Source organism: Schistocerca piceifrons, chromosome 4, assembly GCF_021461385.2.
Source record: "Schistocerca piceifrons isolate TAMUIC-IGC-003096 chromosome 4, iqSchPice1.1, whole genome shotgun sequence".
Classification (NCBI taxonomy): Eukaryota; Metazoa; Arthropoda; class Insecta; order Orthoptera; family Acrididae; genus Schistocerca; species Schistocerca piceifrons.
Window position 1 is genome coordinate 532740635 of NC_060141.1, and position 288358 is coordinate 533028992.

General features: G+C 42.5%; 2 protein-coding genes and 1 non-coding gene across 3 annotated transcripts; all 3 read left to right on the forward strand.

The window, feature by feature from the left end:
* Positions 1 to 72: 72 nt before the first annotated feature.
* On the forward strand, positions 73 to 1536 carry LOC124795308 (geminin-like). The gene has a single exon (XM_047259277.1). It carries the CDS (start codon positions 198 to 200, stop codon positions 702 to 704), a length of 507 nt encoding a protein of 168 aa, XP_047115233.1. The 5' UTR covers positions 73 to 197; the 3' UTR covers positions 705 to 1536.
* An 18398-nt stretch (positions 1537 to 19934) lies between these two features.
* Positions 19935 to 20009, forward strand: Trnai-uau. Its single transcript has one exon. It is a non-coding gene; the product is annotated as a tRNA-Ile (tRNA).
* Positions 20010 to 43765: 23756 nt separating this feature from the next.
* Positions 43766 to 207053, forward strand: LOC124795459 (neuronal acetylcholine receptor subunit alpha-3-like). The gene is made up of 9 exons (XM_047259487.1): positions 43766 to 43857; positions 61672 to 61823; positions 71805 to 71849; positions 71954 to 72057; positions 90550 to 90754; positions 110691 to 110847; positions 147576 to 147728; positions 162446 to 162621; positions 205963 to 207053. The coding sequence occupies exons 1-9, from the start codon at positions 43803 to 43805 to the stop codon at positions 206119 to 206121; spliced, it is 1206 nt and encodes a 401-aa protein (XP_047115443.1). The 5' UTR covers positions 43766 to 43802; the 3' UTR covers positions 206122 to 207053.
* Positions 207054 to 288358: the final 81305 nt, after the last annotated feature.

Genomic DNA, 288358 nt, shown 5'->3' on the forward strand with positions numbered 1-288358 from the left:
AGGCTCAGGCAACATCGCAGTGACTATATTCCGCCTCTGGCAGCCAGTGTGTCGTTAGCTCAGCTGGAAACTTGTGGCGGATTGTGTTGAATGTGGTGCAGAAAGTTGTTTACATTGTGTTAGCTGATGTGTTAATACGAGTATCTGCACCTCGATTTGGAGCTTTCCTCAGAGAATTCTTTGTAAACATCTCTATAATGAAGACAGGATCAGCAAGTGCTTCGTCCACAAAAAATGCTGACCAACAGGAAAATCTGAAAAATGCGAGGAAATCATTACACGTACTTCAGCCTGCAGCCAGGGATAAGGAAAACCTTGTTGGCCCTGGAAGAGAGATGCCTTCTTCGGGAAAAGACAACTCGAAAATTAAGAATGTCAGTGAAAAGGACCAGAATTTAAAAAAGAAGAAGCTCTGCAACAAGAGTGTACAGACAGACCCAGAAAAAGAACTTATCTCTGCAGAAGACCTAACCTCCACAGAGGAACCCAGTGAAAATTACTGGAAGGTACTGGCAGAGAGGAGGCGTGTAGCTCTTGAGGATGCTTTAAAGGAGAACGAGTTATTGCACCAGAAGATATCTATTCTGGAGGAGGAGAAAGAAGTGTGTGAAGCGATGTTGGAAGAAACTAAGACCTTGGTTGATACTTTCAAGGAAATAATCAATGACAGTGGTAATGTTTCAATTGAAGATGACGACCAGTAGGAGAAAAGAAGACTTTACCTGATCATGGAGTTATTCACATGACTGTAACACTGTCTTGATTTGCTGCCTACTTTACACTGAAATTAATAAGTGCTCCTCTAAATTTGCACTGTTTGCATTATGTAAAGATTGTCATGAACTCGTTAAGTTTCAGCTAATAGCTTATCAAGATAGTTGTTCACATTCTTTTAATTTCTGATGATCATTGTGGTGTATTATTTAATTGGTGTTGTGATAGTTTTATTAACCAGTTTCATCTCATATTTGTGTGATTCTCATACTTTATTTATTGCATAATTGCTCCAAAAAACTCGGCATACATTTACATGAATACAGGTTGTACGGTAAAGATACAAAGCTGTGCAGTTATCAACATGTATTTTCTTAGCAGAATGCAAGACAGCTTATATGACAGCAATCAAAGCACTTTGTCTGATTGTACAGCGTAACATTTGAGAAGTTATGGTCTTTGTTTCAAGCACTTGTCACAACTGACTGAAAGTATCCTTCTGTTTTAGAATTTGTGGCATACAAGCACTATTATTTGTCACATTAGTTACAGTTAATTGTAAAGGTTGTTATTTTATGACAGCAGTAATGATTTCTTTTAAAATCGGCCAATCTGAATATAATTACTTACAGGAAGTAATTTTGTAAATGATCACATTAGCACAATTTTTATTTTGTGCAGATGATTAGAAAATAATTTTGAAATTATTGCTGTACGTGAAAAGTCTTTTTAATTGGAATGTGCTGAGGTGATTTGGGGTTCATCAGTGGTGTATTGTATGAGTGCACACAATATTTATTAAATTATGACTGAAGGATGCAACTTTTCTGATGTAACCTTTGAAAGAAAGAGACTGGAAAATGAGTCTTATGTATTGATGTGTGAAATTTGAGTGAAAATATATCAGAAAAGTACAAAACTGAAAAAAAAAAAAAAAGAGGTTCCCTTGTGCGTTGCAGTGCTTGTACTACAAGACATAGCAGTTCGAATCACGGTAGAAGCCGCTGACTACAAGCTTTTATTTTCCATTTTAATTAATGGAGTTGCAAACTGCTAGTAAAAATTTCTTATGCGAAATCTGAAGAATGCCTTTAAACATCAATCTTCGTTCGATTTCGACTTAGTAAATTAAGTTAATATCATGGATTTCTGCTTTGCAAATTCCAAGGTGCTTCACTGTAAAACAGACCCTGAAAAGATTCAAACCGACTGTCAACGATATAAATTTGAGCTTTGTTCGTCATATAGATCTAACATGTCAGAAGGTTGTTTATGAAGTGCACATGTTCATTAATATAGTTCCCTTCTTCTAAATTTTTGCAGTAGCATTTAACTGTAGACGTTTCCTAACACCGGCGTTAGCAATTCCTTTCCGTTCTCTGAAACCTTCAAAACGACAAATTTTTCTGGTTTAAATCTGATGACCTTAACTACCACTTCCGATCAACAATAAATACTTCATGAACTCCAAATGTGCAGTGTTCCTGCACTGCTACAGAGCATGCATTGCAAGGTATTCACACAGTTTATCGCATAGACTTACCATAAGGAATGAAACAAGAACTGTAATACACTTTACACCACAGACGCTCACTCTGGCTTGACGAAAACATCCAAACATTGACCAAAAGTTGCACAAATAATTGAGTTTGGAAGGAAAAGAAACGAGGTATGAAGCATTTATAAATTCATCGAATGTAGTGAGGTGGTTTCATTTCGTCCCAGTCTATAAAATTAATTTCGGGCCATACTCAGCTCTTGCCGATTAATGTTATATAATACCCGCCTACTAATCAGGGCGTCTGTCTCCGTTGCTTTTGAGCGTGAATGGAAATTGTAGAAATTTTCTGTGGAGCAACATTTAATAATAAAGCGTTTTAAATCATCAAAAGCGATGAGCGGTAGCAGGCGCTTTCGATAAAGAACGGGGGAGTGCAGCGCCGCTGCTGTCGCCACGGCCGCTGCCAGTAGCCAGCAAATGGATCCTGGAGCTTTGCCGCATACGGCGTCCAGAGGAGGACAGTCTGCAGGAAATCTGCCGCAAAATCGTTACTGGATAAAATTTTGATATCGGTGAGTCAAAAAGCGAAATAGATTGAATCTGCGCCACCATTACATTCACGTCTTCAGCATTCAGACAGAAGAGGCTATAAAAATATTTTATGCCAGCTGCTCTCGATCCACTGACATTATGAACAGAAACGACGCACGCTACCGCTAGACCACAGGCGTAATCAGCGTAGAGTTTCTCTATCATGGGACAAGTTTTCCTCCAGGAAGTGCCGCAGTCTACAGTGTTGCCAGATTGTGCAGATAACCGGACTTAGAGAATTAGCGAGTTGGCCAGTTTTTTTGTCCCATGTCGCGATCGGCGCGGACTTAGCCTCTGAAGCGGCCGGCCGCCGGTCAAGTTTTATGTCAAAGAGTGTACATGTGCAGACATAAGAACGATCACTTCGAAACGTTGGATGCATTTATGAACAGAAAGAGCTTCACAAATTCAGCATGTCTGGGTCTGATGCAAACAATTATACAGCTTGGCATTGATCCTCGTGAGGGATACTGTGACAGATTCTGTCCAATTGTTGCGTTAGATCATCAACATCCTGAGCTGGTTGGAGCGCCTTGCCCATAGTGCTCCAAACTATCTCAACTGAGGAGAGACCCAGTGACCTCGCTGGCTAAGGTGGACTTTGGGAAGCACGAAGTCGAGCACTAGAAACTCTCACTATGTGCGGGCGTAGAATATCGTCGACGAACCATTGTGCTGTAGGTGTGCTGCAGATGACAACCAATGGGGTTCTGCTAAGGAAAGACATAGCACACCAGATTATAACTCTTGGTTCTAAGGCCATATGGCGGGTAACAGTCAAGTCGGTATCCCACCGCTTTCTGGATGATCTCCAGACACAGCTTCGTAGGCCATCAGGGCTCATTTCTCAGCGGGACTCATCACTGAACACAATTCTACTCTAATCGAACAGTCATCAGGTGTACTGCTAGTCCATAGTGTCTAACGGGAACAATATTTCGGCGATCAGACATGCCACCATCGTCAGGTGTGCTGACGAACTCAGCTCCTGAGGGCGGGCTGCCGTCTTAAATCCCCTCCCACTGTGTTGCGTTGTCTGCGCAGTTCGCGCCCGGGGTCGTGCGTCGGCAGTTGCTGAGACGCTGGCGTCGGCGTCTGTGGAGGGGTCGGTGTAATTGCTTCGTCCGTCTTGGTCGTTCGTTCATTTTCTTTGCTGAGTGTCTTTTTAATTAGTCTCAATGCTGGTCCCCATGCCTTGCTGAGGTTTTAGCCGCAATCTCGGTTGATGAGTCCGTGCCAGGTACAAATGTCGATAGCCTCTCTAACGACGCTGTCCCACTATTTAGATGTCTGTGCCAAGACCCTGGTATGTAGGTAGTACATTTCGTGATTTTCAGAGAAATAGTGCTCTGCGACCGCCGACTTGTCGGGGTACCCAAATCGAGTGTGCCTCTGATGTTCTCGCTAACGATCTTCGATGGTGCGCACTGTCTGTCCAGTACAAGTCTTCCCACACTGACACGGAATCTGGTATATGCCGGCCTTCCGCAAAGCGAGATTATCTTTGAGACTTCCCAATAATGCTCGTGTTTTATTGGGTGGGTAAAAGACAGTTCCAACTCGGTGTTCCCTCAATATTCGTCCTATTTTCCCCGATAGTGCGCCAGTATACAGTACATAGGCAGTAGATATCTCTTCCTCCGTGACATCTTCCATCTCCACACGTTGTACTGTAGAGGTGGGGCGCAGAGCGCGTCTGATCTGCCATTCAGAGTACCCGTTTTTCAGGAACACAGTTTTGAGGTGTTCGACCTCATGAGGCAGACTCTCTTTGTCAGAGATGGTGCACGCCCTGTGCACCAGTGCTTTTAGCACCCCATTCCTCTACGAAGGATGGTGGCAGCTATTAAAATGCAAATGCAGGTTGGTGTTCGATTTCATCCTGTATACCCCGTGGCCCTTAGTGTCATCCGCTCTTCTTGTGTCCATGACGTCCAGGAATGGTGAACTTCCTTCGCTTCGTTCTCCATAGTGAATTTCATATTCGGATGTATGGAGTTCACGTGTGTAAGGAAGGCCACGAGCTTGTCCCTTCCATGGGACCAGATCACGAACGTGTCATCCATATAACAGAGAAAACAAGTAGGTTTCCATGTGGATAACGCCAAAGCTTCCGCCTCGAAGTACTCCATATAGAAATTCGCGACCACAGGCGAGAGTGGGTTCCTCATTACGACTCCTTCTGTTTGTTCGTAATATTCTCCATTAAAGAGAAAATACGTGGAGGTCAGAACGTGCCTCAAAAGATCGGACGTCTTCTCGTCAGATTTCTGTGCAATAAGCTCAACTGACTCTCGAAGAGGCACCCTGGTGAAGAATGAAACAACGTCAAAACTCACCAGGATATCTGAGTCTTTCAGCTTGAAGTTGTCGAGACGTTTTACGAAATCCACAGAATTACGTACGTGATGAGGGCATTTACCCAAATAAGGGCTTAGTAATGCTGCCACGTATTTGGCCAGCAAGTACGTAGGTGCCCTAATGCTGCTGACAATTAGGCGTAATGCAACCCTTCCTTGTGGACTTCAGGGAGTCCATAAAGTCTTGGCTGTACAGGTCCTTCAGGTGTCAATTTCTTGGCGACACCCTCTGGTAAATCCGGGTCCTTGAGAATTGCCCTAATCTTCTTCTCCACCTTCATTGTGGGGTCAGCGTTGATCTTCCTGTAAGATTCGTCATTTAGCAGTCTCTGCATCTCTCAATGTAGTCCTTATCGAAAAGAACAACCGTAGCATTGTCTTTGTCAGCTGGTAAGACCACAATCTCAGGGCTCTGTCTCAGGTCTCGAATGGATGCCCCCTCCCTACTGGTAATATTGGACTTCATCGGTTTAGTTCTCGTCAGAGCAAGGCAGGTTTCCCGGCATACTTCTTCAGCTGCTTCAGGCGGTAGTCACGCAGCAACCTGTTCAACTCCACTGACAATGTCCGCTGCTGGCGTGAACCTAGGTATGGGAGCAAAATTAAGTCCCTTCTCCAGGACAGAAACTACATCCCCAGTCAGATCAATGTCCGCGAGATTGGTGACAGTATTGAATGGGGCCTCCAGCGATGGTTTGTTAGAGAGACGAGAGAATTTAGATATTTATGTGCAGAATCGGCGGTCACCCAGGTAACACCATCAATCTAGTCCCAGGCCCCGGATTTAAAATGATTGGCTAGTTATAGATGTAGTTTAAGTAGTTCCTGGGAGTTGTACTCAAGGTTGCATCTGGTAAAGTGCACGCAACACATCGATTCTGCCGCAGCTAAGAGAATTAAGAAGCAACTCCAGTGCCGTGGCAACCTTTGCTAGGTTTCTCAGTTGCAGATCAATGATACGAACAGTAGGTTCGAGGTGGTTTCGCAGATTCCTGACACGAGGAGTTTGTGGCTGATGGAGTACAGTACACTCATCCTGCTACTCTCAGCTCTTAGATCCACACACGCCTACTGCAAGGTAGATGCAGACTTGCATTAATCCACTGTTTTATCCAGAATGATGACACTACCTATGAATGAGAAGAAAAGGTTGTTCAGGCCATACCGCTCCCTCCTGCGGCCTGGACCCTTTCGACGTTGGTTGCAGGGTGTTTGCTACAAGGCATTTCACTCGAAAGGTCGTGACCTATCAAGACTGTGGTTTGTGGTTCCACGCTATTGCTCAAACTATTGGTCGGGATCTCATGACTGTCGTGAGAAAATTGCATCTGTGGGCTCAGGAGGGCCATACTCAACATCATGCATGATCTCAAAAACCCTACATGACCAATGCTCAGGAGGATAGACATATTGTTTGCTCAGTCAACATCCATTTCACGTTCATTAAGTCATTAAATGGACTTCTTTGCAGCAGGAAAAATGTCCATTCAGACAGTTTGAGGATATCCGGAGCACCAAGACCATCAGGATGGCAATTACTAAGGCTACCATTGACACACCTATGGAAACAGTGCCCAGTGAGAAGATGGGCGAGCCACTCCTGAACTGATTCAAAAAGCTAGATCCTTTCACGGAGTGAGCGCTCAGTGACTCAGAAATATGAGTGGTAACTCTTGTGATCCGAATAGCCTATACAGAGACACCAGTGTGCAGAATGATAATTCTAGGACAGGCTGCCACAATAGTTTCCCACCCAATATGCTGAATTAGTAACTTCAACAGAGATTAAGCTGCAAAAAATACACTATAAACATTGTGTTGTGTATATATTTGTATACTGTTGTGAACAAATTTTGTCAGCTGTAAACCAAACAGAAAGCAAAGACTTTTTCGTCGTTGTGAGATCTATTTACGAAATTTCAGTCACCAACTTTCTCTTCCGAATGCGAAAATATTTTGTTGAGCCCAACCTACATAGGTAGGAATGATAATCAAAATAAAATAAGAGAAATCAGAGCTCGAACAGAAAGGTTTAGGTGTTCGTTTTTCCCGCGCGCTGTTCGGGAGTGGAATGGTAGAGAGATAGTATGATTGTGGTTCGACAAACTCTCTGCCAAGCACTTAAATGTGAATTGCAGAGTAGTCATGTAGATGTATGATGTAGAAAGAAGGAACACTAACTTAGACCCCTTCAGTAACAAAAAAAAAACACTTCTTTGCTTTCATTTCTGCTTTTGATTTAAGAAGACAGTTTTGTAACAGCTGCCATCTTGGCCCATTCACCACTTCGCCGCAGGATATGATGATCTGTGCAGTGGAACCGCCTGGCTCCCCTACCAGTCCTGACTCACCATGGAGAAAATCGCAGGTGAGTTATGAGACGCTTCGCTCTTGGCTCCCAGTGCCTGGCTCCCAGTGCCTGGCTCCCGGGACTTGGCTCTCAGCACCTGGTTTCAAGCTACTGTCTCCCACCTCCCAGTAGCGATCACTTCTCCTGACTCTGCACGGAGTGGATTGCAAGGCGACACGGCCACAACACACAGATTAGAGGTCGTTGTACTCACTTGAGTATGTTGCGCTGGGGAACGGCTTGGTCAAGCAGAAGCATTCGGAGTGGACAGGCTGTGGTCATAGAACGTGCTGCAGGGAGGTGACAGCAGAGATCACCCAGCCTGGTGGGCTCACTGCTCTGATGATGTGGCCATCAGACTAGCTCTGAGGATCTGTAGGCTATAGTTGCTTCTGGTGTATTCCCACTACCTGATGTAACTATACTCATATCAGTTTAGTTAGGCTATAGATGCTCACAGTCCAGTAACATTGCTCACTGATTCAGCTTGCAGTTTGACTTACTCTTTGACTCACTGCTCTTCGTTTGAATTCAGCTTGGGGGGAAGTCGTTCACTGTAACATAAATGGTACATACATTACATTATTGAATTTTGCATATGAAGTGTGGTGTGCGTACTGTAAGACCTTCGGTACACACACCATCAGATTATTTGACTTGTCGCTCTAACGAAGTAGGCGAGTGTCAGCAATATGTCTCGTGGTCTTATCGTGGTGGGTTTATCTTCTGTCGTTTGGTCAGACGATAGAAATGCCACTTGCACGCTTAGAGTAGCAGATTGACGCTGACCAACGTTAAACAGAACTTGATTAATTTTCACAAACATTTATTAAAATAACAAATAACATAGACAGTGCACAACTTGATTCTGGATGCGGTTTACAATTGACAATCTGAAGTTTCTTTGGTCTTGGTACATTAATCTCATTCTCACACATCTCTGATACGTGACAAAGTGTCTATACATTTCTGTTCATGGCTATGTACAGGAATATGATAATATTATGAGGCGCAGACTGAAACATGACTATAGACTGGTACAGACTAATGTACACCAATGCAGACTGGTACAGACTAATGCAGACTGACTAATCGGAGGTCTGTACACTCATTATAATACCTCAAGAATTCAGGTATCACTGCGCGAGTGTGATCCGCGAGGAGAAAAGGTTCTACATTAGCAGCAATCTCATTGGCTGCGTTACATATCAATACGCAGATCAGCGGAAGCAGAATTTGGTCCGTCTCTAAGACACCGCCATCTCATAGTGCGGAGACAGATGAGAGCTGCGCCTGTGTTGTTGTGCTTAGCGGGGCGCACTCTATTGGGAAAGTTGTGTACGCGCTGTCCAAGTCGAACTATGTACACAACATAAAGCATGAAATTTTGATCTTGAGTCAACAAAATGAGTATGAAGCTCAGTTTGCTTCGAATTCTTGCAGTCTATCTGTCCTTTGTTTGTTCGCTTCTGAGACATTGTTGTTCATGTGGGGGTGCTGGCCTCATGGCAACAGCTCAGTTTCAGCGAGGATGGCCTTGAGAAGGTTTAATTGGCAGTATGGCGCACAGAATGGCCAATGCAGTGGCTCTCGCCAGATGGAAGTGGCAATTGGCGTTAGCATGTGACTGCTAAAACCAACAGAAGGGGACCCGATTGGTTTTCCGAACAAGAAGACTACAGGTTCAAGGTGATCATCATCCACCCTGGTTATTTTCCACTGCTTAGTGATCTTATTATCTTCTCATACGCAGTGGAATGGCTGTAGTGCTATAATTCTGGACACAAATTATGATTATAGTTACAAAATTCTGACTGATGGCATGCCTAATAGAATGAGCACAGATATTTTCACCTTGTGGCAGTTGTTTCACATTTATTCAGTTAATCTGAAGCCCCCCTCCTCCCCATGTTCTTTTCTAGATTTCTCCTGACATCTTCAGAGTTATGTGTGTGTATCCTTAAACACCACCCTTGACCTGTGCAAGTCTTTTTTTTTTGGGGGGGGGGGGGGGGATGGGGGGGTTCGCCTAAGTTGAGCAACTGTGTGATTTAACCTCTGTGTCTATCTGTCACATCTGGAGTTGTTCTGTGTCCCTGTAGCGTCTCTCCTGTGTTTTGGTTTGGTATGGCCATGTGGAGTTTGCAGGCCTTGGCTTCTGTCTGTTGCTTTATGAGCCCCTGGTAGCTAAGTGACTCTGGTTTCACAAAGGCACTGTGCTATTTTCCACTGGACTTATATTCCCCTCTCATATGTATTTATGAAAACTACTTCTGGACAAGTGGTATTGAACCGACCATTAACACACGCCGCAGTGTCTTCTACTTTTGTGGCATGAGGGCCACACCTTGCAGAAGACGACACTGATCTAACAGGGTGGAAGGACACTCGGACCTGTGACAACCAAGGGAAAACACCTCTACAAATGGCTCACCAAATCAAGAGCCACATAAAGCAATTTGTACACCTTTGCCAAATTGTCTCGCAAATGGTTAATTCTTTGAGAATTTTGTAGTTTGTTTGAGTGAAATAAATAAAATGGAAAGGCCGTGTGGTTAGGGCCTCCCGTCAGGTAGACTGTTCGCCTGTTGCAAGTCTTTCGAGTTGATGCCACTTCGACGACTTGCGTGTGAATGGGGATGAAATGTTGATGATAAGGACAACACAACACCCAGTCCCTGAGTGCAGAAAAACTCTGACCCATCCAGTAATCGAACCCGGGCCTTTAGGTATGACATTCCGTCGCACTGACCACTCAGCTAACAGAGGCGGACTAGTGAAATGAATTGTAAGCTTTTAATAAATGTGATGGAATCGCTAAGACATATTTTAAAACAATTATACGTAACTGGAAACTTTCCTTGAAAGCACAATGTGCGGGTATCTCAAAGGGTTGCTTTTTTACATGGTTAATGCCTTACCAGAGAGAGTCTTCCTGTTTTTAAACTGAAAGAGGTTGTAAGATTTTATGAAGTGTTGTGGAATTACTGAGACATTAATATTGTAATTATATATAATTAGAAGCTTGCCTTGAAAACACATTGTGGTGTCCCTTAAATGGTCGGTTTTCATAAACGGTTAATACATAAATAATATAAAGAATATTAGTTTGTATGCACTCAGAGCAGGTTTTGTTGGTGATAAGATTCAGTTAAACTCATAATCTCTAGACCGGAACTCATCTGAAGAAGACGCATTGTAGAAAATATATTAAATTAGCTATAGGATCTTACAGCCAAATATAATTTTAAGTTTAAAATTACTGTCATAATAACTGACAATACTAAAAATTAACTCTGCTGCCTTGATTTTGAACCTTCTATATGTCCCACGTTTTGTACATTCTTTATATCATATTGTGCAACATACACTACACGAATCTATAAGGGAAACTATCGATGAGACCAAAAAACCAGTTAAATTTTTCAGTATGTCTGCTTTTGCCTTAAGAGAACTCGCTGAAATACAAGGAAATGAAAAGAAAAACCAAACACCAACCAATCACTGCTGTAAAGCCTAGGAACCCTTCAATTTGGAAGGTGTTTCATGACACCGTCAGTCAGCTTCAAGAAAGCCACGACCTGGGAACTGCAGTGATTATCAAACTAAATAATTTTATGAAATAGAAACTTAATTTAAATTATATATCAGTATTTATATGAACTTTTCTTCTCAATAAAATTATGAAAAAGTAACAAGAGTGAATTGTTGTTGTTGTTGTGGTCTTCAGTTCTGAGACTGGTTTGATGCAGCTCTCCATGTTACTCTATCCTGTGCAAGCTTCTTCATCTCCCAGTACTTACTGCAACCTACGTCCTTCTGAATCTGCTTAGTGTATTCATCTCTCAGTCTCCCTCTATGATTTTTACCCTCCACGCTGCCCTCCAACGCTAAATTTGTGATCCCTTGATGCCTCAGAACATGTCCTACCAACCGGTCCCTTCTTCTTCTCAAGTTGTGCCACAAACTCCTCTTCTCCCCAATTCTATTCAATACCTCCTCATTAGTTATGTGATCTACCCATCTAATCTTCAGCATTCTTCTGTAGCACCACATTTCGAAAGCCTCTATTCTCTTCTTGTCCAAACTATTTATCGTCCATGTTTCACTTCCATACATGGCTACACTCCATACAAATACTTTCAGAAACGACTTCCAGACGCTTAAATCTGTAAACGATGTTAACAAATTTATCTTCTTCAGAAACGCTTTTCTTGCCATTGCCAATCTACATTTTGTATCCTCTCTACTTCGCCCATCATCAGTTATTTTGCTCCCCAAATAGCAGAACTCCTTTACTACTTTAAGTGTCTCATTGCCTGACTAATTCCCTCAACATCACCCGAGTTAATTCGACTACATTCCATTATCCTCGTTTTGCTTTTGTTGATGTTCATTTTATATCCTCCTTTCAAGACACTGTCCATTCCATTCAACTGCTCTTCCAAATCCTTTGCTGTCTCGGACAGAATTACAAAGTCATCGCGAACCTCAAAGTTTTTATTTCTTCTCCTTGGATTTTAATACCTATTCCGAATTTTTCTTTTGTTTCCTTTACTACTTGCTCAATATACAGATTGAATAACATCGTGGAGAGGCTACAACCCTGTCTCACTCCCTTCCCAACCACTGCTTCCCTCTCATACCCCTCGACTCTTATAACTGGCATATGGTTTCCTGTACAAATTGTAAATAGCCTTTTGCTCGCTGTATTTTACCCCTGCCACCTTTAGAATTTGAAAGAGAGTATTCCAGTCAACATTGTCAAAAGCTTTCTCTAAGTCTACAAATGCTAGAAACGTAGGATTGCCTTTCCTTAATCTTTCTTCTAAAATAAGTCGTAAGGTCAGTATTGCCTCACGTGTTCCAATATTTCTGCGGAATCCAAACTGATCTTCCCCAAAGTTGGCTTCTACTAGTTTTTCCATTCGTCTGTAAAGAATTCGCGTTAGTATTTTACAGCTGTGGCTTATTAAACTGATAGTTTTGTAATTTTCACATCTGTCAACACCTGCTTTCTTTGAGATTGGAATTATTATATTCTTCTTGAAGTCTGAGGGTATTTGGCATGTCTCATACATCTTGCTCACCAGATGGTAGAGTTTTGTCATGACTGGCTCTCCCAAGGCCGTCAGTAGTTCTAATGGAATGTTGTCTACTCCCGGGTCCTTGTTTCGACTCAGGTCTTTCAGTGCTCTGTCAAACTCTTCACGCAGTATTGTATCTCCCACTTCGTCTTCATCTACATTCTCTTCCATTTCCAGAATATTGTCCTCAAGTACGTCGCCCTTGAATAGACCCTCTATATACTCCTTCAACCTTTCTACTTTCTCTTCTTTGCTTAGAACTGGTTTCCATCTGAGCTCTTGATATTCATACAAGTGGTTCTCTTTTCTCCAAAGGTCTCTTTAATATTCCTGGAGGCAGTATCTATCTTACCCCTTATGAGATTAGCCTCTACATTTGTTTTCTAGCCTTGCCTGCTTAGCCATTTTGCACTTCCTGTCGATCTCATTTTTGAGACGTTTATATTCCATTTTGCCAGCTTCATTTATTGCATTTTTATATTTTCTCCTTTCATCAATTAAATTCAATATTTCTTGTGTTACCCAAGGATTTCTACTAGCCCTCGTCTTTTTACCTACTTGATCCTCTGCTGCCTTCACTACTTCATTCCTCAGAGCTAACCGTTCTTCATCTACTGTATTTCTTTCCCCCTTTTGTGACAATTGTTCCCTTATGCTCTCCCTGAAACTCTGTACAACCTCTGGTTTAATCAGCTTGTCCAGATCCCATCTCCTTAAATTCCCACCTTTTTGCAGTTTCTTCAGTTTTAATCTACAGCTCATAACCAATAGATTGTGGTCAGAGTCCACATCTGCCCCTGGAAATGTCTTACAATTTAATACCTGGTTCCTAAATCTCTGTCTTACCACTATATAATCTATCTGATACCTTCTAGTATTTCCAGGATTCTTCCATGTGTACAACCTTCTTTTATGATTCTTGAACCAAGTTTTAGCTATTTATTTATCTTATTAAGTGATTGGAGAGTGGTGAGTCATCAAAAAGAGTAAGTTGATTCCAGTGGATGAGTGGTTCTGATCCAATCCCAGAAAAGAATTGATTTACCCATCTCCACCCAGCAACATGGCTGGCCACAGCACTGGCTCTAAGTGATTTTTTCAGAGAAATTTTGGGTCTGTATACAGCATGAAGACGGATGTATCCATATGTGGAGCCTGCGTGCACAACGAACGTTACCAGATCGCATTCTTAAACGTTGAGAGTGCCTAGCAATAAGCATGGTGATATGCGATACCATTGGGCATATACAACAGTGATCTTTGATTATTAAAGCTGGTATCTTGGAGACAAACCTTAGGCCTGTTTGGCCGAGCGGTTCTAGGCGCTTCAGTATGGAACAGCGTGACCGCTACGGTCGCAGGTTCGAATCCTGCCTCGGGAATGGATGTGTGTGATGTCCTTAGGTTAGTTAGGTTTAAGTAGTTCTAAGTTCTAGGGGACTGATGACGTCAGATGATGAGTCCCACACTGCTCAGAGCCATTTGAACGACAAGCCTTATTTTAGGGGTCTCTTTTACGTTACTTACTACACAAGGGCGATGTACTTGAGGACAATATTATGGAAATGGAAGAGGATGTAGATGAAGATGAAATGGGAGATATGATACTGCGTGAAGAGTTTGACAGAGCACTGAAAGACCTGAGTCGAAACAAGGCCCCCGGAGTAGACAATATTCCATTGGAACTACTGACGGCCGTGGGAGAGCCAGTCCTGACAAAACTCTACCATCTGGTGAGCAAGATGTATGGAACAGGCGAAATACCCTCAGACTTCAAGAAGAATATAATAATTCCAATCCCAAAGAAAGCAGGTGTTGACAGATGTGAAAATTACCGAACTATCAGCTTAATAAGTCACAGCTGCAAAATACTAACACGAATTCTTTACAGACGAATGGAAAAACTAGTAGAAGCCAACCTCGGGGAAGATCAGTTTGGATTCCGTAGAAACACCGGAACACGTGAGGCAATACTGACCTTACGACTTATCTTAGAAGAAAGATTAAGGAAAGGGAAACCTACGTTTCTAGCATTTGTAGACTTAGAGAAAGCTTTTGACAATGTTGACTGGAATACTCTCTTTCAAATTCTAATTACAATTTGTACAGAAACCAGATGGCAGTTATAAGAGTCGAGGGACATGAAAGGGAAGCAGTGGTTGGGAAGGGAGTAAGACAGGGTTGTAGCCTCTCCCCGATGTTGTTCAATCTGTATATTGAGCAAGCAGTAAAGGAAACAAAAGAAAAATTCGGAGTAGGTATTAAAATTCATGGAGAAGAAATAAAAACTTTGAGGTTCGCCGATGACATTGTAATTCTGTCAGAGACAGCAAAGGACTTGGAAGAGCAGTTGAATGGAATGGACAGTGTCTTGAAAGGAGGATATAAGATGAACATCAACAAAAGCAAAACAAGGATAATGGAATGTAGTCTAATTAAGTCGGGTGATGCTGAGGGAATTAGATTAGGAAATGAGGCACTTAAAGTAGTAAAGGAGTTTTGCTATTTGGGGAGCAAAATAACTGATGATGGTCGAAGTAGAGAGGATATAAAATGTACGCTGGCAATGGCAAGGTAAGCGTTTCTGAAGAAGAGAAATTTGTTAACATCCAGTATTGATTTGTCAGGAAGTCATTTCTGAAAGTATTCATATGGAGTGTAGCCATGTATGGAAGTGAAACATGGACGATAAATAGTTTGGACAAGAAGAGAATAGAGGCTTTCGAAATGTGGTGCTACAGAGGAATGCTGAAGATTAGATGGGTAGATCACATAACTAATGAGGAAGTATTGAATAGGATTGGGGAGAAGAGAAGTTTGTGGCACAACTTGACCAGAAGAAGGAATCGGTTGGTAGGACATGTTCTGAGGCATCAAGGGATCACCAATTTAGTACTGGAGGGCAGCGTGGAGGGTAGAAATCGTAGAGGGAGACCAAGAGATGAATACACTAAGCAGATTCAGAAGGATGTAGGTTGCAGTAGGTACTGGGAGATGAAAAAGCTTGCACAGGATAGAGTAGCATGGAGAGCTGCATCAAACCAGTCTCAGGACTGAAGACCACAACAACAACAACAACATCGACGAGACAATGGTAGTACATATTTCCTGTTCTGTGGTGACCTATTTCAATATGGAGGACGTGTGACTGTTACTCTTGCCAGCAGCTCTCTATACATCTCACCCATTTGAACCATTTGGACACATAATGTGCAGCTCCATGTTACCAACACTCAATTTACAAAAGTCACAGATTTTTATGACGGACGGTACTTACTGACAGTAAAATCATAAAAGTAACTTAATAGAGAATGTCGATGGTGTTTGTTGCAGGAAGCTACTCCAAGTACGAATCATCATATTGTTCACACGGCTAACACTGACAGCTATTCGTTGCATCCTATTACTCAGATGCTGGGCGACGACGGTATGTTTGTTTACATTTTGTCGTGTGCACAGCTACGGCATTGCGACAGTCTTGTCAGTTGTTGTGTTAAAGTGGACGTAGTAGGACGTTCATGGGAGATGGTATATCCCAAAACGAAAAAAGCGGATACGTTCATGGTTTATGGTAAATGTTAGAAACGTGCTGTTCGTTAGTGTATCATGTACGTTGAAACGTATCTCAATAAAAGTCTCTTCAAACACTTCATCCTCCTCAGTAAGTACAGAGAAAAAGGAACTGCGTATTACTGCTGTCTGCTCTGTAATTTCCTCTGAAGTGCTAGAACGTGTGAAGCAACATTGCAGAGAAGACTGCAAGCTTGTATTGACGCTGGCGGTGGTCATTCTGAGCACTTGCTTTGAGGGTACATTGGTACATTACGTTTCAGGCCACACAGAAGTACTGCATTCACCTTTGTCTCCTGTTTGATCTAGGCAATGTCGCATTGAACAACACAACACCCCCAGAGACCCATCAACATCTGTGCAGTGCTGAACATACACGCTAATGTGAAATTCACTGTCGTTTGTGCTACCACATGGGACATATAACTGTTGGTATTTACACTTTTTAAACTACAATCCTCATAAACTTATTGCGCTGGGCACCTGCAACAAACATCTTTGAATTCTAATTTAGTCTACTTTGATTGTGTTACTTTTAACGGGCATTGTCCCACTCTAAATAATTGCACCTTTTATAAATATATACACATTTTAAACTCATAATACACCGCATGGTCGGCCGGTGTGGCCGTGCGGTTCTAAGTGCGTCCTTTTGGAACCGCGTGACCGCTACAGTCGCGGGTTCGAATCCTGCCTCGGGCATGGATGTGTGTGATGTCCTTAGGTTAGTTAGGTTTAAGTAGTTCTAAGTTCTAGGGGACTGATGACCTCAGTAGTTAAGTCCCGTAGTGCTAAGAGCCATTTGAACCATTTGAACACAGCATGTGGGATGCAAAGAAGGGCCCCTTCCTAACATTCCAGTCTGTGAAATCCGCATATCAAATGCATCTTCCATTATCGAAATATTTGCAGTATACGTTATAAGTGATCCACCCTTTCTCTTTATAGATGTTGAATTCGGTAGGTACTTCGTGCCGTTGTTTACATGTCCATAATGTGTTCACGAAATGTCTATTAATTTAGAGTGGTTTGTAACTCTCGTTATTAAGCTTTACTCTGTGATGGACGGAGATCATCGGATACAATTAGTGGGTCATCATTGCCAGAATGGCTTAGTAAGCTTTAGTGCAATGTAGGTTTAAGGCTTCATTAACAAGTTAAAGCCTGATATGGCAAACCAATGGCGCTTATACTCGACAACTGATCCACAACCTACATGCATAGGCTCTTGGGCAGAGAAATTAAGCTATTCAGCTCATCGTCATATCCGGCTTTTCAATCTACGGAGCGGCTTAAGTCTTCGGATGATGCGTGAATGTTGTGAATAAAGACGATATATGTAGGGGCAGGTAAAAATACGACAAAATCTCTAAGGCCGATGCGAGGAATGGATAAAAGCATAATTCAGAACATTTGCTCGTAAAAGAATACGTCATTCAGAGAGTAAAAGCAGTAAATATTATTCTGAATGAGTCAAATCGAAGATGAAGCAGGAATATGCTGGGCAACCGATTATATGGTGAGGCTGATAATGACAGAGATATTCGCGTAGGCGGCTTCTAAACAAATCGTTGACTTAGGATGAGTAAAAGTGGAAAAGATTCCCATACTGAAGTCAGTGGAGTTTCTCATTACGTACGCGTTGTCTCTGCTGTAAAGTGCTCGACAGATAATACTAAATGGCTTCCTAGAAATAAATAAAAGCAGATATTGGCTTAAAATGTATAAATTAAAGCACAGTGCGTGTGAAGTGGTACAGATTGATGTGTTTCACACAGAAAGTGAAGTTTTTCTACTGTCATCTACAAAAGAACACGGCTTGGTGGAATCCGTATATATTATGCAAGTGGATGTATCGACGTATGTGTGTGTGTGTGTGTGTGTGTGTGTTCCACATCTCGTCCTAAACCACTCTATCATACTCCTTACTGTAAGACAACAATAGCTGTGGAGGTACGAACCAACTTCCTATCTGTGTATATATGAAGATGGTATCCGTTCTTTCGGACATGTCCGAAATAATACATACCATTTACATATATTTTCATATAGTTAAGTCTCACGGGACGTTTGACCATCTTCTTCTGTGCGTATGCACTTACGGGAATCGGGAAAAAAGCCGCGAGTAATAATGAGCAAGGGCACTATGAATATAGCGCGGCCCAATAAGTTGAGAATGTGGGTCTCACTAGAGGCGTGCCAGAGATAAGTCCCTGCAGTCGCACTATCCTGTTTGTCCTCGTTGGTTCAGATGGCTAGAGTGTCTTCCATGTAAACAGGAGATCCCGGGTTCGAGTCCCGGTCGGGCACACATGTTCAACTGTCCCAGTTGACTTATATCAACGCCTGTATGCAGCTAGGGGTATTCATTTCATTGTAATTTTAACTACCTGTCACAGCTCAGGAGAAATGACACCAAACACACAGAGAACATGAAAACTGCCGCATCACACATGACTTTAAAATTTGCTACTCGTTTGCTACCAACAGCTGACAGTAACCACATACAACACTGAATGTAGCTACACAAATTTATCATTCTACGACACAAAGCTCAAGAGATAATACGTGAAAAAACGCCGCTTCATGTTCGAATATCTAATACGTTCATTCCTTACTGCCGAGACACTCTTACAGTGAAGTCAAATTAAGAAAATTCCTGAACTTCGGCAGCGCTTTTGAGAGCCTTCAGCTGCGAAGTGCTGACGGTTGTAGGCAGAAACGACAGCGGTCTACAGAGTTACGAGGAGGCGTTTCAATAGGGACGTTTACCAAATCGCGATGTACACACGTGAAGCATCTTCGTCCTGCATTCACGAACTGTTCATGATCGTGATTCTTTCCTGGATTCTGTTCATACACATTTGTACATTATGCTTGTATCTTTGTAGGACTGCGTTCAATAAATTACGAAGAATAAATAGGACATCAGCAGCGACAGAAGCACTCTGGGCCGTGATAACCGCTACAGCCATGTAGCAGCTCCGTCGGTGATGGAATTCTACGTCATTATTCGTGTCATATTGTCCCTGTTAATACAAGTCGGATAAAACGAATATCGTACTAGACTAATTTCGGACTATAAAATTACGATTTAACAATCATTTTCTTTGCAACGAAACACAATCCGATGCCTTCTGGTAAAACTGGGCGTCGCATGAGAGGCTAATGAACACTGTTTGAACAGACTAATTCCAGCTATATATTGCAAGAAGGAAGCTGCAAATATCTGTTGAAAGTCCAGAGACAGTGCACCTGAGTCCCATATTTATAGCGTTAGCGGGATAGGTGCAAATATTGTGGTCATTGATACCTCAATACGTACCCCCTTTAGTGTGTTATTGGGTTTTGCTCTATGTATGTTTGCCCACAAACACGTCACATAATTTACTACCTGATGTTTTCTGCACAGTCGTAACTGCACCACTGTCAGTGGAATACGCCAGGCAGTATACACTAACTGTTGTGTGTTCAGGCATCTACACTTCAAGACCTGACCTGCTGCCCAGGGATAAATAAGCATTAATGAAATGATAATGAAATGGACACCCTAGCTGTAAAGAGGCGTTGATATACTTCATTGGGGACATGTTGAAAATGGGTGCCCCGACCAGGACTCGAACCCGGGATCCTCTTCATACATGGCAGACGCTCTATCTGTCTGAGCAACCGAGGAAACGTAGTGGTGTGGACATGTTTGGAATGTGGGCCTCACGGCAGGCGTGCCAGAGATAAGTCCCTACAGGCGCACTATCCTCTGTGCCCTCGGTGGCTCAGATGGATAGAGCGTCTGCTATATAAGCAGGAGATCCCGGGTTCGAGTCCCAGTCGGGGCACACATTTTCAACATGTCCCCAATGAAGTATATCAACGCCTCTTTGCACCTAGGGTGTCTATATAATTATCATTTCATTCTAGCAAAGCTGCGTGGTCATCAACAGTAATTGTTCTTTCGGGAACAGATACTACCGTCATATATAGTTAAGCATTAATGACTTCCTCTTGCCACTTGGGGGAACAGACCAACCTAAATATGTGCTACTCTTAATTACTTAGGGACCGATGACCTCAACAGTTTGGTCCCATAAGCTCTTGCCACAAATATCAAATAAAAATTTCTTAATTACTATAGTGATACTCCCAATAGCTACAATTATTAGTCTACACACTGTTCTCAGTTACCAATAAAGAGTCTGCCCTTACAAACCTAACACGCTAACGGTATGTTTATGTACATAAACACTGAAGAGCCAAAGAAACTGGTACACCTGCCTAATTTCGTGTAGGACCCCCGCGAACACACAGAAGTGCCGCAGCTCGACGTGGCATGGACTCAAATAATGTCTGAAGTAGTAATCGAGGGAAATAACACCATGAATCCTGCAGGGCTGTCAATAAATACGTAAGATTACGATGGGGTGGAGGTCTCTTCCGAACAGCACGTGGCAAGTTATCCCTGATACGCTGAAGCGAAAGTGTTTAACTCAGAAAAGTGTCCCTGGAGACACTCTGTAGCAATTCTGGACTTGCATTGTCCTGCTGGAATTGCCCAAGTCCGACGGAATGCACAATGGACATGAATGCATTCAGATGATCAAACAGTATACTTAAGTACGCATCACATATCAGAGTCATATTATGGTTTCCATATCACTCCAACTGCACACGCCCGTCACCTTTACAGAGCCTCCACCAACTTGAACAGTCTCCTGCCGATACGCAGGTCCATGGATCCATGCCGTTGTCTCCATACCCGTAAACGTCCATCCGCACGATACAATTTGAAACGAGACTCGTCCGACCGGGCAACATGTTTTCTGACATCAACAGTCGCATGTCGCTGTTGACGGGCACAAAAGAGGCGTAAAGCTTCGTGTCGTGTAGTCATCAAGGGTACACGAGAGAGCCTTCGGTTCCGAAAGCCCAGGTTTCGTGGAATGGTTCGCACGCTGATACTTCTTGATGGCTCAGCATTGAACTTTGAACTCTGCAGCAATCGACGGAATAAATGCACTTCTGTCACGTTGAACGGTTCTCTTCGGTCGCCGTTGGTCCCTTTCTTGCAGGATCTTTTCTGGCTGCAGCGATGCCAGAGATTTGATGTTTTACCGGATTCCTGACATTCACGGTACACTTGTGAACTGGTCGGAAGGGAAAATCTCCAATTCATCGTTACCTCGGAGGTGCTGTGTCGCATCGCTGTGTCGTTCAAACTCACTTAAATCTTGATAATTTGCCATTGTAACAGTAGTAATCGATCTAAGAACTGCACCAGACATTTGTCTTATATAGGTGTCGCCGACCACAGCGCCGTACCCTGCCTGTTTGCGTATCTCTGTATTTGAATACGCATGCCTGTACAGTTTCTTTAGCGCTTCAGTGTACATATACACACTGACAGAAAAAAATCTCAACACAACTGTTATTACTATTGAGCTGTACAGTAATGAAATTTTGGGAATGCATTTGTCTAGTTACCACATTTAAATGATTAATATTGCAAGATCACAGGTGAGTGTAAGCGCAAGATAATCCATTACAAAACAGTGCTGGTACATTAGTAATTTATGTAACTGCCAGAGTGTTGGATGCAAGCATGCAGATGTGTAAGCATTACACTCCACAGGTGCCGGTTGTCAGTGTGTGGAATGCAATTCCATGATCTTGATCAGTCAATTCAGGGACTGTTAACGCCGGCCGTGGATGAAGATGGAATTGTCGTCCGATGATGTCCCTTATGAGCTCGACAGATGATAGAGGAGAGATCTGGCAATTCAGCAGCCCAAGGTACGTCAACACTTTGCAGAACTTGTGGGTTTACAACAGCGGTATAAGGCCGATCGTTATCCTCTTCGAAAGAACCCTCTGGTTGGTGTTCGTGAATGACAGACAGCAGGACAGGTCAAATCACCAGACAGATGTACAATTTAGGATTCAGAGTGATTGGGATAACCGCGAGAGTGCTCATGTTGTCATATCAAATCTCACTACAGACCATTACTCCAGGATGTAGATTAAGTGTGTCTAGCATGCAAACAGGTTGGTTGCGGGCCCTCTTTTAACCAACTGACGGCCATCGCTGGCAGCAAGCGGAACTAGCTGTTATCAGAAAACAGACCAGGCCTTTTTCCCTCCAATGAGATCTTCTTGACACCATTGAAGTCGCAAATGGCGATGGTTTGGGGTCGGTGGAATGCACGCTACAAGGCGTCTGGCTCGGACCTGTATTACACGACCTCGTTCAAACTCAGAGATATTGATACTGGCGTCCTTGTCACCTTAAAGGCATTCTTGACTAACATGAACACACCACGTACTATTTCAGACGTAACTAACGATAAAGATCGTTACTGCGTGTATTCAAAGCAAACCTTATTTACATCTTCATAGTGACGCTACTAGAGTCAGTCTTATGCGCGATTTTAATAGGCACCATCTTTCAGGTGGAGAAACAAGCACATCAGTTTTAGTTAATGTTCTCAACTCCTTCTTGTAGATGCGATTTTTTCCCGTCAATATATAATTTCCCGTTATACTGATAGTAAGTGATACTATTAAAATGTGATGTACTTTTAAAATAATTTGGTGTTTTAGTTTAACTCATACAACACGTACCTCACTCCTGCTATTGTCCATCGGAGTCAATGTTAGACACGTACATGCAAAGACTAACACTTACATGACAACAGATACAAATACGGAATTCCAGTGGCATAGTATGTAAATGTAACTACTTAGAAAGATAAACTGTTTCTCAGTATTCCACTGCATAGCTATGTAGCGATATACTTACTGCGCTTTGTGTTGTATGGAACTGAGTGTATAGACACAAGAGGATTATAAAAAAAATATTGGGAGATCTGTACTACATATGAAAATTTCAGTGGAGTTTGCAAGAGGGACTGTTTAAAAATTGGTAATATTTGCCTGTTGTTGCACTTTTTTGCGCTCATACTAATTTAGCTATGATTTAGTTACTTTTATGTCTATTGTTAAAGATCGATAAACTAATTTCCGAATTCGCAGTCGAGTAAGTTTGATTTCACTGTCGCTTTAAGCGGTGTGACGACAATATTTAACTGTAAGAGAATTTAAGGCAGAAGGAGAACCAAGTATACTGTACCTAACTGCTGTTCCTGTTGATAACTGTTTTTAATGTTTGCTGCCCTCTGCGTTTGTCTACCTAAATTAAAGTAGGCTGTTACGAGATAAATATTAACTGGGATGTGAAACAAAGTTCAAAGCCCGAGATGAATAGCTATAATGATTAGTTGGCTAAATTGGGATGCTGTTGCTGTAACTTACAATTCTCTTTTGTCGTTATATAGCAAATGATTGGCGATCCATGGGAAAAGAACAAGATGATGGATACTATATTGTCAGTAAAAACTATTATTAAGAAATTGCAAATTATTCCGCTCTTGCTCCGATGCATCATCCCATTGTAGAATTCACTTTTGAAACTCGTTTTCACTCTTCAGATAGCATATAGAACTAGAATCTGATAAGGCTTAAGTATAACATGTACTATGAATATAACAAACTAACACACAATAATGTATTTCAGTAGTGTGGCGATAATTTTATTAACACTTTTACAGTTAAACATGATGTACACTTTGGTTTTCTTTTTTGGTCATCAGTCTTCTGACTGCTTTGATATGGCCCGCCACGAATTACTCTCCTGTACTAACGTCATTCATCTCAGAGTAGCACTTGCAACCTACGTCCTCAATTATTTGTTGGATGTATTTCAGTCTCTGTCTTCCTCTATAGTTTTTACCCTCTACAGCTGCCTCATGTGCCGTGGAAGTCATTCCCTCATATCTTAACAGATGACCTATCACCCTGTCCCTTCTCGTTATCAGTGTTTTCCACTTATCCCTTTCCGCTCCGGTTCTGCGCAGAACCTCCTCATTCCTTACCTTATCGGTCCACCTAATTTTCTACATTCGTCTGTAGCATCACATCTCAAATGCTTCAATCCTCTTCTGTTCTGGTTTTCCCGTAGTCCATGTTTCATTACCATACAATGCGGTACTCCAGACGTACATTGTCATAATTTTTCTTCCTAAAATTAATGCCGATATTTGGTATTAGTAGACTTCTCTTCGTCAGGAATGCCCTTTATCCTATTGCTAGTCTCCTTTTGATGGCCTTGTTCCGTCCGTCATTGGTCATTTTACTGCCTAAGTAGCAGAATTTCTTAACTTCATCTACTTCGTGACCATCAATCCTGATGTTAAGTTTCTCGCTGTTCTCATTTCTACCACACCTCATTACCTTCGACTGCCGGCCGAGTGTGGTCTCGCGGTTCTAGGCGCGCAGTCCGGAACCGCGCGACTGCTACGGTCGCAGGTTCGAATCCTGCCTCGGGCATGGATGTATGTGATGTCCTTACGTTAGTTAGGTTTAAGTAGTTCTAGGGGACTGATGACCACAGCTGTTAAGTCCCATAGTGCTCAGAGCCATTTGAACCAAATTTTCTCCCATGACGATTAGAGTTTCATCTCCCCTTACATACTCTATTACCCTTTCAGTATCCTCATTCACGTTCTCTATCTCTTCATCTTCAGCTTGCGACGTAGGCATGTATACCTGAACAATCGTTGTCGGTGTTGGTTTGCTGTCGATTGTGATAAGAACAACCCTATCACTGAAGTCTTCAGTGTAGCACACTCTTTGCCCCACTTTCCTATTCGTAACGAATACGTTCTGCCGCTGTTGATATTACCCTACACTCATCTGACCAGAAATCCTTGTCTTCTTTCCACTTCACTTCACTTGCCCCTACTATATCTAGAGTGAGCCTTTGCTTTGCCCTTTTCCGATTTTCTAGTTTTCCTGACACGTTTAAGCTCCTGAAATTCCACGCCCCGACTCGTAGAACGTTATCCTCCCGTTGATTATTCAATGTTTTTCTTGTGGTATTCTCCCCCTTGGCAGTCCCCTCCCGGAGATCCGAAGGGAGGAATATTCCGGAATCTTTTGCCAAAGGAGAGAACATCACGACACTTCTTCAATTACAGGCCACATGTCCTGTGGATACATGTTACGTGTCTTAAATGCAGTAATTTCCATTGCCTTCTGCATCCTCATGCCGTTGATCATTTGATCATTGCTGATTCTTCCGCCTTTAAGGGCAGTTTCCCACCCCTAGGACAAGAGAGTGCCCTGAACCTCTGTCCGCTCCTCCGCCCTCTTTGACAATGCCCTGGCAGAAAGAGGGGTGACTTCTTACGGGAGAAGTCTTCGGTCGCCAGTTTTGTTCTTACAGCAAATAAATTAACAGTTACATAATCTATTCACATTTCACTTCTGTAAATAAGGAAATCTATAAACTGACACATTTCGTAACTCAGTCAATATTACAGGTGAGGATCGCAGGTTCTCCTCAGCCAAAGTAAAACTGACAACTGTTTGCTGAGCTGTGTCATAGAATCTACCGTGCACTCGCGTTTTGTGAAGATAAATTTTTGTTCCCTGTACTTTCTCTGCCTTGATATTTTTATTCTTCTGGTTTGCTCTTGCTGAATTTCAGATCTTGGACAACTTTGTTTTCTTCTCTCTTGCAGCCTTCCTGCCATGTGACTCCTGTTCTTCGTTGAAATATCAAAATAGTATCTCTTTTCAAGATGTAATGTCTTGCTACACCAGTGCTGATACAATAACTACTTAGCGGCTTCTGAGTTTTGCCCATCTCCGCGTGCTTGAAGTGCATCCTGCAGCTCACTGCTGTAACTCTCTTCTTCTTTTACAACCTTATGAATTTCACCACTAGTAAAACAGCCCTCTTTTGCCACAATTTAGCACTCTTCTCAGTACTTAAACAACATTTCTTGTATGTCCGATGTTACACTAAGAATCCCAGCATTGATTAACTCCTTTCACTTGTCACTTCCTCCTTAGAAGAAACTTAACACGGATAAAACTTTTCTTAATAGACCAAAGAATTTTTACATAGGAGTCGTGTACATTCAAATTATATAGAACATAGGGACATACACTGAAGGGTCAAAGTAACTGGTGCACTTGCGTAATATCGTGCAGGGCACCAGCGAGCACGCAGAAGTGCCGCAACACGACGTGGCATGGTCGCGACTAATGCCTAAAGTAGTTCTCGAGATACTGACACAATGAATTCTGCAGGACTGTCAAAAATCCGTAGGAATCCGGGAGGGGGGGGGGGGTTGAGGAGGGAGGTGGAGATCTCTCTTGAAAAGCACGTTGCAAGGCATCCCAGGTATGTTCAGAAATGTTCATGTCTGGGGTGTCCGGTGGCCAGCGGAAGAGTGTTCCTGCAACCACTCCGTAGCAGTTTTGCAAGATTGGTTGGTTCAAATGGCTCTGAGCACTATGGGACTTAACATCTATGGTCATCAGTCCCCTAGAACTTAGAACTACTTAAACCTAACTAACCTAAGGACAGCACACAGCACCCAGCCATCACGAGGCAGAGAAAATCCCTGACCCCGCCGGGTTGCAAGCTTGGGGCACCACATTTTCCTGCTGTAATTTTCCAAGTCCTTCGGAATTCACAATGGACATGACTGGATGCAGGCGATCAGATAGGATGCTTACGTACATGTGCCCTGTCAGAGTCGTATCTAGACGTGTCAGGAGTCCCATGTCACTGCAGCTGCACACGCCCCACACCATTACAGAGCCTCTATCAGCTCGAAAAGTCCCCTGCTGGCATGCAGGGTCCTAGTATTCATGAGGTTGTCCCCAAACCCGTACAAGTCCTTCCGCTCGATACAATCTGAAAAGAGACTCGTCCGGCCGGGCAACGTGTTTCCAATCACCATGTGTCAAATGTCGCTGTTGACAGGCGAGGCGTAACGCTCTGTGTCGTGCAGTCATCAAGGGTACACGAGTGGGTCTACAGTTCCGAATGCCCATGTCGATGATGTTTCATTGAATGGTTCGCCCGTTGATACTTGTTGATCGCCCAGCATTGAAATCTGCAGCAGTTTGCGGAAGGGTTGCACTTCTGTCACGGCGAACGATTTATCTTCAGTCTTCGTTGATCCCATTCTTGCTGGATCTGTTTCGCAGCGGTGACGGAGATATGATGTTTTACCAGATTCCTGATATTCTCGTTACACTCGTGAAATGCTCGTACGGGAAATGCCGACTTCATCGCTACCTCGGAGATGCTTTGTCCCATCGTTTGTGCGCCGACTATAACACCACGTTCAAACTCAACTTATATCTTGATAAGCTGCCATTGTAGCAGCAGTAACCGATCTTACAACTGCGCGATACACTTGCTGTCTTACATCGGAGTTTTCGCCGCAGCACCGTATTCTGCCTGTGTTTGAATACGCATGCCTATGCCAGTTTCTCTGGCGCTTCAGTGTATATACAGAATGTACTAATCTCCATTTACATTTGAGTAACGAAATAAAGGAAAGAATGAAGGACATGCCAAATACACTGGTGTGGTATACTTAAGAACGATACTAACTCTCGCGTAATGAGGCACTTCCAAGTAACATAGCTCGATGTAGCTTGGACCGTACATAGAAAGAACTGCTAAAATATGGTGTAGAAGGGAATTGAGAGACATAAGTAACAAAATGAACAGAAATGACATCTTCATTCAAAGATATATGATGGTCTCTTTGAAATTACAAAAGCCGAGACACTGTTGTTAGTAACGTGTGTGATCACCATGGACGGCAGTGTATGCTCTGTAACATGCTCCCGTGATACCCACAATGTTGGTAAGGTGTACTTGTGTATGGCGTTCCAGTTTTGCACCAACGTTGTTGACAATCGTTGGACGGTCGTTGGTGCATGTGTGGATGATGCAGGGTTTCCCCAAAGCATCCCACCCGTGTTCGATGGGATTTAAGTCTGGGAATGACCAGGCCAGTCCATCCGCAGTATATCCTCTCGTTCCAAGAGCTTCTCCATTCGCGCAGTTTGATGCAGATGGATACAAGTATCCACAGAAATGAGGTGGTGGACGGTCAGGTCACGAGGGATCTGTTTTCGATCGCCATTCCGGTATCATGTACCTAACATGATGCGCTGCACGTTATTGTAGATGTGGTGATGTTGTTTCAATCGAATAACTGGCCAGTTTACTGTTTACTATTCAGTATTAATTACAGTTTCCAGTGTGTATAAATCTCACACAAAAATTCTATATTTAATACTTAAAAGTTTCACGCAGGAATGTTAGACCGTAGATAATACCTACAGGCATTTTAACCTAAGATCATGGGAAAGCAGGATTCGTTTACGATTGTGGACGGGTCCGTAATAAGTTACTATTGGTTGCCTTTTACAATTACACACATTTATTTTTAAAACAATAATTCCAGACTCAACAAAAGATAAAAAATACCACACGGTATTAATGAAGTAATAAACAACTGTGTACATAACAGTGGTTTCAGTGCGTTACAATTTAGCAAATCACCCAAAAGAAAAAAATACAGGCCGCTGTGATCACGGCTGAAGGCCTTTCACGCCTAGAATGGCAATAAATTAAGAATGTTTAAGAACTCGCTGCAATTTACAACCTACAGGTATTGAAATATTAAACGGTAAGTGGCCACAAACACTGCGGAAGGTATCAGACGCCACGAAAGGCAGTAAATAAGGTTTAAAGGCTTACTGCTAAAATAGAAATACCAAATAATATTTTAAAGCAAATGATCACAATCACGGCTGAAGGCCTTACACACCAGGAACGGCAATAATATAAAAAAATATGAAAGCTGCTTTAAAACAGCAAATACAATAGCAAAATTTAAGTAAAAACAAACAAGCAACTGATCCAGACGGTGCTCCAGGAATCGACCTCTGAGAAGGTCTGGCAACAAACACTTCCGTGAGCGATGAGACAGGCAGCCACGAGTTGCATTCACTTCACAAGATGGTAACTGAAACTGGTGGCAGTCTAACGAATGACTAATGATAATCTTGCTGAAGCCACCTGGCGTCCGATAAACCAAATGCAACGGTGGAACAATTCGCCAAAGCCGGAACCAGTGGTTTGCACTACGTCCCCAGAATACTGTGTTTAGAGCGTCCGGAACGAGAAAGGAACCACAATCAGATTTCCGTCCGATTCCACAAACCCGAAAATCTGAACAAACAAGCCACAGTACAGAACACCAGACAAACTAACAGTAACTAAAACCCCACTCGATTTGTGTGCGGAGCAAAACCGAAATGTAACCAACCAGAATCAGCAACCACACGTCATTGCGGAAACAATCGCAAAGCGAGCCACAACCAAGTACCAAATGAGTGTCATCAAATTCATAAGGCACACAAACGCACACTGAACTCAGTATGATAACTCTGGCGACGGTTGGTAGAGTGAAACAAATCTTTTCACTGCTTTATTAATTCACAGTTGAGTAACCACAGCGTCTAATCACTGAGCCAACATCACATACGTACTACTGGGCCCACACAGGTGACTGACTCCACTCTACTTGTATTGAAATGCCAGCCGGGGTGGCCGAGCGGTTCTAGGCGCTACAGTCTGAGCCGCGAGACCGCTACGGTCGCAGGTTCGAATCCTGGCTCGGGCATGGGTGTGTGTGATGTTCTTAGGTTAGTTAGGTTTAAGTAGTTCTAAGTTCTAGGGGACTGATGACCTCAGAAGTTAAGTCCCATAGTGCTCAGAGCCATTTGAACCATTTTGTATTGAAATGCACTCATCTTAAAGCTTGCTGCATGCGGTTTACGATGAGGTCGTGCACCCTTATGACCACAGCTCTTGCATCCGGCAGTCAATGTGTGCCGCCTGTGGTCCCAGTGTGTTCCCGCACTGTGCAGACCTGGCTCCTCCTGAGTCCCCAACCGAACTGACACACTCACACGACCCGGAAACACGACGACGTCGCCCCAAAGATAGGACCACAGTCACTACATATCGATAACCACCGCTGCTGCGAGGAGCGGACAGGCAACGCTTTCGAAACCGAGTGACGCCAGTCGACGCGAGTAGAAGACAAACAACCGCAACCATGCCAACTAAACGATGCCGTCTGGCCTGCAACAGAGGGTGGAAACCTACAAACAGCACCAATGCGAGCCGCAACACGGCTCAGGCATGCCATCTATGTACTACCGCCACCTTCGGTAGCCGCGTGGTCTCAGACGCTTTGCCACGGTTCGCGCGGCTCCCCCCCGTCAAAGGTTCGAGTCCTCCCTCTGGCATCGGTGTTGTCCTTAGCGTAAGTTAATTTCACCTAGATTAGACAAAGTGTAAGTCTAGGGACTGATGGCCTAAGTGGTTTAGTCCCATAGAAACTCACCACAAATGTCCATAAATCTCTGTACTACTCATGTCAATATTGTTTAGTGTGACCACTGTTATTAGTGTTATCATTGTCATCACTGTTTCCCGTTGTCATTGATTTTCACTCTAATTAATCTTATTATTATCGTCATTTTCTTTATGTCATCCTCTACTGAGGATGTCATATAAAAAGTTACCTTCCTCTCCCATCCAATTTTACAATGTTGTGCCATGTGAGTAAAATCGCAAGTATTTTGACGCACTACACATTCGGTGTAAGTGATTTAAAATATTTTGTGTCTAGGATACTGTTAGAATATTTAAGGAGAGGAATAATTTTTCACAGTAAAATTAGTGTGGGAATTTATATTCGGTATACGCCACTCACTACTGTCGCCTAGTGGCAGCACATGGCAACTTTGTAATGTACCCGTCGTGAGAGCCAGTTTGGCTTTTGATATGGATTAAGATGTTTGTCTCTGACCTGATACTAAGTATCTATAAGGTATTTAATCAGCTATGCTTCACCCCAATAACTCCAAATCTCATTTACACAGAAGTTAGTTCCAGCAGTCTAATGTTACTTCTCTGTACCAGATATTTGATCTACTGATGCTGTTAATGTGAAACGGGTAATCAGCAGCACCAAAAAAAGAATATGACGAAGAAGAAAATCATGGCGACAAAAGCAATAGAATCCTTCCACATGTAGTCAAACATTAAAACGTACAATATTGTTTTGTGTCTAACACAATATCCTCTATTCCGTGGACGAATCCTTAATCTGCCACTACCACTAATAGGAGTGGTGTTCAACAGAGAAAAATGGTTCAAATGGCTCTGAGGACTATACGACTTAACATCTGAGGTCATCAGACCCCTACAACTTAGAACTACTTAAACCTAACTAACCTAAGGACATCACACTCATCCATGCCCGAGGCAGGATTCGAACCTGCGACCGTAGCCGTCTTCCAGACTGCAGCGCCTAGAACTGCTCGGCCATCCCGGCCAGCTGTTCATCAGAGAATTTAAGTTTTTGCTCAAAAGTAAACACCAGATACCTAACCACAATAATAGCACTGCTCACGAGGTGAATGATTCCCTTTTCCCACAATTACGGCGACTGTGACAGGAGCCAGTCCTCCAATTTGTCTTTCAGTTCGTCGTCCGAGTCGACACACTATCCTTTGAGACATTTTTTTAGTGGACCAAATACATGAAAGTCTTAGGGCACGTATGTAGGCTGTGGGACGGATGCTGAAGCTGTTCTCAACTGAAATTCGCCATTACACGTTTTGTGACCGTGGATAAGTGTGGACACGCCTTATCGTGGAGAAACACCCCCTCCGTGGGCAGCCCAGACTGTTTGCTGTGAATGGACATGGGTAGGCTACTGAGGTCAGACAGTGCATGTCAGTGTTGGTGGTTTTCCGTGCTCGAGAAAATCGATGAGTATCGGACCTCCGACGTTGAACCAGAAGATGCCTGCTGAGGGCACAGCTTTGAATATTTTAGGGGGAGTTGACGACGCTACATTCACGACCCCAGATACCTCACTACGTTATCCCAAAGTGGCATAGACAAGTTCCAGTAGGTTTCGTTCTTACGACGTTCCATACCTTCTCATTTGAAAGGTCCTTTACTACTATTTTCATCTGGATACTCCTTATTTACTATTTGTACTAGTACTACTACGACTGCCATCAGATACTGATCTTAGGGAAGGGAGGCGTCGGATTGTAAAAGATAGATGAGCCGCATCTGGAAATTTGAGGCACCGTACACGTGTGGGCGGTGATTGGGATCAAATGTGGCCTAAGATACTTTAACCAATACATTAGTAACCGTCCCTCTTCAAAGAATGATACATACAGTAGCATCCTGGCCATGTGCACTTGTTTACCCACTGCATCCTCCAGGTCACTACCTCCAGCAAAACTATTCATTACAGATTCATTCACGAACTGTGCTGGAATTTCTGGAGAAACACTGTGGACTTAGGGATCTTTGAGCGGCCACCTAGTCCCCTGGACTCAGTCCTACTGTGTAGAACAGAGTAATGAGCAAGGTACGGTTTGGGAAGCTCGAAGACAAGCAGTAGAAACTCTCGCTATGTGAACGCAGGCACATCTTCCCTGGTCGTCGGCGCTGATTTCGAAGCAGACTCGTCACTGAAGACAATTCTACTCCTGTGAATGAATTCCAGGCCGAAGACGTGTCAGGAAATGCCCCAAACAGCAGAGAGACATCCAGGAGTAATGATCCGGGGTACAGGACCCCTTTGGTTGTCATCCGCTATATCCTCACTGCACAGAGGTACGTCGACGTTTTGTTGTCCTCCATGGCATGCAATCCTGGACTTACATTTTAGCCCGATGATGCGCATCCGCGCACTCAGAGTTTCTACTGCTTGTCTTCGAGCTTGACAAACCGTACCTTGGACATCATGGTCGCCGGATGTCACCCCAACTGAAAACGTCCGGAGCATTATGGGCAGCGCCTCTTACATGCTCCTGTTGGACAGAATTTGGCAGGATATCGCTTAGGAGGACATTCAACAACTCTGTCGATCAAAGCTATGCCGGACATCTGCTTGCGTAATGACCATAGGTGGACCAGTACGTTATGGCCTTGGTTAGTTTGTGGAACTCTTTCTCTTGAAAGGGTTATCAACTTTTTCTGAAACTGTAATCATTTTTTACATCACATCTGCCGATTTCTATATTCGGATACTTCCTTTTTTTTTTTATTTAGAATGTAACTACACAGTGTGCGCAGGAGGGCATGTCTCCCTTTATATTCTAACTATTGACTTCAAGTCCTCAACGCACTTCTAAGTAATTACTCAGTACCTGGGCAGAGACACCTTACAGAATCCCCAGTTTTCTCATCCCACTGAAACTTGTAGAAGCTTCACCGTCATGTGAACACCGTCGTGTGCTAACACGTCTAATTATGTATGTCACTATTGGTTTCATCGCATTATTTTTTGTGGGTGATTAATTACTCCACACAATGGTAATTGGTCGATGTTGATGACAAATTCCTGCGTAGGCACTGCGGTCTTTAATGTATTCTTCGAACACACGAGGAATTCTCCGTACTACTATCGGTCGTCATTCGAATTCCGTAAATTCGTTTCAGAATTGATTCAGCCGAGTACAGAGCAGTGGTTTGTTAGTACTAAAGTGTATTTTCCTAATAAGAAATTGTGCTGTGATAGTTCACCTGTCTCATCACTTGGTAACACATTAAGTCTCTTTTGTTAAAGGTTGTGACATTTGTGTTCTTCGCGTGACTTATTCAATCTGTGTTGATTAGGCTGTCACCCTTTCCGCTCTATGTCGTGCTTTTTCTTCATTTATATTACGTTACATCATTGTGAACCCGATGCTTTCTTTATTCGGTGTGAAATCAACGTGACATTTACGCGAGGAAAAAGTGTGCAAAACGTACCTGTGCAAGCAATCGGGCATAATGTTACCGAATAAAAAAAACTTACAAAAGTAAGAAATAGAAATGACATGGAAGGGAAACAGAGATGAGTTGCCAAGAAAATTTACTTTAATTTATGAGAAAAATAATACGTGCAGAGGAAAAGGCTGGCGATCGAGAATTGAAACGATAATTGCACGTAAAAGGTGCATGGGGTTTAGATGTGTAAGGAAGTCAAGGAGTTTATCCATTCCATGTGGCCAGATGACGAACGTGTCGTCCACGTAGCGGAAAAAGCAAGTAGGTTTCCATTCGGATGACGACAGGGCTTCCTCCTCGAAGTTCTCCATGCACAAATTCGCTACCACCAGTGAGAGTGAGCTACCCATGGCGTGCTGCCTCCGTTTGTTCGTGGTATTCTCCATTAAAAAGAAAATACGTGGAAGTCAAGACATGCCTAAAAAGTTCAGTGGTCTTCTCATCAAACTTCTGACTTCCTTACACCCCAACATCAAATCCACTATGGAGACTGAGACGGAGGGTAAATTACCTTTCCTTGACGTCTTGGTAAAGAGAAGGGCTGACGGCACCCTGGGTCATGGGGTGTATCGGAAGACAACGTACACTGATCTGTATTTGCACGCAGACAGCTTCTACCACCCTTCACAGAGGAATGGGGTACTTAAAACTCTAGTACACAGGGTGCGCACTATCTCCGACGCAGATAATCTACCCCAGGAATTTGAATACTGAGAACTGTATTTCAAAAAATGGGTACTCAGAGTGGCAAATTCAGCGTGCTCTTCGCCCAACCACTACAGCACAACCTGTGGAGATGGATGAAATCACGAGGGAGGAGGTAGGCACTGCGTTTATTCCGTAAACAGGCGCACTCTCGGGGAAAATCGCCCGCATTTTGAAGAAACACTGGGTGGGAACTGTGTTTTGTCCTCCGAATAAAATTCGTGGGGAGCGCCAAAGATGACCTCGGTTTGAGGAAGGCCGGCGTGTACCAGATTCCGTGTCAATGTGGCAAGTCGTATATTGGTCAGACGATGCGTACCGTCGAGGATCGATGCCGTGAACACCAGAGGCACACTCGACTGATGTATCCGAGCAAGTCGGTGGCCGCCGAACATTGTTTGTCGGAAAATCGCGCTATGGAGTATGAACGCACGAGGATTCTGGTACAGCCGTCGAGATACTGGGACAGCGTTACTAGAGAGGCCATCGAAATTCGCACCAATGACGACCTCATAAACCGTGACTGTGGCTGTAATCTTAGCAAGGCTTGGGCAGCAGCGATTGGGTTAATCAAGAGTAAATCGATCAAACTTATAGTTGTGACGACCACGGCGGACAGAGCCATCACTCCGACGTCATCTCAGACGCCGTCGCAATCTGTTCCACCGCGCGACCTCGGTACGGGGCGCGAACGGCGGTGGGAGTGCGCCGCGGGCGGAGGGTATTTAAATCGGCCGCCTCCGCGACCGCACCTAGTTCCCTCTGAGCAGCCATAGCGTACGTATCTCCTTACCGGCACGTTCAGAGGAGCTCAGTCCGTTAGTTCACCTGATGATGGCGACATGTACGCTCGCCGAAATATTGTGCCCGTTGGACACTAGACCGGCAGTACACCCGCGGATGTTTTGATTATCAAATACGCCGGGAGAAACTAAAGAATAATAAGAAATAATAGTTCACTTGGAAATACCTCTAACTACTGAAACAGACATAAAAGTGAAAATTTAGTCGGGACATGAACTACTTTTAATGTTAGATTAATTCCCGTATAATGCTGTAGTATTTAAATAATCTTAGCAGTTGTAAAAACGTATAGACAAAAAAATCAAACTCCGTTGAAATTTAGAAATATTTTTAACTTGACGTTCTATATAACGATAACCGTATCATTAGTGTTGTATGGTTGTTAGATGAGGCTAAAAAGAATGAGTAGGGAGAATTAAAATAACACTGGTCAAGTTTCGTAAAACTAAAAATAGTTGTACATTACTGACAGGCAATATATCCAAAAGGGATATTAATCAAGTACTATTGTTACACAATGGGCAACGGCCTTGCCGCAGTGGATACACCGGTTCCCGTCAGATCACCGAATTAAGCGCTGTCGATAGTGGCCGGCACTTGGATGGGTGACCATCCGGGCCGCCATGTGCTGTTGCCTTTTTTCGGGGTGCACTCAGCCTCTTGATGCCAACTGAGGAGCTACTCGACCGAATAGTAGCGGCTCCGGTCAAAGAAAACCATCACAACGACCGGAAGAGCGGTGTGCTGACCACACGCCCCTCCTATCCGCATCCTCAGCTGAGGACGACACGGCGGTCGAATGGTCCCTATGGGCCACTTTTGCCCTGAAGACGGAGTGCATTATTACACAATGTAACAGCTGCTCTAAGGGTGTAGGAAGAATAAGGCAAGACTAGTTACTCCACATTACTATAAACTCCAAGGAAGGATACAGTAAGACAAGTTGCTCCATATTACTATGAAGTCCAAGTCCAGATTCCAGCGTGGCAGATAAGTGGATAAAAGTATAGTCGTAAAGGCTCTGTCACGCGAATCATCACTTCTTGTAAAGCTATACTTAAGAAAAGGTGAAACAGATATCACTGAATGGTTTACACATCATGCAATTTGCAGCACTGTATCTGGAATTTTGACCAATCATCGTATATCCGTGAATGTAGTAGTTTTGTTAGGCAGTTAATGATTTTGAACAATAGGAGCATTAATAGAATAAGTAGTCCGGAACCGCGCGACTGCTACGGTCGCAGGTTCGAATCCTGCCTCGGGCATGGATGTATGTGATGTCCTTAGTTTAGTTAGGTTTAAGTAGTTCTAAGTTCTAGGGGACTGATGATCACAGTAGTTAAGTCCCATAGTGCTCAGAACCATTTGAATAGAATAAGTACAGACGTATCTCGATGAAATACGACAAACAGTTAGTATAAACTTACACTGTATATACCATTAAGAAAGATCAGAAACACTTAACCAACAAAATGAGTAGTACTTCCAATTATGCATTCACTCACCAAATACCGCAGGCCTTAAATAATAGAGCATAACCACGCTCTGTTTTGTTAAAACTGTTCAAAGCAATTGATGTAACAGGCGAAGACACTGTGTCCGATAGACATTGAAACTTATGACATGAAAAGCACACGGGTTAGAAAAAATATAGAAGCACAACTTACTAGCAATTATGTAGATGCTAGCCAAGTCTGCAAGTGGTGGTCTTGATATGAACAGTGTTCTGAGAAGTTTTGAGTGCAACGTGCTGGAACTAAGTGATTCGTAAGTGGCCAAATTGTTGGTGCTTTTATGTTAGCTGCTTCCGAAACCAAGGTAGCCGACGCTTTAGGTGATTCATGAGGCGCCATATCAAAGATTTATACCACATACCGGGAGGCGGAAAAACATCATCCGCTAAGTGACAAAGTGAATAAAAGTGTGTGGTAAGTGCCGAGGTCATTGAAGAGGATTGCGACGAATAATAAGAGTACTACATCTGCAAAAGTCACTGAAAAATTGAGTGTCACTCACGAACCCAGTCAACATCATAACAGCAAGAAGGGAGCTCTATAAGCTGGGAAATGCAGGGCTATGTAAACTGCACGTAACAGGAAAACTTGGCGACGAAACCAAAAAACACGGACAACGGAGCAATGGAATAAATTAATTTGGTTCAAAGAATCTTTTTTCACACTGATTCGAACCTGTGGCCTAGTCTACGTTTGGCGTACACCGTCCCAAGCCTACGATGTAGACTGCTTGCTGACAAGAGTGAAACTTGTCAGGGGGTTCGGTGATGATTTTTGGAGCCGTATCGTGGTATTCCAAGGATCCCATGGCTACAGTGCAACGTCACATTACTGCTGATGATTATGTGACCATTTAGGCTGATGAGGTCCATGCCACGGTACGATATTTGTCCCCAGTATGAAGCAGTGTACCATGAATACAGGGGTCTGTTCACATGGTTTTCATAATCGAGGACGGGATTTGCGAGGCCGAGGATAAATTTTCACATCTCCCCTGGCCGCCTTGCGGCCTATCCATGGCTTGGGTGCAGTGAAGTTCAATTGCTTTGCATGGCCCCACGTGCACCAGACCTAACGCCATGTTATTTTTTCCTTTAGGGCTTCATCAAGGATCGTGTTTACGTGCCTCCGCTACCAACAGACCTCCCTGAATAAAAAAAAACCGGATTGAAGCAGCTATTGCTACAATCATTGAAGACACACTTACCGACGTCTGGGAAGAACTCGGCTATAGACTTGATGTGTGCTGTGTGACAAATGGTGCTCACATTGAACATTTATAAGGTTCTTGGTAGAACTGTTTTGGTTGCTCTTTCATTTGACATATCATTTATAACTCTAAGTTTAATATAATAAATATTATAAAACCTCTATAATCTTTTATAAAACCCCGTACTTCTAACTATAGTTTTTTCACGCTAGGTAAAGATGTTTGAGTAGTAGAATCTGTGAACTACAGTTCGTTCAATATTTCGAAATGATTTCTATGATATACAAATACTGCTGATTATTACTTAAAAACCCCTTACATACCTGTCATCTACGAATCACAGGTGTGATTCCTTTTTTCTTTGAGCAAAGAAGAACACTATTGAGTTTAAAATAGTCTAATACATAGCAGATGGCTCATTAAGAAACTGCTGACTCCTAACTAAGGTACGAGCATATGGGATTGATTCCCAAGTATGTGAGTGGCTCGAAGACTTATTAAGTGATAGAATCCAGTACGTTGTCCTCGATGGTGAGTGTTCATCGGAGGTGAGGGTATCATCTGGAGTGCCCCAGGGAAGTGTGGTAGGTCTGCTGTTGTTTTCTATCTACATAAATGACCTTTTGGCTATGGTGTATAGCAACGTGAGGCTGTATGCTGATGATGCTGTGGTGTACGGGAAGGTGTCGTCGTTGAGTGACTGTAACAGGATACAAGATGACTTGGACAGGATTTGTGATTGGTATGAAGAATGGCAGCTAACTCTAAATATAGATAAATGTAAATGAATGCAGATGAATAGGAAAAAGAATCCTGTAATGTTTGAATACTCCATTAGAAGTGTAGCACTTGACACAGTCACGTCGATTAAATATTTGGGCGTAACACTGCAGAGTGATTTGAAGTGGGACAAGCATGTAATGGCAGTTGTGGGGAAGGCGGATAGCCGTCTTCGGTTCATTGGTAGAATTTTGAGAAGATGTGTTTCATCTGTAAAGGAGACCGCTTATAAAACACTAATACGACCTATTCTTGAGTACTGCTCGAGAGTTTGGGATCCCTATCAGGTCGGATTGAGGGAGGACATAGAAGCAATTCAGAGGCGAGCTGCTAGATTTGTTACTGGTAGGTTTAATCATCACGCGAGTGTTACGGCAATACGTCAGGAACTAGGGTGGGAGTCTTTAGAGGAAAGAAGGCCTTCTTTTCGTGAATCGCTACTGAGAGAATTTAGAGAACCAGCATTTGAGGCTGACTGCAGTACAATTTTACTGCCGCCAACTTACATTCCGCGGAAAGACCACAAAGATAAGATAAGAGAGATTAAGACTCGTACAGAGGCATATAGGCAGCCATTTTTCCCTCGTTCTGTTTGGGAGTGGAACCGCGAAAGAAGATGCTGGTTGTTGTACGAGGTACCCTCCGCCACGCACCGTATGATGGATTGCGGAGTATGTATGTAGATGTAGATGTAGATGTAGAAACTTTTTTACCCAAGGGCAGTCATGAATAGTTGTGGGTCAAATTATCTCATTTTTTCTATTATATATCATGCAAAGAACTTGGTTATATCAGAGTTCTGTTGTGATTTAAGGCTTGAAATATTTCGTAAGAAAAATAAAGCATTACCATTATGAAGCACGATAAAATATTTAATCTATGTTTCGAAGAACACGTCGACAATAGCTTCCCGTTCGCAAAACTGTCATTGTTTTTGGCGTGTTACTTCTACTCAGTGACCAAACTGTGACTGGAGTAAATGAGCTATTCTTAGTGCGTGCGCTGACACTATAAATCAGGCAAGAATGGAAAATGTAATCCTGTCATTTGCTAACTTTTACAATACGGAGGATTAATAGCGCTGCAGGATCTATATTAGTGATTATGAAACCACTATTTAAATGTATCACTGTCAGGGAGATGTGAGTGAAGTCTACGATTGTCTGATGAAAATTACTAACTACAAAATTTGCTGATTCGGTGGCTGTACGGTGTAGTTTGTAACAATCTCAAAACCTTCAAACATTGAATATTCGAACAGCAGTTTCTTGTGATGACAAAAAGCCAGTCCTAGGCTCTCTTGCAACGATACCCCTAGTTCAATCGACAATGATTTGTATGCGTGAAAAATATGACGTTTCACCTTGGTTCAGCCTGTACGCCAAAAAATTAACTTTCGATGTATGGCTAATTTTATACAACAATGGTTTTGCCGCTGTGGTAACACCGGTTCCCGTCAGATCACCGAAGTTAAGCCCTGTCGGGGTGGGTGACAGTCCGGTCTGCCGAGCGCTGTTGGCAAGCAGGGTGCACTCAGCCCTTGTGAGGCAAACTGAGGGGCTACTTGATTGAGAAGTAGCGGCTCCGGTTTCGGAAACTGACAAACAGCCTGGAGAGCGGTGTGCTGACCACATGCCCCTCCATATCAGCGTGCACTGACGCCTGTGGGATGAGGATGACATGGCGGACGGTCAGTACCTTTGGGCTTCATGGCCTGTTCGGGAGGACTAGTTTTCTACAGTGCGTAATGGATATAAGTGCAGATACTTTTATATGTGTTGCCTTAATATGTGCATGTATCAGTTGTGTTCGCTGTTATTTCTCTGTGTCGTTCCACAAATATATCACAAACTTCACGACCTGATGTTTTTTGCATGACCGTATCTGCACCACCAAGTGGACTACGTCTGTCGGTGTAGACCAGTCGTTTTGCGTCCACGCTTCAACACCGGACCTGCTGCCCAGGGGAAAAATAAGCATTAACGACTAAGAGGTAGCAACCAACCTAAAAATATACGACTTGTCATAGACATAATTATAAATCTTCAGATGACGTAAATAACGTTGTAATTTTGTTCAGTGCACCACCAATAGAAATATGTGCACTTATGCCAGGTACACCTTGTATATCAGGTTGTACTCCAGACAGTGGCCAGGCCATGCAGCTTCCAACCCGAGACTGCGTATTATCATGGTGTTGAAACAACTTTTTACTGCCTTGTTGCACAATGAAGCTTACATACTGTGCCACTGGATATAGTCAGAAAAGGTCAAACAATGAGAAAGTCATAATTTTGATTTTGATATCAACTACGATTTGTTCAACTTTGCACCTAAAACGTCAAAGAGATGCTGATTCGGGAAAACGGCATAGCTATAACATCTTCATTTGATAATGGCCTAAGGCCTAAGTTGAAATCTTGAGATAAAGAGTTACAGTCACTGGCGTAAATATGTCTTATGAAGTTCTACGTGACTGTGAATCCCAAGTATAAAAAGTTAATTACATGATCAACAGTTGCTCGCAGCACTTCCGGTGAAATCTGAGGAACGTCTTCCTGCCCACTGGCCTTAGAGACCGAAAATTTGTCTCGCAAACGCTTTCTTTTAGATACCCTCAGAAAAAGACGTTACAGGGATTTCGATCAGGTGCTCTTGCACGCCAGGTGTCTGGAAAACGTCAAGTGATAACATGTTCGTGGAAGGTCACATTAAGCAGAACTTACACTGCGCAAGCGACATGAGGTGTTTCCCCAGCTTGCATAAAAACAGTGCTTTCCACACAACTGTGCTCTTCCAAAGCAAAAGTCACGTGTTGCACAGGGAGGTCTCTGTAACGTGCTGACGCCACGGTACACCTGACACGCACTATGGGTGCATTCTCTTCAAATAGGAACGGACAGAGAATAAGGATACTTGTGAATCCACGGCAAACATTCCCTTTTGGCGAGTGAAATAATTCTTCGTACACGAAATGCTCTTTAACAGTACCCCACACCCGACAGTTCTGTGTATTCATTGCTCAATGATGAGCAAAATATGCCTCATCATCCCAGACAGTACTGCCCGTCCACTTGTCACGAGCATCGATGAATGGCAGAAAACGATGAGCGTATTCAGAACATTGCCGCGGATTTCAAGGTGTTACTTACTGTACCGCCTGGATCTGGTACGGTACCACCGTGAAATAGACCGCAAACCTTTCGTATTGTTGACCGTGGGGTGGAGGACTCTCGTAATACTGCACGAGCACTTGCACTTCCCGGGGCACGTGCTGCATGGTCAGTTACAGCAACTGTAATTCCGTCATTAACTTACAACGGGATAGTGTAAGTAGGCTGCATAGGGTTTTTTATTGGTAACGCCACGTAACGCTCTGTATGAAAATCACAGGCTGTGCTGTGTGCAGTCTGTGGCTGGTTTGCATTGTTGATGGCTATTGTAGTGATGGGCAGTTGGCTGTTCACAGCGCGTAGTTTTGCGCTGTTGGAGGTGAGCCGCCAGAGGTGGTGGATGTGGGGAGAGATGGCGGAATTTTGAGAGCGGACGATCTCGACGTGTGTCCATTAGAAAGAATAAATTTGTAATATTGGATATCATGGACTGATATATATATATATATATATATATATATATATATATATATATATATATAATGACTTTTGAACACTATTAAGGTAAATACATTGTCTGTTCTCTATCAAAATCTTTCTTTTGCTAACTATGCCTATCAGTAGTTAGTGCCTTCAGTAGTTTGACTCTTTTATTTAGCTGGCAGTAGTGGCGCTCGCTGTATTGCAGTAGTTCGAGTAACGAAGATTTTTGTGAGGTAAGTGATTTGTGAAACGTATAGGTTAATTTAGTCAGGGCCATTCTCTTGTAGGGATTATTGAAAGTAAGATTGCGTTGCGCTAAAAAATATTGTGTGTCAGTTTAGTGTTGATCAGAATAAGTAAAGAGCGAAATGTCCGAGTATGTTCAAATAACGTAAGGGGTTAACCGGCATAGTAATTCATAAATTTTTCTAAGGGGACGTTTCAATAGGACGCCAGGTGGCAGAACAAACTCACCCGTGTTTTCGAATTTCAGTATGACTTTCCTTAAACCATTTAATGACATCTGGCCTCTCCTCAGACGTTTCAGTCAGCGGTACCCTCTCACTGCAACATTGTAATTGTGCGCCGGCCGGAGTGGCCGTGCGGTTCTGGGCGCTACAGTCTGGAGCCGAGCGACCGCTACGGTCGCAGGTTCGAATCCTGCCTCGGGCATGGATGTGTGTGATGTCCTGAGGTTAGTTCGGTTTGATTAATTCTAAGTTCTAGGCGACTGATGACCTCGGAAGTTAAGTCACATAGTGCTCAGAGCCATTTTTTTGTAATTGTGCTGTTTACTTACAACAGTTCTACTAATAGCGCAAGTCTCTCATCTCGACAGTCACACTGTTAAGGCTTCTCAAATGACAGCGTGCGTGTCATACCGTCACATAAACAGTGTAGAAGGCCACATTTGCACCTGGTAGAGAGCACTTGAACTCTTATTTCCATCGAAAGTCGGTAGAGCATTAGTGCATTATCATATCAATCAAGTTTCGCTGCCATCCGATAATTACAGACCATACCGGACTTCAGTGAGTAGCTGCACTTTAATTATAACCACCCGATAGTAGTGTAAAACTTATCATTCTCATGATGCCGTTACCATTGGCAGCGGTAGCTATGAGAAGCTCGTGTTACCCGCGCGGCGTTGCAGCAGAATGGAGCGACGGTGGGCCGGCCGGTGGGCGTCACCGGCCCCGGGATAAGATAGCCGGACGGACGGACAGCGGCGGACGCCAGCCCCATACAGTGGCTGCCACATCATCGCCATGGACACCGCGTCGCCGCTGTTTATGCTGACGCTGTTGCTCGTGAGCTTCTCAGGTAATTGCTAAATACAAAGAACGTTGGAAAGGCTCTTAACGCTTAGATAGGAAAGTGATAAGCAGCACGTTCTGGCTAACATCCGCCCGGAAGGCTAACAGCAAGACGTAACATCCACCTGACAGAAGAATATCGCTTTTTTCACACACACACACACACACACACACACACACACACACACACGACCGGGCCAAATATCTCACGAAATAAACGTCACACGAAAAAACTAGAAAGACGAAACTTGTCTAGCTTGAAGGAGGAAACCAGATGGCGCTATGGTTGGCCCGCTAGATGCCGCTGCCATAGGTCAAACGGATATGAACTGCGTTTTTTAAAATTGTAACCCACATTTTTATTACATATTCGTGTAGTACGTAAAGAATGTTTTAATTGGACCACTTTTTTCGCTTTGTGATAGATGGCGCTGTAGTAGTCACAAACATATGGCTCACAATTTTAGACGAACACTTGGAAACAGGTAGGTTTTTCAAATTGAAATACAGAACGTAGGTACGTTTGAACATTTTATTTCGATTTTTCTAATGTGATGCATGTACCTTTGTGAACTTATCATTTCTGACAACGCATGCTCTTACAGCGTGATCACCTGTAAACACCCCATTCATACAATAAATGCTCATAATGATGTCCGTCAACCTCAATGCATTTGGCAATACGTGTAACGACATTCCTCTCAATAGCGATTAGTTCGCCTTCCGTAATGTTCGCACATGCATTGACAAGGCGCTGACGCATGTTGTCAGGCGTTGTCGGTGGATCACGATAGCAAATATCCTTCAACTTTTCCCACAGAAAGAAATCCGGGGACGTCAGATCCGGTGAACGTGCGGGCCATGGTATGGTGCTTCGACGGCCAATCCACCTGTCATGAAATATGCTACTCAATACCGCTTCAACCACAAGCTAGCTATACGCCGGACATCCATCATTTTGGAAGTACATCTCCATTCTGTCATGCAGTGAAACTTCTTGTAGTAACATCGGTAGAACATTACGTAGGAAATCAGCATACATTGCACGATAAAATGGGGGCCAATTATCCTTCCTCCCATAATGCCGCACCATAAATTAACCCGCCAAGGTCGCTGATGTTTTACTTGTCGCAACCATCGTGGATTTGCTGTTGCCCAATAGTGTATATTATGCCGGTTACGTTACCGCTTTTGGTGAATAACGCTTCGTCGCTAAATAGAACGGGTGCAAAAAATCTGTCATCGTCCCGTAATTTCTCTTCTGCCCAGTAGCAGAACTGTACACGACGTTCAATGGCGTCGCCATGCAATTCCTGGTGCATAGAAATATAGTGCGGGTGCAGTCGATGTTGATGTAGCATTCCCACCACCTATGTTTTTCAGATTCCCGGTTCTCGCGCAGTTTGTCTGCTACTGACGTGCAGATTAGCAGCGACAGCAGCTAAAACGCCTACTTAGATATCATCCTTTGTTGCAGGTCATGGTTGACGTTTCACATGTGGCTGAACACTTCTTGTTTCCTTAAATGACGTAACTATCCGGCCAACGGTCCGTACACTTGGATGATGTCGTCCAAGATACCGAGAAGCATACTTAGCACACGCCCGTTGGGCATTTTGATCACAATAGCCATACATCAACACGAAATCGACCTCTTCTGCTATTGGTAAATGGTCCATTTTAACACGGGTAATGTATCACGAAGGAAATACCGTCCGCACTGGCGGAATGTTACGTGATACCACGTACTTATTCGCCTTGTGACTATTACAGCGTCATCCATAACAAAACGAAAAACTGGTCCAACTAAAGCATTCATATTTGTTTACGTACTACACGAACACGTAATAAAAAACGAGGGTTCCTATCTAGAAAAAAAAAACAGTCCATATCCATTTGACCTATGGCAGCGCCATCTGGTTTCCCCCTTCAAGCTAGACGAGTTTCGTTCTTTGATGCTTATTTCGTGACGTATTTGGCTCGGTCACTGTCAATGGACCACCTTATATATATGCACATTCTAAATGAAACAATTGTTAACAGCCAGAATACGGCTCTGCCGTCGGCAACGCCTGTATAACACAACATGTGTCTGACGCAGTTGTTAGATGGGTTACTACTGCTACAATGGCAGGTTATCAAGATTTAAGTGAGTTTTAACGTGGTGTTGCAGTCTGGCGCACGAGCGATGGGACACAGCTTCTCCGAGGTAGCGATGAACTGGGGATTTACCAGTACGACCTTTTCACAAGTGTATCGTAAAAATCAAGAATCAGGTAAAACATCAAACCTGCGACATTGCTGCGGCCGGGGAAAGATACTGCAAGAATGGGACCAACGACGACTGAAGAGAATCGTTCAACGTGACAAAGTTGCAACCATTTCGCAAATTGCTGCAGATTTCAATGCTGGGCCATCAACAAGTGTCAGTGTGCGAACAATCATCGATATGGGCTTCCGCAACCAAAGGCCCACTCATATACCCTTGATGACTGCACGATACAAAGTTTTACGTCTTGCCCATGACCGTCAACACCGACATTGGTCTGTTGATGACTGGAAACATGTTGCCTGGTGGGACGAGTCTCGTTTTAAATCGTCCGAGTGGATGGACGTGTACGAATATGGAGACAACCTCACGAAACCATGAACCCTGCATGTTAGCAGGGGACTGTTCTAGCTGGTGGAGGCTCTGTAATGGCGTGGGGGTGTGTGTTTTTGGAGTGATACGGGTCCTCTTATACTTTCAGATGCTACTCAGACAGGTGACATGTACATAAGCATCCTGTCTGATCACCTGCATACATTTATGTCCATTGTGTATTCCGACTGACGTGGACAGTTCCAGTAGGACAATGCGACTCTCCACATGTCCACAATTGTTACAGAGTGGCCCCAGGGACACCCTTGTGAGTTTAAACATTTCCGACGGTCACCAAACTCCCCAGACATGAACATTATTCAGCATATCTGGGATGCCTTGCAACGAGCTGTTCAGAAGCCCTGCAGGATTCATGGCAGCATTTCCCTCCAGCACTACTTCAGACATTAGTCGAGTCCATGCCACGTCGTGTTGCGGTACTTCCTCGTGATCACGGGTGCCCTAACGATATTAGGCACGTGTAATAATTTCTTTGGCTCTTCAGTATATATATATATATATATATATATATATATATATATATATATATATATATATATATAAAGTATTCCGAACGAGTAAAACGGTAGTTGATAAAGAAAGAGAACCTCACTACAAAGAACTGAAATCGCCCTTGAAAATGTGTTCTTCAGTAAATTTGATTTTCTGAACAATGTTACTTATCCCAGATCCCTCACTAAAACGTAATTTAAGCTGTAGTATAGTCAGTTAACTAAAAATATCATGTAAAAGAACTTAAAAGAAAAGTTGGATTATACGCCTTTGAGGCACAGCAGTGAGAGTTTAGTAACATCAGTCCGCCCCGGTAGCTGAGTGGCCAGCGCGACAGATTGTCGCTCCTGAGGGCCCAGGTTCGATTCCCGACTGAGTCGGAGATTTTCTCCGCTCAGAGACTGGGTGTTGTGTCGTCCTAATCATCATCATTTCATTCCCAAGTCGCTGAAGTGGCGTCAAATCGAAAGACTTGCACCCGGTGAACGGTCTACCCGACGGGAGGCCCTGGTCACACGTAAGGCGGGAGAATATTTGCTCTCGCGTGGAACATCCAGTGTGGATCTGGAATGGAAGCAAGTTCTGTTGAATAAATCGGCAGGACAAGGCACGTGACCTTCACTGCGCTACGACTAAATACTAAATAAGACTCACCTAGCAGCCTAGAACACCAGGCTGACTTTCAGGGCTTGTAACAGATCAGACGTGAACTATACCCGCCTGTCAAACGGTTCCTCCGTACAAAATACAAGTATTAAGGAGAGTAACGTTTGGCAAAATAATGACGATCATACGTCTTGTTAAACACTCTCTCGCCATAACAATAATAATTATACCGAAGTCTTCTCTGGAAGTATACCATGTTAATTAGCGCTTCTTGCTTGTCATCTAGAGGTAGCGGTGTCAAGGTAGATTTATTAGCGTTTAACGTGACGACGTTTTGTACAGACCGAGAACTAAACATGATAGAACAGAGGTGTGGAGCCCTGGGATATCTACATCAGGATGACAGATCAGAAATACGAGCCTCTCTCCCCCAAATCCAATGCTCCAGCCACTTCGCCATCACACTGAAATCGATTAGGTGTTCAGAGTGTAATTTAAAATATGGAATGAAATACAATGCTTTCTGCCTCAGTCCTAACGCAAATATATGGTCCAGACGAGTGAAACTTATCCGTTCCGTACGTGAATTACAGCGTTGGCAAGAAACTGTAGTACCACACTCTACACGTTCTGGTATTTTCATGGAGCGAGATGGGTCACTGGGGCGCCCATTGGGTTGTTATTATACAAGGTGTTCGGCTATTCCCGTTAGAAACTTCTAAGACTTATAGAGAAGGTTAGTAAATAACACTAACAATAGGAACACATATTCTGAAACGTGCCGTTTCCTTTCATGACGATTTCACTTTAAATGTGTAATGTGTCCACGTCTACTAAGAGAATCAGAAAAGTCCCAGAGTTGGCTGTCCTTGGACTTTCATTTACGAGACCCTTTTAGAGACAGAGGAAGAGCCACTGATATGAGTTCCCGGCGTTGTACTAGAAACTGAAGAGACACCAGATGGGTTGGAGAATGTGTACCAGAACATGCTTCGTAGGTACAATGTCTGTAACAAAGTTGGTGGTCACACTTATAGCAGCTGCTGTAATGCACGCGTACCTATCTGTATGTACAATACGCTGGGTCCTTTTATGTTTTGGAATAATGTAAACAAGTAATGTTAAAGTGTTAATACAAACAATTGTGCTTAATTTTTTTCAGTCTTTATACACAATTATTTCCGTCTATTGCTCATTATAGCCAAAATTAATTATTCCTTGGTTTCAGTAGGTAAATGTTGCCAATCTGTCGGCTCCTCTGTTATGAATTTTCCATAGAGTTATTTCTCTTCTATTAACGTTAGTGCATCGTCTTTCCGTACGTCTCCTGTCCATTTGCTTTCTAATATTATTTGACACCACCATATTTCACATGCTTCCAGCTCCTTTTTCTTTGGATTTCTAACAGCTCTCGTTTCACTTTCCTAAAGTGCTGTGCTCCTGAACAGCACCTTGTGAAACTTCCCCTTACTTCTGATAACGTGGAACTTCGTGGTCTAGCGATGAGGTGTGGACCCGGAAACCGAGAGGTTGCGGGATCGAATCAGGCTGCCTTTAATCTAGCCTTCACCTGTCAACTATGTGAAAAGCCGCCAGAAACAATACGTGGTTCGCATTCCACATCAATATATGTGTCCTCCACTTCCTCGGTTGAATAATATGGCTGGATTAGTCGCTGAAGTGGCATTCACTAGAAGCACTTTCACTCGCACACTGCGCTAGACGCTAAGAATAAATAAATAAAACATACTATAGCGGGATTTTATACGAAAGGACCTTTTCTAATTCAAGAAAACTCTCTCCTCTTGCTCGAGTATACTTCTGATACCTATTATTTTTTGACCGCTCTATGAAAACGTGCATCTGAGATGAGAAGGAACGTCAGATTTTCGCATTCACCAATGATGATCTGACTACTGATTTCGCCTCTTTTGCCTCAGGACTTTCGGAATTGCTGTTCAACAGCTCTTACTGCTCTTCATCATCTTTGTCTTAGCTTCGTTAATCCTTAAGCTGTCATCACCACCAGTGTCAGCCATTCGACATGGAAAAGCATCCATCATCTTGCTCCTGCAATATTTTACAAGATCATCTACTTTCCTTCCGCTAGTTCCTTCTCTCTGTTTTTCCCTGTTTTGTGGAATGCGGCAAAGAACTATATCATCCCTTGCCTGAATAAGTGTCTCTCCTACTCCAGTTCGTTTTCATAATAGCCACAATCACGATATCCCAACTAGTCTGTTCGCTGATCAATTTTCTTGCTTTAAGTTTCTTCCAGCAATATCCGAGATTTCATATCTACATTATTCTTTGAAAAGTTCGCGCTGCATTCAGCTTAATGTGTCTATCCTGTAAGTCAGAACTATAAATACGCACTAACTGTAAAAGTTTCATTTTAGATACACGGAGGTCCTAGTTTTGCAATCATTTTTCAAGTTATCAAAAGGGCACAGAGCTATTTGGGGTCTTCTACTTATTTCTTTTGCAATCCAGCCTGTCATTGTTTTCAGCTTCTGCTAATACGAAACTAATTATGCGTTTCTACTATTTTCTTACCGATATGCTGTTTATGTACTATTTATATAATAGTACATATTATATAATTAAACTGAATATTATACCTGCTTTTGAACTTACTCTGTTTAGTTCCTTTACTCGTCGTCGAAGTTTAGCTGAACTAGAAACGAAACATAAAATGTGTTCACGAACAGGATGGTGTTTCAGGGATATCACATTTATATGTATTTGTTCTTTGATTTTTGAGTTGAATGGTATGAAAATCCTCCTCTAGCATCAGTGGGAATAGTTACCAGGAAACAGAATCTTCTTCCCTTACTCCTCTGTCACCAATGATATCTTCATTACACTGATGAAGTGTAATGCAATCTGTAGTATCGACGTATATATAATTCTGTATATTAACACACGTTGAGTCAATGCCTTGTATTTAAAAGACCGTTTGTAACGATTTGATTGAAGACGAATCATAATATTTCTCAAATTCTATGAATTTCTGGCGAAATTGGTAATTCAATTAATATTCATTGCTCCAATGTATAATATCATTCACAACGAGATCTTTTTGTAATACTTTTCCTCTGGCTTTAAGTATTTCTCTGGAAATTATCTTTTGGGGGTCTCGTTTCTTCGCAACGCAAATAGATACACGCCCATCACCTGTCATTACTTCCGGAATGTCTTAACAGTGGTGGTCATCTAATAGTGTTTCTGATTCATCTCTTAATTGCACAAATATTTTAAAATAAAATTAAAAATGGTGGGATAATTTCCCATTTTTTAATTACTCGGCTATCTGCTATCTTATGTGAAGAAATGTAGAGTATGCTCAACATACCTTTTATCTCCACACTTGTGTAGTTTTCAGTTGATTCTCTTGACCGTATTTTGATTACATTTTCTCAAATTCTCTCGAAGATATTAAATAACAAATTGGGTTAATGCAACACATTGTAAGATGTTGTAGACGCTATTTCTGTGACATCCTGAATTTTCTTTAACAGCTGGCTTGTTCGATTTGAGATGCTTTAACATTTGCTTTCTTCGTTCTCATCCCGGATTTGCTGTTTGCGTGAATGTAAGTACATTTGTTAGATAATTGTCTTTTCATTTGCCTCTCTAAACTTCCATTCTTTTCTCTATTTAAATAATTCTGTCTAAATCTCTTATCATCAAGTGTGATTTCCTGCATCCGGTTCAATGAGAATCACGAAAGCAGGGGAGTGTGAAATTTAACAATACTGTTTTGGGATTTTTAATTTCAATTCCACCCTCACGTATGAAGATCGATCTCCTACGGCGAAATAGTGATCCCATATTTAAACCTAGAGGCTCGTTAACAATATTTCCATGCTATCTAGCTTTAAAATATGTGACTTACAGGGAAAAATCGGATGTGTGGTCTCTGTAGGACTATCAAAACACCTGTTTTGAATTTAGCGTAATTTCCAATAAATGTTTCGTTGGTGTGCCGTAATTTTCACAGTAAATATTGTACGAAACACAATGTTCTTTGCGCAACGTACATCTCCAACGTTTTCTCGAACTGTCCGAAACATCATAACACTGCGTTCTGCAAGTGATATTCCCGGTAGGAGTAAAAATGTTTTTTGTGCGTCAGTGATTCGTACAAGCTTTTTTACCGAGACAATAAAGCAACATATTCGAGAAACAAATATAATTTTTAGTATATACACTTTCTTTCTGCAAGACGACAAACGCGCTTGAGCCTCATGTCGCCGTTCGCTTATTTTTGCATCTAGGAAAGTCCTGACACGAGGAAAATGTAGCGAAATACAGGAAAACTTCAGAACGTTGACATCTCGTGCTGGGATTGGACTGGCAGTTTCCCACTACATACAAAAATGTAACGTATTGAGCAATCTACTTATTACCTTTCTATTACAACCTAGACTACAACTCGCTAGAAATATTGAATACTGTAATCATTCGAAGAGAATTCTTCACGAAAGACCTGAAGTGGAACAGCCATATATAAACTACTTGTTGCAAAAGTAGATGGCAGGATGCGATTAATTCGAAGTATCGTGAAAGAGTAGTTCACCCTCGCGGAAAGCGTATTACAAGATTCAACTGCGAATGATCATTAAGGAATGTTCGTCAGATTGGAACTCTTGCCACGTACGATTAACAGAAGACAGAGTAGACTCAAATGAGAAAGGTATATTCTCTCACTTTTTCTTAATAACTGCGAAACATTCCATGGAGACCCTCCACAGATTCCGCTGATAGGAGGTAGAAAAGAGGCGCTGTGGATCGCCGGGAGGTGTACTGTTAAAATTCCGACAGAATGCATCTCAAAAAGAGGGAAGCAACGTGCTACCTTCTTCATAGCACAACTCGCGAATTGACGATAACAAGGAAACCGAAAAATTTCAAGCTCAGATTGAGACTTACTGTGAATCGTTCATCACGTACACCATTTATATATTTTAAATTCACTTACGTATCATAAAAACTAAACTTTTTAGAAATATTTCTCTATCTCTTGCACCTTGTCCCGCGGTGACTCAGTGTCGGCCATGGTTAACTGGATTTGGAATGTTAATTTTAAGGGGTGGCCGGATGCCCTTCCTGCCGCCACCCCATACCCCTCGGGATGGAATTAGTGTACCCCAACTGTCGGCGTCGAGTGTAAGTCGTGAAATAGCGTGAATGTGTTTCGTATGTCTGCGAGTCGTGTAACTGAGGTGGGACGTGGGGACCAGCCCGGTATTCACCTAGTAGGATGTGGGAAACCGCCTAAACACCACATCCAGGCTTGCCGGCATGCCGGCCGTCTTCGTTATTCCGCCGGGCGGATTCGATCCGGGGACAGTGCGGCTACCCGAGTCCAGGAAGCAGCACGTTAGGAAGAAGGAAACCTTGAAATCAGCCATCTTGTAATGGCAGTCATCTGATAATGACCATCTTACTGCTTCCAACCAATGAACTATAACTAACTTCAGTGGCATCATCTCAATCCTAAAAGTGAGAGAGGCACAAAAACGCACAGAGATTAATTGGAATCTTTGTGCTGAATTATCACTGAAGCTACTAATTAATTCTATGATTTTCCAATATTTAGATATCCATACGATTTCTTGTCATAACGGTATTATTAGACTAAGGGTACCGAGAGCTACAGCTCAGTGCTTTATTAATTTGGCTTGGATTAACCACTGCAGTAAGTCACTTGCTCTAAAATCTTATAGGAGAAAAATATTAACCAACGTAAAATCTCTAACTTGGATTCTAATTAAGCATGGCATTATCAAATGTTCAGCCACTCAGGAACCACAACCTAAAGAAAAAAAAATGAAAATTTTATTGTAGCTTCACTCTGTAACTTAAAAAATTGACACTAATTATATGTACTGGAAATATAATGAACATACGTTAACAACAATTCATTCTGTAAAATAAACCATGGATAGCTAATTTAAAGACATCATATACTCTCCTAGTCACACTAAAGGTACTGACCCTAGATGAACTTTTTGTCTTCTGACGGAATGATAAAGTTCTCAACAAATTCCGCTATTGCGTCAACCTGCTCAGCTCAGAGATGCAGTCGTAATATAAGTTCTCAACTATTTGTTTTACTTATTCCCGTCTCTCTTTCCAAAAATATCTTACCCTCTGCAGCTCCATCCAGAACCGTTGAAGTTATTTCCAGATGTCTTAAAACATGTCCCATCATCAAATAACTTCTTCTTGTCAGTGATTTCCATTTAATTCTTTCTTCACCTCTTCTGTGGAGAATGTCCTCATCCCTTATCATACTAGTCATCCCAATTTTCAGCGTTCAAATGCTTCGATCCTCTTCTTTTCTGGTGTCAACTCAATCCACGATTCACTACCATACAGTAATGCGCTCCAAACATGCAGTCTCATACATTTTTTCCTCATATTACGGCCAATGTTTGATACTAGGAGACTTTTGCTTGGCACGAATTATCTCTTGCCTGTGTTAGTCTGCTTTTTATGCCCTACTATCTTCTTTCACGTTGTGTAATTTAACTCCCAAGGCATCATTATTCCTCAACTCCTCTACTTTTTGGTCGCTTAATGTCACTGTAATTTCATAGCATATCTCATTTCTGATACTCCTCGTTAATTTAGCCTTTCTTTTGTTTATCTTCAATCCACAGTCTGCATTTATTGGACTGTTATTCCAACAAGTTCTGATAATCTTCTTCATTCTCACCGATGATAGCAGTGATATCGGCAGATCCCACTGTTGCTATCCTTTCACCATGAATTCACTGTAATAGAGAAATGTGCTCCAAACATACATTCTCACACTTTTTTCCTCAAATTAAGGCCAATATTTGATACTAGTAGACTTCTGTTGGCCAGGAATTCCCTCTTGTTTGTTTCCACTTCTTGGATGTATAGATAGAACTGTAACAGAGAATGATCGAATCTCTGCTGTAACCCTATTTTTCATCCAAGGACTTCGATGTTTGTCTTCCCTTCTCATTGTTCCCTCTTGGGGCTTATACAGATTGCATATTACTCGTCTTACCCTATAGTTTAACACTGTATCAGAATTTTTAACTTCTTGCACCATTTTACACTGCTGAACGCTCTTTTCTAAATCAGGAAATCCTATGAATGTGTTTTATATTTTACTGAACTTGGTCACGTTACCGAGTTCAATGGCAGAAATCCATCTCTGTTGCCATTTCCTTTTCTAAAGCCAAACTATTTATTGTCGAACAGATCCTGAATTTTGTTTTCCATTTTTCTCTATGTTAATCTTATCGTCAACATGCATACATTACCTGTTAATCCTATTGTGTGACAGCTCTCACACTTATCGATCTTCGATACCTTCGGGACTGTGTGGGACATAATTTTACAACAGACTGGCAGATTCTACACACCAAGTTGAATAACGCTTGTTTTGATTTAGAAATTTCGAATGAATATACACTTTCTCTTATATTGGACAGAAAGTCTTCCAAAACACTCTGAAACACTGACTGTAAAACTGGAGTCTGTTTATTTTTAAACTTTATTTTCGTTTCTTCTTCTGTCACGTTATGAGGAATTCCTCCCCTCGTAGAGACCTTCAATGTATTCATTTCACTTATCTGCTCTCTTTACTGCATTTAACAGCGGAACTTTTACTCCACTTTTACTGACTTTCCTGTTCTCTTAATTATGACGTCAATGATTTATGGAACACACACACACACACACACACACACCTTACATCAGAAACGAAGTTATGATATTTAAACTATTGTAGAAAGTATAGTAATGTACAGAGCAGAAACATACGAAGTAACAGAAAGAATTAAAATTAACTTACTGGCAATGGAGAAGGCATTTTGGAGGTGTTGGTTGCTAGTATGCCTTCGCCAGTGTGGTTCTTAAATTTTATTTTATTGGATCCATCACTGTTAATAATGACTGCCAAATATTAAGAAGATTTCACAGACCTCACTGGTTCGAAACATAACGTCAGGCCTTGACCCACTCTTTCAATAAACAAATACTCTATTTCCTATAAGTTAATGCTTGAACTCCATTTAAGATAATCTGTGTGCAGCTTTTTAACCATTTAGTTCCAGTCATCCAAATTCTCTGGAAGGATGACTTAGCCGTCACAAATTGTGAAGTGAATAGCTTGTCATCAGTAACAGACACACATCTGATCTGAGGCTTTCCCGGCGAATGTGCTGTATCCATTGACGAAGTGGTCTAGGGGTACCGTCTTTGTTTCATAATCAAGACGTCTTCGGTCACGGGTTCGATCCCCGTCACTGTCTGAATTTTGATAAATAATCAGCATTGGCAACCGAAGACTTCCGGTATAAGAAGTCAGCCTCATTCTGCCAACGGCCTTGTCAAAGAGGGCGGAGGAGCGGATAGAGGTTCAGGGCACTCTCTTGTCCTAGGGGTGGGAAATTGCCCCTAAAGGCGGAAGAATCACCAATGATCAACGACATGAGGATGCAGAAGGCAATGGAAACCACTGCATTAAAGACACGCAACGTGTATCCACAGGACATGTGGCCTGTAATTGAAGAAGTATCATGATGATCTCTCCATTGGCAAAAGATTCCGGAATAGTCCCCCATTCGGATATCAGGGAGAGGAGTGCCAAGGGGGACGTTACCATGAGAAAAAGATTGAAATATCAACGAAAGAATAACGTTCTACGAGTCGGGGCGTGGAATGTCAGAAGCTTGAACGTGGTAGGGAAACTACAAAATCTGAAAAGGGAAATCCAAAGGCTCAATCTAGATATAGTAGGGGTCAGTGAAGCGAAGTGGAAGGAAGACAAGGATTTCTGGTCAGATGAGTATCGGGTAATATCAACAGAAGCAGAAAATGGTGCAACAGGTGTAGGATTCGTTATGAATAGGGAGGTAGGGCAGAGGGTGTGTTACTGTGAACAGTTCAGTGACCGGGTTGTTCTAATCAGAATCGACAGCACACCAACACCGACAACGATAGTTCAGGTATACATGCCGACGTCGCAAGCTGAAGATGAACAGATAGAGAAATTGTATGAGGATATTGAAAGGGTAATGCAGTATGTAAAGGGAGATGAAAATCTAATAGTAATGGGCGACTGGAATGCAGTTGTAGGGGAAGGAGTAGAAGAAAAGGTTACAGGAGAATATGGGCTTGGGACAAGGAATGAAAAAGGAGAAAGACTAATTGAAATCTGTAACAAGTTTCAGCTAGTAATAGCGAATACCCTGTTCAAGAATCACAAGAGGAGGAGGTATATTTGGAAAAGGCCGGGAGATACGGGAAGATTTCAATTAGATTACATCATGGTCAGACAGAGATTCCGAAATCAGATACTGGACTGTAAGGCGTACCCAGGAGCAGATATAGACTCAGATCACAATATAGTAGTGATGAAGAGTAGGCTGAAGTTCAAGACATTAGTCAGGAAGAATCAATACGCAAAGAATTGGGATACGGAAGTAGTAAGGAATGACGAGATACGTTTGAAGTATTCTAACGCTATAGATACAGCCATAAGGAATAGCGCAGTAGGCAGTACAGTTGAAGAGGAATGGACATCTCTAAAAAGGGCCATCACAGAAGTTGGGAAGGAAAACATAGGTACAAAGAAGGTAGCTGCGAAGTTACCATGGGTAACAGAAGAAATGCTTCAGTTGATTGATGAAAGGAAGAAGTACAAACATGTTCTGGGAAAATTAGGAATACAGAAATAGAAGTCGCTGAGGAATGAAATAAATAGGAAGTGCAGGGAAGTTAAGACGAAATGGCTGCAGGAAAAATGTGAAGACATGGAAAAAGATTGTCGGAAGGACAGACTCAGCATACAGGAAAGTCAAAACAACCTTTGGTGACATTAAAAGCAACGGTGGTAACATGAAGAGTGCAACGGGAATTCCACTGTTAAATGCAGAGGAGAGAGCAGATAGATGGAAAAAATACCTTGAAAGCCGCTATGAGGGAGAAGATTTGTCTTATGTGATAGAAGAAGAAACAGGAGTCGATTTAGAAGAGATAGGGGATCCAATATTAGAATCGGAATTTAAAAGAGCTTTGGAGGACTTACGGTCAAATAAGGCAGAAGCGATAGAGAACATTCCATCTGGCCGAGCGGTTCTAGGCGCTACACTTTGGAACCGCGCGACCACTGCGGTCGCAGGTTCGAATCCTGCTTCGGGCATGGATGTGTGTGATGTCCTTAGGTTAGTTAGGTTTAAGAGTAGTTCTAAGTTCTAGGAGACTTATGACCTCAGCAGTTGAGTCCCATAGTGGTCAGGGCCATTTGAACCTTTTTTTTAACATTCCATCAGAATTTCTAAAATCATTGGGGGAAGTGGCAACAAAACGACAATTCACGTTGGTGTGTAGAATATATGAGTCTGGCGATATACCATCTGACTTTCGGGAAAGCATCATCAACACAATTCCGAAGACGGCAAGAGCTGACAAGTCCGAGAATTATCGCACAATCAGCTTAACAGCTCATGCATCGAAGCTGCTTACAGGTATAATATACAGAAGAATGGAAAAGAAAATTGAGAACGCGCTAGGTGACGATCAGTTTGGCTTTAGGAAAAGTAATGGGACGAGAGAGGCAATTGTGACGTTACGGCTAATGATGGAAGCAAGGCTATAGAAAATTCAAGACACTTTCATAGGATTTGTTGACCTGGAAAAAGCGTTCGACAATATAAAATGGTGTAAGCTGTTCGAGATTCTGAAAAAAGTAGGGGTAAGCTGTAGGGAGAGACGGGTCATATACAATATGTACAACAACCAAGAGGGAATAATAAGAGTGGACGATCAAGAACGAAGTGCTCGTATTAAGAAGGGTGTAAGACAAGGCTGTGGCCTTTCGCCCCTACTCTTCAATCTGTACAATGAGGAAGCAATGATGGAAACAAAATAAAGCTTCAGGAGTGGAATTAAAATACAAGGTGAAAGGCTATCAATGATACGATTCGCTGATGACATTGCTATCCTGAGTGAAAGTGAAGAAGAATTAAATAATATGCTGAACGGAATGAACAGTCTAATGAGTACACAGCATGGTTTGAGAGTAAATCGGAGAAAGACGAAGGTAGTAAGAAGTAGTAGAAATGAGAACAGCTAGAAACTTAACATCAGGATTGATGGTCACGAAGTCAATGAAGTTAAGGAGTTCTGCTACCTAGGCAGTAAAATAACCAATGACGGACGGAGCAAGGAGGACATCAAAAGCAGACTCGCTATGGCAAAAAAGGCATTTCTGGTCAAGCGAAGTCTACTATTATCAAATACCGGCCTTAATTTGAGGAAGAAATTTCTGATGATGTACGTCTGGAGTACAGCATCGTATGGTAGTGAAACACGGACTTTGGGAAAACCGGAACAGAAGAGAATCGAAGCATTTGAGATGTGGTGCTATAGACGAATGTTGAAAATTATGTGGTCTGATAAGGTAAGAAATGAGGAGGTTCTACGCAGAATCGGAGAGGAAAGGAATATGTGGAAAACGCTGATAAGGAGAAGGGACAGGATGATAGGACATCTGCTAAGACATGAAGGAATGACTTCCATGGTACTAGAGGGAGCTGTAGAGGGCAAAAACTGTAGAGGAAGACAGAGATTGGAATATGTCAAGCAAATAAATGAGGACGTAGGTTGCAAGTGCTACTCTGAGATGAAGAGGTTAGCACAGGAAAGGAATTCGTGACGGGCCGCATCGAACCAGTCAGTAGACAGATGACAAAAAAAAAAAAAGTACTGCATCCAAGGTTCTCAGGTGGTGCTGATGGAATGATCTGTCTGCGCTATGTCCGTGGTATTTATGTCCGCGGGGTCCCGAGTCGTACCCCGGCGCGGACGGCCGGCGGGGCGCCGCGCTGTGGGATGGGTGGGGGTAGCTGCAGCCACGCCCGGTGGTAGGCGCAGTTCATCTCCGTCTGCCGTGGCCGAAGGATCTCGCGTCCGCTCGTGCCGTGGCTCTTTGATGGTGTTTAATAATGGTTTCCAGGCCTTGCTAAGTTGAAACCCGGTGTCCCTGTTGATGAGGATACAACTGACAAACGTATTTCCAGAACATTTCAATAACTACACGTTCGAAATTATAAATTTTCCCACATAAAACTTTTACTTATTTTGTTAATGACATACTTGCACTTTACTGGGTCTTTTTGTTTGTTGTTGCTAATGTCTCATTATCTGGAAAACGTTAAAGCTTAAATCAAAATTTATGCCAGGTATCCATATTCACAAAATGTTCCGAATGTGTAGTTAATATTGGGGGAAAAAAGGGGCGATCACTTGCTTCTAAAACATTAGGTCTTAATATAACACAGTTTGTACCTACAGATACGTAGGCTTTACTCTGATTAATGCTTTAAAGTCTGCCAGATGATTAGGCAATAGTCGAAACTAGTTACAGAAAAATGAAGTTCAAAAAATGGTTCAAATGGCTCTGAGCACTATGGGTCTCCACTTCTGAGGTCATCAGTCTCCTAGAACTACTTAAACCTAACTAACCTAAGGACATCACACACATCCATGCCCGAGGCAGGATTCGAACCTGCGACCGTAGCGGTCTCGCGGTTCCAGACTGTAGCACCTAGAACCGCACGGCCACTCCGGCCGGCAAAATGAATTTCTTAACAGTATCTTGGCTAGTTATATAAAGTTTTCTGTTTATCAAAGCTCTGGGTCATGACTGAAACAATATTTTATCTGTTGCAAGCATAGAGATACATTTGGACTCGGTGCTATGCGCAATTTGACTTCTTTAGTTGACGACTAATGTGTAAAATTTCATTACTCACTTTTAACGAGCGTAATAACAGATAGCAACAAGCGCTACAGATGGTGGTACTAAATCAGCTACTATCGAGTAGATATGTAATGTTATCACTATCGTTAACACATTTTACCTTAGGAGATCTTTTTACAGTATCATAAAAAGATTTAGGATAAGCAGATTTATTTGAGATCTGCACCTCACATATTTTATGACATGCAGAATATTATACGGGCGATACTTGCAGTAGATATCTTTGCCACATTTAATGATATTAGTGTTTACTACAGATAAAACTCTTAACTGGCTAGGTTCGAGCAATAATTTCTAGAATTGCATTCACCGGACTCTTCAGGTCCCAAACGAACACGCTTCTCGAAGTTCAACATTAAGTCAAGTTAAACTCCCTCTGACTGACAACAACAGTGAAAATACTGGTAAGTAGTGTAAATATCAAATTCTCGGCATCAGATTATTAGTGGCAACTTTGTGCGGTTGTTGCATTGTCTGTGGTCTGTTCCATTACAAGAATACTACTCAGTAAATTAGAGTCATCAGCACGAACATATCCTCGTTTCATGCTGACATTCTTTAACATAGCTTTACGAACAAACTACAACTGTTTACGAGCATTCACTGTATTGCAAAACTTTTGTCCCAACAAGCTTTACTTTGATCACCAACTACAAGGTGCTCATTAAGACACACATGTAACATAAACTCTAATCCAGTGAGAGATGTGGGGTCATAGATAAGCTCGACGCTAGGTAGCAATAGTGTTTAAATCGTTGTCCAGCTATCCAAATGTACACTTTTCTTGTTTTCCCTACATCTTGTAAGTTAATTTCCGAGAGCGTTGATTAGAAAATGACATTTTGATCTCTTTCCCCAATCGTGTTCAGTACCAACCTTTGTCATGTTTTTCATCAATTAATCTGTGGCAGGACGTCAAACATTAATTTTCTCTCTTTGTTTTCCGTCAGTTTCAAGAGGTCCATTGACCATTTTTATCCTACTCCATACACGGAGCCACAAGTGTGTTTTTTCTATTTATATTGCTCTAAATGTAAACAGATGTAATTTGTTTCTGTTGCTCTAGATAGCATTTATCAAATAATTTAGGTGCTATTTCTGTGTTCTTTATTTTTGTAACACCTTCCTCGCGTTATGATTTGCAGAAATCGTTACACCACCTCAGTTGCTTATGTATGTGTTAATCTTATTGATGTCACCTGTTGGGATGTTTTACGCAGCAGTGTATGATACTCCTTCCTCGACAGGTGAACGGCGTGCGGTGGAAGCGGTTTCGGCTTCCGCGTCCCAGATAGCGGCAGTGCGGTCTGCCTTGTTCAAGAACTACGATCGCGCACTGCCGCCCCCTGGTGACCAGCTGAAAGTGAGACTCCAAATTGCCCTCCTCAACGTGGATCTGGTGAGGTTCCTGCAAATCGACCGTACCGCTCGGTTAAGAAACATCTGTGCAGTGATCACTACACCCTGGATTTATCAGATTCTCTTCTTCCCCAATAAACACAATGGCACGCTGAAAGTAATGTCTCCGAGTTTTTAATGTGAAACGCTTAAAGTTTTTTTAAAAATAAAACTTAAGTTGTTAATATGTCTAGGTATCTGCAGCTCTCTGCCGCTAGAGAGTTCCAAATTGTAGCCTGTAACATATGTCGTTGCTTACGAAATGGCGTGCTTTAACCGAGTTTCAAATTTGAAGCGTTCCTCCAGACTTGGAGCACCCTCTTGTTCAGCGTGACAAATACCAGTTCACACTCGAGCCCTGCAACATCTGCAACAATCTGAAGTCTTGGGTTCAGTGTCATTGATCATCCACCATACAGTATAGGCTTTGCCCCGTCCGATTGTCATTTGTTTCTAAAACTTAAAGAACGCCTTAGAGAACTTTAGTTCGATAGTGGTGAAGCGATGCAAGCACAGGTTAGGTTGTGGCTTCTTCAACGAAGTCAAACATTCTTTAGTGACGGTATAAACAAACTGGTCTCTTGTTGGGAGCAACGTGTTCGTCACCAGGATGACAATGCTGAGAAATAAATATGTAGACATGAATAATACATATAGGGAAAGCTAACAACGTTCGTTAAATTTAAAATGTTTTAAGAGTTTTCACATAAAAAATTAGGAGGTATTCCCTTTCTGCGTGCCATCGTACTTAGTACGTCTCAATGGAATTAAATTCACGATAAGGACATTAACTAGCTCTCACCTGAACAGATGGGTTAGTCCTTGTGTGCGAAAGTAAGAAAAACGTGGAAGAGAAATATATGTAAGCGAATTATAAAGCCTACAGAATTTTGATTAAACGTGGAAAGAACAGATGGCACGATGTAGCAAGCTGCAAATGTGGGTCAGTGTAAGTAAGACGGAACCTTGTTGTTATCAAGCCAACAGGTAGCACTACGTAGATTAAAACCAGTGCAGAAATACAAGTACCATAGCCGTTGAATTTAACTTGGATTAAATTGATAAGACACAAGAAGGGGAAACCGTCTTTTAAGGGTGAGAAATACCCTGATATACCAAGGTTTATAAGAAGGACAGACATATAAATCACCTCCTTCTCGCATATCAAGGTTTTTCGGTGGGGTGGTTCATAAAACGACCCACCTGGACTTCACAGGGGATTTTTCGGGATGTTAGTAGTGTGCAGTAAAACAAGAGGCTTAAAAGCAGCTTGTTAGGGCCATGAATGGTGACTGCAGAACATGACGATAAATATGATAAACAGTGATGAATACCGGCAAAAAACGGTGTACGCACTAGGAGACAGTACGTCAACTAAAATATTGAAGTTATGCGTGGAAAGTGACCAATATCTTCAATAAACTGACTTTCTTATGAGTAAAAACATACTGGAACCTTTTGGAACTCATACTTGGAGGCATAGGAGATGCAGGTAAAGTTGCACATTAGGAGTGGAATATGGGAAATACATTACAGAGAAAATTGTGTGGCGGAAACATGGTACACAGTTGCTGTGACTAAAGGCACCATCCTCGCACTAGAGCCAGGGTGATTACCTCACATACAGCCTTGATAGCGTTGATAGGGCTGGGATATAGTCGCCAAAGCATAGTGTGAGGGATCAGACTGTCGCAGGGCCAACTGGGATTTCACCACATAAGTGTTTGGTCCTACACCGCTTCCATGACCTATGTCTTTAGAAATTATGTCCTGTGAAAACATGGTCAGCACGAGTGACCATAAACACTGCACGCCGCAGCTATAAGTGCTCTCACTGTCTGCCATCACTTCCGAGATGTACTTCACGACAGTTATCGACCCACTGTGGGTGCTCCAACATGCGGCTACTACGTAGGTGCTGCCTCCGTGGCATGCGAAACTGTGGGCTGCGCCTATGCCTGACGCTGTCGGGAAAAGAATGGCAGCCTTCCAGCTGGGGATCGTTTGCTGGCTGACAAGTACCTACTTCATGTGGCGTGTCTGAGCCTTCATGGGGTTCGCACCTGGGGGTCACTCACTGTATAGCTGCTGCAATATGTCATCAAAAGTATCCGAACACTCTCAAAAATATACGTTTTTTTTCATATTAGGTGCATTGTGCTGCCACCTACTGCCAGGTACTCCATATCAGCGACCTCAGTCATTAGACGTCGTGAGAAAGCAGAATGGGGCGCTCCGCGGAACTCACGGACTTCGAATGTAGTCAGGTGATAGGGTGTCACTTGTGTCATACGTCTGTACGCGAGATTCCCACACTCCTAAACATTCCTAGGTCCACTGTTTTCCGATGTGATAGTGAAGTGCAAACATGAAGAGAAACGAACAGAACAAAAGCGTACAGGCCGACCTCGTCTGTTGAGTGACAGAGACCGCCGACAGTCAAAGAGGGTCGTAATGTACAATAGACATACATCTATCCAAACCATCACACAGGAATGGCAAACTGCATCAGGATCCACTGCAAGTGCTACGACAGTTAGGCAGGAGGTGAGAAAACTTGGATTTAATGGTCGGGCGGCTGCTCATAAACCACACATCACGCCGGTAAATGCCGAACGACGCCTTGCTTGGTGTAAGAAACGCAAACATTGGACAACTGGACAGGGGAGAAACCTTGTGTGGAGTGACGAATCACGGTAGACAATGTGGCGATCCGATGGCAGGGTGTGGGTACGGTGGATGCCCGGTGAACGTCATCTGCCAGCGTGTGTGGCGTCAACAGTAAAATTCGGAGGCGGTGGTGTTATGGTGTGGTCATGTTTTCATGTAAGGGCCTTGCACCCATTGTTGTTTTGCGTGGCACTATCACATCACAGGCCTACATTGACCTTTTAAGTGCCTTCTGGCTTCCCACTGTTGAAGAGCAATTCGAGTATGATGGTTGCATCTTTCAACACGATCGAGCACATGTTCAGAATCCACGGACTGTGGCGGAGTGGTTACATGACGATAAAATCTTTGTAGTGGACTGGCCTGTACTAAGTCCTGAGCTGAATCCTACAGAGCACCTTTGGGATATTTTGGAAAGCCAACTTAGTGCCAGGCCTCACCGACTGATATCGATACCTCTCCTCAGAGCAGCACACCGTGAGGAATGGGCTGCCATTGCCCAAGAAACCTTCGAGCACCTGACTGAACGTATGCCTGCGTGAGTGGAAGCTGTCATCAAGGCTAAGGGTGGGCCAACACATACAGATTTCCAGCATTACCGACTGAGGGCGCCACGAACTTGTACGTCATTATCAGCCAGGTGTCCGGATACTTTTGATCACAAAGTGTACGTAACCTTGCGCACGTCGACTCTGCTACTGCATGAGTGCATCTGTGCCACACCACTCTCACTGAGATGCTAACATCCAGACTTCACCGCTGCACGTCTGTCTGCCAGAGTGACTCCATAAGCCGATCACCGTCTGGGGTCGCATGGTGAGGTAAGCACGCACCACTTTTTAAGGCTAACTGTGCTGCAGGTGCTGACCGCAGCGAGACGTCACCTCAACTAATCCCGTACTACTCTTGTTAGCAAAAAACACAGTATGGTTATCTCAGTGTTCCTGTGACTTTCAATTGCCATCCAACTGACACAATGTACCAGCTGCCGCGCCAAACATCCTGTCTTTCATCCCAGTCTATAATGGGATAATTGCACACATCACCCATCCTTGACCTCTTGCACTTTGTATATTACAACATACCATGTTCCTAACTTTACAGTTTACAGTTATCTTTTCCTCGTTCGGAAGAGTTGGGTGTCCTCCTGAGGGATATCGCGCCTACCTCTGTCTAAGCGGCGCGTTAGATCGTCAGAATAACGAGCAGTCATTGTTTGAAATAGAATTGTCCTCGGTGATGAGTCTCGCTTTGAAATGAACCCTGCCGAGCAGCGAAGACGTTTCTGGAGACATCCCAGACAGTGGCGGGATATGGCCCTACAACCAGGAGTGATGGTCTGGAGTGCCACTTTTCATATCAGGACCCATGTGGTTGTGAACCACAGCAAGCTTACAGTACAGTGGTAAAATATTCTCTTCGCCAATGACAGTAATATTGAAGCACTTGAGAAAACTAGAGAACTCCTTGCAAAGAAAGGAACTGAAACTCTCAAAGAAGTTTACAATCGGCAAATACGTAATGAAGTTATATTCAATGTAAGGAAAAAAACCGTTAATTTCCTTTAAGGAATAAAATGACAGATACATCGTAACGAATACAGAAGCTCTAGGAATGAATACCAATTGTCAGTTTGAGTGGTCTGAAGCCACGCATAGTATCACCGACATGTTACACCTTAGCCGTGTGGCATCACTGTGTAGCAGCCAGTGTCTTTAAGTTACAAACTATTCAGGTACAGTCAATACTGTGCTAAGGATTTTTTAGCATGCAAAAATTCACAAAATTTTATTTCAGTTTTCTATATACAGATATGGACCATCAGAGTGATAACCAAAAATGTTAATCTATATCGTTGTAAGGATATATCCTAAACATGAGTACTTTAATTACACCATGTGCATACATCTATGGACCAGTAATGAACATTAAAATAACTGCGACATCTACTGCACAGCCAGACCGGGCCATGTCCGTGGAACAAGATACAGTCTGAACTTACATTTACTAAGAAAGAATACAAACTCAAAACAGCATTTTCTGCCACAGAACACAGATGAATAATAAATTGATCAAGGAAATGAAAGAGTTTACTAAAACAGTTATTTGAAAAGTCAGTTAACAACTTCCAGTTAAGCAATATAGTCTATACAACAAATAATAACTTGGATAACAAAGATTGCAGGTTTGGTGAAAAATTTAACACATGTAAACAATTACAATCATCTCTATTATGTCACATTAGACTTTCGCTCTGTAGAGTTTTCTGGAAAACGTTACTCCCAAAGCTCTGAGATATGTAATACTAACACCTTATCCTCGTTCTGTGCTTAAAATCCAACATGTTATAGAGGGACACTTGCAAGACTAAAGAAAAATCAAGACACATCCATATGACAATGTAAAATGCTACAAAATGTTAGCAGTTCTGAGAAAAAAAGGGGTAAGCTGTAGGGAGAGATGGGTAATATACAATACCTACAAGGGCCAAGAGGGAAAAATAAGAGTGGACGACCAAGAACGAAGTGCTCGGATTAAAAATGGTGTAAGACAGAGATGTAAACTTTCAACCATACTGTTCAACCTCTACATCGAAGAAGCAGTGATGGACGTAAGAAAAAGGTTCAGCAGCGGAATTAAAATTCAAGGTGAAAGGATATCAATGATACAATTCGCTGATGATATTGTTATCCTGAGTGAAAGTGATGAAGAATTACATGATCTGCTCAATGAAATGGACAGTCTAATGAGTACAGAATTTGGACCGAGAGTAATTCGAAGAAAGACGAAGGTAATGACCAGCAGAAATGAGTACAGAGAGATAATTAACATTAGTACTGATGGTCACCAAGAAGATGAAGTTTAAGGAATTCAGCTACCTACGCAGCAAAATACCCAATGATTGATGGAGGAAGGAGGACGTCAAAAGCAGACTAGCAATGGAAAAAAGGTTATTTCTGGTCAAGAACAGTCTACTAGTATCAAACATAGGTTTTAATTTGAGGAATAAATATCTGAGAATGCACGTTTGGAGCACAGCATCGTATGTTAGTGAAATATGGACTGTGAGAAAACCGCAGCAGAGGAGAGTCGAGGGTATGAGATGTGGTGCTACAGACGAATGCTGAAAATTTGGTGGACTGATAAGGTGAGAAGGTTCTGCGCAGAATCGGAGAGGAAAGAATTATATGGAAAACACTAACAAGGAGAATGGACAGGATGATAGGACATCTGTTAAGATATGAGGGAATGACTTCCAAGGTACTAGAGGCAGCTGTAGAGGGTATAAACTGGAGAGGAAGGCAGAGGTTGGAAAACATACAGCAACAACTGAGGACGTAGGTTGCAAGTGCTAATCTCAGATGAAGAGGTTGGCACAGGAGAAGAATTCGTGGCTGGCCGCATCAAGTCAGTCAAAAGACGGATGACTCAACAAAAAATGTTCCAGTTACTGAGCCCTAGTTGTGCGCCAGCTACTGAAGTACTGAGCAACAGGTGTGTGCTAGCCACCTCAGCCGACTCCTGTAGACGTCGGTACAGCAGGCTGCCACCGAAGTCTGTACTCTGATGTTGCTCTTCCGCTCTTCCTCGCTACCATAGTCCTGATAACAGAACTGTGCCTCGCTTACTTCTGCGAGCTGGCAACGTTGGGGAGGGCCACATGTTAACTTCAGCACAGGCGTCCTATCCTGGACACTCACTAAACAACACAGATCCCTCGCCTGATGGAGTAATACTTGACTGTAATATATTTACGATTTATCAGTGGACATGAACTTGGCTTCAGTCTGGTGGCCCAGATAATAATCTCACCTCATCATTGCCTTATATGGTGATATATCTAATTACACCACCTATCCTGACATCCCACCACAACTACCGCTACTACAGTTACCTCTATATCCGTACCTCAAAAACAACCGTAAGGTTAATAGTGTATACTACTGACTGTACCTCAATAATTCTGACATTTGACACCTCCCTGATGGTACACACTGAGATAGGCTCATACCCCTCTGTGCCCACACTAAGAAAGGCTCATATCCCTCTATGTAAGCCACAATTGACATAACGTGTGATGTACGTCGATGACACTAACATGTTTTGTCATACGATGTAGTCATCAGAAAGCCGGCACTGGCAGAGATCGTGCGTTGATGCGCAACAGTCCCGACCAGACTGTTAGCCCAACTCAAGCACAGAATACAGTTCAGGAGAGGATAGTATTCGAACCGCCGACCTCAGATTCTCATTTTCGAAAGCGTGCGCTTGCTCTGGCCGAAGATCAGCACCTGGACTGGAGAGAAACAGCAAGGTAGCAGGCAGCTACCGGTCTGTATCAGAACATACACTCCACCAGGAAGCGTACACTCTCAGGAAGCAGTGAGCCAGTAAGTGATCTGACAGTATGAAGACGCCACGTAGTCTGCGTGCAATCTTATGTTCAGAGGAGTACTTGATGCTTGCGGAGCCTAAATCCGGAATAGGTGACTGGTGGTATCATTGTCTACTGTGCGTGGTCTTCGACTCAGAGTCTGGCACAAAAAGAAAAGAAAAAAAAAATGGTTCAAATGGCACTGAGCACTATGGGACTTAACTTCTAAGGTCATCAGTCCCCTAGAAGTCAGAACTACTTAAACCTAACTAACCTAAGGACATCACACACATCCATGCCCGAGACAGGATTCGAACCTGCGACGGTAGCGGTGGCGCGGTTCCAGACTGTAGCGCCTAGAATGGCTCGGCAGCCTGGCACAGGCGGCGTAGTTCGGCATCATGTACACATCTGGAGACTGTGTGAACAAGGTGCCCTTCATCGGTGCTGACTTCCTGTTGCTAAACCGTGGGACGAAAGAATTTACAGGCAGCTAACACTGCCGGCCGTGGCTGGCCGCAATGGAAAAATGAAGCTACCGTTTGGAAGCTCATATAATAAAGTAAAACCTCCTACTGACTGGCTCATCCTTTACACTCCTCCCCCTTCTGTGGGTGCGGAGAATGTACGTGAATTCGCTCAATGTAATTATTATTTGAATGCAAACAATATTAGCTTGCAAAACAAAGTAAACATTACTGGATTAAGAATGGCCCTCACGGAAGATGGCAGGAGTCTTAACCTGTGGGAGGGTGTAGAGACTCTAAAGACCTCCTTGGGGTCACAAAGGGACTTACGTCAACAATATTGTGTGTATACAAGAATCATCATGAAACATCAAAGCAGTATAAAACATCAAAACAAAATTGGAATAAAACATAATAGTGTGAATGAGGTAAACATGCAAAGTGTTCTTGTTGATAGGATGAAGTAAAAATGTCTTTTTTTTTAAATAAACTGAAAATGCAAAGATATCACCACTGATGAGTAACTGCGGGGGCGAGTGACGCGAGGCGGCGTGGTATGTTGTCCTCACAAGGGAACCTCCCCATCGCACCCCCCTCAGATGTCGTTATAAGTTGGCACTGTGGATAGGTCTTAAAAAACTGAACACAGATCAATCGAGAAAACAGGAAGAAGTTGTGTGGAACTATGAAAAAATAAACAAAATATACAAACTGAGTAGTTCATGCGAAGATAGCCAACATCAAGCATAAGCTGATCGCAGGAGCGCCGTGGTCCCGTGATTACAGTGAGCAACTGCGGCACGAGAGGACCTTGGTTCAAGTCTCCCTCGAGCGCAAAATTTTTCTTTATTTTCGCACAGTTATGATCTGTCCAATCGTTCATTGACGTCTCTGTTCACTGTAATAAGTTTAGTGTCTGTGTTTTTCGACCGCACCGCAAAACCGTGCGATTAGTAGACGAAAGGACGTGACTCTTCAATGAGAACCGGAAACATTTGATCGCAAGGTCATAGGTCAACCGATTCCTCCACAGGAAAACACGTCTGATATATTCTATACGACACTGGTGACGGCATGTGCGTCACATGACAGGAATATGTTGTCGACCCACATAACTTGTACACTTGGCGAATGGGTAAAAACATTCTTCTACGTTGCCCGATTTAGGTTTTCTTGTGGATGAGATAACTACTCCCAAAAAAGTGATGAAAACATAAGAGTGTCACATAAACTGCAACAAATGAATCCAACTGTTTCACAGTCGCTCACTTTTCCTTGTGCTCTGTTAAAACATATGTTTTTAACGTTTTCAAATTTTTTCGTGTGTAGACCGTCAAATCCTGCATATGTCCAAGCAAATCTGAACATGTCCCGGAATTTTGGAGAGCGAAGTTGATTATGTGTGAGTGCCTGAATTTTGATAATTGTCTGAAAAATTAAAATTTTCGCTCGAAGGAAGATTTGAACCAATCACCAGATGCTCCGCAGCTGCTCACGCTAACCACTGGACCACGGCGCTCCTGAGCGAAATCTTCCCAGATGTCGCCTATCATTCGCATGGATTACTCAGTTTGTATATTTTGCTTAATTTTTCAGAGTTCCACACAACTTCTTCCTGTTTTCTCGATTGATCTGTGTTCAGTTTTTCAAGGCCTATCCAATGTGCCAACTTATAGCTAAATCTGAGGAGGGTGCGATGGGGAGGTTCCCTTGTCAGCAGGCAGCGCGCAGGCTGCCAGCGGGAAGGGGGCGTGGCTGCTGGCCAGTTCCCCTCCACAGCAGCTCCCTCATCCCCGAAAAAGCAGTCCGTCAACATAGCTGGTCGTCGCCACTGACTGACGATGACTTCATTACCTCTGCTCATCTTGTTTCGTCAGCTCATGAAGGAAACAACCCAGAGCTTTAATATTATACAACTACACGCTTCAGAGGCGTTGGCTAGCTCCTTCTGCTACGCCAGTTTCCTCGGTAAGAGTACTTGCCTTCTGAAAAAGTTTTCTCACTTTAGGGTGCGTTGTCACCGCAATGACGGAACCTCTCTCCCTATGACATCATTTTGGTGTACTGGCGCTAGACAGTTCAACGCCCTGGGCTAGGGCACTGCTCAGCACTTATCCGTTATAAGGCTTCTTGCATTACCAGGGAAGAAATGTTAATTTTTATGTGGTTAACACAAATATATTTTCTGTGACGTAACAATATTGTGCAGGCTTTGGCCCACAGTATGAAGAAATTTTTTAAAATATTTAAATAAGAGCTATGATATTTTATGTAAGTACTATGTATCAGCGTAAGCACTTGTTGTATGTTTCTGCTATATTCATTCGGTGTAGATCTACTGTCTTGATCATAAGTCTGTTGCGATTAAAAAGGAAATAAGCAAATTTAAAGAAAAATATAAAATTATTGTAAATTGTAAGTCATGTCTCCTGTTTATCCATAGATTTTTCTTATTATAATAATGTTTCAGTATGGATACGCGCGGGTAATGGAGATAAAAGGCCTTATTTACATTGTGAGTAGAACATGTAATATTTATATCTTAAATTACGTAAGTAATTATTTGAAATTTCCAAATCCTAGTGAGATTTAGTGATAGTGCTGTACTTCTTTTCACAGGCTTGGACGGACTCACGCTTATCTTGGACAGGTAGTGACGTAGTAAAAAATGTTTACGTTTATACTGACGAGATCTGGACACCTGACCTAGGAGTTCTACATAGGTGAGTTCGATGACACAGGGACTAAAAACAATATTCATTAAGTGCATCCCCATTCTCCTAAATTTCTTACATTTTCCCTTTCTAGTAGCAAATAAATGCACCCCTCTCACCATCAAAACATATTTAAGACCAATAAGTTAATGTTGTCCAGTCATGAGCACCACAATGCTGCTTCACTGAATACGCGTTTAAAACTTTGTAGACATTAAAAAAAACAGCATTAATGAGCCAATAAATAAATAAAGAATGCTAACATTTTAAGGGTTACTATTCATAGCATGGTAATTATTTGGAACTTCGTATCTTTTGAAGTATCGAAGTAACTGTGGAGCTTCCATTTTTTTTTTATTTCATTGGCCTCTTGGTAGATCAGTACAATCAGTTGAAACGTACAGGCTTGCCATTCGACAGAAGGCATTTATGTATCGTTTCCACAAATTTGTAAGTAATTTCTAACTTTAATTTCAGTGACATTAATGTTAGCACCTATATAAGTACAGTGGCATAAAACTAATCAAAAGTAAGGAAATACACACACGCACACACACACACACACACACACACACACACACACACACACACACACACACACACACAAACTGATCGATTATAACATAATATCAAATTTTAACGTCCGCCCCTGGTTGCCGAGTGGTCAGCGCCGCGGAATGTCGTGTCAAACGGTCTGGGTTCTACTGACGGCTGGGTCTGAGATTTTCTCCGCTCAGCGACTGGGTGATGTGCTGCCCTTATCATCATCATTTCATCCCCATCGACACGCAAGTCGCCGAAGTGGCGTCAACTCGAAAGACTTGCACCTGTCGAACGCTACACCCGACAGGAGGCCCTAGCCATGAGGCATTTCCATTTACCAAATTAAAAAAAAAAAACTCAAATACATCTTCGAAATGTATATAGGGTGCTAATTTTAAGTTATCAAACCAGAATAACTCGACAAATAAGCTTCATACGAAAAAACGTATAGAATCCAAAGTTGATTATTTTCGAGGGGGACATTTGCTGGTGCTAAAAGTAGCCGGCCACTCCAGCCCCCTTGGGGTGCGGCGGGAGGCAACTTTAAAATTTCAAATGAGAACCCCCATTTTTTATTGTGGGATCAGATTCTACGTAAAAAAAAGTTCGTACATTTTGTTTTGAACATCTGTTTTGATTCTTGGTATTTGTAGTTGTAATTCAAGGTAATCCATGTTCTCATTTTTGCATGGAAAATGATTACGGATAAATAAAAATGATTTCACTCATTATTAAGTAGGATGTTTGGTTAGTTAGTTGGCTACTCAGATGATTTGTTTGACAATTAAAAGTTGTGTGGCCTCTTGACCATGAAACAGCAAAACTTATCCGAATATGAGGAAAAAATTAATACAGTATTTGGGTGAACATTTGTAAAACTCTAATTCCCCTCTCTCAAGCTCCACCCTATGGGGAGCGAGGGAGAGTTTTAGTTTTAGCGAATCAAAATTTACGAAGTAAATAAGTATTTTTTATTTATCCGTAACCATTTTCCACGCAAAAATGAGAACATGGATTCTCTTGAATTACAGCGCCAAATAACAAGAATGAAAACAAATTTTTAAAACAAAATGTACGTAGTTTTTTATGTAGAATCTGATTCTGCAATAAAAAATGGGGTTCCCATTTGAAATTTTAAAACTGCATCCCGCCCCACCCCCAGGAGGCTGGAGTGGCGGGCTAATTTTAGCACCAGCAGATGTCCCCCTTGAAAATAATCAACTTTGGATCCTACACAAATTTTCGTGTGAGGCTTATTATTCGAGTTATTCTGGTTTGTCAACTTAAAATTTACACCCTGTGTATTTACTGTTCTCAAGAGTAGTAATCAGTTTAGTTATTTACTTGATCTCTTGTATTTAAAACGAAACCGAGATATTTTCTAAATATGAACACTCGGATTGTCAATACAGTGCAGTTTCACAATTCAAATCCTTGACTAGAAAAGCATTGCGTACTGGTGTCCCGTCGGGAATCTTCGACTTCATATCTAGCACGTTTCCTGTCCCTCCACTATGAATTTCAGCTGCATCGTACCACTAAACACCTCTCTTAAAAGGATACTAATTGACATTCCGTATACAAGGAAATTTACCTCGTTACGAGCTTTATCTACACAGAAACAAACTCCTTCCTAAGCGTGATGTCACTTATCGAAACAATTCTCCTGATACACACTTAAATTTATGAAACAAACAAGGTTCACATGGACCGCGAACGTGATGCTAGACGCATTTAATTCTCTTCATTTCTGAGTAGCACTTGCACCGTACAGCCTCATTTATTGATTGGAAATATTCAAATATGCGTCTCCCCACTCAGTTTTTATACTCTGCAGCTCACTCTAGTACCATGGAAGTTCTAACACATGTGATATCATCCAGTGCTTCTTTCTTGCCAGTGTTTTCCAAATCTTCCTTACTTCGCCGATTCTGCAAAGAATCTCCTCTTTTCTTATCATACCAGACCACAAACACTGGAAAAACCATTTTGCAACACCCCCTCTCAGAGGCTTCAATTTCCTCCTTTCCTATATGTTCCGCACTCCGTGATTAAGCACCATGTAATGTTATGCTGCAAACGTACATTCTTAGAAATACGTTCCTTTAGAACATGGCCGGCGTTTGTTACTTCTCTTGGCAACGAGTGCCGTCCTTGCCTGCGCTAATTTGCCCTTTACGTCCTCATTGCTTCGTCCGTCATGAGGAATTTTGCTTAAGTTGCCGAATTAATTAGTTCGTAGTCCCAATTTTGATTTTAACCCTATCGTTAGTCACATTTGTGCTACTCCTCATTATTTTCGTCTTTCTTCGGTTTCTCACAATCCATATCTTGAATCGTTCAGCTGTTAATTCAGTTCAGCACGTCCTGAAGTTCTTTTGCTCTTTCACTGAAGGTACCAAAGTCATCAGCGAATCATATCACTGATATCCTTTCACTCTGAGTTTTAATCCCATTCTCGGCCCTGATTAACCCTTTTCTTAGTCTAAACGAAAAAACAAAAACAAAAAAATACACTGAAGGAAAAAAATCACAAAACCAAGGTGGAGTTGTGCGACCTAAATCAAAGTTAGTAGGCGTGTTCTTACATCTGAAACATTATGTCTATCCCAGTGTAGCGCAAGTCGCATACGAGTGGCGCTATTAGTGCCACTATGGTGATGAAAATCAGGTTTGCTTTAAAATACAGGTTGTATTGCTCGTGAGCGTAAATTACCTTTAATACAGCACTTGATGAGTTGATGTTAGTCATGAATGTGTTTACGGTGACAAATTCACCACTATCAACACCTCACCGAGTTTGAACACGATCGTTTAATAGGACCACCACAAGCTCCGCGAGACTGTAGAAAGACTTGGCAGCGATGTAGCCATTTTACATGACTGCTGACAGCGGTGATCATTAGAATACACGGTTGGAAGAAGACAAGGCTGCGGACTCCCACGTGGCACTACCGTGTTCGGCGTATCGCTTTGGCGCATTGTACTGTATCTGGAGCAACAATCTGAGCAGCAGTTAGTGCAACAGTGACACAACGAACTGCTACAAATCAGATATTTCAAGGACCGCTGCGAGCCAGACTGCCTATAGCGTGCATTCCACTGACCCCACATCATCGCCATTTGCAACTTCAGTGGTATCAAGCGAGAGGTCATTGGAGAAGGGGGAAGAGGTCTGTTGTGTTTTGTGATGAAAGCTGGCTTCTCTGAGCGATAGCAATGGAGATACTAACGAAGACAGTGCTGCCAAAGCAGAGTTACTAGACACAGCCTTCCGAAATGCCTTCACAGAAGAAGAGGAAGCAGATATTCCAGAATTCGAAGCGAGAACAGCTGCCGACATGAGTAACGTAGAAGTAAATACCCTCGGAGTAGTGAAGGAACTTAAATCACTTAATAAAAGCAAGTCTTCTGGTACAGACTGTATACCAGTTAGGCTCCTTTCAGAATGTTTTGAGGCATTAGCTCCATACTTAACAATCAAATGCAACCTTTCGCTCGACGAAAGATCCGTACCCGAAGACTCGAAAGTTGCACAGGTCATACTAATATTCAAGAAAGGTAGTACCAGTAATCCACTAAATTACAGACCCATATCATCAACGTCGATATGCAGTAGGATTTTGGAACATATATTGTGTTCGAGCAATACGAAATACCTTGAAGAAAACGGTCTATTGACACACAGTCAACATGGGTTCAGAAAACATCGTTCTTGTGAAACACATCTAGGTCTTTATTCGCATGGAGTGTTGAGTGCTATTGACAAGGGAATTCAGATCGATTCTGTATTTCTGTATTTCCGGAAGGCTTTTGACACTGTACCACAGAAGCGGCTCGTAGTGAAATTGCGTGCTTATGCAATATCGTCCCAGTTATGTGATTGGATTTGTAACTTCCTGTCAGAGAGGTCACAGTTCGTATTAACTGACGGAAAGTCATAGAGTAAAACAGAAATGATATCTAGGGTTCCCCAAGGTAGTGTTATATACGATTTGGGAGGCAATCTGAGCAGCCGTGTTAGGCTGTTTGCAGATGGCACTGTCGTTTATCGACTAATAAAGTCATCAGAAGCTGAAAAAAATTGCAAAACGATTTAGCAAAGGTATCTGAATGGTGCGAAAATTGACAGTTGACCCTAAATAACGAAATGTGTGAGGTCATCCACATGAGTGCTACAAGAAATTCGTTAAACTTCGGTTACACGATAAATCAGTCTAATCTAAAAGCCATAAATTCAACTAAATACCTAGATATTACAATTACGAACAACTTAAATTGGAAGGAACACATAGAAACTGCCTACACTACCCTTGTCCGTCCTCTTTTAGAATACTGCTGCGCGGTGAGGAATCGTTACCAGATAGGGCTGACGGAGTACATTGAAAAAGTTCAAAGAAGGTCAGCACGTTTTGTATTATCGCGAAGTATGGGAGAGAGTGTCACTGAAATGATACAAGATTTGGGCTGGAGATCATTACAAGAAAAGCGTTTTTCGTTGCAACGGAATCTTCTCACGAAGTTCCCATCACCACCTTTCTCCTCTGAATGCGAAAATACTTTGTTAACATCGACCTGTGTAGGGAGAAACGATCACCACGATAAATAAGAGAAATCAGAGCTCGTACGAATAGATATTGATGTTTGTTGTTTCCGTGCGCTATACAATATTTGAATAATAGAGAATTGTGCAGGTGGTTCGATTAACCCTCTGCCAGGTTCTAAAATGCTATTTGGAGAGTATCCATGTAAATGTAGATGTAGATGTAGAAGCCACTGTACGTAATGAAGAATTACATAATCCTAAAATAATGCTCTAGCTTACGTTGCCGTACGTGGTAGTTTTTGTATTATGGCTTGTTTTCTATGGTAATATGATGTTTCAAAACATTATTGCAAGCAAGATCTATCAAGTCAGAACCGATTTTTGTATGTTTTGCGCAGGCCAAGTATTGTGTGGGAATATAATCTTCTTTAACCTTTTTCAGCATGTAATGGTTGTATGTTCGCTGATTAAGAGTACAGTGAAAACTATTAAGGGGAATGCTGGATATTAAACTGACCTACTAATCATTAGTAGTTAGATAAAGCCCTGATTGCCGAAGCACCACTGTAGTATATAAATGTTTAGAATCCAGTATTAAACAGAAACGCTATCTGGCTTCAGGACACTCAAGAAAATTGGCACGAAACGCACACACTTACAAATATTTCTGATACGGTATATCAAATTAGCGTACATATGTACTTTAAAATCAAACTGTAGGTGACAATTCATAAAATACGACCACACGTAGGGCCTAATGTAATGTGGTAACATTCAGCTTACAGCGTCACACCGTGCTATGAGCATGTTTTCTCCCGATTGGGACGCTGATGAGCTTGCCGTTTAGTATCCTAAGCACCGATCACGTCTCATCTCATCCTAGCGACTCTACTTACAAAACTTTGACCCGAAAGGCTGATCACTGAAATACTTCATCAGACCAACGGAATAGTGATGAAGTCCAACGACAGAATTCACATATTGCGGATAATGGGGGAAACTAGCCAAGCCTTTTCAAAGGAAACATTCCGGAGTTTGTCTTAAAAGAATCTTAAGTGGGGATGGCTGGACGGGGTTTTGAACCGTCATCCTCTCGCAAACGAATACGGAGTGCTGACAACTGAATCACCTTGCTCGGTGTAAAAAAAAGCATAGTACCCAACGTGTCTACGAGAGGCGTTTGAAAAGTCCGTGCAAAGTCCAAGAGACGGCACTACCGGCGCGTATGGAGGTTATATATAGTTAGTAGCATCTTTGGAAAGAACGCTTACCAAGTTTTAGCCATATTGGTCTATGTCTTTGTGTTGGAATTTGTGTGGATCAAGGAAGTCGAGTGATTGTCAAAAAAATGGACGAAAAAGAATTTCGTGTCAAGATTAAACATTACTTTATGAAAGGCAAAACGCCTCAGGAGGCTAAAGAGTAGCTTGATAAACATTAAGGTGATTCTGCACCTTCGATTAAAATAGTTTATAAGTGGTTCCAAAATTTTCGAAGTGGCCATATGGGCACAAGGGATGCTGAACGTTCTGGACTCCCTGTGGAGGTTACGACTACAGAAATCATTGATAAAATCCATGATATGGTGATGGATGACAGAAGAGTTAAGATGCGTGAGATTGCTAGGGCTGAGGTTATCTCGAATGAACGGGTACATAATATTTTGCATAAACATTTGGACATGAGAAAGCTATCCGCAAGATGGGTTCCGCGATTGCTCACTCTTGACGAAAAACAGAATCGTGTTAAGTGTTGCAAGGATAGTTTGCAGCTGTTCAGGAAGAATCTGCAGGACTTTAAGCGTCATTCTGTCACTGTGGATGAAGCATGAATACATTACTATACTCCTGAGACTAAACAACAATCTAAACAATTGGTTACCAAGGGAGAATCTGCACCAAAAAAGGCGAAAACCATTCCTTCGGCTGGAATGGTTATGGCGACTGTCTTTTGGGATTCGCAAGGGGTAATCCTCATCGACTATCTGGAAAAGGGTAAAAGTATTACAGGTGCATATTGTTCATCGTTACTGGAATGTTTGAAAACCGAGCTGAAATAAAAACGCCGGCGATTGGATGGCAAAAAAGTCCTTCTCCATCACGACAATGCACCAGCACACACCTCAGCAGTTGTGGTCGCGAAATTAGTGGAAACAGGATTCCAACTCGTTTCATATCCCCCATGTTCTCCAGACTTGGCTCCCTCGGACTACTATTCGCTCCCCAATTTGAAGAAATGGCTGCCGGGAAAAAGATTTTATTTAAACGCGGAGGTGATTGCAGAAACTATAGCTATAATGCAGACTTGGACAATTCATATTATTCGGAAGCGATCAACAAATTAGAACAGCGTTGGACGAAGTGTATAAGTCTAAAGGGAGACTATGTCGAAAAATAAAGCAGGTTTACTCCAAAGAAGTAAGTAGTTTTTATTTTTTCACGGACTATTCAAACGCCCCTAGTACAATGTGTCTCTCGCATCAATGTGAAACTGCGTAAGAACAGATATCGTAAATGGCTCCTCACTGAAGAGACTTGAGACGGCTTTTGAAAGGCAATCAGTTTCGTACCACCACATGAACTGCTGCTGTCAGTGGAGGTATGTCCAGCTCAAATATTTTCCCAATGAACATTGGGATGGGATATACACACACTAGACGTCGGATATATCGTAAAAGGCTATTGCTTACAGTAGCAGACAACACTGCGCACCTTGTATGAACCAAAAAAACGTACGAAGTGGACGTTACGAGTCTGGAGACGTACAGTGAGGTCGGACAAATCGTAAAGATATGTGCTTCCAAATGCTGAAAGCCATCGAAGGCAGCGACGGCCAAATGAGGCGTTCATGTTGCAATGTGTACGGGGTGTGCTTCTCGCTGGAGGTAGGTACGTGAGTCTTAGGGGTATATTTCGTATCACAACTTGGAAACAATCCTTCAACATACAACTCTGTAATATGGGCAGCCACATCCGTGGAAACTCGTAGTAAACTTGAATAAAGCAACTGAAAGGTGTTAATTGATGATTTAGTCACCACCGTTTTCGCTGCATTAAAGCAGCATCTTTACATGATTCTACAAAGAAAGGAAAAGTCCTTGTAATCTATATATTTAAAAAATAAATTAAGGACAGCCAATAGAAGTAAAGCCAAATGAAAATACTTGCTGTAGTTTCACGTAGATTATTACGCAGAGACGCCCCCAACGTTTGTTGTCACAGAATCCAACCCCACGAGGAGGAGAAGTAATTAAAAAAATGATACTCGGCAGAGCATTGGGGCATACAGGGCGGGGAATGAGACACTGTGGCAAAAATAACCGTAGTTAATGTAATATATTTATCGTATGATGATACAGAGCTCCGATCAAATACATAATTTTAAAAGTATACAGGGTAAAAATGGACAAGCAAAATACAGGTACAGAATCAAATGTCAAAGTATTATGCTAAATTATGTACACGTAGCACAAGTTCTTAGATTTCTAAGTCCAATCTGTTGATCCAGTTGAGCCTTTCAGGTGGTGCATGATGGATCTCATTTATTGATCCCCCGATGGCCCGTTTCGGGCATTCACCAACAATGTGATTTATTGTTTGTAGGGCAGCTCCACAGTCACACTCTGGAGTTGTTGCCCACCCCCATTTGTGCTTTAGATATCTACAGTTCCCTTGTCATGTTAGGATTCGGTTGATGGTTCTCCACTGGCGTCTGGGGAGTGTGAGACCTGGAACTCGCATGGAAGGCTTTTTTACCAGATGACCGTTGAACAGTGACGGTTCTTCCCACTGACTTCTCCATACTTTGTTGATGTTAAAGTCGGAGGCTTCGAGATGATGTGCAGTTCGCCAAGGTGGTTTTCTTGGCTTCAGACGCTGCTGTTCTGCTATTAATATATCGATATCGCCGTGTACGGGTAGCTGGGGGTTCTTCTGAATGTTTCCACAGAGCTACAGGAGAGCATCTGATCTTCGTACAGCTGGAGGTTGGATGTTACTTAAAACTGGTAGCCATGCGGTTTGAGTGCTATGTATGCGGCCTGGGATAAGTCGCATTGTCTGGTTGAGTTGCACATCCACAGTGAGCACCGTTCATCCAAACTGGACAACAGTAATCAGCGACAGAGGATGAAAGTGCCAAAGCAGTTGATCTTAGGATTCGAGTGCTGCAACCCCAGGAGGTACTAGCAAGCTTCTGAGTCATATTATTACGGGTCTTCACTTTTGCGGCCACGTTGGAGAGACTTTGTAGGAATGTTAGGGACCTATCGAGTGTTATTTCGAAGTACTTCGGTGTGCTGCAGCACTTAAAGCTTTGTCCTTGGAGTTTAACTTCTGGTTTATAGTCAGAGTGTCTTTTCCGTAGTTGGAATGCTGAAGTAACTTTTCTGAGGGTTTAGGCGGAGGCACCACTTCCTGAAGTATGTGTCCAGTATTTCCATGTTGGCAGTTAATGTGCTTTCAGCAGTGGTGAAACTGGAGCTCTGGGGGGGGGGGGAGGGGGGAGGAGTGCAAGATTACTCGCGTCCGTAACATACCCTAAGTCACACGTGCCTCCTGTGTGGTGATAAATGAGTAACAACAACAGGATGAGACCGAACTACCCGAAAAGGCCTCCCGGTCATAAAATGCAGAGCAATATATTTGATTAAAATGTAATGCAAGAAGCCGAATATATCATCAGTGGAGCGTCTGCCGGAGAAAAGTAAATAATTAAACATCCTCGCTGGCCTGTGTGCCCGAGCGGTTATAGACGCTTCGTCTGGAACCACGTGACCGCTACGGTCACAGGTTCGAATCCTGCCTGAGGCATGGATGTGTGTGATGTCCTTAGTTAGTTAGGTTTAAGTAGTTCTAAGTTCTAGGGGACTGATGACCTCAGATGTAAAGTCCCATAGTGCTCAGAGCCATTTGAACTATTTGAAACATCCTCGTTACTACAAATCTAAAAGCCCCCTCCCACGCCGCCCGAAGCAAGAAAAAGTTATAGAAGATCAAAAATCGGGAATCAAGAAGTTAATGAAGCTGTTCGGCCTAGATGTGCATTCATGTACAAATTGAATGCAGATGAAGGACGAAAAATATTTTTAAAAATTCCGTAAGGTCATTAATCTTATCTAAGGCAACTTACCGGCAACAAACTAGTCAGAAAAGAGACTGAATATCAGATAATAGAGACCCCATTTATAATGGCAAACGTAAGGAACCAGAAGAACAGATTAATGAACCGCCTAACATAACCTGAACGTTCCAACGCACCAATGCAACAGGAAATTCACAAACTCTGTAGTTGGCTGTCGCGTGGTCAGAACATCGGAGGCGGTTAGCTGCATGCTAAACTGACGGGAATAACCATGTGGACGGAGGAACTAGTGTCTAGTATTGATTTTGTGACTACGAACGTTGGGAGCGTCTCCATTTGCTGATCTATGTGACACTGCTTTAATACTTTTTATTTGGGTTTATTTTTATTGTCTGACTTTATTTTTATAGAAAAAATTGACTTCAATGTGGACCCACCTTAAGAGGCTGCTTTAACTCAACGAAACCGGTCGTGAATAAATCATCAGTTAACAGGTGTATGAGGCTTTATTCAGGTTACAATTATACTTATTTAAGTTAGCGTAAATATGAACCAGGGCGTTTGTATGAAAGTTCTCAGAAACCAAGTGTCGCCCTGTTTTCTATATGTTTCAAAATGATAAGAGCCAACTTCACCGTCTGGACTCGTTCACTGCATCACTGAACCTTAATAACATAAGAAATTTGGAAGTACGGGTGAAACGCAGAAATCAGCGTCCCCGCAAAATGGCAGCTCTACGGAACCTAATCATGAACGACCAACTTCAGCTGTATACGGCGTACCTGAGCTCTGTAGAAAATTGGTCCTTACTTCTCTCGGTGAAATGAATAACTGATGCAATTATAAAGTGTAGCGGTGGTTTTCCACGGTATCTGGGTGACGCCTCCTCCAGCTAACCAATTTTTGTCCGTTGACGCATTTCAGCAAATCATGGTTTTTTTTTTTGGTCATCAGTCTACTGACTGGTTTGATACGGCCCGCCACGAACTCCTTTCCTATGCTAACCTCTTCATCTCAGAGTAGCACTTGCAACCTACGGAACCTAATCATGAACGACCAACTTCAGCTGTATACGGCGTACCTGAGCTCTGTAGAAAATTGGTCCTTACTTCTATCGGTGAAATGAATAACTGATGCAATTATAAAGTGTAGCGGTGGTTTTCCACGGTATCTGGGTGACGCCTCCTCCATCTAACCAATTTTTGTCCGTTGACGTATTTCAGCAAACCATGGTTTTTTTTTTGTCATCAGTCTACTGACTGGTTTGATGCGGCCCGCCACGAACTCCTTTCCTATGCTAACCTCTTCATCTCAGAGTAGCACTTGCAACCTACGTCCTCAATTATTTGCTTGACATATTCCAATCTCTGTCTTCCTCTACAGTTTTTGCCCTCTACAGCTCCCTCTAGTACCATGGAAGTCATTCCCTCATGTCTTAGCAGATGTCCTATCACCCAGTCCCTTCTCCTTATCAGCGTTTTCCACATATTCCTTTCCTCTCCGATTTTGCGTAGAATCTCTTCATTCCTTACCTTATCAGTCTACATAATTTTCAACATTCGTCTATAGCACCACATCTCAAATGCTTCGATTCTCTTCTGTTCCGGTTTTCCCACAGTCCATGTTTCACTACCATACAGTGCTGTACTCCAGACGTACATCCTCAGGAATTTCTTCCTCAAATTAAGGCCGGTATTTGATATTAGTAGACTTCTCTTGGCCAGAAATGCCTTTTTTGCCATAGCGAGTCTGCTTTTGATGTCCTCCTTGCTCCGTCTGTCATTGGTTATTTTACTGCCTAGGTAGCGGATTTCCTTAACTTCATTGACATCGTGACCATCAATCCTGATGTTAAGTTTCTCTCTGTTCTCATTTCTACTACTTCTCATTACCTTCGTCTTTTTCCGAGTTACTCTCAAACCATACTGTGTACTCATTAGACTGTTCATTCCGTTCAGGAGATCATTTAATTCTTCTTCACTTTCACTCAGGATAGCATTGTCATCGGCGAATCGTATCATTGACATCCTTTCACCTTGTATTTTAATTCCACTCCTGAACCTTTCTTTTATTTCCATCATTGCTTCCTCGATGTACAGATTGAAGAGTAGGGGCGAAAGGCTACAGCCTTGTCTTACACCCTTCTTAATACGAGCAGTTCGTTCTTGATCGTCCACTCTTATTATTCCCCCTTGGTTGTTGTACATATTGTATATGACCCGTCTCTCCCTATAGCTTACCCCTACTTTTTTCAGATTCTCCAACAGCTTGCACGATTTTATATTGTCGAATGCTTTTTCCAGGTCGACAGATCCTATGAAAGTATCTTGACTTTTCTTTAGCCTTGCTTCTATTATTAGCCGTAACGTCAGAATTGCCTCTCTCATCCCTTTACTTTTCCTAAAGCCAAACTGATTTTCTCCTAGCGCATTCTCAATTTTCTTTTCCATTCTTCTGTATAATATTCTTGTAAGCAGCTTCGATGCATGAGCTGTTAAGCTGATTGTGCGATAATTCTCGCACTTGTCAGCTCTTGCCGTCTTCGGAATCGTGTGGATGATGCTTTTCTGAAAGTCAGATGGTATATCGCCAGACTCATATATTCTACACACCAACGTGAATAGTCGTTTTGTTGCCACTTCCCCCAATAATTTTAGGAATTCTGATGGAATGTTATCCATCCCTTCTGCCTTATTTGACCGTAAGACCTCCAAAACTCTTTTAAATTCCGATTCTAATACTGGATCCCCTATCTCTTCTAAATCGAATCCTGTTTCTTCTTCTAACACATCAGACAAATCTTCACCCTACTAGAGGCTTTCAATGTATTCTTTCCACCTATCTGCTCTCTCCTCTGCATTTAACAGTGGAATTCCCGTTGTACTCTTAATGTTACCACCGTTGCTTTTAATGTCACCAAATGTTGCTTTGACTTTCCTGTATGCTGAGTCTGTCCTTCCGACAATCATATCTTTTTCGATGTCGTCACATTTTTCCTGCAGCCATTTCGTCTTAGCTTCCGTGCACTTGCTATTTATTTCATTCCTCAGTGACTTGTATTTCTGTATTCCTAATTTTCCCGGAACATGTTTGTACCTCCTCCTTTCATCAATCAACTGAAGTATTTCTTCTGTTACCCATGGTTTCTTCGCAGCTACCTTCTTTGTACCCGTGTTTTCCTTCCCAACTTCTGTGATGGCCCTTTTTAGAGATGTCCATTCCTCTTCAACTTTACTGCCTACTGCGCCATTCCTTAGTGCTGTGTCTATAGCGCTAGAGAACTTCAAACGTATCTCGTCATTCCTTAGGACTTCCGTATCCCACTTTTTTGCATATTGATTCTTCCTGACTAATGGCTTGAACTTCAGCCTACTCTTCATCACTACTATATTGTAATTTGAGTCTAAATCTGCTCTTGGGTACGCCTTACAGTCCAGTGTCTGATTTCGGAATCTCTGTCTGACCATGATGTAATCTAATTGAAATCTTCCCATATCTCCCGGCCTTTTCCAAGTATACCTCCTCCTCTTGTGATTCTTGAACGGGGTATTCGCTATTACTAGCTGAAACTTGTTACAGAACTCAATTAGTCTTCCTCCTCTTTCATTCCTAGCCCCAAGCCCATATTCTCCTGTTACCTTTTCTTCTACTCCTTCCCCTACAACTGCATTCCAGTTGCCCATAACTATTAGATTTTCGTCCCCCTTTACACACTGCATTACCCTTTCAATATCCTCATACACTTTCTCTATCTGTTCATCTTCAGCTTGCGACGTCGGCATGTATACCTGAACTATAGTTGTCGGTGTTGGTCTGCTGTCGATTCTGATTAGGGCAACCCTGTCACTGAACTGTTCACAGTAACACACCCTCTGCCCTACCTTCCTATTCATAACGAATCCTACATCTGTTACACCATTTTCTGCTGCTGTTGATATTACCCGATACTCATCTGACCATAAATCCTTCACTGACCCCTACTATATCTAGATTGAGCCTTTGCATTTCCCTTTTCAGATTTTCTAGTTTCCCAACCACGCTCAAGCTTCTGACATTCCACGCCCCGACTCGTAGAACGTTATCCTTTCGTTGATTATTCAATCTTTTTCTAATGGTAACCTCCCCCTTGGCAGTCCCCTCCCGGAGATCCGAATGGGGGACTATTCCGGAATCTTTTGCCAATGGAGAGACCATCATGACACTTCTTCAATTACAGGCCACATGTCCTGCGGATACACGTTACGTGTCTTTAATGCAGTGGTTTCCATTGCCTTCTGCATCCTCATGTCGTTGATCATTGCTGATTCTCCCGCCTTTAGGGGCAATTTCCCACCACTAGGACAAGAGAGTGTCCTGAACCTCTATCCGCTCCTCCGCCCTCTTTTACAAGGCCGTTGGCAGAATAAGGCTGACTTCTTACGCCGGAAGTCTTCGGTCGCCAATGCTGATTATTTATCAATCATGGTTATTAATAGAATATTGCCTCTTACACATTTTACAAGGTATTACATCAAATATTTTTAAGCGTAAAAGAATTATTTAACGGGAAAAGGCATATGTTTCACAAAGTGACCACGACGAGAAATTAAAGATAATACAGAGGCTTATGGATGGTCATTCTTCAAAAAAAATGGTTCAAATGGTTCTGAGCACTATGGGACTTCTATGGTCATCAGTCCCCTAGAATTGGAACTACTTAAACCTGACTAACCTAAGGACATCACACAACACCCAGTCATCACGAGGCAGAGAAAATCCCTGACCCCGCCGGGAATCGAACCCGGGAACCCGGGCACGGGAAGCGAGAACGCTACCCCACGACCACGGGCTGCGGACAGTCATTCTTCCCACGCTCCATTCGCAAGTGAACATGTACTTGTACCAGAAGTACTCTCCAGTACACACCTTCAGGCGGTTTGCGGAGTGTTTATTCAGATGGAGATGCAGGAACTAAGTCCATCTCTTCTGATGATTACATAGTGGCCACTTTTCCCTTCCTAGGACGAGTGATATGGTAATAGCCAACGACACTACATCCCTTGTCTGCTGATATGGCACACTGACATAATTTCTACACATCTTGATGCCCTCATATCTGAAACCTTTCCAAGCAGCTGGAGGAGATCGTTTACAATCAGATTTTGGTATTAGACCAAATACAACAGAGCAAAGACAGTTTCAAATAAAATTAATATAAATTATTTAATTAAAAATTGTCACAAAGGTTTAGAATGATGGATGATAACTTCTTTCACAAAAGGCTTTAGGCCTCAGTCCGTAATGTAGTATTATAGGTGGTGTACGGAAGTAACTAATTCTTACTGGGTTATACATCTAGGACACTTTTCATGCCGAGGAGTGTGGCCACTTTTCCCGATCGAACGTCACGTCGGCATTAGTGGCCCGTTGATGGGACTACCAAACAGAAAGACCTAAAAAGGAACTGCATTTTTAAGCCAAAAGGTGTTTTTAATTTTGATGTGATGAAAAGGTATTACTCTACATATAAATAAGGTAACAAGGGGTGTTCAATAAGAATGGAATAAATTTTTTTTCGGCCAGCTTTCACTGAAAAAAATGCGGAATTTGTTGTGGAACATCATGGAGTATTCCACCTTCAGCCCCTGGCGTTTCACGAAGTTCCGATAATTGGTGGAACTATACATTGCCTTCAAAATGACGTCTGCAACGAAGAATGAGTTCCAAGTAGAGTGCTGTCACTTAGTTTGCTTTAGCGGAAAACCAGAGCACTGTAAATATTCATAGGCGCTTGGAGAATGTCTACGGAGTTCTGGCAGTGAACAAAACCACGGCGAGTCGTTGTGCGACGCGCCTGTCATCACCGCAACCACGTCGCACAAACCTGTCGCTACCCTCGCGTGCCGGCCGGCTGCAGACCTCTCTGACTCCTACAGTATCGGAACGTGCGGGCGGACACTCTCATTCGAGGTGATCAACGGCTCACAATCAAGCACCTCTCTGCTCTGGGCGTCCCTGTTGGTAGTGACCCAGCGAGGTAGCGGAGTGGTTAGCACACTGCACTCTCATTCGGGAGAACGACAGCTCAAACCCGCATTCAGCCATCCTGATATACGTTTACCCTGATTTCCCAAGATCGCTCCAGCCAAATACAGGGAAGGTTCCTCTGAAAGGGCACCGCCGGTTTCGTTCCCCATCCTTGACACAATCCGAGCTTGTGTTCTGTCTCTGGTGACCACGATATCGACGGGACGTTAAATCCAATCTTTCTTTCTTCCTTTTGTTGGCAGTGCTGACAAATTGGTCCTCCACTTGGGGTTCTTCGTCGCCTAACAAAAGATCACAATGAGCAACGAAGGACCATTTGAGGGTCACGATGCTGATCGTAACAATTTTTTGTCTAACGTATTCGTAGGCGATGAAACATGGCCTCATCAGTTCATACCGAAAACAAAAAGACAATCGATAGAGTTGTGCCACACCATCTCTCCTCAGAAGAAAATGTTCAAACTCACACCCTCAGCCAGTAAAGCCATAGTGACTGTCTTCTGGATCTCCCTCATGGTGCAACGATCAACTCCTAAGTGTACTGTGAAACCCTCACCAAATAGAAGAAACGGCTTCAGTTTGTTGGTCAACACAATAATGCAAACTAACTTCATCTCCATGACAATGGAAGGTGTCACACAAGTTTGCGCACTCCGACAGGAGCTCACAAAACTTGATTTGACTAGAGCCCTGATCTCGCACCTTCCGTCCCCCCTCTGTTTGCCCCAATGAATGAGCGATTCCGCGGGAAGCTTTACGTGGATTATGGACAAATTACTGATGCAGCAAGACGTTGGTTGCCAAATGTACCAACAGAGTGGCACCGTGCGACCGTACATGCCCTACCCGTAAGGTGACGTATCGCCGCCGCATTGAACGGAGATTACGTTGATAAATAAGGTCTTGTAGCCAAAAATGTGTGGGAATTACATTGTCTACATCTACATTTACATGGTTATCTCGGCAATTCACACTTAAAGGCCTGGCAGACGATTCATCGAACCATTTTCATACTATTTCTCTACCATTACAATGTCGAATGGCGCGTGGGAAAAAGGAACACCTAAAGCTTTCCGTTCGAGGTCTGATTTCTCTTATTTTATTATGATTATCATTTCTCCCTACGTAGGTGGGTGTCAACAAAATATTTTCGCATTCAGAAGAGAAAGTTCGAGATAGAAATTTCGTAAATAGATCTAGCCGCAAAGAAAACCACCTTTGTTTCAGTGACTGACACCCCAACTCGCGTATCATATCAGTGACACTCTCACCCCTATTGCGCGATAACACGAAACGAGCTGCCCTTCTTTGCACCCCATCAATTTCGTCCGCCAATAGCACCTGGCAAGGATCCCATACTGCGCAGCAATTTTCCAGTAGAGGACAAGTGTGATGTAGGCTGTCTCTTTAGTGGGTTTGTCGCACCATCTAAGTGTTCTGCCAAAAAACAGTCTTTCTTTCGCCTTCCCCACAATATTATCTATGTGGTCTTTCCCATTTAAGTTGCTCGTAATTGGAATTCCTAGGTTTTTAGTCGAATTGACAGCTCTTAGATTTGTGAGATTTATCGTATACCCAGAATTTATCCTATTTCTTTTAGTACCCCTGTGGATGACATGGCACTTTTCTTTGTTTAGTGCCAACTGCCACTTTTCACACCATACGGAAATTCTCTCTAGATCATTTTGTAATTGGAATTGATCATCTGATGATTTTACTAGACGTTAAATTACAGAATCATCTGCAAACAATCTAAGGGGCCGCTAAGATTATCTTCTAGATCGTTTATGTAAATCAGGAACAGCACAGGGCCTATGACACTATCTTGCGGAACGCCAGGTATCACTTCTGTTCTCCTCGATGATTTACGTGTATCACTACGAACTGTGACCTCTCTGAGAGGAAATCACAAATCCAGTCACACAACTGAGACGATACTCCATATGCACGCAATTTGATTCTAATATAATCACGAATGGAATCAACCTACTTTCAGAAAAAACGCTCCTCGTATAAATGACGTACAGGTTTTGATGCCATATCGGAACGACAGCGATTGTATTTAACAGTATAAATGAAAAGAATCAGGGCAGATCACAGTAGATACTTATTTATTAACCGGTTTCGGTCTAAACGACTAACTTCAGCTCCACGAGGACGTTTGCAGCCAGTTCACGAAGCTGTTGTGAGTACCAACTTGTACCAGAATGCCCTCGTGAACGGCTCCATGTGCATGTATGTGTGTGTGTTTACGCTTGTAACATAAATCGACAATGACGGCAATGGAATTGTGTGTTTTGCAGGTGGCAGGATGACCCAGACGAATCGTCTCTGGTCAACACAAGGTGCTTCCTGTCGTCTACTGGCTACGTGGAGTGTATGCCGCCTGCCTACTTCCGCTCGCACTGCAAGCAGGACAATTCTCGCTGGCCATACAGCAGGCACAACTGCACCCTCCGGCTCGCCTCCAAGTTGCCGATCGAGCAGCTCAAGTTCGAACTTATGGAGGTCAGTACTTCTGCCATTTACGTAGCGATCGCACTTCGCTAGCTGCTGGATGGCTATAAGAGAATGTGGAACCACTTTCACCTTATTGTTCTACACTCATGCTCATAAATTAAGGATAATTGCAGAACGTGGTGCCATAAAACGTGGTACTACACAAAACTGGCGCTAATAGCATAAGCACATAGGGAACACACACGACACATATATGTAAGTCCACGGTATTGGTGATAAATTGAGAAAACCGTCCCGAAACACAGTGCTACAAAACGTCACTGCGACCTACGCATGTACCCCGACATCAGTATGGAATATGATCACCATGCAACGTACACAGGCCGCACAACGGGTTGGCATACTCTGGATCAGGAGGTCGAGCAGCTTCAGTGGTATAGCCTCCAATTGTTGCACCAGTGCCTGTCGGAGCTCCTGAAGTGTCTTAGTGGTTTCAAGACGTGCAGCGATACGTCGACCGAGAGCATCCCTGACGTGCTCGATGGGGTTTAGGTCTGGAGAACAGGCAGACCACTCCATTCGCCTGTTATCTTCTGTTTCAAGGTATTCCTTCACAATGTTAGCTCGTGGGGCCGTGCGTTGTCATCCATCAGGAAGAAGGTGGGTCTCACTGCACCCCTGAAAAGGCGGACATACTGGTGCAAAATGATGTCCCGATTCACCTGACCCGTTACAGTTCCTCTGTAAAAGATATGCAGGGGTGTAAGTGCACCAATCACAATCCCACCCCACACCATCAAACAACGACCTCCATACAAGTGCCTATCAAGGACATTAAGGGGTTGGTATCTGGTTCCTGGTTCATGTCAGATGAAAATCAAGCGAGAATCACTGTTCAGTATACCTGTACTCGTTTGTGGACATAATCTGGGACCATTGTTCCAATGACCATGTACTTTGTTCTTGACACCAGGCTTTACGGGCTCTCCTGTGACTAGGCGTCAGTGGAATGCACCCTGCAGGTCTCCGGGCCAATAAATCATGTCTGTTCAGTCGTCTGTAGACTGTGTGTGTGGAGATAACTGTTCCAGGGGCTGAAATATGGTCCCGAATAAGGCCGTGTGCAGGCACTGGTGGTGAGATATCGGTCTTCTTGTGGTGTTGTATACTGTGGACGTCCCGTACTGTAGCGCCAGGACACGTTTCCTGTCTGCCGGAATCGTTGCCATAATCGTGAGATCACACTTTGTGGCACGTGCTACGACCTGCAGTGTTTGACCAGCCTCCACTCGCCCTAGTATTCAACCCCTCATAACGTCATCAATATGTGTTCTTTGAGCCATTTTCAACACACAGTCACCATTAGCACGTCTGAAAACGTCTGCACACTTACTCGGTGCACCGTACTCTGACATGCACCAACGCACCAGTGCGTATGTGGACTGCTGCCAGCGCCACCGTGCGACGACCGCAGGTCAAATGCACCATATGGTCATACCCCGAGGTTATTTAAACCCACATACTGCCCACCAGAGCTTTGTTTCACAATGTATCAGCATTATCCTTAATTCATGAGCATGAGTGTAATTAGTTCCTCAATGAGCCACATTTGCACGAATTGGCCGCTTATTTGTTTTCCAGATGATGTGTAACGAAAGTAAAAAGTGCCCACTGCGTATAAAATATCGAAAACGTCTAAATAGTGGTAAATGTGGCTTCGTCGGAACGCACTTTCATCGTGTAAAATGGACTTTTTCGCTACCATGAGCTTCCTATTCAGCGAATCAGTGATTATCGTTCTCTAACTTCTTGAAAACTAAGTCGCTTGCAGTCACATAAATATTTACTGAATTTAGTTCTATCGAAAGAAACCACACAAGGAAAATCTGACATCAGGACTTCAGATCGACCAATTACGAATTGATCTTTGCTAAATGTTTTCTATTAAGTTTCGCTCGAAGAGTGCATGCGGTTAATGAGCACAGGAGTGAGGACGGCATGAAGCTGTGCACAGTGGCAAAATTTGATATTACATAGGACGAAGCTTTAGACAATGTAGCTAAAGGGCATCGTCGAGTGCCCTCAGGCCAATATCGCCTTCGTTAACCTTAGTAAATACTTTCTAGATGGACGTGACTCCAAGACCTGCATAACGCGTACAAGTTCACAGGAGCAAATAATAGAAGAAGATGTGGCTTCGCTTTATGCTAACTACTTAAGTCCCATCTTATTCTATTATTTTCTCCTGTGAACGTGTACGCCTTATGTAGGTCTTGGAGTCACTCACGTCCATCTAGAAAGTATTTACTGCGGTTAACAAAGGCGATATTGGCCTGATGTACTCGACGATGCCTTTTAGCTACATTGTCTAAAGCTTCGTCCTAAGAAATACCAAATTAAAATCAGCCTGAAGATGTCAAAATAAGGTGAAACGCGTAGTTGATGAATAAAAGAAAAACTAAAATTGCAACCAAGACTGTTTTCAACTTATACTAAATTCTGTAGGAATTCACCAACGCACTAGTGATTGTAGTTACACCCCCGTTTATAAAAACTGTCTTTAGCGAAGGTAGCTAGAGGTACATGTGCTGCTGACTATCAAACGTTGTGAAAATGAAGATAAAACTCACTCATATCGACTTCTCTCACATGATCTTCCACCCTGGTTTCGTAAGAAAATGAGACAGCACAGGCAGAGACACTCTGCAGAACTTGACAAAACTACACAATCTCATGAAATGTGGATTGGCTGCCATCTTTCAAAACTGCAGACCATTTGTTTTGAATTCTCGAATAAGTGAACGAATGTAGTTATTAAACTGCACGGACTGACACTTCGTGTACGCTAGTAATTTACCGAGTGGTTGTACGAGGGGTATTCGTTATTGGTGCAACAAATTTTTCTTCTGAAAGCAGGCTGGTTTTATTCGAAGTTCCAGTACAGCATATTATTACCGAGTAATTTACATTACCTGTACAGATTCTGCGAGTCATTGTGCATTGAGGATACGTTGCGCCATTATTAGCGGCTCTATTCCATCTAGTTAGAGAAAGAATATTCTGAATACGCTCAAAAGAAAGGTTAGCTAGAAAATGAGCTGAGGCCGCTCAACAGAGGGATAACGGCGAGTCATGACGGCATACCTAAAACAGTACGCGAAAGAATTTGGAACTCTCCTGGCTCAGTGGCAGAATATGGCGTTCCGAGTGGTTGAATTAGAGGCGTTTAATAATTAACGCATTTTTTTCTGAAAGCAGGTTGGTGTTATTTCGGATTGCGGTACATCATATTACTACCCACACTTCTAGCTAAAAACCCGATTTCCAACCATAATGTCCGTTCACTGAAACTGCCTTATGCCACGTTATTGAGATGGTCAGTTTGTCCGCATGCTTTCACTCACTGGTCGACGTTCGAGCCAATGTCTTCCTACATCAATAATCTCCACATCACCCAAGTACTGCTTCCCGCGGAGTGCATAAAAAATGGTTCAAATGGCTCTAAGCACTATGGGACTCAACATCTGATGTCGTCAGTCTCCTAGACTTAGAGCTACTTAAACCTAATTAACCTGAGGACATCACACACATCCATGCCCGAGGCAGGATTCGAACCTGGGACCGTTGCATCAGCTCGGTTCCAGACTGAAGCGCCAGGAACCGCTCGGCCACAGCGGCCGGCTCCGAATGCATCATTCATTGAGCCAAACAGACAGAAATGACAAGGTGCGAGATTCCGACTGTAGGGTGGATGTGGATGAATAGTCAAATGAAACGTTGTGAACTCCTCTCTGGCGTGTAGAATTGTGTGAGGCATTGCGTTGTCGTGGGAAAGGAGATTTAGTATGCTTTCTTGTGGCGCGGGTGATACAATACTCTTAAGGATTGATGTTTGCACTATGAGGGAGGACCTCAAACAGAACAGCCCCTTCAAAGTCCCACAAGACTGTCGCAATGGCTGAGGGTGCGACTTTGAACATTTTCTTCTAAGGAGAGGCTGTGTGGCGCCACTTCATGGGTTGCGGTTTTGTTTCCGGTTGGACGTTAGGAACCCATGTTTCATTGCCTGTGACGATGTTCGACAAAAAGTTATCACGGTCAGCCTCGTAACGCGCAAGCAATTCTACAGAGGTTGTCCTTCGTTGATCAAGGAGTTCTGTAGGCGGCAATGAACCCAGCGGGCACATAACTTTGAGTACCTGAACTGGTTGCTGCACTAGCATTAGTCTTAGTCGTAGAAAAGGGGAATTTCGTTATAATTCAGCAAATTCGCGGTTGGGCAATTAAGTCTGGGGCTGCTGGCAGTGTGTAGTAATAGTCTGCAGCCAATAGGCCAGGCAGAGTAAACAGGGCGCTAGCTGCGACTGCGTTATTACATGCACGATGTGTTTGGCTCTGAGCACTATGGGACTTAACGTCTGATGTCATGAATCCCCTAGAACTTAGAACTACTTAAACCTAACTAACCTAAGGACATCACACACATCCATGCCCGAGGCAGGATTTGAACCTGCGACCGTAGCGGTTCCGCGGTTCCAGACTGAAGCGCCTAGAACCGCTCGGCCACACCGGCCGGCCACGATGTGTTTGGTGTGAAGCAGCAGCTAGGCAGGGAACTGCAGCGTTGCTTGAAGTTATTGCAGTGTATGAGGCAGGGGCACTAGGCCAGAGCTAGGAGGGCGATGTGTAAATGGGAATTTACCCCTGCCATAGTTTCTGTCTCTGACAATACGTCAGAAGGGAAACGCAGTATAGATAGACGGGCAATTTTAGCTAGAGACAAGTGTGTGCCAGGTCAGACAAGAGTCCGGTCGGACCTGTGCTGGTCTACTCTTATAGGGGCCAGTCAGGAAGCGATGTTGTAATTATTCTGTGTAACCTGTGTAAGCGGCGCGGTGGGTCCCAGAGTCCCAGGTTCGATCACTGACGCCTCCGCACGGTGAACGAGCATGTCAGCACTACCAACAAAGACGTCCAGTTGAGCGGCGAGGTGTTTGACTATGATCCACCGCTCACCTCGAACGGGAGTCCCCGCACATTGCCGAAGTCACAGCTGTGTGCGGCCGGCCGAAATGCGATAGATCGGACAGGTTTGCGTGATCTTGTTCCCATGATGACAGACGCGTCACCGAGCAACTCAGAAATCCCCTATAAACATCTGCGATGTTCTGGTTTCCTATCAAATGAAATTCAGTGACAATTTTCTGCTTGGACGCAGCTCACTTACAGACGCCATTGTGAAGGGTACTTTCGAAACGACAGCACTTCCGCTGCATATTACGCAATTAAGATTCTGAGTATTCATTCCCATAAAGAAATGAAAACGCAAAAGTCGTCGTCAATTTTTCCTTCGTTGGAAGCCACATTGAAAACTGATGGAAACAGTATCCGAAAATGAAAAGACATTGAATTACAAACATATTTAAAATCTTGGGACTGCGCGAAATAAGAAATTATTAATAAACAAGAATATGTCACTACAATATTTTCAAATTGTAGTTCATTTAAGGAACTTAGGAGCCGAGATCTCTCTGTAGGTGCTAAAGACCTAATAGTAATATAAATATAACATTTATAGTTAAACTGCATCGCAGCGTCTGGTGTTCCATACGTTTCGGATGAACTGACGTAGCCTAGAGACCGTCCCCTGGTGATCTCTGGTCTAGCTAGTTGAACACTGGACTCCACCCTTAAGGTTCCAGTTGCAGGCGGGTACGGGTGGGGATTATTCCTCGTTCCAGTCTCTCCAGATCGACTCGGTCTGCTATTAAATAATTACTGGGGACGTATCTTGGAGGTATAAAGGTCGTCGGGGCAATGAATGGTCTCACTACCGTCCCTGTCCTAGTGCCGCAATCAGGCTAGCAGACTCGTTAGGGCCTTGCGCCAAACACTTTTCCCTTTATCTTTCTAGTGACCCAAAATTCTTCTCTGTACGAGTCCACTTGTATCCCACAGACAACAAACTAGAGAAACCCACTTAACTTTGTTCGATCACGAGATCAAGAAGGCCGGATATGCTGGACACAGGATGATTTCCGGGAGGTGTTCGATACAGTTCTGCTCTGTAAGCGAGCTGGCAGAATATCAGACCAGGTTTGTGATCGGGATGAAGAGTTCGGGGAATGTATCACTGACCTTATATCACACACAGCAGGAAAACCTGAGGAGGTAAAAATAAAAGTAAATTCGTGAGTATCTCAGGAGGAGTGTTATAAGCTCATCACTGTTCACAGCGTATATAAATCACCTAGTCGGCAATGGAAGGAGATATATGAGGCTGTAACTAGGTGATGCTGTATAGAGAGCAGCTGCAGCGATGGAAAGATGAAGCAAAATTCAGGAACACCTGCAGAGGATCGAGGCAAGTGTAGGGATTGACAGTTGGCCCTCAAACAGTTGTAATATTAATAAGACAATAATATTAAAAGGCGAAACTATCCGTTCGTGTATGAGTTCATAATTGCCGAACAATCACTGGAAGCAGTCACAATTAAATATCTAGGAGTAGGATGCATGCATACGATCGATTTGAAATGAAACGACTACATAAAAGTAACCTAGTCAGACTTCTTAACGTAAATCAATGGAAGAATCATCAGGAGGTACAGCATACCCTCTTTTGATCAGTACCTGAATATGCCTAACAAATAGGACTGACACAAGAAACAGAAGATTTGTAGGTTCGCTTAGCAAACGTGAAAGTGTCATTGAACTCCAAGTAACAGCTGCTAAAACACAAGCACGTATCACGGTGTGGTTTACTGTTAAAAATTCCAAGAGCGTACATATTTAGAGGAGTCGACCAGTGGGTTACTTCCTTGAGGAAAGACCATAAAATTTAAGAGATACCTGTTCACACTGAATCTTACCGACAACTATTGTTGGATTCGGTTACCAGTCGGGTCGGAGATTTCCTCCTCTCGGGGACTGGGTATTATGTTGCCCTCACTTTCGTATCGTCATGAGAGACCCTCCGCTACTGACGTGGCTCTATGGGCACGTCTCGAAAACCGATAAATAAAAAAAAGGGAAGAACTATTGTCCCCACGCACTATTCGCGGGACGGATAAGGGGGGAATTTACAGTGATACACATAGTTCCATCCACCACCCACCACGACATGGTTTGCGAAGTATAGATGTTTATGCAAAACACAACGTTTAACAAATTCTGCTCATCTGACCACTGTGTTTTAGTGTGTGGATAATTCTATTTGGTACATCTGTGAAGAAGGTAAATAAAGTACACAAATTCATCAATTGACATGTTCATTGAAACACGACCTACTTTAATACGTTTGGAAGTAAAGTAACTTAATACCATTGAGACAACTTAATGAAGTATAGAAAAATGTAAGTATGTCGTCCTAATGCTTCAACAAACTGACATCTGACATGCTGACATGATTTTACATCCCAACTTAACTTACAATTGTTCGATGGTGAGAATAACACCAATAATTCTTATCTTGCTTCCCGCTTAGTTTTGTTTGTTACTCGTTTTTATTTAAAAATTTCTCAAAGGATTTATATAGGGACTTAGTCGAGTATTGATTTGCTTTTTTGTGTATATATTTCGAAATGTTACATAGGAAGAGTCATTCTTGATTCTGGCCTCATGTTTTCATGTTTGGAAATACGCAGGTTATTGTCCTATGTTTTCTAACAATCTGCTTGATACTTGTCTTAAGTTGACTGCTGAGAAAGTGACAGGGTCCGTTGAAGTCTATGGAGGGTAATGAGTACATACTATGGATTGGTAGTATACCAAAAAAGGCGAGAGGAATGACAAATAGCTGAAATGAAATTAGTGGTTACCTTAACACCAAAATTGGGGAACGTGAATGGAGTGAATAAATTCTGCAACCTTATAAGCAAAGTAGCACATCAAAGATGAAGCAAGGAGAATATAAAAAGCAGATTCGCATCGTCGAAGAGAGCATTCCTGACCAAAACAAATCTACTGATATCAAACACTTGAGGCAGGCATTTCTTGGAATGTAGGTTTTTGACATAGCATTGTATGGAAGTGAAACATCGCCAGGGAGAAAACTGGAAAGGAAGAAAATTGAAGCAGACGAGATGTGTTGTTACAGAAGGATGTTGAAAATTAGTAAGACTGCTAATAAAATGATAAACATGCACAAAGGAATTACATACATTGGCTGGGAGTGGGTGTAGATTTAAATCAATGGGAAAAGTTGAAAATTTGTATGGGGCTAAGATTCGAACTCGGGTCGCCTGCTCGTTAGGCAGCTGCGCTGTATATGGTGACAGATGCTAGACTGCCTTACCGACACAGTGGTCGTCACATCTGCACTGACTACCCTAGCATACCTCCCATCAGATCCTGATTCTAAATCTATCCACACACTACTACTGTATAGCCGCTTGCCCATTGTCCCATTACTCCTGCCCTTTCGCCGATTCCGTAAGAGTTGGAACATGCTGTGCCTCTGCACTGAAAAGATCATTGGCCGTACTCAACTTAATGATGAGGTTTCTGTTCTGCCGGACATGTCCGACCAATGTGAGCACTGTGCCTGGACCACACAGTGGTCAGCGCATCTGCCAAGCAGACAGGAGACGCGGGTTCGAATCCCGGACCTGCACAAATCTGTCCGACCAATGTAACAGCTGTGCCTGGATGGCGCAGTGGTCAACGCATCTCCCTAGTAGACAGGAGAACCGGGTTCGAATCTCAGCCCGCCGAAAAAGTTTTCAACTTTCACCATTGATTTAAATCAAGGCCCCCTCTCAGTCAATGTCTGTAATTTGTTGGTGGCTTTATTCAAAGTGGCTGTTGGTTCAAAACGTTCTCTGTTCTTTCGGATATGTCAGAAAGAACAGACACCACATAAATATAAAGTTCCCTGTAGAGTCGGAGAGGTGAGTACACGTTGAAGACATTGACAAGAAGGACATGATGATATGACATGTAATAAGACAGGAGCGATCAACAACGTCCATGGTACTGGAGGGCGGCTTGCCTGCGCTTCAGTCTGGAACCGCGCGACCGATACGGTCGCAGGTTCTATCCTGCCTTGGGCATGGATGTGTGTGATGTCCTTAGGTTAGGTAGTTCTAAGTTCTAGGTGACTGATGACCTGAGACGTTAAGCCATTTCAACCATTTGAACTATAGGTCGTTGATACATGTTAGAAACCGGACACAATAGGAAGGACCAGGCCCCTTTGCTTTAGTCTTTTATCACTCGTTTATTACATCAGAGAAATACACATTTTAAGACAAAATTTAACTACATGAAATATTGCTCCCAGTAAAGGTTAACATAAGCAGTGTCAAAACTTAGTTCTTTAAGGATTTCTGCTGGCAACAAATTTTAAGGACGCAATGTCAGGTTTATATCAATTTAGCTCAAACACGTCGCTAGTGATTGAATCACGACACAGACACTTTAACAATTTCGGCAACAAATAAATAGCGTGAATTTGTACTCACAGTAATCAACTAATCAACAGCCTTCCCATTGAATAACTAGTAGGCCATTTGGAACGAATTAGCAAAAACCAAGCAACTAGGTGAGTTAGTACCAACAGTCTTTAAATGTCTTGCTCCCCATTAAATAAATATACAGTAATTAAATGAATATCAAATCAAACACACTACGCTCCACTCAAACTCTTCAGTGGAAGCCCATCAAAAATAAAGATTCCATTAACTGACTAGCACTGAAGTCACACTAAAGTTCATCTCTGTGTTCCCAGACACACATGGGGCAAACGTATACAAGAAAAGATTTTGAAGGGAGCACATCAGTAAAACCGGTAGTGGAGCTAACTCGTGCCACTGAAAATTATAGTACTAGACCGGGGCACAAGGTGGTATACAATGAGGTTGCCTTAGTGCTATACTGCTCTCGAAAATATTAATTCAAATGGCCAATTCAAATTTAAGTACACATAAACCAGCATTAATTCACGAGGAGTGACACCAGATCGCTCGAAGGGATAACAACACTTAATTCAAAAGACGAATGCCGGAGGCGGCAGTAAAATCAAACACCTTCTCCGAGATTTAACCAGGAGTCACTTCCCGCTATACAAGTAAACATTTAACCAAGTACAAGGAATGAACCCCACAGAGAAAATCAAATAAAACCCCAAAAGATTATAAAGGACAGGGAACCCCAACTATTTAAATTTAAAAGAATTGGCTCTACCCAAAGGCAGTGTAAATGCTAAGGCCACACTTAAGAGGCCACCAAAATTGGTTACATAAAGTCTTATACATTTGCTCCTTTTCTTTAAAAGAAACACAAGGCTGCTGAACTTCTGCTGGACGTTCGGTATGGCTCGTGCAGGATACACCAGGCATCAACCCAAGCTAGGCGGTCGCAAGGCACGGCGAGCAAAATCAGGAGAGCAGACAGGCAGGTAGCCAACATATGTCCTCCATCCAGACCAGGCAGACCGCGTACAGCCATCTCCTCATATACGCGGTTCCTTCCCACCTCGTACCTCGCGGCGTCTCAGCAGGTGGCCCGAGCAAACGTCAACCGCCACTCGCCCCGCGAATGTGGAAAACAACAAGGCAAGCAAAGATAAGAAACATCGAAGTATCGATAATGGACATCCAAGAGACTGGCGCGCCAGTAACGAGCGCCACGGCTCAATCGTCATAGAAGGTAAAAACTGCAGGTGAAGACGGAGATTGAAATATAAGCAAAAAGTAATTTATTATGTTCTATTGAAGTGTTACTCTAGGACGAAGAAGCTGACAGAGAGAAATTCCTGGTGGGCTGAATTAAATCTATCCGAGGATTAGTTCAGTAGACTAACGACAAAATGAAGATATATTAACTTGCGCCATAACATATGTTGCTGAGTGTTTATGATGATAACAAATGCAGTTCGTAAAGTTCGATCTCCTGGTAGCCTTCACTTCAGTGGTGGTGGTGTAAGGACATCAGGGATTCGACTGCCACCCACTGGCCTGTGTCGTCTATAGGCGCAGCAGTGACGATGCGCGTCTGCCTGCTGCCGCACAGTGGTCACTGTATTAGTTACGTAAATAAATTTCGTAAGAGAGTGTGCAGTGATCGCATATTTCTTGAGAGCAAGCTATCAACTCGGCCTTATTCACTTTGGTCGCCGTGCAATGTCATGACCTCGTCGCATTCCCCGAATGGTTCCTTGCCTTGTCGCAAACATGTACATCCCCTGACTCAAGGTCCATAACGAGTGTGTTAGGTCCTGCAAAGATGAGCGAACAGTATTTCTTCTCATATGGAAGTTGCGTTCAGGCGCTGAGATCCTGTGTGGCGTTGAGTATTACCCACGTAAGCACATCGATTACACACTCCATTGGAAACCTTGAATAATCACCTTTTGCAGCGCGGACTACTGGGAGACGCGGAGGAGGAAGGTCAATGAGGTTCTGGAAGGTATGCAACAGACATGACAGTTAATGAAATATTCCGGGCAATTATGCAGTAAGCCGCGGTGGCCGAGCGGTTCTAGGCGCTTCAGTCTGGAACCGCGCAACTGCTACGGTCGCAGGTTCACATCCTGCCTCGGGCATGGATGTGTGTGATGTCCTTAGGTTAGTTAGGTTTCAGTAGTCCTAAGTTCTAGGGGACTGATGACCTCAGATGTTAAGTCCCTTAGTGCTCAAAGCCATTTGAACCAATTATGCCGTAGTCGTATAGGTTTCACATTAAAACCCTACCTTTCATACCAATTTTGGAAGGATGTTTTCAGTAGGGATCGCAGCTCCTTTGTGTGTCCCATTCACATCCTGGCTCGTTAATGCTCGACATATTTTATTAACTGTGATATCTCCGGACGTGAAAGCTTACAATTTACGATCCAGTCGTGTGGAGCCATGCCGACTACCCAGCCCTGCCCCGCTGCACTAGATTTCTCGTTTGAGGATCAATGGCGCTAACAGCCCAGTCGAGGTGGTCTCACAGGTTCTAGAGATGACTTATGTCAGAGACGTTTGTGGCCAGGGGAGTACAATAAACTCATCCTGGTTCTCTCTGAATCGCGCCCATACACTGCGACATATGTGACACAGTTCATTGTCCCCATGGCAGATGCTGTCGTACCAGAAAAAACAAACCACATACAGCGGTAGACATCGCCTGTAAGGGCAGGTGCGTACTTGTGTAGATCGACTGTGCCATTCGGAGTAACGAGATCACCCACGGAATGCTACTTAACAATTGCCCAAACCATAACGCTTTTTCGCGGCCTGGACTCTTCCGATGACCGTTGTAGGACTTCTCGAAATCCATCGTTCTCGGGGACATGGGACGGCGGTTGATGAAACAGATAATGAAATCGAACCACTACAGCCATATCATCGAAGAAACTCATTTCAAACAACTAGATTTTGGTCAACACTTATGCCATGTTTAGGTCCACTAAAAACCAATATAAGCGCGAGTTGGTAACTAGCATTCATTTCCTTTTCGCGCAGTCATAGCTTAGAAACATCGTGCGGCTTACGTACTAATATTGGGGTCGCAGAAAAACACATTGGCATCAAAGGACGTTGCAGGAGCTAAAACTCTCGGGTCGGTTAAAAATCGGACGTAGCACTAAAAAGTCTCAAATGACTCCCGTTCAAAGAGCATGAAAAAGAAGACTGTGACAAACGGCTAAATATTGCGCATGAATGGAAAATCCTTGACTCGGCTGGCAACCCGGAAACCTAAGTTTGAATTATGAGTAGTTTTCATCATGTGTATTAAAGCGGCATAGAAAAATCTGAAGTTTTTTCCCCTTATCTTTTCTCTGTACATAGTAGGTTAGGTTGTTGCATAAAATCAACGCGTTTTTGTTTTGCTTGTTGGTTTTCTGGTTACCATGAGTTTATTGATTGATTGTCATTTTTATTAGTATGAAGACAGTAACTGTTCTCAAACGAACACATACCATTGATGACCGTGCAGCATCGTTAGAATATATGATAATTAATTGAAACCCTCGGCTGCCGACAGGTGTTGTTGACATACCTCGATGGGGACTCGAACCCGGCATCTCTTGCTTACATTGCAGACGCTCTATCCATCTGAGCCACCGAGACAGAGATAAAAGGCGACTGCACAGACCTATCCCTTGCACGCTACCCCAGAGCCGGCCGGTGTGGCCGAGCGGTTCTAGTCGCTACAGTCTGGAACCGCGCGACCGCTACGGACGCAGGTTCGAATCCTGCCTCGGGCATTGATGTGTGTGATGTCCTTAGGCTAGTTAGGTGTAAGTAGTTCTAAGTTCTAGGTGACTGATGACCTCAGATGTTCAGTCCCATAGTGCTCAGAGCCATTTTTTTTTTTTTTTTTTTTTTTTTTTTTTTTTTTTTTTGCACGCTCCCCGTGAGACCCACATTCCCAACTGTCCACAGTCTACACACGTAATGTACCTAATAGATATTTGCCCATCCACTCATTACTCGCGCCCAATAAGTTCACGATTCCCGTAAGAGTTCGGACAACCTGTGCGTATTCGCAGAGACGAAGGACAATGGCCGGGTAGCCTTTAACTATATATGAAGAGAACAGTTGCTAGCTTCATATACAGTTAAAAGCTACCCGGCCATTGACCTTCGTCTATGCGAATGTGCACAGGTTGCCCGAACTATTACGGGAATCGTCACCTTAGTGGGCGCGAGTAATGAGTGAATGGGCAAATATCTTATTAGGTACATTACGTATGTAGAATGTGGATCTCACTGGCAGCGTGCAACGGATAAGACCCTGTAGTCGCGCTATTCATCTGTGTCCTCGGTGGCTAAGATAACCGGCACGGTAGCTCAGCGTGTTCGGTCAGAGGGCTGCATGCTCTCTCTAATTAAAAAAAACCTGAGTCAAGAAATCAACGATCAACTGGAACAGATGTCTTGTGACGTCCACCTAGACCAAAAGTAACGAACTACATCGAAGAAAATTAATAAAAAATAAAGAAAGAAAAAAGATGGATAGAGCGTCTGCCGTGCAATTAGGAGATCCCGGGTTCGAGTCCCAGTCGGGGCACATATTTTCAACTGTCCCCATCGAGGTATATCAACAACACCTGTGGACAGCTGACGGTTTCAATAAATTATCATTTACTTTTATTTGTAATTCGATGTTACGATTTGAGTTTAAATAACGTCATTTTATCATTCGAAAGTAGTGGGTGGAACCATGGACTCTAGAAAATTGAACGAAAAATGGATAAATCGGAACATTTCCGATACATTCTTTTGTTTGAGTTCAAGAGAGAGGTGACAGCAGCGGGGGCTACCAGAAACATTTTCGTTATGCACTGAGATAATGCTGTTGGGCAGAGCATGGCAACAAAATGCTTTTCTCGTCTTAAGAATGATCGTTTTGCATTAGCGACTCTCCACATTCAGGAAGACCTTCATGGATTAAAGAACACTAATGCACAATGATTCACTCTGGTGCACTCGTGAGCTGGCAAATGTGGCCATTTCTGATCTTTTCATCATTTTGTGACATTTGGGCGCAACGCGGATGGTTCAAAAGTCGGGTGTATGGGTATCACGTGGTCTAAGCCAAAATGAAAAATCAGCAGGTGCCCATGTGTGCGTCTCTGCTTGTTCGTCAGCAATTGACTCGTGAAGAACGAAGATCATTCCCATCCTGTATCGTTACTGTGAAGAGAAATGGTGTCTTTATGCCAAAATGAGGAAAAAGAAAGGAATGGTTAAACCCAAATAAAGCAGCTACTCTCCATACAAAGACCTGCGACTATCAACAAAAGACAATGTTATGCTATTGCGAAACAGCGAGACTGTGGTGTACTTCTGATTGCGTCCCTACCACGTGACCTTCACTGCTGACAAAATTGTCAACAACTAAGACGTCTTGCAGACGCAACCCAAGAACAACGACCAAGAAGACTGCTTGAAGTGACGCTTCTACACGGTCACTCCCGCCTGGATTCCGTTAGACTGAAAAGAAAGCATCATACAGGAGTTTGGCTGGAAATTCATTCCACAGCCACCTTATTCACCTGATCTTTAGCCCTCAGATATTCTCCTTTTAGGCTCTCTATCGAACATTCTTCAAGGATTTTCCTTTCCGGATGATAATTCTCTCCGAACATGACTCGACGACTTCCACGCCTAAAACCCATGTGATTTCTACAGTGACGGAATACAAAAGTTACACAAGCGTTGGCAGACTGTTGAAAACAGCGAACGAGAAAATATTACTGACGACTGTTACGTGTATCCGTTTAAGGAAAACCGCTACGAACTTATGCAACAATGCAATATATCCGAAAGTATTCATCTACATGGATACTCTGCAAATCACATTTAAGTACCTGGCAGAATGTTCGTCGTACCACCTTCACAATAAATCTCTATTATTCCAATGTCGTACAGCGCGCGGAAAAAGCGAACACTTATATCTTTTCATCCGAGCTCTGATTTTCCATACTTTATTGTGGTGATCGTTTCTCCTTATGTAGGTCAGCGTCAGTGATTGATGTTTCGTAAGAAGATTCCGCCGCAACGAGAAACGCCTTTGTTTTAATGATGTCCACCCCAACTCCTGCATCATTTCAGTGAAGCACTCTCCGATATTTCGCGATAATACAAAATGTGCTGCCTTTCTTTGAACTTACACGATGTACAACGTCAATCCTATCTGTAAGGAACCCACACCGCGCAGCAGTAATCTAAAAGACGGACGGACAAGCGTAGTTTAGGCTGTATCTTTAGTAGATCTGTTATATTTGCCAAGTGTTCTGCCAATAAAATGCTGTTTGGGTTATCCTTCCCCATAACTTTCTATGTTCTTCCAGTTTACGTTCTTCGTAATTATAGTTCCTAGGTATTTAGTTGAATTTACGGCATAGGTTTGCCTGATTTATCGTGTAACCGAAGTTTATCGAATTCCTTTTAGCACTCCTGTGGATGACCTCACACTTTTCGTTCTTTAGGGTAAATTGCCAATTTTCGCGCTATACAGATATTTTTCCTAAATCGTTTTGCAATTGTTTTTGATCGTCTAATGACTTCACATGATGATAAACGACAGCGGCATCTGCAAACAATCTAAGACAGCTTTCAGATTGTCCCCTAAATCGTTTACATAGATAATTAACAGCAAAGGGCCTATAACACAACCTTGGGGAATGCCAGAAATTACTTCTGTTTTCACTCGATTACTTTCCGTCAGTTACTACTGTCCTCTCTGACAGGAAATCACAAATCCAGTCACGTAGCTGAGACGATATTCCATAAGCACCGAATTTCACTACAAGCCGCTTGTATGGTACGTTATCAAATGCCTTCTCGAAATGAATAAACACGGAATCAGTTTTAAATCACTTGTCAATAGCATTCAACACTTCGTGAGAATCCCGCTGCATATCGACGTCAATGATATGGCTCTGTAATTTAGTGGATTACTACTACTACTTTTCTTGAATATTGGTGTGACCTGTGGCACTTTCCAGTCTTTAGGTACGGATCTTTCGTCGTTAGAATGTCTGTATATGATTGTTATTTATGGATCTATCCTATCAGCATACTCTGTAAGGAATCTAACTGGTACAGTCTGGACATTAAAACTTGCTCATGTTAAGTTGTTTAAGTTTCTTCACTGCTCCGAGGATATCTGCTTCTGCGTTACTCATGTTGGCAGCTGTTCTTGATTCGAATTCTGGAATTTGTGATCATCATATCACTTAGTAGTCTGTATTGTTCGATATTCTGCTGCCAGTGCCCCCTTTAATCGCATAATAACGGCTACACCAGGATAGTGGGGCCACTTACATCACTACAAGTTTGAATATGTATTTATAAGTAAATATTGCATGACGTTGCTGGTAAACAGTTTTCGATTTCTGTGAAGCTCTCTTGAAATAGAGAAAGACAAGCGTGCAATGAAACGGCAGCAATGCACTCAGTTTCGCTTCGAATTTTCATCAATAATCTACGTTCTAGATATGTTAGTTACCCCAGAACTTTTAAGATACTTAAAGTTATTGGACGCTCTTAAATATCGGATGGTTATAATTAAAGTACTGCTATTGGCGGAAGTGTAATTTGTGCAGCTGTTGTCGTATGGCAGCGAATATTGGTAGATACGCTAATTCGTTAATGCGGAACAGATTTACGCCGAAAAACAAATCAGTTCCAGTTGGAGCCACCAGGTGCAAATCTGACACTGTACACAGTTTGTATGACGGTATCCACGCTGTCATTTGACACGCCATAACGTGACTGAACAATATGGCTATCGAGAAGAGAAGCCTCGGGCTGTTAGTGAAATTTATTACTGTGAACGGCAGCATTTACAGTGCTGCACTCAGAGAGTATCGCCGATTGAAAGACCTGATGAGGGTCCCGGTGTCATTAACGGGTTTAAAGAAGATGATTTGAAATTCGATAAGACGGGCGTGCCTGGTGTGGTACCCGGGAGAGGAAGCCGTCCTATCCCGGTGGAAGTTAGAGACGAGGTTGTCGTTGCTGTAGCTGACGATGCATCACGTGCACCTGGTAGGGGTCTATTTTACACTGGTACCCGCACAGTGAAGGAACTGAAACCTCAAGTTCCGCAGCAACGTCCTGAATTGCTCTTCGGTTTCTGGCACGGGTCTACGTTGATGACACGTGGCTGGGCAATATTCTAAGAACTGATGAGGTACATTCTACACTACAAGGTGTAGTGAATACACAGAACTGCCCAATTTGCTGTACTGTTATACCACGTGTTGTACATGACGAACCATCGCACTCCCCCTATGTGACTGTGTGGTGTGGATTCGCAAGCACCACTTTTCTCGGTCGTTCGTCTTTAAAGAGAACACATCCAGAGAGCCTCTCAGGTGTATCGCGACATCTGCACGTTATCGAGACTTTTACGTGTACAGCATCCTATTTCTGCTTTGCAAGAGCGCAACTGTGTTGAAACCTCTGTTTTAATGTAAGATCTGCTTAACGCCAACTTCCAAGAACGTAGGCTATTATCTCCAGAGGTTTTTAAGATGCATGACCTGCAAGATCAACTGATCTAAATCCATGTGACTCCTGGCTTTGGGGTCTAAAAGAATGCGTTCAGTTTCTACCTGACCTGAAGGACAGGACACAGGTTCACGTTGTTCTGATTGCATCGGAATCGCTGTGAGCAATTGTTGATAAAGTTGTTTCACGGGTGCAGCGTCTAGTCGACGTTTCCGGTTCTAGTAATAAACAAATTGTGTAAGCGGCGCTTAATAATCAAATCAACATTATGTCTTTCTCGCCTTTCTGCCCATGTCTAGTTCCTAATCCGTTACATATGGAAACATTACTTTACGTTGTAGTTACCTGACAAGATCATTCAGTGCAGGAGGAGATCTGTAATTTTGTATTGTAGTCTTCTTTTGAAAACCAATTTATTTATGAAGACCGCCATGTTAACGCAGTTTCTGGATTACCAGTTTCGGCAATATGTATTGCCATCTTCAGGGCTATTAAGTCGATTAGTGGTAGTTATATCATATAATGAGGCCTATACAACATGCATAAAAAAGTCGAGGCATTAGAATGACACCTGGCACACGTGGCATGTCACTGTAATACCTCTACTTTTGTATGCATATTGTATAGCGCTTACGTTACAGAGTCCTTAACCATTGTATGAAGTTCAAATGGTTCAAACGGCTCTGAGCACTATGGGACTCAACTGCTGTGGTCATTAGTCCCCTAGAACCTAGAACTACTTAAACCTAACTAACCTAAGGACATCACACACATCCATGCCCGAGGCAGGATTCGAACCTGCGACCGTAGCAGTCGCACGGTTCCGGACTTCGCGCCTAGAACCGCGAGACCACCGCGGCCGGCATTGTATGAAGTGACTACATCTGTCTGGCCTTATGGATCTGAGGGTAACAATACATATAACCGAAACTAGTAACCCAGTAATTGTGGTAACAAAGCGATCGTGTCAAATGATTTGGTTTTGAAAAGAAGACTACAGTACATTTCTCTATGTCTTTCATGAACTGACAACGCCAGATTTATATCTGCTGGCCAGAGTTGGAAATAATTTTTTTCCATCGTAAACCTATTCCGCATTAACGCATCAGAACACCTACCGAGGTTCGCTGTCATACTACAATTATAGCCCACACGGGATCTCTGTGAGTCGCTGCACTTTAATAATAACCACCCAGTATTCAGAAATTTCATAAATGCAACACTCGTGCCAACTTTTACTGTCATGTTGAAATCTTCTACATAAAAATGAAAAAAACACATTACTTTCCGAATATGAACTTTAAGCTGTCTGTTAATTTGACAACGCTAAACATAAAATATAATCTATTTGTCCAGCAAAAGAAGTCGTATAATGCAATTTTGGTAGATGTGGGAATAGCATAGGAGTTTCTGGCCTGGTCTCGATACCATAATCGCTGCTGCATTTGACTGTAAGGCACGATTACTTCGTCGTGACCGATCTTTCACAACTTCGACTGACTTTTTTAAAATATACGAAGTAAATAAACAACTTATTTACTTACACTGTATGTGCGGAAATATAGTAAAAGCGTTAAAAATCTCACACTAATGTTAAAGGGACACGTGAACATCAGACGAAGAGAAATATAATTCTGATATGTCTTTTACAGTGATGAAATACATGTAGATGAGCTTACATGTATGCGAGCCTCGGAATTATAATACTTGTGGCTTTCTTTACAGCACTATACTCATTAAGTGACAGTAATAAAATACAAAGCAGGAAACATTATAAGAAGGTAAAAATTAGATACCTAATACCCACAGCACGTTAGAAATCTATTGGTTTGGATATAGACCTTCCGTTCTGCAGTGTGATGGTGAATCTCTCCCAAGTTGCTCTTCCCAAATGTAGTGAAGGGCAGCAAGTACTGAGCTTAATTACTCCCATTTCCTGTTTAGAGTCACACATAAGTCTGAAATTCCTTGTATTTACAGTGTTCTGTTACAAGTAGCACTAGTCACAAATTATTTTATGTGTATTCCAGGTCGTTTTCGTTTATGAGCTTGCTTCGCGGAACTGGGACAATTTGCAACTTTCGTCGTACGCTGAAGAGGTCGGAGGGAGATCTAACGTGGTAGTATCGTTTGAACTGAAGAGGCATAACTTGATACAAATAGCAGCTTTCGTCGCTCCAGCATTTGGTATGTACAATACATACAGTTAATTTGGGTTTCTCATTGAAGCTACTTGAAGAAACATGTTTTTATGTGTTGCGTAGTTAACTAGGATTCCGCATATTTAGTAATTTTTGTAATTTATAGGATCAAAACGTTCATTCCTACATATGTTGGATAAAAACAACTTCATAATGAAAACAGAGGAGGGCACGGAGTGTCCAAACGAGCAAAATTTTCCAGATAAGCTACAGAAGCGAAACGTACCATTGTGCTGGTACGGCCACGCAGAGACGTGAGCTGCTGTGGGTATGCTCTACTGCCCCTTCCTTACTGGCCTTATTAGAACAAAGCCCACGGCCCTGCCGCAGTGGTAACACTGGGTCCGTCAGATCACCAAAATTAAGCACGGTCAGCTTGGCTAACATTTGGACCGGTCACCGTCCGGGTCTGCTGAGCCTTTGTAAGGCCGAGTGAGAACCAACTTGACTGACAAATAACGGCACCTGTCACAGATCCTGACAACAGCCGGGAGAGCGGTGTGCTGACCACATGCCCCTACGTATCCACATCTGGTGACGCCAGCGGGCTGAAGATGTCATGGCGGACGGTCGGAATCCTTTAGGCCATCGAAGTCTGTTCAGATGGAGTTTGTTCTCTGTTAGAACAAAAATTCGTTAATGGTATCGGTGCATTAGCAAAATTAAAATATGTGGCCATTAGATTTGATTATTAACAAAATTTCACCTTCGGTACCATATGTCGACTGTCTTATTTCAGTTCTGTTTCAGCAGTGCAGCTCTCTAACGCAACAAACTATTGTTATTGCGGTACTTCTAGCGTACGTGATTTAACAGTCAATCGTTTCCTAGTAAACATCACGGAAACATCGTATCGCACGTAATGAGACATGGATAGGAATGTGGACCTCGCCTGGGATTTTGACTGTTCAGCGGACACCATTAACTTCAACTAATGTAATCAGCAACTGCTTTCTTTAACATAGCAGGGAATAACTGGGACACGCTAGTTAAAAATCTCAAAATTCCACGCTCTCATTGTCGATTGGCTGATGATTTATGACTTTAGCTCCACAGTAGTGCATTTCTGACATATGGTTGTCGGGATACTTTTGGTGGATTCGACGTACCCTACCTATTTTTGCCGTATTACCAAGCCGTTTCTCCCCTATCTGTGTTGGAGATTTTGGTAGTCTTCTTGTACTGATCCCAACTCGAAGAAAATCTGTAGTAGAATCTGTAGCTTACTCTTTGTCTCTCTGGTGTTCAAGCGTGATCCCTACAGAGGAGAATGTGTTAACGTAAGTTCATAATTATCAGTGATAGCGTCGATGCGAAATACAGTGTTGTGTCAAGATTTAGTTATGGCGTCAGTAACGTAAATGACTACAAGACAGTCTACATCTAAAAGGGAAAATATTATCTGCCAAGCGCCAGTTTTCTAAAATTGAATCTGGCTCATAATGTCAAGAGTTGTTTGAAGAGGATTTTTGACAGATGGCACAAGACAATAGCATCTAAGATAACGAATGAGTTTAATTCACACCTTCAGCAACATATACCACCGAAATTATGCGAATTAAATGTGACATTCTTTAATGGCGTAGTAGCAGCATCAAAATTATTTTTTACACCACACAATACCTTTACAAGACTGGTGCTGAGAGCATATGAATGGTGTACTCCATGACAGAAAATATTACCTGGACGAGTGACTCATTGTTTACGAGGTATGACTATAAAACAACGGGACTGATGCTGTCACAGAGTGAGTACACATACGCCAAAGATGAAAGACCAACAGCTGTGAAGCACGAAGCATTCTCAGTCGAATGCGCCATCTCTGGTGTCTATCGACAAATCTTTGTGGCCATAGCCTTTGTTTGCGTATGAGGTGTTATTTTGTTTCTCCGGAAAAATGGTAAGTGTAAAAAATGGAACAACGAATGGTCGTGACGTTTCACATGAGACTTGGAAAAACTGCAACTAGAACCTATTGTTTGTTAACAGAAATGTATGGTGAGTTTCTGATTAGTTGTAGCGTTCGCTGGATGGCTTAGAAGACTTTGAAGATGACTCAAGCGTGCGACGCCCTTCAACATCAAGAACGGACGAAATTATCGAGAAAGTAGGTAATGTGATTCGATCTGACCGTCGGTCGATTATTCGATTTATTGCTGAAACTTTATAAATTGATAAAGAATCATAATAGAAAATTTTACATAACAAATTTATCATAAGGAACGTATTTGCGAAACTGGTGCCGAAAATTCTCACGATCGAACAAAAAGCAGCTCGTGCAAATGTTTGTCGGTGATTTGTACACCACTGAAACTGATAATGATTTCTTGAAAAGATTGACAGCACATGAGTAGTTATGGTTTTTCACTTTTTTCACTTATGATCCAGAAACTAAGATCTAATCCATGCACTGGAAGAGCCAAGTCTCACTGAGGGGGAAAAATGTTCAGTTAAGCAAATCAAGATTGAAAGCGTTGACGACTATTATTTCCGTAGTCATAATATTTTTTATCCTCACAGAGTTCCTGTATTCAAACTATATATCATCATTACTACGATGCGATACTTGGTCAATCCAGCGACAAAATAAGAAAAAATAACCCGAGTCGGGAAAAACAAGTAAGCACCAGCCCCTAGCGCGTTGTCTTTTAAGAGGTGTATAGCAAAATGGCTCTGGGCACTATGGGACTTAATATCTGAGGTCATCAGTCCCCTAGAGCTTAGAACTACTTAAACTTAACTAACCTAAGGACATCACACACATCCATGCCCGAGGCTGGATTCGAACCAGCGACCGTAGCGTTCGCGTGGTTCCAGACTGTAGCGCCTAGACCCGCTCGGCCACTCCGACCGGCAGCTTTATAGCGATGTAGAGCACACCAGTGCTAGACCACCGACCCTGTTCGACTGACCTAGCACCATGTGACTTTATCTGTTCCTCAAGATCAAGTCTGCGTTGAAAGGAACAAGATTACAGTGCGCTGAAACAGTGAAAGATGAAGCGCCAGCTGCCAACAAGGAGCTCACAGACGAACACGTCCAGCACTGTTTCCATCGATGGACAATTGGCGTAGAGCGTTGTAGAGGTATAAGACGGGAGTATATTGAGGGTGTCAATAATGAAATGTTCACAGCCGTTGTCTCGCTATTTTACGTTATTCCCAAGGAAAGTATGTGTTTGCCGTTGTAGAAAGCCACTGATAATTACGAAGAGGACTCAGTGATCAGGTACTTCTCCATGCCACATCTTGATCTTACCATACCTGTCGGGTGAGCAGCCTAGATGGTGTGATTATCGCATGATTCTGGGACGAGGCTGGGGTGACTACTTCGCTGCGGAAGGTGAAATAGTCTTGATACTTCACGACAAACGGCTCTGAGTACACTTAACAATAATAACTGTGCCAAAATGGGGGGGGGGGGGGGCTAGTGTGTTTGTGGGGGGGGGGGGGTTACCTCCTCTGCTTCTTCGATTGCTACTCTCAGAAATTCTGGACCTCTTCAGCCAATGTTACCAATATTATTAACTGCGTTTCCCAGTCAAAGACCAGCTCACTGGGATAATAATGCTCCAGTTCAAATTTCTGGAATTTGTCATGGTATACTAGGGGCGTCCAATAAGTAACACGACACCTTTTCTTTTCTGAAAGCAGGTTGGTTTTATACTCGATTCCAATATACCATACTACTACCCACTCTTTTCGCTAAAGAATTCTATTTTTCAATGTAATTTCTGTTCAATGCGGCGTCCTTACGCCACCTTACTGGGAGTTCCTGGACAACTCTACTGGTAGCTGTCGGAGCCAACATCTTGCTGCATAAATAGCCTCTCAACCACGTACTGCTTCCCGTGGAGTGCACTCTCCAATTGGGCCAAAGATGGAAGTCGGAAGGTGTGAGATCCGGGCTCTACATGGATGAGGAATAACGACCAAATGTGCTAATTTTAATTTTAATGATCAACGGCCTCAGTTGCACCGTTTACATAGAATTTACCTACGTTTCAGTCGGGATAACCCACCCTTATTGAGAATAACAGTAGCTAGCGTTTGTCCATAATGGGCATCGTCAAGCTAAGACTACAAATCCATAAATTATCGTCAAACTATAGAACTTATCTGGAATTGCCTCGGCCCCACTTCGCGACCGTGATGCGACAGCCAAGAATGCTGTACAGGAACTCAAGAAATTTGGGTTATCCTGACTGAAACCTAGGTAAATTCTATGTAAACGGTGCAACTGAGGCTGTTGATTATTAAAATTAAAATTAATATTTACACAGTTGCTCACAGTGCCGCGAAATATTGAAGATATTAAAGTTTTGTGCTTTTTTCCTGGGTTCTCAGGCTTGTTTGAGGCCTTGCGTTATCACGGAGAAGAAGTTCGTTTACATTTTTGTGGCAAGGAACACACTAAAATCGTTTCTTCTATCTCCTGAGGGGAAGACAATACACTTCAGAGCTGATCGTTGCACCATGAGAGAGGACATCAGACAAACAACCTCTTTATACCCAGAGAACACCGTTGCATTACTTTACCGGCCGAGGATGCAGCTTTAAAAAGTTTCTTCGGAGGAGAGGTGGTGTAGCGTCATTCCATCGATTGCTGTTTTGCATCCGGTTCAAAGTGATTAACCAATGCATCATCGTCTGTGACGACATTCGACAAAAAATTGTCACTATCAGCGCAAGCAATTCTGTGCAGATGGTCCGTCGTTGCTTCTTGTGGTCTCCTGTTATGCGGCGAGGAACCCAGCGGCACACACCTTTGACTGTCCCAACTGCTGCAAGAGTGAGTCAGCGCTACCAAGAGAGACGTCCAGTTATGCAGTGAGCTGTATGTTTGTGATCCGTCGATCACCGGAAATCATGGAATGCATTCACAGCTGTGAATATCGACTACCTTCAGCCCTATAATGGAATAACGACACTAATAGTTTGTGCTGGACCGGGACTCGAACCCCGATTTCTCGCTTATAGCGCGAGGTCACCTCATAATTTTTTTCTTTAGGAGAACCTTACCGGTGCCCAAAGGGAGGTGTGGGGGCAATGTGGGCAGAGGCGCAACCCGAGGCCTGGCCACCACGTCCCGTTCCCACCCTCGAGGAACCAAACATAGCATAGGGAACGTGGAGTAGAAGTACAATAACATCGTTTATTTATTTATTTTTCTTTTCTTTCCTTTATTTACTTATTTTTCTCATTACTACCACCGAGAATATCAGGAAACCAGAGTCACGCGAGGAGGAGGGCGTAGCAAGACGTCAGACTAAGATGAACATTTCGATTTCTAGTGAACGTATCGGTTCTAAGTGTGTAAGAGGCGAGGATCAACTCTTCTTGACAGCAACACCCCAGCTCTGGCTTAGGTTTAGGAAGACACTGCATAAGAGAAAGATTGTCTGTATTTTGGATTGAGGACTACCGCACAATGGCGTTCATTAAGGAACTGCCAAAAGTCAGGGATATTTTTCTCGCCATCGGCCAACAACTAGTGTGCTGCGTGTCCAGAAATTCGATTCATAGGGCTCATCTTTGATTGCGGGAAGTATACCGTGTCCGGAAAGAGGAGCAGTTGAGTGGGTATCAAATGACACCTCTCACCGATCTGCACACCAGGCAGTGCTCGTCGGGGTGTCCATAACATCACAGTCGACACACAGCGGGATGTCTGCGAGGTGAATCCTGTGAAGGCGTGACCAGCATACGTGCTTCCCATTGACAGTAAGGTACCACGCCGACAGGACGTCAGTCTCAAAATAAGGAGCGCACACCGATCGCCAAACGGCACGCCAGTCGACGTGGGGAAGCTTCCCCTAAATCACGTCCGGTGACCTGTGCTGCTGAAGGAAACCATAGATCGCCTTCGTGGATGTCAATCGCGCCGGAAGAATCACAGTACGGACGTAGTTCAGTTCAACGAAAATGTGGTGGAAGTAAAAGAAGGACGGCGAGACTTCTGAAAGTTGGATAGGTATTGAGAGAGAGTTTGGTGCAGGGGCACTTAGCACTACGGCGCCACAACGTCATTTGAGAGCCAACGAAAAGGGCTACCGCTCTCTCAGACACATGATACATACCTAAGCCGCCCTTGCACCGCCGGGGAGTGAGGGTTTCATACCTTATCTTGAATAGCAAACCGTGGCAAATGAAACGGACCCAATGGCAATAGGTTGGGGCGGGCCGTGGATGGTGGAATAGAAAGTGTCTGCGCCACGTGGGGGGATACGTGACGCCAAGCACACATTTACGTATTGTGTGCATTGCAGAAAATCGAGCGCTCGTTAACGGTGATCTAAGAGCCCAGCTCGTAGTTTGGAAAGTAGACGTCGGTAGTTGAGGCCAATTGCGAAATCGAGTCGGAGAGATCGAACAGTATCAGCTACACGCTAAGGAGCAGCACTGTCCGCTGGAAGTCCCGCACCTATAGCCATGGCGTTCGATTTGCAGACATTACACCGAGAGACATCCCAGAGAGGCGGTGACAGAGGTAGCATAGCAACGGTTCCATGGCGAATGCATACAGCGGTGATTAGAGCGGGCAACCTTAACGCACTGATCGACAGATCGAGATGGGAGGAGTAAGACGGCCACTGTAGGGTACACGAAAAGTAGTTCCATGAAGGAGACGATAGTATCAGGGTAGCCCATATTGCAGAGCACCCCCTCCAGGAAGTTGCGACCGACGCAATCGAACGCCTGGCTGAAGTCAAGAGCTACCAGGCATACGACGAGCGTGAGCAAGAGCGATTGTGTCCCGATAGCGGCAGAGGGCAGTGCGGATGTTGTTGGTACCTCCCAAACAAGTTTGATTTGGGGAAACCTCGTACCGAGCTGTCCGTTTAAGCCGCACAGCAGGGTAGCCACGCGGTCTGAGGGCGGCTAGTCACGGTCCGTGCGGCGCCCCCCGTCGGAGGCTCGATTCCTCCCTCGGGCATGGGTGTGTGTGTTGTTCATAGCTTAAGTTAAGTTAGGTTAAGTAGTGTGTAGGCTTCGAGACCGATAACCTCAGCAGTTTGCTCCTATAAGACCATATCACAAATTTTCAGCTTAAGCCGCCTAGTCAACAGCCGGGTAAGGATGTTTGTATCGCTGTTGAGTAACGCCTAGGGGCGGTAATTGCATATCCGTGAGGTACTGCGAGGCTTGTGGGTGGGAATGAGGAAACCATTGAGGAAACAGTCTGAACTCGGCATGAAAGGTGACGTAAGTTCCTGGCAAATTTCCGTCCACACTGGCGCCAGATGTGGACGAAATGTCAGGGAAATTTCCAATGGGGGGCTGTCAGGGCCAGGTGACCTGTTCGTAGAACACGCCTGGACAGCGTCGTGGAATGGTTCAAATGGCTCTGAGCACTATGGGACTTAACATCTGAGGTCGTCAGTCCCCTAGAACTTAGAACTACTTAAATCTAACTAACCTAAGAACATCACACACATCCATGCCTGAGGCAGGATTCGAACCTGCGATCGTAACGGTATCGCGGTTCCAGACTGAAGCACCTAGAACCGCTCGGCCACACCTGCCGGATTGACATTGATAAACAGATCCATCGTCGCATCCACGGCAACCCAGCCAAAGGAGAGTATGGAGACCGCCGCAGTGTCGGTAGGGCGGTGAAGTTGTTCAGAGTACAGCGTAACATAATGTGCATGGAGGGCAGACCCGATTTCCCGTTGGGTATCAAAACGCTGCACACCATGTCCTAAGCATATTAATCGGATTCCTCCGACAGTGGCGTCGTTCCGCTACGATGTGATACATAGATGGACACTATTGCATAACTCGCCGCACGTGCGCGCCCTGACCATTGCTCCTTCAAGATGGCAACGAGAGAGGGACGTGAACTGTGCCTTGGCACGAGTCGCAATTGTCTGGCGCTCTGGCGAATGCAGCATCATACTACACTCCTGGAGAGGGGTGAAATAGAATTCCTCAGTTCGTCGCCGACACGCCACAACCCCCCTTCCGTAACCAGTAAAGGCCTTGCGGAAGACAGACTTTGCAGAGAGCACCCACCATGACAGGGCAGTCTGACAGGCATCACGGCGTCGACGACAAGGTGCCCACGTGGTCTCGATGAGCTACCGGCAGTCTGGAGAAGTAAGGTGGATTGTGTTCAGTTTCCATGGTCCATGGCCGAGTCACACCCTTTGCGGGAGAGACCGATGGCGCAGGTATACGCGTCATGGTCAGAGAACTCAGCGGGCCAGACTTTAGCACCCTGCACCCCACTGACAATATAACGGGAGATGTAAACACGATCGAATGGCTAGTGAAATGTGTAAGCCCCGGACGATCGCCATGAACATGCTCCCAAGAATTCACGAGGCTGAGGTGCTGGAGAATTGTCGCTAGCGCCGTGCATGAAGAGTTAAGTGGCAGATGGTCTTTGGGTGCCTGGGTGCAGTTGATATGCGCCCCCTCCCTCCCCACGACCAATGCATCCTGCCGACCCAGGAAGAGAAACGTGACTGAGAAGAAGGTGGAAATTTCACAGCGGGGACCCGAATCAGATGGCGCATAGACATAGACGATCCTGATGCTACTAAACGTGAGAGCCATACCTCTGGCATCAGGGAGATAGGTAAATGCATCAGCGAGGATGCCGTCATGTAAGAGGATCGCCACCCCACTACCAGTAGGGGAAGCATGAGAGACATGTGCTGTAAAACCATGGGGAACACAGAAAGTTGTATCATGCACCTTCTGGAGGAGACCTACATCAACGTTCGCGGCGGACAGCATGTCATGGAGTAAAATCAGTTTGCGGTGTACGCGAATAGTGCTGATATTGACCGTGGCTATGGGATAAGTCTGGAAAGCTGCCATCGCCTGGAGGACAGGCGGTGCAAACGGGGGGGAAGCACAGATAACTCCCTGTTAGGCCCCAAGGACGGGCACACCACTGTGACTGGGAGGAAGCCGACCCCGCCAAGTTTGGCGGGGGGATGGGGGGGTGGCGGTTCCATCGTCCTGTACACTTCCAGAATGTCCTTACTCAGCATCGACGTCGATCGCCCAGGAGAAAGACGCGTGACCGAGCCATTTCAATGGAACATTATCAGAGGTGTGCACACAGGTATCGTCAGACAAAGAAAGGGAGGCCCCCGCATCAGACACAGGCGGGGGAACGTCGGTGTCCGGAGATGGACGCTGACTGGAGACGGAGGCAGGGAAGGACGTCGCGTCGTCAGGTGTCATGGCGTCAGAGGACACCGCACCATCAGTAGCAGGGTCGTCATACCGTGCATACATCCGATGGATGCAGTCGTCAAAAGGGGTACGGCGTGTCTCTTCCGTTTCCTCGGCGACCGTTGCTTCCTAAGATACTGTCCCGTGTCGGATTGCTGGCGGCAATCGTCCGACATGTGACCAGACGACAGAAACGCAGAGGTAGGTACAGATTAATCATCAAAAACCATTGGGTCGGGACAGACAGCTTGTGCCTGCTGACGGTCGTCGTTCATTTGTAATGTCTCCGACAGGGGTGTAGGAGAGACAGGCGAATCGTCCATCGCTTCGTCGAGAGAAGCTAACACGGGTACAGATCGATTAAGAGGGGGCGTAGCAGGCAGCACCGCCGCAGACGCTTAAGACAGAGGTAACACAGTGCGTGCCGCAGGAGAAGCGACGTCTCCCATCGGCGTCTGAACTAGTCTATGTCGGAGACTTTCAGAACGGACATGGCCTTCCTGGCCACAGCCTGAACACATGACGACAGCCTTGCAGCCGGCAATAACCATGTAGGAAGGCACGTGTTTTCCGTAGTTCAATTTTTATCTGACGGACACCATAGAGGACACAGTACGCACAACGTCGGTGCACATCTCGTCATTCGCCAGCTTTATGTGCACAGTAGTACTGAGGGTTGAAAAATGTATTCCGAAAACGTCTTACGGCGGGAGACGCATTTCATTCCGTATAAAACGTTCAACTTCATACGCCTTCGGTTGTTCGTGATCTAGTGGAAAAGCGTCTATATGTCATATAACGGGTATACGGCCGTGGGCACAACCATCCCATGAACTTCTGTACCTTCACGGGGCTTCTAGTTACCTCCTTGTTCTGGAGCTGACGGAACTGAGTTAGACGTCGGTTGCCCCCCCCCCCCCCCCCCCTCAACCGCTATTGACGTAGCTGGATGATGAGAACGATCCTGTGGGTGATCAGGCACATGAGTCTTACAGGGGTACAGCCGGAATGCCACTACATGTCTGAGATATTGGTAGAAGGCATCAGATCTGTAGGTCGGATCCGGCAATCCAGCGGTGCAGACGCTATGAGCGAGCTACCCTCTTTTCTGCTATCCAAGAAAGTCTTTGGATCGCTGTCATACATGATGATCACTATGCATCTGCCGGTATAGAGGTAGGACAGAACATGCTTACCGAGTGATACCTCACATCTTGGTCTGCGATTGACCTAAGGAAAAACTGCAAGGTGGACATACATATTTGTCATTTGTTGTTTCACATAATACACTTTATGGCCTTACATCAACGTTAACATTGCTATTTAAACTTATTAAAAGATTAGAGTAGTCATTAAAGATTGAAAAGGCTCAAATATTTAAAAAATAATCTCAGAAATTGCACCATACAGAGCAAGACATGAAAATCGAAAATACAGTGTTCCCAACACAAGAAAAATCACATCAACTGTGTTTGGCTGCAAGTAGGTTCAACAACGAATTTTATCAACCAAATGAATTACAATAAAGCCGTTAGATTTACTTACAATTGCTCAATTCTTTTTTCTTAAAAAAAGATCGACGTTAACAATCGTACCATTAGGAGCAGGACAACAAAATGGGAATTACAGAGTCCTAAGTAGAAGAAAAATCACATCAATTGGCGTGGATGCATCAGGTTCAACAAAAAATTTTATCAACAAAATTAATTACAATAACGGCTGTAAAGTGTACTAACAAATTGCAAGCTTTGGTAACCGTTACACAGTCGGACAACATTCATCCAAATACTGTAATGATTACAAGACACGCCACTGATTGGAGCTGTAGGAAGACTGCTTAGCAATGCATAACCATTAATAAGAAAATCCACTGAGCAATAAAATACACAGTCCCTCAAACAGCCCAACTGGGAAGATATTAAATATAAACATAAATGCTCACCCGTATATTGCAACCAAACATTAACAACAACCCTTTATAAAAATGCATGTAACTGAAAGTTACTTCAAATGGCACAGGCGAGCAGAAACATTGAAACACCCTTTAATAACTGTACTATTGCCCAGATTTCAAGGTAAAAGTACATGCAACTGAAATGTATTTCAACAAGTATACACCAACAGAAACTATGACACAAGCTTTAATAACTATAAAATTGTCCCAAATTACAAGTAAGCTGAGAGCTACAGAAGACTGCTATCTAGGCCAACAAGGAATGAGCAGCCAAATTTCACAGCAAGTGTAGTAGCTATTGACTGTGGATCTAGGTAAGGTTCTGCAGTTTATATTGATAAGTAACAGGTCTTAAACTTAACGAGCTGAGAAGTCATAATAAGAGTGCCAGCTTTAAAAGAATAGCTACAGAATTATAACGATGAAGAACGTCAAGATTGACAAACACGTGTTAACCTCCTCAGCTCTTTAGATTCACCAAACAGATCTAACTACTGGATCCCGCATAAACGGCGACACTCCACAGTGGCAAGCATGAAACGCTCAACATTACTTAACGTGAGCCACCATAACGTGACTGCTAAGGACAGCAGACTACCGGTAAAGCCGGCCGCTGTGGCTGAGCGGTTCTAGGAGCTTCAGTACGGAACCGCGCGACCACTACGGTCGGAGGTTCGAAACCTGCCTTGGGCATGTATGTGTGTGATGTCCTTAGGTTAGTCAGGTATAAGTAGTTCTAAGTTCTAGGGGACTGATGACCTCAGATGCTAAGTCCCATAGTGCTCAGAGCCATTTGAACCATTTGAACTACCGGTCAACCCGGACGTCGTGCGACGACGGGAGTGCCTCCTAGCCAACAGACAAACACGCCTCTGTTCCCAGGGAACAGGAACGTGTCGTTTGCACCAAAGCAACCCTGGCAACAAACATGAAAAGGGAACAGTTTACTGTGCAAATACTCTCACAAGAATGGCCACGGTGAAATAAAAGTTAGTTAAAGGGAAAGCGGGTACCAATGCTGTTAAAGTTAACACTTCTTATAAATTATTGGTACACGTATCAGCGCCTGCTGGTATAGTAACAGAAACATGCAAATGTACCACCTTGCCTCCCACATAGATCCAGCCACAATTTACTTCCATCACGAAACCTACAACAGAGAATAATCTCAGACTTGCACGACATATGGCCTAGAAAACATATTGAAATTAGTAACACTGACCGATGGTCATGCGCTAAAACACTGGTAGGCGCGTTAAAAAAAAAAGTCCCAGTTCTACAAAACACAGATACGGCCTTACAACATCAAGAATCAGAGTAAGAAAGCAACACTTAACTCCACTAAGGGGTGAAGGAGCCGCGACTTGCAAGATTCCAGCAGGGGCGTTATTGCCTCCAATCCCAACTAGGTGATCGTCGAGGTGCCGGAAACCTTCAGTTTCCAGAGTACGCCGGGAACTTGCTGAGCAGGTTGCACGCGACGTCCGTCTGTGTTCGCGCCGACCGCCGCTACCAATTCTTAGGCGAGCAGGCCAGGCCTGCCCCCGACCGATTTAAGGTAACGCTACTTCTCGAGACCAGTGTCGGATAGCCAGAGTACCCCAAAAGCCACAACATGCCAGCCACATGCCCCTCAGCCAAATGACTCTCCAGGCGTCACCAATCCCACCGCACACACACTTCGACCGAACACCTTAGCACTCGACAGACGATCGAACCGATATCGGCAACCTAAGTAGTTACTGGCGCCAGTGGAATGCCATACCGCCAAGATTAGAGCCGCCACAGCTCACTAAGTTCAGTGCATACCTGTTGCACTTCATTCAACACGGGGTAATTGGTGAACTGTTCTAGTGACATGGCTTGAATCTTTCCTTACTGCCTGAGGGCAGCCACAGCATCGTCCGCCGGCACTTCGAATGGGAGTTCGAATATGCAGATTGTCCTAAGTCCGAGACCCACATGATCCACAGTCAAAAATGGTTCAAACAACTCGAAAGAGCGCGCCACAGCGAGGACGTAAACAGCCCTGTCCTCATCGCTTCGCCGACGAAGACAGACAGCCGGACTTAGGTCCCCAACAACAACTGACGACCCGTCTCCACAACTTGACTTTTGCCATTATCTCATCTCCCACTTTCCATTCTTCAGGAGTACGTGCCTCACGAGTATCACAATCTGGAAGATGGGAAACGAGTTACTGGTGGAAGTATAGTGGTGAGGATGGATAGTGCGTCCTCCGAGGGTAGCCGGCGAAAGGTAAAGTCCCCGATGTCGAGTCTCGGTCCGGCTCACGGTTTTAATCCGCCAGGAAGTTTCATATCAGCATACACTCCTCTGTAGAGTCAAAATATCAATCTGGAGCCTATGAGATATTCGCAGGAAATAACGCCAATTTTATTTCCCACCTAAAAGATTCAGTGAAAATTTATTAGATTGAAGTTCTCAACGGTGAAACAATCCTGAACTGCCGAACTAATTAACTACAATTATTAGTTTTACACTATATCTAAATTCTTCTCTGAAGAGTATCCATCGTTGAGGCAATTGCCACAAATTGTATTTCGTTCTAAATATATCGCTAATGCAGTTTAGTAAAATTCAGTAGTTAAAAGTGAAATCAGAAATAGTTTAATTCACAACCAATTTATCTCTTAGAGAATTTCAGGAATGCTTTATAATAGGGCCTCATATAGAGATACAGGGCTAATAACAGTCCATGCTAATAACAGTTTATTAAATATATATTGGCTGTCGTCTGTGTGTAATATACGTATTTCAGCTACATTCTCCGAACATATTTACCGTTTTAAAGCACAGAGAACCAAATACAAATCTCTGTTCGTGAGCGAGCTTCAGAGGAATTTGATGGACTGTGGGCGTAGGCCCGAAAAATGCGTTCCCTGTAAGACTGAGTTGAAGCTTTGCGTATTTATATCTTATTGAAGAACAATGATACTTCAGTGATGTAATAATTCTGTCTTAGACCATACTTTTAACATCCAGAATCATTCCTTACAACTGAAGATATTTCTTCTATTTTTGATATATTATCCAAAATGTAATGAGCGGGTTACGTCCTTTTTCCATGAAACCATGATACCTCTAGAAAGTATCATGAAAATTGAGATGAAGTATTGCTTTAATCATTTTATTATCTAGTTAAACAGCATATTAATAAAATATTAATGTTCAACACCATTATAGCTTATGTTCCTGTTCACGATCAGAAGCTTCTTCACTGTTTACTCTCCAGAAGTTCTTCATACCAGCCTTTTACTATATCAGGAAAGAAGTGCAAAAGGTCTTGAATGTCCCTCAACTTTGCTGCTCCTACAGCTGGCTTCTCTATTAATGACAAATATTAAGTATCTTCTCAGAGTTTTGCTGACTTATTAATGAACTTAAGGGGCATACAGACCTTAAAATATGATTTTGAATATCCGATTGTGCCATCACGGCCGAAGTGCATCCTCATAGATAACTGCAACTGGAGAGGAAATTTCCCATGTGGTTTTTATGAGAAGAAGTCCATTAAAGTTTGGAAGGTAGGGGATGAGATACTGGCAGAAGTACAGCTGTGAGTACCGGGCGTGAGTCGTGCTTCGGTAGCTCAGATGGTAGAGGGCTTGCCCGCGAAAGGCAAAGGACCCGAGTTCGAGTCTCGGTCAGGCACACAGTTTTAATCTGCCAGGAAGATTCAAGTCCATTAAACTTTTCTTTCAATCTTTCATAACCTCACTTTCATCAATGATTTGAAATGGCTCTGGTTTCTCCCTGTATGGTTTAAGGATTAGGACATACTCTTTCACTGAATGTACAGTTTCCCTTCTTGGAAAATGTATGATACTCATATTCCAAGCGTTTTTGCGAAATTTCCTAATATTTTTGAAATCTTAAAATACTTGAATGTAAAGTCATGGAGCAATGAGAAGACAGAGTTTGGATCCTTCTTATCTTCGAACTCCATAAAATAATAAAGAGCACTTGAACCATCATTATGGCAGTGTGCATTAAAAACGTATATCCAAATGAGAGTTTACAAAACTGTGCGTGCATCATCACTTTTAGTAGTGGAAGTCTCTGTGTATAATCAAATTTTAAGCACAGTATATTGTCATCTGATTTACAATGTGCAATAACCTGCTCTTCTCTATATAATAGGCCTCAACAGATTGCTTGTGCTACTCTAAACGATATTCGAGATCCTTGTTTTCTTCACATTCAAGTCTTGTAGTAGTTTCAGAACAAATGTCCCAAATGTCTGACCTAGGTTGTCCGAATGTAAAGTTCAGTGCAAGATACTTCATATTAACTTGACTATCATATTTTGCCCGGTAGTCCTCATTAATGAGGGTGAATAACACCCAGATATTTAAATTGGGGTCTCAAAATACAACTTGCTCAATTTTTATGCTATATTATGTAAATTTGCGTGACGAATTGTTACTAAATGCTCCTTAATGCACTCCCAAATTTCCTTACCTATTTAAAGGGGTCTATTTTCATACTTACGCTTTCTTTCTTCAGAGCTATTACCTAGCTGAACCATCTTCCTCACATTTCTTAAACGCTTTTCAGAAATGTTCAGCACACTAAGGAGCAAATTTCTGCACACAGACACTCTACAACCTTGATCAAAAAGTGAATGTACCCATACATTTTCTGTGTTTTTATTTTTGGGCATCTTCTTTATTTCTTTAACACCCTGTCTCTCCACACATCCTGAGACAAATGCTTCCTGTTGAGATTTATCACCCCAAGAGACTCAATAGTGCGGTAGGATCTCGTTGGATCTCGTCTGTCACTATTGCACTACACTCTTTTGGACAACATCGATGTACAGGCTTAAATTTTTTTTTGCACTCAAAACCATTTGTTTCGAGTTTCTACAAATTTTCTTGCCGTTTCTTCTCTTCATTTTGTCTGTAAAGTTATTTTCATATTCATTACCACTCACTTGACTCATTGCAACACACAGCGTAATTCACAGTCAACACACAACTTAACATGAAGTAAACAAGGTGATAACTGCCTGTGATCCACTGCTTTCTTAAGATGATTTCTTAGCCTATATGAAAGACGTCCAGCTGAAATTTTGAGGGCGAGTAATTCAAATGTGGAGATATCGATTTAGCACTTTAACGGAAAAAGGGCGTAAAGCCAATTGCGCCCATAGTTTATCACATTACTCTAAGGCGAATGTGCTTCTATTTGTCATATCGGAAGCCACCACCTAATTTTTTATAGGTTGCTTCTCTGTCTGTGTATTCTAACTACAAATAAAATAAACCTTCAGCAGCCAGTTAGTAAACTTAAATGCTCGGTAACTACGATGGGCTAGGTGCGTTATCCCTGGAAAACGACGATGTAAAAGATAATGAATCAGTTTGATACACATCTGTGCATTTAAGGAAACATATGACGGATTCGTAAAATAAGAAACTAGCTCAGTATATCCGAAATCGGACGCCATAATGCTGAAGTGAAAACGATGCTATTGCAGGTGATATGCCCTTGCAGTCATCTGACCGCACATATCAGCAGCTCCTTTGTATGTACTTTGTAAGGTCTCCTCGAGCGGGCAGCATTTGATTGTTATCTCCACTCACTGTTTATAAACTGCACCAATGATTAACCATATTCGCCGGCCGCGGTGGTCTAGCGGTTCTAGGCGCGCAGTCCGGAACCGCGCGGCTGCTACGGTCGCAGGTTCGAATCCTGCCTCGGGCATGGATGTGTGTGATGTCCTTAGGTTAGTTAGGTTTAAGTAGTTCTAAGTTCTAGGGGACTGATGACCACAGATGTTAAGTCTCATAGTGCTCAGAGCCATTAAACATATTCGTTTGCTTATTAAGGTCTGAGGGAGATGTTATAGATATTCTGCTTATTTGGTTCTCAGAGATTGTTAATGAAGTTTTCGTAAGTGAAAAGAGTGATTACCTTATTCTACAAAACTGCGCTTCTAAAATAGTTTAAAAGCAAAATACTGTAAGAACATTGCTTTTTTTAAATATAAGCAGTTAGATGATCTATACCTGCTGTAACCGAAACCTGAAGTGTATTCGGAATACCTGTAATTTCTTTGAGATGCCCTATCTTTACGAATGCCACAGACACTGTCGTATAGACTTACTCATACATGTTTCTTCTGCCGATGCTGGCTATATTGTGCGTCCAACAATATATTTTTTGACGATGTAGCAAAAAAGTAGTTTTGTTCGGAAGAAAGACAGAATTCTCTCTTCTTTCTAAAAGTTTAATCGTTTAAGGCGATTTATTTCTTCATTTACTCTTTTTGAGGTAGTTCTTAATTCGTTCCCAGATACAGTAGAACGAAAGGAAACATTTCGTTAAATTCGGTAAATGAAAACAACAAGAAGACGTTAGTTATCATGTTCGGTCTGGCTAGATCGCGGCGATACCTGCTCCGCGGACGAAATCAGTAGTACCCAAATGAATATCGTCCATGGGAGGTAGAAAATGTTTGCTTTGGACACCCGGTTAAAATGAGTATATCTTTTTTCAGCGGGTTGTGCGCTATTTTCAAACCTTGTGGCAGATTTAAATTACGTGCAGCAGCAGAAGAGGAATCCGGAGCCTTCTCTTACCAGCTGAGTAATCCAGGTACACCGGACGACCCTATTCCCTCCGTATAGAAGTTCCAATCCTGGCAGTAGCTGACTCCTAGTTTCCAAGCCTTACAGAAGACTTCTTACGTACACTGCTAGACTAAAATTTGTGGAAGAAACTATATCGCGGAGATGTGGTTTACGCCCGACATGGGGTTGTTTCCAGAATGAATCTTTCCACGTATAGCGGAGAGAGCGCCAATTTGCGTTAGTGCATTGCAAACTGGTGTGCCTGACTGGAATGTGAATTCGTTCCGGAACTTGTTTTTAACGTACTCTGGATATTTTGGAATTCAGAAGGACCTGTGAAAAAAGCCCTGATATGACTGTAGCTGAATGGGAAAACACCTTGAAAAGGTGAACGAATACTCAAATTCATGTAGTAGCTCGCTCAGTCTGTTCTGGCTGAGACACATTGGGTTAAAACTGTCGTTTTCTTAGACACTCGTCTCTTAAATTGTAAACTTACCTAGCGGAGTAGCAAAGTGGTCACAGCACAATGGACTCGCATGCCGGAGGTCGATGGTTGAAACCCGCGTCTGGCCTTTCTGATTCAGGTTTTCCGTGATTTACCGAAAGTGCTAAAGGTAAATGCCGGGACTGTGTCGTAAAAAAGGCGTGGCCTCTTTCTTCTGCATCGCTTCCTAATCCGACCTTGTGCTCCGTCTCTAATGACGTTGTCGGTGGGACGTTGAACACTGATCTCCTTCTACTCCTCCGCTTACTCAATAAACCATACTCTACAAGAGAATGTAATGTGAATATCTCTCATACTTTACTGGAAAATGGCCGAGCTACGGGCCGCAGCGATATGATTATTGTGTTCGGGAGGACAACCATTCGGGTGAACCAGTGCGGCAACTCTTCTTTAGGTTTTCTGTGATTTCTCTAAATGGCTTAAGGCAAATGCCAGTAAGGTTCCCTCGCCAGGGCATAGCTGACTACCTTCCCCATTTCTCTCGTACCCAAACTTGTGGTCAAACTATATTGAGGGCTGGAAATTAAACCTTTATCTTCATTCCTTCCTCTCCAGATAATGAAGTGACGTTATCGGCTGCGAGATTATTTGTATACTAGCGGAGTAACATGGCGTTTTCCAGGCATTTATTTAAAACTGTGCATCAACCCCTATACCACGCAATATCTGGCATTGTGTTTAGTGTTTACGACGTCATATCGCTCGGATTATCGGTCGTGCAAAGATATAATTTTGTAGTTACGTTCAGCGGCAGCGAAGAAGGAATAAATTTTAACGTCAAGCACGATGTGGCAGTATGCGATTGCCGTCTTTCTCGGCGTTTTCCACTAATGAATTGTTCTCGGGTGATCAGGCGAGTGGTGGCGTCGTCTTTCCGCAACGTTTCGATGAGTTTCGCCAGAAGATGATGTGTACGAAACTCATTGAAACGTTGCGACAAGACGACGCTACCACTCGGCTGATCACCCGAAAGGAATTCATCACCGATGTGGTAGTTTTTCATGCATCTATATCTTTATTACTTCATACTTCCTGAACTACGCATCGTACAATGAAGTGATTTATCGTTTACATTCAGTGCTATGTAAAATGCGTCACGAATTCAAATATTAGTAAAGAAGTAATAAATTATAACATCATGCCTCACGCATATACATTTGTTGCTTGAGCACCGGAAAAATAGTAAGTGATAAATATTTGTCCTTTCATCATTTTGCAGGGGTAGTCAGCGAGAAAAGAGTTTTGTAAGGTCTTAAAATTATGTGTAAAGTTTGTTGCAAATCGTTAAGTGCTGTCATTCTCAGATAATGGATTAATGAAATCTAGGAATTCACGCTTCAAGGGATACACTCCTTTTTTTCACCCCTATCCCTACACCCCTCTGAATGGTTGGTGGATCTTATCCCTACAACGACTGCTGCCTGACACTAAGGTATATGTGAACCAGGTTTGTTTCAACTCAGGCCAGTGGCTTAGGAGGAGATGTGTAACATACCTACATACATACATATACTCACTCAACTATTTTTATATGTATGGATTTATATTTTATATGACAGAATAACAGTAACATCTACAAATGATCACCTAACATACATCCGTATTTAATACATTCTAAAAACAAAATAATAATAATAATAATAAAATAAACTAATTTCATATGACGTTATATTCCGATTTGTGAAACACACAGAGGAAGCGGAAACTGATGCACACGACAAGCACTCGAATTTATTTTGGATACCAGGGAAGGCCCAGATGTTCCAGTAACCTTTGCTCCTCAGTCCCGACTGTGTACCAATTGGGTTCCTTTTGGAGTATGCTAATGCATTAACTCCATACATAACAATCATAGACCGGCCGCTGTGACCGAGCGGTTCTAGGCGCTTCAGTCCGGGACAGAGCTGCTGGTACGGTCGCAGGTACGAATCCTGCCTCGGGCATGGATGTGTGCGATGTGCTTAGGTTGATTAGAATTAAGTAGTTCTAAGTCTGGGGGACTGATGACCTCATAGTGCTTAGAGCCATTTGAATTTTTAACAATAATATGCAACCGTTCGCTCGACGAAAGATCCGTACCCAAAGACTGCAAAGTTGCACAGGTCGCAAGGTATTCAAGAAAGGTATTAAGAGTAATCCACTAAATTACAGGCCTATATCGTTAACGTCGATATGCAGCAGGATTTTGGAACATATATTGAGTTCAAACATTATGAATTACCTCGAAGGAAACTGTCTATTGACACACAGTCAACAGGGGTTTAGAAAACATCGTTCCTGTGAAACACAACTAGCTCTTTATTCACATCAAGTGCTGAGTGCTATTAACAAGGGATTTCAGATCGATCCCGTATTTCTGGATTTCCGGAAGACTTTTGACACTGTACCACACAATGGAATATCGTCTTTGTTTTGTGACTTGATTTGTGATTTCCTGTCAGAGAGGTCACAGTTCGTAGTAATTGACGGAAAGTCATCGGGTAAAACACAAGTGATGTCTGGCGCTCCCCAGGGTAGTGTTATAGGCCCTTTGCTACTCCTTATCTATATAAACGGTTTGGGAGACAATCTGAGCAGCCGTCTTCGGTTGTTTGCTATTGACGCTGTCGTTTATCGACTAATAAAGTCATCACAAGATCAAAACAAATTACAAAACTATTTAGAAAAGATATCTGAATGGTGGGAAAATTGGCAGTTGACCCTAAATAACGGAAAGTGTGAAGTCATTGACATGAGTGCTAAAAGGAATTTGTTAAACTTCGGTAACACGAAAAATCAGTCAAATCTAACGGTCTTAAATTCATTTAAATACCTAGGGATTACAATAACGATCAACTTAAATTGGAAGGAACACGTAGAAAATGTTGTGGGGAAGGCTAAACAAAGACTTCGTTTTATTGGCAGGACACTTAGAAAATGTAACAGATCTACTAAGGAGACTGCCTACACTAAGTCTGTCCGTGCTCTTTTACAATACTGCTGCGTGGTGTGGGATCCTTACCAGATACGACTGACGGAGTACATCGAAAAAGTTCAAAGAAGGGCAGCACGTTTTGTATTACGCGAAATATGGGAGAGAGTGTCACAGAAAGGTTACAGGATTTGGGCTGGACATCATTAAAAGAAAGGCGTTTTTCGTCGCGACAGAATCTTCTCACGAAATTCCAAACCATGTAGATGGACCACGAATACGGTGTTATTTTAGTGATGCAACCGCTGCGATGCGCATTGGGTACCTGACACACCATTTTTGTTAGTAGACACAATTCTGTTTTTATCGAAATGCAGTAGTGGTAGTGAATTGGATGAAGTGCAGTGTACTTTCAAAATTGCAGAAAACGGCGTCCTCGCGTGCTAAGCACTAACGAAGTAAAACAACATTCTGGTCAGTACACACATACAATTGTACAATGACTAATCATGGTATAGCTGTACGTGAGGACGGACGAGATTTAGTGATCGAGGGTATTAAATGTAATTATGACTGTGGACATTAAGCGTTGAAATGTATTTTTTTTTATTATTTAAAGAAAGATGTAGTAGCAGTCAAGACGCACAGCTACATTGACCAGTGATAATGATCTCGATTCATATATTTTTGTCATTTGTGACCCAGTTTCTTCTGTTAGATCTGTAAAACTTTTAATGGGTTACCATCAAGCTGTATTGCAGAGCAATAAAGAAGAGCCTAGCGTTCTGGAAGTAATTTTTGTTTAATGGCTGACAGTGAAATGGTGCTTCAGTGCTAGAAAGCACACTGACCTATATTGTGATTCTCCGAATTTTAAAGAGCTATAAAAGAGGGTAGGTCGTCCGCCCTTCGCGATAGTTGGCCGAGCGATTGGAAAATATAAAACTTAAGATATTCATTGTACGTTTTGGCAGCTGAGATATGTGAATAATAATAAGGGATAAATATGAGTTTCCGCACTGGTCTGTTCAACTATTACTTTTTGTATCGGTTACGACTCCAGTAATTAACAATTTTAATGACTTACATTAGACAGGTTACCTGTATCTAGATGTTTTAAATGTTTTTCTCGTAAAATAATGTATGATAGATGATTTATGATACCGAATGTATCAGCATGAAACAAAATTTAGAAGAAGTGAAAACAAATGTGATTATAATACGTTATAAAGCGCTCCATAATGCTGTTTTTAGTGCACTGCCTCAGAACAACCTAACTTAAGAAGCTTTAACACATGGGCATTAAATTAGTTCATCTGTTATTCAGCACTGCTCTAAGTTTAACGAATAAAAGTTTTATTATGTTTCACACCAGCTGGAGAAGGTTCTGGTGTTATACTTTCATCAGACTTCAGTATGTTACGAAGGCTGTATATGGCAAGCTGCGTACTTCAGAACCCAAGTTCAAGGCTCAGAATTTTTGCAAACTATCTGAACTCTGTACCTATACGTAGGATACATTCATTTATCATTAACGTCATGTTTGTATCCTAGTATGAACGCATCTGAGGAATTGTGTATTAAAACGTGTCTTGGAAGACAAAAGATATAACAGAGATCAAGACGGGCAATTACTTTGACTAATGCAGTTGTAATTTACATCTAGGCAGCCGCAGTCGTACCTCACTGCTAGTGTTAGAACAAACAATTAACTTTCTTGCAGCTCGAAAGTGACTCCCTCAAAAGTAAGAGAAGAGTCGTTAATGACCTTCCATTTTATGGAACCATCACTACTATATTTCTTGTCAAGGAAACAAGTACTCTAGTGAAATAGTTGTGATTCATTGTCAAGTATATAGCTCTAATGCCTAAACAAAGTGTGTTCACTCTCGAGTAACATATTTTCTTCTCGACCGAAGTTAAATTATTCTTTGGATTAGCTTCATTTATTACGGTCTTTGAACCAGCAGGCCCTTGCATATCCAACGAAAGTGGAAAAAATTGTAACCAGTTCTTTCTAGATCCTGTACTCAATATTTTGAGTTACGTGCACACTTAGTGATTGCTTAAAGAATTGGAAACGTGCTTGCCAATAAATTATTGGGTGCGGTAATTGTAGTACAGTAGCTGTTCATACGAAAGCTAATTCTGTTCCAATGTATAATGATTAACTTCCGTTAACATATTTAAAACACTTTACCTCAATGTCGTTTGTAATGTAAATGACACGTAAAGTTTTGAAAACAGTTACATTTCTGGCTTACGTTTTTCAGGACGTTTTCGAATTTCGTCATAAAAATTTATTATTTCGAATAAACCCTGAAGTTTTTATAGAAAGAGTTAATCTGAGAATTTTTGACGATAGCACTAGTAAATGAAACGTGAGCACAGCTGGTCATTACGCAGTTAACAACAACAACACGTATCAGATAATGAGCTGCTGTTGATGGGTGGCTCATGACAGAATAATGTAGGCCGCTACTCTCCTCCTGCTATCCATGTTTAGGATTGCCATGGCTTTCATAAACCATTTGAAGGAAACGCAGGGAGAGTTCTTAGAAAAGAAAGTTGATGGCTTTCTTCTGCAAATTGAGATGATGTTCCATCTCTAACGACCTCGACATCGACAGGACGTGAGTCCTTAATGTTCCCCACATGCTGATGGGTCGTGAACCTGCTTCGGTATGACATAGTTAATTAGTTACAACAAGTTTGCGTTGACTCTTCATCTACCGTTACTATTTCTTCCACATGCACTGTTCTCCAAGGATGGAACAACGCTTATGTCAGCACACTGCCCCCTAGCAATAATAACAAAGTTCTTTTACTTATGGTGTGTCAGCACTATTCATGTCAGAGTTAAAATCCGGCGTTTTTCCCTCAACACCTTATCAGCAGCAAAATGCAGGTCTCACCGGGCCGTTTACGTCAGAAGAGTTGTTGAAAATTACCATAGTTGCGCCGAAAAATGAGTCTTATGGTATAAATAGTATTCTAGTGGAATTTTATATAAGACTTGGGCATATCGATTGCACATAACGTGCTATGAACTTCCGTCGTTGACCTACTAGTGGCAGAACCTAGATCTCTGAAATGTGCAGGTTCATAACTTTGTTGAACGCCGACTTTAAGTTTTACATACGGTTAAACAACAATCGGCTGACGAGAATTAGCTGTTCCGTCATGCCTGCCCGTCAGTTCCTCGTGAATCAATGTTAAGCGCATTTCGTTCCTCTAGGTAATCGGTTTGCGTGTCTTGAACAATGAACACCCCGGCGAGCTTAGATTATGTAGATTTGCAAAATGAATGTGAGACCATTCAACATTCTAACGTCTCAGAGTTTTTGAATGCGTTGAGTTTGCAGCAGTCCGTATCGACATCGTACACATTTAATTTTAGAGCACAGTCATTTGCATTTACGCTACGGGAGTGGTGCTAATAGTACTAATAGCAGTAGTAGCAGGTTCATTGATCCATATATCAGTTTTACAAGGACATTGGACATTTCGTGGTTTTACGATTTCAGGCTCATGAGAAAAACGTACTTCATACATATAGCCGCTTGCAGTACTTGACGCGAGAGGGAGAGATATCGGCCGTGGCCTTAATTGTAGAAGCGATGCCTGTATTTTACTGAAGTAACTTAGTGAAATCATACAAAACCATGATCTAGATGGCTAGATGAGATTTGGAAACTCCAGCACCCTCAATACAATGCCAGTTTGCCTTTTCCCTCACTAAAAATACTGCTCTTCACTGAGGTTTTTTGGTTCTAGAAGAGTAAAGGTCTATTACTACGCGTTTCATTCATTTCTCAGTCGCACTCACCGCACACACTAAAGAAACTGCACAGGCATTCTTTCATTATGTAACACTACATACACTGTCAGATGGTATGGGTATCATAACGTCCTTGTTTGCTTCACATTTTGCGTAATGAAGCTTTCGATTTAATAGCCTGAAAAACTAGATCAGCATCCCTTATACAGGGTGGCGTAGTTAAAAATAGCCGGCCTGCCCTTTGAATGTGAATGCAATATTTCGACTTCTGAAATAGAGTAAAAGCTACCACAACAGACAGTTTTATGCAATAATCGATTGTTAGCTTGTTTCTGTCTGCAGTTCAGTTTGTTTCATTAGTGAAGTTAGATGTTTCTCTTTTCGGTCTACAAAATTACTTTTTCGGTAGAAGCAAGAATTGAAATAATGGAACCATACGTGAAAACAGGTTCGATTAAGGAAAATCGCGAAATTTTTGTGGTCAATTATCCGGATAGAAGACTACCAGCAATGAGAGCCATATACAGTCTACGAAACCTGACGCTTTCACTGATCTCTGCAAAACGTAAAACAACAAATAATTCCTTCAGTTCACACACCAGATGTTACTGCAGACATTCGCCGAAGAATTACTCAGAGCCCATAGAAGTCTACACGTAAATTGGCCCAACAGGCGCATGTAACTAGGAGGAGTTGCCTGCAGATATTAAAAAGCCTTAATCTGAAGTCATATCGTGTGACGTTTGTGGAACAATAACGGGAATGTGACTATAAAAGACATGTAGATTATTGTACATTACTTTTGTTAGACCCTTTCTATTACATCATGAGTGATGAAGCATGCTGTCATCTCTTGGGTCATTTGAATTCACAGAACACGAGGTACTGGGCAATGAGGCACCAGAACACGGTGTTTCAGCAGCGTACTACGTGAAGAAAAAATCGGCATTAGATGTGGTGTAGCAGGAACGCGCGTCATTGAACCGATAATTTTTTGGCACTACCCTCGACAAAGTTGCTCACACAGTTGCTCATATGGAATTTTTTGAGACATTTTGTGCTTAACTCACTGAATATGGAAGGCAATACTGCTTCATCCAACAAGATGGAGCAGCGTGCCACACGTCGAAGGCCTCCCTGGAACGAGTCCATGATTTCCTCACCGAGGAACGAACTTCAGCAAACATTTATGTTCACCACGTTCGTCGGATCTAACAACATATGATTTTTTGCTATAGGGACACTTGAAGAGCAAGGCCCTTGAAAGAAATCCACACACAGTACAGGAACTGAAAGACAACATCAGCCCTGAAGTTGCCGCCATTGATATCCGAAATTAGGCCTGGTGTATCTGCATACTATGCACTTACGTGCACAACTGTATATTGATGTTGCAGGGGATCACTTTCAGCATCTTCTGTAAATATATATTTCACCGTGTTTTACATTGTAAATAAATCGTAAGTCCATTCCAGCTCTTCGTTTCTGCAATTTCACTACATTTTCCGTACACTTACTTTATTACCTGCCATATCCCGTATTATGCGATGCGTAAGGGTTTCTAGAAAAGAAGAAAAGAATCTAAAAGGAAAGAAAGGTATTCTGAAAGTGTTGTGTGAAATGACAGATGTTTTGTTAATTCTGTTGATTACATTATTCACTAGTGTTACTTTGTTTTACCAAACGCCAGATTTATGTTACCTACTTAATGCTCCACTATATAGAATATATTGCTTGCCATAACTGCGTTTTCCAGAATGTCTCTTTTTAACAATCTCTTAACTCACTTTGGATATTTTATTTTGTAGTTTTATTCCTCGACAGAAAATGCGGTTTTTAGTATATTTTATTCTCTCTTGGTTAATGTACATTCAGGCTAGAAATTGTTACACGTTCACGGACAGAGCTGTTTGCACAGTAATGATCAGTTACATTCTTTATTTACACAGCTGATTGGTAACTGCGCCCACATGACCTATATGAAATCTCTAGTGTATTCAATAGATCTTTACAATGAACTCGACTGCTGTTTCCAAATTTTCTTCCAGCAATCCGGAGAGATCTGCGTCACGGCTGTTCCCTATCAGCCACGTTATAAGCGATCGCCTTTCATCCATTAACGAAGAGATTGTGACCTACAATAAATGGGTTATAATTTAATGGAATGATGTTGGTGGCATCTGCCTACGAAGACCAAGAGGATATTAAAATAACATATAAGGTTATTTAGGAATAGGTACAAGTGACTGAGGAGATACAGAACACGGATAAATCAATTTGCCTATCAAGAGGAACCCAAATTTCAACAATGAGTCTTGGCTCAAAACGGTGGAGGTACAGAAGCTAGAAGCTACTGGATTTATAGACCGCTCCAAACACGAGACGTACATTGTGGCATCACACAACTTGCAGGAAAGTTATCGCGCTATTCAGCATGTACGCACGAGATTTCGGCATACGGCCGCTTTCTTTCCATTACACAAAGAATTGGCACATTTGGTTTGTGAACATTTATGAAGTACAAGTAGTCACCAATACTACGTCTCTTAGCATATATGGGCTTTGACTAAACTCCACGGGCACATATTACGAGGCGCCATACCTAAGGTGAGCCAATAAGATTTTAGAAAGCGTAGAGGTTTCGATAACTAAGCATGTTTTCGAGGTGCTCGCCCCCGTCGTCCCGTCAACGTGAGCCTGTCAGTTCATGTTTTCTAATACGTGTAGTATCACTATCTGGTCGTGAGTTACATACGATAACAAAGGCTTCCTATTTCAAATATAGCTAGATCGTGGAGTATTTACTCCACACCCATTACTGTGGTGACAGCCTGTACGTAATTATTCCCGAATCTGGGGGAGTGTTAATCACAAAGGACTGCCGGCAGCGACCATCTCCCCTTGATACAAAGTGCTACGGTAGCACCCTTATCCCTTAGTCCTACTTTCACTAAGCAAATAAAACATATGGAACTGAAACCAGAGATAAATCCTTCATCTTATTAAGTCAGAGCCACAGATGATATCATTTAATGATGTACTAATTGAAGGATGGCGTTTCTGCTCATCATCCAAACGTAATCTCACACATGGATGCTTGGACATTTTTGTCCTACGCATTATCTATGGACGAGCCGGAGACTGAGCACTACAGATAGTACCTGCTTGACCAGGCCAGGAAGCCACAAACCCTATTTCAGAACATTTTGTATAATATATGCCTTGCGTGAATACGAGGACTCCTTTGGGGAACTGCCACTATCATAGTTTTAAGATCTGTTTCAGATCTGTAAATAATCGGGAAACAAGAAAATTATAGTAAATAGTGTTGGGAAGTGAAAAAAGTAATAAAAGATAGCTCAGTCCTGAGCATTACACAGGGAAAAGTGATATTCCTCGTTCGAGGCCGTTCGTTCAGATTGCTAAGAAGTATTAAAATAAAATGGTATGACATTGTTGCTGGGAAGCCTTAGGAAGAAGTTTCAGTTGCATAAATATAAACGCTGATTTCTTAGTGTGCGTTGGTCTTCTTTCTTCGTCCTGTATAACTGTTGTTCCCTGTTGGACTTGTTGTTGTGGTCTTCAGTTTGACATCGGGTTTGATCCAGATGTCCACGCTATTCCGTTCTGCTCAAGCCTTTTCATCTGTGAATACTCTACCACAACATACATCCATTTGAACCAACTTACTGTATTCGGGTTTCAGTCTCCTTTACAGTTTTTACCATCCCCACCTCCCCCCAAACATCATTCTAATACCAACATGACAATTTCTACATGTCTCAGACTGAGTTCTATCAACCAATCCCTTCTTATAGGAAAGTTTGGCCACAAAAGTATTTTTTTCTGAATTCTGTTCAGTACCTTGTCATTAGTTACTTGATCTAACCATCTAATGCTCAACACATCTCTACAGCGCCACGTTTCTAATGCTTCTTGTCTAGACTGCTTATTGTCCGCCTTTCACTTGCGTACCAATTTATTAGGCTATACAGAAAAACATCTTCAGAAAAGACTTCCCAACACTTAATTTATATTCGATACTAACAGTTTTCTCTCCTTCAGAAACGCCATAGCTAGTCTCCATTTCATAGTTTATCGTCTCTTCTTCGTCTGTCATCAGTTATTTTACTGCCGAAATGGTGGAACTTGTATAAAAGACGTGCACGAACAGAGTCAGTGAGAGTGTGGAAGGTTGCGACAGGCACGTGGAGCCCAGCCGACTGCAGTTGCGCTGCGTTTCCCGTTTGACTATCCATGGCGCGAACAACCCAGTCGAGGTGGTCCCACAAATTCTCGACTGGATTTATATGCGCGGATTTGGTGGCCAGGGAAGTACGGTAAACTCATCTTGCGCCTCTTCGAACCATCACGTACACTGCAAGCTGTGTGACATGTTGCGGTGTTCTGTTGGTAGAAGCTATTGTGCCGAAGAACAGATTGCATATAGGGTTGGACATGGTCCCTAAGATGATATGCATATTTCTATTGTTCCGTTGTAGCTTCCAGAGTAGCAAAAATGGTTGAAATGGCTCTAAGCACTATGGGACTTAACATCTGAGGTCACCAGTCTCCTAGACTTAGAACTATTTAAACTTAACTAACCAAAGGACATCACACACTTCCATGTCCGAGGCAGAATTAGAGCCTGCGACCGTAGCAGCAGCGTGGTTCCGGACTGAAGCGCCTAAAACCACCTGACCACAGCAGCCGGCTCCAGAGTAGCGAGGTCACCCGACGAATAGACGAAAGCATTCCCCAGGCCATACCGAATGCTGGGTGTTGGCCTTCAGACTTTCACGTCTTTCACGCCGAAGGCCACCTGTACGATGAAGCATAAAACGTGGTTCGTCTGAAAAGGTCACCTGTTGCCACTAAATGGACGTCCAGTTGCGATATGGTCGTTGAGGTTGGTAGCTCCTCAGGTCACCTGTGCGGTCAGCTGCTCGACAGTTGCACGTCTGTTCGCCCGTACACATCTCTGCAGCAGTCGTTTATCCCTGTCATCTATGGCGCTTGGTGCACGACAGTTGCTTTGAAGCCGGTTTGTATAGCGCATTTCCGCAATGCACGGTATCCTGTACCTACGGTAGCCGTTTTGGAAATACTCCCACCCTTGGCCCGAAAGCTAATGATCATGCCCCTCCGTTAGATAAATCGCTCTGTTTCAGCAATGAGTACACTATCCCACGGTTAGGGCTACCACCCGCCGACCTGAGTGGTGGTTATTGCACGTTGACATAGGCGTTGGTCACATCGGTGTGACTGGGACGTGTATATCCACCGTCTATTCCGATCAACCGTTCTTCCGTTTTCTTTCTGTCTCTGATAGAATTACAGTGTCACTGGCAGATCTCAAGAGTTTTTTTCCGAGTTTTAATTCCTTTTCCTCTGGTACCTGGACGTTTATTAAAAGACAATCTAACAGATCCACAATGTTTTTTCACACTTCTGTATATTATTCTGGTTATCAACTTGAACGTATGAGCTGTTACGCTGCCTTGATCTCCATTCCTCTCATTTACGTACCATCGACTTTTTCAGGATTTAGTCATTAATCGAGTTTCTTTCTACCCCCTTGAAACAGAGCGATACTCAGCTAGAATGAAAAGCCTGTACTGTTTCTGTTCTTTTGTGAATCATTTACTGTTGTCTTCCACATGCCTTTACGTTTCTCTCAGCCATCACATTTACAGATAATGCAAGATAACAAATGGAACCGAGGACACATGAATGGGACCCTTCAGGCACAAAGAAACACTAAAAATGAGACTTCTAAACCCCTCGAGTGAACTGATAGAGTACCTGACCGGTTGTAACCCGTACGCTATGTATCTTTACAAAGTCAAAACATGAATGATAGTTGCGCCTGCGGCAGTGTGGACAAACCAGAGCACAAACTATGCGACTGAGTCCCGCACGAAGACGGAGCGGGTAGTGGTCGTCAGGCGTTAAAAATGCTGGATCCCAAACGTACACAGAGGAACGAGTCAACCTGGTGCATCTTGGACGATACTGCAGCCGCAGTATCCAGGAAAGTCAAGAAAGACTGTACACGTCAGCATGCTGCTGTCCCAGCTAGCCAATTTACACAGAGGTGACTTAAATCATGGAATAGCAACATGCACACTTACAGATGGCTGCAGTAATGCGTACACAGGGTCTAAAAGGACAGCATATTGGCAGAGCTGTCGTTTGTACTCAGGTGACTCGTGTGGAAAGGTTCCAGACTTGATTATAGCCGCACGACAGGAATAAACAGGCCTTGAACGCGCAGGGGTAGTTGGAGATAGATGCATAGGAAACTCCATTCCGGAAATCGTTAGAGAATTCAATATTCCAGATTATACAGTGTCAAGAATGTGCCGGAAATACCACATTTCGGCCATTACCTCCCACCACGGACAACTCAGTGGTCGACGGCCTTCACTCAGCGTCAGAGAACAGCCACGTTTGAGTAGAGTTGTCAGTGTTAACAGACAAGCAACACTGCGTAAAATAATCGCAAAAATCAACGACAAACGCATCTGTTAGGATGGAGTGGCGATTATGGCGCTAGTGGTTAATGGCAGCAGACGACCGACGTAACTGCCTTTGCTAACAGGACGACATTGCCTCTGCCTCCTCTCCTGGGCTCTTGACGATATCTGTTGGACAACTGACGACTGGACAACCGTGACCTGATCCGGTGAGTCCTGATTTCAGTTGGTAAGAACTGGTGATAGGGCTCGAGTGTAGCGCAGACCCCACGAGGCCATGCACTCAGATTGTCGACAAGGCACTGTGCGAGGCAGTGGTGGCTCCGTAATGATTTTGGCTGTGTTTACATGGAATAGATTTGGTTCTCTGGCCCGGGTGAGCCGATCAGTGGCTGCAAATGTTATGTTCGACTACTTTGAGACCATTTGCATTTGTGGACTTCATGTTCCCAAACAACGATGCAATTTTTATGGCTGGCAATGCGCCGTGTCAACGGGCTCCAAGTGTTCGCAATTGGAGAACATTCTGGACAGTTCGAGCGAACAATTCGGTCATCCAGAGCACCCGAAATGATTCCCATCGAACATACGTGGGACACAATCCAGAGGTTGGTTCGTGCACAAAGTTCTGCATCGGCAACACTGTCTCTATTAAAAACGGCTGTAGGGGCCTCGTCGGTCTGTATCTATGGAGAGGGCTTCCAGCGACTTGTTGAGTCAATTCCACGTCAAGTTGCTGTACTACGAAAGGCAAAAGGAGGTCCGACACGATATTACGAGGTATTTAATTACTTTTGTCACCTCAGTGCATTCGGTAGATGGAGAGGAGGCAACTGAGGTCAGCGGCCACTGAACGAAATGGTATATAGAGTTTATATTGGATTGCTGCAACTGATAGCCGGAATGTCGCTTCTGGGGCGTTACAGCCTACTTGAAATAACATGCCGCTGACGTGCTGTCCTGCGGCCAAGGAATACAGCAGACAATGGCTGTTCACTAGCATAGTACTAGCGCGGATCAATTAACGGAAATAAATTACCTACAATGATTATGCACTCTAATAAATAAACATAAACAGAACAAAATCTATAATACTAACATTAGTAGTTCAGTAACTGTTGAAGCGATTTTACTGAATTTTTGTAGTTGTACGATGTAGTTGTTGTGTAAGCATTTTCTAGAATTAGCTATTCTTCTTCGCATTGTTTGAAAAGATCAGGAATAAATAATTAATATGGACACTTATTATCATCCACAAAAATGTGAGTTGTATAACGTTTTGTGTTAGCAGAAGAGCCAACACCGTGTTACGATTGGAGGCCGAAATGCGCACGTTTGAGCTCACGCAGGCTGGCGTGAGGAGGGAAGAACTACACTGACGTGAGGTCTGGAACGTGACAAGGAATTAGAATTCAGAAAGCAGACGTAATAAGCTTGATACTTAACTTTAATCCATTAATGATGAACGTCGCTCTTGACGGTATATGATTCGGAATATTATCTGTTCAGAATACATTCTCGAAGATAGTAATTATAGCAACTGAATATAGCGCCTTGCTAGGTCGTAGCAACTATCATCTCTGCAAGTGAGAGCGTATGTAGACAGTGAACCATCGCTAGCAAAGTCGGCTGTACAACTGGGGCGAGTTCTAGGGAGTCTCTCTAGACTAGATCTGCCGTGTGGCGGCGCTCGGTGTGCAGTCACTGATAGTGGCGACACTCGGGTCCGACGTATACTAACGGACCGCGGCCGATTTAAAGGCTACCACCTAGCAAGTGTGGTGTCTGGCGGTGACATCACATAACGTGTGTTGGTTTGTTAGACAATAGGCCGTAATGTGATGAATAAGCAACTATAAACGATACAGCCTAAACAGTAGCTAATTTACAGTAACACGTAGGCCGAGGTGTTTACGTCGTGACGTGGCTCTATGCTAGCAAGAGAGGGGAAGAAAACCAATGTGCGCTCCGTGTGCATACCGGGGGGAGTCATTCATGATGTGGAAAGGGTCCTTCCGGATGCCATGAATGGTACAGGGTGCACCCATCTGCAGGTGGTCGCTCATGTCGGCACCAATGATGTGTGTCGCTATGGATCGGAGGAAACCCTCTCTGGCTTCCGGCGGCTATCTGATTTGGTGAAGACTGCCAGTCTCGCTAGCGGGGTGAAAGCAGAGCTCACCATCTGCAGCATCGTCGACAGGACTGACTACGGACCTTTGGTACAGAGCAGAGTGGAGGGTCTGAATCAGAGGCTGAGACGGTTCTGCGACCGTGTGGGCTGCAGATTCCTCGACTTGCGCCAGAGGGTGGTGGGGTTTCGGGTTCCGCTGGATAGGTCAGGAGTCCACTACACGCAGCAAACGGCTACACGGGTAGCAGGGGTTGTGTGGCGTGGACTGGGCGGTTTTTTAGGTTAGATGGCCTCGGGCAAGTACAGAAAGGGCAACAGCCTCAAAGGGTGCGGGGCAAAGTCAGGACATGCGGGCACCAAGCAACAATCGGTATTGTAATTGAAAACTGTCGAAGCTGCATTGGTAAAGTACCGGAACTTCAAGCGCTGATAGAAAGCACCGAAGCTGAAATCGTTATAGGTACAGAAAGCTGGCTGAAGCCAGAGATAAATTCTGCCGAAATTTTTACAAAGGCACAGACGGTGTTTAGAAAGGATAGATTGCATGCAACCGGTGGTGGCGTGTTTGTCGCTGTTAGTAGTAGCTTATCCTGTAGTGAAGTAGAAGTGGATAGTTCCTGTGAATTATTATGGGTGGAGGTTACACTCAATAACCGAGCTACGTTAATAATTGGCTCCTTTTACCGACCTCCCAACTCAGCAGCATTAGTGGCAGATCTACTGAGAGAAAATTTTAAATACATTCCACATAAATTTTCTCTGCATGTTATAGTCTTACGTGAAGATTTCAATTTACCAGATATAGACTGGGACACTCAGATGTTTAGGACGGGTGGTAGGGACAGAGCATCGAATGACACTATACTGAGTGCACTATCCGAAAATTACCTCGAGCAATTAAACAGAGAACCGACTCGTGGAGATAACATCTTGGACCTACTGATAACAAGCAGACCCGAACTTTTCGACTCTGTAAGTGCAGAACAGGGAATCAGTGATCATAAGGCCGTTGCGGCAACCCTGAATATGGAAGTTAATAGGAATATAAAAAAAGGGAGGAAGGTATATCTGTTTAGCAAGAGTAATAGAAGGCAGATTTCAGACTACCTAACAGATAAAAACGAAAATTTCTGTTCCGACACTGACAATGTTGTGTGTTTATGGTAAAAGTTCAAGGCAATCGTAAAATGCGTTTTAGACAGGTACGTGCCGGGTAAAACTGTGAGGGACGGGAAAAACCCACCGTGGTTCAACAACAAAGTTAGGAAACTACTGCGAAAGCAAAGAGAGCTTCACTCCAAATTTAAACGCAGCCAAATCCTCTCAGACAAACAGAAGCTAAACGATGTCAAAGTAAAATTCTGTGTACCGACTTGACAGAAAATCCTAGGAAGTTCTGGTCTTACGTTAAATCAGTAAGTGGCTCGAAACAGCATATCCAGACACTCCGGGATGATGATGGCATTGAAACAGAGGATGACACGCGTAAAGCTGAAATACTTAACACCTTTTTCCAAAGCTGTTTCACAGAGGAAGACCGCACTGCAGTTCCTTCTCTAAATCCTCGCACAAACGAAAAAATGGCTGACATCGAAATAAGTGTCCAAGGAATAGAAAAGCAACAGAAATCACTCAACAGAGGAAAGTCCACTGGACCTCACGGGATTCCATTTCGATTCTACACAGAGTACGCGAAAGAACTTGCCCCCCTTCTAACAGCCGTGTACCGTAAGTCTCTAGAGGAACGGAAGTTTCCAAATGATTGGAAAAGAGCACAGGTAGTCCCAGTCCTCAAGAAGGGTCGTCGAGCAGATGCGCAAAACTATAGACCTATGTCTCTGACGTCGATCTGTTGTAGAATTTTAGAACATGTTTTTTGCTCGAGTATCCTGTTGTTTTTGGAAACCCAGAATCTACTCTATAGGAATCAACATGGATTCCGGAAACAGCGATCGTGCGAGACCCAACTCGCTTTATTTGTTCATGAAACCCAGAAAATATTAGATACAGGCTCCCAGGTAGATGCTATTTTCCTTGACTTCCGGAAGGCGTTCGATACAGTTCCGCACTGTCGGCTGATAAACAAAGTAAGAGCCTACGGAATATCAGACCAGCTGTGTGGCTGGGATGAAGAGCTTTTAACAAACAGAACACAGCATGTTGTTATCAACGGAGAGACGTCTACAGACGTTAAAGTAACCTCTGGCGTGTCACAGAGGAGTGTTATGGGACCATTGCTTTTCACAATATATATAAATGACGTAGTAGATAGCGTCGGAAGTTCCATGCGACTTTTCGCGGATGATGCTGTAGTATACAGAGAAGTTGCAGCATTAGAAAATTATAGCGTAATGCAGGAAGATCTGCAGCGGATAGGCACTTGGTGCAGGGAGTGGCAACTGACCCTTAACACAGACAAATGTCATGTATTGCGAATGCATAGAAAGAAAGATCCTTTATTGCATGATTATATGATAGCGGAACAAACACTGGTAGCAGTTACTTCTGTAAAATATCTGGGAGTATGCGTGCGAAAGTATTTGAAGTGGAATGATCATATAAAATTAATTGTTGGTAAGGCGGGTACCAGGTTGAGATTCATTGAAAGAGTCCTTAGAAAATGTAGTCCATCAACAAAGGAGGTGGCTTACAAAACACTCGTTCGACCTGTACTTGAGTATTGCTCATCACTGTGGGATCCGTACCAGATCGGGTTGACGGAGAAGATAGAGGAGATCCAAAGAAGACCGGCGCGTTTCGTCACAGGGTTATTTGGTAACCGTGATAGCGTTACGGAGATGTTTAGCAACCTCAAGTGGCAGACTCTGCAAGAGAATCGCTCAGCATCGCGGTGTAGCTTGCTCGCCATGTGTCGAGAGGGTGCGTTTCTGGATGAGGTATCGAATATATTGCTTCCCCCTACTTATGCCTCCCGAGGAGATCACGAATGTAAAATTAGAGAGACTCGAGCGCGCACGGAGGCTTTCAGACAGTCGCTCCTCCCGCGAACCATACGCGACTGGAACAGAAAAGGGAGGTAATGACAGTGGCACGTAAAGTGCCCTCCGCCACACACCGGTGGGCGGCTTGCGGAGTGTAAATGTAGATGTAGATGTAGATGTAGAAATCTCTCACAATGTTGTGTCCACAGTGCTGGTTCTGCTGACGGTGAGCACTTGGTTCCTGCCGACCAGCTGCGACGAGCGCCTCTTGCTGGCGACCCTCTCCGTCTTCCTGCACTGCGCCGTCATCGACAGCCTGTCGTACGCCATGCCAGAGGACGGATGCAGCGCGCCGCAGGTCGGTGAGTACCGCAGTGCAGTTCACAGCCCGCTTCCCAGGAAAGGATCGGTGTACTGCCACCGTCATCCGTTTTCCATAAGGTTATTACAACCTCTGCGCGCCCCTCTATTTAGGTTCCGTTTCCGAAACCGCCTAACTTTCTGTGGTGTGTGTACTGTAAGATCTTCAGTACACACACCATCAAATTATTTGACTTGTCGCTCTAACCAAGTAGGCGAGTGTCAGCAGTGTGTCTCATGGTCTTATCGTCGCGTGCTTATCTTCTGCCGTTAGGTCAGACGAAAGAAATGCCACTTCCACGCTTAGAGTAGCAGATTGTCGGTGACCAACTTTAAACAGAACTTGATTAATTTTCAGACACATTTATTAAAATAATAACAAGTATAAAAATTACTTAACTTGGTTCTGGATGCTATTTACAATTGACAATCTGAAGTTCTCTTGGTACTGGTACGGTAATCTTATTCTCACATATCTCTGAGACTTGACAAAAGTGTCTATACATTTCTCTTCATGGCTATGTACAGGGATATGGTAATCTTATTAGGCACAGACTGAGACTTGACTATAGACTGGTACACTAATGCAGACTGGTACAGAATGGTGCAGACAAATGCAGACTGGCTAATCGGAGGCCTGTACACTCGTTATAATACCTCGCGCGTTCATGTATCACTGCGCGAGTGTGATCCGCGAGGAGAAAAGGTTCTATGTTAGCAGCAATCTCATTGGCTGCATTACATATTAATACGCGGATCGGTGGAAGCAGAATTTGGTCCGTCTCTACGGCAGCGCCCTCTCGTAGTGTGGAGACGGACAAGCGCTGCGCCTGCGCTGTTGTGCTTAGCGGGGCGCGCTCTAGTGGGAAAGTTGTGTACGCGCTGACTACACGGAACTATGTACTAAACACTTTCTTTGGTCCTTGTCGGCTCATATTACAATTGCGAGCAAAATGGCGAGTCCGATCACAGTCAAAGCACCTGAATCTGTCCAAATCCTTTTCTCTGCTCTCCTGTCGTACCGGAGATTCACTTTGGGGAATACTTCCAATAGGTGTCAATGTTTACTATTGTTGATCAGAAAAATGAATGCTATCACTATCAATAGGGATTTCATTAAGTTCAGTGAAGATTTTAGGTTTGTTAGTAAATACCACTCAAGAGCGACCCTCAGGTCGCATGTCATGAACAGTGTCTACCACCTCCGTCTCACTAGCCTCAATGTGAAAGGCAAGATGAGCTTTCTTAAAACCCTACACTCACCGAGAGGATATAAAATGTAGACTCGCAATGACAAGGAACGCCTTTCCGAAGAAGAAAAATTTGTTAACATCGAGAATAGATTTAAGTGTCAGGAAGTCGTTTCTGAAAGTATTTGTATGGAGTGTAGCTATGTATGGAAGTGAAACACGGACGATAGTCTAGACAAGAAGAGGATAGAAGCTTTCCAAATGTGGTGCTACAGAACAATGCTGAAGATTAGATGGGTATATCAGATAACTAATGAGGAGGTACTGAATAGAATTGGCGAGAAAAGGAGTTTGTGGCACAACTTGACTAGAAGAAGGGATCGGTTGGTAGGACATGTTCTGAGGCATCAAGGGATCACCAATTTAATACTGGAGGGCAGCGTGGAGGGTAAAAATCGTAGAGGGAGACCAAGAGATGAATACACTAAGCAAATTCAGAAGGATGTAGGCTGCAGTAGGTACTGGGAGATGAAGAAGCTTGCACAGGATAGAGTAGCATGGAGAGCTGCATCAAACCAGTTTCAGGACTGAAGACCACAACAACAACAACAAGAATACACTCAGAGAAAAAGATATTCTTCGCAATCTTGCACATGAAAGTATTTTTTTATTAACAAGCTGATTTCTTATCCTGTGTGACAAATTACATAAACAATTCTTTGTCTCAACTTCTTCAAGCTACCTTCATCCCAAATTACCTGTTCTAAAATATTTCATAAACGCCTTTTAGGCAGAGTAAATATACAGAACATAAAAAAAGGAAAAAGAAGTTCAGACACTCTACGCAAAACCAGAAATTTGCTGCATCTCCACTGATAAATATAAAAAGAACAAGCTGAGATCCACTAACACCTAATTCATGGAGCCCTTGCAGAACTGCCATGAGGAAACCATTCTAAGACTAAACTTTTGCCGCAAATCAACATCACTATATCCCACTGTCCGTGGACCACTCAATGGGCTTATAGAAATTTCATAGACGTCCGCTTCTTCTCTTATCGCCAGTAATCTACCATATGAAGGGCTTATTTCAATAGTGGTACAAGTCCACTTTTGTTCACATTGAGATACAGAGTCCTAAAGTTAAATGAGTGCTGAAAAATCTGCAGTTGAGATACTAGAAATATTCAAGCATATGGCTTCTTGCTTGAGATGAACTTTTCTTTCTGTTTGTTTCGCTCATTAATTTCAGAAGCATTATAGACAGTGAAGTGAAGGCAATGGACTTGTACCACTACTGAAATAAGTCCTCCGTATATCTTATATACAGTGTAGATATAGTCTAGCTGTGCATTAATCTGAACTAGCTGAATAACTGAAGTGGCACTACTATGTAAAAATTCTAGATAAGTCTGCCCACCAGCAAGAGACTCCCAGCAAACACGAACTGTGACATTTACCTTGCCGAGCGCCAGGACACTAAATTGTATCAGACGGCTGACTGCACTTCTTAAATATTCACTCATTTCCGCAATGGTTCTGGCAACATTACACTCCAGGAATTTCAATTCATAGGCCACTTGTTCTCTTCTGAGATGCCCAAGTCCTACAGTGTTGTGAGCCTACATGATAAAAGACGTACCTGTGAACCAAATTCTACGAAAAAATATAAAATCGCAATTTGTTTCAAACAATTAACACAAATCCCGTGCTTTTCCTGGTATGGTCAGTTGTATATTCGTAAGACGAATGGCAGAGGGAAAGAGAACTGGAGTGGCTACTGTCAGGGATACATTTATTTGCCAGAAATACCATACAAGATTCTACTGATATTTGCTCTAACACACTTACAAAAAATTAAAAAAAACAATAATTTAAAAAATTAAACCACTAATGAAAATTAAAAATAAGCAATAACCGATTACGTTGAAGGCTATCAAATGAGAAAGAAGGCACTGGAATTCCAATAACAATTAAACGAGGAATGATATTTAAGAATATAAACAATACTTTAAAAGACAAATTTGGTTAGGTGCAAAATTACAAGCTGTGCAGAGAAAGTGCCTTATTGTGTTAAGGTATTATGTTATGAATATAACAAATAAATACGGAGAACTTAGTCACCCTCGATTTTTGGAAGGAAACATAGCATATATACTAAACAGTTATGCGAAATACCAACTTGCAGTAAGCTGAAGGGAAAATGCCATAACAAGTAAAGATGAACAGTAAAATTATTATTGTTATTACCATAATTTGGAATTACCCTTTACAGACAATCCAAAAACTTAAGTCGAATTCATGAATCACAGCCAATAGCCTTTCATAAGTTTACCCACACTGGCAACATGAAATTGATTGGGACTTCGATGATCTGCCATCAATACCTTCAAAACAACGGTAATTATAAAGCCACAAAACAGACCGGCACATACATTTTTTCTCGATGGTACCCAACCCGCATTCCTAATAGCCGTAGACCAAGATTCATTAAGCCTGGCTGCCTTCCGTCTGAAGACTACTCCACATAACCAGCGCAGCTTGAATATCAACACAAAAATGGAAGAAAGGCCGATAAACGGCCATACGCACGGTTACCACACAAGGCACCATCCGATTTTGTGATAAAGGCATGAAGAAAACTGATCATACTCGCTGCAGTGCCAGACTTCCTTTTGCTAATCGTCTTCACCATCAGTACCCTTCTGGCCAGGCCAGAGAAGTCGCACTTCTCCCTCAGAAAAGATAAGCTACCATTATGACCATCGATACGCACACTCGTACGGGTCAAAACTGTTGTCCCAATTCCATCTCGTCATCAATCGTTCTGCCGTCACTACCTGGTAACCAATCACCTACATGATCTGCTGGTATGATGGTCCTATATTCCCTGTCCCTATTATTCTATCATTCTAAAAGTCCGAAATTAACACTTTCTCCAGGAACGCTGTGTTTCAGAATACCCTTAGACACATCTAATAGCCACCATGTAACCACACCACTCTTAATCTGTAGTAGTGACTTTTCCCTCTGCTGAAAATAAGGATGGAATTGTAATTAAAATTTCCCAAAGGCATATTGTTGTCACCGGGTTCCCGGGTTCGATTCCCGGCGGGGTCAGGGATTTTCTCTGCCTCGTGATGACCGGGTGTTGTGTAATGTCTTTAGGTTAGTTAGATTTAAGTGGTTCTAAGTTCTAGGGGACTGATGACCATAGATGTCAAGTCCCATAGTGCTCAGAGGCATATTGTTGTCAATTTGCTAGCGTTCGTCAAGATGATCATGGTGAGACATTTCCCATTTCCATCAGTGTATAAACGAGCACCAATAACGGATGCAGATACAAAATTTGGAACTCAGTGATCTTCCTTGAGAGATAACATTCCATTGTCTAAATTTGTAGGCTGGATACACAGCTATCTTCATACTTTATAATAAATTTCATGTGATTTATCTGTTAGCAGAACGCCGAGTCCATATGAAGTTGCTACGTTAATGGGAAAATTCCTTATTTTACACACAGTCACATAGTTGGATACGTGACGAAAAATGGAACCTTTGAAACGTCCCCTTTGAACAATTATACAGGACTGTGCTTAACCTGACACACAATATTTTTAGCGCAACGCAATCTGACTTTCAAAACTCCCTACTAAAGAATGGCCCTGACAAACATTAAACTATGCCTTTCACAAATCACTTACCTCACAAAAATCTTCGCTGCTCAAGCTACTGCAATACAGCGAGCGCCACTACTGCCAGCTAAATAAAAGATTCAAACTACTGAAGGCACTAACTACTGATAGGGATAGTTAGCAAATGAAAGATATTAATAGAGAACAAACAATGTATTTACCTTGATATCATCATATATAAATATATCAGTTCATGAAAAATTACAAAACTCCGCCATCTCTCTCCCCACATCCACCACTGCTGGCGGCTCACCTCCAACTGCGCAACGCTACGCGCTGTTCACATCCAGCTGCCGCTGCCCAACACTACAATGGCAGACAACAATGCAAACTAGCGACAGACTGCACACAGCACAGCCAGTGATTGTCATACAGAGGTGGCGTTACCAATAAAAAACCTAAACAGCCTACTTACATAGAGAAAACATAAACAGCCTACTTAAGGTAAATACATTGTTTGTTCTCTATTAATATCTTTCATTTGCTAACTATCCCTATCAGTAGTTAGTGCCTTCAGTAGTTTGAATCTTTTATTTAGCTGGCAGTAGTGGCGCTCGCTGTATTGCAGTAGCTTGAGCAGCGAAGATTTTTGTGAGGTAAGTGATTTGTGAAAGGCATAGTTTAATGTTTGTCAGGGCCATTCTTTAGTAGGGAGTTTTGAAAGTCAGATTGCGTTGCGCTAAAAATATTGTGTGTCAGGTTAAGCACAGTCCTGTATAATTGTTCAAAGGGGACGTTTCATATGGCGACCCTGCCAAAACTATGCCTTTCACAATCACTTACCTCACAAAAATCTTCGCTGCTCAAGCTACTGCAATACAGCGAGCGCCACTACTGCCAGCTAAATAAATGATTCAAACTACTGAAGGCACTAACTACTGATAGGGATAGTTAGCAAATGAAAGATATTAATAGAGAACAAACAATGTATTTACCTTGATATCATCATATATAAATATATCAGTTCATGAAAAATTACAAAACTCCGCCATCTCTCTCCCCACATCCACCACTGCTGGCGGCTCACCTCCAACTGCGCAACGCTACGCGCTGTTCACATCCAGCTGCCGCTGCCCAACACTACAATGGCAGACTACAATGCAAACTAGCGACAGACTGCACACAGCACAGCCAGTGATTGTCATACAGAGGTGGCGTTACCAATAAAAAACCTAAACAGCCTACTTACATAGAGAAAACATAAACAGCCTACTTACATAGCCCCCATGCTCCCCACAAAAATTTTTACAAATGGTGTTGGGCACTGGCCAATACAGATTTGACGAAAATTTTTCACAATTACAGTAACAAAGATATAAAATGCACACACTTATTGATACAACGTTGGTCAAAAGCTCAAATTTTCTCACAGTCCCTAAAGACAGTCCTAATCGTACATAACAGGAGAATAGCAGTGTTTGTCTCAAAGTCTGAGCAGTAAAAGAAAATGCACACGGAAGTAGTGGATTTTCATGCAGTCTTGAAGAAGTAGTGTTGTCCTTCCAATGGAAAGACAGTGCTGACTCTTGACATGCTGACAGATAATGGGCCACAACAGAGCAAACCCACAGCAGAGTCAGTCGTAGTTTGGAAGAATATTGGTAGGTAGGTCATCACAGAGCAGACCCACTGGAGTCCTGGTGGAGATTGTGGTATTGGTGGGCCACCAGAGGTGCAGACCCACTGTAGTCCTTGTAGAGATAATGGTATTGGTGGGTCATCAAAGATGCAGACCCACTGTAGTCCTTGTAGAGATTGCCAGCAGCCATCTGTTGCGATTGTGCAGGTGCACATTCACCACTGAAGAGTCTTGCGGACAATATAGCAAGTCCATAAACCACCACTTGTGCACTCACAAAGTTTTTGGAATTGTCCTTAGAACGAGCAATGCTGTTATCCAGTCCCTTGCTGAATCATTAACACACATGCAAACACTATCAGTCCCTACTTCTCACATATTGTCCATATACTATGACCAACAGAAACGTGTGCAGTGAAATGTAACTTAATTGGAAGAACTGGTAACAATTACAATTTTATAACATAAGAATACAATTACAAAGGTACAAAATACATCATTAAAAACATAATAATACAGATAACATTTGTAGTACAGGCTTTACAAAAGAATAGAAATAGACATATACGTCAGTGTTACAGGAATTATGACATGAGTACATACATAGAAGATCAGAATAACTTGCGAAACATCAACTTCACACATGAGCATTTAAACAGAATGAATAATGTCGAAACATCTTTACAAAGTAAATAACATATTATTAATGCCAATTATATTTGAGGATAACAGTATTCCTCATCATAGTGAATGTAGCTTAATATTAAAAGAGAAAAAAAATTCTATGAAACTACACAGAGACAGGAAGAAAACAAATACTCAAGGGTACACAAACACATAGTGGGATAACACCAATAGGAAAGGACAGGGTTCGTTTTCAGTGTAACATGTGGTACTGCAGTCCATCCCAAAACTTCATTCTGTAGATCTTTCGTCTTATTTCAACCTTTGCTTCCACCAAAAAAATCTTATCCAAGCATGCTTTCTGTATTCTGTTCATATTTCTTTCAAAATAATTATTTCTGATTGTACAATACTCATTTGGGCCCAAATCCTTTTTATATAACTTCGCAATGCATTCTTTATCTATTCTCCATAGTCAGTTTCTCATATAGTCTACCCCCTCTTAAGCTAACTTAAATCTACTGAGCTCAGATGCTAAACTAAGGGACGAGGCAATGCAGCATCACATAACAAATCAACACAAACAGCAATGCAAAATATGCAAATTGGCAAAGCTAGCAGCATAAATGAGCAAAAGTCAAATTCAATAACCCTATGCCTGGCAAACAGCAGCAACTTATACCTAAACATGACATAGCGCAAGCAGAAAAAATATTACACTAAACAACAATGCAGATAAGGGAAATGTATATTCACATCTTAATGTCTATGTAATTAAAGTGGTGCACCACAAGAAGTTATTCTACCAAAAAGTTACCAATTACTTGAAAAGAAAATTATGAATGCAGTTACTAGTTCCTTCTTATTGTTCTCTCCATTCCAAGTGCTCCTTTTTTAAAGAATGTGGATCATAAAATAATTATTTAATAAATCTGTTGACAGAAAGTGTTCACATTAGCAAATGCATTTTATTTTATAAAAGCAATGCTGCAACACAGCTGGAAACCAGATATCAAGTGAAATAAGCAACTACGAAAAGCAAAGTATAAAAATATCATTCAGTAGTCATGTGACATTTCATAAGTTAGTAGCTCTCAACTCTCGTAGAAAGACGCTTGTCGTAATCAGGTGTGCAGATGTACGAATATTTCCCATCAATTCATAAGCATTTCAGTAATTAGCACAAAGTGCGAGTAATCATATGTTTTCAAGTAACGAGGGTGTCGCATTAGCGATGAAAGGCACACCCTAATGGCTTGTTCTCCAGGTGTTTGACACGTCCCACATCCCCTTTTTTTTTTCTACCTGTGCCGCTGAAAAGGGCTCGCAATAATGGCTTTTTCTCCAGGCGTCTGACACAGCTGGGTGCCCGCGACGCATTACGTGCAGGTGGTCACTTAACTTTCGTACGGAAATATTTACCGCTACAGTGACAGTCATATATACAAAATTTCACAGGTCGAGAATTTACTTTGCAAATGTGTAGAAACAAAATCCTATGAATATAACAGTATCCAAAAAATGTTCAGTAACATTGTCATACATTCACACATGATTCACACATGTCATAACTCTTAAAGTACGATTCTTGGTTTCCAACATCCTTTTTCACAAGTCAAGAGTCCCTACCCACTATTCATTACTCCTTACCTTATTACACATATACGTATCCATCGACACTCGTCAATATTTCGTCATTATAAATATGAAGCATATTCAAATAACTCATATAGCCTCAGCCTATTAATCATAAACATACCTCAGCAGCATAATACACATCGTCGTCGTAAAAATAACATCATAACACCTCAGTCAAATCTCAAAATCGTCGTAGCTTCCTCCAATAATTAAAAAAAATTCTCTGCTCATGTCAAAAGTGTCATCTGCCTCAAAAGTACTTTAAAAATCATGAATCCATACCAAATACATCATTCAAAGCTCTCATAGTATCACAATGGTTCCGAAAAAATATGAACAGTTTACAAAGTACAGACAAAATACAGTTTCATAAGTGTGAAGTTATCCAACTGTATAATTGCGTAAACATGTGTCACTGATGTAGTCAAATAAATGTTTGTCCCTCTCAGTTAAATAATCAGATAGCTGTGTAATTTGTGTGTTAGAGAAATATGGTACCGATGTGTAAAGTTGTATAAGCAAATACCATATTAGCTAGGGTTCTTTGTGGTTGCCACACACATGGTACACAAAGTAAGCGTGTACCCCCCTGAGGATTAATGTAATTATACTCCCAGGTGTTACAAATTACCGCAATGGAATGAAATGTATCACGGAAAACTTTCTTTGTAATTAAAAAATCTTGAAAAATAAATGGCCTGAAGTACAAAATTAATCACTCAAATACGTGTACTGTAGCGCTAAATGTGCGTCTTGCTGCAACATAATCTGTGTGGAAGTGTCGTAGTTATCGTCCTCCGAAAGCTAAGTTCTGCAGAAGCCAATGTACTTACCACATGATAAACAAAAGTGAAATGCTTTGCGTATAGATGTCGTAGTTATTATGCTTATTGGCGTGATGAAGAAAGTACTGTACAGTAACGTAATGTTGTGCCACGAAAAAGGCTGTCTCATTGTTGCTATACCACAAAAGTTACTACTAAAACATGTTTTACTTTCCAGAAGAATTCAGAAAACTGTGCAGATATAAAACAGATACACCGCAAAAGCAACATTGTAAATTGTCACTCATTAGTAGCGTCGTGATAAAAATCGTGTAGCTGTCACATAAACTAACCTCTGTGTCATCTGGTATCTCTCAGAAAGCACTTCAAATTCAGAATGTATTTTCAAATAAACCAAAATGTTGCATTAAAATCTCATTAGCAGTACTTGTAAATGTTATTTTTCTCGGAGCCAGCCGGCGCACGCGGCTGCCTGCGGTGCGAGTCATTGTCTGTTCCTTTGTTGGCGCGCGTCGTTATTGGGATTTGGAGACCTAACTTCTACAAATTCACGTTGTCGAAAGTGCCCTGCTCTGTTTGAATCCCGCCAGTTCTGATGCAATTCAGGTCTGTCGTTATGTCGGTAGTTTACATAGTTTCTTGTTTGTCGGTCATGTGGTGGAGAATTTCTCCCTGAATTGTAACTGCGCGCTGAACTGTTGCGTCTGAAAGTATTCTGTCTCCCTTGAGAATAATAGTTCTGGTTACCATATTGTCTGTTTCTATGATTGTTTCTGTCACATTCATTACTTCGGAAATGCGATCTTTCTCTGTAACTATTACTCTGCCAGTGGTTGTCATATGGGTGGTGTCTGTTTTGGTCACGATTTGTGTTGTGAGAATAACCTTGTCGCGTCCAGTTATTATTTCTTTCATCGCGGAATTGCGACTGATGTGATCTGTAATTGTTGTGCTCCTGTGTTCCGCGATTGTCAGTGTCAATTTCTAATTCTTGTAACAGTCCCTGAAATGCTTCAATGTCGTCTTTGCAACGCCCTGCCAAAATAATGTGTCGTAAATGTTCAGGTAATTTGAGTAAGCAAATGCGGATGAGTTCTGAGGGGCTGTATGGGTTTGACAGGTACTGATTCTTGTGCAACATGTCTTCAAAATATTTCATAAGACTGGAAAATTCAGATTGTTCGAAACGTTTCATCATTATGATGCTATGTTTTACACGGTCTTGTGTAGCTTGAGACCAATATGCTGAGAGGAAGGCATGGTAAAACTCTCCTTCACTGTGGCAATCGTGAATTACCGATCGCATTCTTACAGCTGGTTCATTCTCTAAGTAGCCACACATAAATTCTAATCTGTGCTCTAATGACCAGTTGGGAGGAAAACAATGAGAGAATTGATGGAGCCATGCTTGTGGATGAATGTCGTTCCCAGAATTCTTAAATGTTTTGAATTTACGTGTAGTAATGAACAGCTTATAGTCAAAGTCATCATGTCGGCGAGTCGCATATCGGTCATTGTTATGTCGTTTCGGCGGTTCCATTTCAAAATTCGGTGCACCTTGCCAATTTCTTTCATAACTTCCGAAGTGTCCTGTGTTATTATTTTGTGGTTGTTCCGTATTTCTAAGTCCCTCTTCCCGTATTGGGGCGCGAGTGTCCTCTGAAATACGTAATTCTTGTATTACCTGTGTCAGCTGATCTTGTACTTCTCGGATTTCTCTTTTGTACTGTGTATTGATTTGATTTTGATTCTGTTTGAATTTTCTAATTTGTTCATACTCTTCTGTGTCAGTGAAGGCTACAGGTCTTGTGTCATTCAGATCATCATCTACCTTTGTAGATAAGTTAGTGACCTGATCCGAAAGTTCGGCTACTTTCTCCGATAGTGAACACATTTCCTCAGTGTGTTTTTCTGAACCAAGTTTCAGAGTGTCCATTTGTGTTGAAATCGTATCTACTGTGTCCTTTAAGTTTTCCTGAGTTATTGCAAGTTGCGTAACCGAATCGATAGATGCAACTGAGTCAATTTTAGCCCACAAGGTCTCATGATTTTCATGAACAATGGCTTGCAGTTCTTTTATGGCTGCTTCGTGATTCTGTAATGCATTTTCATGCCGCGAAAAAATAGGTTGAAAATGCTCACAAATTTGTGTTTTTACGTCATTACAGACTTTTTGACATTTCGATTCAATGTTATGTAACTCAGTAGTTAAATCTTCACGTGTTTGTTCAAGCGTGGTGTGAAGATTTTGTTCCATTGCGTCTAACTGTTCCTGTGTTTGTCTCTGGTGTTGTTCCATTGTGTCTAACTTTTGAAGATTTTGTTCCACTGTGTCTAACTTTTGCTGTGTTTGTCTCTGATTTTGTTCCATTGTGTCTAACTTTTGAAGCTTTTGCTGTGTTTGTCCCATTTGTTGTATTAATTGTAATAACAATGCATTGGTGTCTGAAACATGTTCCTCAGTGCTTTTCGGCAGTGAATTTACACCGGAAACATTCACATTTTGAAAAGCAGAAAATGTGTCTTGACTTATTTGAGAAAACGGTGAGGATCCAAAACCTGAATCTACAGTATTTGCGAGATCGTGTCGTGTCATTTCGGCTTCCTGAGGCGAGCTGTTGCCGACCGATCGATCGATAATGCTTCCCTCTTCACTAATTGTTTCACTGTCCACGCCATTGTTTGACGCCCGCTCCATTTCCCTATGAACAGTTACCAAATTACTCCTTTGAACATTAGTTAATTCATTACTCGGTGGCGCTAACACACTGCTTTCATTTTCACTGTCATTTCTCAGTTTACTTTGGAGCCTAGTATTACGTTTTTCACACGCCATAATTGTCACAGTATTTCACACGATAACAAAGAAAAGCACAATTGGAAGATCAAAAATAAGAGAACACATTAAAATAGCACTGAAAATAATATCTAGTTAATTGCAGCTGCGAAATACTTGGTGCAAATCTACATGCATGCCAAAACTGTTTTACTGTACAACAATGAAAAACTACAACTACAAAGGAGATTTTCTCTACAATTACGCGCTAGCAATAAACAATAGCTACACTAATTACACAAACTACAAGAAAAAAAATCAGAAGATTCCAGTGAGGTATCCTAGGCTAAGGGTCGACATATGCAACGTCCCCTTTTTATCAATTATACACGACTGTCCTTGACCTGACACACAATATTTTTAGCGCAACGCAATCTGACTTTCAAAACTCCCTACTAAAGAATGGCCCTGACAAACATTAAACTATGCCTTTCACAAATCACTTACCTCACAAAAATCTTCGCTGCTCAAGCTACTGCAATACAGCGAGCGCCACTACTGCCAGCTAAATAAAAGATTCAAACTACTGAAGGCACTAACTACTGATAGGGATAGTTAGCAAATGAAAGATATTAATAGAGAACAAACAATGTATTTACCTTGATATCATCATATATAAATATATCAGTTCATGAAAAATTACAAACTCCGCCATCTCTCTCCCCACATCCACCACTGCTGGCGGCTCACCTCCAACTGCGCAACGCTACGCGCTGTTCACATCCAGCTGCCGCTGCCCAACACTACAATGGCAGACAACAATGCAAACTAGCGACAGACTGCACACAGCACAGCCAGTGATTGTCATACAGAGGTGGCGTTACCAATAAAAAACCTAAACAGCCTACTTACATAGAGAAAACATAAACAGCCTACTTACACCTTCATTGGTGTGTGAGAACGTCACAGGCGTGCAGAGAGGTTGGTGGTGCGCCAAAGCACTACTGAACATATTCGCTGCAGCCGCAGATGCTCAGAGATGGTGTTATCAAAGCCCCTGTCAAAAATAAGTAGAAATGAATATCGTTAAAATGCATGAAAAATTAGAAAGAGAGAAAATATAACCTTATTTAGAACTGCTTCCACTGCTTCCCGAACTCACTCATGTTCACCAGCACAATCATGTTTTAGCAAATCCTGCAGGATATTACAAATTTCGTAAAATATTGTAAAATGTTCTATTGAAACACAGATAGTACAATAACGGGTCTAAAACATCTATTAAGATACATGTGGTTAACAGCTCACTTGCAAAACACATTGATAGGCCAGCCGCACTGATAACAACTGATTACGAACTCCTCCATAGTATTTTCAGGGGCAAGTTAGAGTTTTAAAATTAATACCACATTCGTTCTTACTGTTAGCTAAAATGTTTATATTTTGGTGGTTTGTGTTCTGTTGTAAGAGTCTGACGGAACAGACACCACTCCAATTCCTATAAGACCGAAACAGTTCCTTGACATTTGTTTCAGTTCAGGTGCAGTAATATCGTGCGAATTTTACGGGAATCAATTAATTGGGAATAGGGAGTTAAAAGATGATGGAGAATGTATTGCAGTATTGCAAATTTGAGTTGTCAGGGGCTATGTCCGGCCAGCCGAAGCGGTTGAGGCAACTGGTCATGAGAAATACATATGGGATCGATTCCTGGTCTGGTACAAATTTTCAGCTTTCAGCATTGCAATACCACAGTGCCCTGTGCGGTTGGAAGTCATGAATTCCCACTCATCTTGTCCCATTCTTTCCCCATTCTCTATTTCACACGAATGTTAGCTAAAATAATGTCGATTTTCCATTGCCCTCTAGTTCAAAAATATAACACAGAGAACTATGATACGGGACATCGTTATGTCTACCACACTAGCGGAGCACATTGGAGAGTCTTCTCGCTGGGCCGCACAGGATTAGCCGAGCGGTCTAAGGCGCTGGAGTCATGGACTGTGCGGCTGGTCCCGGCGGGAGATCGAGTCCTCCCTCGGGCATGGGTGTGTAATTGTCCTTAGGATAATTTAGGTTAAGTAGTGTGTAAGCTTAGGGACTGATGACCTTAGTAGTTAAGACCCATAAGATTTCAGATTCAGGCTTCTCGCTGGAGGAAGAATCCATGCACCATAATGACGTATCCTATGCGAGATAGAGTTAGAAGGATGACATCTCCTTTCTACAGATGTAAGGAGGTACGATACAACCGCTTAGTTGACATTTATGACTGTAAATTATTGCCCATTTCTTCTAGCGCTTCTTCGCCTTTTTGCTCATAATTTGCTTCCACTTCCATCAGGTTATTTTACAACGTCACTGAGATCTCCACTGTTTCGTGTTCTAACTTGTGATTCTAGTGTACGCTTGAGTCTATCTGTGTTGGGCAGTGCTGATGTATCGCGACCTGCTGGTGGTGGCGTGTGCGTCCTTCATGGCTGCCGTGGGCCTGCGGAGGCTGAGCAGCCTACGCACGCTGGACACCCCCGTGTGGCTGCCCTCCCTGCTGGAGTCCGGGCCCGCGCGGTTCCTGCTCTGCTCTCCCCATGGCTCCCTCAGGCTGCAGGTGAGCTCACTATGTCTGTAAACCTCACAACGCCTAACCTACTCATTAACATTTTTAAAACCGCTACTCACACTAGTGTCGGACTCCGTCACAGTGGAAGCTTTATGACAAGAACTGCCTCCACAAAAGAAGATGAAGTAAGTATTCCAGAATCCGAATCAAGAACAGCTGCCAACGTGAGTAACGTAGAAGTAAATATCCGCGGAGTATTGGAGTAACTTAAAACACTTAATAAAATCAAGTCTTCTGGTCCAGACTGTATACCAATTAGGTTCCTTTCGGAGTATACTGATGGATTAGCTCCAGACTTAACTATCATATACCACGGTTCACTCGACGAAAGATCCGTACCCAAAGACTTCAAAGTTGCACAGGTCACATCAATATTCAGGAAAGGTAGTATGAGTAATCCACTAAATTACAGGCCCATATTGTTAATGTCGATATGTAGCAGGATTTTAGAACATATATTGTGTTGGAACATCATGAATTACCTCGAAGAAAACTGTCTATTGACACATAGTCCAACATGGGTTTAGAAAACATTGTTCCCTTGAAACACAACCACTTTTTTATTCACATAAAGTGTTGAGTGCTATTGACAAGGGATTTCAGATCGATTCCGTGTTTCTGGATTTCCGGAAGGCTATTGACATTGTACCACACAAGCGGCTCGTATTGAAATTGCGTGCTTATGGAATGTCGTCTCAATTATATGACTGGATTTGTAATTTCCTGTCAGAGAGGTCACAGTTCGTAGCAACTGACGGAAAGTCATCGAGTAAAACAAAAGTGATTTCTGGCGTTCCCCAAGGTAGTGTTATAGTCCCTTTGCTGTTCCTTATCTATATAAACGATTTGGGAGACAATCTGAGCAGCCCTCTTCGGTTGTTTGCATGTCACGCTGTCGTTTATCGACTAATAAAGTCATCAGAAGATCAAAACAAACTGCAAAACGATTTAGAAAAAATACCTGAATGGAACGAAATGTGTCAGTTGACCCTGAATAACGAAAACCGCGAGGTAATCCACATGAGCGCTAAAAGGAACTTGTTAAACTTCGGTTACACGATTAATCAGTCTAATCTAAAAGCCGTAAATTCGACTAAATACCTAGGTATTACAATTACGAACGAGTTAAATTGGAAGGAACACGTAGAAAATGTTGTGGGGAAGGCTAACTGAAGACTGCGTTTTATTGGCAGGACACTTAGAAAATGTAACAGACCTACTAAGGAGACTGCCTACACTACGCTTTTCCGTCCTCTTTTAGAATACTCCTGCGCGGTGTGGGATCCTCACCAGATGACTGACGGAGTACATCGAAAAAGTTGAAAGAAAGGCAGTAGTCTTTGTATCATCGCGAAATATGGGAGAGAGTGTCACAGAAATGATACAGTATTTGCGCTGGAAATCGTTAAAAGAAAGGCGTTATTCATTGCGACTGAATCTTCTCACGAAATTCCAATCACCAACTTTCTCCGCCGAACGTGAAAATATTTTTTTGACACCGACCTACATAGGAAGGAACGATCACCACGATAAAGTAAGGGAAATCAGAGCTCGTACGGGAAGATATAGGTGTTCATTCTTTCCGTGCGCTTTCCGAGATTCGAATAATAGAGAATTGTGAAGGTGGTTCGATGAATCCTCTGCCAGGCACTTAAATGTGATTTGCAGTGTATCCATGTAGATGTCGATGTAGATGTAGATCTATATGAACCATTATGTATAACATATTAATGAAGAGATTGTACAATAGGTAATGGGTAAGATACTTTCAAGATGGGTGGTTTTGATGCATCATCCCTCACCAGGTCAAGTGTGGCAAGTGAATGCTTCTGGTAAGAGGCCACTTGCTTGCTAGAAACAGCTAGTCTGACCATAGCATGTGGTATGTCTATGAATTAACTATTCCTTTTTTTTTAAATTTTTGATATTTGCTCCGGGTCAGTACCCTACCAACGATATCACAAACCCCACTCCACTCATATCAGAGATGTCACCACACATGAGTGGCATCATCAGACTTGTGAATCCTATCATCATCAACACATGACACGCTATGCCCCCTCTCCGTCCCCACCCTTTCCCTCTCCTTCCCTTTCTCCACCCTTCCACCACCCTGTACACGCAGTCTCAGCTGAATATTAAAATGATGCAGCTAATCACTGTGTAATAGTTCAGTGGGCTTTAAAATGAAGAGGCCAGTTGAAATGAGGGACCGAAGGTGGTGATCTTAGCTGTGCTCAGAAGTATCTGAATGATCTGATTTTTTTAGCTCTACATTCAAAGTAAATAACGAAAATTTACGCACAGAGTGAAACTTGTAATACTTGAACATCTAAGATACATCAGCGAAACACACACACACCTACATACAATCACACACAAGCCCACCATGTTTATACGACATTCTTTTCTAAAATGGGTTTTGGGACAGTATGTTGTAAGCAGTGAAAGCTTCAGCCCATTCTTTGACTTGCCATCAACCAAAAACATGTGCCTCAATTGAGGCCCGTAACTTGTAGTCTAGTGGCTAGCATTACTATCTCTGAATCATGGGGCCCATGTTCGATTCCCAGTCGGATTGTGGATTTTCTCTGCCTGGGGACTGGGTGTTTGTGTTGTCCCCACCACTCCATCATCATTCGTGAAAGTGACTAGATTGGACTGTGTACAGACTGGGAATTTGTACAGGCGCTGATGGCCGTGCAGTTGAGCGCCACGCAAACCAATCGTCAATTTGCAGTGTTACTACTTAACCTTTAACACTACTAATGTCCAACTTACATAACACAATTTAAAATGACATTTATGGGATGATTTTCTAAGCTTAAGACTATGAATTCACCTTTCATACACCATGATCACATTCAAACTACTACCCCAATTGCCTAGCCAAACTGCATTCTCAATGACCATTTGAAGATCGCATAGTACCATCCCAGTCAAATTGTTACCTCCACTGTCTCGACGTTCTGCTTTCTCATAGGCTTTCTGAAGATAACCAACCACATGCCCAGTCCCACTTTTATGCTAACGGCCTCGCCATACTGCTGTCTCATAGTACCTTCGAAGATAATGCACCGGATGCCTGTCAAAATGTTACTCCAACTGTCTCACCATATTGCTTTCTCATGGTCTGTTTGATGATCACACTCCACAAGCAAAGTTCTACCACTACCCCAACTGTTTTCCATACTGCTTTCTCGTACGCTGCTGTCAAATCTCTTGCAAAAGGACTATTTCGAATATTTACCTACTTATGAATGCAAATTTAAGGAAATTATCCTAGGATATTGTGGGTAGCATTATTGGATTCATACTAGAACTTGAATCAAACTGATAATTCAAGTAGAATTTTGCAACTGAAACTACTATACGAAGCTAAAATACACCAATGACATTGTAATTCTGTTAGAGTCAACGAAAGACTCCGAAGAACACATGAATAGAATGGACAGTGTCTTGAAAGGAGCACGTAAGTCCAACAGCAACAAAAGCAAAATCAAGAACAATGTAATGTACATGGATTAAATCAGGTAGTAAAATTAATTATGATGGTGAAAGTAGAGAGAGTATAAATGTAGTTTGGAAATTTTTTAACATAGAATATAGGTTTAACTGCCAGAAAGTCTCTTCAGTAGGTATTTTTCTCAAGTGTAGCCATATATGGAAGATAAACATGGATGATTAACAGTTCAGACAAGAAGAGGATAGAAGCTTTTGAAATGCGGGTTTATAAAAGAATTCTGCACGTTAAATAGGTAGATCGCGTAAGTAATGAGGAGGAACTGAATGGAATCAGGAAGAAAAGAAAGTTGTGTTAGTGTGACAATTTGACTGAAAGAGGTTATCAGTTAATAGAATACATTCTGAGACATCAAGGGGTCACCAACTTAGTACAACAGAGAAGCGTGGAGGGTACAAGTCATAGAGGGAGACCAAGATATGAATACAGTATGCAGATTCAGAACCAATCTTGGGATAGAAGATCGCAGCAACATTACAATAAGGAATCTGCATATGTGTTTTACTAGTTAATAAATTTATTTCTGTAGCTAAGATTTTATTTTCGAGAGATACACTTTTCATCTTTCCCTTGTTGCGCCATCACTCTTCTCTATGTTCCTTCTCTGCCTTGTTCTAGCGCTTTCTTTAGTCATATTGTGATGAATGAACGTAATCATAGTAGAAGTTCTCGTTGTTTATTACAAAAATAAGCAGATTAACTGATTAACCGTAACAAATTTTCATCAAAACACTTACTTCCTTCCTTCCAAAGATCATATTTCGGCGGTTTTTATTTTTCCTACATTATATGTGAGAGTGACGCTTTTACGTCTCCTATTTGTACTACATGTTAGTGTTATCTAGTAGATAATTACGGAAATTACAATTATAGAGGGACTTGGCACCATAGCACTATTTGGTAGATACTGCAACCTTGGTCGATATTTTTTGTTGAATCAAACCTTGACTAAGCACAATCATTTGAAATTAAACGCAATAAATGACAGTCAGTCCTATCGATTATATTTTTCTAGTGTAGCACGCGGCACATTATCTTTCCCCCTGCTAAACTGGTCCTCACTCAAGTGAAATATTGCTGAAAAGCTTGTATAAACGTCAGATGATGACAGTATGTTCTATGAACCACCAATAACATCTCCTCACACTTAAATTTCAACAATTTTTGTGTATAATAGATGTAGGGATACTATTTTAACACTTGGCAACCATTGCAGAACCATTAAGACGTGAAAGTATTTAATTTAAGAGTGTTATGTCACATATATCAAGACTAGGCCTTTAAAATGCAATTAATGTAATTCTTCCAGTAGCTGGAATTAATTCAGACTGCCTGTTTACCTATGTGTTCACCGAATTAGCATAGTGTTTTCACTAACATGTACACTCCTGGAAATAGAAATAAGAACACCGTGAATTCATTGTCCCAGGAAGGGGAAACTTTATTGACACATTCCTGGGGTCAGATACATCACATGATCACACTGACAGAACCACAGGCACATAGACACAGGCAACAGAGCATGCACAATGTCGGCACTAGTACAGTGTATATCCACATTTCGCAGCAATGCAGGCTGCTATTCTCCCATGGAGACGATCGTAGAGATGCTGGATGTAGTGCTGTGGAACGGCTTGCCATGCCATTTCCACCTGGCGCCTCAGCTGGACCAGCGTTCGTTCTGGACGTGCGGACCGCATGAGACGACGCTTCATCCAGTCCCAAACATGCTCAATGGGGGACAGATCCGGAGATCTTTCTGGCCAGGGTAGTTGACTTACACCTTCTAGAGCACGTTGGTTGGCACGGGATACATGCGGACATGCATTGTCCTGTTGGAACAGCCAGTTCCCTTGCCGGTCTAGGAATGGTAGAACGATGGGTTCGATGACGGTTTGGATGTACCGTGCACTATTCAGTGTCCCCTCGACGATCACCAGTGGTGTACGGCCAGTGTAGGAGATCGCTCCCCACACCATGATGCCGGGTGTTGGCCCTGTGTGCCTCGGTCGTATGCAGTCCTGATTGTGGCGCTCACCTGCATGGCGCCAAACACGCATACGACAATCATTGGCACCAAGGCAAAAGCGACTCTCATCGCTGAAGACGACACGTCTCCATTCGTCCCTCCATTCACGCCTGTCGCGACACCACTGGAGGCGGGCTGCACGATGTTGGGGCGTGAGCGGAAGACGGCCTAACGGTGTGCGGGGCCGTAGCCCAGCTTCATGGAGACGGTTGCGAATGGTCCTCGCCTATACCCCAGGAGCAACAGTGTCCCTAATTTGCTGGGAAGTGGCGGTGCGGTCCCCTACGGCACTGCGTAGGATCCTACGGTCTTGGCGTGCATCCGTGCGTCGCTGCGGTCCGGTCCCAGGTCGACGGGCTCGTGCACCTTCCGCCGACCACTGGCGACAACATCGATGTACTGTGGGGACCTCACGCCCCACGTGTTGAGCAATTCGGCGGTACGTCCACCCGGCCTCCCGTATGCTCACTATACGCCCTCGCTCAAAGTCCGTCAACTGCACATACGGTTCACGTCCACGCTGTCGCGGCATGCTACCAGTGTTAAAGACTGCGATGGAGCTCCGTATGCCACGGCAAACTGGCTGACACTGACGGCGGCGGTGCACAAATGCTGCGCAGCTAGCGCCATTCGACGGCCAACACCGCGGTTCCTGGTGTGTCCGCTGTGCCGTGCGTGTGATCATTGCTTGCACAGCCCTCTCGCAGTGTCTGGAGCAAGTATGGTGGGTCTGACACACCGGTGTCAATGTGTTCTTTTTTCCATTTCCAGGAGTGTATTTTCTGCAGTTACAAGCATGATAACTTTACGTTACGTCTCCTTACCTGAAATGTTTAATGACTATTTAGCTTATGACTTTTAAATATCTGGCATGGGAATAGGAGTGGGGTATTCACCTTAGAGTTCACTGTCGAGTTTCAGTCATCAATCTGAAAGATGTGTGTGTACACCATGTGATCAAAAGTGTCCGGACACCCCGAAAATCATACCTTTTTCATATTAGGTACATTGTGCTGCCAAGCAGGTACTCGATATCAGCGACCTCTGTAATTATTACACATCGTGTGAGAGGAGAATGGGGCGCTCCGCAGAACTCACGGACTTCGAACGTTGTCAGGTGGTTGGTTGCCACTTGTGTCATACGTCTGTACTCGAGATTTCCACACTCCTAAACATCCCTAGGTCCACTGTTTGCTATGTGATAGTGAAGTGGAAACATGAACAGGCACGTACAGCACAAAAGCGTACAGGCCGATCTCGTCTGTTGACTGACAGAGTCCGCCGACAGCTGGAGAGAGTCGTAATGTGTAATAGGCAAACATCTATCTAGACCACCACACAGGAGTTCCCAACTGCATGTACTGTGATAGGCGGGAGGTGAGAAAACTAGGAGTTCATAGCCCAGCGGCTGCCCATAAGCCAGACATCACGCCGGTAAATGCCAAACGACGCCTCTCTTGGTGAAAGGAACGTAAACATTGGACAATTGAACAGTGGAAAAAGTGTGGAGTGATGAGTCACGGTACACAATGTGGCGATCGAATGGCAGGGTGTGGGTATGGCGAACGACCGGTGAACGTCATCTGACAGCGTGTGTAGTGCCAATAGTAAAATTCGGAGGCGGTGGTGTTATGGTGTGGTCGTGTTTTTCATGGAGGAGGCTTGCACCCCTTGTTGTTTTGCGAGGCACTGTCACAGCACAGGCCTACATTGATGGTTTACGCACTTCTTGATTCCCACTGTTGAAGAGCAATGCGGGGATGGCGAGTGCAGCTTTCAACACGACAATAGTATCCCCTGCACAGAGTCCTGACCTGAGTCCTATAGAACACCTCTGGGATGTTTTGGAAGGCCAGGCCTCACCAACCGACATCGATACCTCTCCTCAGTGCAGCACTCTGTGAAGAATGGTCTGCCATTCCCCAAGAAACCTACCAGCACCTGATTGGATGTATGCTTGCGAGGGCGGAAGCTTTCTTCGAGGCTAACGGTGGGCCAACACCATATTGAATTCCAGCATTACCAATGGTTGGCGCCACGAACTTGTAAGTTATTTTTAGCCAGGCGTCCGGATACTTTTGATCATATAGTGTATGTGCGTCTGTGTTAGTGTGTATGTGTTTGTATGTGTGAAATAATATTGTGATATGCGACATAAACCCGGCGCTTTGTGTTACCGACATATTTCTGGAGACAGTTGGAATTTTGAATTGATATTGTGGGTCTTCACATGCATCATAGAACAATTTAAATTGTGTAAAATTATTGTGTGTTTATTGCGCTTTACACCACGCATGGTATAATAGTAGAGATATGAAGAATGCGTTGGCGGTGACAAGCTACAGAAACATCAAGGAGCAGTCGTGTTTTCCTTTCGCCTTTTTACAAGTCTTGCGTAATATTCGTTGGAGTAAAACTCATTTGCACCAACAAAGTATTTATAATTAGTTAACTACACTACGTAAGTCAATGGGTTTTTAACTATCTGTGTGTTTAATAGCCGCAGGCGTATTTTGTGGCAAATGATATGTACTTTCCAAGAGACCCACATCATGTAGTGAAGCATGAAAAGGTCGTTTGCAGGGTTTTTCACATGGTGGAGTTTCGTAATTCAAACAAGATTGTGTTTCAAAGGGTATGTGTGTCTCGCAATTGTATATTAGATGCGGAAATAGTACAGATTGCATCTTTCACGCATTTCTTTGGAGAGTAGGTTGTGGTACGTTGTAAGGGGATGGGATGGGTTGAGGAGGTAGCTTGACTTGTCACGTTATGAACTTCTTTAATTGGCTTTCGACGACGCTGATATTGACATGACTGGTAAGGTGGGCGGTGCTTTGATGACATGGGTAGGATGATGACCTAGGTTACGTAATATACTTAAGTAGATATGGTGTCTGTTCTTTCGGAAATGTGGGAACTGTGCGTCTTCGTGCGCCGGAGATCGTCGCCACAGTGCTAGTGTTTGTCGTCCCGTCGGTGCATCAGTGTCTCTCCATTCGAGCACCTCTGTTCACGTGTGGCATTCTGTATTCTCCGTTGTGTCCAGTGTTGAACTTTTTTTTATTCCGAGCAGTACGTCGGTGAACGACTTGCGGGACTGCTACGGTCGCAGGTTCGAATCCTGCCTCGGGCATGGGTGTGTGTGATGTCCTTAGGTTAGTTAGGTTTAAGTAGTTCTAAGTTCTAGGGGACTTATGACGTAACATGTTGAGTCCCATAGTACTCAGAGCCATTTGAACCATTTTTGGTGAACGACTTCGCTTATTTTTACTATGATTGTCTCCTGTTTTTGTCCTCCATGTATGTTTGTTTCTCTGTATTCCTGTTATACTGTGTGTGTCTTTCCTATAGCCGAAGAGCGGCGTAAATAGAGCGCTGCCGGCCTACCTTGTTTGTAAGGTATCAAAATGAAAATAAAGAAAAAAAACCGTCCCTGTGACATGGTTTCCATACATTGTTTTCATACTTTGGTTTTAATTGTTTAGAAACAGTCATGAGTAAACATGCAGCAGAATGATTCAAGTTTGGTATAAGAAACTGAAGAATATCTCAGGTTGTTATTTGGCACGTGACGAATTATTCTGCAATCACTTGCTAAGTACCAAATATATTTTTACTTCATTACTTTGCCCTCTGTTGTACAGTAAATGGCACAGTATAATGGTAGGTCACAGACGAAGTGCGGTGGAGATTCAAGCCCCAATCCCTGCATTGGTAAACAGCGACTGAAAGATAAGTCTCATATATTGAGAGAGGAAGATCTGTTAAAATTTCTCAACGCTCATGATGGTGTGTTATCTGATGTTTGTGATTTGAGTGACGACAGTGATGATGACTACGCACTCAATGAAACTTCCTCACCCAGGTAACAGTTGGTGTCTGAGAATAAATGTGACCAGGAAATTGAAGGAGATATTGAGGCATCCATTACAAAACTTACTTCTCCTCAATTTCTAGAAGGAAGTGAAAATGGAAACTGGGCCGAAGTGGACTGTAGCGCTTTCAGTAACATACAGTACAAAAGTGTAGAAACCTCGGAATTTAATGACCCACATTACCCCTAGAATCGGAAGGATCTGAAGCCTATACGCTGAGAAAGATTGTTTACACAGGACGGCTGTACAGTGTCAATAAGAATCCTGAAGAAATAGTACTTTTAGACCTAATGGAAAAATACACTCCTGGAAATTGAAATAAGAACACCTTGAATTCATTGTCCGAGGAAGGGGAAACTTTATTGACACGTTCCTGGGGTCAGATACATCACATGATCACACTGACAGAACCACAGGCACATAGACACAGGCAACAGAGCATGCACAATGTCGGCACTAGTACAGTGTATATCCACCTTTCGCAGCAATGCAGGCTGCTATTCTCCCATGGAGACGATCGTAGAGATGCTGGATGTAGTCCTGTGGAACGGCTTGCCATGCCATTTCCACCTGGCGCCTCAGTTGGACCAGCGTTCGTGCTGGACGTGCAGACCGCGTGAGACGACGCTTCATCCAGTCCCAAACATGCTCAATGGGGGACAGATCCGGAGATCTTGCTGGCCAGGGTAGTTGACTTACACCTTCTAGAGCACGTTGGGTGGCACGGGATACAAGCGGACGTGCATTGTCCTGTTGGAACAGCAAGTTCCCTTGCCGGTCTAGGAATGGTAGAACGATGGGTTCGATGACGGTTTGGATGTACCGTGCACTATTCAGTGTCCCCTCGACGATCACCAGTGGTGTACGGCCAGTGTAGGAGATCGCTCCCCACACCATGATGCTGGGTGTTGGCCCTGTGTGCCTCGGTCGTATGCAGTCCTGATTGTGGCGCTCACCTGCACGGCGCCAAACACGCATACGACCATCATTGGCACCAAGGCAGAAGCGACTCTCATCGCTGAAGACGACACGTCTCCATTCGTCCTTCCATTCACGCCTCTCGCGGCACCACTGGAGGCGGGGTGCACGATGTTGGGGCGTGAGCGGAAGACGGCCTAACGGTGTGCGGGACCGTAGCCCAGCTTCATGGAGACGGTTGCGAATGGTCCTCGCCGATACCCCAGGAGCAACAGTGTCCCTAATTTGCTGGGAAGTGGCGGTGCGGTCCCCTACGGCACTGCGTAGGATCCTACGGTCTTGGCGTGCATCCGTGTGTCGCTGCGGTCCGGTCCCAGGTCGACGGGCACGTGCACCTTCCGCCGACCACTGGCGACAACATCGATGTACTGTGGAGACCTCACGCCCCACGTGTTGAGCAATTCGGCGGTACGTCCACCCGGCCTCCCGCATGCCCACTATACGCCCTCGCTCAAAGTCCGTCAACTGCACATACGGTTCACGTCCACGCTGTCGCGGCATGCTACCAGTGTTAAAGACTGCGATGGAGCTCCGTATGCCACGGCAAACTGGCTGACACTGACGGCGGCGGTGCACAAATGCTGCGCAGCTAGCGCCATTCGACGGCCAACACCGCTGTTCCTGGTGTGTCCGCTGTGCCGTGCGTGTGATCATTGCTTGTACAGCCCTCTCGCAGTGTCCGGAGCAAGTATAGTGGGTCTGACACACCGGTGTCAATGTGTTCTTTTTTCCATTTCTAGGAGTGTATGTAGATGAGGAACGCGCTGTTGATACATTTATTACATAAGCGTGTCATTAGCTAGGAATTTGTTGGATAGAAGTACAAACGTCGTAGGTACCCTGAGAAAAAACAGAAAGCATTTGCCCCTCCCCCCCCCCTCCGGTCCCTCGCCATCACGACGTCACAAATAAGAAAAGGCAGACTGATTGGAAGAGAGTCTAATGGAATGATAGTGGCAAAATGGCAAGACAAAAGAGATGTGATGTTCCTCACTACTGAGTATGGCATCGAAATGTGAACCACTAGGAAGAAAAACTGGAAATATTTAAGCCTGCTACCATTTTGGTTTATAATGCGGCAAAGCAAGGAATCGATGTGTCAGACCAGATGTCAAGCTATTTCTTGCCACTGAGGAAAACACTGAGATGGTACCATACTGCGGCAAAGCAAGGAATCGATGTGTCAGACCAGATGTCAAGCTATTTCTTGCCACTGAGGAAAACACTGAGATGGTACTATACTGCGGCAAAGCAAGGAATCGATGTGTCAGACCAGATGTCAAGCTATTTCTTGCCACTGAGGAAAACACTGAGATGGTACCATACTGCGGCAAAGCAAGGAATCGATGTGTCAGATCAGATGTCAAGCTATTTCTTGCCACTGAGGAAAACACTGAGATGGTACCATACTGCGGCAAAGCAAGGAATCGATGTGTCAGACCAGATGTCAAGTGATTTATTGCCACTGAGGAAAACACTGAGATGGTACCACACTGCGGCAAAGCAAGGAATCGATGTGTCAGACCAGATGTCAAGCTATTTCTTGCCACTGAGGAAAACACTGAGATGGTACCATACTGCGGCAGAGCAAGGAATCGATGTGTCAGACCAGATGTCAAGCTATTTCTTGCCACTGAGGAAAACACTGAGATGGTACCATACTGCGGCAAAGCAAGGAATCGATGTATCAGACCAGATGTCAAGCTATTTCTTGCCACTGAGGAAAACACTAAGATGGCACCATAAAGTGGCGTTTTAAACTATGTTTCACACAGTAGTAGTACACGCTCACTTTTTGTACAAAATAATTACCGAGAATAATACTCCTTTATAGAATTTTAGGGGGGAAATAATCAAGAGGCTTTTGGAGAGCAACATCGATACACCGACTCCCAATCCATCTTCTAAATGTTTCCAGAACCATACACTGGTAGAGAGCATGCTGTGAGACAAGCGAAATAGATAATGCGGAAGACATGCAGAAGTTGCTATTTGAAGAATTCGAGAAATAAAGGAAGAAATTAAGGTCAGAAACTCGCAGCAACAACAACCATGTATGGACTGTCATGAATTTGTTTGCATTTCCTTTTCAAAAATACACTAATTGTACGAAAAACTATTTTTGTTCCTATTGATTACATATACTTAATAAATAACAATTAATTGGATGCGTTTTCATATATTTTATACCCTGTTTCTGTATCATGTCCCGCAAGAAAGTGAGGTAGCCGTCGTCCTCACGACTCACAATGTCAATCTCTCTGAAGCTGGTTTCGCCTCTGACCCATGAGGACGCCGGCTATATCACAATTTAAGCCGTTTTTTGAAGCATTTCGAGATTTTATACATTCGGGGTGCACTTCGCAACGTTATAAAATATTCAGCACATGGTTAGAAACAAAAAATATTTTTTGTGGCTTTCTTGGGCTGGGGTGCAACAGTCCTATAAGCCGCATGTCAGCGAAAGTGTTAAAAAAAGTTCATCAGATCACTTACGGGATGGCTGTAGTGGTGTTTCTAACAGGATATTAAAAATGACTTCCTAGTCTTTCCCAGCGAAATAATTCCTGATAATTTCCTCAGGTTTCCCGCCGGATCGTGAAATCAACATGATTCGATATCTCGGTGATCCATCTTTCCGCCATATTTAAGGGAATGTTGCTTCTGCTGATGAGTGCCACTGGAAGCTGATAGCGAGACTAAGCAGCAGCTACGTTCAGCTGAAGATGGCGGATAGATAGACCGCCGAAATTTCGTTAGAATCCGGTAGCAAACTTGAGGAGACTATCAGAACATCAATATCTTGTGCTGTATTGGCACAGTCACCCACAACTTACCTTTGTATTCAATGAGTGAGTCACGGCACATTTCCCTATAGACTTAAGTATTATGTAATGACGCTTGTCAATAAAACTGGAAGATAAACATCCCACTTCTGTTTACAGACTTATTTCATTCCGCCCAGACATTTGAAAAGTAACTGAGAAAGTGACCTACAATACGGAATGGACTCATTTAAATGAGCAGAATTTTTAACTGCTTCTCCATTTCAGTTTTGCGAATGATTCTCGAAAGTGAAAGCAAAACACGATCCCTCAAATGGTGCCGATGCAGAGCTAAAGAAGAAAAAAATTCCTGTAACCATATTTTATAACTTCACCAAAAACAGGATCACAGATTTGTACTTAGCGAAGTTTTACGGCATTATTTACTATTCTTTTCTATGGATGGGGTCTTACATTCATAACAGTAAACAGAGGGTTTCATTGACAGACTGTCGCATGCATGGAGCTAATTTTAAAATGAAGGAACATAGCATGTGGTGGTCACAGAAAAATCGCTATTGGGTCCATTCTTGTTCATAATCTAGATACGTTTTCAGACAATGTCCTTAAAAAGCGGTTCTTCAACTGGAATGATTGATGATGACACATGCTTGTGAATCAGGACTGCATACTCAGTTTTGGGAGGCACAAGTCAGATGACAGCTGAAAAAGCCTTCAAGTGGTTCGAAGCTGATCACACGGTCTCAGACAAGCGATAACGACCTGTTACTATGAGGAGAAGACACCAGAAGTAGACACTGCCAAGTGGATCACTGTACTTAAAGTTCAATGTGTTCCAGTAAGATAAGTTAAAATGTACTCGACATGTATATAAATTAATGAATAAGCTAAGTTCATTGAGTTTTTCCCTTAGACGCGTAGGCCTTTGTGCTGTCTTACTTTGCATATTTTCTCGGGTTTGGAGAAAAGTACTCGCAAATAAAATTATTTAGCACATACAAACAATATTTGTTAGAAGGGTGTTGGACTTCTTACACTCCTCTCCCAATACATTTACTGATTAGCAGTTTTATCGTTAAGAATGAAAATTAATTTCAGCTGATTTACACATGACCAATAGAAGACAAGCACCTTTATCTGGGTCTCAGAATGGAGCTACGTACTTTCAGAGGTGTTCAACAAGCTTTCACCTAGTATGAAGATAGACTTTTGCTTCCGTAGCTCTTCAGAAAATTTTTTAGAAAACGTACATCATTCAGTCTACAAATTCTCTGACCGGGTGAGGTGGCGCAGTGGTTAGCACACTGGACTTGCATTCGGGAGGACGACGGTTCAAACCCGTGTCCCGCCATCCTGATTTAGGTTTTCCGTGATTTCACTAAATCTATTCAGGCAAACGACGGGATGGTTCCATTGCAAGACCGCGGCCGACGTCCTTTCCAATCCTTTCTTAATCCGATGTTGGACCGATGAACTAGCTGTTTGTTCCCTTCTCCCAAATCAACCAACCGACAAAATTCTCTGAATATGTAGATCGAAGGATTCAAAAATGAAGTTAGATATTTGGCAAGTGGTAGTGTTATTCTTAAGACTGCGCGGCTTTATGTACTGTAAACAGGTCTCAGTTCTTACAGATGCACGTTTTCCTTTGAAAAACACAATTCTAATCAAGTAATATTGCACTTCTAACGCCAAATGAACAGTCCACCCGCAATAACTTAGGAGACAACAAATATGTTAAAAGTACCAGCTTTGTTTCTAGTTAACTAGATTAAATATAGCCTGTGTAAGCATGTACTGCACTAAACTGCACTGCTATAGTTTATTCTTAATGTAGTGTACTGTAATAACTCAGCATGCAAAAGTAGTGATATGTTCTTACATTGATCACTAAAATGTTTTAAATTCAAATAAAATGACACAGGCAGGGTTTAAAACATAATTATGATTACTTCTTTGCTTCCCACATATAGATTACATAGGGTGTCTCTCCTAAGAGTCGGCAAGGGCGTTTCCTCTGGTGTACCAGCAGATGCATACAATTTTGTTTCTGCATTGTGTACCTAGAGTCAGACAAAATAAACAGCGCTCATCACGTCTTTCATGCGACGCCCAGTTTACGTTTGTTTCCCTTTGCAAACAAATGTGTTTTAAATCGTAATTTTACGCGCCCACTCAATAGAGCGGCCCTGATTAGTCTAGTGCGACATCTGTTTTGTCGTTATGTGTTAATAGAGGATTTGTAACTCGAAGAGTTACCAGTGCTCCAGTAGCAACAACACCGCCCTGCAGCACTACCGACAGTGAGTCGCAGCTGGACTTCCGTTTATTCTTCGCGTTTTACAGTCCCTGTTAATACATATCGAGGATAGTAATACCGAACTAGATCAATTAGGGACCGCTCTATCGAATGCGAACGTAAAATTTCGATTCAAAAACCATTTTCTTTGTAACGGAATACATGAATCACACTCGAAGTCTGAAGACCAAGAATAAGACAGACGAACATGCACCACGAACACAGAATCAGAATACCCTATTCGAAACAGAATAACATCGTAGCTTAGAGAGACTTCCAGTCGATTTAATTAGTCTCTCAAACCTCACTGTTTCGAATTTTATTTCTTATTCATCCTCCCTTGTCCCTAATGATACCCAATTCATCATCCTATTGTCTTACAATTGTTCGGTCCCGAAGCTACGATATTTTCGAACCGGGACGAATACTTGTTAGTGGCGTCAGCCGCCCCCCTCTCTCTCGAGCGTTTGAGATAGGACCTCAAAAATTTAAAAAAAATCGATGTCTCAAAAATGTGTTCATTTTGTAGCACATATCTTTCTGAAGAGTTTAATGTATAAAACATATATGTTCGAGGAAATGAAGGACATGTTATTTGTTTTAAGTGCGCCAAAGTACCAAAGTGCAGAGCCACGTCTCTTCACACAGCATTGTTTTATCGCACGTCGCCGTATTTCGCTCTGTGGAATTCAAATGTGTGTATTTCTTAATGGAAGCCACCAAACCCATATCCAGGACAGTGGATTAAAATGTCCTATGGTGCATCTACTGTATCCAATCAGTCGTTTTCACATCCTAGCCCCTTTTAAAAAAACTCACAATTAATACTAGATGTGATGACTTATGACCGGGAGAATGAGAATTCTCCAGAAAATGTGCCCTCTTTACTGCCTATTAACTAAAAACTTTCTTCTTGGGTGACATAAACATAGGGTGACAAGAAACATAGAATCAGTAAAGACAAGAGACAAGCACGACAGTGCACATTTCTTCAATCTTTGGGTCCCAGCATTTTTTCCTCTCTAATCTTGCCACAGTTTTACACGGCTTGCTTTCGTTTCTGCGAGAGAATGTATTAGCTCATCAAAATTAGTCAAACATTTTGCTACATGAAAAATCAAAGTGTCGTTGTCCAGTACAAAGCTGTTAATACGAATTGTACCCAAGATTGGTATGGTTCCTCAGTATGATTACGTCTATTATGTCACACTGTCTGCTAGATAAAGCGAAGTAGCCCGTTCTAAAATTTCAGCAGTTGTAACACACGCCTAACAAGCGGCACTGTTTTGACACAAATGGTCATTTTTATCTACGTCATTTACATAAATGACACGACAAAATATTGTTCGCGAAGTACCAATAGCAAATGCCTGTTAAGCCTACTACAAGCACCGGTTATGCATTATCACATGTTCATCCAACGCGTTTTCCGTGCTATTCCGAGAATAGAACCAAGCCGCTACTAACCGGGGACCGTACAATTTCCCCTTACTAGTGTAGCGTTAATTTTTTACAATACTAATTGAATCTAACGGAACTACCACTGGAAAGTGGGGGTTTTGGGCGGGGAGATTCTAAAATGTAATACAACTACGGAAAAATGAAATAAATATTAACAAATATGAAACGGTAGGATGAAATTTTGAGAAACTGACACAAAAATCCTAAAAAAGCGAGTGCACAAACCATGAAATTCACATAAAGTAACAATTATTGGGCTGGATAACGAGAATTGACCTATACTCGTTACTTCTAGTTCCCGATTCCAATATTAGTCCCTTTTTCGCAGGAGTTTAGAGAGAAATTACAAGTGCAAAGGTCCTATTATTTTTCACTGCACATACCTCTCGATGTCGGTAACTAGAATTGACCTCTTATACAGCTTAATTCTAGTTACCGATTCCAATATTTGTCACTTATCCCAGTATTTTCGAGAGCAATTACAAACGTAGAAATACTATTACATTTCAGTGTACACACTTGCTAGAAAAACAAACTAAATAATGAACCATGGAAACGTTGCAATCGATAACTAGCGTTGACCTACACAAGTGGTCTATATCGGTTACCGATTCCAACCACTCGATGGTTCATGATTTTGGACACGTTTGCAGTAAGTGTGTGAACTCGGTTTTTGTAGGATTTGTAGAGTTCATATTGATTGCTGAACTACTGCGAAAAAGTAAAATATAGTGAAGAGAGTAATACCGAATGTAGAAAACAATTAGCATTGTAGTGCACACACTTGTTTCAAAAATGGTCTAAATAACAAATGTGGAATGGCTACAATCGGTAACTACAGTTGATCTATATAGCTTAATTCTAGTTACCGATTCCAATTTTTTTACATTTTGGGAATTTTCATTATTTGTGTACTGGCTTTTAGTTAAGGATTTCTGCGTCGGTTTCTCAACTTTTCATGCTCCTGTATTTTTTTCTAAATTTTTTTGTATATGTTAATATTTATTTAATTTTTCCCGTTGCTGTGTTACATTTTAGTTTCTCTCAGCTCTAAACCCCTACTTTTCCGCAGTAGTCCAGTTAATTCAATAATTATTTAATAATAAATTAATGCTGTATCACAATATTACGACTTCACAATGTAATACACTGTAATGGATATAAAGGTTCCCTGTACTTTTCTCACTCGCATAAATTTCAATGATAATTTATTTCAGGCACATCTATACCTGTTTTTCTATTCTTATTTACTTTCATTACCTTCGTATCTTTTCGATATAATTCGTGGCTGAGTAATTAATCACGATAACTGTGATTGTAATTGTATCGTATGCTACATTCGTTTGTTTACGAATATTATGGTTGCTTTCAAAGATTACCTCCGTGTAGAGTCTTTGTCTTAGGTTTGACGTCATTGCTCAAACCCCACGGGTGGAATCGGCCGCTAGGATTGACCCAAGTTTTTTTTATTTCTAGATGCGACTGCAATTACCCTGTCAGAGGCGTCGCGCGTTCAAAAATCAACTTATGATTCATTCAGATATCAACCTAGAAAGTTTTCAAAACTGTTCAAATATTAACGGGGAGGCGTTTGAAAATCATATGAACAATATATGGGCCATCGTGCCCTGTATACTAGGTGCTTCGTGTAACAAGGATTTTTCCTTCAAGAATATGAAATTGGTTCCCCCAATATTGCTGCCCGGGGAGATAACCCTGTTTGCCCCTCCCCCCTACCTCCTCCCGCACACACACACACACACACACACACACACACACACACACACACACGCAGATCTGAGGCCTGCAGTTGTTAGGCCCTATGATGTACATTTTCACCAATGAAGAATAAGTGTTGGGCAACTCCACCCTGGGAGCATTGGTTATTAGGTACTAACTTTTCGATCCAGTTTCGAAAAATCCCTGGTCAGTGGCCAACACAGGGTAACTGGACTCGGCAGCGCCCCTGTGGCAGTCCCAAGACATCAATGTGCGGCAGACACTGCACGCAGCAACTTCCCTATCAGCTAATGTGCCAGATTCTCTCGAGAACCGTCTGAATATGTAGTCAGGTAAGCAGTCGCCACATTATTAAGTTGCAAAAAAGGCTGTTACTCAACAACACGTCTGTTTATTTGTAAAGGGAATGTCTCTAAACAACTCTGCACATATGTCTCACATGGCGCTATGCTCAGTTCTACTATACCTCCTGGCAGGTCATTGTGCCATGATGTTGATGCAGAAAATCTAACCATAGTATCACGCAGTACCCGTCGCTTACATGAGACACCACTTCCCCATACTGTCTGAACTTGGTTGTCTCATCTAAAAAATTCATCATTACAGTTCTCAGTGGCCGTATATCAATATCCCCTACACTACGCAAGTCATATCGTAGTGGGTTCCACTACCTTCTACCCAGCAATTTTCTCGAGGATACTGACACTTATGCTGCCGTTTCCAACAGTACTTCATACTCTCTTCCATCCACGACACCCATTTTGGCATATTCCACCTCTGCATTGGTTGTGACTGAACGTATTCCTACTAGGAAATACTGTCTGCGTCCCTGGAGCTCCTTTCTAAACTTAAAGGACCGTTCTTATTCTCTGGACTACCTCTACCATTATCCCTATAATTTTGCCGTTGATCAAAACCTCCTGTACTGCCATTTCCACCAAATTGTTGGCGACCCTCGTTACTCCAGTTGTGCCGCAGGTCCCGTTAATAGTAACAGCATATTTGTACATGTCCTGTTCGACCACATTTAAAACACGTAATATTCGATGTAAATACCTGTTTCGCTCCCTTACCCCTGTCGATTTCTTCGTATTTCAGAGCTAACCCAACCCCTTCATTAAAAACCTTGGGCGACGCCTTGCGCAGTCTCCTAGACATTTCCGATGTCAAACCCCAAGATCCAGCTCTCGTTACTCACATCCTGCGGCACCACTTTATTTACCTCCTCGTTTAATGACAGCTCGTATATGTGAACATTCATTTTCATAATTCTATCCGCAAAGTCTCTAACTGTATGATTATGTCTCCTGGATACCATCTCTAATTGTTCGTGAATAAACCTTGCACTACTCTTCTTCCTGCATTGTTGTTACAACCCCTGCATCAGCTGGTCAGGAGTTTCAATATTTCGCAAGGCACCTTACGAATAATTTTGCTTCTCCTGACAAACGTAACCTTGCGATCTGCAACATCTGTTCATCTGACCAACCCCTTATGTCAGGTGATCCTCTATCAATGCCAATACATCCTCAGACACTCTACCAGAGAAAGGAGAAACAAGATTCGCCACAGTAGGATCCACTCCCAAGGTTTTGCGACTGCAACACTTCTATCTCGCGACTCTTTCCTCGTAATTCATTAAACATAACCACATTATCCACTCTCAAATGAGCCACCTGATGCATTAATGACTGCATCGCTTCTTCGCTGATAACACCTCATCTCTCTGATTTCACCTATGCATCCATTATCCACGATAAAAATTAACCACAACAAAACAATATACGCAGAACCGTAAGTCCTAAAGTCTTCTACAAGGTTACTTCTTCTCTCTAATCATGAGCCATCTGTACTCTCAACACTGCCTAGCAAGGATTTCATGTCAGATTAGTAGAGTAAGATCAAAAGAAGCAGAAAATGGTATAATGAAAGTGAGCTTCATTACGAATAGGAAGATTTGGCAGAGAGTGAGGTACTGTGAAGAGTTCAGTGATAGGATTGTTCTCATCAGAATCGACAGCAAACCAATTCCGACAACTGTGTTTCAGATGTACATGCCGACATCGCAAGCCAAAGATGAAGAAATAGGGCAAGTATGTGAGAAAATTGAACAGGTAATTAGTACTTGGAGAGGGATAAAATCTAATAGTAGTGAAGATTGGAATGCGGTTGTAGGGGAAGGGGTAGCAGAAAGAGTTACAGGAGAATACGGGCTTGGTGCTGCGAATGAAAGAGAAGAAAGGCTAACTGAGTGCTGTAATAAACTTCATCTAATAATAGCTAATACTCTATGGATTGTAAGGAGTACCCAGGAGCAGATACAGACTCTGATCACAATGTAGTAGTGATGTATAGTAGGCTGAAGCTTAAGAGATTAGTCAGGAAGAATCAATACACAAAGAAGCGGGATGCAGAAATATTAAGGAATGACGAGATACACGTGAAGTTCTCTAAGGCTATAGATAGAGCAATAAGAAATAGATCAGTAGGCAGTACATTTGAAGAGTAATGGACATCTCTAAAAAGGGCCGTCACAGAAGTTGGAAAGAAATGCATAGGCACAAAGAAGGTAACTGCAAAGAGACGATGGGTAACAGAAAAATACTTCAACTGATCGATGAAAGAAGGAAGTACAAAAATGTTCAGGATATTTGAGGAATGCAGAAGTAAAAGATACTGAGGAATGAAATAAATAGCAAGTGCAGGGAAGCTAAATCGAAATGGCTGCATGAAAAATGTGAAGATATCTAAAAAGAAATGATTGTCGGAAGGACAGAGTCAGCAGATAGGAAATTCAAAACAACCTTCGCTGAAATTAAAAGCAAGGGTGGTAATATTGAGAGTGCAACGGGAATTTCACTGTTAAATGAAAAGGGGAGAAGAGATAGGTGGAAAGAGTACTCTGAAGGCCTCTATGAGGGAAAAGATTTCTCCGATGTGATACAAAAAGAAACAACGTTGATTTAGAAGAGATAGGGAATCCTGTATTAGAATCAGAATTAGAAAGAGCTTTCGGATACTTAGATCAAATAAGGCAGAAGGAATAGATAACATTCCATCAGAATTCCTAAAATAATTGGGTGAAGAAGCAATAAAACGATTATTCACGTCAGTGTGTGGAATGTATGAGTCTGGCGATATACCATCTGAATTTCGGAAAAATGTCATCCACACAATTTCGAAAACTGCAAGAGCTGACAAGTGCGATAATTATCGCTCAATCATCTTAACAGCTCATGCATCCAAATTGACGAGAAGAATAATATTCCGAGCAAAATCGGGGTAAGTCATAGAGAGAGACAATACGTACAAGAGGCAAGAGGGAATAAAGTGGACGACGAAGAACGAAGTTCCCGGATTAAAAAAGGTGTTAGAGAGAGATTTAGTGTTTCGCCCCTACTGTTCAATCAGAACATCGAGGAAGCAATGATGGAAATAAAAGGAAGGTTCAGGAGTGGAATTAAAATTCCAGGTGAAAGGATATCAATGATAAGATTCACTGATGACGTTGCTATCCTGAGTAAAGTGAAGAAGAATTACATGAAGTGCTGAATGGAATGAACATTCTAATGAGTAGAGAATAGATTCAGAGGAAATCTAAGAAAGACGAAAGTAATGAGAAGCAGCAGAAATGAGAACAGCGAGAAACTTAACATCTCGATTGATGGTCACGAAACAGATGAAGTTAAGGATTTCTACTACCCAGTCAGCAAAATAACCTTGGACGCCGGAGAAAGGAGGACATAACAAACAGACTAGCAGTGACAAAAGGGATTCCTAGTCAAGAGAAGTGTACTAGTATCAAACATAGTCCACAATTTGCGGAAGGAATTTCTGAGACTGTACGTTTGGAGCACAGAATTGTGTGGAAGTGAAACAAGGACTGTAGGAAAACTTGAAAATAAGACAATCGAAGTAGTTGAGATGTGTTGTTGCTAAAGAATATTAAAAATAAGGTGGACTGATAAGCAAAGAAGTAAAGAGATTTTCCAGGGAATCGGCGAGGAAAGGAATGTATGAAAAACACTTATGGGGTGGGACGGTAGGACATCTTGTAAGACATCAGGGAATAACATCCACGCTACTAGAGGGAGCTGTAGAGGGTAAAAACTGTAGAGGAAGACCTGAGATACATCCAGCGGTGAATAATTGAGCACGGAGGGGCAAGTGCTACTTTGAGATGAGGTTGGCACAGGATAGGAATTCGTGGCGAGCCGTATCCAACAAGTCGGATGACAGATGAAAAAAAATCTTCATTTCTAAATGAGGTATGCACGCCCCTCCTCGTGAGCTCTGGACGGTGCAGCTAGCGCTGGCTCCTACGACGACGCCCGGCGATGCTGTGTCAGGACTCTGACCCAGCGGCGAAGGCGAGGCCACGGCCAGTTGCGACAGTTACGCTTCGCAGCTGAGGAGCACACCAGGGGCCGGCCCCGCTGCTCTTCATCTACATCTACATCTACATCTATATGACTACTCTGCAATTCACATTTAAGTGCTTGGCAGAGGGTTCATCGAACCACAATCATACTATCTCTCTACCATTCCACTCCCGAACAGCGCGCGGGAAAAGCGAACACCTAAACCTTTCTGCTTGAGCTCTGATTTCTCTTATTTTATTTTGGTGATCATTCCTACCTATGTAGGTTGGGCTCAACAAAATATTTTCGCATTCGGAAGAGAAAGTTGGCGACTGAAATTTCGTAAATAGATCTTGCCGCGACGAAAAACGTCTTTGCTTTAATGACTTCCATCCCAACTCGCGTATCATATCTGCCACACTCTCTCCCCTATTACGAGATAATACAAAACGAGCTGCCCTTTTTTGCACCCTTTCGATGTCCTCCGTCAATTCCACCTGGTAAGGATCCCACACCGCGGAGAAATATTCTAACAGAGGACGAACGAGTGTAGTGTAAGCTGTCTCCTTAGTGGACTTGTTGCATCTTCTAAGTGTCCTGCCAATGAAACGCAACCTTTGGCTCGCCTTCCCCACAATATTATCTATGTGGTCTTTCCAACTGAAGTTGTTCGTAATTTTAACACCCAGGTACTTAGTTGAATTGACAGCCTTGAGAATTGTACTATTTATCGAGTAATCGAAATCCAACGGATTTCTTTTGGAACTCATGTGGATAACCTCACAATTTTCCTTATTTAGCGTCAACTGCCACCTGCCGCACCATAAAGCAATCTTTTCTAAATCGCTTTGCAACTGATACTGGTCTTCGGATGACCTTACTAGACGGTAAATTACGGCATCATCTACGAACAACCTAAGAGAACTGCTCAGATTGTCACCCAGGTCATTTATATAGATCAGGAACAGCAGAGGTCCCAGGACGCTTCCCTGGGGAATACCTGATATCACTTCAGTTTTACTCGATGATTTGCCGTCTATTACTACGAACTGCGACCTTCCTGACAGGAAATCACGAATCCAGTCGCACAAATGAGACGATACCCCATAGGCCCGCAGCTTGATTAGAATTCGCTTGTAAGGAACGGTATCAAAAGCTTTCCGGAAATCTAGAAATACGGAATCAACTTGTGATCCCCTATCGATAGCGGCCATTACTTCACGCGAATAAAGAGCTAACTGCGTTGCACAAGAAAGATGTTTTCTGAAACCATGCTGATTACGTATCAATAGATCGTTCCCTTCGAGGTGATTCATAATGTTTGAATACAATACATGCTCCAAAACCCTACTGCAAAGCGACATCAATGATATAGGTCTGTAGTTCGATGGATTACTCCTACTACCCTTCTTAAACACTGGTGCGACCTGCGCAATTTTCCGATCTGTAGGTACAGATCTATCGGTGAGCGAGAGGTTGTATATGATTGCTAAGTAGGGAGCTATTGTATCAGCGTAATCTGAAAGGAACCTAATCGGTATACAATCTGGACCTGAAGACTTGCCCGTATCAAGCGATTTGAGTTGCTTCGCCACCCCTAAGGTATCTACTTCTAAGAAACTCATGCTAGCAGCTGTTCGTGTTTCAAATTCTGAAATATTCCATTCGTCTTCCCTGGTGAAGGAATTTGGGAAAACTGCGTTCAATAACTCCACTTTAGCGGCACAGTCGTCGGTAACAGTACAATCGGCACTGCGCAGCTAAGGTATTGACTGCGTCTTGCCGCTTGTGTACTTTACATACGACCAGAATTTCTTCGGATTTTCTACCAAATTTCGAGACAATGTTTCTTTGTGGAACCTATTAAAGGCATCTCGCATTGAAGTCCGTGCCAAATTTCGCGCGTCTGTACATTTTAGCCAATCTTCGGGATTTCGCGTTCTTCTGAACTTCGCATGCTTTTTCTGTTGCCTCTGCAACAGCGTTCGGACCTGTTTTGTGTACCATGGAGGATCAGTTCCATCTCTTACCAATTTATGAGGTATGAATCTCTCAATTCCTGTTGCTACTATATCTTTGAATTGGTGCCACATCTCGTCTACATTTGCATAGTCAGTTCGGAAGGAATGGAGATTGTCTCTTAGGAAGGCTTCTAGTGACACTTTATCCGCTTTTTTAAAAAAAATTATTTTACGTTTGTTTCTGGTGGATTTGGAAGAAACGGTATTGAGCCTAGCTACAACGACCTTGTGATCACTAATCCCTGTATCAGTCATGATGCTCTCTATTGGCTCTGGATTGTTTGTGGCTAAGAGGTCAAGTGTGTTTTCGCAACCATTTACAATTAGCGTGGGTTCGTGGACTAACTGCTCGAAATGATTTTCGGAGAAAGCATTTAGGACAATCTTGGAAGATGTTTTCTGCCTACCACAGGTTTTGAACAATTATTTTTGCCAACATATCGAGGGAAGGTTGAAGTCCCCACCAACTATAACCGTATGAGTGGGGTATTTATTTGTTACGAGACTCAGATTTTCTCTGACCTGTTCAGTAACTATATCATCGGAGTCCGGGGATCGGTAGAAGGAGCCAATTATTAACTTAGTTCGGCTGTTAAGTATAACCTCCAACCATACCAATTCGCACGGAGTATCTACTTCGACTTCACTACAAGATAAAACACTACTGACAGACACGAACACTCCACCACCAATTCTGCCTAATCTATCTTTCCTGAACACCGTCTGAGACTTCGTAAGAATTTCTGCAGAACTTATTTCAGGCTTTAGCCAGCTTTCTGTACCTATAACGATTTCAGCTTCTGTGCTTTCTATTAGCGCTTGAAGCTCAGGGACTTTCCCAGCACAACTACAACAATTTACAACTACAATTCCGACTGTTCCTTGATCCAAGCACGTCCTGTATTTGCCATGCACCCTTTGAGATTGCAGCCCACCCCGTACTTTCCCGAGGCCTTCTAACCTAGAAAAACCGCCCAGTCCACGCCACACAGCCTCCGCTACCCGTGTAGCCGTCAGCTGAGTGTAGTGAACTCCTGACCTATTCAGCGGAACCCGAAACCCCACCACCCTATGGCGCAAGTCAAGGAATCTGCAGCCAACACGCTCGCCAAACCGTCTGAACCTCTGATTCAGACCCTCCACCCGGCTATGTACCAAAGGTCCGCAGTCGGTTCTGTCAACGATGCTGCAGATGGTGAGCTCTGCCTTCATCTCGTAAGCAAGACCGGCAGTCTTCACCAAATCAGATAGCCGCTGGAATCCAGACAGTTCTCAGATCCAAAGCGACACACGTCATTAGTGCCGACATGTGCCACCACCTGCAGCTGGCTGCACCCTGTGCTCTTCATGGCATCCGGAAGGACCCTTTCCACTTCAGGAATTACTCCACCCGGAATGCACATGGAGTGCACAATGGATTTCTTCCCCTCCTTAGTCGCCATTTCCCCAAGGGGCCCCATTACGCGCGTAACATTTGAGCTCCCAACTACCAATAAGCCCACCCTCTGCGATTGCCCGGACCTTGAAGGCTGAGAATCATCCTCTGAAACAGGGTAGGCAGCTGCATCTGGCTCAGCCAGAGACAGTGCCTGAATCCTGTTTGTCAGACGCACCGGGGAGGCTTTCTGATCAGCCTCCGGGGACGTCTTTCGCAGCCTGACACACCTTAGAACGACCTCCCAATCAACCACAGGCGAGGGCTCAGCGCCACTGCGGGCAGCAACAGGGGCCACCACAGCGGCAGACCGATCCGGGGACAGACGGGACGAGGTTGACATCCCCCTGATACCCAAGTTCGGCTCACCACAGTGGTGCCCATTGGCAAGCTGCACGACCGAAGTCAGCGCCGCTTGCAGCTGTGAGCGAAGGGATGCCAACTCAGTACTCATCCGAACACAGCACTCACAGTCTTCGCTCCTCTGTGGTCGAAAAAAAAAAATGTTCAAATGTTTGCGAAATCTTATGGAACGTAGCTGCTAAGGTCGTCAGTCTCTAAGCTTACACACTACTTAACCTAAATTATTCTAAGGGCAAACACACACACCCATGCCCGAGGGAGGACTCGAACCTTTGCCGGGACCTGTGGCGGAGACAGCAGGTCGGACAGGCGGCGGAGATCGTCTTAACGCTGTGACGCCAAGTCCCTCTCTGCGCCTCATTGTCACCAGCAACAGACACAGGCAGCGAGCTGGCGGCGATGTGGCACCAAGTCTCTGGAGGGATCGAATGCGGTGGCAGAAGCAACCTTGTCTCGAACCGGCTGCTGCTGCTGGCGCTGCCACTCATCTCGCTGTCTACCTCTGCTCCCGTGTCTTAATGCGACTACTGAGCGATGACCCAGTACCAGAACTGAATGACGTCCTTTCCTCAAATTCAGCCTCGTTTTATGTCCATTTGTTTCTCTAAAACCTGGTCTCTAGTCACATCGCCCATATGAAAGAGATTCGCTTGAGTGTGGTGGTCACGACTAGATAACTATCCTGTCCTCGCTTCGCGGCTCACTTGCGCATCTGTTATTGTGCCCTTCGTGTTAACGTAGCGTGGCTGACAGCCAGCACTGTTACTGCAGTAACCGTGGCAGCCTCCATGCTACTTTCAGCCACTGACACTTTAACCTAAAATAGTGGATAGTGTCACTATAACTTGCTGACTGAAGCAACGAAGCCGCGCGGGATTAGCCGAGCGGTCTTATGCGCTGCAGTCATGGACTGTGCCGCTGGTCCCGGCGGACGTTCGAGCCCTCCCTCGGGCATGAGTGTGTGTGTTTGTCCTTAGGATAATTTAGGTTAAGTAGTGTGTCAGCTTAGGGACTGATGACCTTAGCAGAAAAGTCCCATAAGATTTTACACACATTTGAACATTTGAAGCCACGAAAGAAATTTGTACTAAATTGGAATTCCAACCTGAGTCTCCTGCCCACTAGACAAATGTGCTAATCACCACGTCACCCTGGCACAGCGGCTTTTCAATACTGCACAGGCTTCCCTAACACAATTTCCTCCGCACACCAAATTCGCATTCTCCCTTCAGCCATCTTGATACTCCCCCTACATTCAAAGAATATTACACAGGTTCAGCGACAGTGTTGGAATAGTACGTCAGCACTGAACGAAACGTGAGATCCTGCCTGAAACCCAGGCATAGGTGCATTGATCAAATGTAAATATACAGTTCAGAGACCTTTCCAAGTCTCATACATTCGTAATGCATGTCTGCAAACTGAGGGAACAATGAAACTTTGTGGCAAAGCCAGTATTCGAACATGGGTCTTATGGTCACTAGGCCACTGTACTAGGTCAGCGTGGAGTAGTGATTGGTGCATCTGCCCAGAGAACCGGATACCTGGGTTCGAGTCTCGTCTTGGTACAAATTTTCATTGATCTCCTTCGTCCGCATACATACATAACAGATATTTACAAGTTGGAAAGGTCTCTGATATCATGTAGTTCCATTTCATTAAATATAGCTGAAAATTTATTACCGATTGTAGTCTAAACATCTGTTCATTGAAATCATTTTTTTTTCTACTTTGGACTTTTTGTTTGTAAATGGCCTCAATTCGGGCGAAACTGTATAGAGTGTTTGATTGTAGTAGAGTATTTACCGTTGCTGTACATACATATGTGTGTCATGTAGCTTCTGACATTCTTATAATGTGAGAATACGGTGTGGTTAGCTGCACCCATGATATCCTTAGGTTTATGTTACAAATGTTCAAGACAGGAAAACATTGTAAGAAAGGCCATTAGGTAGCACACAACTCCCGTTACTGAAACTGACACCTTCCAAAAATCAGTGGCTATGTGAAATAAATACGCTGCACAAAAGACATAAAGTGTTAAGTTGTAGCTGCCACACGCTGCTGCTGCTGCCGTGTCGAACGCCGTGCAGTGCAAGGAAGTGAGGCACATGGTCACTCTTGCACTTACAGTAGGCAGCCGTTATTGGTGCTGCCCGAGGCTGCGTGAATATTGCTGAGGTGTCCGACGGCGTCTGCAGATATTACTATTGGTCTCCCCGAGGCTTTGTGGCGACGCTGCAATGGCTATCTCCAATAAAGTTCCGATATGGAAATTCCGCTACCGTTAATAATATTATCGCTGGAATAGGTCTTCGTAAAGCACTGCAGGCGTCAAGAATAAGTACCAGCACCTATGAGCTTGAAGGTACAACGCATAAAATGAATACAGCTATGCCGCCTACTACTAAATGTATCTACCTTACCAGGGATTATGGTGACACTCTTAAGAATTGCCCTGAACAGCGCTACTTGAAGCGTCCCCTTAGAACAATTATACATGACTGTCCTTAAACTGACGCACAATATTTTTAGCGCAACGCAATCTGACTTTCAAAAATCCCTACAAAAGAATGGCCCTGACTAACATTAACCTATACCTTTCACAAATCACTTACCTCACAAAAATCTTCGTTACTCGAACCACTGCAATACAGCGAGCGCCACTACTGCCAGCTAAATAAAAGATTCAATCTACGGAAGGCACTAACTACTGATAGGCATAGTTAGCAAATGAAAGATTTTAATAGAGAACAAACAATGTATTTACCTTAATAGTGTTGAAAAATCATAATATACATAGCAGTTCATGACATCCAGTCTTACAAATTTCAAAACTCCGCCATTTCTCTCCCCAGATCCACCACTGCTGGTGGTTCACCTCCAACTGCGCAACGCTACGCGCTGTTCACATCCAGCTGCCCAACACTACAATGGCAGTCAACAATACAAACTAGCCACAGACTGCACACAGCACAGCCAGCGATTTTCATACAGAGCGCTACGTAACATTGCCAATACGAAAACATAAACAGCCTACTTACATAGCCCCCACGCTCCACACAAAAAATTTTACAAATTGTTTTGGGCAGTGGCCAATAATGATTTGATAAAATTTTTCATAATTACAATAACAAAGATATCAAATGCACACACTTGTCGATACAATGTTGGTCAAAAGCTAAAATTTTCTCACAGTCCATAAAGACAGTCCTGATCATTCATCACAGTAAAATTGCAGTGTTTTTCTCAAAGTCTGAGCAGTAAAAGAAAATGCACACTGAAGTAGTGGATTTCCATGCAGTCTTGAAGAAGTAGTGTTGTCCTTCCAACGGAAAGACAGTGCTGATTCTCGACATGCAGACAGGTAATGGGCCACAACAGAGCAAACCCACAGCAGAGTCATTCGAAGTTTTGAAGAATATTGGTAGGTAGGTCATCACAGAGTAGACCCACTGTAGTCCTGGTAGACATTACGGTATTGGTGGGCAACCAGAGATGCAGACCCACTGCAGTCCTTGTAGAAATAATGGTTCTGGTGAGTCAGCGAAGGTGTAGACCCACTGTAGTCCTTGTAGAAATAATGGTATTGGTGGGTCATCAAAGATGCAGACCCACTGTAGTCCATGTAGAGATGGCCAGCAGCCATCCCTTGTGACTGTGCAGGTGCATAATCACCATTGAAGAGTCTAGCAGATAATATAGCAGGTCCATAACCACCACATGTGCACTCACAAAGTTTTTGGAATTGTCGTTAGAACCAGCAATGCTGTTACCCAGTCCCTCGCTGAATTATTAACACACATGCAAACACTAACAGTCCCTACTTCTCACAATATTGTCCATATACTATGACCAACAGAAACGTCTGCAGTGAAATGTAACTTACAAGTTACTTATTTTGATGAACTGGTATCAATTACAATTTTATAACATAAGAATACAATAACAAAGGTACAAAATACACTCCTGGACATGGAAAAAAGAACACATTGACACCGGTGTGTCAGACCCACCATACTTGCTCCGGACACTGCGAGAGGGCTGTACAAGCAATGATCACACGCACGGCACAGTGGACACACCAGGAACCGCGGTGTTGGCCGTCAAATGGCGCTAACTGCGCAGCATTTGTGAACCGCCGCCGTCAGTGTCAGCCAGTTTGCCGTGGCATACGGAGCTCCATCGCAGTCTTTAACACTGGTAGCATGCCGCGACAGCGTGGACGTGAACCGTATGTGCAGTTGACGGACTTTGAGCGAGGGCCTATAGTGGGCATGCGGGAGGCTGGGTGGACGTACCGCCGAATTGCTCAACACGTGGTGCGTGAGGTCTCCACAGTACATCGATGTTGTCGACAGTGGTCGGCGGAAGGTGCACGTGCCCGTCGACCTGGGATCGGACAGCAGCGACGCACAGATGCACGCCAAGACCGTAGGATCCTATGCAGTGCCGTAGGGGACCGCACCGCCACTTCTCAGCAAATTAGGGACACTGTTGCTCCTGGGGTATCGGCGAGGACCATTCGCAACCGTCTCCATGAAGCTGGGCTACGGTCCCGCACACCGTTAGGCCGTCTTCCGCTCACGCCCCAACATCGTGCAGTCCGCCTCCAGTGGTGTCGCGACATGCGTGAATGGAGGGACAAATGGAGACGTGTCGTCTTCAGCGATGAGAGTCGCTTCTGCCTTGGTGCCAATGATGGTCGTATGCGTGTTTGGCGCCGTGCAGGTGAGCGCCACAATCAGGACTGCATACGACCGAGGCACACAGGGCCAACACCCGGCATCATGGTGTGGGGAGCGATCTCCTGCACTGGCCGTACACCACTGGTGATCGTCGAGGGGACACTGAATAATGCACGGTACATCCAAACCGTCATCGAACCCATCGTTCTACCATTCCTAGACCGGCAAGGGAATTTGCTGTTCCAAGAGGACAATGCACGTCCGCATGTATCCCGTGCCACCCAACGTGCTCTATAAGGTGTGAGTCAACTACCCTGGCCAGCAAAATCTCCGGATCTGTCCCCCCTTGAGCATGTTTGGGACTGGATGAAGCATCGTCTCACGTGGTCTGCCCGTCCAGCACGAACGCTGGTCCAACTGAGGCGCCAGGTGGAAATGATGTGGCAAGCCGTTCTACAGGACTACATCCAGCATCTCTACGATCGTCTCCATGGGAGAATAGCAGCCTGCATTGCTGCGAAAGGTGGATATACACTGTACTAGTGCCGACATTGTGCATGCTCTGTTGCCTGTGTCTATGTGCCTGTGGTTCTGTCAGTGTGATCATGTGAGGTATCTGACCCCAGGAATGTGTCAATAAAGTTTCCCCTTCCTGGGACAATGAATTCACGGTGTTCTTATTTCAATTTCCAGGAGTGTACATCATTAAAGAACATAATAGTACAGATAAATTTGTAGTAGTACAGGCTTTACAAAAGAATAGAAATAAACAGATACATCAGTGTTACAGGAATTATGATGTAAGTGAATATATAAAATAATGAGAATAGTTTTTGAAACATTAATGTCACACATGAGCATTACAACAGAACAGAATAAATAATGTCTAAACATCTTTACAAAGAAAATAACATATTATCAGAAAAATTCTACAACATAACTCTTATTAGCTAAACACATAAAGACAGGAAAAACACAAATATACAAGAGTACACAAACACATAGCAGAACAACACAGGGGGAAAGGACAGGGTTTGTTTTCAGTGTAACATTTGGTACTGCAGTATTTTGCCAAAAAAAAAACCTTTTTTGGTTGGAGATCCCCCTTCGTTCATCATTATTCCCAAAAAGTCCTTTCTATACCTGCTTTCTGTACTTTTTTCATATAACTCTCTCAATGCATTTGTTCCTATTCATCGCAACTCATTCGCTTATATAGTCTACACCCTCTTAAGCTAACTTAAATCTACTGAGCTCAGATGCTAAACTAAGGGACGAGGCAATGCAGCAGCATAAAACAATTAATACAAACAGCAATGAAAAAAAATGGAAATTGTGAAAGCAAGCTGCAGTAAATCTAAATTACCAAGCAATGATACATTACAACTAATATGAGCCAATGTGCAGCAACAAGAAAAATAAATCAGTAGTAAAACTAGCTTAACAGAGTAATACAAAGTGAAATATAGTAGCACTATGCCTGGCAAACAGCAGCAGCAAATGCAATAACTTATATCTGAACACGACATAGCTCAAGCAGAAAAAATATTACACTAAAGACAACAATGCAGACAAGGGAAATGTATATTCACATCTTAATGTCTATGTAATTAAAGTGGTGCACCACAAGAAGTTATTCTACCAAAAAAATTACCAAGTAGTTGAAAAGAAAATTCCGTATGCAATTCCTGTGACTGGAAATGTCTTTTTATGCTCCTTCATTTTTTTGAATAGATCATAAAATTATTTACTGAATCTGTAGGCATAAAATATTTATATTAGTACATCTATTAAATTTTAATTTAATCAATGCTGCAGTGCAGCTAGAAACTAGATAATAAACGAAATGAGCAAATATATATATATATATATAAAGCAACATATGAACGTCATTCACTAGGCAAATGTCGTCTCCAAAGGCAGAAAAAATCTCTCAACTAGAAAGACAATTGATGTAAAATGTTTCTCAACGTCTCATTAGGCATTTTAGTAAATATCATAAATTAAGAGCTCCACAGTGTAATCATATGTTTTCAAGTTCGAGCGGGTCGTTTTTGCGATGTTTTCTAGAAAGGAATGTCAATAGTGAGGTTAATGGTCTCTTTTTTATTTCTCCACCTAATGGCTTTTTCTTCAGGCAGGTGGCACTGCTAGGCGCTCACGACGCATTACGTGAAGGTCACTTAACTTTGTTACCGAAATATTTACGACAGCAGTGACAGTCTCATTTAAAAATTTCACAGCTCCAGAATTTGCGTTGCAAATATGTAGAAAAAAATCCTATAAATATAACAATGTCCAAAAATATTTTCGTTGGCATTGTTATACATTCACACATTTACACATTTCATAATTCTTAAAGTACGATTCTTGATTTCCAACATCCTTTCCCACAAATCCAGAGTCCCTAACCACTATTCATTATTCCTTACCTTATTACACATATACATATTTGTCGACACTTCTTCAATATTTCATCTTAATAAATTCGTAGCGTAATCAAATTCCTCATATAGCATCAGCTTATTGATCATAAACATACCGCAACAGTGTAATACACATCGTCATCATAACATCATGACACCTCAGTCAAATCTCAAAAACGTCGTAGCTTTCTGCAATAATGATAAAACCTATAAAAAATCCTCTGCTCATTTCAATAGTGTCATCTACCTCAAACGTACTTTAAAAATCGTGATCCCATACCAAATATATCATTCAAAGCTCTCATAATATCACAATGGGTCCGAAAAAATATGAACAGTTCACAAAGTACAGACAAAATACAATTTCGTAAGTGTGAAGTTATCCAACGGTGTAATTACGTAAACATCTGTCACTGCTGTAGTAAAAAAGTTTGTCTCTCTCAGTTAAATGATCAGATAGCTGTGTAATTATGTGTTAGAGAAATATGGTACCGATGTGTAAAGTTGTATAAGCAAATACCATATTAGCTAGGGCTCCTTGTGCTTGCCAAACACATGGTACACAAAGTAAACGTGTACCCCCCTGAGGGTTAATGTAATTACACCCTCAGGTGTTGCAGATTACAGCAATGAAATGAAATGTATCACGAAAACCTTTGTATCATTGTACTTCAAACATCTTTAAAAATAAATGATTTAAGTGCAAAATTATACAGATTACAGCAATGAAATGAAATGTATCACGAAAACCTTTGTATCATTGTACTTCAAACATCTTTAAAAATAAATGATTTAAGTGCAAAATTAATCACTCAAATACGTGTCCTGTAGCGCTAAATGTGCGTCTTGTTGTAAGATAATCTCTGTGGAAGTCTCGTAGTTATCGTCTTCCGAAAGCTAAGTTCTGTAGAAGTCAATGTACTTACCTCATGATAAACAAAAGTGAAATGCTTTGCGTATAGATATCTTAGTTATTACGCTTATTGCCGTGATGAAGAAAGTACTGTGCTGTAACGTATTGTTGTGCTACAGAAGAGGCTGTCTCATTGTAGCTATACCACAAAAGTTACAACTAAAACGTGTTTTATTTTCCAGAATAATTCGGAAAAACTGTGCAGATATGAAACAGAAACACCGCAAAAGCAACATAGTAAATTGTCACTCATTAGTAGCGTCGTGATACAATCGTGTAGCTGTCACATAAACTAACCACTGTTTCATCTGGTATCTCACAGAAAGTACTTTAAATCCAGAATGTATTTTCAAGTATACCAAAATGTTGCATTAAAATCTCAATAGCAGTACCAGTATATGTTCTAAGTATGTAAGCCTTACTATAACACTGTGTCGTCTGTTCACAATAACAATGCATTCATAATTTCTGTTTAAATAAGTTCTCTTCGTTCTTGACTGGATATTTAACTTCAAACATTGTTGCATGTTAACAGATTCTAAGTCTGACAATGCATACTAGAAATGTGAAGTGAAAAGTTTTATGGCAAAGACAAAGTTAAAAAACAGATTGTCTTTCAATAAACGGTTTTACATGTTAAATGTGGTGCAATCCTTTACTCTTCATAGTACTCACAGTTTGAACTTGAATGCAATTATCATGCGGTATACATCGGTAAAGAATACTGGAATTTTTGTCAAGGTTAGCGTCTATGTTAATTTTCGCTGAGCCAGCCGGGGCACGTGGCTGCGTGCGGTGCGAGTCATTGTCTGTCTCTTTGTTGGCGCGCGTCGTTATTGGGATTAGGAGACCTAACTTCTACAAATTCACCTTGTCGAGAGGGCCCTGCCCTGTTTGAAGCTCGCTGGTTCTGATGCAATTCAGGTCTGTCGTTAGGATTATATCGTCTGTCGTCATGTCGATAGTTCCTGTAGTTTCTTTCTTGTCGGTTAAGTGGTGGAGAATTTCTCCCTGATTCATCACTGCACTGTGGACCATTGCGTCTGAAGTTATTGTGTCTCCTGCGATATTAATAGTTCTGGTTGCCATATTGTCTGTTTCTATGATTGTCTCTGTCATATTCATTACTACGGAAATGCGATCCTTCTCTGTAACTATTACTCTGCCAGTCATATGGGCGGTGTCTGTTTTGGTCACGATTTGTGTTGTGAGAGTAGCCTTGTCGTGTCCAGTGATTATTTCTTTCATCGCGGAATTGCGACGGATATGACCCGTAATTGCTGTGTTCCTGTTTTCGCCTTCCGCAATTGTCAGTGTCATTTTCCAATTCTTGGAACAGTCCCTGAAAAGCTTCAATGTCGTCTTTGCAACGTCCTGCCAAAATAATATGTCGTAAATGTTCAGGTAATTTGATTAAGCAAATGCAGATGAGTTCTGAGGGGCTGTATGGGTTTGACAGGTGCCGATTCTTGTGCAACATGTCTTCAAAACGTTTCACAAGACTGGAAAATTCAGATTGTTCGAAATGTTTCATCATTATGATGCTATGTTTTACTCGGTCTTGTGTAGCTTGAGACCAATATGCTGAGCGGAAGGCATGGTAAAATTCTCCTTCACTGTGACAATCGTGAATGACCGATCACATTCTTACAGCTGGTTCATTCTCTGTGGATGAATGTCGTTGCCAGAATTCTTAAATGTTTTGATTTTACATGTAGTAATGAACAGCTTATAGTCAAAATTATCATGTCGGCGAGTCACATGTCGGTCATTGTTACGTCGTTTCGGCGGTTCCATCTCAAAATTCGGTGGGCCTTGCCAATTTCTTTCATAATTTCCGAAGTGTCCTGTGTTATTTTTTTGTGGTTGTTCCGTATTTCGAAGTCCTTCTTCCCGTGGTGAAGCGCGAGTGTCCTCTGAAATATGTATTTTTTGTATTACTTGTGTCAGCTGATCTTGTACTTCCCGGATTTCTCTTTGGTGTTGCGTATTAATTTGATTCTGATTTTGTTTGAATTTCCTAATTTGTTCGCACTCTTCTGTGTCATTAAAGACTACCGGTTTCATTCAGATTATCATCTACCTTCGTAGATAAATTATTTAGCTAATCCGAAAGTTCAACTACTTTCTCTGATAATGAACTAATTTCCTCCATGTGTCTTTATACTGTGTCCTTTAAGTTTTCCTGAGTTTTTGCAAGTTACGTAACCACCGAATCGGTAGATGCAACTGAGTCAATTTTAGCTTGCAAGATCTCATGATTTTCATTAACAATAATTTGCAGTTTTTTTATGGCTGCTTCATGATTCTGTAATGCATTTTCATGCCGCGATAAAATAGGTTGAAAATGCTCACGAATTTGTGTTTTTACGTCGTTACAGACTTTTTGACATTTCGATTCGATTTTATGTAACTCAGTAGTTAAATCTTCACGTGTTTGTTCAAGCGTGGTGTGAAGATTTTGTTCCATTGCATCTAACTGTTGCTGTGTTTGTGTCTGGTGTTGTTCCATTGTGTCTAACTTTTGAAGCTTTTGCTGTGTTTGTCTCTGATTTTGTTCCATTGTGTCTAACTTTTTAAGCTTTTGTCCCATTTGTTGCATTCATTGTAATAACAATGCACTGGTGTATGAAACATGTTCCTGAGTGCTTTTCGGCAGTGAATTTGCACCGGCAACATTCACATTTTGTCAAGCGGAAAATGTGTCTTGACTCATTTGAGAAAACGGCGAGAACCCAAAACCTGAGTCTACAGTATTTGCAATATTGTGTTCTGTCATTCCCGATTCCTGAGGCGAGCTGTTGCCGACCGATCCATCGATAATGCTTCCCTGTTCACTAATTGTTGCACTGCCTACACCATTATTTGCAGCCCGCTCCATTTCCTTATGCACAATTACCAAATTACTACTTTGAACATTAGTTAATTCATTACATGGTGGCGCTAACACACAGCTTTCGTCTTCACTGTCATTTCTCAGTTTATTTTGGAGACAAGTATTACGTTTTTCACACGCCATTATTGTCACAATATTTCACACGACAACACAGAAAAACACAATTTGAAGAGCAAAAATAAGAGAACACATTGACATAGCACTGAAAATAATATCTAGTTAATTCAAGCGCAGCTGCGAAATACTTGGAGCAAATCTACGTGCATGCCACAACTGCTTTACTGTACAACAATGAAAAACTACAACTACAAAGGAAATTCTCTCTATAATTACGCGCTAGCAATAAACAATAGTTACACTAATTACACAAGCTACAAGAAGAAATCAGAAGATTCCAGTGAGGTATCCTCTGCTAGGGGTCGACATACGAAACATCCCCTTAGAACAATTATACATGACTATTCTTAAACTGACACACAATATTTTTAGCGCAACGCAATCTGACTTTCAAAAATCCCTACAAAAGAATGGCCTTGACTAACATTAACCTGTACCTTTCACAAATCACTTACCTCACAAAAATCTTCGTTACTCGAACTACTGCAATACAGCGAGCGCCACTACTGCCAGCTAAATAAAAGATTCAAACTACGGATAGCACTAACTACTGATAAGCATAGTTAGCAAATGAAAGATATTAATAGAGAACAAACAATGTATTTACCTTAATAGTGTTGAAAAATCATAATATACATAGCAGTTCATGACATCCAGTCTTACGAATTTCAAAACTCCGCCATTTCTCTCCCCAGATCCACCACTGCTGGCGGTTCACCTCCAACTGTGCAACGCTACGCGCTGTTTACATCCAGCTGCCCAACACTACAATGGCAGACAACAATGCAAACTAGCCACAGACTGCACACAGCACAGCCAGTGATTTTCATACAGAGCGCTACGTAACGTTGCCAATACGAAAACATACACAGCCTACTTACATACTCTTTAACGTGGACGCTTTCTTAACTGTGCAATGTACAGGAAAATATAACACAATAACGATTCGTATGGTTAGTGGAGCGAAGGTATATAAAGTGTTGCTATTTTTTTACCTGCACTTGTCTATTTTGAGATAAATGTACGTGCACTTTCCGCCCGTTTTATTAGACCGCTGTTCTTAAGATTATTCACAAATAAGTAGAACGAGTTGAAATACTGGTTTCGAGGGAGCGCAGCAGAGCGCGAAATGCATTTTACGGATGTTACCATTATGTGGATATAAAGTATCTTGGCTTGACTTTATTACACTGAATTATTGGTGGAACCAATTTTGCACTAATATATCACAGATTGAGCAATAAATCAAAGAGACGGAACTGAAAATTGGATGATGCTAGACGACAAAAGTCCCACATGTAGTCAAAAAAATATTCTCCAGCTGTATAGAATCAATCGAAATATCACATGTAGTACGATGAATTGGTTGGGTCATTAAAAATGTGCTTTGCTGATGTGAAACTGTGCATTCCATCGCATTTCCGGTATCCAACTAAGCAGTATAAAACCAAACACCGTCCTAACAGGGCTTTAAGGCCCAACGTCCACTGACCGGAAGGTGTATCATCCTAAGATCATAGGCGTCGCCAGATGTAGTGGTCAGCACACTACACTCTTGACCATTGTCAGTTTTCGTGATCGATGTAGCTACTTCTCAATCGCGTAGCTCTTCAGTTAGTATCACAGGAGTTGAGTCTACTCAGCTTCCCAACAGCACTCAGCAGTCCCGGATGGTAACCTGTCCAAGTGCTAGCTTAACGCCGGTGATGATGGGAACCGATGGTACCACTGCGGAAAGGCAGTTGGCAACTATGCGATATATCAACTCGAAATGTATTTTAAATTTGTTTTAAGAGTGTGGCGTCGATATCTTGGTCAGCGGAGTCATAAATTGTCGGGATTTGAATATTCTGGTACGTCTGTAGCCTTTCGTGGACAAATAGAATATTCCAAAAATTAATATAGGTTACAGACCGAGTCGTGCTGTTAAGCCAACGTTTCGGCTACCACTGCTTGTGGCTTTGATCAGGGTATGTAATGATAGACACTGCCGAACTTAACGTGAAGTTACACATTGTAACGTTGATCCCTTTAAAAAGATGATGCAGTCAAAACGTCAGAAAAATTGTTTGAAAGTTATACCATGATTAGTTTTTTTTTTCAAGTATGTGCGTATTCCCCAGACCTAATTCATATTCCACATGAGAACGTTTGATATTGTGGAAGCAAATGGCCACCACGAAGGTCAGCAGTAGGAGATCTCGCTGCTTACAGCTGGACATTATCTTGATGAAATGTAAGCCCCAGATGGCTTGCTATGAAGGGAAACACAAGGGGTGCAGAATATCGTCGACGTACTGCTGTGATGTAAGAGTTCCGCCAATGACAACCAAAGAAATGCTGCTATGAAATGGAATGGCTCTTCAGACCATCACTCTTGGCGTCGATCAGGTCGGGATCCCACCACAGTCTGGGGTGACCCCAGGCAGCACTCATTACTAAAGACATTTCTACCACAGTCAATAATATTCCAGGTCGAAGATGTGCCTGGAGATGCCCAGGGCAGCGGTGGGATACCAACTTGTATATCGACCGCTGTATGGCCAGACAACCAAGAATGGTGGTCTAGAGTGCCATTTCTTTTCGTAGCAGTACCTCTTTCGTTGTCATCCGCGGAACCCTCACAGCATGGCGGTATTCTATGACCCGTTTGGTTGCCCTTCATGGAAAGATAACCTGTATTTACGTTCCAGCAAGACAATTTGCTCGAGCACACGACGACTCTTCGTGATTACCAACCCAACCTCAGCCAGCAAGATCTGCAGGCCTCTAGCCAACTGAGAAGGTTTGGAGCATTTTGGTCAGCGACCTCCAACCATATCGATGTTTTGAAGATCTAACGTTCCAAGTTCACATAATATGACATATCATCTCCCAGGAGGACGTCCAACAACTCGGTCAATGAATACCAAGCTGAATAACTGCTAGTATAAGGGCCCGAGGGACCAACGCGTTAATGACTTACTCTTTCGCTTCAGTAGGTCATCCAACTTCTCCGAAGCTGTAATCATTTATTTGTCTGTACTTGTACATCACGTCTACAGATCTCCATCCCATTCGGCTGATTCCTTCATGGTGCGCCTTTTCTCTCTTTTTTTTTTTTTTGACTTACAGTATATTTGCAACTTATTGCTTAAGTAAATGTATGTCTTCCCATGTCTGTATCTGGCGATTCGAAATGATCAAAAACTCTGTTACCGTTACAGACCTCTTTGTTACATTTTGTGGTTTCCTATTGTTGCCGACTTCTTCTCTCTTATTTGGTATTCGTCTCACAAAGGTATATTTCTTATCTCGATTTTTTTTCAACGTATTTGCTGTCCGCAGATATATTTCCTTCGTAATATGTCAGCGGGTCACTTAAGACCAAGCAACGCACACTGTAAGTGCAGATAAATGCGGACGAGTACATTTGCTCGAGGAAGTCTTCAATAGGGCAAGAGGAAATAGACTACTAGCTGGTTGATGTCCAAATTGTCCAAAAGCGGCATGTTGCACCTGGGAACTCATTTATTGTGCTAACATCAATGTAACATGATAACTTTTCGTGATGCCTGCTAAGAGTAGTTATGCCTTAAGTCAGATTATTTACATTACCTCGATTTTGCGGAAGAATGGAATCCAACTGCTTGGACCTATGCACACTGTTCTATTTGATGAAATTATCGATAAGATCCTTGACAAGTAGTTCATACAATATAGAGGACGCGTATTCCATTGCAATAACGCTTTCTGTAAACTTGAGTTCCTTAGCACTGGCATACGAACTGAATCCATCATGCAAGTATTACAGTTCATACAGCAGAAAAGGGTCTTCTACTAGGTAGACAGTCATATACGTCATTTTTTCATCCCGGAATTTGTCCCTGATTGATTGATGAAGTTCTCTTTGAGCAGCACGTTAAGGACAAAACACATTAAGATCTAGTCAGTGGGAGGGTCTGACGGTCAATGTGTCACGTGGCATCACGCATATGACTACGTAGATTTTCGTATGCAACACATATTTTTCGCGTGGTAAATTATTTTTCTAATCAGAACAAGGAAAACCGGGTAGGTGCGAGTAAGACTGTTCTGTACAAACATAATTACGTGTACATAAAAATATTCTGTTGGTAAATGGCCTGGTGCAAGTCTTTCTGCTGGACGGCACTCCCTCGACTAGCTTGTTCTCAACTCACCCCCGTCATTCAACGAGGGAAAGGGGACGTACAATTTGGCTGTCATCGGGACGTATGTGTCCCACTATAGGTTTTCAGAGAAAAAATTGGAATTCGTTGTACATTATTGCTAAGTATCACTGTCCCACTGCTATGGGGAAGTCTACTAATGGTTACCAGAATTCTTTTAACTACAGATTGCTGCTATAGATTGTGTCGTCGTCAAGTTTCATTGTTAGAACTTGTGTCTGTATTGTCAAATGACTCTGAACACTATGGGACTTAACTTCTGAGGTCATCAGTCCCCTAGAACGTAGAACTACTTATACCTAACTAACATACAGACATCACACACATCCATGACCGAGGCAGGATCCGAACCTGCGACCGTAGTGGTCGCTCGGCTCCAGACCTTAGCGCCTAGAACCGCACGGCCACTCCGGCCGGCTCTCTGTATTGTCACAACGACTTTGTTCGTACCTGCACATAGGCAACGCAGTTGATGGCCGGTGTGGCCGTGCGGTTCTAGGCGTTTCAGTTTGGAACCTCGTGACCGCTACGGTCGCAGGTTCGAATCCTGCCTCGGGCATGATTGTGTGTGATGTCCTTAGGTTGGTTAGGTTTAAGTAGTTCTAAGTTCTAGGGGACTGATGACCTCAGAAGTTAAGTCCCATAGTGCTCAGAGCCATTTTTTTTAGCAACACAGTTACCAGATTCGTAAAGCAGATTGCCTTCGCAACTTCCCCCGCATATGGTATCAACTACTTGCAATCACGAACTTAGTTTTACCACATCGCAAACGAAGCACACGCCTCGACATCATTCCCCAATGGAGAAAGACTGGAGCATTATGGACAGAGCCCTTCGACTAGCTCGGGATTTTGACGATCTAACGTGTCAAGTGCACTTAATTTGCCACTATAACCATTACGTGGACATTCAATTCCTATACCAATCAGTGCCAAGCCAAACGATTGCTTGAATAAGGGCCAGAGATGGGCCAACGCGTTATTGACTTGCTCAATTTGCGAAGCTCCTTCTTCTGAATATATCATCCAGTTTTTCTGATATTGTAATAATTTTTTGGTCTCTGTATGTACATCACATCTTCGGATTTTCTTCCCATTCGCATATTTCCTTAGTGGTGCATCGTTTTCTTCTTTTCTTTATTTGTGGTGTCCATTTTCAGCACTGTCTTGTACTTAGTTATATAGATATTTCTTGGCATGCCTATTCCCTGCTGGTCTGTTTCCAGGAAGAAGACGATGCTGAGGGCCTGGTGAGCGAGGAGGAGCCAGCGACAGCTGCCACGCCCGCTCCAGCGGCGCTCCTGGCGCTGCTGATCAACCGCCTGGGTCTGGTTGCGTCGACAGCCACCTGTGTCGCCGCCCTCTCCGTCAGACTCATGGCTTAAATCTCTACTCCCTGCCGAATACTGGCGACTCATGTGGATATCTGTGGACGGCGACTACCTTCCCAAAATAATTCTTCACTTACGGACATGTCGTAAAATGAAGTGTGCTTCCATTCCGTCCAATGTGAAGGATCTCTCTTCAGGTATGACCTGCAACTGCCTTGCTTTTGGCGAGCCTTACGTTGCTGAGCAGATCGTTGAAGCAATAGCTCGACACTTACGCTTCAGACCAGTCGTCAACAAATAACTACGGCTACCACATGAGAGGGCCAGTACCTTTTGAACTGTCGAAGAGGGCCAGTATCTATTGAACTGTGGAAGAAAGGGAGGGGTGGCAATCTGAATGTGAATTTGCTTTAGTTTAAATGGTCAAGTGGCTCTGTGGGAGAAGGACTGTACTCAAAAAAACTTAACTGTTGTCGAGTGCCCGTTCCGTAGAGCGATTCAACGCCCCTGACATGATTGGAACTTCATGTACTCAGTGTATCAGCAACGAGAAATTCGGTCTCCTGTCAACTTTCCGTCACTGTGGACTTCTGCATCGCTTTTGTTGTTTTTCGCCTATCACAGCATCCTTTACGTTTGGCTATTGTTATTAGTGACGCACAGAAATTATTCTGTTGTCCTAGAAATCTGAATATCTTACTGGGACAGCTTTCTTTCGCTGCCATAAAGAACGCCTTACAGGTATGTAGCGTTATGGTACCACAGTTCTTTTCATGTTACAGTTTTGGCCGCAAGCTGGAAGCCGTAGAGATAATCTTGGGCCTACAATGCATAAAAAAGTGAAAATTATGAACAAAGCACAGTGTTAATCCATGGAGTTGTTACTTTCATTACTTGATAATCACAAGGACATTAGAGACTGCCACGCCATCTCACCTAGTCAGAGCGGTGTATTTCACAGCGAAAATGAAAATAAAAAAAAATTGAAAAAGGTAATTAAGTGAATCTAGTGTAATTCCTCCTTTGTTCCAAAATTTTTTGTGTTCCGCCCATTACATTTGGGCCTCTATATGAGACAGGTCTTTAATCTTCATATTATTTTTAAATATGTGAGAAAATGTACCACCATAGCTGTATCTTGATAATGTCTTTATTGCCTCACATGACTGGTTTCGGTGGCACATTAACGTCATTCTCAGACGCCATCACTGCTAAAAGAGTATTACATTTCCATGGTGCATTTATTGTGGAGCCCTGAAACTAGTACATGCGGGCATTGTAGACAACACGATGTGGACTAGAGACCCCTGAGGAAAAAAATGGTTCAAATGGCTCTGAGCACTGTGCGACTTAACTTCTGAGGTCATCAGTCGCCTAGAACTTAGAACTAATTAAACCTAACTAACCTAAGGGCGTCACACACATCCATGCCCGAGGCAGGATTCGAACCTGCGACCCCGTAGCGGTCGCTCGGCTCCAGACTGTAGCGCCTAGAATCGCACGGCCACTCCGGGCGGCAACTCCTGAGGAAAGAGAGCCCATGTGTACTAGTAAAAGGCACTCCACAATAAATGCGCCAAGGAAAGGTAATACCTTTTAGGCAGTGATGGAACCTGACGACGGGCGGTAATGTACCGCCGCAACTAATCGTATGAGATAATTAAGACAGTCTCAATATATAGCTGTGGCGGTACTTTTCCTCAGATATATCATCAGTTGACGTCTCTCATCCACTCAGTAGGAAGGACATCCATAAATTATTTTTATATGTTTCTCGTGCTTTATTCGCAGAGCTGCAAATTTAATCGTATTCCGTACAGAGACAAATTTAACTGTGGACTCACATACGCCAAAAAAGAAGAGTATACGAAAATATGTTTACTGTGCTTTCATTCTTGTTTCGTAAATATTTGTGTTTATTACTGCACTTTTTAGATAAAACGAGTCGCTTTGTCACTTAAGTTATGTGAATCTATAGCTATCGAAACACCGAAGCGATTTAAGAGTCAGCAACTATTCAATATGGCAATGTGATCTGACGGTATTACATTTCAAACACAATATCTAGGCTAGCTGTATTAGACAGTATCAATGGTACCCCATAAGAAAACTTGTTACACTTAGTGAGAATAACCTCTAACCCAGTTTACACGTCGAATATCGCTTTTCATCATGACTATGTTGAATACGTGACGAGGAAATCTGTAGATTTGATGTTGAGACAGATAAATAATTACAGTTTCAGATAAAATGAATGATTTAATCAAGAGAAAGACCTACACAAATTGAGAAAGTTAATCGAAGTCAATAAAGCATTGGTCCACACCTGGCTCTTATGAAAGCTGTTATTCAGCTTCGCATTGATTGATAGCGTTGCTCGATGTCCACCTGCCTGATATCATGCCAAATTGTGTCCAATTGGCGCGTTAGATAGTCAAAATCTCCACCTGGTCGGGGGGCCCTTCCAAAAATTCTACAAACGTTCTCAATTGGGGAGACATCCGGCGACCTTGCTAGCCATTGTTGGGTTTGGATAGCTCGAACGCAAGCAGTTGAAGCTCCAGACAAGTCTTCGCCGTGGATTGCCTTCAGTGAAAAATTCCGGCTCGAAATGAGCACGATTCTTTCGCGGCAGGAGGCAATTTCCGTTAAAATCTTCTAGGTTGTCGAGCGCTTCATGTTGTAATGTGTACCAAAGTTTTGGCCAGCAGGAGTTTTCCTCAGAGAACGGCCTTGCCCCAGTGGTAACACCGGTTCCCATCAGATCATCGAAGTTAAGCGCTGCCGGGCTGGGCTTGCACTTGGATGGGTGATCATCCGTTCTGCCGGGCGCTGTTGGCAAGCGGAGTGCACTCAGCCCTTGTGAGGCAAACTGAGGAGCTACTTGATTGAGAAGTAGCGGCTCCGGTCTCGGAAACTGACACGACCGGGAGAGCCGTGTGCTGCCCACATGCCCCTCCTGATCCGCATCCAGCGATGCCTCTGGCCTAATGATGACACGGTGGCAGGTCGGCACCGTTGGGCTTTCCAAGGCCTGTTCGGACATATTTTCTTTTAAACTACTTAATCTAATCGCCATAAACTTCGCAGACAGTATCCACATATGCCTCTGAATGTACCTACACAAATATGTCATTGTGCAACCTATGGTTCAAGAGATAAACTCTGAGATGCGTGACAAAATGCCGCATTATGCAAGAAGTTCTAATACATTATTGTTTGTTACTAAGACACTCCTACAGTCGAGTCAACTTCAGGAAATCGCTGACACCTATGGCACTTTAGACAGCTTTCAACTCCGAAGCACAACCGTCTATAAAGCTACGAAGAGGTTTTGCCATAGGGGAGTTGACAAAACTGCATTGTAGACACTCGAAGCAACTGCGCACAGTGTACAAAACTACCTGTAATACTGTACTTACACATTTCTAAATAATGCCTATTTCTTTGTACGTCTGTTTCATAATTCCAAAGGTATTCTCATGAATACATGGGAATCAATTTTTTCAGTGTTACACTACATACGAAGTTCAATTTTTTGTTTTCGTTTCTAATAGAAAATTGGGAAAATGAATACATTAGCAAAGACAGGTTGGTCTCCTAGTTTTTTATACTGAAGCATAACAAATTCATGAAGACCAGCAATATTTCTGGAGGCTACATAGCCCTAGGCCTAGAAGTGGTGTTCTGTTACAGAAGACATTTCGTTTACAATGCACTGACGCTGCCAATCACCTGTGTTTCGCCTATGGAGCTGTTATATGTTTAAGAAAGGGGAGCATATGATTCGTTGTGAGCGGGAGGGAAAACATTTGTTTCATAACTTCGTCGACATACCATTGTCACTGATATTTCTTTCACTCTTATTAGATTTGTATCTCTATCGCATAGTTAATCTTCGTATGTCCAGGAAAATGAAAGTAAAAAAAAAAAAAAAAAGAAACGTTTTGTTGACTGCAGTACCGCAGTGCTGTGTAAGACATTCAATACACTTTTCAGAAACTTGGCCTCCCCCATAACGCTCGGAACCATAAGGCAGACGCGCTTGAGGGCAGCACTTAAAACCGCCTGCCTGCCTCTCCTTTCGCAGGAATGGCTTGAACCGGGATTCGCTTGGGTGCAAGCGAAGTGCCCTCCACGGGACTGGCCCCTGCATTTGCATAACAGCAAGAAGACGAGCTTTCTGAGACTGCTCTCTAAGTGGTCCCCGGAGATACGGAGCACACAAGTTTTTCAAGAAGAATCTTATACATGCACCTGTTCTTTGTGCAGTTTCTTTAGTCTGTAATTTTCAAATTACACCGTATCTCCATGATTCAACCCAGTTATCTAACTCAGACAATACGGTGTTATTCTGCAAGAAACACGCTGTACTTACGAGTAAAAATACTGGCACAGAACGCAGAATAACCAAACGTTTGTGAAAAGAGCACCAATATAACTTTTACTCGGCATAAATTGTTAACAACAAAGCCCGCTAGATTTTACTGATACACGTTGCTCAGTCTTGTAAATAATGATCAGTAGCTATATCACTATTTCTCCAAATTATATATTGTAACACTTATTTATCCCATTATGCCTACTATGTTTTTGTCGTTGTTGGAAACTGCAGTCTCTGTTTAGCGTCGAAAAATGACTCTGTACATATATTAGCAATTTCCATTTATATCCCGTGACATTTATTGTAGCCGTCAGTTATTCAAAGGTTGCGGTAATCGTTTACGTACTTTACTTAGCGTTCTGTATAGGGCTCTGTTAACGATTATATGAAAGCTGGCCAATGACATTCCATCGAAAATCATACAAAGGGATGCTCACTACTCTACTTATGTACTTGTATCATCCTGTACTGCCCTCTAAGGCAGCTATAACTTAATAACATGGACACCGTGAGAAAAAATAGACTTGAGGATGTCACTACTGTTTACTGAGTAATAAATGTGAAACTGAGCGAGAGTGCTCGTTGGCCAAGACATCGGACTCCCTTTAAGGAGGTGCAGCATACCTGCACAGTATATCTTGCTATTTCTGTGAAAGCTAGTTTTTCCAGGGCCGGAGAATGCAATAAAACGAAGCGTCAGTGAACACTATCTGTCTAACAAAAGTTGTTTCCCATGTCGTGATCTAACATCGTCATGCCTTTTCACAAGACATTTGTACAACCAATATATGTCGTTTTCATTATTAAAAAGCTAAACCCGGAAGGACAGAAAATAGAAATTTTCCTTACTGTGCATGTAGTAGGAAGGAGGCAAGACTACATTTGTAGAGGGTCTGGGCGCAGGGGAACGTACTGAACACTGGAACGCTTTTCAGACTTCCGCCTGTTTCTAGCGGTGTAATACAAATTTACTCCATTTGTTATTCCATTTAGAAGCGATAACATTCACTTTATGTGTGTGGCAATCATTTTCTGAAAGTAGAAAAATCTACCCGGAAAAGAATGGGGTCTCCTAACGTCGTCTTCTACCTAGGAACACGTTTTATGTTTGAAGTTTCGTCCCACCCACTAATCAACGACCCAATCAACCAATCTGTTTCAATTTAAAAGAGTTGTAACCGAGAAAATTTTGTCAATAATGTATTTAATAGTCTATGAGTTACATTATTAGTGTGCTATATGCTAATAATCAGTAAGTAAAATCAAGTTAAGGAGAAGCTACTAGCTTAAAACTTGTATGGATGGAAAATGTTGGCAACTAACTGAAAATTCCATTTTCGGGACATGGAAAATTGTTAAGTGGTGCAACAAAATCGATTGATTCGCAAATATCTTTTGTTCTCTGGCAGAAAGACCTTCCATTCCACTGTTCAGGATGGAGCCCGAATAAAGAAAGTATGTCTCAAACGTACACATCTACCTTTGTCACTCTGTGCATCTCATCCACCTATCTCTATCTTCTCCTCACCTCCTTCCCCCCTCTCTCTCTTTCTTTTTCTCTCTCTTCCTCTCTCTCACTATCTCCCTCTCTCTCTCTCTCTTCCTTTCCCTCCCTCTCACCGAGTGAGGTGGCAACCAGCCAACGAACCTCGCTCCCATTGCCTATCTCCCTCGCCCCCTCTCTCTGTCCATCTCCCCTCCTCCTCCTCCTCCTCCTCTCTATCCATTGTTTCCCTACTTCTGTCTCAGTCGCCTCTGCGCCCTCTTACCATCTTCCCACTCTCTCTGCCCATATTATCTTCTTTGTCACTCTTCCTCCGCCCCCTCTCTTTGGTGTCCACCTACTCCTCTTTCACATTTCTTGTCTGTCTTCTCCTTCACCACTCGCTGTACTTCACCTCCTCCCCAAATCTCTGTCTCTACCCTCTTTCCCCCTTCTCTCCATCCATTCTCTTCTGCCACCCACCTCTCTCTTTCCCTGTCCATTCCTATATCCAGGCTGATACTACTGTAACATGTCTGCCATGCAGGGCACCCTACAATCAGAGTTTGGAAAAATCATTTCTTGCCCCTGACATAGATGCCGCCATGCATAGCATGCCCATTACACAGGTCAATGCTGTAGCAACGCAGTACATTTCTTGCCCCCGCCATACAAAGCAGGTCGATGAGGCAGCTGATACTCTTCCTACACAATGTATGGCGTGTAGGGCAGCCTTTACAGTTGGGACTGTAAGAAACATGGTTTTCTCATGTCTCTGCTCCTGTTGGAGCTATAAGGTTGTAAAACATACAGTACTGTGGCCGGCTGTTTCTGTGACAAACTTGGCTGGGAGCAATCAAGGAGCTTGGGCGATTTCCGGCACATACACACACCCATACACTCTGCTTCATATATGTATATAATAGAAGACTTCACTCACCACTAAATCCTGTAAGAGAAGAATTAATTCTCTGCTGAAAACATCTTTAATACGTTGTACAACATTTAATTTATAAAACTGCTAAAATTTACAAACGCTGCACCAGACACAGTCTTCCGTTTCACGAAAGAAAATGAACAGAAAATGCTATAAGTTAGTCATGACAGTTTCTAGTGCTTGTTTCTACATGTGATTCTAAAACTGGTCACTAGAAATATCGACTACGAAACACTCTGTTCCTGGGTACACTATATTTCAGGTACAACACTTTGCCCTATAAAGCATGTTCAAGTTACTACACATAGCTGACACAAGATTCCAACCTGTTAAACAAGCGGGCTAACAGTCACGTGTCAGCCTCTCGGTGATCCAAGGCCAAATGTCTTTAATGGTTCAGACATACTAAAAGTTTGCTGCAGGGGCAACAGTCATCGCGCCTCTCTACTGAGGTGGGGCCTGCGTCAGAACAGCAAAAGCAACATGTAGTCTTACCTTTACGAAAAGTAACATCTCTGAGGCCCTGCAGATGGGGCACAGTCAACAGCCTTAACAGATCAGAATATTCAGCTCTGCGGAACAGAGATGATCGTGTTGTCTACCCAGTTCACTGCTATGTAATGACGTCAAGTGCTAGGCTCGTATGTCAATGTTCAATTCAGTCTGAAAAGCTTTTGCTTCTCAGAGGCTCTCACTCGCATACATTCATAATGATGCTGTGCACAGAATCACGGCTCACCTGAAAAGACAACGTAATGAGACCCTGAGCCAGAGTTGAATTCTGATACTTGCTGTTAGTCGTTGCTCCTTCTTGTGCGAGACATAACACAATCTTCTAACAAATAAATTCAAGCGTTATTTCTGAATTAGGAAACTTTTGCGAAATATTCCCTTATATATAGGTTCTAAACGGCGTTAGTCTTCCTTAACTTGTGCGCCGTTAGTAGAATAAACGGTTGCACCCATGTGGTTAGTGCTCAGCAAAAGGCCGTGTCACAGACATAACTAATGTGTTATCATTGTGTGTGTGAGTGGATGTAACGTAGCTTAATGGACGTGGCTGTTTGCAGTGATCGCTCTGCAATCGCATAATCACTCAATAATTTGGCTTCTTACCTATTTGCGCGAAGTACACTGCATTTTCTTATGTTGAGTGTCAACTACGAATCCCTGCAACGAGCGTCGGCCTTCCTCAGGTCATCCTGCACTTCACTGCAATTTTCTAGCGCTGCGACTGCATTATATATGCCACCATCATCCGCGATTGACTATTAAGTGCTGAGTTACGCTACACCCATCAGTGTATTGACGAGTTCTGAATGTTTTGATTTGTTTTCAGTGGTAACTAATGATTTGCCCTGAGATCGCGACTTGTAATAACCACTACAGTCAACGAAAGAAGTTCTGCATTAAGTTACACATATTTACTAAGAGCAGTGAGACGAAACGAAAATGGGTAATTGCTCGAAAATATACCGATCTATTTTCAGTTGTTAATCGTAGTGTGTCCACTGTTGCACCCTAGAATGAATTCCGCTCGCCGAACTCAGGGCAAAGCAGGCTCGCTCGGAACCAGCCTGTCAGTTGATATGTCGACACGCCATACCGCCAATGTAGCAGAAGAGAAGGTACAAGTAGAGCGTTTCCACACAACCTCTCAACAACTGAAGAACAAGAGAAAACACTACAATACGTTATAATAAGACAGTATGAAGCTAAATTCCATAACTCCAAACACTAGAATATCACTGCAACAGCCAAATGTTGCAGAAAGACCCGAGCTCGACAGTCAGGAATAGTTACTGAGCCACCTCAGTGAAGCTAAGAACGATGACGTGTCTAATAAACCAGGGCAATTTCACGTCGTACGCTCTACCTGAGCTGCAGTTTTTTTCAGATTGACCTAAATGGGATGGTGTGTAATGAGGTATACATAAAGAGATGCTAATATCAAATCCAGTTTATTCCACAGAAAATTTCACTCAATGCTTGAAAGGGGCTTTCGTAAAATATTGTCAAGGAGGTCTACTAAAAAGAACAGGTATCCATAGATAACTAAAGACATTAAATTTTTATGTAGGAGGAAGAGGGAAATGTTTGTAAAGGCAAGAGAAAGTCAAGATCCGACATTACTTGCATACTACGAAAAATGCTGTAGCATGTTAAGGAAAGTCATTAAAATGTCCAGAAAGAGTCATGTCCTGACAGCAATAAATAATATATGTAATAGAGTTAAACTATATGGACATTGTTATACTGGAGACAGGACAGCCAGCCAATACAGAAGACTAAATAAATCAAATAACAATGTTGTTCCTGATAACTGACGAACTGAAAATTCTTTTAACATTCACCATCCAAACGTAGCAGCTAGTATAGGATTAAATAGTTTAGTTGAAGAAGCAAGAAAATATATTACAAATCCCATTCCACAAAACTTTAAGCAATTAGAGGTAGCACCAACTTCCTTCACTAAAATTAATATAATCATAGGAATTCTAAAAAAAAGAAGGTATATGAAGGGTTAATGAACTTTCAGACAGAATTCTAAAAAGCTGTTCCGACATAATAATTAATGTTCTGAGTCACGTATTATTCAGTGCATTACTGGCACAGGAAATTTTTTCACATATGTTAAAATACGCAATTGTTGAATCACTTCGTAAGAAAGATGACAAGATAGAAGTAAACAATTAACGTTCATTTTCCCTACTGACATCTCGTTCCAAGGTATTCGAAAAAGTAATGTATTCAAGAGTACGCACACACTTCTGTGGAAACAATTATTTACTAAGCATATCACAGTTGGAATTCCAGAGGGGTTGCTCAACTGAGAGTGCTATTTATAGATTCATTCATCAAATAGTACGAATCTCAAATAATAATATACCTCCAGTTTGTATTTTTTGTGATCTTTCTAAGGTGTTTTATTGTGTAGATCAAGTACTCTTAGGAAAACGCAAGTTTTTACACACAGCTGGTTTGAATTACAGTTGCCAAACAGAATGCAACAGGTAATCCTGAATTATTCAGACAAAGTCGTAAGGATACCAAATCTCAATGACTGGGGAAAAAAATCACTAAGGAAGTCGCACAGGGCTCAACCTTTGGTCCTCTCCTTTTCCTTGTATACGGCGGGGAAGACCTTTCACTTGACATTCAATAAACAAAATTGGTAATTTTTGGAAATAATATTAGTGTTATAATAATGTCCATTAGAGAGAAAGCAACAGAAAAGCTCTTAAAATGATATTTTCCAAAGAATTATTCAGTGTTTCTCTGAGAGCGAACTCTCCCTAAATTTGGAAGGACACTCACTGTATTCGGTTGAACAAATAGTCATACCAACAGTAAAGACATAAGAATATACCAAATTGTGGCTGTACATACTGAACAAAATTTCAACTGGAAGAGACCTATCACTGAGCTTCTCAAACATGTTCAATTGCTTTTCTCTTCGTATAAATGTTAGTCTCGAAAACAAGTGTATCAACCTTCTGACATATTTTGCTTATTTTGAGTCAATAATATCTTACGGTATAGTTTTCTGGGGTAACGCATCTCTTAGAAAGTACTCATTGCCCAAAAGCGAGCAGTTCGAATAATGTTCAAGGAACTGGGCGTTTTAGCTGCACCATCAGAATACAAATTTTTGCTAATCAAATACATTATAAATAATCCACCACAATTAGAAAAGAACAGTTGATGTCCTTCCCTAAAGTATTACATGGAAGATTGACCTTCACTACCCATTGTTAAGGCTGTCAGTGGCTCAGAAAGGAGTTCAGTATGAAACAACAAAAAATTTTTATCGTATTGGGAATAACGTAAAATGTCTGACATATAGTCAAACTAGTTTTAAATCTAATTTAAAATAATTTCTCCTGGACAATTTCTTCTATTCAGTTAACGACTTGCTGCTTAAAGACTAGTATCCAGAAAAAATATGAAGATGTGAGAGTAGTTGCATGAGTAGGACCAAAATAATAATGCATTAATGTCAACACCAGTCAGGTATACGTATCTGGTACACAGGCTTACTGCAAGGCATTTAGATAAAAGAATCATCTGGGCTATGGTCTGCAGCTACCTGCTTGCTGACTTCGTTGCGGAAATGCAGCCATTCCGATGCAAGACACAACCGTGTTTTGTCAGTTGTAACAGAATGTACCGATTCCAGGTGTGAGCGATTCGCCTTTGTATTTAAAATGTCCGGACCACGTGTAATCGAACCGTTTTTAACGCAGGGAAAGGGATGCTTTTTAACTACGAACATGACAATATTTAGTTCGATGACTAGCTAATATAGCTTAATATGAAAGTAATAATGTGCAGAATAATTTCTATATCGTTCTGTAACGCTACGGTAAGTGAATCCGTTTAGCACTCAGATTTACGCTCCCCACTCCCGCGCATACACCGCTGCCTGCCTGGACTACCATACGAAAAAGAAGCTTCGCTCCTGCCGCGCTGACTGCGTGTCGAACATCAGAATAATCCAGCTTTTAGTTATCTCAGTAGAGCATTATCATTAAAACTGCACAACATTAGACTGTTACTGTTAGCATTAACAACGATCTCTAACACACATTTTGACACGTGTTACCTAACAAAATACTGTTATTACCAAGGCACTAACTTATGTTTTAAACTTCTTTCCACAACGAAGTATGGATAATGGGGTTCGATTTTCAGGAGTGGTATACCACACAAGTAATTACACACACAGCTTTATATGGCCTACCTGGATTTGGTTCATTCCACATCCCTGTAGCAAACAGCTTGCAGCTATGTGCCTTACCTTAGGACAGTTCCACTGAAAGAAAACTATATCTATGAAGATAGGTTTGGTCGCCAGCTATGAAGGATCAATTTCAATACCTTATTTTTAGTTTATCTTTTAAAAGTGCCGGAAGTAAATTTACTTTAACGACTTCTGTGGTAACTATTTCACTTAGAAACAAGATGGAAGCAGACTGAGATATTATTACACGGGTTAATGGCTGCCATCTTTACTCTGAATAATTACGTAATGTAAATATTCTGATAAAGGAAATATAACGGTCTGAAATCTCATTAAATTGAACTTTACAATGACGTAGCAAAGCGACCACACTTTTTGTCTCTGTAACTTGAAAGTAAACACTTATTATTGGAAGTTTCTTTTTTATGACACTGCTAGAGTGTTATAACACTACGATCCACCCTGGTTCAAAAACTGGGATGTCTGTGTTTTTACTTTGCATTAAGAACTTATCTTTGTAAACGACGGTGTTGTCCAGCTTTCAATTATAAGCTGCTCTGAGTATCATTCTACTTTGGGATCGGCCTCGTTCGAAACCTGTGTCATAATTTTGTGTTTTTAATGATTAATACTTATTTGTCTCAGTACTTCGCACCCTTGAGATTGCTATACTGCGAAAATTGCACTAATATTAACTTTGCGCTGTTGCAACAACTGCTGGCTGGCTGGTGTCTGTCTTTTACTGTTTTTATTTTACATTAAGAACTTAATTTTGTACGTCGAACTTCTTTTATTTATCCAATGTGAAAATGGCAATATTATGTTAATATTGCACTTTCTTAACTACTGTTGGCAGTATGGTCTCTGCAGCCCACAACCAAAAATTCATAAATAAAAAATTCGAAGTAAGGCATGCTGCTGTCCGACGACTCAGGGAATCATACATCTCTGAGAAATTCGTGTGCTCACGGATGCGCTAGAGGACGTTGATGATGCGCTGCTGTTGTGTATTTACTTTATTAATTGGGTTTGTATATGCCAAAGATTTCAAGTGTCCACACAACATAGAACTAAGAGAAATTGGAAATTTGTGGTAAGGTCTTATGGGTCCAAACTGATGAGGTCATCGGTCCCTAAGACTACACACTGTTTAATCTAACTTAAACTGAATTACACTATTGACAACACACACAACCATGCCCAAGGGAAGACTCGAACCTCCGATGGGGGAGGGACGGGGTGGGGAGACGCACGGACCGTTGCACGGCGGCCCCAGACCGCTCGGCTACCCCTGGCCCGTGCGCCTAAGATCCAAGAGATTAACATAAGGGGACGGGCTGGCCACCTTACTGGACGTTCCCGACAAATCGGTTGCCCATTGAATGTGTGTGTGAGATGTTCTCGGACGCATTCGAGGACATGCGCTAGTGTTTTATCATGCATGAACAACATCTCCAGCCGTTGCCAGTACAGGTAAATCGTTTGATAGGTACTGAAGATACCATCCACCAGTCAACCTGTTTTATGGTATGTAAGGTCCTATTATCCTATCAAAAAAATGGCTCTGAGAACTATGGGACTTAACATCTGTGGTCATCAGTCCCCTAGAACTTAGAACTACTTAAACCTAACTAACCTATGGACATCACACACACCCATGCCCGAGGCAGGATTCGAATGGTCTGTCACGATCCGCCGTTGTTAGAGGTACGGAGCCATTGTTTGCGAGTGACTGGAAAAGACGGCTGAATAGCTGTGAAGATGATATCCAGTTTTCTGGACATTTTTCAGCTTATAGGACACGGGGTCGACAGATGCTTCTCTTTGCCAGACCACAAAAGAAGATCGTGTCTTCTTTTTCCGTTGTGGTAGGATTTCAATGTGTTGATAAATGCAAAGACCGCACTACACTCCGTTTCACAAAAAAAGAACTAAAAAATAAAAGTGGATCCAGGATCCATTAGAACTAATCTATGCGCTGAATTTATACAGAACTGTGAATACGGATTATAGTCAAAGCTGTAAAGATGTTTACTGCTTGCTGTATTCAAAGACAATAAGAGAGGAATGTGTCCCCATTTGTGTACTTAATTCGGTAGGTCGTCCGTAGAGACAAAGAGCTGTCAGCATAAGAAATATTTCTCACAGTAGCGAAGATTAAAAAGTTCTCGTAGCTCTCGATGCATTAAATTTTGACGCCACATTTACAGAACCTTTTTGTCTTACTTTGACCCGTACCACCGTCTCTCAAAATATGGATAACTTTTTTTTATCACTCTGTTGACAGCTCAGCCTGGCATTGCCACGGGCAACTATGTGACGCTGGCGCAGCTGGGTGACGCTGCCTGTCGGCTAGAAACGGGTGTCATCACTCGCCATGTTGTTTAGTTGGCTTTGGCTTTGTGAGGTTGGGCTGAAATGCTGTTCATTCGTACTCTCATTCAGCTAGTAAACTTTATTTATTTGTAGAATACAGTTTTAAAGATGTGGCAAATTTAATGCCCAACAGTGTAAATCTCGAACTTACGAGAAGGATTATTCAGAGGTTTTCAAAAGAGATTTCTCTGATTTTCATCGTCTTGATAGTAACATGTCGAATGTTAAGAGCTAAACTCATCATTACCGTCGTACGTATAAAATGTATATTTGACCATGGTATTGAGTGTAGGTTTTTACTTTAGAGGTGTCTCTAGATGCTCTCTTTGGTCTAATGAGAGTGAAAGTAAGAAATCAAACGACATATGTTAGTTTCTGTTTACGTTACTTCCCTAATTAATTCTTTATTGTTCAGTAATTTGCAGAATTGTGAACTTTAGGTTATACTTCTGTGCTACCTAAAATAAACAAATAAGTAAATAATAAATTAACTCACGTTTGCTTTTTAATTACAATATGGTTGAAAGTTAATCAGCAGTTTATACTCCACCTTAAAATGTATCAAATACCGTGAATTGTAACCGACTAAGACAGAACGTGCCCTTAACTTTCGTATAAAACTATGAAAAATAACGGTGTCGTTCATCAGGCGTGACTGATGGTCAATGGAAGCGAGCGTGGGTCCAGCGGACGGCACTTAAGCTGTCGAAAGCAGTTGCGCCTGCGCATTTACCTCCGGGTGGCTGAGTCACCCAGCCCGCACCGTTGTCCAGCGCACCGCGTCGCGTAGCGCTGCTGTTGACGGCCGATAGCGTGCGAAGGTCCCGCGTGTCATGGGCGCCCGTACGACAGATGGTAGGGGGCAGGGGGATCGACCTGGTACGGCGTATTACGAAAATTTTGGAAGAAGAATGGCGGTTTGTAAGAAACGGTAAAAAAATTTCAGATGCACTTATGTTAAACATATGTGCAATACTGGCTTTTAAATCGTTGCCGGTCTCGGTGGCCGAGCGGTTCTAAGCGCTTCAGTCCGGAACCACGCGACTGCTCAGCTCGCAGGTTCGAATCCTGCCTCGGGCATGGATATGGATGTGTGTGGTGTCCTTAGGTTTAAGTAGTTCTAAATTCTAGGGGACTGACGACCTCAGATGTTAAGTCCCATAGTCCTCAGAGCCATTTGAACCATTCTTTAAACCGTTTTCCTGAAGGAAAAACAACCGATATTATGCAGTGTTCAGCGTGATCTGCCTTCGCTCAGGAGGCCACAGATTCCACGTAGCTGCTCTGTTTTAAATATATCGTCAGCACTAGCGTCAACTGAAATGATTCGAGCAGATTGTGATGTAGTAGAATGCGGCATTAGAACCTAGCCACGTGCTAAATGCAAAGAAAACAAAACGCACATTTTCGATACACAAAACACACAATTTTTTTGCGAATCATTTCACATGGGCAACTGTAATGATTTGCTCGAAAATTAGATTTTCTTTTATGATAATAGTAATTCCCATCAGGTAGACATATGACATTGTACTTTAAATTTTTTTCTGACACTAATGCCTTATATGTATTTTTAACAGCCCGTGCTTTGGAAGCGTCGGTGAGTTTTGGTTTATGATCAGACGTTATCTGTTTATCTCCCATCTTACTGAGATGATTACTAATTATAATAACTATACAGATCCACATTACTATATGACGTACGAAGTCCGACTCGCCAGCGCGATCGATATTGGCGCGCTTGAGTTATTTAAAACTCAAGTAGCAGAATAATTAACCAAGGAAGCTATTTCTAGACAACAATATTTCGCGCTCCTAACATTTGGTCTGAACCGTCAGTGTAACATGTGTCATAGAAATAGTGTCAAAATATGAAAATGGATTTCGCACAAAAATAAAATGAAGGCTGCATATACACTTACAAAAGAATTAAGATTCGAGGACGAATATTCGTAAATAAATCATATTCGAATAACAAAAACTCATTTACATTACTTGTTGAGTAGAACGTTGAGCTCCAGTCAAAAGCGGATACATTTTTGATGGACGCTGTCGCAGTTTGAATGGCGTAAGGTGCAATGGGGACAGAACAAAATATTCAAAATTTTACTAAGAATGATTAAGGAGGCTTTTAAATAAAAGAATGTCATTCCTGAAAAACTTAACTCCAATTATTGTCAAATAAATACCAAACGTAAGAAGTCCTTAACGATTACGAGATACTCTTAATACAAAAATTACAGACATTTCAACTAATTGCGTTATTTATTACATGATGAAAGCAAAGAGATCGAATTAACACCAATAAGGAATGCTGTCTGAGGGACAATGGTTTGAGTACAGGCAGGTTTAAGAGAGGTTATATTACGTGGTTCTGATAATGTGATAGCGAAATATTTGTAGAAACTTTGAATATGATGTTTTTGCAGGTAAATTCACACATTGTTTTTGCCAGATAAATTGACATGAAAAGTTATATGTGAATACAAAGGTTTGGCAAGCAAACTGAGATAAAATATCTTATGAGAAAAGTATGAGATTTCAGCGAAAACGTAAATCCATGATGTATGCCCTTAAGTACGGAAGTTAGAACTCTGATCAGTACATTAGAGTAGCATACGACACTAAGATAAAATGTCACACAGATAAACTGAGACTCTGAAGGGCACTCACTTCCCTTTCCTGATCCTATACAGGTATTGTGATACATTTGTTTGTTCGTCCATTAATTCTGCTCTATATACATTCTTGCTCTTACACTGTATTGTGTTTTTACTATCGCTGTTCCTATGTTTTACATGTTAATTGTTCATTCTGTGTAGCCAGACATTTTTTGAGTGATTAGGGAACATAAGGTCTGTTACTGTGAGCACATTATATTGTCTTGTACATTTTCTTGGCCTTTTGTCACCATTATAAAATACTGATGCTCTGCTGCCTGATCTACTTGTTACACTTCTGTATCTTCCACAGAATATTACATAATTAGATTCTCTTGTACATTTTCTTGGCCTTTTGTCACCATTAGGAAATACTGATGCTCTCCTGCCTGCTCTACTTGTTACACTTCTGTATCTTGCACAAAATATTACATAATTATCCATGTATGTAGCTGTTATCTGATCATATTGACTGATGTAATCTAAAAATTTTCATGTTTTGTATAAAAGCTTCATCTTACATTTTCATCCAACATATTTGTACGAATTCGCACATTTGCTAGGAATAAGGTCATACTTTTACTGTATATGAAAGCTTCATATTTGTCTGGTTATTTCAAATAGATATTCATGTCATCTCTAGTGAAATTCAGGTTTTTGTAATGAATTGTAAAGAAAAAAGAAAAAAGTTCAATGAAGTTGCTAAGGCTTTAACTAATTCTTGCACACACTTAATTGAAGTAGTACTACTCAGTGCGAAGATACATTCTAGATTTCAAATGTACATGAGTTGTCTGTGGAAAATCAATTCCATGATTCTACTCATATTTGATTCTACGTTGAGTACTGGTCTCGATAATGTTGTCAGTAATGGACAATAAGCTTCATTACTGGGTCTACCTCAGATGTAACTTTACATAAGTCTCAAGAAACGTGTCAGTATATGCTAGTTGTGTTCCTTTTCTTACCAGCAGGATTAATGACAAAAGATGTTAAACATTATCTTCGTTGATGCTAAGTGATGCAAAATTTTATCTTCAGTTGTATTTTCTTACAGCTCTGGATTAATGACAAGAGAAATTAAAGCAAATCTTCCATGGTTGTAAGTGATGAGATATTTAACTCGGAAAATAATGTGTCTGTTCTTTCTCTGTTCAAAGAAAGTCTTCATATGTAAAACACAAATCAGAGTATTCTCCTGTACGTTTTGAAACCTGAAGTCCTGACACTTGTAATGTTATTCATAACTATAGGCTGCTGTACTCACATATTTGTAATTTTTGTAAAAAGAAATTCATTTCCATTGCCGTAACACAGGTAAGACCATCTGTACGATTTTTTTCCTTGGGGCAGGGGGAAACGTCAGGTTTTCGTACGTTTTCTGCCGTTGTAAGTAATTCACCTTTACTGTAGTGGGCAGAGATGAACGAGCGTGCTGCAAGAGTAGTGAATAGGACCCGTGGCTCTGTGTTGAATGTAATCTGTGGTACACTTGGTCACCAGTCAGTTGTGCAACGCCACGGTATTCTTATTTGAGGTACAGCAGCGATCAGTTGAGCCTTTAGGGAAGAGGGTTAGATATTTGTGAATCTCAGCGAAATTATCTGCAATACTTTTTGTGGAGATAAAACTTGTTTGTAAACATGTGTTACTGATTCTATTGATGGAGAAGATTTTTTGCAAGTATCTTTCAAGGCAACCAGTGGATGCACAAGAATGGATTGTTTGTTTGTCACAACTATTAACTGAAAGAAATATATATTCACATTGCAATCAACAGCTTTGTTCCACCAATGTTTATACGCAATTTCATTCAACCTACCTACTCACACATTTTACTACTTCCATATCTGTGTACTCTTTTCTCTCTCATTTCTAGATATAACTGCTATGTTCTCGATTTACTGTCTTCCTATAAACATTTTCTCATCATTCTCTTATTGGTCATGTCCTTTACCTTGTTTGTAACACTTAAGAGTAAATACTTATCCTAAGTGAGCTCTCATGAAACTATATCCATTGCAGTATACATATATTAACAAAAGTATTACATCAGAAAAGCAATTCAAGCAAATCCATCATCATTCACATGTGAATATGACAAATACTTCATTAGAAACACAGTTCAGCGAACTATCTTATCTTATGCATATTAGCAAAAAATCACCATAATAAACCAGTAAACAAAATGAAGTACACTGTCTTAAACTACGAAAACTCACACACAAAAACCTTCATAATGAAATCTGTGCAGCGACTAAAGCAAAGTAAGTCATCACAAAAATGCAAGATACCAGTCATCACAAAATGCCATACAAAGTAAGCATCGAAAAATATGTTGGTGCACCAAGAATTATGAGTAGCAGAGGTTCACACAAGGCAATAGCTATGTTAAGCAACAGTCATGTTACGCAACAAAATTACATACATTTCCCAACATTATCCTAATACTATCGTTTCGAAGATAATACCCGAGATAAATAAAAAAAATCACTATTCTGCAAATGGTTTGATACGTGTTATGTAATGAAGCCCTTTACTCGATTAACTACATATTCCTTCCACTTCCACTACGTTATTGGGAGCTATTGGACAAAATGTATAATGTCAGTTGTACACCAAGATCTACTTACACGTCTCATTGTATTTACTCAGTATTTTTATTTCATTATCGTAATAGATAGTTATGAAAGTATTAAGTTTGAATTTTAAACAAAATTATGTGCCTTCAGAAAAACAATCATTCAGATATATGTAATTCATCTTAAACAGAATTGGTCTAATTATTAATTATAAACATTAATACAAATTATATTTTGTACTAACACATGAAATTCATCTTTGAAAAGCACATGAATGAATGTAACAGTTTACTTTCTCATATCAATGTAACATCTCTGAATATTACCATTGTGTCATGGTTGTCTTTGGGAGTAAGTTGGCACCAAGGGTGAGAGAGTTGTTGATCAGAGTGACGATTACGTCACGGATTGTGTTACTATTGTAATGCGTTAAAACTAATGGTTTATTGTATTACAGCATCTTTGAAAGGTTTTGCCAAATTTTATGCAGAGATTTCTGTGGTTTTTTTTGATACGACAGTGAAATTGGTAAGAAAAGTTGTGGAATCTCAAGACGTATTTCAGTCATTTCGCAAGAATCTGGACCACATTTTTGGAGTATTTGAATGGAATTTCGGTAGCCTCAGATACTGACGCCACAGTAATATGTGTTAAAATGATCTTTTCCTGTTTTCAAGCACTTCTATTGTTATAATTATAGCGCCTTCCAGTTAATGTTGTTTACATGTAATACGCAATGCTAATAATTGTTCGTCACAATTGATAATTAATACCTGATTAACAGTAGTCCTGGTTTTTGAGAAGTTATCTCTACAGTATACTCCACCTAAATCTAAGTAGATACTCGACAACCCTCCATACGGCAAGTGGTGGAAGGTACCCCGTACGACCACTAGTCATTTCCTTTCCTGTTCCACTCACAAATAGAGAGAGTGAAAATCGATTATCTATATGCCTCCACGTGAGGCCTAATTTCTCGAATCTTACCTTCGTGGTCATTACGCGCAATGCATGTTGGCTGAGGTAGAATAGTTTTACAGTCAGCTTTAATTGTCGATTCTCTAAATTTTATGAACGGTGTTCCTCGAAGGGTTGTCATCCCCCCGGCGATTCTCATTTGCGTTCCTGAACCATTTTGGTAACTGTTCGAACCTATCAGTAACAAATCTTGTACCCCGCCTCTCAGTTTTTCCGATGTATCCCTTTAATCCGACCTGGTACAGATGCCTAACACTTGAGTAGTTATAAAGAATAGCTCGCACTAGGGTCCTATATGCGGCCTCTTTCACAGATGAATTACATTTTCGTACATTTCTCCCTGTAAACCGAAGCCAACCATCTGCCTTCCCTACCACAGTCCCCACATGCTCGTTTCATTTCATATTTCCTTGCAAAGTTACGCTCACATGTTTAATCGACGTTACAGTGCCAAGCACAACTGTTCTAATGCTGTATTCGAATATTACGGATTTGCTTTTCCTACTCACCCGCATTAACTCACAATTCTCTACAATCAGAGCTAGATGCCATTCATCATACCAACTACAAATTTTATCTAACTCATTTTGTATCATCCTACAGTCAATCAACCTCGACACCTTTTTGTACACCATTGCACTATCAGCAAATAACCGCAGATTGCTGCGCACCCAGTCTGCCAAATCGTTTATGTTATAAAGAACAACAGCTGTCCTATCAGACATATTTGTGAACCTATTCCACATCATCGTACCTTCGTTAACAGCCTGTATGGGACACCGTGCCAAATGCTTTTTCGGAAATCTGGATATAAGGAATCCATTGTTGTGAGAAAAGGAAAGCTGAGTTTCTAACGAATTATGCTTTCCAAGAACATGTTGATTTGTGAACTTAAGCTTCCCGGTCTCAAGATAACTTATTATATTGGAATTTAGAATATGGTGAAGGATTCTGCAGCAAACCTACGTTAGGCATATTGGGCCATAACTTCGCGAGTTTGTTCTTTTCTTCTTCTTCTTGTAAACTCACCGTGCCCTCAACAAAACAATTTCAGTACTCTTATGAGAGATGCTGAATGCTGTTTAGTAAAGTAGCACTCCACTTTCGAATAGCAAAAGCAAGTTTCGAGTAGGAAAGGATACTGTCCATATAGGGTAGTGAATATAGGAAAGCGTAATATCTTTTGGTCAGTATTTCAGTATAGTGACTGATTTTAGGATTACAAGAAGCAACGAGCACCATAGAGCGCCATAAGCAGTTTACACCGCATTTTATATAGATCTTGTTGATGTTACAAATGAGGTTGTACTCTGTGCAGCATTTGCAAATATTTCTCGCTTTACACATTTCAGTGCTGTGCAATATATGAAAGCTATTTCGAAGATTTACTTTTTCAGGTACAAAATTTTATGGTGAGTAAAATGCTATGTATTTTTAAAACAGTTCATATAACATGTGGACAGTTAAGCGATACTTCGTCGGCTCTGAATCAACTTGTACCTGGAAACAGAAGAAGGTCTTTCAGCATGGAACAAGTGACAATAGCAAATGAATTGAGTTTCTATAATGTCTTAATAATTTCACATGTCTTGAAAATGGAAATTTGTGTTAGTTTCCAGTAACTTCAGCTTCAAAATTATTTACAGACTGGTGATTAGGTCTAGCACTGTTAAGGTTTCCTCAAGTGCAACGCTTTTACATTTCAATAGAATGCTTGTTCCTAGGTACATGACAATGTTGCACGTTGGAACATGTTTTCATATTTCGAAAAACTTACTTTTCTGGAGCAAATTTTGTACCTTCGGAAAAGAATAAAAATATATAAATCTTTTATTACAGTACTGGCTAGGAGCGAAATTCTGTAAAGTGTGCCTACTTATTTGACTGAGTTTTCATTTATACTGCAAAATACGACACTCAAATTAAAGATGCACTTCTGGCTCGACTGAAACTTTATATTGTGTATCCATATTTCACACATGTCGATTACCTGTCACCTATTCGGTGTTTATCCACTTCCCCAGGAGCACCACTACAAAATTCTTGTTTGGATTGTTGGATGCTACTTACGATGCTAAGAAGACTCATCTGTAAGCTAATGTTTTTACTTTCGTATCCAACATCAGGTAAGTAAGGCCAAATATTGACGATAGCCTGAACCGAAATTTCAAGCTGTGCTTTGTACAGGAGCACTAAAAGACAGTGTTATGCCGTGTAGCTACAGTCAAGCAGACATTATACTGTCACTAGAATCCTTCTTACTAACTTTCCCAAACTCACTGGACAGGTGTTAGAATCATTTTATGTTGCCAGTATTAAGATCTTAACATACTACGAGTATTGATTTATTTTCATCACTTGCTGAATTGAATTAACTGCTGTGAAACAAAAACCATTTTTTTAGTAATAACGGCTTACTCACAAACAAACTTATCCACAAATCACATTACAGAAATGTCTTACACTTTCACAGCATAAATTGACCATTATCAGCTAATAACTGCAGTCGTAAAAACCTTTACTCACCAGACTACTTCAGCGTGGTAGATTAGGATTATGTTCCCAATAAAACAAACACCATATTCTTCGTCATACATTGTTGTCGTGGTTTGGGGCATGTTCCATTGAGAATGAAAACACACACATCATGTTGCATGCATCACTTTCTTGTCGTGACAGCTGCGATACTTCTATAAATTACAGTATGACATTATTTTCATTTAACTTTTACAGTCTACCTCAGTTGTTCATTTTCTTCATATAGGGACTAAACCGTAAAATTTAGTTTGAAGAAATACTGAAGTACTCCACCTCAGGTGTTTTTGACAAGTATTCACTCTGTTGTAGCTAGCCCGATTGGTGGACTGCAGCCTTACAGCCCATTATCAAGCCCAACAGTTGTCGATGTGTTTTAGTATTATGCTGTTATCAAACGGCTGATACAGCCTACGAGAAAGCAAGCATACATAGTCTCCTATAAAGAGGCATTAGTCAATAAAATGAATTAATTGGCGAATCCATGGAGTGTTCTGTGCACCACGACGAAATTGTGGATAGAATTGGAAGGAGAATCAGCATTGGCCGTATAAAACAAAAAATATGGCCAATGCTGATTCTCCTTCGAACCCTATACAGTAAAATGAATATTACTGTGAGTAGTATTCTTTATGGTTTTAGTTCTGACGCTTGCACGTTATTTCTTGCTTTCTCGTCGGCTACAAACTATGTGATCAAAAGTAACAGACACCTGGCTGGGAATGACTTAGAAGTTCCTGGTTACCTCCATCGGTACTGCTGGAATTCAATAGGTGTTGGCTTACCCTTAACCTTGAAAACAGCTCCCATTATCGCAGGCATACGTTCAATCAGGTATTCGAAGGTTCCTGGGGAATGGCAGCCCATTCTTCACGGAGTGCAGCACTGAGGAGAGGTATCGATGTCGATCGGTGAGGCCTGCCACGAAACTCGGCGTTGCAAAACATAACAAAGATGTTCTATAGGATTCAGATCAGGAATCTGCGCAGGCCAGTTCATTACATGGATGTTATTGTCGTGCAGCCACTCCGCCACAGGCCGTGCATTATGAACAGGTACTCGATCGTGTCAAAAGATGCAATCGCCATCCCCAAATTCATCTTCAACAGTGGGAAGCAACAATGTGCTGTGCTCTGATAGTAGCACGCCAAACAACAAAAGGGTGCCATCCCCCTTTGTGAAAAACACGACTATACCATAACACCACCGACCCTAATTTTACTGTTAGCACCACAAACGCTGGCAGAAGATGTTCACCGGACATTCGCCATACCCACATCCTGCATCGGAACGCACATTGTGTACCGTGACTCGTCACCCCACTGATCAGTCGTTCAATGTTTACGCTCCTGACACCAAGCGAGGCGTCGTTTAGCATTTACCGGCGTGAACTGTTGCTTATGAGCAACGGCTCACCTCCTGCCTAACTGTCCTGGTACTTGCAGTGGATCCTGATGCAGTTTTAAATTCCTGTGGGATGTCTGGATAGACGTCTGCCTATTACACATTACGACCCTCTTCAACTGTCGGCGGTCTCTGTCAGTCAACATACAAGGTCGGCCTGTACGCTTTTGTGCTGTACTTGTCCCATGACGCTTCCCCATCATTACATCGGAAACAGTGGGCCTAGGGATGTTTAGGAGTGTGGAAATCTATTGTACAGACGTTTGATACAAGTTACACCCAATTACCTGACCACGTTCGAAGTCCGTGAGTTCCTCGGTGCGCCCCTTTCTGCTCTCTTAGGATGTCTAATGAATACTGAGCTCGCTGAGATGAAGTACCCGGCCGTAGACGGCAGCACAACACACCTAACATGAAAAACGTATGTTTTACATAGTCTATCTGCCTTTTAATAACAGGGCACAAAACGACACCTGCTACACTTGAGCAATCCTGAAGGACATGACTAACTGGCTGCTAGTCAAAGACAGCTGAAATGAAGTACTTTAATACGTGTTTTATCTCACATGTATTTTAAACAAAGTGCGGGATTTTTCCCTACATACACATAAAAGAAAGTAGCCTAGAGTGTTGTACATCAGTACACTTTTCATACACAGCCCTGTAACAGAAGTTTATCAAATTTTCTTATTTCATTAGGAAAAGTTAGGATTCACTTAATATGTGCTGCTGTCTATTTCGAAATGGGAGAACAACTTCCACAGTACGTAATCGTCATGTACCTAGATACCTGTTGATACACTGCCGGAAAAGAATTCGCAATAGAAGACGGTAATGAACGTGAAGTAATGAAATTTCGGGATTACACTAGTCTGGGTAGCAAATTTAAGTGATTAACATTGCAGGATCATAGGTTAATGTAAGTATGAGATAAGCCATTGATAATGTGAAATGCTGTCACATTAATCACCGGAGCAACTGCAAGAATGTTGCACGCAATCATGGAAAGTGAATGCATTGTGTTTTACAGGTGCCAGATGTGAGTTTATGGAATGGAGTTACAAGCCTGTTGCACTTGTCGGGTCAGTACAGGGACGGTTAAGCTGTTTGTGGATGACACAGAAGTTGTCACCCATTGATTTCCCATATGTACTCGATTGAAGACAGATCTGTTGATCGAGCAAACAGAGGAAACATGTCGACATTCTGCAGAGCTGGGCTACAACAGCGGTATGTGGGTGAGCGTTATCCTGCTGGAAAATACCTCCTGGCACGCTGCTGCTGAATGGCAGCACAGCAGGTGGAATAGGGAATTACAATTATAACGAAGTAGCTGTTTCACAGATGGCATGTAGAATCACACGAAAAATGTCTTCCATATTAAATGATAAAAGTTAAATTTAATACAAAGTTGATAATTTGCCTCTTCTTTCTGACACAATGCCTCAGAAAGCTGGAGGACCCGTTGTTATTTGTCCCTGGCATTAACTAATTATTTGAAAAGAGATTGGATTTGACTGTCGTTGCTTCAGAGTAAACTTTTATAAATAACAAGTAAAACTACTGAAACTCCCGCTAATACGTAACGAATATATTTCGTTGATTGGACAGAGATGCCAACAGTATCCGAGGTACGTCGGGTGATGCAACGAATATTCCAGTCACTCGGTACTGTTCTATGAATAATTAACATCGACAAAGTAAAGCCTGAGGAAGTCTGTAATTTTTCACATAATAACGTTCATAGCAGCTGATGCCTGCAAGATGCAGTCGTCAACTACTACGCAGACCGAAATACACACGAAGACATGATGAATCAATTATTTCTGGAATAGATACTTTTACAATGGCACGTAACATAGCAGAATCTACGCAGGAGAATAGCAGTCAGGCGATACACGGCAAATTATGCAGCACGTCTCAGTTGGCATTTGAGACACGTGATGGTGAATAAACTGTTTTACGAATGCCAGTAACCAAGAATAAGCGTACGTTACGCTTATACATTAGTGTAAACTTCCTGATAACCAGACTTTTGGCCAATGTCCAAAATTCCATACCATTTTTAATCTTACCTTCCCACACACAAGTATAAAAATTCTGTCTTTGCACAAATTTGAAAGCTTAGAGAGGCTTGAGATATACAAAAGAATAACTTTTTCTTATCTTCGTTATCTCTTTGTTGTCGATGGCTCAAAGTCTTGTCTAGGGGCACATTCTTGCAGTTGAACATTCGATTTTGTAGGTTCTTGATGACTAAACAACTGATGAAGATTTGCCTGTATTATTCTTGTATTTTATTCTTTGTTACATCTTTCAACATCACACCATATTTACATTTTCTATATTAAAAAAAAAAACAATAATTACATTCTTGGTGAGAAACTTAGAAAGCGTCTACTTCCATCAGAGGCATGCCCACCACTTACTTCATTCTGCGATACTTTCATTATTCCATAGAGTTCACAACTATTTTTATCAAAGAAGTATCTTCGCTAAAATATATCATTATTTTCTAAAGTAATCTCGAAATAAATTTTATAATTAGCATAGATTAGGCAATTAATAAAATTAAATTTCGTAATTTAAAATACTTTTAAAATAAGAGTAATTTTAATTGTTAGTACCTATCGATTGTAGCACATTAATTTCTTTTTTATATTTTTAGCCTGGAATGTGATACATCGTATACAAAATGATATAAATTCCTTTAATGTAAGAGCTTAGATACTTTTAATCTATGCAAAAATCGATAACATACATGGTATCGGTTATGTGTATAAAGAAAAGGTGATGTTAGAGAAGGGTGATTCATTATGCACTTCTCAATGCCGTACGTAGTAAAGGCATGTGACAGTGGGTATTGGTGAACCGTCATTCGAAGTAGGGAAAGAAGGTGTGGGACTTCATGTTCACCGCACCTATTGACTCTATTCGAGGAGTACGGCATTTGCTGGTAATGGGGACTTTTCTCGCCATACTAGATAAACGTGAATCCACACTGTACACACATCTGTAACAGTAAGCTATATCGCACAGGCAAACCCAGCCACAGTTTAAACACTGAATAAAAATCATCGGCAATGGTGGCAATAGACATCGGGCTTGAGCAGCCAACATCCTTCTGCTAATAGCCTTGTCGAAGAGTGTGGAGCCAGGGACAGAGGACTGTGCATCCTACCGAAATGTAACAGAATTAGTATCATCACACCCAAACCCAACACCCATAGTTGAAATATGTATACGGACCTCTCAAGAAGAAGGTGAAGAAATAGAGAAAGTGCAAAACGGTGTTGAACGTGTAATACGGTATTTACGGGGAGAGAAAAATCTAGTTGCGGGATAATATTGGCTTTGTAGTAGGAACGAAATCGAGTTCCACAAGAAAAAAAAATCTAATGGTAATAACTAATACATATTTCCAAAATCACGATGCGCCTTACTTGTTAGCATGCCGCCTCCAGGAGTCGGCCTGGTGCGATGGTCCTGAATCGGACAGGGCCGAATTAACGACAAAGAACGAGGGTCACTGGGCTGGCCTGCTTGGATGTGGTTTTAGCGTCTTCTCACACCAGTCTAGTTGAGAGTGGGACTGGGTCCCGAATTTCGTCTCAGGTACACAAGTCTCAAATATTTAGAAACCATTTGCACAAACGGTTCTAATGGCTGTGAGCGCTTTGGGACTCAACTTCTGAGGTCATCAGTCCCCTAGAACTTAGTACTACTTAAACCTAACTAACCTAAGGACATCACACACATCCATGCCCGAGGCAGGATTCGAACCTGTGACCGTAGCGGTCGCGAGGTTTGTAGCGCCTAGAACCACTCGGCCAACTCTGCCGGCAGTTCAGGTAAGCCAAGGTTAAATTTCTGTAGAATAAATTGTGAAGAAATCGAAAAAATAAAATGTCTTCGAAAAAATTGATACACCATGCAGAAAAGCCAAAACAGCGATCGGTGAATTTAAGAGCAAAAGTGTCAATAGTAAGATAGCAAGAGGAATTCCACTGTTAGACGCAGTGGAGAGATCACATAGGAGGAGGGAGAACGCTGAACGCCTGTGGGGTTGGGAGGAAATGTCCGATAATCTACATCTACATTTATACTCCGCAAGCCACCCAACGGTGTGTGGTGGAGGGCACTTTACGTGCCACTGTCATTACCTCCATTTTCTGTTCCAGTCGCGTATGGTTCGCGGGAAGAACGACTGTCTGAAAGCCTCCGTGCGCGCTCGAATCTCTCTAATTTTACATTCGTGATCTCCTCGGGAGGTATAATTAGAGGGAAGCAATATATACGATACCTCATCCAGAAACGCACCCTCTCGAAACCTGGCGAGCAAGCTACACCGCGATGCAGAGCGCCTCTCTTGCAGAGTCTGCCACTTGAGTTTGCTAAACATCTCCGTAACGCTATCACGCTTACCAAATAACCCTGTGACGAAACGCGCCGCTCTTCCTTGGATTTTCTCTATCTCCTCCGTCAACCCGATCTGGTACGGATCGCACACTGTTGAGCAATATTCAAGTATAGGTCGAACGAGTGTTTTGTAAGCCACCTCCTTTGTTGATGGACTACATTTTCTAAGGACTCTCCCAATGAATCTCAACCTGGCATCCGCCTTACCAACAATTAATTTTATATGATCATTCCACTTCAAATCGTTCCGCACGCATACTCCCAGATATTTTACAGAAGTAACTGCTACCAGTGTTTGTTCCGCTATCATAAAATCATACAATAAAGGATCCTTCTTTCTACGTATCCGCAATACATTACATTTGTCTATGTTAAGGGACAGTTGCCCCTCCTTGCACCAAGTGCCTATCCGCTGCATATCTTCCTGCATTTCGCTACAATTTTCTAATGCTGCATCCTCTCCATACTACAGCATCATCCGCGATAAGCCGCATGGAACTTCCGACACTATCTACTAGGTGATTTATATATATTGTGAAAAGGAATGATCCCATAAAACTCCCCTGTCGCACGCCTGAGGTTACTTTTACGTCTGTAGAAGTCTCTCCATTGATAACAACATGCTGTGTTCTCTTTGCTAAAAACTCTTCAATCCAGTCACACAGCTGGTCTGATATTCCGTAGGCTCTTACTTTGTTTATCAGGCGACAGTGCGGAACTGTATCGAACGCCTTCCGGAAGTCAAGGAAAATAGCATCTACCTGGGAGCCTGTATCTAATATTTTCTGGGTCTCATGAACAAATAAAGCGAGTTGGGTCTCACACGATCGCTGCTTCCGGAATCCATGTTGATTCCTACAGAGTAGATACTGGGTTTCCAAAAACGACGTGATACGCGAGCAAAAAACATGTTCTAAAATTCTACAGCAGATTGTCGTCATAGATATAGGTCTATAGTTTTGCGCATCTGCTCGACGACCCCTCTTGAAGACTGGGCTACCTGTGCTCTTTTCCAATCATTTGGAACCTTCCTTTCCTCTAGAGACTTGCGGTACACGGCTGTTAAAAGGGGGGCAAGTTCGTTCGCGTACTCTGTGTAGAATCGAACTGGTAGACCGTCAGGTCCATTGGACTTTCCTCTGTTGAGTGATTCCAGTTGCTTTTCTATTCCTTGGACACTTATTTCGATGTCAGCCATTTTTTCGTTTGTGCGAGGATTTAGAGAAGGAACTGCAGTGCGGTCTTCCTCTGTGAAACAGCTTTGGAAAAAGGTGTTTAGTATTTCAGCTTTACGCGTGTCATCCTCTGTTTCAATGCCATCATCATCCCGGAGTGTCTGGATATGCTGCTTCGAGCCACTTACTGATTTAACGTAAGACCAGAACTTCCTAGGTTTTTCTGTCAAGTCGGTACTTAGAATTTTACTTTCGAATTCACTGAACGCTTCACGCATAGCCCTCCCTACGCTAACTTTGACATCGCTTAGCTACTGTTTGACTGAGAAGTTTTGGCTGCGTTTAAACTTGCAGTGAAGCTTTCTTTGCTTTCGCAGTAGTTTCCTAACTTTGTTGTTGAGCACGGTGGGTTTTTCCCGCCCCTCACAGTTTTACTCGGCACGTACCTGTCTAAAACGCATTTTACGATTGCCTTGAACTTTTTCTATAAACACTCAACATTGTCAGTGTCGGAACAGAAATTTTACTTTTGATCTGTTAGGTAGTCTCAAATCCGCCTTCTATTACTCCTGCTAAACAGATAAACCTTCCTCCCTTTTTTTGTATTCCTATTTACTTCCATATTCAGGTATGCTGCAACGGCCTTATGATCACTGATTCCCTGTTCTGCGTTTACAGAGTCGGAAAGTTCGGATCTGTTTGTTATCAGTAGGTCCAAGATGTTTTCTCCACGAGTCGGTTCTCTGTTTAATTGCTCGAGGTAATTTTCGGATAGTGCACTTAGTATAATGTCACTCGATGCTCCGTCCCTAAACATCTGAGTGTCCCAGTCTTTATCTGGTAAATTCAAATCCCCACATAAGACTATAACATGCTGAGAAAATTTATGTGAAATGTATTCCAGATTTTCTCTCAGTTGTTCTGCCACTAATGCTGCTGAGTCGAAAGGTCAGAATTATTAACGTAGCTCGGTTGTTGAGTGTAACCTCCACCCATAATAATTCACAGGAACTATCCACTTCTACTTCGCTACAGGATAAACTACTACTAACAGCGACAAACACGCCACCACCGGTTGCAAGCTATGTGTCCTTTCTAAACACCGTCTGTGCCTTTGTAAAAATTTCGGCAGAATTTATCTCTGGCTTTAGCCAGCTTTCCGTACTTATAAAGGTTTCAGCTTCGGTGCTTTCTATCAGCAATTGAAGTTCCGGTACTTTACCAACGCAGCTTCGACAGTTTACAATTACAATACCGATTGCTGCTTGGTCCCCGCATGTCCTGACTTTGCCCCACACCCTTTGACGCTGTTGCCCTTTCTGTACTTGCCCGAGGCCATCTAACCTAAAAAACCGCCCAGTCCACACAATCCCTGCTACCCGTGTAGCCGCCTGCTGCGTGTAGTGGACTCCTGACCTATCCAGCGGAACCCGAAACCCCACCACCCTATGGCACAAGTCGAGGAATCTGCAGCCCACACGGTCACAGAACCGTCTCAGTCTCTGATTCAGACCTTCCACTCGGCTTCTTAAAGATGAGCTACCCGAGAACATTATTCCATATGACATTACTGAATGGAAATATGTAAAATATGTTAACTTTGTTACTTGTCTATCCTCAAGATTTGCAAATGATTCTAAGTGCAAATGTGAGTTTTGGGAATCCTATAATATGTTACTTCCTATTTAAACTCTCATCAATATGGACCCCTAAGTATTCAAAATTACCCACCGTATTTATCATTTCCTCACTTATCATTGGTGTACTACATTTAGATGGCAGAACTGAATGTGTTGTGTCTTTTTAAAATGGAGTGTGAGACAATTCGCAGAAAACCATTCAATGCTAGTTTTAGGAGCTTTGTTCAACATTTTCAGTACATATTCTTGGATTAATTACAATACTAGAGTCATCTGCAAAACGAACTAATTGTGTTTGTTGGATACTAGATGGAAGATTTACATATATGAGGAACAATAGTGGACCTAAGATTGAAGCCTGGGGAACCCCACAAGTGATTTTTTTTTCCCCCAGTCATATTATGTCCTGGACTATATTGGTTCAAATGGCTCTGAACACTATGGGACTTAACTTCTGAGGTTATCAGTCCCCTAGAACTTAGAACTACTTAAACCTAACTAACCTAAGAACATCACACACATCTATGTCCGAGGCAGGATTCGAACCTGCGCCCGTAGCGGTTCCAGACTGTAGCGCCCAGAACCCCTTGGCCACTCCGGCCGGATGGACTATATTGCTTGAATTACTAAGTACCACTTTCTGCATTCCTTTTGTTAGATGTGACCTGATCTATTGGTTGGTTATACCATCAATCCCATAAAACGTCATTTTATCTGGGAGACTACTGTGATAAACACAAAGGCCTTAGTGAGGTCGCAGAAAATATCTACCGAATGGAGAAGTACCACTTTCTGCATTCCTTTTGTTAGACGTGACCTGATCTATTGGTTGGTTATACCATCAATCCCATAAAACGTCATTTTATCTGGCAGACTACTGTGATAAACACAAAGGCCTTAGTGAGTTCGCAGAAAATATCTACCGACGCTATTTTATTATTTAATGTTTGTCTGTTCTAGTAAATGAATGTGTAAATGGCGTTCTCACTAGAGCAATCCATCTGAAATTCAGTCTGTAACTTGCTGGGGATTGTATTCTTGCTAAGGTGAGATAATATTCTAGAATACATCATCTTCTCAAAAATTTTGGAAAAAGGTGTAAGAAGTAAAACAGGTCTGTAGTTATTGATATCTCTGTTATCACCTTTCTTAAAGAGGGATTTAACAATAGCATATTTCAGTCTCTCTGGAGAATGCCTTGAGTTACAGATGCGTTTCACATTTCATACAAGAGCGGGTTTATTACAGGGAATATATTTTTAGTACTCTGTTGGAAACACCATCAAAACCAGATGAGCTTTTATTTTTCAGAGAACGTATAATTTTCTTAATGTTTGATAAGAAACAACTTTAAATACGGGACTGAACACATGTAGTAGTTCATCATCTGTAAGGACATACAGAAGGCGATTTTTGCAGAATACCATTAGACTCCTCGCTGGGGAACACTTTTGTGCTACAGCTCATGTGAAACATTCCGGCTTTTACTGGGAAAAAGCGACCGTTAGGGATGACAGTCATAGACACATTTGTTAAACCTCATCTATATGGACCTTGTCACAGACGCTTATGAGCAACAACCAGTACCCACAAGTGCTGCCGTCTCATGCATAAAGCATCTAAACGACGAATCTACATCTACATCTACAAACATATTCCGCCGGCCACCGTATAGTACGTGACGGAAGGTACCGTGTATCGTGTACCACTATGTAGAAACGCTTGATACCACACACTAATCAATCACCATCTAGCAATACATGCACTGAAGAACCCCATTAAACTTCCATTAGCTTATGATACTTACGCCACAAACTCATAGGTAAGTGACACATAGGAAGCCTGCGATAATAATAAGTAGTTTGAGAATATTATTGGTCTCTATGAATAAAAATTCCCATATTTTCATCTCTAGGTATATTTATTAATTTTCGCCACCGTCAATAAATTTCAAAGGCATATATCTTCATCCTCAGTCAAGCGGTGAGGGCATCGATGCATTGCACCTCCGTAAGCATATCAGATGACCAGGAGGCAGTATATACAACGAGTATGAATGCACATCGACTTGGAATGTTAGTTATAAAAACAGCATGTATTGAATATCTTCAACGTATGATAGAACTGTATCTGCATCAAGTCACATGAAGTTCTTTAATCTCTACTATCAACGGATCTATAAGAGAAGCAATGGCTCTATATTTTTCAACGTTTGAGCCACATCAGTATGACTAGAATAGGAAATACTTCTTGAATGGAGGTATATAGACGCCTGACAGCTACGATGGGGACCTAATCCACATCTCATGTTTGGCATGTTGAAACATTGGTACGGTTGCTATTGTAAGGTCATTATTAAACATTCCAGCCGTATTGCATTTACGATGTATGATTGCATTTAATAATTGTGCATGATATTACTGTAACCAACGTTGCTCATGTTTCTTATAAATGTAGTATACGGTGCGTAGAAGTACGTAGATAGCAGACTTTAGAGCCCTTGCGACAAATAATAAAAAAGTTCGACAGAGCAATTCAGCCTCGCAAACCCATCATAATAGAAACGACAGTACAACGTTCGTCAAGGATAAATGAAACGTTGTTTCTGACAGCTGATTGGGAAATCCTATGGAGACAAATTTGGACAGCATTGATTATTTGATCGATATTTGGAGTTGCAGGTAACTGAAAGATTAAGGCACACAAAAACACAGACAGAACGAGTGACTGTACGCTTTTTCGAGATAAGAAAAGATTTTGCCACTGACGTGCAAAATCTCCTAGAAAAGAAGCATTAGAGAGCGATACCACCGCACTACTTGTCATTCTACATAGAATTTCTCACTACCGTGGCAGCCTTAAAAGGTCTCCCAGAATAGGCATATGTACTCTCTCTTGCAAGAAATGATCCGCCCTCAGTGGATGAGTTGCTTTTTTTCTCCTCGGGAAATCTTTAGTCCTTGACCAAATACTAATGATCTCACACAGGTCTATTTATTCACTTCGCGTGATCCGCTACAAGAGCAACGTATTTCTACATGGCCCGTGTTGTGTAGTTCTGGAGTTCCCTTGCTGCACCGATAAACAGCTGTGCATACACTATCGGTCGAAAGTTTACGATCACCTATCAACTATGGATTTTTATTTAAAAGAGGGACTTCGTTTGGAATATTCCGTTATATACCCCTTCTGACTGTAAAGCAAGTATAAGTCTCTCTCAGTGACATGCCTGTACTTTAGACAGTTCCGATCGAATAGGCCGCAGTCCTTCATCTGTCTTTAGAGCATTAAGTCCACATTCGTTTACAGTACGCTGTTTGCAACTAGCAATGTGCTAGTATACCTAAAATGGTTTGTAACACATTACCTCCTAATGGGATGGGACCAGAAGACTGGATTGGGAAAACGTGCTTAATTTTAACACCGCGTTAGAAAGACTATTGTAGTAGGACAATAGAGACAAAAGTTGGCGTAGCCCAGTTTACGGTGATGCAAGCGAACTGGGGCCAACGCAAGTGTTTTACGATCCCGGAAGTCCCCGAGTAATATTATACAGAGAAGCTCGGGTCATATGTGTTCAGTGTAAAGGTCAGAGGATTCGTATTGCACCTGTAATACGCAAGGGTGTCAACAGTATGCGAAAATCTCCAATCTCTATCTGACGACCAGTATTTAATGGGGAGCAATGCGGCGAAAAAACCTTTACCAAGCAAACAAGGTGAAAGGATGCATTAGACAAACCAACATCAAAACCGGAGAGTGCAGCAATGGTTCAAGGTGTTATTCAGGGATTAATCTAAGTTTGATATGTTGGGAAGCCATCGTCGAATGTTTGTTCTTCGATTTCGTGGAGGAGGTATGAAGAGTGAACGTGTGTCGCCAACGGTGAAACATGGTGCAAGATCAGCCGTAGTTTGGGGTTGTTTTGCGGTTGGTATAGTGGGAATTAATCGAAGATTAAGTAAGGCAGGATATCACAGGATACTGTTCAATAATGCAGTTCCATCTGGGAAGAGACCTATGCGTCGTGGGTTTCTTCTGAAGCAAGGCAATGATCATACTTCTAAATTGCGCGGAGGTCATGTCAGTAGAAAAGAGAAATTTGGGCAACTGAAGAATATGATCTTGGCAAGTCAATTACCCAACTTAAATCCCATTGAATTCCTAAGAGATGAACTTTGCAGGGTGGTCAGAAAACTGAGGTCATTTAATAACGAAGATCTATGGAATAATTTGCGGACGTGTTGGACTGAAACATCTGCAGAAACAGTGCAAAATCTTATCTCCAGAATGCCAAGAGATTGTGCAGCTTTTCTGAGGGCAAAGGGTGGGTACTTTAAAGAAGCTAAAATATAAACCATATAGTATTGTACTTAATGAGAAAGGGGGAAAATATTTGTTTTGTTGGTCTATTTAGTTTGTATGATATGTTTTTACAGTGAAATAAAGTACATAGTTTTCATCACGAGTGATCGAAAAGTTTAGACCGGTAGTTTGTACAGAGCTACTATAGCTACGTTTTTGTAGGACATTATCCAAGTGTCATACGTCCTTTCACTGCCATAATCTCCTTCTTCTTCTACTTCTAGTTGTACTTCTTCTTTTCTTGTTCTTTTTCTTCTTCTCCTTCTTCTTCTATTTTCTGTTTCTTGCACTGGGTCGGTATTGCTAGCCTATATGGGAAGAACTATTGTTATTGACAGCTGGTGGTCGGATGTCCTGTCTCATGCCAGCAGTCCCACGGTGACGGAATTCGTGCATCCCATCTGTCGGTGTCTCAACTTGATAAGATAAGAGACCGGTTGGTAGGACATGTTCTGAGGCATCAAGGGATCACAAAGAAAGAGTGGTAAAAAATTCCATTCTCATATCTCCAAAACTGTGGATTAGGTGCATTTTTGAAATAGTTTGTGTTTTTCATCAATGTCCCTCCTTAACGCATCAGATTAGAAGCATGTTTTAGAAGCTGGTTTAAATATTATTTCTGCTGTTGGAGTATAGCTGCCTGGATTTCAGAAGTGATGTTGGAATTTAGTACCATTTAGTGAAAATATCTTGAAATCAGCGAAGCTGGCGCGGAAGAATAGTTTGTGACAAGGTTGAACAGTGCAGTAGGACAATTATTAACGATTAAATTAACTAACTTTAATACTTGTGTAGGGTTTTTCGTGAAGATGCTGTAGGTAACGTAGCAACGTAAAATTAAAGAAAAACTAAAGAGAACATTTTTGGATAAACAGGAATAGACAGTGTGTCTCAGTTCCGTGGTTATGAAATATGTTAGTCACGAATTATGTTCACAAAACCAAGTATTTATACAAAATAATATTCTCCTGAGTCAGTAGACAGCTGAAATCCTTCTGAAAGTGTTTTGAAGCAGTCACTGTAGTCTTACTTACGAACTGCATTTAGTACTACTGTATAATATCCCCAGGTGTTCCTAACTACGTTGTAACGGTGTTCTTTCTTTGGCTACTTCAATTCGGGGAACCTGCAGAAGTCAGTTGCGGCCAAATTCGACGAATACCGTGGCCTATCCAGGACGGTGTACGGTTTGTTGGCCAGAGGCTCGTACACAATTTTCACTCTATGAGCTGGGGCTTTGGCGTGGAGGGCGATCAGGAACTTGCCTCTCGCCATTTGGGTTAAATTCGGCGAATTATCACCCATAAACACGAAAATTTCGTTGCCTCTCTGCTTCGCCGCCATTTTCCGACGAGTGTCGGACACGTAGTGTGGCTTTCGCGACCAGATACCTGCTGCAGAGAAGATAGACCTACACGGCTGCTGTTCAAACTTCAAGGATCGTCACATCAGAATTCGCCACGAGATAGCATTGCAGTTTAGAATTTCATACAAGTAGCCCCAACGGGACTGGATCACACCGCGTAAGATAACTAGTGTTAAATGGGCGGCGTAAAACTTTTAATTTTAGGAGCTACGCAAACAGAATACAAATAAACTAACTGTTGGCCAGAATCTACGGGGTGATTTTGCTAAACATGGACAAACTGCAGGAAACGATCACTGAGAAGAAAAGAAGCAAAACAATTGCATCTGCAACTGTCCGGAAACGCGATCCAACGGAGGTACACCCAGTAGAAGATGGCGATAAGAGACATTGGAGATTGTAAGTTTGCAAGCAGACTTGACACACCAGGCACGTGGGCATGTTCTGTCTGTACTAGTGTTTTAGCTCCACACTCAAGAGTGCAATGAGAGGGGGCATAATCATTTAGTACTCGTAGCTATACTACACGTTGTCCCACAAAAGGCACGTCTTGCAGCAGTCACCCGCAAGAAGTGCAGATTTGCCTCACTTATGTGGTGTAGTGGAGGGTTGACTGGTCGCACGAGGTAATCGCCAGTGATCTTCGCCCTTATAATGATGCTGAAATGGTCTGATGATCGCTATGGGGATTCTCCGTATACCACAAGCCGGTATTACCGAGGGGTACGGTGTCGCCTTATCTATGAATAGGATGGATGACCGGTATCCCAGCTACGCGCTGGGTGTGGGCAACGGTCCAGCGACAGAACCGTTGATGCGGAGCCATGTCCGCCGCCACATGTTGTAAATGATGTGGACAGTCGCAGTTCGTGGAGAATATTCTACACGATTCTTTTGGATATACTAAGGTAGCGAGCCACCTATCTGGTGCTGATAACGAGGTCACTGTCGCTGTCGAAGATCTTTTGTCTCCATCTTTATCGTAGGGGGAGACCGGGACAGGGGTTGGGGAGGGGAAAATGGCAAAGGCTCGAGCCTGGATGTGGGAGGGATTCTTTACCCATATCAGTTTTTGTACACATCTATAACACTGTAAGTAGCCTGTTTATATGTTGGCAGGACGATAGACTGCATTAATAATCTGACAGCTCTGTGCAGCCTGTGTAAGAGACTCTCTGTGGCAGGTCGGACTCACAGTTGGAGGTGAATAGCCAGCAGTGATGGAGGTTGGAAGTTAGTAGTTAGCAGTAATGGAGGTTCGAGGTCTGAAGTGTTAGCGCGAGCGGATGGTCTGGACGCATCCGTTATGGAAATTTAATTTTGTTGATGACTATACGAGGATTATTCAGAAAGTAAGGAACGACCGGTCGCGAAATGGAAAATACAGTGAAAATCTAATGAAGCTTGGCACAGATGCGTTGGGCACTGTGTCTGGTATGCCCGTCGATCGCATCATGTCGCTCTTTTCAGTTCTGAGCTCACAGTGAGAAAGTAAATACGGCTAGAAATTAGCGTCTTCCGCCAAGCATGAGGACCTGGCGAAAGATTTTGCCTGAAGCTATGCAATCTACATAACATAACTGTCATGCGTTTCGTTCCACATGATGATTCTCAGCCGCACTCTGCAGGGGAAACGAAGATGCTCCTGCAGGGTTTTCGGTGGGAAGTGTTTGATAACCAACAATACAGCCAATAATTGGCTAGCCCTGACGTTCATCTCTGCTCAAATGAACCACTGGCTATGAAGACAATATTTTGGCACAGACAACGAACTGCAATCCAGAGTAGAAAATTGTCGAAAAGCACTCGCGATTGTCTTGTATAACGAGGGAATTGAAAAGTTGGTACAACGCTACGACAGATGTCTGAGCGGGGAGACTGTGTAGACAAGTAGCTGGAAGTTGTAGCTAACCGTTGCTAATAAAACAGTTTTGATTTTCACTGTGGTTTCCATTTCGCGACCTGTTGTTCCTTACTTTCCGAATAGGCATCGTATAATTTTTGGAACTGGATATCACGGACAGTTATAAAGTTTTTTGAACTGGATGTAGCGTTATTAAGGTAAAATTTGCTAAATAAATTGTTTGCTCTGCAACAAAATCTTTCTTTTGCGAACCACATGCCTATTAGTGGTCAGAGCCTACAGTAGCTACAATCTTTTATTTAGCTGGTTGTATTGGTGTTTGCTGTATCACTGTAGTCAGTGTAATGAAGATTTTCTGTGAGGGAAGTGATTTATGAAAAAGTGTAGGTTATTGTTAGGATTTCTTTTAATTCAGGGCCATTGATTGAGAAGTCAGATTGCGTTTGAGTTGTATTTCTCAGGAATAATTCTGTAGGTCAGAAATGAAACGATAAAGACAGGCGAAGAGATAGTACGTTCAATTTCACTCACCAGTTTCAGATTAAAATTAGGAAGTTTCACCATCTCAGTTATTTCAGTTTAAGTAAAAATACAATACAGAAATTTCAACACGTTTATTTCCCACAGTCGTCATTCATAATAAAGGAAACTGAGCCAGTGTCAGACCTTGCATTAAAGCAAGCCTTGATTATTAATAATTATGTTGCCAAACAAGTGTACTGATTGCTGTCGTTAATCCATTTCTTCTAATTGCTCTTATCAAACCTTTCAATTAAGTTCCCAAAAGTCAGGTCACTGAACTAAGAAACCTCTATCGTAATTAGAGGAAACGGACTCCACCGAACTTTTACATTCGAAGTTTAATGTTACACAAAACTTAATTTACCAGATAAATCTTAAATGCTGAGGAAAATTTTTTTCAATTGATTGCAAAGATAATTTACACACCAAATTTTTGATACATTTTAAAAAAGATAATGCTTCTGATACCTGTAGTGAAATTTAACAGGAATACATTAACTAAGTTGCCGAATGAAATGGCTACCGTACTTGGGACTGGAATGGCCTCCCGTTTATCGCACCTTAAACGCTCGTCCTGCTGTTAATGGGACCGTACAAAGTCATGCGTCGATGGGAAGACCAGTGGGTGGAAGTGACCGACAGTAAGCTCAGTGTAGTACAGCTCACAACTCGGCCGTGGCGTACCTCCTTCCAGCCAAGTCGATAGGACGAGGTCCTTCTACTCGTCTCCGCATAGGCCACACCTCTATGACGCATGGATTCTTACTCCGGCGAGAGGACCCTCCAATTTGTGTTGCTTGATTTATGGTTTGCTGTTTATGGTTGTGCCCCTTTTCACATAATGTTCCAGTACAGGACCTTGTGAGTCCCAAAAAACAGTAAGCATTAGTTTTCCTGCGGACGGTTGGGTCTTGAACTTTCCCTTGCACGGCGAATTTGGATGTTTCTATTTCATATCCTGGCGTTTACTCTCCGGCTCGTAATGATGGAGCTATGATTCGTCGCCAGTAATGATCCTGTCTAAGAAGTTTCCCCTTCGTTACCATAGCGATCCAAATGCTTTTAGCAGATGTCCAAGCGCTTTTGTTTATGCAACTGTGTGAGTTGTTTTGGGATCCATCTTACACAAACTTTATAAAACCGAAGTCTGTTGTGGATGATTTAGTATGCAGAACCGCGACTAATTTGCACACGATGTGCCACTTCTTAAATAGTTAATCGTCTTTCGAAGAGAATCATTTCATGTAAAGTTCAATGGTTTCTCCATTTGTGGTCGTAAACAGTCGTCCGGCTCCTTCATCGTGCGTAACACTTGTGCGACCATTTCGGAATTTTTCAATCCATTTTTAGACACTCCGTTGTGACAAAACACTCTTCCCGTGCTGTACCGAAAATTTTCGATGAATTTCGGCCCCTGATACGCCTTCCCACCTCAAGAAAAGGATCACTGGACGTTGCTCTTCTTTGGTGCAAATAGACAGCGGAGCAGCCATGATTTACAGCACGGCAGCGATAACGAAACTAACTTAGCAGCCTGAAAATTGCAAAGATATAACAACAAATAAACAACGCATTCGTCATCAACGTAAAACGACAGTATTACCAAAATAAACAAAAATACACTACTGCCCATAAAAATTGGTACATCACGACGTTGACGTGCTACAGACGCGAAATTTAACCGACAGGAAGAAGATGCTGCGATACGCAAATGATTAGCTTTTCAGAGCATTCACAGAAGGTTGGCGCCGGTGGCGACACCTACAACGTGCTGACATGAGGAAAGTTTCCAACCGATTTCTCATACACAAGCAACAGTTGACCGGCGTTGCCTGGTGAAACGTTGTTGTGATGCCTCGTCTAAGGAGGAGAAATGCGTACCATCACGTATCCGACTTTAATAAAGGTCGATTTCTAGCCTATCGCGATGCGGTTTATCGTATCACGACATTTCTGCTCGCCCTGGTCGACATCCAATGACTGTTAGCAGAATATGGGATCGGTGGGTTCAGGAGGGTAATACGGAACGCCGTGCTGGATCCCAACGGCCTCGTATCACTATCAGTCGAGATGACAGACATCTTATCCGCATGGCTGTAACGGATTGGGCAGCCACGTCTCGATCTCTGACACAAAAGATGGGAACGTTTGCAAGACAACAACCATCTGCAAGAACAGTTCGACGACGTTTGCAGCAGCATGGACAATAAGTTCGGAGACCATGGCTGCGGTTACCCTTGACGCTGCATCAAAGACAGGAGCGCCTGCGATGGTGTGCTCAACGACGAACCTGGGTACACGAATGGCAAAACATCTTTTTTTCGGATGAATCCAGGTTCTGTTCACAGCATCATGATGGTCTCATCCGTGTTTGGCGACATCGACATACTAACATCAGCCCTGTTGCGCTAAATGCGAAGTAGGATGTTTCCCTGCAGGTAGACGCGACCGGAGCTAAGTGCATTGGATGGCAGCCACTCAAGGAATGTTTTAGAGAAATGGTTTAAACAATTTATTTCAAAGGCAAAGTCCAATATTGACAAGTTTTCTCCCAGAGCAACTTCGGCTGTTCCTTCGTGACACAGGTTGTCTTCCTTTCACAGCCGAGGCAGTTCCGTCCAGTTAAAGTTGCTGACAAGAGACGTCTTCAACTCTCTGTTGAAACCGCTGGCAAATTCACGCCATCGGTTTTAACCAGTAGCGTGTGTGGGATACAGGTCACGTGTGTGGACGCTGTAATGTTATGCCGTTCAGAACACAGTTACTTATCTCTCATGTGATCCAGACCTCCAGTAGACCAGACGCCTCCGGCTCTACGTCCTATGGCAGGCCACCAACATAACTTAGCAAGAACCGCCTCCCCTTTCGTCGCCAATTTATTTAATTGTTCCTCCGCCTACTTTGCCGTAAATCTGGTAATTTATACATCTACATCTACATCTACATCTACATTGACACTCTTCAAATCACATTTAAGTGCCTGGCAGAGCGTTCATCGAACCACTTTCACAATTCTCTGTTATTCCAATCTCGTAAGGCGCGCGAAAAGAACGGACACCTATATCTTTCCTTACCAGCTCTGATTTCCCTTACTTTATCGTGGTGATTGTTTCTCCCTATGTAGGTCGGTGTCAACAAAATATTTACGCAATCATGAGAAGATTCGGCCGCAACGAAAAACGCCTTCCTTGTAATGATGTCCAGCCCGAATCCTGTATCATTTCTCTGAGACTCTCTCCCATATTTCACGATAATAAAAAGACGTGCTGCCTTTCTTTGAACTTTTTCGATATACTCCGTCAGTACTATCAGGTAAGGATCCCACACCGCACAGCAGTATTCTAAAGGAGGACGGAGAAGCGTAGTGTAGTCAGTCTCCTTAGTACAGCTGTTACATTTTCTAAGTGTCCTGCCAATAATACGCAGTCTTTGGTTAGCCTTCCCCAGAACATTTTCTATGTGTTCCTTCCAATTTAAGTTGTTCGTAATTGTAATACCAAGGTATTTAGTTGAATTTACGGCTTTTAAATTAGACTGATTTATCGTGTAACCGAAGTTTAACGGATTCCTTTTAGCAGTCATGTAGATGACCTCACACATTTCGTTATTTAGGGTCGATTGCCAATTTTTGCACCATTCAGATATCTTTTCTAAATCGTTTTGCAATTTGGTTTGATCTTCTGATGACTTTATTAGTCGATAAAATCCAGCATCATCTGCAAACAACCAAAGACAAAACCTCGGATTGTCTCCCAAATCGTTTACATAGATAAGGAATATCAAAGTGCCTATAACACTACCTTGCGGAACGCCAGATATCACATCTGTTTTACTCGATGACTTTCCGTCAATTACTACGAACTGTGACCTCTCTGACAGGAAATAACAAAAAATGGCTCTGAGCACTATGGGACTTGAATTCAGAGGTCATCAGTCCCCTAGAACTTAGTACTACTTAAATCTAACTACCCTAAGGACATCACACATATGCATGCCCGAGGCAGGATTGGAACCTGCGATCGCAGCGGTCGCGCGCTTCCAGACTGTAGCGCCTAGAACCGCTCGGCCACCTCGGCTCGCAGGAAATAACAAATCAAGTCACATAACTGAGACGATATTCCATAAGCACGCAATTTCACTACAAGTCGCTTGTGTGGTACAGTGTCAAAAGCCTACCGGAAATGCTGAAATACGGAATCGATCTGAAATTCTTTGTGAACAGCAATCAACACTTCATGTGAATAAAGAGCTAGTTGTGTTTCACAGGAACGATGTTTTCTAAACCGATGTTGACTGTTTGTCAACAGATGTGCTCCTTGTAACGCGTACAGTGAAATATGTTCGCTTTATTATGCCTAGTTTTCTATCCTGTCTTTTAACGGCAGTCCTGGGTGCCCGCTCATAAAACCTCACCGCACGTCCTCCTGTACATTGTCGTCTTACGCTGGATGTAACAACCTTCTTTCCTCTCATGCCCACATACGTAAGTAATCACTTGGTGCCAGTCTCCTAGTCCCCTCTCGCCGGCCGGGGAAGTTAAGCATCCAAGTATGATAGCAAATGTCTTTGGTCTACGGCTCACTTCAAGTGGTCTACTTCCTTTGGGATATATTTCTACCCATATGTCCACATGATCATTTTTGCTTCTCAACCTTTCAGATGCGTGTCCTGCAGTCTGTCTCCCTGTAGAAGAATCATCAACTGTAGGGACATTATTGTTGTAACGCAAAGATCCAGAAAACACTAGAGCAAGTTTGGTGGGCAAGACAGTTGACTTGGATTCAAGAGCAGCAGGAGTCAAGTCCGCGACCGGTCATGTAGGTTTAGGTTACAGGACCTTCGGCTTCTTTCAACATAAGATGACCTTGTGCTGTTCTCGGATATTTAACAGCGTGGCGTAGCCCATGTGTTGCAATTTCCGGCAAAAGCTCGTTGGCCCCATTAGCTTGTGATGATGACTGTAATCAGTAATCACCACCGCCTGAGGCTGGTAACAAACCAGTCTGCCGAAATATCGCATCATTCAGATGACTCCACCTGCCTGAATACCCAAGATTCAGACTAGATTCAGATAGTCGGTGATACACTTAAAAAACTTGTCCAATATGAGCGTGCGGTCCATATTTAACAATTTCGTGGTCGACAGAACGTCAAAATTTAATCTTTCCTCCTTCTACAACAGTTGACTCGTTCAGATATCGGTGATAAATTAAGAAGGGGGATTACGATTTTGTTAATTTAGTGCATTATTTCGTAGCGTTTTCCCATAAGTTTAACAAAATCAACAGATACACAAGTTTAATAAAATCAGCAGATCAACAGAGACATTAGCCATCAATAATGTATCGTCCTATTCTGTTTACAACAGTCTGCCAACGCTGAGGTAACTTTTCGATTCCGCAGCTGTATGATTCATGTGATTTGGAGGCAAAGAACTCGTAGAGCCATGTTCGGTGGGCACTTTTATCCGGAAAAAAAAACTTTGAAGACTGACAGAATAAGAGCGGAAAAGTTGAAAATGTGAGGGTGGAAGATCAGGTGAATAAGGTGGATGCTGAATGACTTCATAACACAACTCCTTGTCCCAGGCTACCTCCGCTGCTGTTACTCCCCAATTAAATTCAAATCGAAGAATTAGTCGGAAATGATCCAATATCTCCGCTTGCACTTCGTGGTGTCACCGCCAGACACCACACTTGCTAGGTGGTAGCCTTTAAATCGGCCGCGGTCCGCTAGTATACGTCGGACCCGCGTGTCGCTACTATCAGTGATTGCAGACCGAGCGCCGCCACACGGCAGGTCTAGAGAGACGTCCTAGCACTCGTCCCAGCTGTACAGCCAACTTTGCTAGCGATGGTTCACTGACAAATTACGCTCTCATTTGCCGAGACGATAGTTAGCATAGCCATCAGCTACGTCATTTGCTACGACCTAGCAAGGCGCCATTACCATTTGCTATTTATCTTGTGATGCATGTACCGTCAGACAGATGTTCACCAATTATGGATTAAAGTTAAGTATTCCAGAAGCTACGTACTATTTTTGCTACTATAAAGACCTTGCCATTTTCCAGACTTTACGCCAGCCTGCGTGAGCTTTAACGCGTGCCTTTCGGCTTCATCCCATAGTGGCTTGGCTGTCTTGCCAAGTCACAACACACTTCATATCGTCCACAGCACCACTCCCTATCTCAAATGACAGAATGACAATATGTAATCTCAAATGGCAACAGTGAACCCCGAATAAAGATGACAATCGATAGATAAACCTAAAGCAACCGCAACATCGACAAGCAAATCAAAAACGCTAAGAACTTATGCACCAACCTGTTACTTCCTGTCGACGACGATGCCGTTAGAAACTTAGCACAGTCTCGGAATACTTCAGGATCAGGGTAGGAAACTGATAGTGCCGTTGTAAATGTAGTCATCCCGATAGCTTTCTGGCGCGAGGTAGTAAAAGGAGAAAGAGCCCTAAATATTTATGACCTAATATGAATCTGAAACGCCATCCACCAGAATGCAACTCCAAACGATTTAGTTACTTCCTTAATCGCTGCTTCACCTCGTGCGATAAACTGAAGCACCTAGTATATTGCAAGCGTACTTATTCGTCTATTGAATTTATGACGTTGATAACCAACGTTATTTAATAACAGAAGCGTAAAGCTCTATAGGAGATTCAAAAGTTACGGACGTTGTCACTACCCTCGTCCGAGGGCAAAGGAAGAGTAATTCAACAAATCGTTTCCTATATTCACCTTTTCACAACGGACATTTATAAAAACTGATTTCGGACTCAATAAAATGGAATGCATTTCACATAAAAGCATTCAGAATTTTAATTGAGCGAGAAAGCTTCTCTCCAATACAACGAGCGTTCGTGAAGGGAAAACCATTTACATAAAGATTAGTTTTATATTGGAGGCACAGTCAGTGGCCATGAGCACAGAAACGCAGCTATAAACGACTTTTTAAAAGAATGGAAAATATTTTTTTTGCAGATGCGCTAAAAAATCACTTCCGCAACTAAAATGAACGATATTCCCCTGCGCCGTATGCCAATATAACGCCAGCCGTTGTCAATAGCACTTTAGTAACAGTCACTGTCATGGTAACATGGTAACCAACTAAGTGACCTATCGGCCGAATCGAGAACGTGCCATAGCTGTGCTTTCGTCGCAGATCATTTACTACAGCGTCCTCACAGCAATTAACTTTCTTCTCAATCGAAAAATTCTATTTTTCTCTCTCGTACTGCATCCACTTTGATGATATGATTGTAGCTCGGTTTTGATACACTAGTTCCGAGCCACGTAAGTGCATCAGTTATTGGTAGCTCTGTAGCTGCCTTGGTGGCGGTAGTTGATGAAGCATACTAGTAGAATGATACAGTGTGAGAAGTGATCGGTCCGCATCCCAGTGGTGGAAGCAATTTTCACCACCAATATCTGAGCGGGAAATAGAAAATATGGAGTCGTACATGACCAGACTGTGTAACAATATTTTGAGTTAAATTACAAATCATCGGCAGGTTCTTGTGAAGTGAAGGGACATAACAATTGTATTATTAAACTTCACAGTTCCTTCGATGCTTATCTAGTGGAGAAATTCCCACTGAATAAGTCATTGTTACAAAAAAAAAAAAAAAAAAAAAAAAAGACAAAGGCACCATTTGCCATTTAGCATGCTCACTGTCATCTAACAAGGAACGTGGGAGATTCAAGACTTTAGGTTTCTGAGTAATAAGGCTACTAAAGAAATCACCAACTCTCCGGACTTCAGTGTATTGCAAAACTGCTGTGTCGAAAACTGTTGCTTAAAGTCTGTGATGATGTATAGGTTTGAGCACCCAAGATAGATCACAAAACATTATCAGGGATGATACTGTAGCGTATATAGCTCCGGATGAGATACTAAAACTAGTCAGACGCAACTGACTAATTAGTTATTGTGATGCAGGTAAAGTTCCCTATACGAGCAGCACTGACGCATGCTACGTTGAATTTGGACGATCGTGAATCCTTAGAAATAAAGCTCTGTTATCATAACAGGAGTCCCCTGAAACAGGCGAACTAACTTCCTACCACCTATGCATACTTGATAGTACATGTGGGTTGATCCGTTGAACAGAGATTAACTGATACAAACACACCGTAAAAACTTTGATCCAAGTGTAGAACAATGTGTGCCTTAGATGTGAAGTAGTGCAATAGTATTGCACTCGAAATTGGTCCGGCGCCGTGCTTTGGACAACAAATTATAATTTAAATTCTTCCACACAGTTTAAATTAGCCTAACGCTTTAGCTTTAGACCAAACGGCTTGTTCCAATCTAGTGGAGTAGGAGAGATGCTGCTACAAGAAATGTTAAATACTATTTTTTTAAATCTTATTTAATTTACTAAATAATTAAAAACTGGTAATTTCTAATCACAATTACTGACATCTAATGAACTCTAGGGAAGGATTGTGTAGTGACGTAACAAGACTGTTACGCCACACGGTAGTAGCCAAAAGAAAGGCACGCTAGACTAATGCAGACGGGCGTGAAGTCTGGAACATGAGAACTTATGAATGAATAAGAAGAAAAGTATGTAGGTGCTTTTTACTTAACTTTTATTGATTCCTTGGAATACATCTCTCTTGAATACTCGTAAGCTATAGGCACTGATACAAATGGCTCCTTGCTAGTTCGTAGCCATTAACTTAGCTGATGGCTATTCTGTCTCTCGGCTAATGAGAGAGAAAGGCTTCGTACAACTGGGCGATAGCTAGGTTCGCATACAACTGGGGCGGTAGCTTGGTTCTCGTACAACTGGGGGTCGAGTCCACTCTCGTATCACGAGACCTGCCTTGGTGGTGGCGCTAGGTCTGCGATCACAGTGGCGACACGCGGGTCCGACATGTACTACATGGACCGCGGCCGATTTAAACTACCACCTAGCAAGTGTGGTGTCTGGCGGTGACACCACATTCCTCCCCCGCAAATCGGCGAACGGTCGTGTAATAAGGCTTCCGCCCGCCGTGGGGAGGACCACATGTTGACGTATGCGATGAGGTGGGGAGCCTAACAACAGGCGAGGCTGTGCCACCCGCACCCGGCCATCCGGTCCGAGGGGAGCTAGGAAACGCCTGCAAAACTAGTCCAGGGTGCACGTCAACATGCGGTGTATGCGCCCGTAAAGAGACAGGAGTGACCGAAGGATCAATCTCCATTGCGTCGGGGTAGCCGACGCGCGATGACGTCATGTGGTCCGGAGTGGGCGGGAGTTCCATGGCGGAGGACAGCTGGTCACGGGAAGCGATCGGCGGCGCGTGACCCTGGGAGGCGCTTGGCGGCTGCAACGAAGCGTCGAATGCGGTCGGCGGCGGCGGCGGCTGCTGCTGCTGCTGCTGCTGCGGCGGCGGCGGCGCGTCGCCATGGGGCAAAATGGAAGGCATCGTCGGTAACACCTGGGGATGAGGCGAGCCAGTAGATGGGTCCCCAGGGCGCTGACCGGACGGCACCGTCGCTGAAAGCAGACGGGGAGCGGCAGAACCCGAGCGACGACAGAGGCGCAGCTGATTGAGATGCCGACGCACCTCACCAGAGGCCCCCAAAACCAAATACATCGCGCGGCCGAGGCAGCGAAGAATGCGCCCTGCGAGCCAACGCCGTGAACCTCGATAGTGGCGATAAAATACAACGTCGCCTGGAGCAAAAGCAGGAGTCTGCCGCTGCGCAGGAACCTGATGCGGCGGATGCAGCAAAGACATCAAGGTGCGATGAGGACGACCGTGGAGCAACTCAGCCGGCGAGCGACCATCTCGGGGCTGAGAGCGATACGAAGACAAAAAGAGCAACAATGCGTCCTCCCGAGAATGCGACTCTTTCAATTTCAACATCTGTGACTTGAAAGTCCGGACCAACCGTTCAGCGGCACCGTTGGACTGAGGCGAAAACGGCGCGGATGTCAGATGTTGAATACCATTGGCCTGGCAGAAAGACTGGAATTCTGCGGACATGAATTGTGGGCCATTGTCGGAAACAATAGTCTGCGGAAGACCTTCAATGCAAAAGATAGCAGACAACGCTTGGATGGTGGCGGAGGACGTCGTGGAAGACATCCGGACAACAAAAGGAAAATTACTGAAGGCGTCGACCAGAACCAACCATCGAGCATGCCAGAATGGACCAGCAAAATCAATGTGCAAGCGTTGCCAAGGGGAAGTGGCTTTTGGCCACGCAAAGACTTTCCGCGGCGGTGCGGACTGTTGTTCGGCACACGCCGGGCACGAAGAACACATATTCGTAATCGCAGCATCGATTCCGAACCAAGTACAGTGCTGACGAGCAAGTTGTTTCGTTCGCACTATACCCCAATGTCCTTGGTGAAGAAGCCGTAAAACAGAGGACTGTAACGAACGTGGGACCACGACTCTGGACTGATCATTATCAGAACGCAACAACAAAACACCACGTCGAACAAAAAGACTCTCCTTGTGAGCAAAAAATCGGCGAACCAACGGATCCTCGATCCGAGACTTTGACAAAGGCCATTGCGTAGCAACAAAACGTAAAACAGTAGCAAGGACAGGGTCAGCAGCTGTGGCTGTAGCGACACGACGAAAATCAATCGGAAACGATTCGACCACTTCATCGGTTTCCGAATCAATGAACATGCAAGCAAGTTCGGAAGAATCGAATGCTTTATCCTCAGCAACAGGCAAACGGGACAACGCATCGGCGTTTCCGTGCTTAGCAGTGGACCGATACAAGATATCGTAGCGGTACTGCGAGAGGAAAATAGACCAGCGAATGAATTTCTGCGCTGTACGTGGAGGTACAGGCTTGGTCGGATGAAAAAGCGATGTCAAAGGTTTGTGGTCTGTGATAATGGTAAAGTGACGACCATACAAGAAATCATGGAACTTAGTAACACCAAACACGAGAGCCAAAGCTTCTTTCTCTATCTGTGAATAATTTCTTTGCGCAGACGAGAGCAATTTGGACGCAAAGGCAATAGGGCGATCATGGGAGCCAACTTTGTGCGCAAGTACAGCACCGATCCCGAAATCCGATGCATCTACCATCAACAAAAGGGGTTTCTGGGGATCGAATGGCGTAAGGCAAGTATTAGAAAGCAACGCCGATTTCAACTGGCGAAAGGCGCGTTCACATTCCGGCGTCCAGACGAACGGAACACCTTTACGGCGTAAGCGATGAAGCGGAGCTGAAACGGAAGAGGCATTGCGCACATATTTATGGTAATAATTAATTTTACCCAACACACTCTGTAGCTGTTTCAGATTTTTAGGGGACGGCAAGTCTTGTATGGCACGGAGGTGCTCTGGACTCGGATGTATGCCTTGGGCATTAATGACATGTCCCAGGTATGGTAAGTCACGAGCAAAAAACACACATTTGTCCTTCCTCAAGCGAAGACCATTTTGCCGCAAGACCTGAAATAATGTTCGTAAATTCGCAAGATGATCTTCTTCTGTCTGTCCGGAGATCACTATATCGTCCAGATAGTTTGCTGCAGTAGGGACCGACGCACAAATAGTTTGTAAATATTGCTGAAACAAGGCAGGGGCGGATGCACACCCGAATGGCAGTCTTTTGAAGCGGTACAATCCAAGATGCGTGTTAACCACCAATACGCGCTGGGATGCGTCGTCCACCGGTATTTGCAAGTACGCATCGGCTAGGTCCAACTTTGAAAAATATTTTCCCGGGCACAGTTTAGCAAAAAGATCTTCCGGGCGGGGCAAAGGAAAAGCAGCAGTCACTAGCTGTGGATTCACTGTGGCCTTGAAGTCCACGCAAAGTCTCAATTTTTCCGGAAGGTTTTGGCAAAATTACTAAGGGTGAGGCCCAGAGAGAAGCTTGCACACGTTCAATTACACCCTGTGATTCGAGATCGTGTAACGTTCTTGCGACCTCATCACGCAATGCGTGGGGAACATTGCGCGCCCTGAAAAATTTCGGTTGCGCGTTTACCTTCAGTTCTAAATGTGCTTCATAGTTTTTAGCGCAACCTAAGCCCGGTGCAAAAATGTCTGCAAATTCGTCACACAGCCGAGAAACACTGTCTGGAGGCACAGTCTGATTCACTGATAGGACCTGATTGACAATAGACATGTTAAACAACTTAAATAAATCTAGACCAAATAAGTTCACTGCAGAAGAAGAACGAAGAACGTAAAATGACACAAGTTTTGTTTGTCCCTTGAATGTTGCAAGAAGGCTGCACTGTCCTAACACAGGAATTTTCTGTCCGGAATATGTAGTTAGCTTAACATTTGCGGCACGCAACGGAGGTGCGCCCAGTTGTTTGTATGTGTCGTGATTGAGCAATGAAACTGCAGCTCCGGTATCGAGCTGGAATGGGATCACTTTGCCTTCAAAGTCTAAGTCCACAAAAAGTTTATTGTCCTGCTGACGACAAGAGCGACTGTTTTGTGCAATTGGAACAGACACTGGTACAGAATCACTTGCTAATTGACGTGATTTCCGGCGACGTCGACGCACAGGTTTTGTGGGACGAACACAGTTACCGTTAGAGAAAGGGTCACTGGACGAAGTGGAATTAACGACATGAATGTCCATAGGCGAAGGTCCACGAGCCTGAGAGTCCTTGGTTCGATTCCGGCGCGAAGCAAAGGGCCTGGAATGATTGAGATTGTCTGATCTGAGCTTTTTCTGGCAAACACTTTGAACATGTCCTTTCTTATTGCAGAAAAAGCAAATAGCTTGGCGTGACGGGCAATGTTCACGCGAATGTCTAGTAGCACACCGCGGGCATGATTTCACTGCATTTGTGGGCTGGCGCGGCACACGTGGCTTAGCACGCGGCGGTCGCTGTGCGCCCGTGCGCGAGGCCCGGTTATCGGGTCGCGCAGCGCGTCCAGCGGGCCGGTTAATGTTACACACGGCTGGCGAAGTTTCAAAAGATTCCTGAGCACAGTCAAGTGTGTCCTGTCTATCCAATATGTCTATCACTTGTTGAAGGGAGGGATTAACTAGTTTCAAAATTTGCTCCCGTATGCGAACATCAGAAACGTTCTGTGCAATTGCATCACGCACCATTGTATCTGAATAAGAAAGACCACAGTCACATTCAAAGGCACAGTCCCTAGTAAGTCCTTGCAATGTTGCTACCCACTCCCTATTAGTTTGACCGGCCGTACGTTTTGTACGAAAGAACGTATACCGTTTTGCAACCACATTAACTGTTTCTTTGAAATAGGCATCTAATGCAGACAAAATTTCCTCGTAGGACAGAGTTGCTACGTCTCGTCGGGGAAACAATTTCACTATCACACGGTATGTGGACACACCGACACAAGAAAGCAAAAACGGCTGCCGCTCATTACCTTGAATTCTGTAGGCAGCCATGTGAAAGGCGAACTGACGAGACCACTCTTGCCAGGTCTCATCGGCTGCCACGTATGGTCGAAAGGGAGGTGCAACAGCGTTCAGTGGCAGCGGTAGCGAAGAAGCGGCGGCGGCCGCATCGGTGTGCAGCGCACGTTGACCCTGGACGAGCTGTCCAAGGGCATCCAGTAACGCCTGCGTCTGCTGATTCTGCAAGCGATAAAATTCGGACAGTACATCTGGAGATTGTGGCGAAGCCATGACACAATTAAATGTAAGCAATCAGAAATAAATGTAAACAATCAGAAAAAGGTCCTTATCCCATCCTCGTCGCCAATCTGTAGTGACGTAACAAGACTGTTACGCCACACGGTAGTAGCCAAAAGAAAGGCACGCTAGACTAATGCAGACGGGCGTGAAGTCTGGAACATGAGAACTTATGAATGAATAAGAAGAAAAGTATGTACGTGCTTTTTACTTAACTTTTATTGATTCCTTGGAATACATCTCTCTTGAATACTCGTAAGCTATAGGCACTGATACAAATGGCTCCTTGCTAGTTCGTAGCCATTAACTTAGCTGATGGCTATTCTGTCTCTCGGCTAATGAGAGAGAAAGGCTTCGTACAACTGGGCGATAGCTAGGTTCGCATACAACTGGGGCGGTAGCTTGGTTCTCGTACAACTGGGGGTCGAGTCCACTCTCGTATCACGAGACCTGCCTTGGTGGTGGCGCTAGGTCTGCGATCACAGTGGCGACACGCGGGTCCGACATGTACTACATGGACCGCGGCCGATTTAAACTACCACCTAGCAAGTGTGGTGTCTGGCGGTGACACCACAGATTGCTTTTATTCGGAAACCTACGACAGCTTAAATTTATATTTGCGCAAAACCATGCAATAAAACTAAACCCCCCAAAAAATGAAATAACCTTACAACAAATTAAAACTTCAGTTTTAAATTCTCGTAACTTTCTTCAGCGTTAAAAATTTATTTAGGTTAATTCGAAAATAAATTTTAAGAAAACAAATATTCACAGTTACCAACAAGTTAAGTCACTTCAACTGTAAACAATGAGGTGGAAAGTATACCAATCCCTCTGACAATAAGTGAACGTGAAGAGTGCCGTTCCGAAAAGAATTCCGTTTACATGGTGACTTAAGTTTAAACTGTCGAGTGGGCAGGTACCAATCCCAAATGCCACCTCCGCGTTAGTTTGGCCTCACATCAACACAGTTTCCGCACATAGTAATAATACACTCCCGGAAATGGAAAAAATAACACATTGACACCGGTGTGTCAGACCCACCATACTTGCTCCGGACACTGCGAGAGGGCTGTACAAGCAGTGATCACACGCACGGCACAGCGGACACACCAGGAACCGCGGTGTTGGCCGTCGAATGGCGCTAGCTGCGCAGCATTTGTGCACCGCCGCCGTCAGTGTCAGCCAGTTTGCCGTGGCATACGGAGCTCCATCGCAGTCTTTAACACTGGTAGCATGCCGCGACAGCGTGGACGTGAACCGTATGTGCAGTTGACGGACTTTGAGCGAGGGCGTATAGTGGGCATGCGGGAGGCCGGGTGGACGTACCGCCGAATTGCTCCACACGTGGGGCGTGAGGTCTCCACAGTACATCAATGTTGTCGACAGTGGTCGGCGGAAGGTGCACGTGCCTGTCGACCTGGGACCGGACCGCAGCGACGCACGGATGCACGCCAAGACCGTAGGATCCTACGCAGTGCCGTAGGGGACCGCACCGCCACTTCCCAGCAAATTAGGGACACTGTTGCTCCTGGGGTATCGGCGAGGACCTTTCGCCACCGTCTCCATGAAGCTGGGCTACGGTCTCGCACACCGTTAGGCCGTCTTCCGCTCACGCCCCAACATCGTGCAGCCTGCCTCCAGTGGTGTCGCGACAGGCGTGAATGGAGGGACGAATGGAGACGTGTCGTCTTCGGCGATGAGAGTCGCTTCTGCCTTGGAGCCAATGATGGTCGTATGCGTGTTTGGCGCCGTGCAGGTGAGCGCCACAATCAGGACTGCATACGACCGAGGCACACAGGGCCAACACCCGGCATCATGGTGTGGGGAGCAATCTCCTACACTGGCCGTACACCACTGGTGATCGTCGAGGGGACACTGAATGTTGCACGGTACATCCAAACCGTCATCGAACCCATCGTTCTACCATTCCTAGACCGGCAAGGGAACTTGCTGTTCCAACAGGACAATGCACCTCCTCATGTATCCCGTGCCACCCAACGTGCTCTAGAAGGTGTAAGTCAACTACCCTGGCCAGCAAGATCTCAGGATCTGTCCCCCATTGAGCATGTTTGGGACTGGATGAAGCGTCGTCTCACGCGGTCTGCACGTCCAGCACGAACGCTGGTCCAACTGAGGCGCCAGGTGGAAATGGCATGGCAAGCCGTTCCACAGGACTACATCCAGCATCTCTACGATCGTCTCCATGGGAGAATAGCAGCCTGTATTGCTGCGAAAGGTGGATATACAATGTACTAGTGCCGACATTGTGCACGCTCTGTTGCCTGTGTCTATGTGCCTGTGGTTCTGTCAATGTGATCATGTGATGTATCTGACCCCAGGAATGTGTCAATAAAGTTTCCCCTTCCTGGGACAATGAATTCACGGTGTTCTTATTTCAATTTCCAGGAGTGTAGTTCCTGCGACACAACAGCTCTGAAGCATCAGGTTACCTTCCATTCAGAAGGCTGCTGCACTCAGCAGCTGTTATATTACCTTGTAAATAATAGATTTCAGCTATCAGTCGTCCTTTTTTAATTTTATTGGAAGATCTAGAATTCAGCTATAAACCAGCCTTTCTCAACGCACTATAATTTTTGATTAATGCATGTAATGCCTGTTCGTCGGGTATTCAATGAACTGTGGATGAAACCCGACCAACAGGCATTACATGCATTGATAAAAAATGATAGTGCATTGAGAATTGCTAGTTTATAGCTGAATTCTAGATCTTCCAATAAAATTTAAAAAGGACGACTGATAGCTGAAATCTATTATTTACAAGCTCTTAAGCACTTAAAATAACCAGGCACTCTAAATAAAATACCTTGGCCCTTAACAACTTCAGAGTGTAATTAGCTGGTTTGAAGCTTTTAATTTACCGAAAGATGTTACTTCATGGAGAAGCAGTTAGACATATCGCCAAACATACCGACAAATTTAAGTGTTATAATAAACATATGTCTCATTTAAGGCAAAGAATTTAAATTAACAGAAAATTACTTAACAAGAGAAAAGAACCTCAGTTGCTTGGTGCACTACACCCTTTAAATTTAAGGAGACCTTTCCGCCTTGTTATTACGTTCTAACTGGAACTCATCCTATGTCCGGTAAATAGTATGTCCAGTTTGACACCGGTTTGTTGTAGTACAAATTGTGCAGGAAAAGTGCTTACCAAATGTAAAACTTTCAATGTGTCCATCGTCGATATTGCTGGAATACCATTCTCACACACATTAGCAACGCTACAAGACCACACTACAAGACGCAACCTATGGCTGTTTCTCTCTCTCTCTTTCACTGCCTGTGCCTGTCTTCTTCCTCTGTCTCTCTGTCTGCCTTCTCTCTAGCGCCATCGTCCGCGCCCTCTTAAAACTAGCCGCATCAGAGTTTCTCTATCATGCGAGATGCAATTTAGCGCGAGATACCGAACCCCGATCGAAGCTGGAGCAGGGTTGACCGCGCCACGCCTTAGAAATAGCAGTTTAAAATAGCTACATAGCCATCCACATTCCGAAGATTGTCCAAATCACGAAGAAAAAATGATACGACTTTGTCGGAATCATTGTGACAGAAAATAAAACTGAGCGGCTTATCGGCTGATCAAATGTATCCGGACACACCCCAAAATCATAAGTTTTTCGTATTAGATGCATTGTGCTGCCACCTACTGCCAGGTACTCCATATCAGCGACCTCAGTAGTTATTAGACATCGTTAGAGAGCAGAATGGAGCTCTCCACGAAACTCGCGGACTTCGAACGTGGTCAGGTGATTGGGTGTCACTTGTACCATACGTCTGTAAGCGAGATTTCCTCACTCCTCAACATCCCTGGGTTCAGTGTTTCAGATATGATAGTGGAGTGGAAACGTGAAGGGACGCGTACAGCACAGAAGTGTACAGGCTGACTTCGTCTGTTGACTGACAGAGACCACCGACAGTTGAAGAGGGTCGTAATGTGTAATAGGCTGACAACTATCCAGACCAACACACAGGAATTTCAAACTGCAACATGATCCACTGCAAGTACTATGACAGTTAGGTGGGAGGTGAGAAAACTTGGATTTCATGGTCGAGTGGCTGCTCATAAGTCACACATCACACCTGTAAATGCCAAACGACGTTTCGCTTGCTGTAAGGAGTGTAAACACTGAACAATGAACAGTGCAAAAACGTTGTGTGGAGTGACGAATCACGGTACACAATGTGGCGATCCGATGGCAGGTATGGCGAATGCCCGATGAACGTCATCTGCCAGTGTGTGTAGTGCCCACAGTAAAACTCGGAGGCGGAGGTGTTGTAGTGAGGTCGTGTTTTCCATGGAGGTTGCTTGCACCCCTTGTTGTTTTGCGTGGCGCTATCACAGTACAGGCCTACATTGAAGTTTTAAGCACATTCTTGCTTCCCACTGTTGAAGAGCAATTCGGGGATGCCGGTAGCATTTTTCAACACGATCGAGTACCTGTTTACAATAAGCGGCCAGTGGCGGAGTGGTTACACGACAATAACATCCTTGTAATGGATTGCCTGCACAGAAACCTGACCTGAATCCTATAGAACACCTTTGGGGTGTTTTTAAAAGCCGACATCTTGTCAGGCTTCACCGACCGACATCGATACCTCTCCTCAGTGCAGCACTCCTTGAAAAATGGGCTACTATTCCCCAAGAAAACCTCCAACACCTGATAGAACGTATGCCTGCGAGTGTGGAAGCTTTCCTCAGGGCTAGGGGTGAGCCAGCACCATCTTGAATTCCAGCATTATCGATGGAGGGCGTCACGAATTTGTTAGTCATTTTCAGCCAGGTGTCCGGATACTTTTGATCACACAGTTATAAGTAATCAGCAGTAAAGCACCTATATTAACGTAGACGCTCCAGTCGTCGAGAAAATATCTGAATTTGTGTCAGACCTATCTTGGAGAAAGGATATAAACAGTAAAGGGTTAGGTTTTGGATCGAGGACAGTCAGCGGTAGCAGAACGTCTCAAAAATAGCGTTGAGTTACGGAGTATAAATGGAGAGCAATGTAGTCATGCAAAAACTCTTACGATCACCAGAAAACAGATGGTCGCAAATAGGAAGTAAAATATGTTCCTATGTTCTGAAGCTGAAACAGTAACTGAATGAGAATATTTTCGTGGAAGACGATAAGGTATGTGTGCAGGTGACACAACGCTTGATAGAAAAGTGTAAGCCTATCACCTCATTTATTTCTTTTCTTTGTAAAGTTGTTGGGTAGGTGGTATCGAAAGAGATGGTAACACATCGTTCATGTATTTAACGACCGCATCCCCTAAATCCAAGACAAGTCTATTGTTATTTCAATATTTTCAACGTGTTAATACGAGATTTAGATATTACAAATTTTTGGATTCATGCCTTTACCTGAGATGTGTGACGAATTGCTCAAATGCATTGTTAGTATTGAATTCAAACAATTAATCACAGTTGTGTATCCATACTGTGATAAACCATAAATTTTATTGTTTTTAATGTTTAACAATTATAGTACATAAAGTCACTGTTCTAGTGGCAGCTAAACTTCAAGATATTAAATGTTACATCTCCAAGTATACGCATACCCCTAAATATCCTTACTTCTATATAATAAATCTTACTGAACTCAACATTACATCCACCGGGAGTTCTTTATTCCATCTTCCATCTCACACCCCCCTCGTCAATCTCCTTATACTCCTCCATCTACTCATCACACTTATCTTTTATATAGATTTTGTTGATGTTACAAATGAGGTTGTGCTCTGTGCAGCATTTGCAAATATTTCTCGCTTTACACATTTCAGTGCTGTGCAATATATGAAAGCTATTTCGAAGATTTACTTTTTCAGGTACAAAATTTTATGGTGAGTAAAATGCTATGTATTTTTAAAACAGTTCATATAACATGTGGACACTTAAGCGATACTTCGTCGGCTCTGAATCAACTTGTACCTGGAAACAGAAGAAGGTCTTTCAGCATGAAACATGTGACAATAGCAAATGAATTGAGTTTCTATAATGTCTTAATAATTTCACATGTCTTGAAAATGGAAATTTGTGTTAGTTTCCAGTAACTTCAGCTTCAAAATTATTTACAGACTGGTGATTAGGTCTAGCACTGTTAAGGTTTCCTCAAGTGCAACGCTTTTACATTTCAATAGAATGCTTGTTCCTAGGTACATGACAATGTTGCACGTTGGAACATGTTTTCATATTTCGAAAAACTTACTTTTCTGGAGCAAATTTTGTACCTTCGGAAAAGAATAAAAATATATAAATCTTTTATTACAGTACTGGCTAGGAGCGAAATTCTGTAAGGTGTGCCTACTTATTTGACTGAGTTTTCATTTATACTGCAAAATACGACACTCAAATTAAAGATGCACTACTAGCTCGACTGAAACTTTATATTGTGTATCCATATTTCACACATGTCGATTACCTGTCACCTATTCAGTGTTTATCCACTTCCCCAGGAGCACCACTACAAAATTCTTGTTTGGATTGTTGGATGCTACTTACGATGCTAAGAAGACTCATCTGTAAGCTAATGTTTTTACTTTCGTATCCAACATCAGGTAAGTAAGGCCAAATATTGACGATAGCCTGAACCGAAATTTCAAGCTGTGCTTTGTACAGGAGCACTAAAAGACAGTGTTATGCCGTGTAGCTACAGTCAAGCAGACATTATACTGTCACTAGAATCCTTCTTACTAACTTTCCCAAACTCACTGGACAGGTGTTAGAATCATTTTATGTTGCCAGTATTAGGATCTTAACATACTACGAGTATTGATTTATTTTCATCACTTGCTGAATTGAATTAACTGCTGTGAAACAAAAACCATTTTTTTAGTAATAACGGCTTACTCACAAACAAACTTATCCACAAATCACATTACAGAAATGTCTTACACTTTCACAGCATAAATTGACCATTATCAGCTAATAACTGCAGTCGTAAAAACCTTTACTCACCAGACTACTTCAGCGTGGTAGATTAGGATTATGTTCCCAATAAAACAAACACCATATTCTTCGGCATACATTGTTGTCGTGGTTTGGGGCATGTTCCATTGAGAATGAAAACACACACATCATGTTGCATGCATCACTTTCTTGTCGTGACAGCTGCGATACTTCTATAAATTACAGTATGACATTATTTTCATTTAACTTTTACAGTCTACCTCAGTTGTTCATTTTCTTCATATAGGGACTAAACCGTAAAATTTAGTTTGAAGAAATACTGAAGTACTCCACCTCAGGTGTTTTTGACAAGTATTCACTCTGTTGTAGCTAGCCCGATTGGTGGACTGCAGCCTTACAGCCCATTATCAAGCCCAACAGTTGTCGATGTGTTTTAGTATTATGCTGTTATCAAACGGCTGATACAGCCTACGAGAAAGCAAGCATACATAGTCTCCTATAAAGAGGCATTAGTCAATAAAATGAATTAATTGGCGAATCCATGGAGTGTTCTGTGCACCACGACGAAATAGTGGATAGAATTGGAAGGAGAATCAGCATTGGCCGTATAAAACAAAAAATATGGCCAATGCTGATTCTCCTTCGAACCCTATACAGTAAAATGAATATTACTGTGAGTAGTATTCTTTATGGTTTTAGTTCTGACGCTTGCACGTTATTTCTTGCTTTCTCGTCGGCTACAAACTATGTGATCAAAAGTAACAGACACCTGGCTGGGAATGACTTAGAAGTTCCTGGTTACCTCCATCGGTACTGCTGGAATTCAATAGGTGTTGGCTTACCCTTAACCTTGAAAACAGCTCCCATTATCGCAGGCATACGTTCAATCAGGAATTCGAAGGTTCCTTGGGAATGGCAGCCCATTCTTCACGGAGTGCAGCACTGAGGAGAGGTATCAATGTCGATCGGTGAGGCCTGCCACGAAACTCGGCGTTGCAAAACATAACAAAGATGTTCTATAGGATTCAGATCAGGAATCTGCGCAGGCCAGTCCATTACATGGATGTTATTGTCGTGCAGCCACTCCGCCACAGGCCGTGCATTATGAACAGGTACTCGATCGTGTCAAAAGATGCAATCGCCATCCCCAAATTCCTCTTCAACAGTGGGAAGCAACAATGTGCTGTGCTCTGATAGTAGCACGCCAAACAACAAAAGGGTGCCATCCCCCTTTGTGAAAAACATGACTACACCATAACACCACCGACCCTAATTTTACTGTTAGCACCACAAACGCTGGCAGAAGATGTTCACCGGACATTCGCCATACCCACATCCTGCATCGGATCGCACATTGTGTACCGTGACTAGTCACCCCACTGATCAGTCGTTCAATGTTTACGCTCCTGACACCAAGCGAGGCGTCGTTTAGCATTTACCGGCGTGAACTGTTGCTTATGAGCAACGGCTCACCTCCTGCCTAACTGTCCTGGTACTTGCAGTGGATCCTGATGCAGTTTTAAATTCCTGTGGGATGTCTGGATAGACGTCTGCCTATTACACATTACGACCCTCTTCAACTGTCGGCGGTCTCTGTCAGTCAACATACAAGGTCGGCCTGTACGCTTTTGTGCTGTACTTGTCCCATGACGCTTCCCCATCATTACATCGGAAACAGTGGGCCTAGGGATGTTTAGGAGTGTGGAAATCTATTGTACAGACGTTTGATACAAGTTACACCCAATTACCTGACCACGTTCGAAGTCCGTGAGTTCCTCGGTGCGCCCCTTTCTGCTCTCTTAGGATGTCTAATGAATACTGAGCTTGCTGAGATGAAGTACCCGGCCGTAGACGGCAGCACAACACACCTAACATGAAAAACGTATGTTTTACATAGTATATCTGCCTTTTAATAACAGGGCACAAAACGACACCTGCTACACTTGAGCAATCCTGAAGGACATGACTAACTGGCTGCTAGTCAAAGACAGCTGAAATGAAGTACTTTAATACGTGTTTTATCTCACATGTATTTTAAACTAAGTGCAGGATTTTTCCCTACATACACATAAAAGAATCTAGCCTAGAGTGTTGTACATCAGTACACTTTTCACACACAGCCCTGTAACAGAAGTTTATCAAATTTTCTTATTTCATTAGGAAAAGTTAGGATTCACTTAATATGTGCTGCTGTCTATTTCGAAATGGGAGAACAACTTCCACAGTACGTAATCGTCATGTACCTTGATACCTGTTGATACACTGCCGGAAAAGAATTCGCAATAGCAGACGGTAATGAACGTGAAGTAATGAAATTTCGGGATTACACTAGTCTGGGTAGCAAATTTAAGTGATTAACATTGCAGGATCATAGGTTAATGTAAGTATGAGATAAGCCATTGATAATGTGAAATGCTGTCACATTAATCACCGGAGCAACTGCAAGAATGTTGCACGCAGTCATGGAAAGTGAATGCATTGTGTTTTACAGGTGCCAGATGTGAGTTTATGGAATGGAGTTACACGCCTGTTGCACTTGCCGGGTCAGTACAGGGACGGTTAAGCTGTTTGTGGATGACACAGAAGTTGTCACCCATTGATTTCCCATATGTACTCGATTGAAGACAGATCTGTTGATCGAGCAAACAGAGGAAACATGTCGACATTCTGCAGAGCTGGGCTACAACAGCGGTATGTGGGTGAGCGTTATCCTGCTGGAAAATACCTCCTGGCACGCTGCTGCTGAATGGCAGCACAGCAGGTGGAATAGCGAATTACAATTATAACGAAGTAGCTGTTTCACAGATGGCATGTAGAATCACACGAAAAATGTCTTCCATATTAAATGATAAAAGTTAAATTTAATACAAAGTTGATAATTTGCCTCTTCTTTCTGACACAATGCCTCAGAAAGCTGGAGGACCCGTTGTTATTTGTCCCTGACATTAACTAATTATTTGAAAAGAGATTGGATTTGACTGTCGTTGCTTCAGAGTAAACTTTTATAAATAACAAGTAAAACTACTGAAACTCCCGCTAATACGTAACGAATATATTTCGTTGATTGGACAGAGATGCCAACAGTATCCGAGGTACGTCGGGTGATGCAACGAATATTCCAGTCACTCGGTACTGTTATATGAATAATTAACATCGACAAAGTAAAGCCTGAGGAAGTCTGTAATTTTTCACATAGTAACGTTCATAGCAGCTGATGCCTGCAAGATGCAGTCGTCAACTACTACGCAGACCGAAATACACACGAAGACATGATGAATCAATTATTTCTGGAATAGATACTTTTACAATGGCACGTAACATAGCAGAATCTACGCAGGAGAATAGCAGTCAGGCGATACACGGCAAATTATGCAGCACGTCTCAGTTGGCATTTGAGACACGTGATGGTGAATAAACTGTTTTACGAATGCCAGTAACCAAGAATAAGCGTACGTTACGCTTATACATTAGTGTGGGATTACAGACTGCACAATGTAATACATAGCTTCTATTACCGATTGGACAATAATCAGTTATTTAGTACTGTCGTGTAGCTTTCCACTACGTTCGACGAAAGGGTTGCCAGAAGCGAGCCAGCACAATTGTAGTCGAGTGATGCTCTCAGCACTGGACTTAGAAGGACCGGGGTCAACGACTGCTACAAGCGCTATTTGCATTTAATTGACTTTGCTGAGGGTGTGCAGTACCAGATTGCATAGTTCATCGTCCGCCTGAAGCAGCGAACTATTCTCATTAAACACTGAGATGAGAGTGGCTGAACTGTGTGCACTGGCTCTCAGTTTATATTACGATCACACAGAAGTTTTTATAAAACTTGCCATTTTCGACTCTTCTTTGGTCTTTGGCTGATGTACAAGCTATATCAATAACAGAAAATAAATTAGGAAGAGTCTTCTGACGGATGCGTTACCTTTGCAGTGACTGGAATAGAGAGTGGATTTCAATAAAATGTTCCGGCAGCAAATTTTCAAGTCACTGAAGTGTTACAGCGTGCATACGTTTACTTGGAAAACAATGTTCGGAAGTTCAAGAAACAGCAGTGGCTAAATTATTTACTGCCTTAGTGAATGACCATCTTCTAGAAGGAATTCAGGAGCAGAAGGTAGAAACTGGAGTTAGTAAATACTTTCTAAACACGTCAAATGGTCACGTTTCCATTGAACGTGCTGTGTCCAATATTCAGTCCATGTCTTCGTAGACGAAGTCCATTATTTCAATAATATTGTTTCTTTATGCTGAAATGTTCTTACATCTTTGTAGACTATGGCAGTAGTGTTACGAGAAAACGTACTGTGAATGGAAGCTGCTTACTCTTCCGTCTGAAAACTTAAAAGATGAGGAAGGGCTTTAGTGAAGTTTGTGTCTTGTTCCCGATAATAGAAGTCGTATATGAATAAATTATCATAGCAATAAGACAATGTTGGCCTCTCAACATTAGTACTCGGCAAAAATGCTCCGTTCTGCCTACGCGACATGTCATCGAAGCAAAAGTCGTTTGAGTAAGCCTATGAAAACTACCCTCAATTCTAGTCTAGTTTGGAGTATTATTGACTCCTAGCCAATTGCTCCGAGGACAGCGCCAATGAACGATATTCTAGGTACGTTCAATGGTCGTAAGCGTTAGTGTGGTTGATGTAGTGGTTGATGTGAAGGGTGGAAGTATGACTAAACCACAGTCGTACATAAAGAAGCTGAGAGTTGCCGTTGGCGCTCTGCAGTTCCACCCCGTACCTACAACATAATGACCTCAGCCCAAATCTGCCTCAGTTTCCAAAGTGACTAAATACGAGTACATTGTGGCGCTCGACTCGCAGGTAGGTATTGCAAATCCTAACGGAGGATGATATTTCCACTACCGGTATTTGGCCGACATCTGGAGAAAACAATTTCGTAAACTTCCTGATAACCAGACTTTTGGCCAATGTCCAAAATTCCATACCATTTTTAATCTTACCTTCCCACACACAAGTATAAAAATTCTGTCTTTGCACAAATTTGAAAGCTTAGAGAGGCTTGAGATATACAAAAGATTAACTTTTTCTTATCTTCGTTATTTCTTTGTTGTCGATGGCTCAAAGTCTTGTCTAGGGGCACATTCTTGCAGTTGAACATTCGATTTTGTAGGTTCTTGATGACTAAACAACTGATGAAGATTTGCCTGTATTATTCTTGTATTTTATTCTTTGTTACATCTTTCAACATCACACCATATTTACATTTTCTATATTAAAAAAAAACAATAATTACATTCTTGGTGAGACACTTAGAAAGCGTCTACTTCCATCAGAGGCATGCCCACCACTTACTTCATTCTGCGATACTTTCATTATTCCATAGAGTTCACAACTATTTTTATCAAAGAAGTATCTTCGCTAAAATATATCATTATTTTCTAAAGTAATCTCGAAATAAATTTTATAATTAGCGTTAGATTAGGCAATTAATAAAATTAAATTTCTTAATTTAAAATACTTTTAAAATAAGAGTAATTTTAATTGTTAGTACCTATCGATTGTAACACATTAATTTCTTTTTTATATTTTTAGCCTGAAATGTGATACATCGTATACAAAATTATAGAAATTCCTTTAATGTAACAGCTTAGATACTTTTAATCTATGCAAAAATCGATAACATACATGGTATCGGTTATGTGTATAAAGAAAAGGTTATGTTAGAGAAGGGTGATTCATTATGCACTTCTCAATGCCGTACGTAGTAAAGGCATGTGACAGTGGGTATTGGTGAACCGTCATTCGAAGTAGGGAAAGAAGGTGTTGGACTTCATGTTCACCGCACCTATTGATTCTATTCGAGGAGTACGGCATTTGCTGGTAATGGGGACTTTTCTCGCCATACTAGATAAACGTGAATCCACACTGTACACACATCTGTAACAGTAAGCTACATCGCACAGGCAAACCCAGCCACAGTTTAAACACTGAATAAAAATCATCGGCAATGGTGGCAATAGACATCGGGCTTGAGCAGCCAACATCCTTCTGCTAATAGCCTTGTCAAAGAGTGTGGAGCCAGGGACAGAGGACTGTGCATCCTACCGAAATGTAACAGAATTAGTATCATCACACCCAAACCCAACACCCATAGTTGAAATATGTATACGGACCTCTCAAGAAGAAGGTGAAGAAATAGAGAAAGTGCAAAACGGTGTTGAACGTGTAATACGGTATTTACGGGGAGAGAAAAATCTAGTTGCGGGATAATATTGGCTTTGTAGTAGGAACGAAATCGAGTTCCACAAGAAAAAAGAAATCTAATGGTAATAACTAATACATATTTCCAAAATCACGATGCGCCTTACTTGTTAGAGGTCATCAGTCCCCTAGAACTTAGTACTACTTAAACCTAACTAACCTAAGGACATCACACACATCCATGCCCGAGGCAGGATTCGAACCTGTGACCGTAGCGGTCGCGAGGTTTGTAGCGCCTAGAACCACTCGGCCAACTCTGCCGGCAGTTCAGGTAAGCCAAGGTTAAATTTCTGTAGAATAAATTGTGAAGAAATCGAAAAAATAAAATGTCTTCGAAAAAATTGATACACCATGCAGAAAAGCCAAAACAGCGATCGGTGAATTTAAGAGCAAAAGTGTCAATAGTAAGATAGCAAGAGGAATTCCACTGTTAGACGCAGTGGAGAGATCACATAGGGGGAGGGAGAACGCTGAACGCCTGTGGGTTTGGGAGGAAATGTCCGATAATCTACATCTACATTTATACTCCGCAAGCCACCCAACGGTGTGTGGTGGAGGGCACTTTACGTGCCACTGTCATTACCTCCATTTTCTGTTCCAGTCGCGTATGGTTCGCGGGAAGAACGACTGTCTGAAAGCCTCCGTGCGCGCTCGAATCTCTCTAATTTTACATTCGTGATCCCCTCGGGAGGTATAATTAGAGGGAAGCAATATATACGATACCTCATCCAGAAACGCACCCTCTCGAAACCTGGCGAGCAAGCTACACCGCGATGCAGAGCGCCTCTCTTGCAGAGTCTGCTACTTGAGTTTGCTAAACATCTCCGTAACGCTATCACGCTTACCAAATAACCCTGTGACGAAACGCGCCGCTCTTCCTTGGATCTTCTCTATCTCCTCCGTCAACCCGATCTGGTACGGATCGCACACTGTTGAGCAATATTCAAGTATAGGTCGAACGAGTGTTTTGTAAGCCACCTCCTTTGTTGATGGACTACATTTTCTAAGGACTCTCCCAATGAATCTCAACCTGGCACCCGCCTTACCAACAATTAATTTTATATGATCATTCCACTTCAAATCGTTCCGCACGCATACTCCCAGATATTTTACAGAAGTAACTGCTACCAGTGTTTGTTCCGCTATCATAAAATCATACAATAAAGGATCCTTCTTTCTATGTATCCGCAATACATTACATTTGTCTATGTTAAGGGACAGTTGCCACTCCTTGCACCAAGTGCCTATCCGCTGCATATCTTCCTGCATTTCGCTACAATTTTCTAATGCTGCATCCTCTCCATACTACAGCATCATCCGCGATAAGCCGCATGGAACTTCCGACACTATCTACTAGGTGATTTATATATATTGTGAAAAGGAATGATCCCATAATACTCCCCTGTCGCACGCCTGAGGTTACTTTAACGTCTGTAGAAGTCTCTCCATTGATAACAACATGCTGTGTTCTCTTTGCTAAAAACTCTTCAATCCAGTCACACAGCTGGTCTGATATTCCGTAAGCTCTTACTTTGTTTATCAGGCGACAGTGCGGAACTGTATCGAACGCCTTCCGGAAGTCAAGGAAAATAGCATCTACCTGGGAGCCTGTATCTAATATTTTCTGGGTCTCATGAACAAATAAAGCGAGTTGGGTCTCACACGATCGCTGCTTCCGGAATCCATGTTGATTCCTACAGACTAGATACTGGGTTTCCAAAAACGACGTGATACGCGAGCAAAAAACATGTTCTAAAATTCTACAGCAGATTGTCGTCATAGATATAGGTCTATAGTTTTGCGCATCTGCTCGACGACCCTTCTTGAAGACTAGGCTACCTGTGCTCTTTTCCAATCATTTAGAACCTTCCTTTCCTCTAGAGACTTGCGCTACACGGCTGTTAAAAGGGGGGCAAGTTCGTTCGCGTACTCTGTGTAGAATCGAATTGGTAGACCGTCAGGTCCATTGGACTTTCCTCTGTTGAGTGATTCCAGTTGCTTTTCTATTCCTTGGACACTTATTTCGATGTCAGCCATTTTTTCGTTTGTGCGAGGATTTAGAGAAGGAACTGCAGTGCGGTCTTCCTCTGTGAAACAGCTTTGGAAAAAGGTGTTTAGTATTTCAGCTTTACGCGTGTCATCCTCTGTTTCAATGCCATCATCATCCCGGAGTGTCTGGATATGCTGCTTCGAGCCACTTACTGATTTAACGTAAGACCAGAACTTCCTAGGTTTTTCTGTCAAGTCGGTACTTAGAATTTTACTTTCGAATTCACTGAACGCTTCACGCATAGCCCTCCCTACGCTAACTTTGACATCGCTTAGCTACTGTTTGACTGAGAAGTTTTAACTGCGTTTAAACTTGCAGTGAAGCTTTCTTTGCTTTCGCAGTAGTTTCCTAACTTTGTTGTTGAGCACGGTGGGTTTTTCCCGCCCCTCACAGTTTTACTCGGCACGTACCTGTCTAAAACGCATTTTACGATTGCCTTGAACTTTTTCTATAAACACTCAACATTGTCAGTGTCGGAACAGAAATTTTAGTTTTGATCTGTTAGGTAGTCTCAAATCCGCCTTCTATTACTCCTGCTAAACAGATAAACCTTCCTCCCTTTTTTTGTATTCCTATTTACTTCCATATTCAGGTATGCTGCAACGGCCTTATGATCACTGATTCCCTGTTCTGCGTTTACAGAGTCGGAAAGTTCGGATCTGTTTGTTATCAGTAGGTCCAAGATGTTATCTCCACGAGTCGGTTCTCTGTTTAATTGCTCGAGGTAATTTTCGGATAGTGCACTTAGTATAATGTCACTCGGTGCTCTGTCCCTACCACCCGTCCTAAACATGTGAGTGTCCCAGTCTTTATCTGGTAAATTCAAATCCCCACATAAGACTATAACATGCTGAGAAAATTTATGTGAAATGTATTCCAGATTTTCTCTCAGTTGTTCTGCCACTAATGCTGCTGAGTCGAAAGGTCAGAATTATTAACGTAGCTCGGTTGTTGAGTGTAACCTCCACCCATAATAATTCACAGGAACTATCCACTTCTACTTCGCTACAGGATAAACTACTACTAACAGCGACAAACACGCCACCACCGGTTGCAAGCTATGTGTCCTTTCTAAACACCGTCTGTGCCTTTGTAAAAATTTCGGCAGAATTTATCTCTGGCTTTAGCCAGCTTTCCGTACTTATAAAGGTTTCAGCTTCGGTGCTTTCTATCAGCGATTGAAGTTCTGGCACTTTACCAACGCAGCTTCGACAGTTTACAATTACAATACCGATTGCTGCTTGGTCCCCGCATGTCCTGACTTTGCCCCACACCCTTTGACGCTGTTGCCCTTTCTGTACTTGCCCGAGGCCATCTAACCTAAAAAACCGCCCAGTCCACACAATCCCTGCTACCCGTGTAGCCGCCTGCTGCGTGTAGTGGACTCCTGACCTATCCAGCGGAACCTGAAACCCCACCACCCTATGGCACAAGTCGAGGAATCTGCAGCCCACACGGTCACAGAACCGTCTCAGTCTCTGATTCAGACCTTCCACTCGGCTTCTTAAAGATGAGCTACCCGAGAACATTATTCCATATGACATTACTGAATGGAAATATGTAAAATATGTTAACTTTGTTACTTGTCTATCCCCAAGATTTGCAAATGATTCTAAGTGCAAATGTGAGTTTTGGGAATCCTATAATATGTTACTTCCTATTTAAACTCTCATCAATATGGACCCCTAAGTATTCAAAATTACCCACCGTATTTATCATTTCCTCACTTATCATTGGTGTACTACATTTAGATGTGCAGAACTGAATGTGTTGTGTCTTTTTAAAATGGAGTGTGAGACAATTCGCAGAAAACCATTCAATGCTAGTTTTAGGAGCTTTGTTCAACATTTTCAGTACATATTCTAGGATTAATTACAATACTAGAGTCATCTGCAAAACGAACTAATTGTGTTTGTTGGATACTAGATGGAAGATTTACATATATGAGGAACAATAGTGGACCTAAGATTGAAGCCTGGGGAACCCCACAAGTGATTTTTTTCCCCCAGTCATATTATGCCCTGGACTATATTGGTTCAAATGGCTCTGAACACTATGGGACTTAACTTCTGAGGTTATCAGTCCCCTAGAACTTAGAACTACTTAAACCTAACTAACCTAAGAACATCACACACATCTATGTCCGAGGCAGGATTCGAACCTGCGCCCGTAGCGGTTCCAGACTGTAGCGCCCAGAACCCTTTGGCCACTCCGGCCGGCTGGACTATATTGCTTGAATTACTAAGTACCACTTTCTGCATTCCTTTTGTTAGATGTGACCTGATCTATTGGTTGGTTATACCATCAATCCCATAAAACGTCATTTTATCTGGGAGACTACTGTGATAAACACAAAGGCCTTAGTGAGGTCGCAGAAAATATCTACCGACGCTATTTTATTATTTAATGTTTGTCTGTTCTAGTAAATGAATGTGTAAATTGCGTTCTCACTAGAGCAATCCATCTGAAATTCAGTCTGTAACTTGCTGGGGATTGTATTCTTGCTGAGGTGAGATAATATTCTAGAATACATCGTCTTCTCAAAAATTTTGGAAAAAGGTGTAAGAAGTAAAACAGGTCTGTAGTTATTGATATCTCTGTTATCACCTTTCTTAAAGAGGGATTTAACAATAGCATATTTCAGTCTCTCTGGAGAATGCCTTGAGTTACTGATGCGTTTCACATTTCATACAAGAGCGGGTTTATTACAGGGAATAAATTTTTAGTACTCTGTTGGAAACACCATCAAAACCAGATGAGCTTTCATTTTTCAGAGAACATATAATTTTCTTAATGTTTGATAAGAAACAACTTTAAATACGGGACTGAACACATGTAGTAGTTCATCATCTGTAAGGACATACAGAAGGCGATTTTTGCAGAATACCATTAGACTCCTCGCTGGGGAACACTTTTGTGCTACAGCTCATGTGAAACATTCCGGCTTGTACTGGGAAAAAGCGACCGTTAGGGATGACAGTCATAGACACATTTGTTAAAGCTCATCTATATGGACCCTGTCACAGACGCCTATGAGCAACAACCAGTACCCACAAGTGCTGCAGTCTCATGCATAAAGCATCTAAACGACGAATCTACATCTACATCTACAAACATATTCCGCCGGCCACCGTATGGGACGTGACGGAAGGTATCATGTATTGTGTACCACTATGTGGAATCGCTTGATACCACACACTAATCAATCACCATCTAGCAATACATGCACTGAAGAACCCCATTAAACTTCCATTAGCTTATGATACTTACGCCACAAACTCATAGGTAAGTGACACATAGGAAGCCTGCGATAATAATAAGTAGTTTGAGAATATTATTGGTCTCTCTGAATAAAAATTCCCATATTTTCATCTCTAGGTATATTTATTAATTTTCGCCACCGTCAATAAATTTCAAAGGCATATATCTTCATCCTCAGTCAAGCGGTGCGGGCATCGATGCATTGCACCTCCGTAAGCATATCAGATGACCAGGAGGCAGTATATACAACGAGTATGAATGCACATCGACTTGGAATGTTAGTTATAAAAACAGCATGTATTGAATATCTTCAACGTATGATAGAGCTGTATCTGCATCAAGTCACATGAAGTTCTTTAATCTGTACTAACAACGGATCTATAAGAGAAGCAATGGCTCTATATTTTTCAACGTTTGAGCCACATCAGTATGACTAGAATAGGAAATACTTCTTGAATGGAGGTATAAAGACGCCTGACAGCTACGATGGGGACCTAATCCACATCTCATGTTTGGCATGTTGAAACATTGGTACGGTTGCTATTGTAAGGTCATTATTAAACATTCTAGCCGTATTGCATTTACGATGTATGATTGCATTTAATAATTGTGCATGATATTACTGTAACTAACGTTGCTCATGTTTCTTATAAATGTAGTATACGGTGCGTAGAAGTACGTAGATAGCAGACTTTAGAGCCCTTGCGACAAATAATAAAAAAGTTCGACAGAGCAATTCAGCCTCGCAAACCCAAATAATAGAAACGACAGTACAACGTTCGTCAAGGATAAATAAAACGTTGTTTCTGACAGCTGATTGGGAAATCCTATGGAGACAAATTTGGATCGATATTTGGAGTTGCAGGTAACTGAAAGATTAAGGCACACAAAAACACAGACGGAACGAGTGACTGTACGCTTTTTCGAGATAAGAAAAGATTTTACCACTGACGTGCAAAATCTCCTAGAAAAGAAGCATTAGAGAGCGATACCACCGCACTACTTGTCATTCTACATAGAATTTCTCACTACCGTGGCAGCCTTAAAAGGTCTCCCAGAATAGGCATATGTACTCTCTCTTGCAGGAAATGATCCGCCCTCAGTGGATGAGCTGCTTTTTTTCTCCTCGGGAAAACTTTAGTCCTTGACCAAATACTAATGATCTCACACAGGTCTATTTATTCACTTCGCGTGATCCGCTACAAGAGCAACGTATTTCTACATGGCCCGTGTTGTGTAGTTCTGGAGTTCCCTTGCTGCACCGATAAACAGCTGTGGATACACTATCGGTCGAAAGTTTACGATCACCTATCAACTATGGATTTGTGGTTAAAAGAGGGACTTCGTTTGGAATATTCCGTTATATACCCCTTCTGATTGTAAAGCAAGTATAAGTCTCTCTCAGTGACATGCCCGTACTTTAGACAGTTCCGATCGAATAGGCCGCAGTCCTTCATCTGTCTTTAGAGCATTAAGTCCACATTCGTTTACAGTACGCTGCTTGCAACTAGCAATGTGCTAGTATACCTAAAATGGTTTGTAACACATTACCTCCTAATGGGATGGGACCAGAAGACTGGATTGGGAAAACGTGCTTAATTTTAACACCGCGTTAGAAAGACTATTGTAGTAGGACAATAGAGACAAAAGTTGGCATAGCCCAGTTTACGGTGATGCGAGCGAACTGGGGCCAACGCAAGTGTTTTACGATCCCGGAAGTCCCCGAGTAATATTATACAGAGAAGCTCGGGTCATATGTGTTCAGTGTAAAGGTCAGAGGATTCGTATTGCACCTGTAATACGCAAGGGTGTCAACAGTATGCGAAAATCTCCAATCTCTATCTGACGACCAGTATTTAATGGGGAGCAATGCGGTGAAAAAACCTTTACCAAGCAAACAAGGTGAAAGGATGCATTAGACAAACCAACATCAAAACCGGAGAGTGCAGCAGTGGTTCAAGGTGTTATTCAGGGATTAATCTAAGTTTGATATGTTGGGAAGCCATTGTCGAATGTTTGTTCTTCGATTTCGTGGAGGAGGTATGAGGAGTGAACGTGTGTCGCCAACGGTGAAACATGGTGCAAGATCAGCAGTAGTTTGGGGTTGTTTTGCGGTTAGTATAGTGGGAATTAATCGAAGATTAAGTAAGGCAGGATATCACAGGATACTGTTCAATAATGCAGTTCCATCTGGGAAGAGACCTATGCGTCGTGGGTTTCCTCTGAAGCAAGGCAATGATCATACTTTTAAATTGCGCGGAGGTCATGTCAGTAGAAAAGAAAAATATGGGCAACTGAAGAATATGATCTTGGCAAGTCAATTACCCAACTTAAATCCCATTGAATTCCTAAGAGATGAACTTTGCAGGGTGGTCAGAAAACTGAGGTCATTTAATAGCGAAGATCTATGGAATAATTTGCGGACGTGTTGGACTGAAACATCTGCAGAAACAGTGCAAAATCTTATCTCCAGAATGCCAAGAGATTGTGCAGCTTTTCTGAGGGCAAAGGGTGGGTACTTTAAAGAAGCTAAAATATAAACCATATAGTATTGTACTTAATGAGAAAGGGGGAAAATATTTGTTTTGTTGGTCTATTTAGTTTGTATGATATGTTTTTACAGTTAAATAAAGTACATAGTTTTCATCACGAGTGATCGAAAAGTTTAGACAGGTAGTTTGTACAGAGCTACTATAGCTACGTTTTTGTAGGACATTATCCAAGTGTCATACGTCCTTTCACTGCCATAGTCTCCTTCTTCTTCTACTTCTAGTTGTACTTCTTCTTTTCTTGTTCTTTTTCTTCTTCTTCTCCTTCTTCTTCTATTTTCTGTTTCTTGCACTGGGTCGGTATTGCTAGCCTATATGGGAAGAACTATTGTTATTGACAGTTGGTGGTCGGATGTCCTGTCTCATGCCAGCAGTCCCACCGTGACGGAATTCGTGCATCCCATCTGTCGGTGTCTCAACTTGATAAGATAAGAGACCGGTTGGTAGGACATGTTCTGAGGCACGAAGGGATCACAAATTCATGTAAAGAGTGGTAAAAAATTCCATTCTCATATCTCGAAAACTGTGGATTAGGTGCATTTTTGAAATAGTTTGTGTTTTTCATCAATGTCCCTCCTTAACGCATCAGATTAGAAGCATGTTTTAGAAGCTGGTTTAAATATTATTTCTGCTGTTGGAGTATAGCTGCCTGGATTTCAGAAGTGATGTTGGAATTCAGTACCATTTAGTGAAAATATCTTGAAATCAGCGAAGCTGGCGCGGAAGAATAGTTTGTGACAAGGTTGAACAGTGCAGTAGGACAATTATTAACGATTAAATTAACTAACTTTAATTCTTGTGTAGGGTTTTTCGTGAAGATGCTGTAGGTAACGTAGCAACGTAAAATTAAAGAAAAACTAAAGAGAACATTTTTGGATAAACAGGAATAGACAGTGTGTCTCAGTTCCGTGGTTATGAAATATGTTAGTCACGAATTATGTTCACAAAACCAAGTATTTATACAAAATAATATTCCCCTGAGTCAGTAGACAGCTGAAATCCTTCTGAAAGTGTTTTGAAGCAGTCACTGTAGTCTTACTTAGGAACTGCATTTAGTACTGCTGTATAATATCCCCAGGTGTTCCTAACTGCGTTGTAACGGTGTTCTTTCTTTGGCTACTTCAATTCGGGGAACCTGCAGAAGTCAGTTGCGGCCAAATTCGACGAATACCGTGGCCTATCCAGGACGGTGTACGGTTTGTTGGCCAGAGGCTCGTACACAATTTTCACTCTATGAGCTGGGGCTTTGACGTGGAGGGCGATCAGGAACTTGCCTCTCGCCATTTGGGTTAAATTCGGCGAATTATCACCCATAAACACGAAAATTTCGTTGCCTCTCTGCTTCGCCGCCATTTTTCGACGAGTGTCGGACACGTAGCGTGGCTTTCGCGACCAGATACCTGCTGCAGAGAAGATAGACCTACACGGCTGCTGTTCAAACTTCAAGGATCGTCACATTAGAATTCGCCACGAGATAGCATTGCAGTTTAGAATTTCATACAAGTAGCCCCAACGGGACTGGATCACACCGCGTAAGATAACTAGTGTTAAATGGGCGGCGTAAAACTTTTAATTTTAGGAGCTACGCAAACAGAATACAAATAAACTAACTGTTGGCCAGAATCTACGGGGTGATTTTGCTAAACATGGACAAACTGCAGGAAACGGTCACTGAGAAGAAAAGAAGCAAAATAATTGCATCTGCAACTGTCCGGAAACGCGATCCAACGGAGGTACACCCAGTAGAAGATGGCGATAAGAGGCATTGGAGATTGTAGGTTTGCAAGCAGACTTGACACACCAGGCACGTGGGCATGTTCTGTCTGTACTAGTGTTTTAGCTACACACTCAAGATTGCAGTGAGATGGGGCATAATCATTTAGTACTCGTAGCTATACTACACGTTGTCCCACAAAAGGCACGTCTTGCAGCAGTCACCCGCAAGAAGTGCAGATTTGCCTCACTTATGTGGTGTAGTGGAGGGTTGACTGGTCGCACGAGGTAATCGCCAGTGATCTTCGCCCTTATAATGATGCTGAACTGGTCTGATGATCGCTATGGGGATTCTCTGTATACCACAAGCCGGTATTACCAAGGGGTACGGTGTCGCCTTATCTATGAATAGGATGGATGACCGGTATCCCAGCTACGCGCTGGGTGTGGGCAACGGTCCAGCGACAGAACCGTTGATGCGGAGCCAAGTCCGCCGCCACATGTTGTAAATGATGTGGAGAGTCGCAGTTCGTGGAGAATATTCTACACGATTCTTTTGGATATACTAAGGTAGCGAGCCACCTATCTGGTGCTGATAACAAGGTCACTGTCGCTGTCGAAGATCTTTTGTCTCCATCTTTATCGTAGGGGGAGACCGGGACAGGGGTTGGGGAGGGGAAAATGGCAAAGGCTCGAGCCTGGATGTGGGAGGGATTCTTTACCCATATCAGATTTTGTTCACATATATAACACTGTAAGTAGCCTGTTTATATGTTGGCAGGACGATAGACTGCATTAATAATCTGACAGCTCTGTGCAGCCTGTGTAAGAGACTCTCTGTGGCAGGTCGGACTCACAGTTGGAGGTGAATAGTCAGCAGTGATGGAGGTTGGAAGTTAGTAGTTAGCAGTAATGGAGGTTCGAGGTCTGAAGTGTTAGCGCGAGCGGATGGTCTGGACGCATCCGTTATGGAAATTTAATTTTGTTGATGACTATACGAGGATTATTCAGAAAGTAAGGAACGACCGGTCGCGAAATGAAAAATACAGTGAAAATCTAATGAAGCTTGGCACAGATGCGTTGGGCACTGTGTCTGGTATGCCCGTCGATCGCATCATGTCGCTCTTTTCAGTTCTGAGCTCACAGTGAGAAAGTAAATACGGCTAGAAATTAGCGTCTTCCGCCAAGCATGAGGACCTGGCGAAAGATTTTGCCTGAAGCTATGCAATCTACATAAAATAACTGTCATGCGTTTCGTTCCACATGATGATTCTCAGCCGCACTCTGCAGGGGAAACGAATATGCTCCTGCAGGGTTTTCGGTGGGAAGTGTTTGACAACCAACAATACAGCCAAAAATTGGCTAACCCTGACGTTCATCTCTGCTCAAATGAACCACTGGCTATGAAGACAATATTTTGGCACAGACAACGAACTGCAATCCAGAGTAGAAAATTGTCGAAAAGCACTCGCGATTGTCTTCTATAACGAGGGAATTGAAAAGTTGGTACACGGCTACGACAGATGTCTGAGCGGCGAGGCTGTGTAGACAAGTAGCTGGAAGTTGTAGCTAACCGTTGCTAATAAAACAGTTTTGAATTTCACTGTGGTTTCCATTTCGCGACCTGTTGTTCCTTACTTTCCGAATAGGCATCGTATAATTTTTGGAACTAGATATCACGGACAGTTATAAAGTTTTTTGAACTGGATGTAGCGTTATTAAGGTAAAATTTGCTAAATACATTGTTTGCTCTGCAACAAAATCTTTCTTTTGCGAACCACATGCCTATTAGTGGTCAGAGCCTACAGTAGCTACAATCTTTTATTTAGCTGGTTGTATTGGTGTTTGCTGTATCACTGTAGTCAGTGTAATGAAGATTTTCTGTGAGGGAAATGATTTATGAAAAAGTGTAGGTTATTGTTAGGATTTCTTTTAATTCAGGGCCATTGATTGAGAAGTCAGATTGCGTTTGAGTTGTATTTCTCAGGAATAATTCTGTAGGTCAGAAATGAAACGATAAAGACAGGCGAAGAGACAGTACGTTCAATTTCACTCACCAGTTTCAGATTAAAATTCGGAAGTTTCACCATCTCAGTTATTTCAGTTTAAGTAAAAATACAATACAGAAATTTCAACACGTTTATTTCCCACAGTCGTCATTCATAATAAAGGAAACTGAGCCAGTGTCAGACCTTGCATTAAAGCAAGCCTTGATTATTAATAATTATGTTGCCAAACAAGTGTACGGATTGCTGTCGTTAATCCATTTCTTTAAATTGCTCTTATCAAACCTTTCAATTAAGTTCCCAAAAGTCAGGTCATTGAACTAAGAAACCTCTATCGTAATTAGAGGAAACGGACTCCACCGAACTTTTACATTCGAAGTTTAATCTTACACAAAACCTAATTTACCAGATAAATCTTAAATGCTGAGGAAAATTTCTTTCAATTGAACGCAAAGATAATTTACACACTAAATTTTTGATACATTTTAAAAAAGATAATGCTTCTGATACCTGTAGTGAAATTTAACAAGAATACATTAACCAAGTTGGCGAATGAAATGGCTACCGTACTTGGGACTGTAATGGCCTCCCGTTTATCGCACCTTAAACGCTCGTCCTGCTGTTAATGGGACCGTACAAAGTCATGCGTCGATGGGAAGACCAGTGGGTGGAAGTGACCGACAGTAAGCTCCGTGTAGTACAGCTCACAACTCGGCCGTGGCGTACCTCCTTCCAGCCAAGTCGATAGGACGAGGTCCTTCTACTCGTCTCCGCATAGGCCACACCTCTATGACGCATGGATTCTTACTCCGGCGAGAGGACCCTCCAATGTGTATTGCTTGTGGCGTGCAGATCGCTGTGCACCACATTTTATTGGACTGTGTTTTATTTTCTGACCAGCGGGCAGCTGTGGATTTGCTGACGGATCTACCCTCTATTTTAAGTAACGTTCAAACCAATGTGGTTCAGGTTTTAAAGTTTTGTGACCTGTTCAAAAATTTTAAAAAGATTTTGGGGAGATATTTTTAATGTGTTAACAGGATGAATGGCTCATCCAAGCTTTTTGTAAGTGATCTGACATTCACATTTCCGTGTGCCTTAATTTTAGCTCTTCTGTGTTTTGTTTTCTCTAGACTACGATTTAATTTCATGTTTAGCTACTTTCCCTCTTTCTACGAGGGTAAGTCAATTATTATCCGCAAAGTATCTATAAAATTTTATTGTAATCAAATACGAAATTCACAAGAACATCACTTTTGTACATACGTTTCAATGCGCTTGGTCCATCGTTGTACAAGCTTCCTGATGCCCTCATAAAAGAAGGTTCTCGGTTGAGCTGCGAGCCAAGAATGCACCGCCTCTTTCACGAGCCAGGAATGCACCGCTTCTTTTACTGCTTCGTCCGAGGCAAATCAGGGGTCTCTTAATGCATGTTTGAGTGGACCAAAGAAGTGATAGTCAGAAGGGGCAAGATCGGGGCTATATGGAAGATGTTCCAGTACTTCAGATTTGAGTTTCTGGAAGGTTTCAACAGTGTGGATAGCAGTATGCGACGGGCATTGTCGTGCAACAACACAACAACTTTTGACAGCAACCCTCGGCGTTTGCTTCGAATTGCATGCTTTAACGTGGTAGTAAGCATCTCACTGTAACGTACACTGTTTATTGTTGTGCCCCTTTCCACATAATGTTCCAGTACTGGACCTTGTGCGTCCCAAAAAGCAGTAAGCATCCGTTTTCCTGCGAACGGTTGGGTCTTGAAATTTTCATGCATGGCGAATTAGGATGTTTCCATTCCATACTGTGTCGTTTACGCTCCGTCTCGTAATGATGGAGCTATGATTCGTCGCCAGTAATGATCCTGTCTAAGAAGTTTCCCCTTCGTTACCATAGCGATCCAAATGCTTTTAGCAGATGTCCAAGCGCGTTTGTTTATGCAACTGTGTGAGTTGTTTTGGGATCCATCTTACACAAACTTTATAAAACCGAAGTCTGTTGTGGATGATTTAGTATGCAGAACCGCGACTAATTTGCACACGATGTGCCACTTCTTAAATAGTTAATCGTCTTTCGAAGAGAATCATTTCATGTAAAGTTCAATGGTTTCTCCATTTGTGGCGGTAAACAGTCGTCCGGCTCCTTCATCGTGCGTAACACTTGTGCGACCATTTCGGAATTTTTCAATCCATTCTTAGACACTCCGTTGTGACAAAACACTCTTCCCGTGCTGTACCGAAAGTTTTCGATGAATTTCGGCCCCTGATACGCCTTCCCACCCCAAGAAAAGGATCACTGGACGTTGCTCTTCTTTGGTGCAAATAGACAGCGGAGCAGCCATGATTAACAGCACGGCAGCGATAACGAAACTAACCTAGCAGCTTGAAAATTGCAAAGATATAACAACAAATAAACAATGCATTCGTCATCAACGTAAAACGACAGTATTACCAAAATAAACAAAAATACACTACTGCCCATAAAAATTGGTACATCACGACGTTGACGTGCTACAGACGCGAAATTTAACCGACAGGAAGAAGATGCTGCGATACGCAAATGATTAGCTTTTCAGAGCATTCACAGAAGGTTGGCGCCGGTGGCGACACCTACAACGTGCTGACATGAGGAAAGTTTCCAACCGATTTCTCATACACAAGCAACAGTTGACCGGCGTTGCCTGGTGAAACGTTGTTGTGATGCCTCGTCTAAGGAGGAGAAATGCGTACCATCACGTATCCGACTTTAATAAAGGTCGATTTCTAGCCTATCGCGATGCGGTTTATCGTGTCACGACATTTCTGCTCGCCCTGGTCGAGATCTAATGACTGTTAGCAGAATATGGGATCGGTGGGTTCAGGAGGGTAATACGGAACGCCGTGCTGGATCCCAACGGCCTCGTATCACCATCAGTCGAGATGACAGGCATCTTATCCGCATGGCTGTAACGGATTGGGCAGCCACGTCTAGATCCCTGACACAACAGATGGGAACGTTTGCAAGACAACAACCATCTGCAAGAACAGTTCGACGACGTTTGCAGCAGCATGGACAATAAGTTCGGAGACCATGGCTGCGGTTACCCTTGACGCTGCATCACAGACAGGAGCGCCTGCGATGGTGTGCTCAACGACGAACCTGGGTACACGAATGGCAAAACATCTTTTTTTCGGATGAATCCAGGTTCTGTTCACAGCATCATGATGGTCTCATCCGTGTTTGGCGACATCGACATACTAACATCAGCCCTGTTGTGCTAAATGCGAAGTAGGATGTCTCCCTGCAGGTAGACGCGACCGGAGCTAAGTGCACTGGATGGCAGCCACTCAAGGAATGTTTTAGAGAAATGGTTTAAACAATTTATTTCAAAGGCAAAGTCCAATACTGACAAGTTTTCTCCCAGAGCAACTTCGGCTGTTCCTTCGTGACACAAGTTGTCTTCCTTTCACAGCCGAGGCAGTTCCGTCCAGTTAAAGTTGCTGACAAGAGAAGTCTTCAACCCTCTGTTGAAACCGCTGGCAAATTCACGCCATCGGTTTTAACCAGTAGCGTGTGTGGGATACAGGTCACGTGTGTGGACGCTGTAATGTTATGCGGTTCAGAACACAGTTACTTATCTCTCATGTGATCCAGACCTCCAGTAGACCAGACGCCTCCGGCTCTACGTCCTATGGCCGGCCACCAACATAACTTAGCAAGAACCGCCTCCCCTTTCGTCGCCAATTTATTTAATTGTCCCTCCGCCTACTTTGCCGTAAATCTGGTAATTTATACATCTACATCTACATCTACATCTACATTGACACTCTTCAAATCACATTTAAGTGCCTGGCAGAGGGTTCATCGAACCACTTTCACAATTCTCTATTATTCCAATCTCGTAAGGCGCGCGAAAAGAACGGACACCTATATCTTTCCTTACGAGCTCTGATTTCCCTTATTTTATCGTGGTGATTGTTTCTCCCTATGTAGGTCGGTGTCAACAAAATATTTACGCAATCGTGAGAAGATTCGGCCGCAACGAAAAACGCCTTCCTTTTAATGATGTCCAGCCCGAATCCTGTATCATTTCTCTGAGACTCTGTCCCATATTTCACGATAATAAAAAAACGTGCTGCCCTTCCTTGAACTTTTTCGATATACTCCGTCAGTACTATCAGGTAAGGATCCCACACCGCACAGCAGTATTCTAAAAGAGGACGGAGAAGCGTAGTGTAGTCAGTCTCCTTAGTACAGCTGTTACATTTTCTAAGTGTCCTGCCAATAAAACGCAGTCTTTGGTTAGCCTTCCCCAGAACATTTTCTGTGTGTTCCTTCCAATTTAAGTTGTTCGTAATTGTAATACCAAGGTATTTAGTTGAATTTACGGCTTTTAGATTAGACTGATTTATCGTGCAACCGAAGTTTAACGCATTCCTTTTAGCAGTCATGTAGATGACCTCACACATTTCGTTATTTAGGATCGATTGCCAATTTTTGCACCATT

Excerpts from the sequence above, each read along its gene's own strand:
- LOC124795459 (XM_047259487.1), top strand. The coding sequence starts at position 43,803 with ATGGACACCGCGTCGCCGCTGTTTATGCTGACGCTGTTGCTCGTGAGC. Across the intron at positions 90,755-110,690 it reads TCAAGTTCGAACTTATGGAG|GTCGTTTTCGTTTATGAGCT; the intron begins GTCAGTACTTCT and ends TGTGTATTCCAG. Across the intron at positions 162,622-205,962 it reads ATGGCTCCCTCAGGCTGCAG|GAAGAAGACGATGCTGAGGG; the intron begins GTGAGCTCACTA and ends GTCTGTTTCCAG.
- LOC124795308 (XM_047259277.1), top strand. The coding sequence starts at position 198 with ATGAAGACAGGATCAGCAAGTGCTTCGTCCACAAAAAATGCTGACCAA.